Source organism: Anguilla rostrata, chromosome 16, assembly GCF_018555375.3.
Source record: "Anguilla rostrata isolate EN2019 chromosome 16, ASM1855537v3, whole genome shotgun sequence".
Taxonomy (NCBI): domain Eukaryota; kingdom Metazoa; phylum Chordata; class Actinopteri; order Anguilliformes; family Anguillidae; genus Anguilla; species Anguilla rostrata.
The window spans coordinates 27,844,213-28,132,570 of NC_057948.1; the positions used below are offsets into that span (position 1 = coordinate 27,844,213).

The window sequence follows — 288,358 nt, forward strand, 5'->3', positions numbered from 1 at the left end:
TCCTTTAAAGAATATGTTAAATATTTACATTTGCGCAGAACCATGATCAGTGTGTGTAATTAGTTGGCTAGTGTGGCATGGTTGTGTTGGGCACAAGGGGGCTGCCAGTTCAGAGCATTCCCCAGACTGCCCGTGTTAAATAATCAACTTCAGCTCAGTTACTGCATACTGAATTTTATATAAGAAAAAAAACTTTAACAGCCTTGTTGCCTAGCCTGAAGTAGCAACCAGTTATGTTATAATTAAATATTTATGCACCCAAACTGGGAACAGCGGAGCTATAAGCCAGACAATACAAGCCTGACGAGGCTGTAGTCAGAGCCCTCCGTGTCGTATTTGCATCTTTCTCAGGGGTTTGGCGACAGCTTTGCAGCTACAGGACTGGACACAAAGGTTGCTGGTCTACATGGAAGGCACAGCCCTCCAATCATTTATGTACTGTACATCTTAGATTTAGATTCACACCCAGTAGTTCAGTGTCCATTAGTCACTCTGGGATCCCGGGAATGGTTGAGAATTATAAAGGCAAATGAAGGCAACTTTGCATTTGTGTCACTGATGCGGTGCATTCATTGGAGGAGTATCCAAATCGCACAACGATGTGTGCTGAAAGTGCTTTGGAGGAGGACACATTTGAGTCATGGAGGTTCTGCTGACACTTTCAGCATTCCCCCTGCAAGTATGTAATCATTCATTTTCCGTTGCATTATAGTACACCAATAGTAAACCAAAAAAAAAAAAGTTTGTAGCGTAGCGTCCTACTTGGACATAAGGGAGTGTTGTCAGAGACTAATAGCGTTTTGGTAATGCTCATGTGCTGAATTTAATTTTCAATGGCCATATTAATCATTGTAAAAACGCCGTTCCCCCATTTCAACCCATCGCCCCCCCCCGCCCATCTGCCCCCACACCCGCACTTCTCTGACGGGGTGTCTAGCCCATACTGCCTACCCACAAGACCGTTCTGCCGTTGTCTGGCTGGCCGGAGACAAATGGGAGTGCTGAGAGATGTCTAAGCTCAGTCACTTTGGTGAGGTGATCTGTTGCACCAACACTGGCACTTTTGGTGAAATATCCACATCATTGCCATCATTGCTGAAATTGTATGGCCACAATAAACCATGTATCTTAAGAAGCCATTCTAAAGCCACCCATAATAGATTGTTTTACATTTTTACATAGTAAAACTTTGTAAAGCAGGATATATAATGAAGCAAATCTGGTGAAGTACCTTACTCAAGGGTACAATTGCAGTGTTCTACCTCAGAATCCATCCTGTTACATTAGGGTTGCAAGCCCAGTTCCTTAACCAGCGTACCGCACCGCCAAAAATGTCTTGCCTCTTAAAAATGGCAAACATTGTCGAGAGACTGCCCTAGAGTATTCTGGGAAGGAAGGTCATGGTGGGTCCGGTTTTGCCCTCCTCTAAGTCCAGACTCTGCATGCAGATGGAATGCAGGCAGCCCAGATGTCCCAGACCGAGCAAACAGCTGGGTAGCATGGCCCTTTCGCCCCTGCAGCTATCGCCTCCTACTGGCAGAGATATTGCACTGCTTTATTGGCGGTTTGCTGTGTTCTGTGGCTGACATTCATAAAAGCACCAGGAGGCTAAACTGTTAATTAGGCGCCCAGAGAGGACAGCAACGTCAGGCGATGAATATTTTTTTCCGGACTCGACATCATTTCCTGCCCATTTCAAAGTCATTGGCTGTGCATGGCAAGAGCAGCAGCTCAGCTCATTAAAGGGAAATGTGTTTATCTGGCTCCCATTAAAAGTGCACATAATGTGTTTGTGCCTGTGTTTATCCAAATATTGTTATCGCCGTGCGGGGCATTGATCTCAAAGTTGCCTATTTGTTGCCAGAGTGACTTGGTCCATAAATTATGTGGACACATTGATCAGAGTTGATTGAGGGCCATTCTTTAGAGGCCAGGAACATTATCAAAGCGGGGATTAGCCATCTCTTCCTTTGTGAGGTGTGGAGAGAACACATTATTTAACTGCTTGTCACCGCCCACCCCCCGCTTACATACGCACACATGCACACGCGTGCATACACGCGCACAAATGAGCATGCCAAATGACCACCTGCATTGATCGCCTTTTCCCTCCAATTAAGCATCTATACTTTACATTCCAGTACCTTAGTTATTGGAAAGGAATTCAATAATTATTGCATTATTTAATGTTAAACCGAAGCAAAGTAGTTACGGCTGAGCCGGTCAGGAGAAGCCCCCCCCCCCCAGGCCCTCTGTGGCCTCGCCCTCCACTGGCCACCGAGACTCGCTTCTTCATCTGTCTCTGAGGCCAGATACGCTCATCCGTCTCCACAAACTTTGTTTCCTTCTGTGGAGGAGCTCTTTCCTTTTTAATGAGGCCAGTCTCGCACAAACAGGCTCAGTCTGTTATTGTAGCGTTTAAATTGATCATTGTTAAAGCTAAAAATAAGCGGCCATCTTCTTTGTCACTAAGTGAGGTGTGCTTGTCCAGCGGAGGAGAAAGTGGGGGGGGGGAGAAGCAGGACACTTTAGCCCCGGTGTGTGAGGCAGTGGGCGGCGTGGGTCGGGGCGGTTGGGAGCAGAGAGAGGCGAGTCTCTCAGGCCGCAGTCTGGGCATGTCACCACATGCGGCGGCTAATTCGAACCAGCCGGCGAACTTGGCATCCAGCGCACGGCTACCGCGCTCCCAGCTGCTGCAGGGGCCGGGGAATCGCAGGCAGGCTGCTGGCTGCGTGCTGTAAGCGTTCAGTCTGCCCGGCGTTCAGGGGGAATCCCGAGGCCTGTTTTAACAAGGCCTCAGCACTAAACATCATGGGTCAGGCTGCGTGAGTCAGCTTGGTCACTCTTCCCCCCCCCCCTCCCACACACACACACACAAGGGCTTTCACACCTGAAATACTCGTGTGCAGTCAGGATGAGATGTGTCTTCCCAGTACAGGTGAACAAATCACATGTTTTTAGAATATAATTTTAAAAAGGCTGAAAAATATTTCATTTAATGAAATGTATCACCAACTCTTTGTAACAGAGAGTTCTTGACATTATTTACAGACGTAAAATAAACCTCATCCTCGTTCCTTCATCTTATTAAAGCAAAGGCGTTTGAGTACAATCCCACCAGCTACCTCCATTGCAAATTTATAAAATGTAAGCTGTTTTTAGAAGTAGGTTTCATCAAATGCTATTTTCATGGGTCTGTTCACCTTTGCCCCCCCCCCCCCTCCCAGTTTGGTTTGTGTCTGCGGTGCTGTAGGTTCCTTCCTCACCCCCCGCCCCCCCCCCCAGCTGCCTGTCACTCCCCTGCCGCTGGCATTGAGTTCTCTCGCAGGCGGGATCCGGGAAGCGCTGGGCTTCACCGCTAAGTGCCGAGAATCACTGGGATAATTACAAAGCAATACGCCGGCTGGCCGGCTCACCCAGGGATTTTGGCTGCTCTCTGAGAATTGATAGCCATTCAGCCTGTGGATAGCCATCCATTTTAATGCATTAACTTTATATTAACAGCGCTGCCAAATTGAATGGTGGAAATCGGGGCCTGATCAGAGAGTCGGCGCATGCGCCTGGGTGCCGCGCGCTCCCCTCGCCCGTCTCGGTGGAGCCCCCCCCCCACCCCCCAAGGGGGCCGCTGGCTGCTTGCTGGCCTAGCGATTCCCCACCATCCTGCAAATGAGAGGCACCGCCATTTCCACGTTCGCTGTGGTCTCCCGGCCACGTTTGTCCTCATAATGGAGGCACATTTTACACCCTTTTAAAGTGGGCGAGAGTGCGTATCGCTATGCAGTGGTGGTGGGTGTCCAAATTGATGCGCGCACATCGTCAGTTTGAGTTGGCGTGAATGCAGCCTCGGGTCGATTGGAGGGATGGCCAGGCACCGCCCCTCCCTCCCCGGTTCTCTTCACAGCAGAGCTCGGAGGAAGGAGCTCTCCTCCCCGACGGGAGGGAGGGATTCAGTCTCTGTGAGAAAGCAAAATGGCGCTCCCTCACGTGCGGTTGAGAGAAAGGCCGCGCACCTCTCCGTGGCTCCTGGTTTTCTGCAGGTATCTCAGCCACGCCGCAATAAAACCCTTCTGCATTCATTTTCATAAAATTTGAATCCGATTGTTTTGGTGCTGTCGCCATTCGGCGGTGGGGTGACTGCGGGGGCCGGCCCTCGCCCTATCAGGGGCCCCGCGGCAGCTGCGCGGGGCGTGTCCCGGCGGAGAGTCTCGGCTCCACGGCAACACCCCGGCGAGCCCCTCCCACCTCCCGACATGCCTTTTTCATTAGGCCGCAGAATTCCTGCGCGCCAGTTGGAGGTGATTTATCAGGCCGGAGCTTCGGGATCACAGGGAAGAGACAGGGAATATGGGCTGTCTCATCCATTATTGCCTCTCACATTCAGGCTTGCGCTCCTAAGGTATGTTTTTTAACGTGGAAAATGTGGTCCGTTGTAGACGGGGGTCTCACATGTACTGCCTGACTGAGTGGCCCCGTCGGCCATTCTGTAATGGCTGCGCTGTAATCCTTTCCAGCTCTGTGTTACCATTTAGAATTTCCATATTCAGAACTAAATGGGTGAAGCTAATAGCGGCGACCTAATGATGTTTCTGTCCAGAGACCGTGTGCCTCATATCTCAGACTCTCTCGCTGCCATTGTCAGTGCAGTGGTCTAAGGGGTTTGGAGGGGGAGAGGTGGGAGTGGGGAGAGTAAGGGGGTGAAGCTTGCTTAATGTTGAGGCATCATCCTGCATTGGTTTTTGGAGAACAGCGTAGCCTTTTGGTGACGGGGCGGAGGGCTGGAGAAGCGGGAGGCGGGGATCGCGGGCCTCGTTCGAGCCGGGTCAGCAGGCGCAGCGTGGTCACGTGACGCGTGATGTACGGCTGTGCCTGGGCCAGCCATCTCAGGTTAACTCCTGTGTAAATCCGTCTGTTTTATGGTGAGCTTTAAAACTCCCATGATCCCCCCCCCACCCCCGTCCTATGACAGGCTTTGAAGTTTAGGTCAGGTGTCATCCCGTGCAGTTTTTCATGGGGTCTTTCCGCACGCTTACTTCATATGCGGGGAAAAAAATCTGGATTTTTGAACATCTGTTCCAATTAAACGCAGTATGGCCCTCCTCAGATCAGTCTAAGCGTGTGCGTTCATATGTATTTTTGTCTGTGTGCGCGTAACGTGTGTGTTTTGCTCTTTTGAAAGTCTTTCTGTCGCAGTTTGTCGTACCTGGACCGTGGCGTAATGTGCGTTAGCAGGAAGGGGAGGAGAATTCAGCAGCACCTATTCAATTACGCTGTGGAGAGCGTCCAGCGGCGGCCAGCCTGAGAGCGAGGAGGAAGACAGATCCATTTAAAATCGGCCCATAACTCTGTTAGGCAGAGCGGTGGGGTTTGCAAAAACTCCTATTCCTGGAAACGCATTCCTAATGTACGGTTTAGGTGTTTGCGGAGCAGAAATGAGAAATGCGATCCTGCAGCGAATGGAACGTAATTGCCCTGAAACCTCTATAGCAATATTGCCAGAAAATTAAATATTGGGCGAAAAGGATATTATTTTGGGGGAGCATCGCATGTTTTTCCCCCTCTTCCGTCAACACCTGATGCAGATTTAACGTTGTTAAAAATCAAATGTTGCCATTTTGCAATTCAGAGCAATCTAGGACGCGTTGGCTCCAGGAGCTGGAGGGCCAGCAGCTTGTTTCAGGCATTCTTAATGAATCCATTTGTTTTGCCTGACCTTTGTTAGACTGTGGGGGTGGTCTGCATGGGAGAGTAAGGGTTCTCGGTGGGAGAAAATGCGTGTTTTGTACGGAGAAAGAGCGAGAGGTTTTCCCCTCCGTCACCTCCCGTGTCTGCATTCATAATTGTCGGTTAATGAAACAAAGAGAAGTATGTTGTTATTTCATTAGGGCATTTCAGCTGTGTGAATGTGGGGGAAAGAAAAGCGGCTTTTGGTGGCACAGGCCTACTGCACTTAAGAATTCATAATTGTGCTCCGAGCATTCCAGCCAGAGGCTTTCCAGAGCCAGTAATAACCATTGAAAACTATTCTGTAAACCAGATGTGTTATGTGATGAATAGGGTGCCATGAATGATATATAATTGTCTTTCCTGAAATGGTACTTATAGTCAAAGGTAGTTTTTTTTTTTACAGTTCGCCTTATGAGTTCATCCGTGTGGGTATGGGAGGTTTTATTGGTTACTTTCTCAATAGTTTTGTCTTGGTGCTTTATTTGCGGGGTGAGAGTGTCAGTTTTTCGATGGAGGTTGGGGTTAGTGTTTCAACGTGCTTGGTGAGGCGGGGGTGAGTATCTCCGTGTGTTTGGTGAGGGGGTGAGTAGCTCGGTGTGTGGGCGAGTAGCTTGGTGTGTTTGGTGAAGGTGGAGAGCGTTTCGGTGTGTCTGGTGAAGATGGCGGCTGACAGTCAGAAGGACGAGGTGATGGTTCTCTTGCCGATAGCCTCCTGTGCTCTGAGTGTGGCTCTTCAGCGTGAAGCCTGCTGGAGAATGCACCGTGTTGTCTCAGAATGTCCTTTCCCCCGCCACACACGCCCAGTCACTGTGAAGGGGGGATTTGACTCGACCTGATCAATATTTAGCATCCCATGCGTGAAACAGGCAGATGTTTGGAGTTTCCTTTTGAGAGCCACAGGAAGAGACAACCAGCTTCTCTAGAGTGAAGGAGATCAATGCTGCCTTCCGTCCGGAAAACAGTGTGCTCTGGGGACCCCCCCTCATGTCCCCCCCCTTCCCCAAATGCACGCACCCAGTACCCCTGAGACCTCACTGTTGCCCACTCTGCTTCTCGTTAGTTGAGTTATACAGACACAACCTCGTCAGAGTCACAAAAAAAAAAGAGAAGGATCTGGCGGAAAGGAGGTGGCGTGTTTAACAACACTGCCGCGACTGCTCATTGATTTGCTCATTTGCGAAGCGGGGGGAGCGATGGCGAGTCGGCGCTGCCAGGCTGTCTCTCAGCGGTTAAAACGGCGCTCTCTCTCTCCCGCCCTCTCCCCAGCACCTGCAGCAGCACGAGAGCGCAGTGGAGGGGGAGGCCTGCTGCTACCACTGCAGCCTGTGCAGCTACTCCACCAAGGCCAAGCTCAACCTGATCCAGCACGTGCGCTCCATGAAGCACCAGCGCGGCGAGAGCCTGCGCAAGCTGCAGCGGCTGCAGAAGGGCCTGCCCGAGGAAGAGGAGGAGCTCAGCGCCATCTTCACCATCCGAAAATGCCCCTCCGCCGACGCGGGTAAGTGCGGGGAGCGCCCCGTCTCACAGCCCGTCCAAATACTTCACTTCACCCACGCTGTTCCCATCAGTGTACTTTACTGTGATACGCACACACACACACAGGGACAGGGCTCTATACTTACGCAGACACACACTGGCTCACACACAGCACTGTGTACATTACAGTGATACAGACACACACGCACATACACACACACACACCCAGGGACAGGGCTCTATACTTACACAGACACACACTGGCTCACACACAGCACTGTGTACATTACAGTGACACAGACACACACGCACATGCGCATACACACACACACACCCAGGGACAGGGCTCTATGCTTACACAAACACACACTGGCTCACACACAGGATGAGTGTGCTTTACAGTGACACAGACACACACAGGACCAGGGCTGACTACTTACACAAACACACACTGGCTCACACACAAGACCAGTGTACTTCACACATCCACACTTAGCCCACTCATATACAGGATCAGTGTAGCCTACCCTAACGTGTCTCCATCTGTCTACTACTTCCCAGAGAAGGGGTGATGGGTCAGTATACCTTCACTTCTCAGTGTTTAACGGTATTAATAACTGAGTGATGGCTACATGCATAACGCTTTATCCTCTGCATAATTAATTAACACGAACACATTTGTGATCTTTTAGAGCAGTGTATTAAAAAAAAAAAACAGATTAAACACTAGCACTCGAGGGAAAGTCTGGCAGTTGCCCAACCCTAGCCTTTTTCAGTGGGTTATTTGCATGTTGCTGTACGCCCTGTAGAAATATAAAAGTAGCTTCATTTGGCTTCCCTGGGTCTTAGTTTAAAACTGGTGCAGAGAATAGCTGTGCCTCATCTCCTGTTGGCTCGACAAAGGGTGCAAAGCAGCACACAGCCTCCACAGTGACCCTGACGCAAACACACACAAAGGAAACAGAGGAAATAATGGAGGGAATGTGGGCAGAGTTTGTTGTTGCGTCTGATTTCACTCAGAAATTTAGCCTCCGGAGCTGGTGATTGGCTAGTTCCCTGATACGGTTGTGAATGAGAGAGATTGCAGCATAGAACTGTCTTTCACACACACACAAACACACACCATAGGAGTGAACATGAACATCCACATAAACATGTATTTTAATTCAAATGTAAGGTTTAATCGGTAAATGAAAGCCACTGTTCTACTAAACTGTTGGTAGTTTTTGACTTCTTGTGACCACAATGTGAATTGAAATGGAAAACGGTAGGTGAGGTACACTTCTTATCTTTTTCAGATACATTTTAACTGCTTTGTGAATGTGGCTTCTAGGATTTGTTTACGCGTGACTTTGACGGTAAACTGTGAAATAGCCTGCTTGGCTACGCGAGGGGGAGAGGAGTGTAGATCTGACAGGCTTTGGACGGCGGCCTGCAGCCAGTGCCGCCGTTCGGCCTCCCGCCAGGGCTCCGAATGACGGCGCAGGCCTCCGCCGTCCGGCCGTTAAAGACGCATTCAGGGACGCTGCTGAGGCGGAGGAAGGGAGGAAATACAGCGACAATCACAACAACAACAACAACAAGGGAGGAGAGGAAAAAGAGGGGCTGGCCCTCAGTTAGAGAGTGATTAAAAAGAGCGAGGCCCGGTCAATTAGCACTTTGTGCCTGCGCGCGTATTTGGTTTTCTAATTACCCTGACTCCTGCCCCCCGCCTGGGCACCCTGACAATGGGCCGCCATTGTGTGGCCCCCGTGAGCCCGCGCGCCCCGCTCCCTGTGTTATGTAAAAAAAAAAAAAACCAGCCTCTGAAGACGCTTTGTTCCGCGGAGCCAGGGATAATGAAGCCGGCGGCTGGGAAATCACGCAGAAGCCAGTCACAGATCTGAGGCAAATCATTAGAGAACGTATTTAGTCGAGCAATTAAGGACAATTAAGCTTTCTGCTCGCTGCACTCCAAATATGTTAATGACTGTAGTGCAGTGGACAAGTGAGCATGCGGAGGCAAGGGGCGGTCCCACTTAAGTGTGTGTGTGTGTGTGTGTGTGTGCGTGCGGGGGGGCGGGGGGGGGGCTGTGTGTGAGTGGAATCTACTGCGGTGCGGTTCCCAAAGCAAAGCTCCTTTTTTCTTTTTTTAGTTGATGTTGTGTATATTTTCTAGCCTCGTAGCCTTTGATGTGCGCTAATGGATGTGCATGTTTGCAAACAGCAGCAGCGCGAGGCTGGCCATCTGTAGGTGAGGTAATGGCCTGCCGCAGTGGAAACTGGAGCATGCGGTTCTGTTTCCACAAACACAGACCAGGGGTTGTCCTCCCAACGCCCGGTGTGCTCACCACCGTTCAGTGGTGTGTGCTCGCAGACAAATGACAAACTGAAAAGTGTAAAAACTTATTATATAAAAATCAAAGATTTCTCAGATTAATGCATTTGTTAATATGGTGCTGCTGTCTCCAACTTCACCATCAGTTCAGGTCCCCCTCTGCATGATGGGGGGGGGAGGGGGCAGCTTCAGTGATGTCATTTCCTGTTTTGAGGTAGCGCTTCCAATCCCCAGAAACGAAACGAGGTCGATTCAGATTTTGATCGGGAAAGTGAAGCATCCGTGAAGATTCGATTAGGGACCGGGAGGCTTCAGGAGGGTTGGAGCCGCTCCTGTTCTAGGGTGTTTTTCGGGGGAGTCGGAAATTGAAGTGCGCTGAAAAGCGCTACCGTTCCAGTCCTGGCGTTGCCGGACTCTCGTCCTCGTTAAAACGCAGCGCCGCGGCGCTCGCGCTCGTCAGAGGTGCCGGGGCTTTAAAAGGAAGCGCTCCCCTAACAGCCTGTGACGCTTTGTTTACCAGACTGCGCGGCCCTCGCTGCTCCGCTGAAGGCCTGATTGATAGTGTTACATATGTAGACTCCCGCCTATTGCCAGGAAAAGACTTGGCGCAAACCAAAAGCTGCCTGAAAACAAGCCACAGCTCATTTAGAAGGGGGTTAGCTCTTTTTTACCGCCCCCCCCCACCCTCCCCATATATATATTTAAAAGGTCTGTTAAATGAAATGGTGTGTGTAATAAAGAATGTCGGCCTTTTTCGTTCTGCGCGGGCATCTTGATTGAATTACTGTGATAATGAACATACCTCTTCATCAGCAAACACCGACTGCTGCAGATTCTGAACTCTCGCGACCCCCCCCCCCCCCCCCCACTGCTCGCACTCTGCCTCATGCTCACTCCCCCTAATGCCTGGTTCCACTCCCAGAAGCTGACCCCCCTGCCCCCCCCTGCCCCCCCTGCCCCCACACACCACACACACACACACACACACACCCAAACACACACACTTACCTCCAGCCCCAAACCTCCCACCCCACACGCACAGCTGAACCCTTCTCTCCTGGTGTAGTATTTAATTTCCTCCCTGCTTGTTCTTCTGAGGCACTGGGTCCTTTCTTGTGGTCGAGGCGCAGTTGCAAAAGTGGTAAAAGGTTCCCCTGCTTGTTAAAACAAAGCTGGCCTTGGATTTCTGGGTCAGCTAGGCAGTAATTCCCCTGACTGCTGCTGTGCTGCCCCTGGAGCAAGGTGCCTGGGCTACGTCGCTCTAATGGAGCCAGGCTCCCCTCCAGCACCAGCCCCCCCCCCCTCTCTCTCTCTCTCTCTCTCTCCCCCTCTCTCCTTATTCACCTCCTCTCTACGTCCCTTCTTATGACCTCAGCAGTTTTTACCACTGTTTCATGGGGTCAGCACCGTAGGAGGGTAGCAGCAACACTGAAACCGCAGGCGTGCTGGAGTTCAGCATTAAACGTGTTTAGATTGAATTGTCTCTTCTGCTGTCGCACTTGGGCGGAAACCTTCAATAGCCTGGACTGAGGTATAGATGGACATACTGTATATATACAAGATTTCTCAATTGGTGGTGGTTCGAGAATTGATAGTATTTATAACATTTTGTAATATTATTTGCATCCTCTGAATTGGTAGAGAGAGGTTTTTGTTTTCTGGAAACACACACATAAAACTTATTTTATGATGGGGATATGCTGACTCCTCTGAAACTTAAGTTTCCTCCTTTGAAACTTTAGAAACTTAAGTTAATTTCTTTATGGAACAGTGACTGTGGAAGGAATTTGGAAATACAATGGTATCACAAAGCAGTGCACAACAAGCTATATATGCACAACTTTAAAGGCATCACATTAATTCTGCCTACACCTAAGAGAGTGTTGTTACGTACTCAAGCCTGAAAGCTGTCAGATTTCATTTGCCAGTAATTTGTAAAAAGTTATTTGTGAAAGTTTCGTTAGAACCTTTTTTTCAAGGGAAAATAATGATGGTTGCAAGTTTTGAGCCGTTGCCCGAACTATTTGTCTTTTTCTGCTGTGAGCTCTAATCAAAAAAAAAAAAAGAAAAGGAAAAGAAATTAATGAGCAGGATTATTTTAGCAGTTGTATTTTTAGTAAGTGGATGTGCGCTTCTAATCTTTACAGTGTTTATGATAATCGAGACTGACATTCCTCCTCACTTTGCTTACGTTATCGCTGTCGCGGGCTCTGATATTGTAGCGCTAGCTGTGTGCCGTGAGTTTCCGTTGGAAGCGACTGCGCGAACCTGCCCAGCTCGACCGCCGCCGTCCCCATGGCAGCCTGCGCTGACCCGTGTGCCAGGCCCAGTGAAAAGCCATTTGTGGAGAAGCGGAAGTGGGCGGGCACTGGCGACGGGGGCTGGGCACAGTGCCACACGGCTCACACCCCCCCCCCCCCCCACCCCGCTCACATGCAGCAGTTAAAAGGGCAGAGATGAATTTCCCATCCAATTAGACCGACGCGGGGATGAAAGGCAGGCATTGTCTTAATTCTTCACCCCCTGAAAATGTGCTTCTTGAGCACGTTGCTCTTTGGCTTTCCTTTCCGTCGGGCTCCCTTTAACCCCCTGCGCTCTGAGGAACACCCAGCAACACTGGGTCTGTGTCCTCCGTGCCAGTGGACCAGTTCTGGCCCAACCCAAACTGCTCAACTTGTTGTTCTGTAGCGAAGTTACTTTTTAAATAATTTGTGTAAAGTTACTTTTTTTATGGTTACGACGCAGTATGAGGTAATGCTTTAGGAAATATGTTGAATTAAATTAGCAGGGTTTCACAATCAAAAGCAGGGGAGTGTAAACTACATCCCATGGGGCCTTGTGTGCCCCCTGATGCAACTTCATTTTACCCTTTGAAGGAAAATTCCACTTCAGTCACCCAAGTCATTTAAAAAGAAACAAATGCTTTGTTCCGAGAAATGCACATCTGCAAAATTACAGTAATTACCTCATTTGAATATGTAGCTTGTTCGCTACTGTAAAAGATATTTCACTAGCAAATGTTTTCAGCCTCCAGTGCTTGCTTCTGAGCTGAAACGCTGTAAGGGCTGAGTTCCTGTCCTCTCCTCTCTGCTGTTATTTAGGCTGCGTGTGTGGAAGTGCGCAGGCTTTGAGGTTCAGAGGGGTGGCCGGCAGTGTCAGAGACAGGGGGGGGAGCGAGCAGGTTCCCCCCCCCCCCCCCCCCCCGGCCTGTGGATTAGCCCTCACCGTAGCATATCGCTCGCCTGCCTGCCTGCGCTCCCTTGATCAGCGGGCTGTGACCGCGCGGCTCCTGCCCGAAGGAGGAGGTCTCCGTCTGTGACAGCAGATGCCGCTCATTGTCTCCCTCGTCTCACCGCGCCCAAAACCGGGGGGGCGGAGGGCGGGCTGGGACGGGACGGGACGCTCGCCACCGCGGGCCCAGCCCCTCGGCCTCACGGGTCAGGGACCCTCGGCAGAGTTCACCGACCCTTTTATTGGGACACCGAACTGGAGTCGACCTCTGAAATGAACACCTAGCGCTTTGTCACGGGCGGACTCTGCCCGTTGGTAGCAGTGTGAGGTTGTTTGCGTTAAGGCCAAAAAAAGAAATGCATGGAATTTCTCTATGCAGACTCCGGTGTGAATAAAAAAGGAATGAGCGTTCCACTTGAGTGGCTTAAAAGCAGCCCCTTTTCCTCCAATCACGCAGGAGAACGCTGATCGCTGTTTGATGCGTAATTCTACCTGCCACACCAAAAATTCTCAATTTAAGCGAAGCAGATGTCTTCAGAGAAGCCACATGTCCTTATAGCCACATTTATAGACACCCTCCGCCCTCTTTCGAGTCGATTGCATAATAATTAGACTGAATATTTGGCAGAAAAAATCCACAGCCATAAAATGTTGTCGGTTTAAAGAGGTCCCAGACTGCGCGCTGGCGATTTGGCCGGCTGATGCCTCTGCAGCAGGACGGGCCCTCTGCCCTCGTCTGGAGACTGCCCCGAAGGTCCAGAGGAGACCTGGCCTACTCCGGATCAATAAAGGGATTTACCTTCCCGGATTATCTCCATCCTTTCGAACGGCGTCTGCTTTATTACAGGTTTGCTGGAATGAAAGCAAATAAGTGCCCAGATGAAAGCCCGGGTGAGCCGGGCCGTCTGTGTCCACGGTTTCCGCGGTTGCCGCGGCAGCGCTGACGGGGGGGAGGGCCGGGATGAGCTCAGGCCGGCCGCTATTCTAGGAATGCCGTCTTTTTCCGCGCTTGTTAAAACGCAAAGTAAGCCTTCTCAGAAAGAGGATATTACAGCCCCCAAATACACCCCAATATATCCCCCCCCCCCACCTCCCCATTTCCATCTGACCATCCACGCGACCTCATGTCCAAGTCCAGGCAGGGCGTTGGAAATCCAGGCATTTGTGTGTATTATTTTCATAAAGCATTTTTTATTGCGCCGGTGCCCTCTGGTGTGGAGAAGTGTGAGAGGGGGCGGGCGGGCGGGGACGGGGGAGGCTCTGTCAGAACCGTCCCATAATCCCTGGCCGTAGGGCAGAGGCGGAGAGGAAATTGCTCGATTTGCGTGCGACTCGAGCTGCAGACCAGCAATCTGCCGGCAATCTCATAAATACATTACCTTTCATTTTGAAACAATGAGAAGTCGCCTCTTTATTGAAAAGTTGAAATGACGGCTTTATAGATTTTCCGCTTGCGAGCGCTGCAGAGGTTTCGTTGCGCCACGTCTCCCGAACTTAGACGAGGAAGCCTCTTTTTCCTCCTCTGGTTTATACACACGTGCTGTATGAATTCCTACCAAAATTACCGTTATAGCAAAATTCACCAACAATGCCTGATTCTATTCTGGGATTTTCTGAGAATTTTTCATCCTCTGTTACTGTACCCCAAAGCACAGAGAGTGGGATTGTGTGTCCTCTGGCTGCCCTGACTGCCAGGGTAAAACCAGGCATGTACTCTAGTGCTGCCCTAAGAGGAAGCCATCATTACTATTTTTACTGTGGTACAGAAAGAGCTGCAAGGTGTCAACTGTGAGAGCCATTTTTACAGTGTGCACGGTCAGAATTGACAAGAAACTTTAATTGTGCACCTGACTGCACACATTCTCGCACACACACTTATATACCCGCACACACACACATTTTACATCTGAGTAAGAGAAAGGCTGTCTGAACTCGTCTCCGAGAATATTTTAGAATCCTTCATCCTTCATTTCGAGCCCTTGCGGTACGTCACAGACAGGAGAGATGGGAGAAGGGAGCACATTATAATATTGGTTTCCCTCTCCTGTCATTACAAGACACTCTCTTGAAAGCCGATACAAAAGATAGACAGTCCATCAAGCGGGAGTCATCTCATTTGTACTTACCAAATGTGCTAATGAGTTCTATTTATGGACCCCGGAGCTCTGACGGTAATTTGCGGAGCGGGTCAGAAACTTGGTGGTTAAGGTGCCGAGTTGCAGGCTGTGGAAAGGCCCGGAAGAATGCCGTAACACTGCCTTCTGAGTGCCAGGCTGTGGAAAAACGAAAAAAAAAAAAAACATGAGAGCCGTCCGTCTGCGATGACGGCCAAGAGAAAGTGGTGATATACGTCTGTGGTTCCAACCTGGCGAACTCTGCAGTTCCTCGAGTCTAGTCGTTTCATTTAAACTCTGTGAAGTTACAATGGCCACAGTACTCGCGTGATCTAGATGGCAAAGGGGGAATTTGTGAGATTTGGGTTGATATGCGGCGTCCAATGTGCGATATGCGGGATCCAATGTGCTGTGTTGTCGACGGAGTATGTGCAAAGGCTATTTTCAGGTGCACTCAACACACCTTGTATTCTTTGCATATTCCATTTATTGTGAAAGGGAGCCATTAACATAAAGCTTCTTCAGAATCTGTGTTCTGGTGGCGATTTTGAGTTATTTTTTGCTCTCTCTCATATTAATATCCATTCTCGTCCCCCCCCCTGCTGTCGGTGTTTTCCTGGGACATGGCCGTCTGGTCCCCCACTGGATATTAATGGGCGTAATGGGGGCCTGAGGCCCAGAGAACCAGCTCCATCTTTGCTTATTTAGGGAATATTAGTGTAATACAGGCCTCCATGGTGACTCATGGCAGCACACCGCCTGGAATCACCATGCACCAATATTTTCAAGTGTCTATTTAAATCCAATCCAATCAGCGGATGTTTCGGGCCGTCCTGGGCAAGCCGCGCAAGCACGCGCGGAGACGTTAGATCAGCCGCTACAACAGCTGACGCCCATTAGCGCCGCCCCTTCCCCGACTCTCCTCGCGGACGTCCGAGGGCCGCGATCTCGCTCTTTCGCGAGCAAATTCTAGAATTCTCCGCGGCTGACTTGGACCCTCACCAAGTTGTGCATTATGATCTCATGGTCAGTATGTTCTGATATATTTACTATCGATTGCTCTGTTTGTGTACGTCAGGTATTCTGGGCATGAGGACCAATAAATTCTTAAATGCTCTTTGATCGCTGCATCTTGTTACCGTATTTTTGCGAAGCCAGACCAGCAGTTTGCTCGCTTGTCAGAAGTAACTTGACAGGAGGCAATGTGAGAATGAGAAAGGGAGAGAGAGAGAGAGCAAGAAAGTTTTGTAACTTTGAATCCGGTCAGTGAAAGTGTTTCTCTTTTAATAAGCCCATCTCCCCCCAGTCCCTGAGAGAATAAGCTGATCAAAAGCCACGATCTGTGCTCTGGATGAGCTCACACACAGCTGAAGGAGATCTGTTTCCTCTCTGCAGCCGTTGAACAAAATCACCCTGAATGAAACATGCATCTTGTCTGCAGACTTATATATAGCGCCCCGTGGAAAACGAAAGGCAGATTAATCAATGGCGGGCTGAAAGGGAAGACGCGTTTTAATTTTTGAACGCCGCTTCTAATGAGCGCGGTGACGCCGGGATTTGCGTAGGGAGCGGATGCGCGGCAGCCGTGGGTGGAACGTGAAACCCGGGCGCGCACACGCAGGCGGGCGCCGGGACCCGCGTGTTGGCAGAGCGACCGGGCCCTTCGCCCCGCGTCCCATCAATTAGAGCCAGGCGAGCAGATGGCTCTGATGAGAAAGCGGGAGAAATAATTCAATAGCGGAGCCTGTAACCTTTACCTGCAGGCCTGTCATCAGCCATCGATCGAGCCGCTGCTTGATTATTCACAGCGAGTGCGGCGGGCAGAAAGACTCCGCGGGCATGTGATCAATGTGACATCGCCCGCTTCCTGGCACGTGTCCCCGGTCAGGGGGGTTTTGCGGGGACAAATCTAGCGGTTCCCCACCAATGCTTTCCTGTCCCTGCCACCCCCCCCCCCACCACCCCCCCCACCCCCACACACCCCACACCGCGTGATCCCGCTCAGACACTCTGGAACCCATTTCCTCTTTTCTGACAGACGCTTCGCGTCTCTTGGCTCTTCCGTTCTGCTTAAATAACCTTGGCCCCGTGCTCAAAGTTTGCTCGTCTCGGTACTCAGACGGCCGTCAGTGCTGTGTTCCCTCCCACTTCGACGGGACTGGTGGACTCACCTGCGTTTCTCAGTTTTGCGGTTTTTTGTATCGATTGAACCTGACGTTCCGTCCCCATTTCTGAGTGCCCGGGTGCCACAGGAGAACATTCCTTCACGACCCAAACAAAGTGCGAGCGTTGGCTTCAGCGTGACGACGCTGAGGGTTGTGGGTAGTGTGTTCAGGGCCTGCCCCGTGTGCGAGATGACCTGTTTTCTGGAGAAGGGGCCTGGATTTGCTGGAGGCTTGGCCTTTGCCAGGGCCCCGCTCTGTTTGACCAGATGTGGAGATTCCGAGAGTGACGGCCTGAGACAAGATGGTATTTGTTTTTGACAAACTGGGACATTCCTGCCGCTAGACTCTGTGAGATTTATGACAGCCCTCCTGCTTCAGTTGAAGGCATATTCCTGACAGAGTCTTTTTGTCTGGTCTGGCCTGTCTCTTTTTTTTCCCTCTGTCACTGCTCTTTTATAAGCTTCTGCTGGACATGCTACCCCAACCACAGTCTGTGTAGACAGGCCAGAGAAGCGAGCTTTGGTTATTGATCCATGTTAAATTAAAGAGCAAAACCTCTTATATATTATTTCACATCTTTGCCCAGTGTTCTGCATCTGTTAATGGCCTCATAGGCATGGTGGTAACATTGACTACAGAACGTATACATCAGCAGAATGGATCATATCACTGGCATTGGCCATGTTTCTGACATGGTGTCATATATAGCAAGATAAAATAGAAGACTATATGTCTTCTATGATGTCCTGTCTTTGCTTACATTACATTAATGTACTTCTCCAGGACCTTGGGTGAGAGTATTGCTTATTGCTGCTAAAAAATCTTTCTCTTCCGTAAGTTGCGTAGACGTAAGCAAATGTGTTTTGAGTTTCCTTTTTTTCTTTTCTTCACACACCATCTACAAAGTGGTTACTGCATATGCAGTCATATCCTGGTGATTTCAGTTCTTTGCTGAACTTGGTTTTATGGTTTTATTGTTTCGGGCTGCTTGGAAAGATCGTTTGCAGAATTTCAGAAAAGCATATTTTCTTGTATCTAAAAATGAGTTTTAAGGATGCACAAGAAAACATGGGGTGGGGAGGATGCTAGAAACTAGCAGAGTAAACTACCCTGACCAATTTGAAGCATTAAGATGAATAATCCAGTGTTTAGAATCCAAGCAAAGGTCAATTTTCACGCTGCCTGCTCAGTAAGCACACAGTGGAGCCGGCATATCGAGTCAATTCACCAGACCTGCACAGTGAAGAGGAAAGGACACAGACTGCACAGTGAAGAGGAAAGGACACACAGACCTGCACAGTGAAGAGGAAAGGACACACAGGCTGCACAGTGAAGAGGAAAGGACACAGACCTGCACAGTGAAGAGAAAAGGACACACAGACCTGCACAGTGAAGAGGAAAGGACACACAGACTGCACAGTGAAGAGGAAAGGACACACAGACTGCACAGTGAAGAGGAAAGGACACATGCACTGAGAAGGACACACAGCTGCACAGTGAAGAGGAAAGGACACAGACTGCACAGTGAGGGAAAGGACACACAGACTGCACAGTGAAGAGGAAAGGACACACAGACTGCACAGTGAAGAGGAAAGGACACACAGACTGCACAGTGAAGAGGAAAGGACACACAGACTGCACAGTGAGAGGAAAGGACACACAGCTGCACAGTGAAGAGAAAGGACACAGACTGCACAGTGAAGAGGAAAGGACACACAGACTGCACAGTGAAGAGGAAAGGACACACAGACTGCACAGTGAAGAGGAAAGGACACACAGACTGCACAGTGAAGAGGAAAGGACACACAGGCTGCACAGTGAAGAGGAAAGGACACACAGACTGCACAGTGAAGAGAAAAGGACACAGACTGCACAGTGAAGAGGAAAGGACACACAGACCTGCACAGCGAAGAGGAAAGGACACACAGACTGCACAGTGAAGAGGAAAGGACACACAGACTGCACAGTGAAGAGGAAAGGACACACAGACTGCACAGTGAAGAGGAAAGGACACACAGACTGCACAGTGAAGAGGAAAGGACACACAGACTGCACAGTGAAGAGGAAAGGACACAGACTGCACAGTGAAGAGGAAAGGACACACAGACCTGCACAGTGAAGAGGAAAGGACACACAGACTGCACAGTGAAGAGGAAAGGACACACAGACCTGCACAGTGAAGAGGAAAGGACACAGACTGCACAGTGAAGAGGAAAGGACACACAGACCTGCACAGTGAAGAGGAAAGGACACAGACTGCACAGTGAAGAGGAAAGGACACAGACTGCACAGTGAAGAGGAAAGGACACACAGACTGCACAGTGAAGAGGAAAGGACACACAGACTGCACAGTGAAGAGAAAAGGACACACAGACCTGTACAGTGAAGAGGAAAGGACACAGACTGCACAGTGAAGAGGAAAGGACACAGACTGCACAGTGAAGAGGAAAGGACACACAGAACTCGGTCCAGGCCAGGGCTGAAGCTGTACACCACCCTGAGTGCTGAAGCTGTACCTCTCCCTGAGTGCTGCTAAATGAAGCTTTCTGCCCTTTCGTCACAGGCGCTCGCACCCATGCACTTATTTCTGTTTTTAATGGGGCCCTTTGCACGTATGTGTTGGGACCCCGAGCACTGTATTTATTAGATATTCATTTTATTAGACATGGAAGACAGCATTGTCTTTAAGCCTGGGCAGACAGGAAGCCAGGTGCTAGTTTTAGCACCCTATATCTGTTCGGGAATCTATATTAAATCAGCCTTGTGACGTGATTGCGCGTGCAGTATAACCTGTAAGACACAAACGCACTGGTTATGCAGGTCCTCCGGAACTCACAAGGTTTCCTGGGATATCGTTTGATATTGTTTGTAACCCTCAATGTGGCATGGAAATACTTACCAGTTTTATGAAAAGAAAACATTTATTGATTGTGTTTACATATTTATATGATGCTTGCCGTAGTTTTATTACAGTAATCTCCTCTGATTCTGTAGCTATAATACTTCATTTCAATTAATCAGTTAAACATCAATCAAACCAGCAGTAATCGGGATCTCATTAGAACATTAATGTTTTTTTTCTCCTCTGTATACCTCTGATCTAATTTCCAGTGGTTCTTATCTTTGGCCTCTTATGTGAACCATTTGATTTTGTTCTTGCCGTTCTTTCAAATGTTTTTATTTTTTTTCCCACTTCACCACATTCTGTTCTTTCGCAACAATGCTAAAGCGTGCTCCTTTGTCTTGTTTTGGTAGTGTTTGAAGACTACTTATCATTGGAATGTGTGACGCATTTCCTTTTATGCGGTCACATTTTTGCTGTGATAAGCTGCTTGATAATGCATAAGTGCATATGGTGCGAACAACACTCGACCAGTTAGTGGGTAACCTGTAGCGCTGAAGTTCTTTTGTATATGCTGCTAAGGAGGAAGGCCCTGTAATTTTGAGCTCCCCAAAACCAGTTTCGTATTGATGCACTGGATCCTTCATTCTTATCCTAACTATGATTTAAGTATAGCTGACCCTGGTGGTAGAGCTGCACAGATACCCTCCACTCCTCTTCCCCTGCCACAGAACCAGTCCTGGGATCCTGTGAGACACCCGGCATCTTCACATATAGACTATAAGAGAGGAACTATAGTCCAGTGTGGTTCTGCTCATAGACTCATATTCTTAAGGAATTGTTCTCTCTTTATATTTGATCTTAGGTTATTGCTACATAAAAGCGGGAGCTAATGACATGCCCGGAAGGAGATACAGTATCACAGGGCAGGGGGTGAAATTAGCATCCAGGTCATTGTGACCCTTTTTTGTTGCATTAATAAGACAGGGGAGGGGGCAACCTCAGGGATGGCGGGTCAGTCGATGGCTATTAAAACTCCACATTTCGCTCACGCTCGCACGCACACGTGCGCACACGCACATACACACGCACGCAAGCACGCACACTGCGTTGTCCTGTTTTTCAGAATCTCAGTCATATTCATGGTATTATCATCGATGCGGCCTAATGACAGCCGTGCTCTCCAAGTTGCTTTCCGAATGCATATAGAAATACCCAGGGTATGAATATATAATTAAGTGCCTTGCAACTTATATTTTGCACCGGACCTGGCATAGACTGATTAGTACACTGGAGGTGCATAATATATTATTTCACAAGGTCTGGTAAAACAAAGCGGGGAAACAACACGTTATTAGTGAATGAGTGTGTCTCCTGTGTGTGTGAAGCACCCCGAGCGCTCGGAGAGGACGGGGTTGGGCAGGCCTCTGGGTCACATGGTGAGATGAAGTCGCCGCGGAGGTGGCGGAGGGTGCGCGCAGGTCACTGTCAATCAAGCCAGCCGAGCATTAATCTGGGGGCTCGCGCGGTTTTCTGGAGGTGTCTGTATCGACGGGGGCATAATATGGCAGGGGGAATTAGGTAAAATGGGGCCGGCTTTTTTGTCATGTAAATGGGGGGGGGGGGGGCGAGGAAATAAAATTGGGCGGTGGGGAGAGAACGATGTCCCCTTTGTTTAAGGGCCTTCCGCAGTCACTTTGCCGGCCCCATTGTGAGCCGGCCCACAATGCCGTTCATCTGTGCTCCGGCTCCCCGGCTCTTCCTTTCCTGCAGTCAGCTCCTGTCCGTTCCACTCTGCCTACACGCTTCACTTCCACGCTTCAGCGGCACTGAGGAAAGGGGGGGGGGCGATAAAGGCTTTTGGACACCACCCTTTTACCCCCCCCCCCCCCCCCCCGCACTTTTTTTATTCCTTCCCCCATGTGAAAAGAAAGAAAAGACAGATTCTTATATGCTTTGTGTATCTCCCCCCACCCCCTTTCAGTGTAGTTTATCCTTGTTTCTTTTAAGAAAAATCCTTTTTTCTGTAAGCAGGCTTAGTGTGTCCCACACGCTACCTGATATGCTGATATTAGCCGGGGCCATACGGTAAATCACCACCCGAGCGTTTCAGAATGCGTTCAGCGGGGCCTTTTGCCATTTTTTGTCAGCCATATCTAATCTGCAAATGATTATTTTCCTTATTCAGGATTGGAACACTTAAATAAATATGCAGGGGCTTGACATGTCAGGCTAGTTCGGTGAAGGGATCATCTAAGAGAAGGAATAGATTTGGCTAACACAATGGAAAGACCTTTGTCAGTTTGCCTTTCGTCAAGAAATGTGTGTGGTGGGAGTTCACAGGGGTGGAATAGGGTTTCATAAGAAGGAGATTTCTTTCATATGCCCGCGTTTAGTGCATCGCAAACGCGCGGAGATCCGTTTCCCGTGTGTGAACGCGCTTTGATGGAGTCACAGACGGGAAGAGGGTAAGATAATGCCGAACGGCTCGTGCGTCCTGCTAGCGTCTCGGTTAGCACGGGGCCCTGCTATGTTGCGGTAATTGGGGGGGGGGGGGGGGGGGGGGGACGCTTTGTGTCACCGTACCTGATTGTTGACAGTCAGGCTGTTGAGAGCACCTTTTGCACTCGCGCAGTGATTTCCCTCAAGTGCGACGGAGGGCTCTGGCCTTCTTTCATCTGAAGACAGGAACGGTCTTTAAATTAGCACTCGAGCATCACTACAAAAGGAGTGCACTTAACACGCAGGAGGCGCGCTCAAAGAGCCCTGAACGTATATATCCTTAGTGATCAGCGACGCTTTTGGCGAGAAGGTGCGCGTGCTGAAATCGGCATGCAGCTATGCAGCGCGAGCGCGTGCAAAAAAAAACGCACTTCTCAACAAACTAAATCACCGCTCCGGAAGAGCAGCTCATCAGCAAATGGACGTTTATCTGAGCAACTGGCCGGCCATCGCCCCCTCACTGCTCCCCCCCCCCTCCCCTTACACCCCACCACCCCCCCTCAAGTGCAAATTGAATAACAACTAACCTTGTCATATTTAGTGCACTATTAATGGCCTCGTGCTTGGCGAAGGTGTAATCAAGCGCGATAAAAACCCCGGCCAAAGTTACTAAGCCAAGAGCAGTCTTGTGCACATTAAAGTGTCCTTTTTTTTTTTTTTTTTTTTTTTTGTTTGAAAGGTCATTCATAACTTGGTCGTGCCGTTGATGTACAGTGAGGGATATTGATTGATTAATGCACAAAGTGCTCGGAATCCATTTGCCCGTGTGAAAGGGAATAAAGCGGAGACTTGCGCTCCCTCTCTGTCCCGCTCTGCATTTTCGCCTCTTCTCCCCATTGTTCGAAGGGCATCATTTTTCGCCGGCCGAGTTTAAGGGACAAAAGGCCCGTTTCTGCCAAGTAATGCATTCAAAGGAACATTGATTCTCATCAGTGTCAGTTGAATTACCCTCAAAGGCTTGACAAGGAGTTGCTCTTATATTAACCTCCCCATTTTTTTTTTGCCTCTGAAAGAATTTGCAGCTCAGTGGTAGGACAACAGTCCACCCCTTAAAGAAAAGAGGCAGGAATGTTCTTTTTTTTTTTATCTCAAACGCACAAAACAAAGTTTCTGCCCTCCTCACTTTTCCCCCCATGGTTTGTAAGGTTTGTGATCTGGCTACACCCGCTGCTATTTCAGCATCATTTTAATGTTTGCTGTGTACAAACTATCGTTTAAGCTGAATTCTTTAGTGGCCTGAGGGATTCAATTTTTTTATTTATTTTTTTTAAACCTAATATCTGGGTTGCCTCACTGAACGGTCCACACCCCAGCTCCACCACTGCGCCCCCCCCCCCCCCCCCATTGTCTGTGTGGGGTGTGGATGTGAGGGAAACATGGTCCTGCCTCTGTCCGAACTCTGTGCTTTTTAAGAGCCTTTGAGAAGGGGGTCAGTGGGTCACTACCTTCATGATCTAGGACAAGGGCAGAAGGACCTGGAAGACCCAGGCCTAGCAGGGGACCCTGTGAGAGCCCCCTCAAAGGCTTAACGTCCTGAGAAACATGGGCCACATCACAGACCCCTAACAGAATGGGCCGTCCTCCGCTGCTTTCATCTCTATTGGAGACACCTCTGTGAGGAGTCTTTATCTTTGTGCTTCTCACTATTATGATTGCCAAGAATGCTGATGATTAATCAGCTTTCTTTTTGTTTGTTTCTTTATAAATATATCTTGTGGAAAATTGGAATTATTACATGAATAATTCATTCGGATAATTTAAGGTCATTAATATTCTTGAGTTTATTATGTTATTTTAAGCCTTTTTTTTTTGCATTACTGAAGTTATTTCTTCTTATCGGCATCCTATGAACTGTAACAAAAGGGATTGAAAAGGGATGTAAATCGGTATTTTTGAATTAAAGTGGAAAGCATGGTTATTGTGACTAACTTGTAGTTCTCACAGCACTGCTGAGGATGGGAAGGGGTCCTTACCAAGGGAAGATTATGGATCGTGTCAGACTGAGGGAGGGAGAAGAGTGATACAAGCTGCAGCAGTAAATAAAAGCACGACGAGCGTTGATTATTGAAAGTAGAAAATGCGAGCGATTGGGACAGAACAGCGGAAGGGGTTAGCAGAAGGAGATCGCTGTCCTGATCTCTGGGAAAGTCTGCGTGCCGTCCTGAATCAGCCTTATTGTCCAGCGAGCAGAGCTGTGCTGCTAACGCTCTGTGGCCTGGTTTGTGGGTTCGAGTCCGAGTGGGTTTGGGTGGGTTTGGGTGGTTTTGGGTGGGTTTGGGCAGCAGGGCGGTTGTGCCGCCTGCACTGTGGCCCCTGAGCCTCTGCGCAGCCACATACCCCCCCCCCCCCCCATGCCACTCCCAGCACCCCAGCCCCCCTCTGGCGCAGGACATGTAAGCTCCTCCCCCCTGCGGCGTCACTCCCTGCCCCCCTCAGGATGGGGGGCATGCACAGTTCCCAATTAGGAGGGACAAATGCAAATAACCTACTGTTCTGGGCTCGCTGTCTGCTAAGCTCCTTTTTGCATCATTAAATTATCTATTTTATCTTGATATATACCAGGCATGTTTCAGAATACCAACCCCTAAAAACCTTATCTGAGTAGTAATTGCTTTTACAAAGGTCAAGATATGGAAGAAATATGTAAATCGAGCTTATTAGCACCCTCTGTAAAATTGCATTAATGGTACTCTGTGCTATAACAACAAAAACCATCTTTAAAACTTTAGGGGAGAAAAAAAAAAACAAATTCATACTTCTTTAGTGATTCATGCAAGCCGATGCTTTTTAAATGTTAGTCATTACTGAAGAATACTCTTACTACCCCTGCATCATCTTAGCGAAGAGAATTTCATTTCCCTGGCAAAGAGGAGAATGTACACACTGAATAATTATTGTGCTTAATGCTGTAGTCATAATCCCAGGTTTTATGATGGTTTTGTAATGATTTTCTAATGATGTTAAATATTAGTAGAAAGCACGGCCATAATTTGAACGCGGCAGTCATTTTTCCGCCGTTCCATCAGCGCCCCCGATTGCAAATGCAATGAATATTGCGCTCTGAATTAGATTTAAGGGCCATCCCTTTTCCTATTTTATTTGTCTCGCTTGCTGCCATAAATCCTCATCATGGCATGCTTGAAGCCACCACCCTTCCCCCGGCAGCCCCAGGTGGGAATACGATTAGGTGAAGGGGGCCATTTTGCTCAGTTCTTCAGTCTGTCCGTGGCAATCATTTGTAAAAAATGCTTCACTCAAATGAGCTTGGCCCCTCCCCCGCCCGGAAAAAAAGAGGGCTCGCCACCGTCCTCCTGGGAAATAATTTCTTTTTGAAAATAAATAAATAAATAAACAACAATAATAAAAAAATGCGGGGGAAAAATAAAGGTGGGGAAAAATGCTGGGACAACAGGGGAGAAAAAAAAAAACCTTACAGTGGCTATCGAGTGAACTGGCAAGCTCATTTCCCAATGAGTGACAGAGGAGAGCAAAATATGTATTGGAGACAAAGGCTTTGTCTCCTTCCTGGGCCTCTTCAATGAATTACCCCCCCCCCACCCCACACCCCCCTCCCCCAGCTTTTTAATTAAATGGCTGCAGCTCCATCTCTCTATCCGTAGCTCCCCATTACAGAGGGCAGATAAGGGATTGCTATCTGTAGCATGTTAAGAAAGGCTGCTGGGCAGCAAAGCCTCATGAAATTTGTCACAAGATCTCATTTTCCTCATTGCCAGACGTGATGCTTATAATTGATGTGGAGGCAGTAGTAATTTATTGGCCGTTCGCAATTATCATCCCCCTACGAGCTGGGGGATGTGACTGCAATTTAGATTGGGGAGGGGGGGTTGTATGAATGGGTGGTGGGGGGTTGGAGGCGCATGCATTAGCCGAACTTGATTCCCCCCCCCCCCCCCCCCCATTTCTACAATCACTTCGGAATGCAAATTGATGACGGCCTTGGTATCATAAACAATGTGTGGCCTCCCAGTGCCGGAGCGCGGAGCCAGCGTGCTGGAGCCTTCGGTGCACCAGCTGGACTTTCACACGCTGCCAGGGGGCGGGGGGGTCGAGGGGGCCGGGGGGGGGGCCAGCCGGGGGGTCACCTCCCCAAAGCTTTGTCCACTTCCAGCTCTCATTTAATTTGCCTTTTAATTTGATTTTTCTTAACGATAAAGCAAGATTTCTGTAAGCCCGTTCTGCGCCTATGAGAAATCGGGAATTAACTGCCATTAAGGTAAAGTGCAATCAAATGTTCAATATTCTGTCCTTAATCAAAACTGAATTTATTTCCCACATTTCATTTTTTTAGGGTAGATTCTATAAAATGGTACATTTTGCACCCGGACGAAAATCCATCAGCACAATCTTAATAGACCTTGGAGATCAGTAATGTGTTTTTGGAAGGGTTTTCTATGTTTAATGTGTAGCAGAAGTCTGTTTTGATTTTGAAACACCTCCCTGTTGATTGATTTCCCTCTCCTAGTTATAACATTAAACACTGAATGAATAAATCTTGAATTTTCCGATGCACAACTGCCTTTAACGCATACGGTCATTAGCACAAATATATTGGGAATACGAACGGAGCACTTTAGTTTAAAAATGAGGCATCTCTTCAGCTCTGGCCTCAGTACGGGTCATGTGAATTGTCTGGGGCGAGAACAATGTGCTGCTGATGTCCATGTATTAATGCAATGAAGGATCGCTGAGGTCTGCGTTTGTCTGTCTGACTGTATGTCTGCTTGTGAGTTTAACTGTCTGTCTGTGTCTAGCTGTGTGTGTGTGTGTGTGTGTGTGTGTGTGTGTGTGCCTAGATGTTTATTTGCTAACTTCAAGAGTACAATTTCAGTCTTTTATCAAGAGCACTTGTGCGCTGCAATGGTGAATCTGGTCTGTGGATCTAAACACTGTTGTAAAATTAAATTATACGTATGGTTTTGGACCTAAAGCAACATTGCAATTTCTGTGGAAATGTTGAGACAAAATGTGAAAACCTCAAATTGCATGCAGAAAGGTAAAAATAAATGTCAGCGAGTCATCACCTCACGTTTTGTGAAATAAAAAGAATATGCCGTTTTTGCAAAAACTCTGCTCTCCCTGTACATCTTACAATGAGCAGCTACAAGTATGCATGTGCTCGCTTATAAGGAGCCTTCTGATGCAAGCGTTTTATTTCCTGTTTCCAGCTCAAACTTACCATGGGGGGGAATCTTCGCTACCAACCTCGAATCATTTAAATCCTTTGATGTGTACCGGTTATGGAGACAATTACATGTAGGTTCATTAGCAGACAGCACTTCCTGTTGCTCATTCGTGAGTGTAGTGGTACATGTCTGAAGCTGTCAGCTTGGCATTCTAGGTGTGTGTTTGTGGGGTTTTGGGGTTGGGGGGCTGTGGGTGGTGGGCGGTTGTAGGGGCTGTCACCAGCCCCCCCCTCCCCATACCCCCCCCCCCTTACATAGAATTGCCCTATCTGTCTGGGGAATGGATCCTGTTTGTTTTATCTTCCTGCACTTGTGTTGCGCTGTTGCCAAATTAGACTTTCAAATGAAGGAGCGGTGGGAGCCGGGGAATCTATTCCTTTCTATCTTTAATAATCATACCTGTTTATTCTTCGGGGAGTTATTTATGTATTTTTCGTAAATGCGCATTCTGAGCAGAGCGCACCTTTAATAACGCTGCCAGGCGCCGTGTAGCTCCAGTAATATCTGGGACTGGGATGTGCTTCATGCAGGAGAGGATGTAGGGGCAATGGGGAGCGTGGCTAAGAGGAGGTGTGGGGGGGGGGGGCTCGGGTGGGGGTGGGGGGTGGGGGGTGGTGTGTGGGGGATTTGCTGTGCCCTTCATGCCATTATCTTTATGGCATAGCAAAACATGCTTCAGGCAATCAGCATGAAATTGTTAATTGCTCAGCCCACTTGTGCGTTGCTCAGGGGACAAGCTCCGTGCGCGGCGTCTCCGGGACGACCCGGATGGAGCGATCGCCGGGTGCCTGCCTGAGCGAGTGCGTGACTCGCCTCGCAGACGAGGGGGGAACGCGCTTCTCAGCCCTCTCTTACCCCCCCCCCCGCGCTCCAGTTCTCACCTTCAGGCACTTCTCTGCATTTACATGCTCCAGTGCTGGACATCAGAACATGCTCTCCTCATACTATATAATTACATGATCATTAATGAAAAAAAAATATATATATATATATATTTTTATATATATATATATGGAGCATGCAAGCTTTGAAAAGTTTACTGGTGACTGGTTTAGAAAACAAGCTATACTGTATGTACCTGGCTGAGGATTCATTGCTGAGAGAGTTCTCCACTATGGGAGAACAAAAAAATAAGGGAAGTACATTTTTCTGCTAGCAAAAACTGGTCTTGTACACAGCACAGAAATCCCAGGTTCATTTTTCAGTTTTCAAAAACCAGAAATATGAGCAATAAGGACTGGAGGGACGGGCACCTGTCAGAGATGAAAAGCTTTGGGGCGTTATGATGGAGTGTGAGGATCATCAGATTTAGGGGAGTCAGAGGGCCAAACAGCTCCGATAATCGCAGGAGGGTATTGTCTTCCTGGGGGATCAGCGGGGTTTCGGGGGGCTGCCCCCCGCGGACAGTACGCGATCTTCACAGCCGAGCACGTTCCCAGTCAGAGATCACTCCCCCCCCCCCCCCCCCGCGCTGTAACCCCTCTCCCAGACGTGACCCACTTTGGAGCGGCTCCAGGTGGCCCCGGCTCGCAAAACGAGGAGCCATTTTCGAAAAGCGCGCCCCGCGCACGTTCGGCCCGTCTCCGCCCTCGATATTTACATTCTTCTTCCCGGGAGGATGAAGCCGGTGCGATGCCTGTCGCGTTAGCGTCCCGCAGCGTACGCCCCTGATCGACTCGGGGCCCAGCGAGTGACGGGCCGCTCCTGAGGTGCCGTCTCCAAAAAAAAAAGATTGCGGAGTGAGACATTCTCCCAGAGCGATTTCCCTTTATAGCCAACTGCTCCTCGCAGCTTGATCTGTATTAAGCAAATGAAGTGCCCGGGGCCCACGTTAAACCTCTCTGCTTTCTCATGGTACGCTTTCAGTCATCGTGCCCTGCGCTTGTGTTCCGTCGCCCTCGCTCTCCCCTGTCCTTCTGCATTTTTCTGGAGAGGGTAGGTAAAAGAAGGAAAGAAATAAATAAGTCTCCTCAGACCAGCCTTTTGAAACACCGGGACTGAGAGGGGGATTCTAAGTGCTAATCAATGAGTCTTAAAAAGCAGCATTGATCTCAATTAAAAAGTTTGAAAAGAAACGGCGGGTTTTAGGCAGTTGAGCAGATTTACTGTGGGAGAGGAAACTAGCGAGAGACTGCGTGTGGTTCGCTGCGATCTGCGCTGGGAGGACTGGGAAGTGCAGCTCTCTCCGTAATGCCCACTGGAGATAATCCTTCACAACATTCCCCTTCAGCCTCGTAAAGTCTGGAATCTTGCTGTGGATTTCCTTCACAGTGCTATTTTATATCAGGATACCGGTTCACCTTTTTGAAAAAAGGCAGGCTCTTTTATTGGTTACGATATCACGCCTTCAGTGATCCCTTCCACGGTGTTTGGATGAAAGCTAAGGCATCTTTTGACTCGTATGGTGTGTTTTGCAGTTTTGCAGAGCCCGACACTGCTCCAGGGAGTCCAGAGATCGCTACGCGGCTTCACCCCGGCTGTTCCCCCCTCAGCCAATTGAGGTTGCACTTCGGCGTAACTAAGAATTAGCAAACCCTTCAATAAGGACTGGTTTGACATTAGCCTTTTGTCTCTGACATTCCTAACAAGCGAGGGGAACAGGGGGGAGTAGAAGGGGAGAACGCACACAAGAGTGAGAGGGAATGGCAGCTGCTGGCCGGGCATTGATTGCATTAATTGATATGCCAATATGTAAGCTTGTTACATCCACCATTGCTTAGGATGACGGCTAACAAGTCCTGCTGATCAATGGAACCAATAAAGGCTTCATCCATTAATGAGCAATGTGGTAATTAATGTTATCCCTAACCCAATAAGAGTGCGCAGTGTATCAGCTGGTGAGCGCGGCAAGTGGCGCTGCCATTTTGTCCCGGTGTTCCCTCCTCTTTGTCCCGGTGTTCCCTCCTCTTTGTCTGTTTCGCCTGCTCGCCGGCTGGTTTTCTACCTGCAGACGCACGCAGCGTTGCCCTCCGTATGTTCTGCGTGTGTTGCTGGCCATCTTTTGTTTGTTTGTTTTGGAGGTGGCACTGGTTGAGGCGTGACAGCAGCTCAGGACTGGGCTCTTTTTTTCTTTTCTTTTTTCTGTGTTCTTTGTCTCACCACGTGTGAAAGAGAATCATCCGTGGACCGCCTATATTGGTACACAGTACCAGTTTGGTTAAGTTGAGCAGCATTTATTTGTCTGCTGAATGATTCCAGGGCTGGTTGGTTATGAGCTCAGAGTCACAGTGGTTTTGTGACGTCGGCCGAGATTAGCCAGCTCGCTCGCGGCCACCTTGTTGTCCTGACTGGGATAGGGTTTCCCACCTGGAGGGGCGTTCCAGGGTGCTGACGTCGCCCGTCTCACCTACTTGGGGTGCGGGCATGGAGAGAGATATCCTCTCTTTCTCTCGCTCGCTCTCTTTCTCTCTCTCTCTCTCTCTCTCTCTCTCTCTCTCTCTCTCTCTCTCTCTCTCTCTCTCTCTCTCTCTCTCTCTCTCTCTCTCTCCTCTCTCTCTCTCTCCCTCTCTCTCTCTCTCTCTCTCTCTCTACCTCTCTCTCTCTCTCTCTCTCTCTCTCTCTCTCTCTCTCTCTCCCTCTCGTTCTGCAGCCTCACTGTCAGCCTAGCTCTTTAACAGCTGGATCACAGTACTAAGCCCCCTCTACTCTGTCTCTCTACCCCTCTCTCTCTCTCTCTCCCTTGCTCTCTCTCCCTCTCTCTCCCCCTCTCTCTCTCTCTCCTCTCTCTCTGTGTTCGTGCAGGCGAGGCGCTGCAGCTGTCAGGCCCTGGCTCTTTAAACAGCTGGAGGAGATCACAGTGACAAGCCCCAGCACTCAATAGAGCTGCCACTGATAGACACGCAGTCAGTACAGGAAATACAACACGCTTATAAATCAATACTATTGTTTTCAAATTGAGGGGCAAGACTAGTCCTGTCTGGAATTCATTACCTCACTTATCAGAGAACACCATTTAAACAGAGGGTGGATTTTTTTTCCTCCTCCACAACCTCGACTGGTATTTCTCTCAATCTAGGCAAAGGTTATTGCTTGAGAAACAGAAATGGAAGATCAGGTGACATCTGGTAAAAGTAATCGAAGTCCCCTCAGTCTTATTCTAGAAAAAAAACAAGGTTATAGTTTTCACAACTTTACCCAGCCCCGTTAAGTTATTCCTGAGTTCCAGTAAATTACACCTCATTGCTGAGTTAGAAAGCCTACTGTATGTGCTGACTAATGTCTCTATCATTGTTTTTCATTAATTATTGAGACCATCCTTAATTATTTACTTGTTTAGCTGTTTTGAGACCTGTCTTGGGTACTGTAGGTGATAATGTGCTAAACATGATTTCTAATACCAGAGAGATAGCTAGACTTGTTGGTTGATAAAGCTGTTTCCCTTGACAAACAGAGGAAAAGTAAATGGATATAGTGCGAAGAACCTCTAATGTGCTGAGGCAATATGTGTAGATCATTTTCTAAAAAAAAAAAAGGACAGTGCAGGAAAAGATAAACCAGCTAACAAGAGCAGCGTTAAGTAAAAAACGAAATCTATGAATTCCACGCAGAATCCCGTTTAGATCTACATTATTATCGGTGGCATTTAAGGAAGTGGAGCGAAAGCCTCATCAGTCTTCACGCCCGCAACCTGCAGCCTTAATCAGTGCTTACAACAGGGCCGGCTAAATAAACAGTAAGTAAGTTGTCTTGGGGAAGGGAACGTCAATGCCTGGAACTTTCTCAAGCCCGCGCTTTGAATGGTTCCGTATTGACCCCGCGGGACCCCCCGGAGGATTCCCTAATTGAAAATTAATATCCAATCGATGCTGCGGCCCATTTGCATATTGATCACAAACAACTTGGAAGGCACCAAGTATGTGTGGGATCAATAGGGCCCCTCTGCCATGGCGAGCGCACTACATCACACGCCAGCTGCCTGCTCCTGAGGTTAATCGCCGCCGCTTGTTAAGGAACCCCCTGTCAGGTGGAGTCGGGCCACCGGCTCCGCGGGACCGCCGCGCGTCGCCGCGGGAGACGGGGGCAGAAGGGGCGTCGCTGTCGGGGACGGGCGCCGTGCCAGCGGCTGCCTCTCCGCGTGCAGCCAGACGTTCGTTCGTTGGGTAACCGAGCACCTCTCGCTTAAAACGAGGGCGAAGGGCCGGCTAGTGTTTTTAAAAGACAGGTGGAGCATTTTTGTGTAATGAGAGCGCCGTGTATTTACAAGCTGCAGACTTCCCGATAACAAGTAGACGAGACTTCTGGCCTGCGTCCTGGAGCTCGCTGCCAGTCTGTTTCCGTGGTGTTTTATGCAAAACCTGCGGTTACGTTGTTCGTTATAACTTCGCCGGTGAATTTTGCTTGTTTTTGAACCGTCCTCCCACAAACAGCCGGCTTTCTGGGGGATTTTTATGTGATAATTTCCCTTTCCGCAGAGGTTTCACAATCAAAACAACCCCACCACCCCTCCCGAGACAACAGTGTTAAAATGCATGGATTATTACTGTTATTACTCATAACAGTTCCCATGTTTGAATTCCTTTGGCTTCGACCTTTTCTTACGCTGTTCCTTTAGACATTACGCAATCTGCTGGGGTAGAATCATTGTGTGACGAGGCTTGAGACAAAATTAAGCTACAAAAAAGACATACATCCCCAGTAGTGAAATCTGGAAATATGCATTAAATAATAATGCATCACAGCCGTATTTATGTGAGTGTGTGAGTGTCAGTGTGCGTCTGCTCCTTGGCTGGATCGCAGATAACCTCTGTACTTGCTTCATCGCCAGAACAGAGAGACAGCAAATATTAAATAGATCAAACGGCCCTTTTTTTATTTAAGGTGGAACATTCACGGCATTACAATACAAAGGAGAACCAGAATCCGTCCGTTTAAGGCACAGATTATTATTCAACACATGCATTCCTCTCGCAAAAACCCTGGTAATGGTTTCCACATGTTGGAAAGGGAGACGGGGCGAGAGGGAGAGAGAGAGGGCCAGCCCCGGCCCGGCCTTCTCCAGCAGCCCCTCTGTTCTCCACCTCCACACGTGGGAAGAATAAAGTTCCCCGCTGCTGCCTTAACCTGTTCAGGGTCCAGTTACCAGAACCACCGGGGCCTCGCCGGACTGAACCAAACTACAGGCTCTCCCTGAGAGAAAGGCTAGGCCTTGGGGGGAGAGGAGGGGAGTGTGGGGGGGGGGGGTACAGCTTATCCTTCAGTCCATGAAGACAGGGTCATGAATTAATTCCACTGTACAGCCTGCACTGGGAGCCAGGAGCTGAGAGCAGGGTCCTGGGAGCCAGGCTGCATCTGATTACTTCATTAAAGGCCCCTTCATTGACTTGGCTGCACTGAACTGATGAACTGAGGCCGCGGACAAGAGCACATAATTGGCAGAAATGAATTCTTATCATAGGGTATCCTCTGAGGCCGCCCGGCCAGGACCCAGGCTGGGGGAGAGGCAGCCCTGAGCTGCCGGGCTGGCTGAGGAAGAGAGGGGAAGAGAGGGGAAGAGAGGGGAAGGGCTAGGGTTTCAGGTGCTTTACAGTGGAGAGAGGTGAGAGGCCTGGAAGGCCATGGGGGCAGTGGGGGTAAGAGCAGTGCCTGGGCTGGGTTTGGACGGACAAGGGGCAAGGAGAAATAGGCTGATCCAAGGAGGAGCAGGACAGGAGGGGCTGCTTTAACTGACCCAGTGTCCACACAACCCAGGGAGGACAGTTGAAGCATTATTCCTGCTCTTGTTCTTGTTCCTGAGCGCACACTCATTCTATACCATCAGAGTCAGAACAGCTGCATCTGGAGCATTTCTTAGCCATAGCGTACCTGTGCTTGTTTATCATAAAGCTCCAACGGGCTACACATTGTTGCTCAATTCCCCAAGTGTTCAGTAAAACTTTGCATACTAGTGCGCCTCCCTCATCTTAGCTTTTAATTGAGCTGTTCTGATGATCATGGTATGGATCCTGTGCCCATGGCTGAGCCAAATTTTTCTGTCCAGCCCCAAGTTTGTTTTCTCCCCAGCCCCCCGGAGACCCTCTTCCTCTTAGCATCTCAGCCGTCACACCACCCAAATATTTACCTGTCCGATGAATAATTGATACTCTACCTGCCCCCCGACTCTCACCCGCATTACAATAAGAGCAACTCCCCGCTAATTAGAGAGAGAAGCATCTCCGCGCGCAAAACTGCATCAATAACGACGGCGACATCGCAAGCAAAGGCGCGCAGACCCCGGCCTAGACCCGAGAGCGGCGCCGGGTGGGTACGGTGCACGCAACCAATTTAGCCAGGCTGTCGTCTCCGAGGGCCCGGCTATTAAGCGCGATTTTTAATCCGCCGTAATGCCTGAGTGAGACCGCGTAGCCTGGTAGCTCCTGTCGACCTGCTAATTTCCATGCCTATCTGTGGAGTCAGCGAAATAGCGCTGGCTAACCTTTCATTTCACAAATGTTGCTGATGTGATCCTGGGCCCATTAAGCTAACAGTTTCCTCTGAAAGTTTTAAAGTATTATTAAATTATGTGGTGGTGCATCTCTCATAATGTTCCCAGCACCGCATAAATTAATAACCTTATTTGGTGACACACGCTCTGAGGCTGATGGGAGCTGCTCTTTGTTGCTCCAATCTCCTCTCCGCTCTCCGTGGCCTCAAAGAATGTGTGCCCCCGTCCGAAAACAGACAGTAGGTTCCATTTTGCCCCCTCCCTGATTCAACAACAGGTACAAATGTTCAAATGTCCATACATCCAGGCATTTTACAAACCGCTTACCCCCTGCTCAGGGTCGCAGGTTTGGGTGGGTGGGTCAGGGGGCTTGAGCCCATCCCAGCATACGGTGGGTAGCACAGTAGCGCAGTGGTTAGCACTGCTGCCTCGCTAGAAGGAGGTTCCAGGTCCTGGACTGGAGTTTCCTTGTTCTCCCCGTGTTTGCGTAGTAGACATGTAGACTCCAGGGAAATGTCAAGAAATGTCAATCCTAATGTGACTACCCTGGTTAAGTACAGGAGAAATAATTCTTAAGAAAACATTGGGTGAAAGACAAGGATACACACTGGACAGGTCACCCTTCGCAGAGCCCATACACCATTCACTCACACATTCAAGGACAATTTAAAGTCTCCTCCTAACCTAACCTGCATATCTTTGGTCTATGGGAGAAACCAGAGTATCTGGTGGAAACCATGCACTCTACACAAAAAAGCCCTCGGCCAGGATTCAAACTCGGTACCTTCCTGCTGTATCGCACTGCTTGCTCCACCACCATGCCGTGTTCAAACGCTCATTATTTAATGAAAAATTATTTTATTCGTCATTCTGTCCGCAGAAAGAGCGCTTTATCAAGACAGTAGCTGGTGTTGCTATAGTGTAACTAAGGCAGTAACCAAGGCTCACTCTTGTATGTTTCTGGGGTACCAGGAGGTCATATTCTGAGGGATAAATGCAACATGAATAAATGTATTGTTGTTGACTGCAGAGAAGATTTTAATGTCTTTCTAGTTGCGGTGTGATTACTCCACAGTTTCTCTGTTCATCACTTTGAAATAACCGAGAATCTAACACCTATTAAACACCTATTTCTCCTTGAGAAATTCAATTTTGTGAGCAGTTCAGTGTTCTGTGTGTGTGTGTGTGTGTGTGTGTGTGTGTGTGTGCGTGAGAGAGAGAGAGAAAGATTTGAAACTAAAATATAAATGTAGGAACGACTCTACAGAAATAAAGAATCCTGGTTTTGCAACGTAAGTCCGGACAAAAAGTACAAAAAAACGTCAAATGTGAACACTTGCTCTTTTTTCTCGAGATTAAGGACAAAGCTCTCGGTGGTGAGGTGCATTCTGGGCCCGAAGCCCCAGGAAGGAGTGTGTGTCTGTGCCGGGGGAGAGCGGGAGGCGAAGGGGAAGACGGAGACCCGGCGAGAGGGAATTACAACCGTAAACGGCTGTAAAGCGCGGACATTTCGGGGCTCAGGCTAAGAATTAAATCTCCAGCGCTGTCTGGCTGCAGTTAAAAGCCCAAATAGTGTGCAGCAGAAAATTGAAAAGAAATGAAGTGTGCTCACTTGACACGTGTGACCCTGGCTGGTGGAGCTGAATACAGGAAGACTGTAGCACTGGCTGCAGAGCCTCCGTCAGTTTACATTATTAGGACCTGCAGGAGAAAGGGAGAGTGGAGGGGAAAAGGGGCTTGGGAATACCAAGGGCGAAATTCATCCTGCGCTGACAAGATTATCATTTCAGAGAATGTTTTTTTTTTTTTTTTTTTTTTCCCCTCTCTCTCTCTCTCTTAGAGTGTCTCCTTCTCGGGTGAGCTGGCATCCATACACCAAATTTGTAAACTGATTAGATTTAGATTAGTATAGGCTGATATGAGATTGGATGGATATACTGTTGAGATTAAACAGATAACTCGATAGACCGAAAGATAAATACTGTGTTTCATTCCTTCCCCTGGCTTACAGCTGCCTCTCTAATTAAGGTTTCAAAAGTAAATACATATTTAAGTAGGTAAATAATACAAAGAATTTTAGATTCAATTAATGTGTTATAGGAAATGAATGCTAGAACTGCTGAAATTTAATCTCTTTTTTTTCCCCTGGATTTACTTGGCATGCACATCACAGACTAGGACACTACACACGACGCTCAAATGAAAATGCTCAGATCTATCAATATTGAAAACAAATAAATTTAGCATGAAACAATACAAAAACCCAGCGAGTAAAGCTTTCATCTTTTCATGAATTACAAATGATTTGTGAACAAATCATTTGCAAAGAAAAATCCATTGCATTAAAAAAAAAAAAAAAACATATATGTGTATATTTATCTCCAGATGCACGCATGCGCACATGCATGTGAACACGCTCACACACACACAGCTCAGCGTGTGCGTGTGTATCTGAGCGGTGCTGAGGGTTAGCGTGGAGACCACAGGACCGTCCAAAGACACGCCGGCCTGTGCAGTGTAATCCTGCGCACACCTGCCTGCTCCGCTCGACTCCTGGATGCAATAACTCATCTTCCAGTAGCAGCGGCTCACTGCAGGGGGAATGCCAGATTAATTCCGTTGCTTTGAAATTCCGGGAGCACATTTTATTTGAGCAATACGGAATGGTGGCGGAAATTTATTTATTCACATATTTATTTATTTTCGCGTAGTGGCATGTGGCGTTGAAATGTGCAAAGCTTGTCATCGCTGTGGGAGCAGGGATTGCTTGGGAATGACTTATTTCTTAATGAAAAATATGTCCGTACCAGCATGGGATTATTTCACACCCCGGGATTTACTGTTAAAAGCAGGTGTTTAAACGAAGGCTGCTTTGTTTCATTAGTACAAAATGTATCGTGAATGCCGAAAAAAAAAAAACTGCAACAAGGACACCAGCATGCTAGATCTGTCATAATTATGTTAGAAAACAAAGTTGCTTATACTGGGCATTATTAGTGTGGAAAATGCTTACATATTAAGGATTAAAGTAGTAATAATGATTAAAACAATCGGATTAAGAAGAAAAGAAGAGTTCCTTGCTCTTCATTCTAAAACTGAGGGCTTTTTTTTCAAAGGCAGATTTGCAATTAGTCCAGGAATCCCAGTTACCATTAGCGCTGCGGCACATATTATGTTACAGTTATTATCTGTAGGACTTAGTAGCCAATGGGTTTGGATGGACCTTGATGCTCGATGTCTCGAGTGTGTGTTTGATAGTCTGATAGCTGCTGAATTATTTATCCCCGCTGCGGAATGGTGGCCGGGGAGACCCTGCAGTGGTCATGTGGCCATCTTTTCCCTTGGACAGCAGCCGCAAGGAGGGGTGGGGGTTGAGGGCAGATAGGTTTTTGGGGGGTTTAGCCAGTAATCTGCACCATGACACCCCCGGTCTCCCCTCTTTTCAGAGAATAGAAAAGGGGCAGATTTATTCAGATCAAAGTGCAGAACTTTTTAATTAAAAAAAGAGAGGTTTAAAAAAAAGAGAGAAAGAAACAAGCGCCCGTTTTCCTATTAAGGAGAAATGTCAAGCGCGGTGGTGGAGCGATCGTCTGAACGTGTCCCTTTGTTGTCCCCCCTGACATTGCCGGCTAATTTTTCATGGTTATTTGAACTGGAAAATGAAAGAGAGGTTTGCGATTATTTCCCATAAATGACAACACAATCGCATTACGCTTCAGTACAAACACAGAGAGGATATTGCCTTTTCATATTTCATGTGAAAGTAATGGAAGGGATATGCAAAGAGAGAGAGGGAGAGAAAGAGCAACAGGGAAAGGAACCACTCACTGTTTGATTTTTATTAGAAAAAACCGACCCGATATGAGGAGAGTGAACAGAATCTCGCTTTCAATAAATGCCGGTATTTTTTGTCGATGTTTTAGAGTGATTGAAAGATGTAATCCCCGCATTTGCTTAGTTGATTACTGTTAACAGACGCCCAGAGTGGAATTCTAATGGTGCAGTCCATGTTCGCAGGTGTCTGTGTGTCTGCTGACTTCTGTCTGCTTTTAGCACCAGCGACTGCTGCACCCCAGCGTCGTAGCATAAACCTCCACAGCCAGGGAAGCGGTCTAACTCGCACAAAAGGCGGTTTAATGTGGTAAAACCCGGCTGGGTTTTTGCCAGTGAAACGGTGTACAGGGTCTGCTTTCTTTGCTCTCCTCCTCTCTGTCTTCTAAAGACAGAAATTCCCTGCAGTCCCGTGTCCACGCCGAGGTCAGCGTGTTGCTCAGCAGTTGCCACCGCTTTGTGGCCGTGTTGCTCAGCGGTTGCCGCCGCTTTGTGGCTGCCCACTCTGTGTCATCGCTCGACTCGGCTCGCCGTGGCCGTGTCACACGCACCTGTCACAACCTGGTCGTCACGGCGTAACCGTCAGAGCTCCGACGGCAACTGTTACCTGCGTGCCCCACGGACAGCTGACAGACACACTATACCCTCAGATCCGGTGGAAGTGCAGCTGCCTAGCAGTTCGTTCTCCTTCCCTCAGTAACGTCAGTTGTAAAAAAAAACGCTAAAATGTGTGCTTCGCTGGCCAAACAGCCCTCAGTAATATCCCAAATGGGCTTTTTTTTTCTAAATGATATTGATTAATTATTTTGGTATTCATAAACCTTGAAAATTCTGTTTAATCTCCCTGCTTGTATTGAAAGGCGTACACTGATCCTCCCTGTACTGGTTTGTGTGGATGCACAGCACGGCATAGAGAGCGAGGTGAAATTGGGCCAACCTGTAGAGGGATGGTGAATATTTTGTGGTTACTCCATTTTTTTTTTTTGTAGATGGAAACCCTAGAACGCACAGCCATATGGGAGCTGCCAGCTTGATTCCAGCACACACCTTGGTGTGCGATGTGTACAATCAGCCATGGACGCATTGATTTTTCGAGCTAATACCTCCACAGACTGATCCACAGGCAGATAGATGCACTACAAAGATATGCAAATGGCAGGGTCGATAAATCGACAGGCCTAGATCTTCATGTGGTCCATCAGACTGGTCCATGCTTCCTAAAGAGAAACGTAAACAGTTAATTACATTTTAATGGACACATACGACTTGTAGAAGGATGGGAAAAATACATATAAGCAATATACATTAGGGCAAATGGAGCTTCTTGGAAAGCCATGTAAATGGATAGAAAAAAACACAATTTTGAAGGAAACCTAAAGGGTTATTCATGTTTATGCTATATGCATAATTTTTTTAAATTAATTTTTCACTGCCTATTTTTAAAGAATTGGTAGATACTGTTTTTTTTTTTTCTAGTTTGGAAAATGTTTTTTTTTTTTTTTTTCCTTTTAACTTTAACTGTAATGAATTAAAACGGATCTATTTAGGCATGATTATCGAGACTGTAGTTACAGGAGGTGTTTGTGGGCATGGTGTGCTGTCATAAGAGTGCATGTGCCTGTGTTGCTCAGTGGAGAACCGCTCTGTTGTGCACTCTACCTGGTAATTAAAGTGCATTTGTGACTAAAGGCTAACGTGGGGGGAGATGAACTATGAACAGAGAGGCTGTGACAGTTTCAGGTTATGTGATTTTTTCTGTCCTTTTTCGTCAAATGAAAAATCAATACATTTTCTGGGTTATACATATTCAGAACGGCCGGGGCGCTTCCGTCCTGATGGGGGAATGGGCGGAGGGCAGGCTCTCTGGCTGTCACAACTGTACCATCGCATTTTCCGAGCCACTGGTGAATATTTCCGAGCCGATGTGATTGCCCTTCGTGACAACGTCAATGGTGTTTTTGTTGTTCCTTCCTTGCAACCCCCTCCTCCCCCCCAAACCACCCATCCGCCCACCCAATCTCTCTCCTCTGCCCCCACCCCCCCCCCCACCTCACCCCAGTGCATCTAGAAATAGGTGAGTCAGTGCAGTGTAGGAGAAAAGCGGAGAGAAAGATGAAGAGGAGCACAATGTAGCCCTTCTTTGTGTTGGACAATAACCTCCGGGCATCCGGGAGTGATGTCCGGCGAGCCCGCGGCCCCGAGCCTGGGCTTTTAGCCCGGCCCAGGCCCGGGAAGAGTGCAGCCGCCCCGGCCGCGTCATTATGTGCTGTGTTTGTGCATCTGTCACAAGCCGCCTAATGGCTTCCCTTTGTTGCTTTTTGAGTTGAGCTGGTGCAAAGTGAAAGGAACTCCTGAATGCTCACTTCTTCAAATTACATTAGCCCAGAATGTTCAGATCCACTGGCCTCTAGTACTGCCGCTTCACGCTGCAGAATATTATTATTATTATTATTACTATTATTATCATTAATTTTTTATCATTAATTAATTATTATTTTACTAGAGATGCATACAGCAATTATATGGTGTGTTTATTATGCATTGACAGATTCATTCATAAACAGCACATAACTTAGTTTTGGTCCGTATTTTTTTTTTTTGTTTGTAATTTTTTTGTATGCTTTGCTCAGTGCTAGCAGTAGGATAAGACTGCATCTGTTCTACTAAAGGATATTTACTCTGTGATCAGTAGTGTACAGGCATGATGTATACATTTTAATTCAGTCATTTCTGAATTAACATTAACATAGGTGGGCAATTTAATGGTTAATATGAACATAATCATAAATGTTAAAATAATTCTTCATATTATTGTTGTCATGGAAGTACTTCAGTAACCATGGTATAGCTATTTGGAAGAAAAAAAATCTTGTTTTTACACACAAACTAATATAATTTGTCAGATAAGGAGAGAGCTGAAAAATCACAAGATGTGTTGTATATTTGTCCTGTCTTTCTACATATATACACATGTACACACATGGAAAAATCGAGAAAGCCTCCACCTATCAGCTGAAATAAATAAAATGTATAATATCCTTTCAGCTATTTTTCAGAAGTGTACGTTGATGAGGTGTCTGTGTTCTTGTGGACCTACTCTTTTGCCAGTCCGCACAGATAACAAGAATTCCATCTGCCTGTCCCACAGTGCCCTAAATGTAGTGTCCACCAAAATGGCCAGTGACTTTGAAAGGCTTGGGGGGGGATCACATTAAGTGTTGCTTAGAAGCCGACGGGAGGGATGGTGGAAGAGGGGGATAGAGGGATTGTGTGGGAAGGAGGGGTGTAGCGTGGGGCTGGGGGCGGCAGTATTGTTCTAAGGCAGTGTGAGCTTTCCCTGCTGTTTGTGATTAACTCGCTTTTTAAAGTTTTTCAGCTATTAGCTGCAAAACCCCCCCCCCCCGTACCCCCTCCCCCTTAATAACCCTCCACTCCTCCTCGGTCCTTTCGCCATCCCCTTCCCAGCCCCATGGAGACACAAAGTATTCATTCACATTTAGATCCCTTCAACTGCTCCCGGGGTCATGTCAGGGCCAGCAGGGACACGGAGACAGGTCAGGAATTTAGCACGCAACTCAGACATCCACCACAAGAGAGATCCATCTTAAGCAAACCATGAAGGTATAGTTTGTTTGCATCTTAGGTGTGTCCAGCGTGTGTGTGTGTGTGTGAACAATGTAGGAATTTCTGTTTTTTGTGTTGTTGTTTTTTGGTTTGCACATTTTTGGTGGGCATGTTTGTATTTTTTATTTTTTTGCAAACCCTTTTTCATGCATTACTTTACCTTCTCTTGCTGATAGCTTCGCCTTTATTTAAATATACTTTGGGAAAGCATTTTTTTCATATTTTGTATTTCTTTGGGTATTTTTAGCATTTACTTTAGCACTTACGCTTTTTTTTCTTGTGTGGTTTTATGGCAACATGATGTAGGTATTTTCCCCATGTCTCTTATTTTTGCCATTTCTCATTCTAGTAAGCCACATTTTAACAGGAATGCAAAAAGCTTTGGAGTGATATGATGCAGTTGTTTTTTAGAAAATAATACTGTGTAGGGAGAGTGTGTGTCCGTCCGTGTGTCTGTGTCTGTGTGTGTTTGTGTGCGTGCGTGCGTGCGCGTGCATGGGGGATGGGCGTCAGTTTGTCAGTCCAGGGTTTTCAGTAGAGAGCAGCTCACTCTCTCTGTTTTTGACCCCTCTGGTCCTGGAGCAGGGAGTGTTTTGCCTTGCAGTGGCTTTCTGACAATGTGTCAAGGGTAGAGATGCAGGGGAGGCTGGGTGGCAGTTTTTGGGGGGGGGGGATGTGGGGTGTCAGTGTTTTTTTTTGTGTGTGTGTATTGTGGTTTAGAAGGGTGGCTTGTGAGGGGTGGGGAGGGGTGACGGGGCACAGAGGTGCGGAGGTGCGGATGCAAGGAGCAGACGATTCGTGAAAGAACAGCGGTATGGGGCCTGTGTCCCTTAGCACCACAGTACACTCTCCTGTCTTTTTCATGTGAACACCGCACAGCCCAGATTCAGCCCAGCTCTGATATGCGAGAAGGGTGTGAGAGAGAACAGGGGAGGGGAAAAAGAAAAGAGCAGCTTTTAGGTGCGAAGTAAGACAGTCAACAGTGGTACTTAAGGCCAAAAAAAAACAGGCAAAAAAAAAACAAAACAGAGGAAGCGTCAGGATGAAGTTAAGGAAGGGCACCTCAGAATTACAGTGTGTACCGCGACACCTGCTTAAAATGATTACAATAGCTGCAGCAACTGTAATGACTGTAATGAGAAGCCAGTTACTGGGCTCCTGAGCTCTTGGTGAGAAGCAGACGGGCTGGTCGTGTTGTCTCATACTGCTGGTCTGGGAGGAGGCTGGACAAGAGCTTGTACATTGTGCAATTAGGCTATCCTTTATTTCTGTCTGTAGGCTCCTAAAGGAGTCAAGCGCGCCATCAATTATTTATTTCCCTGGTTGTCTCTGTTTATTATCATTAGCTTTACTTTATTTATTATCCTTACTGGAAAATGATAGTGCCTCTCATGTACCTGAAGATAATTCTAGTGGTTTGGCTATCTTTTACTTCGTCTTTGCTTCCTGTTGAAGCGTCTGCTTTTGTCATCTTCGCATTTTTTTCCTCCCTTTTTAAAAGCGTATCCGTCTTTGCCGTGCATTCGTCTGTCTGTTTCTCTCCGTCTCTCCCTGCGTGCGTACAGACGTGTGTGTGTGTGTGTGTGTGTGCACGCGCTCTTTCCCAGCTTGTGTAGGGTGACACCTATGGGTGGGTCTGGGGCCCTGCACTCTTAGGCAGTAAATGAAAGAAAGAGAGAGAGAGAAACAGACAGAGCCGGTCGTGTGCTTCTGCCCAGTCCTGGTCTTTAGTTAAACCATTTCACTCAGCTGTGGAGGCCAGCGACGCTCACCTCGCATATCTCACAGGAATAACAATATTAAAACACAAAGCTGTTGTTCACCTGTTTCTTTGAAAGAAAGACGGAACTGTTCTGTTTTTGTCTCCAGAATATGTGGGTATTATGTTGCTGCAGTGTGCTCATTCAGGCAGATGACATTATTAGATTAAAGGAAAAGTTTAATATAATTTCATCAGGCGGGTTAATGAGGACAATTAGCAAGATGTCGACCTTCGGGCTATTGTCCTTTTATATTTTTAAATTTTAGATTCGAGATGGCCTGTTGCCATAGCTGTGAGTGTTTCTATCTCCTTCTAGTCCTAATCTCTGACTTAATTTGGTACGTTTTCTATTTGCTACCTCCTCTCAGGCCACTTGTGACCTTTCATTAATTATGTCTGGCCTGGCTTTAATCGTTGTGTAATACCGATGGAAATGAGATGAGGAAAAACCCGTGCCGATTTCCCGTTTGAAGACGTGGCCCAGGCGGTGAAATTACATTTCTGCATTTTTGCATACATTACCGGGAGTTTCCTGAACTGTGCAGCTTGTGGCGAATGTGCCATTTGTCTTAATTTAAGAAAAATATTTAAAAGTGGCAGGAGGGCCAGGGAGAGGTCAAACCCACTAGCATCCTGCAGGAGATCTGCCTGGAGAACGTTAGCCCTGACAGCTGTTATATTCAGTAGAACAGTGTGGAAATCCGACTCATGGATTACTGTAAGATTTCGACTACAGGGAGTTTTGAATGTGGAATTAGACCTGGGGATAGAGCCTAAAAGGGAAGTGAATCAAAAAGTATTTTTTAAGGTGTAAAACTTGCTTGCGGATTATTTTGTAATCGGAGTGTGCCTGCCAAGGTCGTTTTGGATGATTCTTTGAGTCATCAGAGAATGATGTTTTTGGGGGCTGGGGTCGGGGCTGGGACTGGGGCTGGGGTTAGGGTTAGTTGTAATTCTGGGACTTGTTTGTGGCGGCTCACTGGCTTTCCAGGGCTTGGTTAGCATCTCCCAGCCAGCATGGGATGGGTTCTGCTGGACGGAAATTGAGTGTTGCTGTGGTAACATAATAGAAACATGCACGATAATAAAATAAAAAAAATACGCAAGTAGAATCTTGGGAACACTTAAATGTGCTTTTTTTTTTGTTCAGAACCGGTTGTCCCACTTAAATACATTTATTTAAACACAGGATCATTGTCTGCACTGTGTAGTAATGCTTAACAACATAATCCATGCACCAGTCATTCTCCTACAAACTGCTGGTCTTTCTGTATGTGGAATCAAACAGGCAAACCAGGCAAAAGCATCTGTCACAAAAGGCGATGTTGATAGTTGCAGTATTGCATTTGTGGTATTTAGAATTACTGAACACAAACTGGTCTCAGTGTACATTTACAAGCTTTTGTAAACTCCAGCTTTTTTATATTTTACAATTTTATGTTTCCCCCATTCACAGTGATAGTAATAACATGTTTGAGGAACTAATCAACACAAAAAACAGACCTCTATTAAATGAGGTAAAAACATATTTTCATCAGTATGGTTTATTTTTGTTTTTACTCTTAACTCCATTTTGCCAGATGAATCAATTCTGTGGACTTCCGTTTTTATTTTATTATTTTACTATTTTGACAATCCTAGAAATATCGCCTACAACAGGGAAATTACATATGTTCATTCAACCTTATGGCTTTATGGATTTTAGTTTGAATGTATTTTTGCCTTTGGCTATAGTGTTATCTTTAATTACTTTCTTTCAAACAGCCACTGTTAAAACCACAGTGAAATTAAGGTTTTGAAAATGATTTCCCTGGTAGTGTGCATTCTCCAGGAGCATCAGTAATTAAAACAGCATAACAAAATGCAAAATGATATGTGCTCTTCATAATTCATTCTCTTCAGCTGCATAATTCAAACAATCACAGTCTTATTATGGATAAGCATTTTACGCAGGCTTGTTGTATGCCTGGTTAAGTGTCTTTTTTATTCTTTCATTCACCTATGAATACTGAGATATGCAGAGTATGTATATATTGTGTTATGTGCAGAAAATTCAGTCACGTGGTGGCAAGCATATTGAGCCCATAGGAAGGGCAACTCAAAGCATTAGACCACATCAAAAACCTCTGGACATATTGTACATATCATGTACAGAAATATGCATTTGATTAATCAGTCAGAGACAGATCACTGTGTTTGTTTTCTCGCTGGAACGTATAAGGAATAACACCCTTTCCCTGCAAAGTCGATAAAGAAAAAAACTGAGAAAACATGTTTCAATAATATATAACATTTAAAAGATTGAATTGTGAATTCAAATAAAGGCCCATGAATTGCAAAGTAAATCAGCAGAGCCATCAGTCACCTATGGCGCCTGTGTTCATCAGATGTCAGACGGAATCATCAGAGAGAAATTGCCTCGCAGAGTGATAAATATTTATTCTTGTGCCGTTATGTGTGACACAGGGTACTGCACATTTTTTTTATTATTTTCTCTTTTTTTTTTTCCTCATGCCTCCAGACCATAATACTGTATTTTCAAGAGCCTTGTGAAACGCCACTTTCCAGTCAGCAGATGCTATGTTACCATATAGGTATATGCCTATATCTGTAAATAAACATACAAACAAGGGGCTGTTAGTTTCTTTCTGTGCAGACTGCTCTTGTGGGCCTGTGGATGTTAGGTGTTGTAATGTCAGACGCATACCCTTGTGTTTGAGTGCTGTCGCAGTATAGGACTAGGTAGAGAAATAAATATTTGAGCAGCATTTTTTATTATTATTATTTTTTGTGTTGTTGTTGTTGTTGTTGCAATGTCAATATATCAATAACCTGATGTGTAGAGACCAGAGAGCAGAGGCACTTTCAAAGGAACATTTAAGTACATTTGCCAAGAATTAGCTGACTTGTGTAATAACTGATAGGGGTTATTGACTGTGGTGCAGTTTACTGTTGTCCGATCAATGCTGTCATGTGTTAGTCACACTACTTTTAAACAAACTTAACAGTCAGACGGGTGCAGGGAGTCACCGGGGAGAAGTAAACAGGATTGATGTTCATTTTATTATCCATTTTTGGTAATTTTTTTCCTGGTACGTTACTTACAGATGACATTATTGGTTATCCATTGTTTGGAGTTCATTGCTTTTAAATGGCCTGGCATATTGACCAGAAGCTTTTAAGGAGGTTGTGGGAGGATTTCTTCATTTGACTTGGCAGAAATATAAATGGTGGGTCTGGAAGTTTTAAATATTTATGGTTCTATTTTGCATTACCTGCACAATTACACAGTAGCTGGGCAGGCAAAATGTGTAGTTAGTGCCATATATTGAAGTAACTTTGCAATGTGCTGTTTGGGGCTATAATATTGAATGGGGAAGAGAAACCGTTGCCACAGTAGAGACATGCTCACTACACTATTATTTTTTCCTGTCCATCTCATTTTAGGCTCAATGGAAAATGTGTGTTTGCTCCTACCACATGCATGTGGTTTACTGTTATGCTGCATCCAAATTATTTGTTTTTATAGGCATGTATAAATTTAAATTATAACTTTGGAATTGTAGATAATTTAATGTTTAGCTATAGGATAATTGTTACTGTTGTATTTTACACAATGTCTTTGTTATTAGGAGTCATAATGCTTTAAATAGAATTTAATATTTGTTATTCCAGTTGGTAGGTGCTCCATGGGGAAAAAAAATTACACGTGTTAAAAATGAAATGGTCAATAAAATAGTCAAAGCATCATTTATTGTATCCCGATTTTATGCATATATACAGAGGCCCTTTCTCTTTAGTGGGTTGTAATTGTTTTAAGCTCCCATCAGAAAAAATGGCGCTGTCCCTTTAAGTGCATCCACCAATTCTGATGAAGTGGTGATTTACATGTTCCATCCTCTCCTCCCCCTGCAGGAGAGCTGAGTGAGGATGTTGAGGGAGCCAGCGAGACCACCACTGACCAGGAGGACCAAACCAAAGACAGGGAGAGTGGGGGGGAGAAGGAGCTCACCAAAGGAGCAGGTAAGGCCCATTTTAGTGACTGTACTCTTTCAGAGAATCGTGGCTTTTGGGAAATTTCTTCCTCGAACACGTCACTCCAGCAGTAATCAGGTTATTTCTTAACCCGATTCCTCTTTGCTTACCAAATTAAAGAACACATGCATATAGCTATGGTTTTACTACAGTCCCTTATTATAATACTTCTAAAATGAATTTAAATCATTAAACTGAAAAATGTAAATTATTAGTAGCCTTTGCTAAAAGCATACATTTGTTAAATATGGTTTATTGCCATTGTTTTATATCCATTTATTGAAGTAATCTGATCAAGGGACACTCATTTTGTCTTATCTCGGTGGATTTTGTGTTTGGGACTGTGCAGGCAATAACCAATCAGGCAGTAGTGAATGCATGTGCACAAGTACTCTGTTTACATTACTGTTCCCATTACAGTTTTGTTAAATTAAAAAAAACCTATCTGAAAAATTCAAACAAAAGATATTTCATGGTACTTTAGATACTGGGCTGAACCGTGCTATGGTTTGTATTATGGGTTGTACACATGACCTATTATTATCATGTATTTCTGTTTTTATTTTATTTTATTTTTTTTAAAACAAGAACCATAAATTACACAAGATGTGTATGCATATCAAGGTTTGTCCCTGTTGAGCAGGCACAGAAGGCTCCCGAACGTGGACTTTGTAAACCTCTCTTAAGTATTTTGATTTCTGTGCTGGTGATGTTGTCGCAGTGTGCTCGGGTGCTGTGCTCTGTAGGAAGTGATGCTCCTGCCAGGCCCCATCTGCTGGCCTGGAGTCGTGGGTGCCCCTGTACCTCATACTTACAGCTCAGCATTTTAACCTAACTTTTAGCTCTGTAAGACTGTTTTCTCCAGCTTGTGCGGCCTCGATGTTTGTACTTAGTAACCCATGCTAATACAAGTCTTGGCAATTTTTTAGATATTAAAGAAGTGTTATTGAAAATTATAGTTGATTTGAAATTTTGAAATCAAACCAAACACTCCTCCTTACTGGAAATGTTTTTATAATTCTGGCAGATTTGTTTATTCCCTTTGAAATTTGGATACTCCCCTCTTATGGAGGAAAGGAAAATGTTAAGTATAAAAAGTATATTCTAACGCATCACACTGAAGCACTACTGTAGATCGCATTAAAATGAGTTGTGTGGTTTAAAAAAATGCACTGATATCTGTAGTGTACAAGAAAATGATTCCTCCTTTCAAGGAAAAAAAAAAAAAAAATGCAATTTCATTGAGGCTTATTGAATTCCAAACCTCCTCTCTGCTTGTTTCTGATCACTGAATAAATGTGTTTCAGGGTTTTCGCAGAGTGAATATCTACTTGTGTATGAAAAATGCACAGGTTCCCTCTGCCTTATTAGTAGCTCTTAAGCAAAAATAGCCTGCGCATTGGTGTATTGGGATGGGAGGCCGTTTGATGTCTGCGGATGCATCGTAGGTGGCGCGGGTGAAAAGGGAAGCCGGCCAGGTTGCAGTCTGAGAGATAGCAGTGTGGTAGCCACTTAACAGAAGATTCCCCCCACGCCACCATTCCACCTTCGCAAAAGACTAGCAGCGTAGGTTTGAGGCGATCCTGTGAGCACCGGCGTTAAGTGAAAAAGCAGCGCTGTGCCCTAACCCCCTCATTTAAAAGAATGTCTGTGAAGATTTGAGCTGCTCTTCATCGGGCCGACGTGCTGCTCTGTTCCTAATATCATTCCAAGTTTTACTCGTTCCCGTTGTGGAACCGTTAGGGCCTGGTTTTGTGCGACCGGTCCCTTGTTAAATGACAGTCAGTGAAAGTGATTGCAGATGGGCCAAATGGAAGTGCGTTTCCTGTTAAAAGCCGCCTGTCAGTCTTTTTATGCGTTATTTGTGTCGCAGCCTGCAGTTCTCCTTAAAGACACCGCAAAAGATATAAAGTGCATGTTAAATGCATTTGCAGGTTTTGCATGTCATCCCTCTCGAGAGGGATCTCTTCATTGTATCGCTCACATGGTTTTCGCATGAAACCACACGTGCCCCGTTTGTTCGTAATTATGTGCTATGAAAGAGAAAGGTTTGAAAAACAACGGCAAGTCTAGGCTTTACATTGGAATCATTACTTATTTAAACAATGGATATCATGTTGGCAGAAGCCGCAATTTAGTCACCTTCCCCAATAAGCAATTTGGGGGTTGTTTCTAATGCTGAGTCTAAAATATTTATAAACAGTGTGCCCTAAGGCGGCTCCCCCCCCCCACACACCCCCGCCTTGTACTCCTATCTAAGGCAGTGTTTGTGAAATGGAGCGTTTTCTCCTCTGAATCGGGAACCAAATCACTATTAAAGCAGAGAGGGTATTAATGTAGCAGCCGAGAGAATCATGGTGGGGGGGGGGGGGGGGAGAACGAGGGGTGGGGGGGAATGAGGAAGGGCGTCGCCAACAGAGAAAAGGGTTGGGGGGTTCGGGGAGGGGGGCTGAGAGAGGAAGAATTGTTAATACACTTTAGTGCAGGGAGGAATGGCAAGAATAGGATCTGACATGTTTAACATAAATGTATTGGGAGGGTTGGTATTGAAGTGGAGGGGGGTGCAGGAAGCGGGATGTATTGGGGGGGTGGGGGGCTGCAGGAGGCTGGTTGGGTTGGGGGGGGGGGTCTTCAGCAATTGAGGGTTATGAATAATTCCACTCATCCCCGTTCCACACTTTCAAATTACAGAACCTGGCGAGAGAGAGGGGTGGGGGTGGAGGTTGGAGGGGGGAGGGGGGGAAATAAAATTACAGAGCAGGTCATCCGCATCGTGACACCAGCACAGCACTGAGCCAAATTGGTCCCATATCTTTTTTCTCTTTCTTTATTTATTTACTGGTATGAATGATTGGGTGATTGCTGGTGAGCCGGGTGCTGCGTCCTGTCTGAATTTGTGAGAAGGGCAGACAGACTTGGGCTGCAGCATTTGGCTCACAGTGAACAGCAGCGCCCCCTGCATGTGGAGGGGAGCTGTAGCAGCTGCGTTCTGGCTCTAGCTCTCTCTCTCAGCCCCGCAACTGAATGAGAGGAGAAAGATCCTGCATAGCCAAGGGGCAGCTCGCTCTAGGAAAGTCACACACATTTCCTGGCTTTCAGGATTGGTTGTTCTGCTCACAGCAAAAAGAAAAAATTAGGCATCCTGATGTGTGATGCCCAAGATACAAATTTAACCTTCAAAAAGCATTTCATTTGTAATTTTATTTCTTCAGTAATTAAATCTTTGAAATCTTTGCCGTGGCCTCCAACCTTCTGAAAGTGTAATATTAACAGCATCCATCATCTTTAATCTTACCATCGTTTCACTTAGCATATTAATTGTTGTATTATGTCGCTATGTTTAAAAAAAAAAAAAAAACCTCATTGCACTGCTTTTTCTGCCATGAATGTTGACGCAGTAGGAAGCTGTCAAAAATACTGTAGCAAATGTGGCAGCACTGTCATTTCAGCTGTCATGATATGTTTTAAAAATAATTCTTTCTAATACAGCAGCACATTGTTTTTTTCCCCTCTTAAACATGAGGGACTCATATTAGTGGTAGAGGAGTTCCTTTTTTTTTTTTTTACCAGATAATGAAACATTTGAAAGTAGCAGATTGCATTAATAGAAAATTTATAATCAGAATCAGTCAGTGTTTATGTGACTGATGCAGTTTTTCTAATGGAGATAAAGTTTCACTGCAAAAAAATCTGGCTTAACAAGTTTCTGTTTGCTGTCACTGTTCCTTACCCCATTGGCCAGCCTTGAAATGAGTCAGACTGTCTCACCACATTGGCAATATCTTTGTATGATTTTGCAAAAAAAAAAAAAAAGTAATAGAAATTTAAGATTTAAAGTTTGAATATAACTAAAATACTTGAAAAGATTGATTTATTTTTTAGGTTTTTGTTCACATGGTTTATGTTCCTGTGTGCCATTTTTAAGATTAATAAAGTCCCCGCTAATTGATATCTCTTTTAATTTCGTTATTTGAAATTTGTCTTTGTTGCTGCCGTGCCTCTAGGCCTATACAAACCAGTTCTCCTTCGCAATAGAAAAAGCTCTTTCATTTAATAAAGGCAGGGTTATACACCAAGGATACAGAGAAGTGATGAGCCCCAATATGGGAGCCACTTCGGCGGAAGGCCTTCGCTTTAATTTTCTTTATTTGAAATTAATTGATGCAAAGTAATTACCTGAGAAATATGAGGTGAAATGGAATATAACCCCATGTCGCTCAGGGCTCCAGCACTGGCTGCAGATTAAAAAAGACGGGGAAGGAAAAAAAAAAAAGAGAGAGAGATAATATTCAGTTATTGTTAGCGTACGTATTAAAGGAGAATGAGTTGTAGCACTGGGGAGTAAAACCTGCTTTTTCATATTAATAGTTAAATTGCTGAGGGACTGGGGGGGGGGTAAGTGTAACCTATGTAATTTCGAGGAGAGGGGAAAAGGAGAGAGGTAGGAGTAATCTGGCCCCGTTGAGGTGCAGGGGTGCCGTCGGAAGGGTTTGGGGTAGCGAAGTGTGTGCTGCCGGGCAGTGTGAGACGTGTGAGAGATGTTGTAAATTTACTCTGAAGGACGCTGGGCAGGGCATCATTGGACAGTGGCCACTGCTGAGTTAGTAGGGGATTTAACCCGGGGTGGGGGGGAGCGGGAGGAAGTGGCTCCTGGCCCGGGACGACTGTGCTGGCAGCGGGGGCCGTGTAGCAGGGCTGCCCGTGGCTGGGGTGCCGTCAGTGCTGAAGTCATAGCGTTGGAATCTGAATGACCCGCTCTCACCAGAGCGGGTCAGTGGAGAGCCCGGCGTGGAGGGGATGATCCACATGCCTTCTGCCCGGGCCTTTGCAGTCCCAGAGCGGGGGGCAGGCCTCTCCAGCAGCCCTCTTTGGGGGAACGGCAGTGCACCTGTCAGAAAACACCAAGGGAATTAATTTATTTTTCCTCCTTCGCTCTTTCCCTAAAAAAACCTCATTCAAGGCACCCGGTTAGCCGCCTGTCTCTCAACGGTCCCCTCCCAAGGACACCGTTGTAATTGGACGATGGCTGCGGCGACCGCATTCCATGAAGATTTCAATAGCGCAGGATCTGTTGTGTTAATTCAGACAGGCCTGTGTCGGTCAGTTACTCAAGCTAACATGCCCCCCCCCCCCCCACCACCGCTTTTTGAAAACACAAGCTCCTTATTGCTCTAGAGACTTGGAGATTTGCGCTGACGTCCTCTTGGCAGACTGAGCGATGTAGCCCTGCTACGTTAGGTGAGGGAAGGTGCCAAAGTCCAATTCACTTACGGGACTCGACGGCACAGAAGCCCTTGGTTTACGGAAAGGGGACATGAATTAATAATCACGTAATTGGCTCTTAAGATTTTTCCCCTCCGTTTTGCGCAGTTCGATGAAAGTACACTCTTTGGGCTTGTCAGAACTGGTTTGCTGTCACTGTGAATTGTGTATTTAAAGGTCAGGTTGAGGGGTCAGGGTGGCAGGTGCTGCTCTCTAAGGTGCAAAGGTCACGCTGGTGGGCTAGGTGGGTTATCCCAAGGGACAAAAATTCAAAGACAGTTGATTTTATTTTAATTTTTTTTTGTTAAAATCATTGACAGATGACAAGAGCACTCTGTAATCGCTGATATAATGAGCTGTGATCCTTAAGGAGTGTTTCAGTGCAAGATTGGCCAAATTTTTGACTTGTGAAAACTTTGAATGTGAAGCATAGAAATGTAAAAACTGAAGTGCCCCCTCATCAGTTTGTGCGGCGTATTGAAATTGCTCTGAAGTGTAATCTTTTGAGTATAACATCTCGAAGCAGCTCGCTAAATGGTTAGCAAGGTTTCTTCAGCCAAATTCATTGAGTTCACCGTGCTCTTTAATAACAGCATTTCCATTTCCCTCCTGAAACCCGCCACATACTCAGCAGGAGTTACACCGCGGTCCACTGAGAGATGAGAGACCCACGGCAGCCAGCTCCGTGGTCATGGTTCCTGTTATTGGATCTCACACACCGTAATACGAGTTCATGTTACACTACCAGCCCAAGCGTGCCACGTCCAGTCGTCTTGCCCTCTGTTTTTTATCAGTTTCATTTTCGTTGCGGCGTGTTCCCAGTTTTGTTGTGTGGTTGTTTCCCCCCCCCATCCCCCCCCACCCCCACCCCTTTCTTTAACAACAGAAAACGGGATATGGGATCTGGGCTTTAGTCACACGGTCTGTGGCAGGAGTAGTTTTTGGTTTGAAAAGAAAAAACGAATGAGCAAATGTATGGTGTCCTAACAGGCCGTGACGGGGGGGGGGGGGAGCGTAGAGCTGGTAGAAAGGGCATTCCCCTGGTCGAACAGCTGTGTATCGAGTCCTCTGAACCTCCTTCCCCTCTCCCAGCCAGTCCCTCTCAATAAGTAAACAAACAGAATGAATATCCCCGCGACGGGCTGCTACGCTAATTGCGGATCAATTCAAAAGCCATTCAGTCGGGATTGATAAAAGCAGAATGGGAAGTCCTTTCATCTGCGTGCCTGGGCCGGGAGCTGGTGTTTGCTTCCTCCGTCTCTAATTGTTTTCCTTTCAAACTTGTTATTGCCTCCCCTTTGCCACTTTCTCTTTTAGTTGCATTTATTGTAAGCTGTAATTATTTGCTCATTGGTTTTGGTTTAGTATTGGTTTGTTTGGTTTTAATGAGACCCACTATAAAACTGTTAATATTTAAGGATCCCTTACTTTATTATGATTGATTTCTATGCTTTTTTTTTTTTAGCCATTTTGGGCCTCTGGACTCAGTGACCTCACCCATGTGCTGCCCATTATGCTACACTGATAGCATTTCATGCCTGAGCTTTTCATACCAGGCTGTCCTAGACTTACAGGCAGACCTTAGCTGCCTGTTCTGGCTTAGACAGCAAGCTCCAGGCTTCTGTTTGTGCCTGACCACTGCATACACGTGTGTGTACATCGATGGGCCATGCAGTCTGTGCTGTGCAGGTAACAAAGCAAGGACATGCCATAGATTTGAGCAGAGGCTAAAAGTCAGAGGACTTAGGCCCTACATTTCACACATGGCAGAAGGCCTTGTCGGAAAGGTTTTATGAGATGTAATGCAGTTATGAGAGCAGAGACCAGATAGCCTTCAGTGCTAAAAACAAGAGTGTATGGCTGAAGGAAATATCCAGCTATCTATAGCCAAAGTAGAGAAGGCAGGGGTGTTTTGGGGGTGTTGGTCAGGGGGTTGGTCACGGGGTGGGGTGGGGTAGCACCGTAGAGGTGAGGTTAATTTTCCCGAATGGGAGGTTCTTTTGTTTAACATTTCCTTTGTTTATTGGTGGATGTGTTTAATGGGATTGGGTCTGACTGTACCTAATAAGCCCTCTCTCTGTGATCCCGGTGTCTCTGGGAGATCCAGTGGGCAGCACTAACAAAGTCAGGGGCCCCCACCGTGTAATCAGTTCAGCTGTCCCAGCCCTGATTGGAGCTGACATTTTAATGTCTGGAGCAGGAGGATGGTCAGCCCTGCTTAACCTGCCCCCACCTCCCCCTGCCCCTGCTCTTTCACAACTGTACAAATCAGGCCAAATTTAACTCTTTATGGCCTCGTTAAGGGGCCAGCAAGGCACCTTCTTAAGTTTCACATTAAATTCTGTCTGCCGGCGGCTGGGAGGGGTCCGCTCTGCTCTCTCTCCGGCACTGGCTCCATGCGGATTTGGCTCCATTACCAGCCGGGCTTAGCGGAGTATTTTTATCCTCTCTGTCTGTGACGCGGCTCTGTTTGTGGCTTCCATTCTGTTTGGCTTACTCTCTCCTCACTTCAGACTGGGGAGCCAGCACTCTGGTTGGTCGGTCTCTCAAAAGCCTCTTGTTCTGCAGGTTCGCTCGTCGGAGATAGAGGCCGGCTGCATTGTTAACGCAGCGCAGGTTGCATTAAAGGGATTAGCCGTGTGAAATATTCTGCCGCGGAGCTGAGCACTTTTGAGGCTGCGGTGACAGTCCGGGCTCTCACAAAGGGAATTTCTGTTAAGATAGCCAGGCACATGCCAATTACTTCACCGATTTGCTTTCCTTTTGCGCTGTGTTTAGCACTGTGTGACATTCGACAGCTCATCTGAAAGGCGGCCCATAGCCTAGCTTACCCTGCTCCTGCTGTACTTTGTTGAAGGAGAAAATGTTTACCATGTGGCTTGATATCCACTCAGGGTAACGCTAATGCGGACTTGCCTTCGTTGAGGTGACAGAGAATCGAATGAGAAGCCATCGGTTCCTGGTGGCACCATGGCCCTGACGATGTGTGAAAGTATGGTGTTGAGTGTTGAGCCCTGAGACGCAGGCTCTGGATCCACGCCACCTGCCACAGTTCACCTGGCCCGCAGAGACGGGCTGGAGGACACTTAGCTGGTTAGAAAAATTTCAATTAAGTCAAGAGTGGATCTGGCACTTAGTTGCTGTGTAGGCACAAAGAGCGGAGGGATTTACCTGAGGGGGGTCAAACTGGAGGTCAGTGCTTCCACTGGGATTTGAAAGGATGTTGGGCTCCACAACTTTTAAGCTTTACAAGCCAAAACTGCAACTTTCCCTTTTTTCTTAATCCTCACAATCAACATCCAATGTCCTCCTTTCTTCTTTGTGACATTTCAACCAGATTTTTGTAAGTGTGACTGATCAAAATGCAGGATACTATAGGATAGCTAGGGGTATGTTGTTAGAAAGTGTTCACATTTAAATTGTGCATTTCTGTGCTACCCCATTAGCCATTTGTGCAATGTTACCTCCCTAATCACCTATTTATATAGTGCCTGGTACCAGGTTTGGCATGTGGAAGGACAAATTCACCCTCAATATAGTATGCATATAGTTGAGGTTGCTAGGATACCTTTTATTAAGTGAGGTAATTGTTTTAATAGCCCGTAGTAAAAGTGAAGTTAAAAATAGCCAAGGTTTGTGACTGTTGTTAAGAGTCTGAGGATAAAATGTGACAGTGCTCAGAGCTGGAGATTGGCTCTCTGAATTTGTCTTAACACTTGTCCCTCAGTGTGAAAACTCAACACCTATGCTCATCACAAACCACAGTGTGTTCTTGCCTCAAGCATTCCACACATTGTGTGTGAAGTCTGTGGTGTTTTTGGGTTGTTAGTCATGGTAAGAGAGTGCATGCTTTCATATCATGTTATAGATGGTTCTATATCCCTTTATGGGGAAAAATAGAATTAAATTTTAAACAAAAATTACAGCTTATCAGAAAAAAAACCCATTGGAACTTTCAGTCATATTTGTGAGTAAAGTAACTGACAGAACAAAAACATATTAGACGCCCTGATGTAGGTCTTTATGCTTAAATGTTTGAGATGCTGCTTCTGAAATTGTTCTTACTCTTTGTCCATGTGAACCCCTAAGTAACTGAAGAATCAGTTCAAACAAAGTCTTGCAAGTGACTGAAACCTGAAGTGTCTTTCGGTAGCTACCCGATGTTTTGATTAGACGTCTCTCCCGTTGTCTGATATCCTCATGATCAGACATCGGGGATGACAGCTAGTCAAAAGCACCTGCACTGAGCTCAAGTGTCTCTCCCTCTGCTTTCACAAAAGGAGAAGGGAAAAGCATGGTAGGGGGTACAGGAAGGGTTGGCTGATCAACCAGTTCCCTGCCCATCGCCTGTCAAATGTGATCCAATCCCATTTTAAAAAGGCATTTATAAAGCCCTCACCCACAAGTGTGTTATTGATTGACTTATACCCAAGCTGCCAAGCCTGCCCTGTGTTGATGAGCCTGACCCCCCCCCCCTTTGGTTCTCTGCAGCAGCAGCATCCAGCCAGGTGGACAGGGAACAGACTGATTCCCCACTCCCCTCCAAACGCCCTTCCTCAAGGTCTGGGGCAACGGAGAGCCCCCTTTCCTCCAAGCGTCCCAGAACAGCTGACAAGAGCACTTGTGAACAGGTGAGGCGTCGCGTCTTGTCCTTGAGAATAAATGAGATGCTTTTTCAAGTGTTATAACGTAAACCAATGATCTTGTTCTGTTATACTCTTAATAGTGGTGCACTCTTGATTAAGCTAGACAGACTAATTTAAGCTGTCCCACCCCACACATGTTGCAAGTGATGACAATTTCTTCGAAAACTAAATTTTGAGAAAATATGGAAAGTTGCACTTGTCGGTGTTTTTGACTTCTGGAAAAACTCCAGTTCACTTTGCATTATGTATCACTTTTTCCGGGTGATTATTATTCAGCACTTTTGCTGCAGTTTGTATAACTCATTGTGCGAAAGGTGGAAAATCAATGCTGTGTCTGACAGATGAGAAGGCTTAGAAGTGTCTGCCAGGGAGGCCCTGTTCAGCAGGCTGGCCATTGTTCCATGATCAGTGGAGACTGCAGGTGAGGAATCACTGCCTTTACCCCCAATAACCTCCCCGCCTCTGGTGCTTTCCTTCCTGCCCCTCTCCAGATGTACCAGTGCCCCTATTGCAAGTACAGCAACACTGACGTGAACCGCCTCAGAATGCACGTGATGACTCAGCACTCTGTCCAGCCCATGTTCCGCTGCCCGCTGTGCCAGGACATGCTCAACAACAAGGTCCACCTGCAGTTCCACCTCACCCACCTGCACAGCGTGGCACCCGACTGCGTGGAAAAGCTCATCGCCACGGTGAGTGCATGCATGTGTGTGTGTGCGTCTGTGTGTGGACATACGTGTGTGTGTGTGTGTGCGTGTGTGTGTGTATGTGTGTGCACACATGCGTGTGTGTGTTCGCATGTGCGTGTGTGTGTTTCTTGGCATCCCAGTGAGTGTTCTCTGCCTGCAGTACTTGTGCCGTCCATGACACAAGCCTTACTATAGCTAAAGAGGATTTATATTCATATGTAATATCTGAAGGCTTTCTGTTTGGCATTTCATCACTTCCAAGAGTCCTTCATTGTGTTTCCTTTCTCTGTGTCCATTCATCTACCCTCTTGAATTCTTTTGCCTTTCCTTCTAGTTACTGAAGGGGGGCATGAAGTTCACCATGACATTTTCAGTGTATGTTCCATACCCCCCTTGAACTACACATTCACAACTGTTTCAGTCATTTATTTCTCCTACTGGAGTTAAAAAACAAACACTGCAGTGGAAGAACAGCATGAGAGAAAGTTCATGGCATTGACTCTTTTTGTCTGGCCACCATTTAGTAGCTGAAGCATCCACTCAGGTATGAATTCAACCTTTTAATCACATTCTTTTTTAACCTTTACAAATCAGTTCCTTGATGATTTCTGTTTTACTGCGGGCAGATCTGAACAGCCCAAATACATAGCAAGCCATTTGTGAGTGTATCAGTTTTCCTGATGACAGTGCTGTTGGGCCTTGTCTTGGTGTGTTCAGCTGTAGTCGGGTCAGGGACTGGTTCAGTAGAGCTAGTTCACTGCTCCCTGGCGATGATTCAGTCTTACTCACTCTGCCCAAACGGAGTGTGGATCGTCTCCTGTCCTTCCCTCTTTAATTGGTGACATTTGAGACGGCATTGCATCTTAATCAAAACTACAAGAGATTCTTTATTTGTGAAACAGCCCTGAGTGCTTTTTCGACTCACTGTAGGTCATATGTGATGATGAGGAGGGATTTTGATGGTTTAGCAATAGTATTCCATGGTCTCAGTCTAACCTATCTACTTGGCTCTCGCTATTCTTTTTATGTTTCCTTTTTTTTTTTTTTACCTCCCCTTAACAAGGTTTTTTCTAAAATACTGTTCAACTGAGAGACTGGTCCCTGGCAAAAATATTCCTTTGTTTGAAGAACAGCTCTTTTCTTTCCCAGTCCCCCTCTTCTCTTTTGAAGACACTTGCATTATTCTTCCAGTCCTCACCCACCTCAGTGCTATTCAAAACAAAGGCTTTTATTATTAATATATTCAAGTAATTGTGACACAGATGAATTGAAATTAAATGAATACATTTTTATCTCTAATGAAAGGCAAGCTCAGGCCATGAAAATATTATCATTCTCTATTTTTCCTTATCTAACTTGCATACCTCGAGCCGCAAGTGAATAATGATTGCAACAATTTGACCGCAAGCCTCTTAGAAAGTGTGCCTATTTACATAAACACGTGTTATGTTTTCCATATTTTTTTATCCTCCCCAGAATTCTTGAGGAATTCCTCTAAGCCTGTGTGCTTTTGATAGTGCTCAGCGCCTGGGATGTGATCACTGGATCTCAAGTGTATTTTACACAAATGAAACATGGCTCTAGGGCAGTGAGATGTACTGTATACGGGCCGTAGAAGCGTTTTTTTTTTTTCAGTTGAGAAGGTAAACAAGCCTGGGTTCGCGGTTGCATTTTCATTGGGGCCATTCATGAAACTCTTTCGTATTCCACTGTAATTCTTACATCACCCTTTTTTATATTCCCCATTCCATCCACTTACACCGTTCTCTATCCTCTCTTCTCTCCACCTCTGGAGAATAATATTTTTTAAACTTCATAAAATAAATATGTTTTGTTTGCCATTTTGCAAACACTGTGAATTTTTGAGGTGGAAACCTTGGTGCAGCAGCGCTTTTTTTGCTCAGTATCTGAAATGAGGCATCCTTTGGCTTAATCGCTCATAGCAATTGTCTTAGTGCTGTGACAACCTTCCAGCCGTCTCTGCGCCCCAACCACAAAGCAAATGGTGGACACATTAGTATAGAAGGTGGCAATATCTCTTTTTTATAGAGATAATAACACACAGAGCTTTTCCAAAAGGCAGGAGAGAGTAGTAGCGCTAATGTAATGTGCATTAAAACCTGCACCTTTTTTATAACAAGTGGAAATAAATTGAAATGTACTCTATCCTTTCACATGCCACTAGTACAGGAGCCTAATGAATTCTGAAATAGGTGACTTTTATTTCTTGCCGACTATGCATAAAGATGCGCTTTCTCTCTCTCTCTCCCTCTCTCACTCCTCTTCCCCCCCCCCCACTCTCCCCCTCTCCTCGTGCCTCCTCCCGTCTCCCCTCCCCTCTATGCCCCTCATCTTTTTCTCTCTGTCTCTCCTGCTGCTCTCTCACTCCCTCGCTCGCTCTGTCTCATTTTCTGTCTGTCTGAGATAGGGGTAATGAAAATAATTGTGCTTCATTAATTCTGAGTCTAGCTAGATGATAGCCATTTTGAACTATGTTTGCCAATTAGGTGGTCTAAATTAAAAGTGACCTTGGGGTACTCTTGGTGCTCGCCTCTCTCTGCCTAATGAAGCAGTTGTCTGGGAACCGTCCACTTTGTAATGTAAATCACCAGCGTTTTTGTTTTTGTCACTCTCTACGCTGCTTGCATTAATTTACCACTTTTAGTTTGGAGGAGATTAAAAAATAAAAAAAAACCAGGGGGGAAAGGATTGTAAAAAAAAAAAAAACTAAAAAAAAAAGGCTTTCTTCCCGGTATTTTTTATGATTAGACTAATCACGTTGCGATGGAGTAAAGAGCTTTTACTTTTCCGTTTAACCCTCAAACCCTGCAGCTTTCTGCCTGTGAAAGAGTGCTGCTTCTTCACAGAGAGTGTTCCTGCGTCAGTGTGCCAGCGCAGACGCACGTCTGTGCGGTGGGTTTTGTTTGGTGACATGTCCTTACTGTCAGTTAATTAGCCAGACTCAGCCAAACCGGCACTTTGACAGGGAGGACTGCTCATTTTCAAGCCTCAGACGCACAGAAGCCAAAATTGGCAGTCTTGGTTGGAGACGGCATACGTATATTTCTCTTGTACTGTATGTTATATTTCCTAACAGAGTGAATATTTCTTTTCTTTCCCCCCCTCATTCTCTAAAAATATATTATATCTCTTAAATCAAGCACTTGCGTTTAAATGGGCATGACACTGTGGTACTGTTGGCTACCTAAGAAATTATTGCGGGCAATATGGTAATCTTTTTAATCAGGGAGTGTGGGGTTTTTAGCAAGTAATTTAACTGAGTGCTGTTTGACAAGCTGTGGATAGTGGTTATGTTTTTTTTTTTTCCCCCACAGTCAAAGGTATACTAAATATACCTGTGCAAGGAATAGGGTGAGGTTAAACCTAGCCTTGGGAACCATTCCCTTGTTTCATTTTATTAGAAAGAATTTTCTATTGAGCAATGAAGGGCGGTCAGTGTGTAGGGAAGGGGAGGTCTGAATGACCTTTCTTTAGCAGAGCATGAGAGGTGGATTCGGAGAGGGGGAATATCATGGAGAAAGGCAAGGAAAAGGGGATCCGTGAATTGAAATGCAGAGTGTGGAGTGAAGCTGATTGTTCTGTTTGGGGAGTTAATTGAAGGAAGGTGAAGCAGACAGTGCCTCATCTCCCAGCCTCGTCCAATCTCAAGCACTGATTATTGTTAAATAGGAGGCCACTAATGAGCACTTTTGATGAATTGTCGTCTTTTTAAGGGGAAAGATGGGGAGGGGGTGGAGTGAGGAGAGGTGGGGGAGGGGGCCAGCCAAGATGGAGGGGAGGGGGGGTTGTCATTCACACATGATTGACTTCAACCTTTTGCGTGTGCACAAAACATGTCTGTGCTTCTACACTTTCTAATCAATATTCATTGCTCTTTTAACCCATTCATTAAAAAAGGAAAAATTAAACTAATGCATTGAAGTGCAATGCATATTACTCTATTTCTGAAATGCTTCTCCATCCATTTCTCTGTCTGTCTGCTTTTGAATATTTATTTGTTCATATTTAAATATAATTTATCAACTTTTATTTATCACATTTATACAAATCCACTGCACATTTCCCACTGTTTCCTAGGCTGCCCTTTTGTCATCTACCCTTCTTCCGATTGGCAGGGTTAAATTACCCAGCATGCCTGTACTTTATGAAGGAATAGCTCCACACTGCTCCCTTCCATAGGAATGGGATGCACTTTTTATGAGGAAGAATGATTTAATTAGGCACCCTAATAAGCTTTTCAGTTGGCCAAGCTAGGCCTTTCAGCCCATCTCACTAATTGGCTGCAGCAGGAACTTTCAAGGCACATGACAAAATACCATCAATGATCAAAGTGCAATTTCCATGGATGGTAAATATAAAAAATGTGATTATTTTCAGAGCATACTCTTAACCAGGAGTACAGTAATTTATGTGGTACCCCAATTTCATAGCAAAGCATTGAGGGGCTTTTTTTTGCATCCAGTCACTCGGAATCAGTACGTTTTCAAAGGAAGCTTTTTCTTTTTAAAGTTTGGACTTAGAACGCTGTATCCCTTATGCTTGGTTCTGCAGGTGACGCCCTCAGATGTGCTGCCAGCGAGCATGTTCGTACCGGTTCCAGGCCCAGAGAAAGATGGGCAGAACCTGCAAACGATGACCAACTCCAGCTCTGACGAAACAAGGAAACAGACAGGTTAGTATTGTAGCTTTGCCTATTTTCCTGTGTGGTGACATTCTTACAAGTGCAAATAGTGGATTGCTGTTAGACCATTAAGATCATTAACAAAGAGAGAGAAAAAAAAGTTCTGTCCTTTTGGAGCATTACACGGATGTTGATAAAGCATTAGGGATTAGACCTCAGGGAATAAAAATGTTAGGACTGCATTTATGTTAATGATCATGTTGCTGTGTTGCATCTTCTTTTGGAAATATGAAATACTGAACATAAAAACAAGATGCCCTTTGTGGAAGTTAATTTCTGTTCAGCAACAGTCTACCTTCGTGGGAGCCACTTTCATTGATTTTTTTTCCCCTCCGTGACAGAACCCTCAGAAGCAGAGTCTGAGAAAGGGGCTCCCCCTCCCCCAGAGGCCACAGAGGCCCGCAAGTCACCCCTTGAAGATCAGCAGTCAATGAAGGAAGATACTGCTGGTTTCCTGTGCTGGAAGAAAGGCTGCAACCAGGTCTTCAAGTCCTCCAACGCCCTCCAGATGCACTTCAATGAGGTCCATAACAAGAGGCCGCAGCTGCCCGTCTCAGACCGCCACGTCTACAAGTACCGCTGCAACCAGTGCAGCCTGGCCTTCAAGACCGTGGAGAAGCTGCAGCTGCACTCGCAGTACCACGTCATCCGGGCGGCCACCATGTGCTGCCTCTGCCAGCGCAGCTTCAGGACCCTGCAGGCCCTGAAGAAGCACCTGGAGACCAGTCACCTGGAGCTGAGTGAAGCTGATATCCAGCAGCTGTACGGAGGCTTGCTGATGAATGGAGACCTGATGGTCATGGGTGACCCAACACTTGGAGAGGATCATGTTGCTCTGGGTGAAGATGATAAGGAAGGAGAGGAGAGTGACCCTGAGGAGAAGCAAAGCCCAACTGGAAGTGACTCGGGGTCAGTCCAAGAAGATTCTGGATCAGAACCTAAGCGTGCCCTGCCATTCAGAAAAGGCCCCAACTTTACCATGGAGAAGTTTCTGGATCCATCCCGTCCTTTTAAATGTACAGTATGTAAAGAGTCTTTTACACAGAAGAATATCCTTCTGGTCCACTATAACTCTGTCTCGCACTTGCACAAGGTCAAGCGAGCTCTGCAGGAGTCCTCCACTGGTCAGCCTGAATCTACCAGCAGTCCAGATAACAAACCCTTCAAGTGTAGCACTTGCAATGTGGCATACAGCCAGAGCTCCACACTGGAGATTCACATGCGCTCTGTCCTCCATCAGACCAAAGCCCGCGCAGCCAAACTTGAAGCAGCAGGTGGCAGCAGTAGCTCCGTCACTGCTGTTGGTGGAAATGGAGGGGGTCCGTCAGTTAGCACTTCTGCTCCCAGTCCCAACCCTGCCAGTAACTCAACAACTGCCACAAGCAACAACAGCTCTTCCTCTGGGGTTCAGACTGTTTCGAGCCTTCTGGGAAGTGGACACATGAACCAGTCTCATAGCATTGAAAGCTTGGGAAATTCTTCAGTATCCTGTCACCCTCCTCCATCAGAAAACCATGATGTGAAGAAGAAGAAATTTGCAGATATGCTGTCTTCAAGGGGACAGCAGCAGCAGCTGCAGCAACAGCAACAGCAGCAACTGGCTCAGGCCCAAGCTCAGGCCCAGGCTCAGCTCCAGCAAGAGCTGCAACAGCAGGCTGCCATTCTCCAGTCTCAGCTTTTCAACCCAGCACTTCTTCAGCACTTCCCCATGACAACAGAAGCTCTTCTCCCACTGCAGCAGCAACAGTTGCTCTTTCCTTTCTATATACCTGGAGCAGAATTCCAGCTGAACCCAGAGATTAACCTGAACAGCTCTGCACTTAGTCTAGCCGGTGCCACCACCTCCTCCCTGTTGGATGACCTGAAGAATTCTGCCCAACAGGCCCAGCAGAGCTGTCTGCAGCAGCAGCTAATGCACCATCATCTCCAACAGCAGCACCAGCAGCAGGCTCACTCACAGGCTCAGGGGCAGATGGCTTTGCTCCAGCAGAATGCATCTCTTCAGCATCAGGCAGAAAAAAAGCCTAAACCTGCTCCTCAGGGTGAGAAGGACAGAGACGGGCTGAGGGACAAAGACATGAGTGAGAAATCGGAAGAACATGTCTCCAAAGATCCCTTGGACAATATGAAATATAAAGACAAGAAAGATCAACAGCAGGCTGCAGTGGGAGGAAACCATGACCCTGGGTTTCCTCCACCTAGAATTGCCTCAGATGCTCGTGGAAATGCAACAAAGGCCCTCTTGGAGAACTTTGGGTTTGAATTAGTGATTCAGTACAATGAAAACAAACAGAAAGTGCAGAAGAAAATGTCAGGGATTGGACCAGCGGGGTCAGGTGGTCAAGCTGGAATCAGTAGAGTTGTGGATCCCATTGAGGGACTTGAAAAGCTGGAGTGTGAGGCCTGTGGCAAGCTATTCTCAAATATATTGATTCTAAAGAGTCATCAAGAGCATATCCACCAGGCCTTCTTCCCTTTCCGTTCCTTGGAGAGGTTTGCTAAAGAGTACAGGGAGCAGTATGACAAGCTGTATCCTCTGAGGCCCCAGACACCTGAAACTGCTCCTCCACCTCCACCACCACCACCACCGCCTCCACCACCACCCCCACCTCAGCGAGCTCCAACGCCAAATATTCCTGTCTCTGCTCCATCACTTACACCTCCAGCTGTTCCTACTCCTCAGCCTTCTGTGCCCATGACTCAGATTCCCATGCCAATGGACCTACCTCTCTTTTCACCACTTATGATGCAGCCCATGTCTCTCCAGTCTTTGCCCTCTCAGATGCCTGCACAGCTGCCCACTGTGGAGTCTGGCCTGGCCACTGATCTGGCCCACCTCTACCAGCATCAGCTCACCCCAGCTATGCTGCAGCAGCAGCAGCAGAACAAGAGGCCACGAACACGCATTACAGATGACCAGCTAAGAGTCCTGCGGCAGTACTTTGATATCAACAACTCCCCAAATGAGGAACAGATCAAAGAGATGGCCGACAAGTCAGGCCTGCCACAGAAAGTTATTAAGCACTGGTTCCGCAACACCCTTTTCAAAGAGCGCCAGCGCAATAAAGATTCACCGTACAACTTCAACAACCCACCTATCACTACTCTGGAGGATACCAAAGTAGATTCTAAGCCACCATCCCCTGAGCCCCAGAGACAAGAGTGTTATGGGAGCAAGAGATCCTCAAGGACGAGGTTCACTGATTACCAGCTGAGGGTGCTTCAAGATTTCTTTGATGCTAATGCCTACCCTAAAGATGATGAGTTCGAACAGCTCTCAAACCTGCTGAGTTTGCCCACTCGAGTTATTGTGGTGTGGTTCCAAAATGCCCGTCAGAAAGCACGCAAGAATTATGAGAACCAGGGTGATGGAAGCAAGGATGGTGAGAGGCGAGAGCTGTCCAATGACCGGTATATCCGTACCACAAATCTGAACTACCAGTGCAAAAAGTGCAGCCTTGTCTTTCAGCGCATTTTTGATCTCATTAAGCACCAAAAGAAGCTGTGTTACAAAGATGAAGATGAGGAAGGGCAATATGACAGTCAAAATGAAGACTCTATGGATTATTCACATGAATACTATACCCTATCAGGGTCATCCTGTCACACACCTATGCCCTCATCCTCTAGCCTTTGCCCCCTCCCCCCATCCAACTCAGTTTTCTCTCACATGGCATCCTCTGAAAAAGAAGAGGCCTCAATTGCAAATGCCTCAAACCCTTTTGATGATAAGCCTAAACACTTGACTGAAACATCCTCTGAGTCGAGGGAGAATCTTGTGTCTGTCAAACAAGAAAGCCCACAGCAGCCACAAACCGAAACGCAGAGGGAACAGAAGACTCCACGGGAGGACAAGGCGCAGGTAGCTCCAAAGACCACAAAGCTTTCCTCTCCCTCCCCCTCCCAGCAGCAGCAGTGTGGTCCCTCTGTGTCCCGGGCCAGCCCGGGTCCTTCGCAGAGCTCTCATATGGCACTGAACCCACTTCTGACATCTACCCCGCAGCAGCAACAACAGCAGCTTGCCCAGCAAATGATCCCATACCAGTGTGACCAGTGCAAGCTTGGCTTCCCCTCATTCGAGCACTGGCAGGAGCACCAGCAGCTTCACTTCCTCACAGTGCAAAACCAGTTCATTCATCCCCAGTTCCTGGACCGCTCCATGGACATGCCCTTCATGTTGTTTGATCCTGGCAACCCTCTGCTGGCCAGTCAGCTTATTTCTGGAGGTATGCCACAAATACCCAGCAGCTCTGCAACTTCTCCTTCAACACCTACTTCCACCATGAACTCCCTGAAGAGGAAACTGGAGGAAAAAGCAGGCACCAGTCCTGGTGAAAATGACAGCACAAACAGTGGGGAGGAGCCACAGCGGGACAAGCGGCTCAGGACAACCATCACGCCTGAGCAGCTTGAGATTCTCTATCAGAAATATCTTCTTGACTCCAACCCCACCCGTAAGATGCTCGATCACATTGCTCATGAGGTGGGCCTCAAGAAGAGAGTGGTGCAGGTGTGGTTTCAGAACACCAGGGCCAGGGAGAGAAAAGGACAGTTCAGAGCTGTAGGACCTGCTCAGGCACACCGACGCTGCCCATTTTGTCGCGCTCTCTTCAAGGCAAAGACAGCCCTTGAGGCCCACATTCGGTCACGCCACTGGCATGAAGCTAAGCGTGCTGGCTATAATCTGTCCAGCATGCTTCCAGATCAGGAGGGCATGCAACTGAAGATGGAACCTCTGGATATTTCCAGCTATTCACACCTCGGCCCATCTAACAGTGATGGACATTGTTCCTCTCTGTCACCAGTGAGCAAAAGCATGGATCTGTCTCCCAGGGCTCTGTTCAGTCCAACATCCATCAAGGTTGAAGGGATGGAGGACTTTGAAAGCCCAACTATGTCCTCAGTCAATCTGAGTTTTGACCAGAACAAACTAGACAACGATGACTGTTCCTCTGTGAACACAGCTATCACTGATACCACCACTGGTGATGAGGCTAATGCTGACAATGACAGTGCAGATGCAAAGCACAGTCACAACAGTGGTGATTTTCTCTCAAAATCTGGGGTTACAGCCCCCTCTCTTGAGAATGATGACCAAATGTCATCAGGGCTGGTGAGCCCTGCAACAAGTTATTATGCCAAGGACTTTGAAAATGAAACCATGGTGGACTACAGTGAGACCTCAAGTTTGGCAGATCCTTGTTCACCAAGCCCTGGAGCTTCTGGGAGCAGGAGCACAGATGCCGGGGACCGCCCAGGCCAAAAGCGCTTCCGTACCCAGATGACTAATCTACAGCTGAAAGTGCTCAAGTCTTGTTTCAATGACTACAGGACTCCCACCATGTTAGAATGTGAGGTACTCGGCAATGACATTGGACTTCCAAAGAGAGTTGTCCAGGTGTGGTTCCAGAATGCTCGTGCCAAGGAGAAGAAAGCCAAGCTGAGCATGGCAAAGCACTTTGGCATCAACCAGACATCATACGAGGGACCCAAAACGGAATGCACTTTGTGTGGCGTCAAGTACAGCGCCAGACTTTCAGTGCGAGACCACATCTTCTCCCAGCAGCATATAGCCAAGGTGAAGGACACCATTGGGAGCCAACTGGACAAGGAGAAAGAATACTTTGACCCGGCCACAGTACGCCAGCTAATGGCTCAGCAGGAAATGGATCGAATTAAGAAAGCTAATGAGGTCCTAGGAATAGGACAGCAGCAAGCCATGCAGCAACAAGGGATGTTTGACAGCCCTGCCCTGCAGGCTCTATCTTCGGCCTACCCCACTCTGCAGGGGATTTCCCCTGTCCTCCTGCCAGGGGTTGGCAGTCCCTCTTTACCAGGGTTCTCTTCATCAAACACAGGTATGTCATCATTGGTGTCACTGCATGTTACATCCATTAAGTTGTTCATATTTGGTGCAGCATTTTAGGTATATATATATATATATATATAAATTTAGAACTTATTTCAGGTAGCAGATAATAAACAAATGCTTGTTCCTGAAAACATAAAAAAAATGCAGATAGAAGGATAAAAATAAATAATATAATTAATAGCATTTGTAAGTAACACAGCGATTTATATCCCTCCTCCTTTTGTCTTCTAGCTTTAACACCTCCAAAACCTCCAAACCTCCTGAACATGCCTGGTGCCAGCGTCCCTTCACCAAGTCTCCCTACATCTGGATTACCCAACAAACCTCCCTCCTCTTCCTCCTTGGCCTCATCCAGCCCAGCCCAGGCTAGCACCTCCACCACCCATTCTACCCCCACCACCACCTCCACCTCTGTGGCCACGCAGCAAGGCCCAAGGCCTGAACCCCCCAAAGAGCGTGATGCTGAGAGGTCCAGGGAAAAGGACAAGCCCAAGGAGAAGACCGAGAAGCCCTCCACACCGTCCTCAACAGGGGGCACCCCAGCACCCTCCACCTCTGCCGCCAGCGCTAAGAAAGAGAAGCCCGATACTGCTGTTCCTGCCACCTCCATGCCAACACCTGGTATGGAGTATGTTGTGGATCCAGCGCAGCTCCAGGCCCTGCAGGCTGCCCTAGCGTCAGACCCCACAGCTCTGCTTACCAGTCAGTTCTTACCCTATTTCATGCCTGGCTTTTCACCATACTATGCGCCACAGATACCCGGGGCTCTCCAAGGTGGCTACTTGCAGCCAATGTATGGCATGGAAAGCTTGTTCCCATATAACCCAGCTTTGTCGCAGGCTCTGATGGGGCTGTCCCCAGGGTCCTTGCTCCAGCATTACCAGCAATATCAGCAGAGTCTGCAAGAGGCACTACAGCAGCAGCAGCGGCAGCTTCAGCAGCAGCAAAAACAGCAGCAGCAGCTTCAGCAGCTCCAGCAACCCAAAGTTAGCCAAACTCCTGTTCCCCCCCGAACCCCAGGGACCCCAGACCGCAAAGAATCTGCCAAAGATCCAGCAAAAGCTGAAGAGCAGAAAGGCACTCCCTCCTGTGAGACCTCTTCCTCCTCCTCCTCCTCCTCCCACAAGAACCTACCCTCTGAGCAGCACGAGATAGACAGCAAAGGCGTGGACAACCTTTTTGACCAGTACATCGTCCCCAAGGTGCAGTACCGGCTGGCGTGCCGCAAATGTCAAGCTGTCTTTATAAATGAAGAGGCAGCCGTCAGCCACCTGAAATCGATCTGCTTTTTTGGTCAGTCTGTGGCAAATCTGCAAGAGATGTTGCTTCGGGTCCCCAGCGGTGGGAGCGCAGGGGAAGGCAGCCTGTATGACTGCCTAGCCTGCAACGCTACGCTGGACGGGGACAAAGCGCTAAGTCAACACCTGGAGTCGGCCTTGCACAAACACAGAACAATCAAGCGATCAGCCAGAAATGCCAAAGAGCACGCTTCTAGTTTATTACCTCACTCTTCAGCCTGCTTCCCCGATCCTAACACCGCATCTACCTCGCAGTCTGCCACTCTCCCAAACAACAGCCCCCCTCCTCCGCCAATGTCATCAGCCACCATGCCGTCCTCCTCTGTCTCTTCATCCTCGTGCTCCTCTTCCTCCATGGCCACCTCCCCGCACACCACAGCTGCCGGCAAACCCTGGCCCCAGGCCCCTTTTTCCAGAGCTTCAGCTGGGAAGCCCAATGCCACTTCTCCTTCTACTTCTCCTTTTTTTCCTCCGGTATCCTCACCTTCAACGGTTACCTCAAGTTCATTGAGCACCTCAGGGGTTCAGACCTCGATACCAACAGACGTCTTTACCGACGAGTCTGACTCTGACAGCAGTCAGAAGTCAGCAGACAGGCTGAGCCGGCCAGCGGAGGAGCCGCAGCAGCCCAGCTGTCTCAAAGACAGTAGTAGTTGTAGTAGTAATCTCGCTAGTGTAGGAACGGACTCCATCCGATTGTAAAAGAGCTTTCAACGATGGACAATATTTAAAAAATACAAAAGACAAAAAAAAAATCAAAAACACAAGAAAACAAACAAAAAAAAAAGCAGCGATGTTAAAAATGTTTAAAATATACAAACCAATTTCCGAAGAAAAGATGTGTAAAGACTAACTGCAATTCCAAAGCTTGTAACCAAAAATTTAATGTTAGTGGATTGTTTTCCCATATCAACATGCTGGTTTTCGTTTATAACTCAATTATACAGTATATTGAAAAAATGATCACTGCAGTGAAGTTTTGGATATGGATAGAGGAAAGCTGTATAGCAATGGACTGCCTCAAATGTTGCTCAAATGGCCCCTGAACCCCTCCTCCAGAAGATGAATTAGCAACTTGTCCCTCATTTGTATAATTATTCCCAGTGAATAGCACAGTAACAAAAATCCAGTATGTACTGTATGGGAGAATAGTCTTACATTTACAGTTTTCTTGCTATCTAAGCGTTCAGATACCAATGGCTTGCTAAAATAAAAAAAATAATGTAATGTCTATTTTATTCTCAGGTCAACAGCTCACAACCTTTTTTCTGTCACAGAAATTCATTGTTTTATACTTTTTGTTCCTAACAGTAGAAAAAAACTGATTTTTTTAACTTAATTTTACAGGCAGAAAGTATTAAAAAGAGTAAATATTATAAAGGCATAGCTTTCTTGGGATTCAAAAAGGGTAGCTGATCTGCTGATTTTAAACATTTTAAATCGTTTTTATGGGGGAAAGTAGCACTCCCAAAGTACCAAGACACGGAGAGCATTGTTGTTGATGGGGCGGGGGGGAGGGGGAGGGGGGGAAGATTCTTTTAAGAAAAAACTTTCTGTATTTATGATAGATATGAACATTTTTGGTGTTAAGTAGATTGTTGCATTGGAAATGAATTTAAACAGTATGGTAGATTGAAAAAAATCTTTGTGTACATTTAGCTTTTGTATCGTCCAACTTAAAGGCGCTTCATTTGATGTTGTCTTGGTCATTCCGATAGACTAGATTAAGGAGCAGTAACTGACCTATTTTTTATTTCTGTTTTCTCCTGAATTTCTTGGCTTCCATTCACCCAACTGCCATTTAGTGATGTGGCAGAGATTTTATTTATTTTATTATTATTAATATTATTATTTTTTGTTTCATTTTTTAGTTGATGCTATACTGAGAAAACAAAAACATTCTGGGGTGATATGTTCAAGATATTTGATTATATTTGCTAACTTTGTGCACTTAACACTGTCTGATTCTTTCTCTCTGTCTGTCACTCTTTCTTTGTTTTTCTTTCCCCTGCATTTTGTAGATTTGGAAATAGTTACTACTCCTCTTGCACTACAAAGCAGATCCTCGGTTCTTCGTGTAGTGTGGCTGCAGTCTTTTCTGGTTCATTTTCAGTTTAACTTTTCATTGTCGTTGTCATAGATGAAAATGAAAAAAGAATAATAATAATGATTCTCACGCTTTAAAACAAAAAGAAAATCCAAAGACAAAACACTTTCACCATTGGTGCATAAGGATGAGAAAAGAGGTTTCTTTATACTTGAGAATTTGTTGCTGTTTGTTAAAGAAAAGAAAGTTTTAAAATAAAGGAGTATGCATCAGAGTTGCCGTTTTTGCTTCTTTGCAAGCAGACAGGTGGCTTTCTACGTAAAAAAACAAGAATACCAAAAACCAAAAAAGGGCCCTTGTCCTTGCATTGTGGAGTAGCACCATACAAGAGCCATTGCAGTCTGTAAGATAGAGGTTAAAAAGCTCTTTGTTTAACTTTTTCTGTCACACACAAGAATCTTTTTTTAAGAAAATGTATAAGGTCTGGTCTTTGAGGACATACGTTTTGCTGCTAATGTAGTTTTTGAAAATACCTAGATGCATGCTCATTTTGCTTTTGGCTAAGCTTTAACAAAAACAGAAACAATAAACCATTTTCCCCTCCCTCTGCTATAAGCTTTTTTTTTTCTTGTTGCAAAAACGGAACTTTGAAGACTGTGAATATACGTTCCAAAGGACAGTTTGGCTGACTTTATATTTTTCTTATTTTTTTGTTTTGAACAGACCAATGTTGAAAGCCAATGATCTATATTGTTTGTACAGAACAGTGCATTCCAAATACCACATTGGAGAGGGTTTTCTTTTTCTCCCAAAGCAAGGACTGTTTTTTTTTTTTTGTTTGTTTGTTTTTTGTTTTTTTTTGCAAGGTGACTGTAAGCTGTTGTGTAAATTTAGATTTCTGGGTTGCTAAACAAAATAACTCCACTTCCCTCATGTAGTTCTGGTGTGGAGAGTTGACGATAAGAGATTTCCTCCCGCTAGAAAAGGTTGTCTCTCGCTTTAAAAGTTATCATCAAGTAATAGTTGTCGCCAAAAAGTGTACGTAACGCAGATCTGGTACTGACGTCTTTTTCACTGGTATCATCATGCCTCTCAACTTCCAAAAAGCCTCTGAAAGTTTGCCATTTTGCAATTAAGCCGGACGTGGCAACCTCCTTTCCTGAGAATACATGAAGGGACTTGCCCCTAGGTGTCTTCTTAGTGTCAAGCCATTTTCAAGCACAATCTGGCGAAAAACTGATTTCTTTGGGATGTTTTCACTCTAAATCATTAAAATAAAGTATAAAGTTAAGTGTTTTTGTGGTTCAAAGTTCAGAGGCATTGTCCATGCCTTCATGTCCAAAGAGGCCCCTCGATATGTCTGTTTGCAGCTTAACTGGTCCTGCTCATTGAGAACCCCAAACCCCCAAGAACAAAGAAAGATAAATCTGGTCCTTTACACAAAAACCAGTTTGTGAACATTATGAGTAACTGCTTTTGGCCACTAATGTACAGAATTCACATCTTGGGTGTGTCAAAAGTTTTAGGTGCTTGCTGAACAATACAATGTGGTATTGACACTAAAGCACTGCAGATAAATTTGGACTAGTTTGTTCTGCAGGCTTGCCACTCCTCTAAAATACTTTTTTTTTCTCGAGCATATTGTTCATTCAGTTATTTTTAAAAAATTCTAATGTTGTATAGTTTGTTCTTCAATGCGTTTTATTTTGTCATAGACATTATTATTTTCATATAACTATTTGTGTGTTATTTTGGTTCTGTATATTACTTTTTCTCATATAAATTAACATTTAACACTAGCTTTAAATTTGAATTGCTGTCTTTTTTTTTTTCTTTTTTTAACTTTATAGTATGACCTGGCCACTTTATGGTGTGATATTGTTATATTTGTGTTTTTTGACACTGTTTGAACTCTTGTTTCCAAAGTGTATTATGTTTTGGGCTCTCATGTAGACATCTTCACAGGTGAGCTCCTCATAGCAGATTCTGCCTGCATGGACTTTGTGTATATGCTTGTATGTGTGTGAGCGTGTGTGCGCGCATGTGTGCACACATGCACACACTTGTGTTTCAATTAAGAGCCAGCATCAGCTTTTGTTTTTTATTTTATTTTATTCTTTACTTTCATTTACACACCAAAAGTACTGAACCACGAAGCTGGGTTTAAAAAGTAGATTTAAAATGTTGAATTTTAAAAGAAATGAGGTGGTTGATATAAAGCACTGAGCAGCTTTTATTTTAATTAAATATTTTAATGTGGCCAAAGCTTTTCGCAGTTGAACGCAGAAAGGAAAATTTAAGGTGGTGCCCCTCATAAGTGTATATTTTATTGTGGCACAACACACAAGACGACAACTGAAATACTTTTGAAAGAAGCTTCGACTCACGTTGGCTTACTTGATCTTGATTTTCACGGACATTTTACAAAGAAAAGACAAGGTATTGCTGTAGAGGTCATCTTCTTGCCCACTGTGAAAATAAACATGTATACAGATATAGATATATTTAAAAACAAGACATCAGCTTTTTTGTTTTGAAAAAAAAAAATTAAAGATGAAAAAGAACTCTGGGAAATTTTTTGGAGAGATCACCTTGAGGTGAACGAGGCTATTTTGTTGGTGGGTTTACCAAAACCGGGCATGGGAGCGAAAAGCAGCTTATGCCAGCTCCGATATCAAGTCATTGTTTTACCACAGACCGCTCTGAGATGGGAACAGACTCTTGAACCAGTGGAGATGGGAAATGGAAAGATGTTGAAAAGCTGAACTCTAGTGTCTGGAGCTGCCACTTTTCTCTTTGGTTCTGCTTCGGATTGCATCTATGATTGATGTGTCCTGCGCTCCGTACAGGACTTGCAGTAATGCTCCCTTTTTCCTGTCTGTGTTGTTGCTTCGTGTTTCATTTTCTCTTGCTTCTCTCACCGATTGACAAACAGCACCCTCCAATCAGACGGAAGCTTGCCAGCTCTGTTCTTGAGTTAACCAATCTCATCGCGCCATCAAAAAAAAAAAAGAAAAGAAAAACTGGTTCAGAATGAGACGAGGAGGGTTTCCTTGGCTGTCATTCCTAAAGAGGCAGTTACAAAAAAAAAGCAAAGCAACCAAAATTAACTACCAAACTAACAACCAACCAAACAAAACATTAGCTCCAATTTCAAAGATGAACTGTTAACATGGAGCGTCCTGATCCTTTTGTGACTCCTGGTGCCACAATGGTTTTTTTAAATGCATTTTTTTCTGTTTCTCTTTGTTTACTTGATTTATTCCTCCTTAGAGCTGCACAAGGACAGCTCTGTGGCTCCAGTCAGCCCACCTGAGGGTAGAAAATAACAGCCTTGCAATGTACAAATAAGAGCGAGTAAAACCAAAAATGTTGTTCTTGATGTCTTTTCTATACTGTAGTCTTGTTAGCTTTTTTGTTACTGTAATTATATGATGAAGATTTCCAAACTGTACCAAAATACATGGAGACTAACATACAAAAACCACATGGAACTTCAGACTTTTAAAGAGAAACTTTTGTCACAAAAAACCTTGTTGTCCTAGTTAAGTTGATTGTAGATGGTAATTGAATATACTCCTTTGAAAATATTTCATCAAGTATGTTTCTTGCTCATTGTGATACATTAAAAAAGTATGAGCAAAATGCTTTGGTGCCTGTGCTCATTTTATTTATTTTATTTATTGCAGGATGTGTGTGAATGATATATTCCCACTGTGTGCAAGCACAGAGCTATTAAGCAGCTGTTTTTTTTTTTGGGGTGGGGGGGGGTGGTGGGGTGGGGGGGGGTTATCGAGTGTTGAAAAGCATATCCTGAAAAACAGGTAGGGGTATTAATAGAGAGAATATTAAGTGTTTTTAAGATGTTTGACCTTCCCTTCCCAGCAAAACCTCCTTATTCAGCATTTTGGCTAACAAAAAACAGTAGAGTAACAGTGTCTACAAGGTTCAGGTAAGGTCTCAATAACACTGGCTTGATGAATACTCACCATTTTAAATCTTTTTTGGTGTCTTGGAGGGGGGAACTCACTTCATTAGAAATTTGCCTTCAGTGTGTTCACAGATATTACCCAAAACAACATATTTCACAGAGCAAATGGAATATAACGATCCTATTTCTTGCTAAGTAGATTTATGGTAATGAATGTATAAAATGTATTTCTTTTGTCTCTTTAATGTTAAGTATGTTTTTATATTTTGTCACATCAGGAATAATCTTTCTAAAAGAATAACAAGTTATATATTGTTAAAAATATGCACAACCGTAAAAGAGCTTTTAAGTGTCTCTTAAGTGCAAAATCCTTTGGAAACAGTCATATTGCAGACCCTGGTTGAGAAGCTTGGTGGACAAGATAAATTCAAATTTAAGTAAAAAAAATATGGGAATATACTTAATGGGAAATGATTGTGTGTAAAGAAATTGAACTGTTAGTGAGATGCTGACAATATTGCTGCCTTATAGTTCCGTGTGACTTGTGTAGGAAATGAAGTATAACAGTTACATAGAATTACCTTCTATTTCAAGTGACATTCAAAGGCTTGATTGTAGAGAAAGGCGCAGTAGTCCACTTCCTTTAGAGTGTGCATGTGGACGGTTGTGTGAAGTATAGAATCTTAGAATTTTCTCCCGTTCAATTAATGAGTTGGAATTCAATTTAATTGGCCACGCCCCACAGGATGTTGATTTGGTTGACGCAATAAATAATTTATTCTGCGGATGTGCACTTTTGTCATTTTTGACATACATTGCAGTGTGCAGAGAACAACATCCATTGTTAAAATTAATAATCATAATTTAATTGAATTTTAATTCTGCTTCCTGCACAAATTCAAATTGCAATTCTGCTTTTTACTAGCTTTTTTTAAATCAAATTCATTTAAAGTTCAAACATTCACGGTTCACTTTTGAATGGTGCACAAGCCTCACTGAGACACAAAAGGTTTTGTGATGGTGTACCACGGAAGCGGACAGTGCCGTGGAGGTCCGCGTGTGTGTTTGACAGCCGCGGCGGTGTGATGCAGGCTGTGTTTGTGGCGGATGAGCTCACGTCTGATTACACGCGTCACGCTGTGCGCTGTGCAGCCCCCGCAGGGTCCCGGGGCAGGAAGTCCTGCTGCCGAATCTCCCACAGGGGGTGGCATCCTGCGCCCCAGGACAGGCCTCAGGACTGCCTGCAGTCCCCCTCTGACCCAGGAGGTCATATTGTTTCAACAATATGTCCGCCACTGTTGCCCCCAGTCGCTTTTACGATGCTCAAGAGCTCCAAAAGAGATCAGCTGCAATGAATCACTTTCTTACGGACAATATTTCTCTTTATACAGTAGATCACCCAAAATGGATGTCTTTGGTCTTTAGATCTTAAGTTAGCTTTGCTATTCTTTCTCACTGAATTTGAGTTTTTATTTGATAGAAGGCACCAAAAATGATCTAAAACCATCACAGTAAATTAGTTTTTAAACAATTCTTTAAACAATGATTAAATAACTTTCATAAATGTACTGAAAGTTCCTTTTCATGTAGAATTTTTATACAAAATAAGATTGTTTTCTTATTCTTTAGAAAAACTTTTGTAAAAAGAAATTAAACAGTTTGAGTAGAGGGCTGCAGTGTAACCAAATGCATTGGCATGCTTGCTTTCAGCCCCCTGCTCAACCTTTCCCTTGAGTGTCTTCATGGAACTGATTAGAGTGGTGTAATTTGTCCATTGCTTAGGAAAAGGATACTCGATGAATAACTGAATAACAACACTCACAGCAAGATTGGGGGGGGGAAGCTCAACGTGTGTCTCAAAACGTGTTTTCCAGTAGGTTTTAGCTAAATTTTTTTCTGTCAGTTTTGCATTACCTCTCCTGTTTTCAATTTCTTGCTTGTGGGGACTGTATTGTTTGGGTGCTCATGTGGCTGTGAGCTGATCTCGTGTGTCTGCAGCATTCTGCTGTTGGTAGGAGCAAGCGGGGGGACGTGGGGCGAGGGGGGGGGGGGGGGGCTGGTATCCCGAGGCACACTTCGGTGTTTGAGAAGTCATGAAAGATGAAAATCCCCCGTCCCCTCTGCCCTCATGGGGGGGGGAGATGGAGGCGACGGCCGTCCTGGTGGGAGAGTGGGGGAACCAGATTCGCTGGCCATGCTGAGCCAATTAACACGCAGCGGCACATCCCGAATGAATTAAACGCACCCTAATCGGATCAGCGTGAAAAGCCAGGCCGTTTCCTTCCAGCTCCGCACCAGATGGCACCCACACTCAGGCGCTGCTTTGTGCCAGCTTCGGCCCTGAGTCAAAGTGTGAAATTGGGTTAGCGCCTGAGCATAACACTGGCCTTCAGCGAAGGGGAGCCTCTTTTTTTAAGCCTCCCTGGCCCTGAGGTGAAGGGCCCACCTTCACGATATGGGATCGTATCTAATTATTGTCCCCCTCTGCCCTCCCTCAATGTGATTGGCCACGCTCGTAGATGGGCACTTCAGAATGACAGCTCGGGGGCTCTTCTCCGTCTCTGGCCTTGCGCTCTTTGTGATGGCCCAAGCTCCCACAAATATTGTAGCCTTTTTAAAAGTTAGCATCTTGTCTGAATCTGCTTGAAGATTAAAAGCTATTCCGAATTCGCAAGCTGTTGGATCACACGTTTTGATTGAACTGGCTGATGAACTGAGTGTGTCACAGCCTGGCTCAATGCTTAATGAACTTTACATCCCTTTCATGTTCCTGCGAGCTGGAAGTTAATCAGACTCTTGTGACATCGTTTTTTATCAAAGGGGGGGAAAAAAACTAAATTTCACCACTTGCTTAGTTACATGCTGGTGGCTAATGTGTTGTTTTAAATAAGATAATGCGATACTCCATTCTGCTACAAGTTGCCATTTAGAAACCACCGAGGTGCAAAATGAGGAACACAAGCTAGAGGTGTGACAACAACTGCCACGCAGTGCCACTTAATTCCCTCTCAGCTCTGCTCAGCCCCAGCCCGGGCAGGTGGTGCCATTTCAGCATGTGCCAGGGCATCGCTCTGATAATCCTGCCCTCCACACACCGCAGCAAATCAGATTAACAAGGCCTCCAAACGTCTCACCCTTTCCACTGAGTGTGCCATGAAATCAGTGTGCATCCACACAAATGCTCTCTTTGTCTGACAAGTGAATTGGAACATAATGATGATGAGCACCACATACATGTTAACAATGCATGACAAACTCAGCCAAACTAATTCTGATCGGGGTAGGGGGGTGTGGGGGGACCAATGGCAATGTTTGCTGTATGTTTTTGTGAGTCTTCTGGAACATATCCAATGAGTACAGTGAGGTATGACGCATATAAAATAAGTAACAAACAAGAATATATTTAATATTTGTAAATGTAAAAAAAGAAACCAGACCCCAGATGGAAGTCTTGTACAGTGTACAGTTTCTTTTGAGGTTTTGATAATACGCATAAGTCATAAAGGGGTTTTTACTTCCAAAAAATTGTAAGGCACAAAAATGTTCTTCATGTCCACTGAGCTCTATTCCACTCCCCCTGCTCCTCGGTATATACTGCGACTCTGCCTTGCTGATCAATGTCAAAACAAAATTGCACTTGAGCTGGGAGGACAGGTCAAACTAATTCGATCTCATCTGTCATGAAAACTGATGGGTAAGGGGGATTTGACAAAAGTTCATGGAATGAAAATTTAAAAGGTAAAGGTGAGTTCCTCTTTAGAATTGGTTACCAGTGAGACAATTTGGACAGCCTCTCACCTCCAGGGAAGCAGAACTTGGATATGGGAATGTCAGGGATGGGAAGAATTTATCAGCCGGCACCAAACCCGCACACCACAGGAAGCACATTACCGTTATGTGTCCGATTGTCTGGACAGATGCAGAGCAAACGAAGGGGCAGGGGAAGCATGCTGATAAAACATGTCTCATTACAGGATAGTTATTCACGAAATGAATTGAAGCGCTGACAGACAGGTATGAAATGTTATGTCAAGCAATCGCATGTTCCCAGATTGAAAGGGAATGCTGGGAGGGTAGCACGGCAAAATCGAATCTTTGAGAAAACGTAATGAGAATGAGATATTGCTCAAATCAGAACCTCATTGGGTATGGTCTGGAGCTCTGGTATGTGGCGTTCTGTAACATTAACCAATGTGCTAGCATGGTTTTCACTGCCACCTCATCCATTTGCACTCCTATTCCTGTTCAGTGCGCCAGTTTTTATACCTCCTCCTCCTCCCTCTGTCTTTGCCCTCAATGTATGCAAGCTAAATGTAGCATTACAAAATATTCCCATGTCTACTCTGTACTCATAATCCCCTCCCTGGCTTGTGCCCCATTTGTCTGTCTCTCTTCCCCATCAGCGAGGGGGAAAGGCGTGGAGTCTTTGGCGGCACGATTCCCTTCATCTGGACCCAGGATCAGGTGTCGCTGTTTTCTCAGCAGCTTCTGGTTTGGCTTAAAGGGAAATTAAGTCCATCGATGAGACTCTGGCCAGAACTCAGCTGAAGTGAAGTCGGGCAGACAGGACTACTAGTGAGTGATGACAGCCAATAACTGACCCGTTGGCTTCCCCCTCCTGCTTAATGAATGCAGTAAGCATGCATAGAAAATCTGGCTTTGAAATCCCTTCCTCTGTTGTTTTGAATGTGGGTGTGCTTCTCTCAGAGAGCCAAGTAACTAAGCTAACCTCAGGTTCTCTACCATGGAAAGGCAGTTGCTAATGTAGTGTGACATGTTTCAAAAGAAGAGTATGTAAATATACTTTTTTTTTTTTTTGCAATGTGAAGTCCTAGTTGTGTTCAATATGACATTCACTGCTGTAATCTCCATTGCCATTTTTGGAAAGTATAGGCAAGGTATCTCTCTCCTCAGGAACAGGTGGTGTTAGCTACAAATTCTGTTCGCTCTGCAGTGCACCATTTGAGCTGAAAAGACATGGATTGAGAGGGAGACAATAAGTGTGAAGCTTGTTCAGGCAGCCTGTGGGTGTCCAGCTGAGCACAGGTATGTTATAAGGCGTGATCATCTGACCAGCTGAATACTCTGTGCTTCCCCAAGCCCTGTTTAACATTTTCTCTTTTACAGGTTTCCACCTAGCTCACCAAGCAGCACAAGAACATAACTAAAATACAAAAATCTTTATCATGCAGTCCATTTTCACATGAATACTACTGTGGCACTCCCATCTCCTTTCTGACCACCTACATCTCCCCCTTCTAGGAAGATATACACCCATGGAGGTAAGTGAATTCCACACGACCAAAAATGGCACTTAATTTAGCTGGTAATATTTTTATATATAGTTCATCATATAAGTAAAACTTACAAATGTATTATGTCTGCATTCAGGTTTATCATTTTTGATATTTTGCAGATAAATTTTAGAAGAACCTTGAAGAACTGACAATGTCATGTGGCAAGTATCTGAGGTAAGCGTCACTTTGAAGTGAACTGGCGCTTTAATTTCCTAAAGTAAATTAATTTCATTACGGAGAGGGAGGTGATGAGGTTGTGGAGAATAAAGAAGAGTCGGGGTCCGGTGGGGGTGCAGGAAATGGGGCTGGGATCTTCTCCATATGAGCATTGGTGGTGCGTCTTCATGTTTCACATGGCTCCAGGAAAAGGGCGAGTTCCGAGAGTTATCCTTAATACAATAATTGTTCAGAGACATGGTCTTATTAATATCGCAGTGACTCCAGGTTTCCTTTAACTGGAATCAGTTGTGGTGTGTTGCTGCTGGAATGCCTGCCAGACGGGGGCCTGACCCTGGGCAGGCCGCCCTAATGATGCCGAGATGAAAGCGCGGCTCTGATTCCCAGGCCGGGCCCGTTTAGGGGCGTGGCCGTCTCTCTCGAAACCGGGGGAGGTAATGCGGACCAGGTGTGCTACGTGGGGCCCGGGACGCTCCCGAGTCAAAGTGCGCCTCCTCAGCGAAAGGGAGGGCGCGGCCGCCCCTCTGCGCTCGCAGCAGGCCGCCCCTCCGCCCCTCTCCCTCTCTCTATCCATCGCTGTCTCGCTGCGCCTCTGTCTGCTGAGCGCTGTTTGTCACTCTCACTCTGTCTCCATTTTGAATCAGGACCCGCCCCTTACTTATCAGTGAAACAGACAAAAATTTAGTTTCGCCCTGAATAAATGGTATGTGTCATGTCCCTATACAGTATACAGTAACAATGGCAAATTGCTTTGCACATTACACATATGATTGGCACAGACATGTGACTTGAGGTGTCTAGGCCGATTTGAGAATGGTCTCACTTGCCAAAATTAATTTGCCAGCTTATGGCGCTACCTCACTGATCCTAGCACATCGCTGTTTCGCAGGACTTATCCAGCTCTGTTAATTTAATATTATTATCAGGTTTTGTTTCATATTAATGACAGAAATATCATCCAGTGTGCATATAAGATCAGATCAGGTCATTTTCAGTTCACAATGCCATACAATACACTGCTGACACAAATGATGTGAACGATTCAGGTGTTACTTAATATGAAAACAGGGAAAGCTCTGTGATATTTCGATTTCAAGTTCTCCTCTATTCATGTGTCTTTCTGAAAAGATGAGCCTTTGCTGGTATCTTATTCAGAGTAGCTCTATTTGTTAAGCTTTTATCTCTTGTAGTCAACACTAATCTGAAGTACAGAAGTTTTAAAGGAAAGGTCAGTCAGATCACTTGTGAAAGGGTTTCTAATCAAAGCAGACATCCTCGCAAAGCTCCACTTTAATTACCATCTAATTGGTTGGCACCAGACAAAATCCAGCATGCCGTTAAACGTCAATAATTTAACCCATTGGACGCTCTTTTTTTATGAATATAGACATAGACATAAAATTTGGAATCACAAAATAAAATACCACCTCTCCCCAGTTTCCATGACAGTGGATTGTATGAAAGCAGTTATGTTCTCACACTATATGGCCTTGACCGCATGCAGAAAGAATGAAGCTCTTCTAATGCAAGGTAGATGCTAACGTGATCACCTTTATTATAAGGCATGCATATCTATTGTCATTATTCTCTCTGTAGTTTCTTTAATTTCACGCCAATAAAAGGAACAATGCTTCAAATTCAGTTCTTTCAACCACTAAAAATTCTAATTATTTTTAGCAAGAGTAGAATAAATGTTTGTACTGTGGAAAGATGAGCCAATGGATAATAATTAGAAATAAATTTGGGATTTTTTTGGCTAGGCTTTTGAAATAACTGTTCTCAGTGTAATTTTGCAATGTAAAATAATTACATTTTTGACAGGCGGGACTTTACATAAAATCGTTCAAATGTTTTTATTGTGTGCACTACGGAATTTTGGACAGAAAAAAAATCTGAGACCCATTGATCACCTTTCGAACAGGAGCACTCCTGAACAAACCTGGTGTGTGAAAACTGTTCATAGATTTTAATGAACAGTTTCCTTGTGTATTGATTTAGGTTATGGTATTTTTATATTTGTTGTTTCAATGTGTATGATTTTATGTTTATCTTATAGTCTGAATTTAATGTTATACAGGGAGCCCAATCCAAATCAGTTGGCCTTATTTATTCATTTATTTATTCCCTACTTTTTTCATTCAAATTACTCATTGTGACCGTGGTCTATCCAAACAAGTCTTCATATGTTTATTGATTGCTCTAGAGATTCATATAAAACTTTTTATTATTATTATTCATTTTAAAATTTAATTATTTATTTATTTAGCTGGTTTTTGCTGTGGCCAAAATGCAAAGAAGTGGCTTTTTCATAATTTGATCAACTTTGGAATATTTTAAGATAAAAGCCTTCAGGGGATTCATACTTGTTTACAGTTCACAGGAAACATTATAATGTAATTGTGAGGGAATAGTTCCTGTCACTTCTTTCGGCAGCCAAAGGGTTTCATGTCTTATGTGAATTACATTTTGAGTTACAGCTGGCTGGGTCTTGTGGTGAACATGTGCTGATATGCTTAAATCAATTTTCACTTACCTGTCACTTATAACATTTCTTACAGAGACTTGAAATGTAGCACTCCTTTGATATGTGAATTAAATATTCTAACATATAGGGCAGGGTAGCCTATTGCTTATGGTAAATATGGACAAACACACAGTACAAGAAAGCCATGTCTATTGGTCTGTGACTAAAATAACCTTCAAATCACAGGTACCATAGGTTCACAATGAGACAAGGCTTATTTATTTTATTAGATATAGTCATGTCCCATGATAAAAAAGTAATATTCCTGTAAAAAATTTGTCATGCTTTGTCAATTGTGTAACGCATTTAACATGTGATAAGCCTTTTATATGAATAATAGATTGCACTTAGTTTGGTCACACAGCTGTATATGGCAAATAATGTAATTATAGATCCACAAAATTTAACACACATGCATTCAGAATGGCAAAATATGAACTAAATAGTTGTACTATCAATGTTCATTCTTAATATGTATAGCATGCTATACATTTTGTATGTACGCATAAGAGCAACCATTGGGTTTGTTATTGCAATAGCTCACAGAGCCATCTCTTGTGAAACTGGATTGCAAAAGCAGGTCCCAGTGATATTGCTGTTAATATCGCACATATTTCATAATATTGCAAAAACATTGCATTAGCTATAGACAATAAGGCTGGGATCTGGCCTTTTCTGTCTGGTCAGCTGTTTGTTCGCGCATTCAGACTTTGAACACTGAGTTCTGAAAGTCCTCCATTGGCACTCTCACATACTTATACATGCATATATACAAACAGACAACATTGAAAGTTGGGAAAGTGCTTTCACTCAGAGAGAGGAGCAAGTAAAGGGAAATGACTTTTCACACTCCAGTCTGGAATGTGTACATCCATGTCATCTATAGCATACACTCTTGTCCAGAGTGATTTACATTGTTTTTACACACAATCTATTCCTGCATACTGTATGGATATACAGTCTACTGAGCAGTCCATATGTATTTGAACAGCGACACAATTTGTGTTGTTCTGGCTCTGTATTCCAGCACATTAGATTTGAAATAAAGGAACAAAAATATGAGATTGAAGTGCATATTTTCAGCTTTACTGTGAGGGTGTTTACATCCATATGGAGTGATCCGTGTTTGAATTACAGTCCTTTTTATACATAGTATCTTGCTCAACCCTGGAGTTGCAAAGTCCAGTTCTTTAACCATTATGATATACTGCTACCACTCCAGTGAATCTCAACTAGTCCAGAGTATCTTCATCCTTCCAGAGAATCTCACCCAATCCAGAATAGCTTTGCCCTTCCAGAGAATGTCTCTGATCCTCAGGGCCGTCAACAGTCCCCCAGGCCGGTAAGGAAATATGTTATAAAGGGGGCTTACACGTGCAGCAACACCCAACCTACATCACAGTATTCACCATCGCAATACCCCCCCCCCCACCCACATACACAGACACACGCACAAGACAATCGACCAAGGTCATTGCACATTCATTTAACTTTGGTTAGTAGCAGCTGTTTGAAATTAATAAGGCCACCTTTTTAAATGTCGGGGTTACCAGCTTGATATAACAAATGTAGGGCATTTTTCCCCCTCTCTTTCTCTCTTCCTCCCTTGATATATTAATTTTTGACCAAACGTCCCCGCTTGACTACTGTAACGAGGTATGATGTATTGAGCCTCGGCTGTTGCCATGGAGACCACAGTCCCTTGTTACTTGTCATTAGAGCACAAACAAGCACTGGCATCTAATGTCATTCCAGTCGACATGAGGGAGAGCAAGTGTGCTGGACTCTCTCTCCCGGAATAGAAAATGGTGGTTTCATAGATACGTATTTCATTCTGTTTTTACCTTTTTTTCCGTGATTAATCAGCCTGTTCTACTGGTGCATTTTGCTTTGCGTACGAATGTATCTGCCTCTTTCTCTGACTTCCTCCCTCCTCTGAGGGATTTGAGGCGGGAATGTGGATGACAAAATGGAGTCCGGATGTGTTCTGCTAATTGCTTGTTTCGAATGTTGCTTTCTCATCCTGGTCATTTCCCTCTCCTGGGCAGTTTCTCACTCCCAATGACTTTTATTTGATCCTGTCCTCCTTGGGAAATTATTGTTTGTGAAAGATGATCCAAATGCCCCTCTGAGGTTTTGCTAAAATGTCTTTCACTGACATTCTGACAAAAAAAACTAGCTGCAATATTAAAAACAATCCAATATTTTAGAGAAATTAGAGCTCCAATATCAATCAAGATTAAACTATATTTGTAGTATATTTTATGTATTTGTATGTAATATGGATTCTACTGCACACTTTGTTTTAGTTGTTTAAAGGGATGAGCTGGCAGTTGAACACAAATATGAGAGGTATATAAAAAGCACATCCATAAATACATAGCAAACCTATTTTTAACAAAATTGGAAATTAGTAGTAGTCGCAATATTTTAATAAGTCTGATGGATAGAGGGACAGAGAAATGTCAGTTTCATTGGCCGTGTTTGATTAGTTATAGCTTGTTTGGCTCTGGTGTGGAGAGGCTGATGCTGCAGACGGAAGCACTTTTCGCTGTTTTCTCTTCACGAGGCTGCGAGCGGATACGTACAGTAGCGTTGGGAGAGGGCAGCGCCGTTCACACTGAATCACGGTGCCATCAGGCAGTGCTCCGTGGAAGAAATTAGTGAGCAATTAAGATGAGTAATGAGTTGTCATAATGGTGTTGAGACAGCTATAAACACTGTGGTGTCGAGGGAGCACTCACGGGCAGGTAATCAAACACAAGCTGCAGCCAACTGGACAGAGCGCTTCCAGAACTTTCTTCAGGTGTGGCCCCTCTGGGGTTCCCTTCACCCCACTGTCAGTGCCACTGTGGTCCTCATGGGACTGTACCTATGCCTGAGTTTCAAAGCCAACGTCCTGCTCAATAGATTATACAATCAACCCGGCATACGAAATGAGTACATTCTCCCATGTCACATTTGAAATACAAACTCGAGAAAATTGAAATTGCAATTAGACACCTGTCTAGATAGGTAGGATAGGTAAAACACATGCTATTACAGCCATTTAAATATTGGTAGCAAGCAAATGTAAAAGGCTTAGAATAGCTAGCTAGCTACCCAGAGCTAACTTGCCTCAATAGTTTAAAATGATAGTATGAAGTATATGATCACTGAGATAATGAGTTTATTAAGTTGAGATTTTAGAAAGCTTCTGTGAGACTAGTATGGTGCCATGACATGACATACAAAATGTTTTTGTATGGGCTGAGCCAGTTTATGATAACAACATGTGAAGTAATTCCTCAGAACCTGAGGTATGAAGACATTAGTAATGATACAGTTTAGATGAGGCTACAGTGGATGAAGAATGAATCCAGATTCAACAACAGCTTAAGATTTCATTTTGGATGAGGTGTAAACATTGATGCCTGATCCTTGACTGTATCCTACAATAGATTCTGTATGAGGTTCTTCATGATCCATGAACCCCAAATGTTAGAAGAGGCCCTCTAAAATATTTCTTACGAGTGACTGCGGCTAGTAATTAAGGAATGATAAAGAAAGGTATATACAGCAGGTGATGAACAAATACAAATACAACTTTTTGTTAAACTGAGAAGTGGAAGATTACATTACATTGCATTACATTATTACATTACATTACAGGCATTTGCCAGACGCTCTTATCCAGAGTGACGTACAACAAAGTGTATAATCATAACCAGGAACAAGTATGTCGAAAACCCTAGAGAGAAGTACCGGTTCAAGTGCAGGGAACAACCGCATAGTTCAACTTGGACCCTGAAGGTTAAACTGACGCGGTCTATGCAAAATACAAGCAATAGTTAAGACTGGTGCATTAACTAAGTCACCTACAGATAGTCCCAAGATAATCCCATTCCTGTGCACCATCTCTGATCTTTGAGCTTCACAATCTCACCTTCAGCTGTTTGCTTCTCTGTACACAATTCGCAGAGTTTGCCTGTTCTGTACCTATGACCTATAGTACTTCTGCTTTCACTACAGTACGTTTTCTTTCACCTATACACATACACTTCTGCAGCTCATAAGGGCCACAGCACGCACAAGTAATAATGGTCCGTGTGATATTTCTCCCCTTGAAATGAAGATGATGATTTGACCCATGTTCAATAGAATATTTATGTGTGCATTACACTGTGTCTGAAAAACTCCAAATAGACATATGATGCAATTATCAATATAAAAATGTACCGAGAAGCCATGTGTGCTGCCGTGTAAGTCGGAAAAATGGGAAGGTTTTCTCTCTGTCCATGAAGAGTAATTGGGAAGTTATGGAAGATGCACTCAGGAAACACAGGCACCTTTACTAGACTTTTCCTCTTAAGTTTCTCTGTTTTCCTGTAAGCAGCTAAACTGAGATCCCATGTACTTGCAATGAGAAGTGACAGGAAATTGACTAAAACATTGGAAATCAATGGAAAGTAAATGTGCTTCTTAAGTACAAGTGAATGGCTGAGAGCAGCCTTCTGTCTCCCTCTCTGTCTCTGTCTCGGTGTTAGTTAGTCCCTCTGTGCAATTGGGGCAGAACAGCTGAAGTGAGCAAGTTAGAAACTGAGGCAAGTGAAAATACTAGTAATGTCTCTGACATTGGTGATTTCCTCATTATTAAACAATCAAAACCCATGGTTGCTTTTTTTTCAGCTTTCTATTACCTTTTTAAATTCTATATTTTGTTTACATAAAGTGGCCAAATTTTGGATGTTCGTCAGATGTATAATCATTGCTGAAGAAGTGATTTCAATATTCAACAATTTAGTAATGTTGATTTTGATGTGCCCATCTTTCTTGGTAGTATCTCTCTGTATGAAATAATTTACACTAAGGCAATTAGCAGACACTCTTACAAAGAGAAACTTGCACAGCTAATGTTCAGCTTTATGAATCAATTCAGATTGAGTGCCTTCCTCAAGGGCACAACTATAGACGGGCCATAAATACATAAAAATGTATTTTGATACAAAATAAAACCATAAAACTACAAAATATCAGTTCCGAAAATGTATAAAAATAAAAAGTATTAGGCTCTATGTCTTTGAAGGTAAATAATATTGATCAGGGCCTCGTTTCCCATTACCAATGTATCTTGGTAATCTTAGAGCTATTGAAAGTCAATAGTCCAACATAATCTTCGCAACTTGGGTTTTGAGGAAACTAGGCTCAGTGATGCTAAGTCACAATCAATAATGCTAGTTACAAATATATATCTAATTTCATTTTGTTAAACATGTATTGCAACCAACAGAAATTTAGCACTAAAATTGTTGCTAAATTTGCAAAAGAATCAAGGAATAAAAGTAGAACTACAACTACACGCAGTGAGGAAGCCAACACAACACACTTGGTTAGCTAGCTAACTGCCTATTTACCGCAGTATCTAGCCTACCAAGTTAAAGAGATTGTTCACTTGATCTTTTTTTTTTTTAAGTTTTCAATTTTATCATGTTTTTTGATGTGCTGTGACAGTTTGTGTGAGAGGAAAGATATTTTAGATATTTAGAAAATTTCTGATGACAGCCAGCTTCAGTACACAGCAGCAGTCCAACAGTTAACATCTGTTCCTGACCATGGTTATTTGGGTATATCCAAGCTCACACTATTTAGCATGGCACCAGCAACCTGCTTGACAACATGCCCACAAATAACTCAGCCTTGCTGGCTCAGGGAATCATAAAGTTACTTCCTCGATCATTATGTGAGTGGGCCACATGTATTCCATTTTTTGAATGTGTTGCATGGCAACTTCTGAAACTGCAAAATCCATTCAGAAAATTGGAGTGCCGGCCATACAGTGGTGCATACATTCAAGTGAAAAAAAAAAAAAAAAAAACAACGCTGATGTATTCTTCTCCAAATGATGTTCCTGTAATTGAGTCAGTTCCCTCCAAATCCAGTTACCATGTTTGGAGAATGAGGCCCGGAGAGCCATTCGATGATGTAATGCCTCGCGCGGGTCCGAAAGACTTTGTTCTTGATCCCAGGCGACCGTTATCCCACAGGAGATCAATGGTGACAGCGCCAGATCAATTGTGTTACACACAAATCCCTGTCACTTTCACACAAACAATGCTGGCACGCAATCTGTTTCCCTGCCAGCTCACGCTGTTTGGTACAGGAGACAACAGACAGTAGACTGCTGAGTTTTATGTGGTGGCAGGCCATCTACATAAAGGAACCTAAATTAAATAGTGAGAAAACCTCGTGTTCGATATTCAAGACACTTTTGAAAGATGTGTTCATACCATGCCAAGTCATCACTGGATTTGTAACAGAGGATTATGTTTTCCTTGTGGGTGAAAATATTTATCTGTCCATGGGTCTAAAGTTAAAATCTGAGGCTTGTGAAAGGAAAGGCAACCAGCTTTACGCCTAAGGTTTATGCCTATGCCTTAGATTCCTATTGTGCGTGCTGTTTGCCGAGAGCCCTCACTGTGTGTCACACTGCGTGTACTCACTGCTCATTAATGGTGCACGAAAGCATGAATTAGGGCAACCTGTACTAAGGTACATTTCATGCAAATGACAAAAAATATCCACTATAAAAAAATAATCACCCCAACTGCATCTCCACCATTACCTCCCTGTCCCAGTTCCTGTACAAAGACTTGTGGGATTGTGGCCTGGCAGGGGTTAAATTCATTGCACCATAAAACTGGAGCCTTTCATAAAATGGTGGAATAAGAAGCAGAAATAATATTTCAACTTTGATTAGTTCATCCGCAGGGCACCTTGGGCAATTGAGAAGGGGGGTGGGGGGGGTGGGGGGCGCGTGAAAGGGGGAGGGAGTATTGTGCACGACGAGCAGTAAATTACATCTAGCCTTTGAATGATTTCTGCAGATCCCATTACGACAGTGTGTGTGCGCGCGTGTGAGTGTGAGTGTGCGCGCACATGGTATGTATGTGCGTGTGTGCATGTGTGCGCGCACACGTGTGTGTGTGCGTGCGTATGTGTGAATGTATATGTGTCTGCAGGTGTAGGGGGGTGGGGTGTATCCACAGGATGCTATAGAGAGAGAAAAAGCAATTCTTGTTTCTAGCCATTCGAATGAAGAAAAGAGATGTGTGTGTGTTTGCATGTGTAAGAAGTGTGTTCTGGCAAAAAAAGGGTGCATTTGTTTCCCTTTCATTGTCGTCTTTTCATACAGGTACCAACAAAATCCTTATAGGTCTTTCGTCTTTCTTGCACTGTAATTCATTTCCCGCTTCCTCTATCTCTTCTCTCCCCTCTGTATGAGGAAAAACAAAAGTGTCCCTATCTCCTCTCATTTAAAATCCCCCCTCCCACCACTCAGAATATTTGAAAAGCACTTGTCTTCCATTTGTCACCTTGACTGGTGATATAGTGGCTGACGCTGGCTGCTGCCTTGCCTGTGCCTGTGCTCAGATTGCCTGTGCTGAGGAGGAAGCTATGGCGTGTTTATTTCCCCACTCCGCCTATCGGTCGGGTGCACTCACCCAAATATCACACACTGCCAGTCTGTTCCACTCCTGCATGGAGAGAACACAGTGACACACGGACGAGAGTCTCCGGTCACACACTCTTCTGAAGCACACCGTGAGGTGATGATGAGTGATTTTGTATTTTTATTGAGCCAAACAAAATTAGGGATGAGGAAAATTAGAGACAGGACCGTAGGATGTATCATAGCAGCAAACACAAATGTAATAAGGTCTGGAGTTGTGTCTTTTTATAAAATGTATATATTTACATGTAAATGCATACGTATATTATATTAACATGCATCAGTTAAATCCCTGAAATAATGATCATCATCATGTATTCAGACATGCTAACACTTGTTATTTTGTTATGTAAAATTTTCTTATCACTATTCCTTATTCATATATATATATTTTTTTTCAGCCAGGGTACATTTCATATTTACATTTCTCTTACAATTTGTTGAGCCCAGTTATACTTTCTGGCTTATGCCACATCAGTTCAGGTGGGCACACATTACCATGCCTGTGCTCTGAGAAGTGTGCCAGCCAACATTCCTTTCACTTTGTAAAGTGCACAGTTACAGTACTGGCCAACAGCGTGCATGGGCACCGGCCAATCACAGGCCTCCAGTCAACCAGTGAAGTGAAGTTGCTACTGAGGTCGGGAATACCCTACAGTCTTTTCTGAGGTAAGAACCAGTCCCTTGTCTGGATATGCTATCAATGCACTCAGCAAATCCACACTTTAAACTTTTTAAACTTAAATTTGACACTAAATTCTACATACTGTTTACATACATAAATATGTTCAGTGATCTGCATTTGTTTGTGGAGCTCACACGCATGTATGGACAGAACATATGTTATGTAGGGTAACATAGTGTGGCAATAACAAACCACAAATTGATTTGCTTACTTTATGCAATTAAATAATGTGCAGATGTACTATTATGCCTGTTGGTAGTATGGGCTCCACCTCTAGTCTGTCCCTTGCTGTCAGTGCCCCTGCACAGAAAAGACATTTTACTTACACATTAGAAAGTTAATTAAACCTTATTTTCACCCAAGGAGGGGTGAGGGAAAAGGAATAAGGCTGGACATTTAATGGTGAACATTATTAATGGGGGGGGGGGGGTTAAAAATTAAAATGAAGGAATACTGCTCCCTACCTCCCACTTTAATTGCGAATTCAAATTTCCTATAATGGATTCTGACATCTTAAGTCATTGAAATCCATCATTCGGAGGGGCATTGTTCCTCAATGAACCTGTCACCTCAGTGTGTCCCTGTGCTTTTCCACTGGCTCCTGTGGAAGAAATGAGAAATTGTAATAACCTTCAAGCTAAAACAAATTGATAATTGACTTCTTCACTCCGTTTCCCAATCTCTGCATTCTAGTCTCAGGAAGGACTTGTTCAATTTACTGGACAGGCCTAATCTTTTGTCTCAGTTTGTTTTCCTTTCAGTAGTTTTGGATTTGGTACATTGACCCAGATTAAAATTTTTATTCAGCTGACAAGAATACAAAATCAAATTTCGGCACACGTGGAGAGTAAAGAGGGGCAGTCCATGAAAGTACTGTTTTTCTCTCTTCTGTCAAAGATGCCATACATCACTGTGCACTGTCTTGTCTCAGGAGGTCTCAGACAGTTTCCTCTCAGACGTGTGTTTCATTAATAAATCACAGGGTCCTCATCAGTGAAATGAATTGTTTTTATACTCCCCAGGGTGGCACTTAAGGTCTGGACCAAAAAAAAAAAAAAAAAACATGTCAGAATTCACCCCATATGCTGAATACCACAGAGTGGACAAAACACGCAAAGGTTTGGATCCTTATTATTTTGAAGCTCAGTAGTTACGCTTTCCACTGTGCATGCAACCGCATTCACCCAGATTTATGTGTCCCACGTGCGGAGAGGGATGTCTTCAGACGCCTCTATCACAAATCAAACTCTCTTTTTACTGCTGCTTGCAGTATGTGGTGCAAGCCTTTGTTAATTAAGCCACCATTAAACAAGGGGGGACTTGCTGTTTTTAGACTTAGAATCCATAACAAGCTCGCAATGCCTTGTTATGTGTAATCCACAAACGGTGTGTCACTGATGGTTGATATTGATATTGAGGTCAGGAGGGAGGAGATCTGGAGGAGTACCCTGCCTCTTTATCCTTTCTCAACACTAGGATGAGATATAAAGGCCCCTAGGCCTTACTGTCCTGTCTCCTGCACAGCTGTATGGTGAGGGAAGAGGCAGAGACCTGACAAGGGCCAAAAAGCCTTCTGAGCAAAATGGAGGAAAGGCATATGCTACCTGACTGTGAGCAAAGCATAGAGGGCGTGTGCAAGGATAAATGCCAGCACAGAGCCATGCCCAGCGAGTGCACACTCAGCAAATCTCTCTGCATGTATGGAGTTTTTTTATTCCATCTCAAAGTGAAAATCCTCCTTTATCAGAGCCGATCGGCACTCATTAATCTTTTTTTTTTTGTGCAGAGCCAGTGGACAAAGATGAAAATTAATTTCATCATTTAAGGGCTGCTGGATGACAGTTTACACGAACATATCTGGGAGAAATAAATGTGAGGACTGACCAGAAGGACATTCCAGACCATTTTTTCTATAGCCGGAGGATGGTTTGAGGTACACTACCTGTATGATGTATGAAGGATGGTGTGAAGTGTGTTGGAGCTGAAATGGTGGATGGAGGATGGTGTGGGGTGTGCTGGAGATTAAATGGTAGCCGAAGGATGGTGTGAGGTGTGTTGGAAATGAAATGACGTCCAGAGGATATGGTGTGAGGTGTGTTGGAGATTAAATGATAATTTTCATGAGGTCATGGCTCTCTTGTGTCCAGTAAAGCCGGGGGTAAAGAGATACCGCTTCCTCTTGTGATAACACCACTCTCTATTTAGCAGCAGATATTATGTATTGAATATTGAAAGCCTCTATTTTAATTTGAATATCAGTGCCAGAAAATATTTAGCCAATTATAAAATTGTTCATTGGGATTAATTGGTTGAGGCCAAGTTAAAATGTAGAATTAGAACACACACAAACGCATGCACGCACACACATTAGATGAGACCCTGATGCAAATTAATGCAGACATATCATCAGAGAGGCTGTTTGCTATTGGCACAAATTCGGCTAAGCTCATAAATAAATAAATAAATAAATAAATAAATAAATAAATAAATAAATAAAGGTAGAAAGCTAAAACAATTTCTGAATGAAAAAATCTATCCTTGTCTGATATAACAACAGTAGCATATGTAGTAAAACATGTACCATGTCCACAGGGGTCCAACGACTGAAATATAAAGACCTTTTTAAACATTTTATTAAACCAATTTGCTTTCCTGAAACACTCACCTCAGCTGTTATGGCAGTGAACTCCATAGCAAAAAGAGAAACAGTTAGTGTTTATTACATTTTCTTTGTATCAATTTAGTAGAACTGCATTAATTTATATAAATTAAAGTGTATCTTGATCTTTGATATATGCAGTGAGGAAAAAATGGAGAAATAAACTGAATTGATAAAGAAAGGTTTTAGGTTATTTCAGCATCTTATTTCTTGTTTCTTTCCTTCATTCCTAAATCATATATTTCTGTTATTCCGCTGCTATGTTTCGTGTATGTACACCCCTATGTTTTTTTTTTTTTTTTGACAGTGATGGCTTTCTCTCTTTAATTTGGAATCTTCAGCTTTCATAAAGGCAGCAAAGTACAAAAAGAGAAATTAATCTGACACTATTCTCATGCAACCTTGACATTATGGATGCATTTTTTTCCCCGCGTTCCCCCCATTTTGAATAATATAAAGGGCCATTTATGAAGGTTTCAATGATGAACAAAGGCTGGGAAATTGTGTTTTCATAGAGTTTGTCCATTGTACTGCTGACATGAGGAGAAAAAAGTTCCTATTGATGGAATCCTCTTTTTTTTTTCTTGTTCAAAGTCTGTCTGTCTAACATCCCCATTAAAAAAAACCTTATAATTAGTGATGACAGTTGGCTTTTCCACATTGTGATTGCTGCTTTTTGCTCTTTAATTCATGTCTTCTTTCTTGTCTTAATGAGTTTGGTATGTTGTTTTTGTCATTTGTCATATAACTATTTTGCATTCTATTAAATGGCAAGCATAAATTACAATGCAATATCCGTATGAAGCGCCCACCAATTAAATTTTTTTATGAATACAATGGAGCTTGTGAAACATTTTTTTTCCCTATTATAACTGCAGGTGTGTAAAACTATTGTTTACTGAGCATATCATTTACAAGTAAAATTAATATTTATAAATGATGCCTTAAAATTACTGATATATATTGTTTTCCGAATAATTCAAAACAACTCTCATTTCTGAATGCTGTAAATTTGTTTAAAAAATTGAAAAGTGAGCGGTATTCTAAAATTCAGATGTTATCCAGAAAGCACAAATATGTCCAGACTTTTAAAATATAATCGCTCCCCTCCTAACTACTGTATCCTCAAAGTATGCCCTGTCCAGTAAGCATACTATATACTGTTTAGTGCATATTTTTCAGGACAAGATGGGCAGTATCCAAAAGATATCCTCCACATTATTTTCCAACTGTACTGTGGAAGTGTCATAAGACATCCCACCCTTGCTCACGTCATCGTTGTTGTTGTTAAAGGAAAATGTGAGCAAAGCTGTGCCTCATTTTTAAAAGCAGTGCTGAGCATCATATGAATGGGACCAAAACGATTGTATACAATCCTGAAAAGTATGTTCTGGAATATACTCAGGAAAACCTTGGAAACAAGTATATCATTATGGCAATTTAAGTACACAACATTTAGGTGGAAATTTCACCTGCTTAACAACTTTCTCATCCAGTGTTCTCAATGAGCCTACTCATTAGTAGGCAAGTGCGCTGATCCGGACACAGCCAAGAAAAACAAGTGAGCAGGAGAGAAAGGTTAACGCTGCAGGAAAGAGGAAAACAGAAAAATGAGAGAGAGAGGGCAGCTTCCTACTGGCACAATACGTGTATAGCTGGCAGCCATATAGCAGTTGATTCTTATTTTTTAAATAATTCAAATTTAATTTAGAGCTGGAGGGAAATAGCCTGAGCTGATGGTATAATGAGTGGCTTTGGGACATCTCGTTAATAATCTCCATTTGTAACATAGAAGTTTCAAGTCTCGGTCAGCTTGTGAGTCACAAAGCCTGCCTGGCCACACTTTTACTTTGTCTTGACGAATTCCACCCGTCCCCTCAACTCCCATTTATTTTCAGACGCAGTAATCTTCTGATTAAATGGATGACTTCATTCCAGCCTCTAAACTTGCTCTTGGGGGGAAAAAGAGGGTCAAATATGAGCCATTATCATTTACTGAATTTCCTTTCGCTTGCACTTCACCTTCACCTGAGATGGTAATATTACACATCAACAATGCCTTGCTGGCCTTGGGAAGGAACAACAGCAATACTAAGACATTAGAAGTAGAGCAAACAGGCAGTTCTGCATCCTGAGAAATGCAAGGAAATACCCCGTACATTCACAATGCTTTAGTTCCATTTACAACTTTATAATGACCCAAAACAACCTTCTGGTGATTTTTTTTAATTTTATTATCTGATAAATTAATACTGTTCTTGCATATTGCACATCATGAAGTCATGACACTCTTGGCAAACATCATCAACTCACAATTTAAAAAAAAGTTTGTGGTCATTAAATACAAAGCCATTGTAGAGTAAATGGTAGACCCAGACTCAAACACCAAAATTTCACATGCAGACTCTTTGCCGTCCATTATCGAGCCTATCAACATTCGATCATTCAGAGAGCAGGAGATTCAGTCTCTTGGCCCAGAAAAGGTACTGTACAGGGTAAATAACATAGCTAAGAGAGCCTGTGGCCTGTGGTATCATAAAATAAGTTTGCATCACCATCTGTCGTTTTTAAACTCAAACTTTAATCACACGAGTTGTTAAATTACAAATCTAAAATTGTGGAGTACAGAGCCAAATCAAGAAAAAATGCCTCTGTCCCAAACATTATGGAGCTCACTGTTGCTCTTTTTCTATGTTAGGAAAAGAATTCTCATTTTCATATCCAAGTTGAGGTGCACCACATCTGGTTCGGAATTCCATTGAATATATCGGTAAAATGTTAAATCCTTTTAAGTGCCGTCTGCCATTGCCATCGACGGCATTTTTTGTCGTCCTAACCAAATTTTACCCTCGTGCTCTTGTCCACTATAATGACATCCAGTGTGCTCTCTACTGTGTACCGTAATCCTGGTGCAGTGCACACAGCATAAAAGCAAAGGATTCCGTAAAGCACCTGTCTATTCTGTTGTACTGTGTCCTGCGAATAAACCCCCAGACTAGCCCAACCTCACCATTCGGTTAATCTGCACAGGCTTTCAGAAGACAAGACATGGCTTTCCACAAGGCTTTACAAGTTGAAAGCAAGACATGAGTGATAGTTCATTTTATTTACCAGAACTTGAGGAAGGATTTGCAGAATCCTCAGAAAATGTGCCTAAGTGCTACAACTAATAAGGAATAAAAGTCAGTATGACTTTTATAAACATGCTGAACTCCCTACATCTACTCCTCTTATGCTCAAACAGATGAAAAATGCTGGGATACTGACACTGCAATTTTTTTCCCCCCCACATGGGCTTGTTACAAGACACCTTTTCTTTTAGAATCTTCCTTTGGTTTTCTGATGTATTATGATAAAAAAATATATATATATCTCTGTAGTTTATACTGAGCTTTACAAGAAGTTATTACAAAACATGCTGCAGTCAGCTAGGAAGCGAAAAGAAACTGAAATACAGTAAGCCTTAGAACCGAAACAACTAATCACTCCATGATATGTTGAATTTTTTAGCAAAGCGTAACAGTATACTGTGGATATGAACGGGCCAGCTCATAAATGATTAACACAGTATATATCATTGGAATATGGTAACAATAAGGTATGACAGCAGCAGGCTAGGGGTGGCCGTGGATGTTTTTTTTTTGCAAAAGTAATGAAGGAGATTATGAAGGTATATGATTTGCAGCTTGTTTTTACTGGCTGCTGAAATGAACTGATCTGCATTGATAACGCCGGAATCTTGCAGCCATGCGATATTGCACTTTGGAATAAAACAGCATTCCCTTAGGCAAGCAGATTTTAATAATTTGTCCATTCCCTGTTGTGACGAAGGATGTTATAAATGGTTATGAGACTGCTACGCCCTGCAGTTCACAGCGCATTATAAAAAAATAATATCGTTAGCAATCAATTTCGGTATCTCGTATCCATCATGCATCCTGATAACCGTTTTAGACCAGTAGTTTAATGCAGGAAACAAACATGCTCAGAATAAACAGGAATAGAGCCGGGCCAATTTTCGAGTCAATAATCTAGTCATATAGCAATCATGCAGCTTTCAATACGTCTTGCCTCTTGATTCTCAACATGAGCTCACCCTAAGCCTACTGCACTGAAGAGCTGCAAGAAAGGGTATCAATATTCATACTTGTTTTTTTTTAGTCAAAATAATTTTACCAGAGAGAATGTTTCGCACTTTGGAATTCAATGAGTGGAAAAATAAGGTTTAGATCTTTGCCATGCTGTTTTGTTAATGAAGTGGAAAGCTAGTGATGGAAATTTAAGCTTTTAAAATTAATTTTAATAGACAACTGCCTAAATGTATTCTTGTATTTTCAGTTAGTAGGCATGTAATTTCTAAGACAAAGGGTTATACTGTCACTATGAAGCCTTATTTTGCATTCAAAACTTACAGATAAATGCTTAGGTACCGTGCATATCGATACTATCGATAAGTGCATTAAATAGTACTCTGATTATAATAGTATGTCCAACTTTTATTTCCTTATTTTCCTTTTATATTATTTCCTTTTATGTCACTATTTTTTATGCACCTGCTTTTAGAATTGTATTTTATGTTGCCATTCGTAAACACTAGAGCTTTTCCAGGGGACAATCAAACAGGGGACAATCTACCTAGGTTTGAGAAAATGTATTGTATCATGATTGGGAAAAAATATCACAATAACTGCTTTTATGGTGATTACTGATTTGGAAAGGAAATGCTATGAAGCAAAATTAAGAGATTTTTTAAATTCATGCAACTGCTGATGGTGCTCTTTCTTCTTAAACATTTTTTCTGGATTTAGCCTACTTATACTTTCCTCGTAAGCTATGAATGTAATTACATCAAGCTTTGGTTTCTAAAACAATGTGTTAGCTGACTGAGCGAACATGGAATGAAATAGCTGTAATTAAATTTACTGTATTCTAGAATAATACGTAGAGGTGTGCACATAAACTGTAACCCAAACTATATTTTTAAAAACTCTCAGGGAGATGTACGCATACATCTTCCAGCAGAAGATGACAACACGTGGAATAGGTCACTGACAAAAGTATTCTTTTCCTGATTCTCTGAACTCATCATTTCATGTATTGTCACCTTTCTTGGCACTTTTTGACTAAAAACACTACCATTTAGATGGCTGTTTCAATCCACCAGAATGTAAGAAAAGGGGTAATTTCAATATTATCCCAGAAAGTCTGAAACACTCCTGATTTAAGAAAACCCCCACAGCCATGGTGTCTGTGTTGACTGCTGTTACCTTAATTTCAATTTGGTTGAATTCAATTTTATTTGTATAGCCCTATTTACAGAGACACTGTCCCAAAGATGATTTGCAGAAAAATAACAAAACATAAAATAAGAAAAAAGACCTGAACTACCTCACACCAATAAGGTAGGTAAAAATATCAATCCCAATATCATATTCTGTCATCAGTACCCCTGTTATTACAACTATGAAATGAAAAAAGCTCAACATCAGATTCAGACTGACTCCCAATTAATTTTGCAATGGTGTCAGAATACAATATTTGAATTTGGCCCTGTCATGGTCATAATGAGAATTACGCAGATGGAGGAATAAAGATGGGGTCTTCTATTTTTAGCGGATGTATCAGATGTATGCATATGCAGATTTTTGCAATGGCAATTTAAACATTTAGAGGGGTGAATCCAGACCTGTGCTTACAGTAAGTGCATTTTCCATGTAAGACTTTCAGTCTCGCAATGATGAGCTCTGTGGAAAATGCCCTTAATTATTTTTACAATGGTATGCACACACAAGACTCATTCGCATACTCTGTGCTGCACATTTGATTTGTTGTGTTTTACAGACGGATCGCCACTTATGATTCATTAATCTAAAATCACTTTCAAACTGTCAGCTAACTCACCGAAAGTAATGTCAAGTGGTAAGAGAAAAGCTGTTTGCACTCAACAAGTGAAGGTCATCAGTATTTCTGTCAGTCCTGCCGGTTTCAAGGTTTTAATACCTTCATCTTTTCTGGGTAGATCAGAGGCAAATGAAATCTTCAATAAAATATGACCAACACCTTGCAGTGGGGGATCGATGTGGCAATAATCCACAAATTTTACATAGCAACTCTTCAAGGTGTGCATTTATTCCCCCTCTGGTTTATATTTTTTATTTATTTTTCCTTACTGAACTTGAAGTTTCATTATTGAATCCTTGTTTTCAGTTTTTGGCAGCCTTTAATTCAGTTATGTAAAGTAGCTTATACTATAGCTAAATTAATATTTTGATTATCTATAAAAACAGGATATAAGAGAGAGCATTTCAGAATTGCTTTCATGTTGTACTATTTAGTTTACAGAAAGGGCAACACTCGGTCCAACACTGCACTTTCTTACTAAAATGCCCAAAAACAGACTAAAATGTGATTTAAAAAAAAAATATTTTACTTTTCTTTCTTCTTTCAGAATATAGTTATCTTTGTTACTTGATGCTCATATTTTTGCTTTCAATCATTAGACATAAATTAATATTGTGAATTTAAAAAACAAGTTCATGTTTGTTTATATTGATCACCTTCTGGTTTTAGAATGTGATCATAATAATGGCTTTTGGGCATCTGTTTTAATTTACAAAGCTTAGTTTGTAGTGGGTTTGTTCAATAATAATTCCAAAATATGTTTGTAAGTGATACTTGGGAAGGCCTGGGTTAAATCAACATGTCACTTCACAGGAGTGGGCTCATTCTAATCCAGAATATTACTTGGTCAGGAGTGAGATAAGGAAGGGGGGGAGGCATCCATATAAATTAAGTGGACAGCACCAGGCCTATCAAGATCATCCAGCAGGTCAAGGCTACTTTGCAGAGATGTGATTTATTTTTCTTTTCATTTATTTTTCTGAAAGGGGTTTCGTGCTTGCTCACTCACACATACACAAACATAGTGTAACCTTCTGAGTTTTGACAACCACATTCAATTCTTTCTCTATCTCATCCTCCTGCTAGGTTAAGGATGAGCCAGGTCTTTTTTGTTCAGACATTTAGTTCAAGTGATCAGTGAACACAATGTCTTTTATTTTATCGTCCTTTGATTTAACCTAATGGAAAACTAGTTTTCAGATGAAACACTGTTGACAAAAGGGACATAACAAAACACTGTGGTCAAGGTCTTTGGGCTGCAAAATAAATATATTCATTGTTGTTCTTTATTGCACGAGTATTTAAGTGCACATCTAGTGAATGAAGAACAAAGAGCATCTCTTAAGTGTTCCTGGACTTCCGGACCAAACATTTTGGTATAACAGGTTATCAGTGCTGTATTGGTATGGTTTTAAATCATTGTTGCCACTTATAAGGTTAAGAAGGGTTTGAGCACATAGCACTGTAATTAAATAGCAGTACCAAGCAACTGTTCAGAAGGTTAGCTGGCATAGTTCTGGTGTGCATGCTCCCAAATGGAAATCATGTTCTTCACCAAAGGATGTCCCCTACCAGTGGATAGGATGCGTACTGATCTTGATTTGCTGGATTTTGGAAATAAGAATACTAGGATGGGTGCTATTAAATGTAGAAAATGAAAGGTACTGTGCAATGTTTTGGTTTCTCTCTGTGTTTTGTGATACGGCTTGTGAGAGTGGCCAGAGCTTCCTCTTTACTTCATGCACTCTTATATGCAAAATTGCTAATAGCAGGTAGGATGAGGGTTACAGGTATAGACTGAGGATATACAGTACTCACGGACACGTTGGTGTGGCAGCTTGGTGTGGAATGAGAAGCAGGTGGCAGTGACTTCTGGGTAGAATAAGAAAGCAATTCTAAAGTCATTTCATAAGACAAGCAATTGGATACTCTGTAATATGAAATGGGTATAAAACTCAGGCATAAAGCTGGTTGTGCTGTAATCAACTAACTGTTGCTTATCTATTAGTAAGCAATGGTGGTCCAGTATTCCAGCAATATATCTGCCCAACATACTCTCAACAGTAAGCAAAACTAAGCCAGTGGTGTACATTGGTTTGAAATTGGTACACAAAAAATATCACACTGTGTGCCAAAGAAAAGATTACATTAAAGATAAATGTTTTTCTTTAATCAACCGATTAAAAAATGACTTAAAGCTAGCATTGGGCCCACTGGGTCACGCTTACTAGATTATTCTGTGGCATGCATTCATGTCTACATCATTTTGTTCTTTTCTGATAATAAAAAAATAATATATTTTCCATTTTTTTCTGTTGTTACAATGGTATGTACATTGTTCCCCTCTTTCAGTGTTCTATATATCAAATGATAATTGAGCTAGATAAATATATTAACATTAGCTGCCTCCATCAGAACAATTTACAATGCAGCTTAAACATGATCAGGCTAATGGCTATCCTACATTTAGGTTATTGTAGATGCACACATGGCTGGAACAGTAGACCAGCCTGACTAACCAATTAGCAGGTCCAGAAGTACCCCTTTGGTAATGGTTTGTTTGCTAGTTGCTGATTGCATGTAACACCATATAATCAAAAGAAATGAAACACAAATGACAGTGAGTGTGTTGTTGGATTAAAGGCTTTCTGCTTTTGTGCTCTCCGTCCAATCAACTTATGCTGAGAGTTGTTCTGAGCACAATTTATTTTTGTAGCAGTTTGGTGCCCCTGATGAGATTTAAGCAGTAGACATCGGTTTCTATAAGACAGCGATGTCGGTGTTGCCTGCAGGCTTGTGGAAAATCAGGAGCAGCTGCTGCTAATTCACCTCTGAAATGCTGTGCAGTCTGCTGTGTTGCTTCTCATTTGCACTTAAATTTAAAGAAATGCAATTAAGAGCTTCGAAATCCAACCGTGAAAATAGCATGTTTTAAAAAAAAAATAAACATTCATCTGAATCACATTTACTATGCATTTTCTACTAGTAATGGCCATTTGCAACTTTCTGTCAGAAATATATGTATATGAATATCATTTTACAAAAATGGTCTGCAGTAGTAAGTCTGTGTCCACTCCATGTCATTGAATATATGGGGAAGTGGAGATGACCTATGTCACTTCACTCATATTCAGTTTGTCAATGATATGGTTGGAGTTTTCTGTCAACAGATTCCTGACCAAAGTTCTTTCAAATGGATTTTGATAAAAATATATACATATCTGCATATTGGGATTTTTTTTTTTTTTTTTTTGCACTGGAATCTCATTTTACTTTGTGGTACTACATCAAAGGTATGGTTAGCTCTTCTCAACACTCTAAAAAGCAGAATTTGTTCTATAAATTCACAGTTTCGTCCTTGGGTGCTGTGGGAAACGGCTAATCAGCTACTTGGTAACAGGCCAGAGATGTTGTGATGACTGACACAGCATATGTAGTGTCAAAAGCATGCCAATAGAAAAGACTAGGCTGGCCCTGACGAGGGCAGAGGGGGGAAATCAGTTGTTCGTGAGACTTTCTAACTCTATTAGCCCAGCACATTGCAACCAAAAGGTATTGTACTGTACCATAATGAGAGCATGACAGGTTGATCAATGTTGCTTAAAAAATTAGTTTCTTTACATCAAAAAGCTTTTTGTGTGTTTTTAAGCTATCCCATTAAGGAGCTTTGGAAAATGTTTCCTTTGGCCAGTGCTCATCAGTAATGGCAGAATAAAATATTTTTTTATGACATGAAAAGCAATTTCATACCTGTGCATGCTCTCAAACCTTGTAAATCTATTATTCATTCTTTAATTTTCAACTTCAACACTTAAAGCTATGCTATTTTTCATAAGTGCCTGGACAAAAGAATGATTGCTCCTGTGATGATAGCAAATTCAAATCTTTTCTACCTTGGCATGCAATGTCAATGGGTCTGAGCGGGGGGTGGCAGCAATGACTACACCGTGAGCACAGGCAGAGACAGAAGGCATTTCTGCTAAGCTATGCTAAGTATCTTTTCTGAATAGAAAGAGGCCTTTAAAAGGGAAAACTGTGCCTTTTTTAATTAATTAATTTATTTATCTATCTATTTTTAACTGAATTTCTGGTGAATTCTCAACAATCTTTTTTATCCTACAGGAACATATGAACACACAAAATTCCAAATGTGCATACATCTGCAAAGATGGTTGAATATCATTACTAAAGAAAGATATGAAATCAAGCAGAAGACTGCAATGCTGTGCAGGCTGCCCGAGACCATCACACAACCAGCATTCTGGTCCAGGTGTCACTTCAGCTTTGTTTATAGCAGGACACTCAGTCTGTACTTCCATGGCCTGAAAAAGGCAAGTGGGACAGAGTGGGGAGTTTAATGGAGTTCTCATTTTATGGGTGTCAGTTCAGCCACCTATTACAGCGTGTAAACAAGGGCAAGTGTGAAGGGGCAGGTGACACATAAAACAGGATTCCCTCCTTGCTTAGAAGCTCAACAACTGAGCTTTTAACAAATGAAAACCTCAGTACTTAAAGTACACTGAAAGATCAAATTGCCTTCCTACAGAAGAAAGCCCAATGTTGAGATCATACAAAATGAAGTGATGTTTGTGAATGGGATACTGGGCCCACATTTAAGCTGCAGAATAGTCAGCCTGGTAAAGCTGATTGAAGTGAGCTACTAGAAGGTAGGTATGTGGATTCCTTTGTACCCCTTTGATTTGATAATAATAATAATAATAATAATAATAATAATAATAATAATAATATTGTTGCTATCATTCATTTTGGTTAAATATATTCAGTACAATAGCTCAGTGTCTTATGTTAGTTTTTTTCCAGGCTGGTGTGCCCTTTCCCCACTTTCACCGCCTGCCTTTCAAAAAGTTATACCCAGGGCCCTGTCTGAAACTTCCAGGGTCTGTAGCTATCACTGGATAACTGCACCGAGTAAAACTCAGAACAGCTCTTTTTACTTCAGTCCATGCTCCAGATTTGGGAAAGTTCTAGGTTTCACTCAGCGCAGTTATCCAGATAACTCAGTATCCCTGCTTCCTGCCACAGGCTCCAAGTATAAGGTCCGATTGTTTTTATTTATATATTTATTTAGTTTTACCTTGCCGATCCATAATCGCGCTTTTCTACAGGCGAACTCCGCGCGAATGCTGCAGTGATTTGCTGGTTACACGTGATCTAGGTCACTACAGCATTTGCAATGGCTGCCAATGGATTAAATCACTACGGTCTATGATTAAATCGTTAAGGGACGTGCGTAAACTCTCCGATCTCTTTTCTCTTATGCATCTGGATCTCAGTGTAACGCCAAGTCTCAAGTCTAGTGAAGTGTGTTAATAACATAACATTGAAAAGTTAATCAAACAGGCCACGCGTGCTAGCGCCATGCAAGCGTCTCGTTCAGTTACAGACCTGCGGTCCTTTAAAACGTTAAACGATAGTTTTACTGTTAGCATCTGTTTTACCGTACGCTATTATGCAGCTACCAGTAGGTGGTTTGCAAACTCAAATTCAAGTTGATTTGTTGGTAGCTACCTACAGCCAATTATGACCAATATTTGTCAACTGTCATTTTTTTAAACGTGATTCAACTATTGCAGATACAGAAATCCATTGGTAAGTGTGACTAACTTTACTGAAGATTTGATGCACTCGCCCATAAATCCCAAGCTTTTTCTGATATGCTGACGTTTAGCTACCAGCTAGGCTAACGATCTTTATGGCAAGTTAAGATAATACTTGCAATGCAGCTTTATTCCTGACGTTCCTTTATTCCATTTATTCCTGACGTGCTCTTCTTCCTGCTATTGACTAATAACGTTAAGTTATTCTGGTTTTGCATTCCTTTCAGTAGCCTACAGCAATGCTTCCCTAAATAATACTAAAAATGAAAGACCAACATTGGCATCGTGTTACTCTTTGTTTTGCTCTTCTTTTATTTGAGAAATGTGATCAGCTGAATGCTTGGGAGTACAACAATTTTGATTCGATGCTTTTGATACAAGATCGTTTATTATAAATAATGCATTTCAGACAATGTACAGTTGCACCATTTTGAAAAAGCTAAAACACATTAAAATGTTTCAAACACACCAGCTGTTTTCTTAAATGCTAAAAAGAGCATTCTAAAAAGTGCTCACCACTCTTGCTATGGGTAAAGTAAGAATGAATGATGCTTTTGCCAAGTCTTATAGTACCATAGAACTGGTTTTTGTTCAGAATTACTGTACCACTAAAATGCCTCTGTAAGACAGAAAAAAAGAATGGGGCAGTTCACAGTGCTTCAATAAGCATTGCAGTTTTTCTCTGTGGGTATGTAGACCTTGGTTGCCACCAGTGCAGCGAGGGATTTGTGTATGTGTGTGTGTGTGTGTGGGGTGTGCTGCGGGGTGGGGGGGGGGGGGGGGTGCTGCTGTAGAGGGAAAAGACGAAATGTCTGTGGGGGGTGGCTTTCAGACGGTGCAGAAGCGGTGATACTTGATCTGACGTTAATGTGCTGGTGTGCGTGAGTGAGCGAGCAAGCGAGAGAGGGAGAGATGGGCAGATAATCCCGTCTGCCCGGTGCGATTGAAGGCTGGGATTGATTGATCGCCTAATCATGGGAGGAAATGGGCCTGAAAATGAATGGAACTCTGCCCTTGGCTTGCACAGGAGCTGCGGTGGGTGGGGTTTGAGGGGATGCGACTGCAGAAAGACACGGCCTTAATGTGCACAAGACCTGATTTCATTTTAGTCTGATATACAGTTATATGATCTCCACTAAATGGATCAAATAAAATAAGGAAGAGAGGGCAAAAAGGGAGGGGCGTAAATCAAGATTCATCTCCGGAATATTGCATTTTTCAAAGTGGTCTCAATTGATGTTTGAAAAGGTGAAAGAACAAGAAAAAAATAAGAGCTTATATGAATTTTAAATTAACAGCGCGTTAGTGAGTGTAGTGTGATAGCCACCCTGTACTGGCATAACTGCTGCATGGTGGGGTGGATTTTGCCTTATTATTTGTGTTCTTACATGATCTTCCTTCGGCTGTCAGATTTGTTTTGGAAATTACTCATAGCTGGGAGGCATGATTATGCGTTAAAATCATGGACCATCGTTATCCGTTTCTGCCAGTCCCTTTTAGACAATGTGGGCCAAATTACTTTGAACAACCTTTGATCTTGGAAACACCCTTGTTGACGCTGGAAATCTGAAGCCGTTTCCCAGTTTTCCCAAGCCCCACACTAATAACTCCGCACTTCGGAGGAAATTAGCTTGCTTTTTCCTGATCGCTTTTATTTCTGGTCTCGGTTCACAGGGTCAGGGCTGCTTGTCAAGGTGTAGGTTGATTGAAATGGTGCAATCTGCTTTGCATCAGTTCTAAAAATATCGGTAGCGCGTCAAAGCCACCGGTTTGTGTTGTATTAAAGCGATGCCAGGCTGTCACATTTAGTTCAGTCTGACACCGGCCCATTTAAAGCAAGCTTTGAAATCAAATGCCTTTCATTTTGATTGAGCATTTATCTTTATTTGTACCATCAGACCGGCAGGGTGATGATAATCCCCGTGTCCGTCTATGCTAAATTATAATGTGTACAAAAAAGGGTCGCCCCTGTCAGCCGTAGCATGATATCGCGCAGCTGAATTAACGGTCCCGCGTCCACAGTGAAGTGGAAGTGCCACGGCCTATCAGCGTCAGCGCAGGGCTAATGAAACCACACCCGTTACTACCAGCGTTTTAAAATGGGGAAAGGACTCTCCGTGCTTTTGGAGTGTGGTGCGTGGATGTCCTCTGGCAGCCTGGACCTGCTGTCCTCCCAGCCTGTCTCCCAGGATCAGTAATGGCGGTCGGGCCACAGCGCACGCACGCGTGAGAGCAGGAAGGCACGGGGGGCCGCTGACATCGGGCTCAGAGCCACGGGTTCCCACCTTTGACTCTCTCTCTCAGCTCGCCAGAGGGACCTCCTCTTCCCCTCTCGGTTGCTTTTATGAGAGTAAACACACGTGGTGCAGCCATCTTGTTCAGAGTTCAGAGAAATTTCCCAGTTGTGACCTTCTCTCTCTACAGCTAGTGCGCTTGATGGTGTTCTTGCCATCGACTGTCTGCAAGCTGGAACAGAACCGTGAATCTGATTTTATGTACTGGGTCATCGCATACCCTATGTGTACCAATAGCCTACCCAGATGTATGCAAATTAAATTGGCGCACTGTTATTTAACTAACTCAACTGCAATACACTACACTATTATTTTGCTACAGATCATTGTTCAGAAATATTTAAGAGATATATTCACTTGTCTCACTTTACCATTTCCATTCTGTAATCTGTTGCAAAATAGTTGTGTGTTGCCGTTGAGCTGGTGAATTGCATACTGTTACCCCCTGCCTGTCTCCCTCTAGCAGGGGATGGATGTAGTGCATTCGCTGGAGTTGGCTGAACAATGTCCTGAATCCAGGTGGCGGAGGATAAGAGGCGGAAGGCAGAAGGTGAAGTGGCCGACAGAAGGAGCTGGAGGTACTGTAACTGATCAATCTATTAATCGCCCAGTCAATACGCCGCTTCTTATCCCCTCTGTTTACACACAAAGGCCAGCACTCTGGTGTTAAACCAACCATGCTGCAAGCAGGCACTCGAGGGACACTCTAAAAGCAGTCTTCGCACTGGTCATTTATTGAAATGTCGATTAGTATGGAAAATGTTGACAGCGCGGGTGTCACTCACCCTAAGCACTAATGACGGTAGGGAATTTTGTGCAGTTGATCTGTGGTCACTGTGTGCAGACTCCATGTAGGGAATTTTCAAAAAGTCAAAAATAAATAAAATGCCTAAACGGATAACATTTACACCATTTAAATGCTTGTTTTCAATACTGACTGTATTGAATTTGCCATCTTCTCTTCCTAAAAGCCAAACATTATTGGAGCCAATAGTGAATTAAACATCTGTATAATTAGTCGGCTTATGTATACAATACATGGCCAAAAGTATGTGGACGCCTGACATCCTACATCTCATCCAAAATTATGGGCATTAATATAGAGTTGGTCCAACCTTTGCTGCTGTAACAAATCTTCTGGGAAAGTTTTATACTAGATGTTGGAGCATTGCTGCAGGAATTTTCTTCCATTCAGAACTTTATTGAGGTTGGGCATTGATAAGGCCTGGCTTGCATTTGGCTTTCCAATTGATCCCAAAGGTGTTGGATCAGGTTGAGGTTAGGTCTATGTGCAGGCCAGTCAAGTTCTTCCACATCGTTCTTGACAAAACCATTTCTATATGGACCTCGCCCTGTGCCTGGGGGCATTGCTGAAACAGGAAAGGGCCTTCCCCAAACTGTTGAGGAAACACAGGATTGTCAAGAATGTGATTGTGTGCTGTAGCATTAACATTTGCCGTCAGTGGAACTAAGGGGCCTAGCCCAAACCATGAAAAACTGTACCAGACCAAGGGATGTCCAGATACTTTTGGTCACGTAGTGTACATGCTTTTGCAAGCAATTTTAGAGACTCGGTTTTAGGAATGTATTTTCAAATGTATAATGGGAGTGAAAGTAGGAAGAAGAAAGTATGCTATGAAAACCCCTTTTCCCTTTTGAAATAAAAATTATACACTATTAAGTTAGGTACGACCATAATGAGGAATGGTGAATTGTGAACTAGGAATGTTGCCACTGTCTCTTTTAAAATTTTATCCCACAGAAAAATTCTAGAGTTTTAGATGATTCATGCTACAGCCCCAGGTTTTCCTTTTCTCTCCTCCCTGTGGTTTTTGTAGAGATTTAATCTTCACATGAATGAATAAGGTTGACCTTATACAGACAGTAATAATTACAAAACCAAATCAGGCTACTCTAATACAGCAGTGCACTTTAGACACCCAACACATTTTTTGCATATTTGGCACTTCTACACAGAGGAAAACAAATTCCATTATGGAATACTTAGCTAATGTAGAACACATCCCATTTGCCAATGGGTTTAAAATTACAGTGTTTTTAATACTAGTCTAATTGGTGCCAGGTTGTGCTTGGCATTGAGGAGTGTTTTTCGCACTGTTGGTCGACATTGCCCCTCTGTGTCTGACTGTTTTTACAGAGCTGATGGGGTACATTCAGGGGCAGTAAAATTCAAACAGTTCTGGAGGGGGTAAGCCCTGATAGTATGTAGTGCCCTATTACCACTGTGCAGCTTGGGTACCTCTTGACCCGAGGTCCAACTGGAAACCTGTTTCCTCTTTAATGCGCCATTTGCAGGCTGTAAACAGCTTGTGTAAAGATGTTTATAGATGATTTATACGAGTTTCCCCCAAGGGTGTCAGGGCTAAACAAACTCCAACCTTAATGGAAACCCAATAATCAAAGGCTGTCTTGAGTTGGGATTTGGGGGCTGTGGTGAGGAAAGAGGTTGTGGAGTTGGGAGGAATTTGCCACAACAAAGTCCTAGATAAACCAGAGTCCTTTTCCTTTCCCATTCCCAATTACAGAACATGGTAATGGAAACAGTTAGTAGTACATTTTCTCTTCCTTTTATTTCTTTTTTCCCTCACTGTGGTTTTTGTGCTACATAAAAGCCTAGCCTTCTCTGGGCAGAGCATGGAGACTTCTGGCATCTCTTTACAAGATTGGCTTTAATCTTTTGCCTTTTATATGTCACCTCGAAACATGGGGAACCTGATATGATAATGATGTGAACCTGTCCGGGGTATTAGAGTTAAGCTGGCTGATTAGGTCATTCATCGATTAGTCCATCACTCACTTCTGACCAGACTGCGAAGAACAAGCAGAATGAAAACACAGCTATGAAGGACAAGGGTTTCAGGCAGAACTGATGCTCGACAGACAAACAATCCAAAGAGCCTGGTGGAAAAATACTAGGCTATATATTACAGATGTGTTATGCATCTGTGTATATAGTGTATACAGTCTATATATACTGACACAATTTTTGTTTTGGCTCTGTACTCCGGCACATTGGATTTGAAATAAAACAATGAATAAGAGGTTAAGTACGAACAGTCAGCTTTTAATTTGGTATGTACATCCATATTGGGTGATCCGAGTGGGAATTAAATCTCTTTTCATACGTAGGGGAGCCCATTTTAGGGGAGAAAAATAAAAAAAAAATATATATATAATCTGAAATAAAGTCATCATATTCGGTACTTGGCTGCAAATCCTTTGTATTCGATGACTGCCTGAAATCTGCGACCCGTACGCATGACCGGACGCTGGGTATCTTCCATGGTGATGTTCTGCCAGGCCTGTATTGCAGCCATGGATAACCCCCAATTCCTGTTCCTTTCTGGGTGTTTTTGCCTTCAGTCTTCTCTTAAGCAAGTAAAATGCTTGTGCAGTTGGTCCTGTAAAACTCCATGGTTGCTTTTGGAGTATGTTTGGGGTCATTGTGCTGCTGCGAGGTGAAGCGCCATCCAGTGATTTTTAAGGCATTTTGTTTGATCTCACCAGATAAGATGTTGATGTACACATCAGTGAAGACAAGTGAGCCAGTTCAAGTAAATAAATGGCCAAGCCATAACACTACCTCCACCATGTTTCATAGATGAAGGGGGGGGGGGGTACTTTGGATCTTGTTCCTTTCTTTCTCTACAGTTTCCTTGTTCCAACACTTTGGTTCAGGTAAATACTCATCTCATCTGTCTCATGAGCGTATATATATATATATATATATATATATATATATATATATATATATATATATATATCATGATGGTTAACAGATGTGTTTACTTTCATACATCTTTGGTGGATTTATCACCACAGGACACCATTGGATGGTATATTAAATTACTTTTATATTGCTTTGCCTTGCAAATGTTCAATTATTCCAGTCGGCCTGAATGGTATTAATTGAATTGAGGCATGACCCGGAATGTGAACCAAGCACAAAAATTAATTAAACTTGTGACACAGCCAGACACATTTCCTTTGTGAGAGGATGAGGATAATTAATGTGAACATTTTGATATTAAATAAGTTGTTGTGTCTGTTGTTGGTAAACTGCTGGAGACGCAGGGTGAAATCGCTTTTTTGTAGGGAAGATTGAGTTAATCCAATTCACCCTTTTTCTTCGTTATCTTTTTTCTGGCTTTGTGAAAGGAATGGATTGCTGTTGATATTAGACAGATAGTGGCAGTCAAGAGAAAGAAATGGCTGGATAAAGAAAAACCTTCAAAATTATTCAGGATTGATACATATCTATTTTTTCTGACCTTTAGAAGAAGGCCTATACAGTAACCTTAAAGAATAGGTTTTTTGTGAAAGATAAATCCCTGCTTCCAGGTCCACTCTGCTCTCTCGGTGAAAGAGAGCTTTGTTTCTTTCTGTGGTTATTCCTCACTGAACGTCCTGGCAAAGTTGAGGACCCTTGCGTCTCTCAAAATACTGAAGCCTCAATTCAGTAATTGAGGTCTTTGGGTACAGAAAACACAAATGAATGTGAATATTAATTTCTGTCTTCTAATGAGTGGGATAATGGTCTTAATCAGGCTGTAAGGTCTTTCTTGGGACCTGGAAAGGGCCCCCTGTTGCTCCATGCTTCAGGGTTGTTGTTTTGTATGCTGCCATTTGAAGCATTTTTAATCTGTGCGAATTCTTGCCCAATGCGTTTATTCTTTACTTAACTTTTCAAGGTCCCCAGAGATGGAATAACTGTCCACAATTGTGTCCTGTTGCCCTTGTTGTTATTATTGAAAGGGTTTAATCACATTTAGATGCACTATACCCGATGGATATTGAATGTACTGTGCATTGCTGTTGCGTTAGAAAACAGATTTTCATTAATAGTGGTATGAATATGGGGAAGCTAAGCTAACTCGATGGTAACAGCTGGCTTGGAAGTGGATTCAGGTGGACCATCAGAAGGCTTCTGTAAGGCTGTGGCTCAAAATAATTTTCAGTAAAAATGTTAGGCTGAGAATCTAGTGTGATAGAGTCACAGAGAGAACAGTAGCAGAAGGCATAGTGGAAATGATTAATCTCTGAAAAGGCCTTTCAGAGCTTTACGTAAAATGTGCGCGTCTGTTTCCCTAGGCATTCATTTTGATACACTACTCCCTTCTACCATTTTGTCCACTGCTGCTCCACAGCTGTGCACTGTGATGGTCGATCATTGGAGGGAAATAGGAGCAAATCGGGGCTTTAATTGCTTTAATTTATTCAAACAAGTCGATCAGGGGGACTTTCACATTGTTAGGATGCATAAGCTGTTAACATTACTCAAGGCGTTTTTTTTCCCCTTTTTCTTTATCTTCTTTTTTGCTTTAAACACACATGCACGTGCATGTAGGCTAATTAGAGTAATGATTTCCTCAACATGAGGCAAATACATCCTGTGCCAACCCATGTCAGCAAGGTTGAACACTGAGGCAAATGCAGCAGTGAAGTATTTGGAGTATTATACAAGTATTTTTTCAACTGCCTTTCCCTGGTCTTTATCCAATGAGGTTAAATGTGTAAAAAAAAACAGAAACAAATTTGAATATAAATGCCAATACGGAAACACTGCAGAGCTCAAAGCAGTCCTCTGATATCTGTGCTAGCTTTGCTAATAGCCTAATTATTTTGAGCGTGTACGGCAAGATGATCATTATTAACTTTATTCATGATCGTTTCCATATACTGTAGTGACACTTCAAATCACAGATCCTCCTGGAAATCTACAATCAATAGCACACAAGTTACACTTATTTGTGACAGGTAATCAATTGTTCTTCTCTCTCCACCTGGTCGAGACCAGATATATCCTTTCATGCATCACTTAATGACATGAAAATCGGAAATAGGTCTATTTTGAGCAAATTTCAGAGTGGTTGGAAACCTCCCACTCTACATACATTGGTAATCAGTGGCATCTACATTTCCTGCACACTTAGTATCGCAATTAGCCTATCCTTTGTACATGTACCAAAAAGACTGGGGGCTCAGCTCCCATTGCCATCAAGTTGGTATAATATCTTGAATGATTTGTTTGATGCACAGCATCTTTGTTTTTTTGAGATTCAAAAGAGGTGTCCTATCTCCCTGGTACTTCTTATTTCTTGAATTTACACTACCCTTTGAGCTTTGTGTTTATTACAGTCTGATTTTATAGTTTCTTATTCTTGAATGGTTCACTGACTCTGCTCAAGGCCTTGTGCCTTGTCTTTATTACAAATGAATAAATACAAAAAATACTCCTCTTTGTGTAACATTGGTCCCAGGAGGTCTATGCTTTTAATGTGATTGTAGATTTGATGCTGATGGATTCTAATAGCTATTATCTGGAAAAATATTTTTTCATTAGCTAAAAACTATGCTATTGTATAAAGGATCAAATTGGCTCTTTACTGTCGCTTTAAAACTAAAATTTATGATGGTGGAACTTATTTATGGCCGGGTACATTTGGTAACTTTTGTCTACATTTTCTGGGAGTGCCCTGTTACAAAGTTTTTTTTGTGTGAGTTTTTTGTGGTAGTGCTTTCCTAAAATGTGTTACCTTTTGGCGATCTATAAGGGCTGATTTAAGCCTGCCATTGATTTGAAATTCCATTTGAATATCTTTCTTACTTTTTTTGGAGAGGCCAATTGAAAAGTACTGGGTAAATAGTGCTGCTTTCAGTTGTTGGGTTGGTTGTTGGTCTTTATTTGTAGTCTATAGCTAACCTTTTTAATGCTCATGGCCATGACAGGTTGTGTGTATTTAGAAGGTTAACATAAATTTTTTCACAAAATGAGACACAATATTTTTCTATAAATGGAAAGAAGGGCCTGATGATTGTCGATGGATGGAACCCTATATCAATCAATCTTTCATAATAAACATTTCAACATTGTTATATTTATATTGTTGACTGGTGAATGGTTAAATACACATTGTCATGTATACTCACCAGTTCATATTTGATGTATTTTGAGGAAAGGGTTTTAATCAATAGCAGTTTAATGGACAATCTTGCTTCATATTGTGAAAATAATTTGCCTTGTGTTTCCTCTCCTTCTGTGTGCGCCTATGTTTCTTGATGAGAATTGAAATGCTCTGTAGTGAAACACAGATTAGTTTTTGCCTTGAAGTAGCTAACTCTTTCATAGACAAATAATGGGTTTGTTGAGATACTGATTCCACCAATATGAAGGTTGCATACTGAGCTGTCTCAATGCATATTACACAGTTCAGTGCATAGGGCAAGATAACCAAGTCAGCGTGAAAGTAACTCATTGTTGTAGGTTAAGCTTTATTGGACTGGTTGTAAAACCTGTGATTAAAGGCTACATCTGAGATCTAAGCTTCTCGTGTGGGCTCTGCGCATTGGTGTATTTGTACTGTAAGAAATGGCGATCAGGGCAGTACTGCACCACGGCTGTTCTGCTTGTCCCTTTAGCATTAGCCTCTGCGTCTGCCAAACGCGGCAGCCTCAGCCGCCATTTTCGTCAGCGGGCTGCCGTTGGCTTTCACAGCTGTTGAGCCGTGTTGAACATGGACTCCTGTGGAAAGACGCACCCGCAGGAGAGGGGATGGGCTGTGACCCGGAGCGCAGGGCTTTCCAAATGCACACGCAGGGTCTGCACATGCGGTCTGTGCAACTGTGCCTTAATGGCCGCCACCAGAGCTGTACCTTTCTCACCAGGACACTTCCTGATTCACGCCTGCTTGGCCGCTTTGCACGTCGCATCAATAGTCTACTGAACAGTTGTCACTTTTCTCACTCTTAAATTCAAACGGTTACAAGAAAAGAGGAGCCATTTTGTATTTTAAGGTTAGCCGCCCTGTTTACAAGTGCACGTGCTGTGCGCTCTTGACGGTGTCCTGTAGGACAGGATTACGGGTTGTATGGAAATGCGTTAACGGGTTTGTAGACGGTAAGTTATACCCCGGGTTCGGTGCCCGTAGAGGATACGGCTCGGAGCGACGCGGAAAATACTGGGGCTGAGTCACACGACAAAAGAGGGAATACATCTCCCTAGCACTATTAATAATAAAATACCGGACTGCACTGTACAGTTTTCTCATGTCATAAAAATTGATTTTGAGTTTCTGTTAGCTTACTTACCTGTCTGCTAGACTTACACACGGCCCACCATTTACTGAGGCCTCGGAGGAGCGCTCCCTGATGCCTTGTAGAGGGAGATTCGAGGAGCTGAGGGAAGCCTGGCTTATACATGAGAGGTGGAGCGCCGTAATGGAGATTCACTTTTAACGCACTAACAAGGGAGCGCCGCCTCCACTGTCTTTTATAGCAGCTGGGGTTGTATAACCAGTTCCGGAAGATTGCTAATTTTGGCTGCTTGTTTCTAGCTTTGGAGACTTGGGAAGATGAGGGTACCCCATGGATGAAGCGCTGCTGTTGTTGTTGTGAGCAGAGGGGTCTTCTGCAAGCCTGCGTTTTTTGCACTGTCTCCTCTGAATGAACAGATTAGCATAACCTGGCTACTTCAAAATGCCTCTGGTAAAAGCGCCGCCTGGTCACATTCAGAATAATGAAATAAGCCTTTGTGTTTCTGAATTCTGAGTGTTTACCAGCCTCATAGAGGTTTGTGTGTGCCGTAAAATTAGTGTCTGTTCTGGACCCACCATCCTGGTGCTTTTGCATCTTCCCGTCCCCCCAACTCCAAAATGGGGGCTGGGATCCCGTGGGACCATTATCTATCCTGATCCTCTGAGCTTACATTTGGTTTTGGATGAACTGCAGCACTCTTAATACTGACAAATGGATGTCAGTCCGCCCCTTTCCTACACGTTCGGAATTTTCCCCCGGATCCCTACCTCTGCAAAGTGCGCGCTGATATCCTCCTTTGAAAAGGTAATGATGTTGGGGAGGTGAGATTATGTGTGTGTGCCGCGCAGCTTAATAGCCCGTGTTTTTATTGCTTGCTGCATACTAATCCCAGAACTGACGGAATGAAATGACACCTGCAGGGGGCACGTGGGAGTTGCAGTCCTACATGAAAGGCTCGGCCATTATAATTGATCAAAGACATTACTGCACTCCGTTGCGCAACGCCAGTCTCATGCCTGGCTAGGTGTACATCTCTGCACATATCCACACACGCCAATTAAGATCCTGATCTGATGTATATTGTTCGAGAGATCCACCGGTGGTATTAGGTGATAAGGACTCACTCAGGCTCAGAAAATAGGATACGGTTGAAATACACAGTGTGCATATGCATACACACACGCGCAAGCCCATGCATACACTTATTGATACACAAAGAAATTTCATTAAATTTTTCCTCCACGTCATTAACAGTTAACACATTAGGCAGCATTGAGCTATGTGGCCTATTTCAGATGGAATGCCCTATACTGTGTGTAACACAGCTGTTTTGCTTACCCAGGTTAGCTTGGATATAGGGCTGTTCACAAGCAGGATGGGTGGGCATGGTCGACTTTTCCCTCTCTGCGGGTACATTAGGGGCATTCAGGACTGTTTATCAGACTGAATCCCTGGCAGACACCCATTAGATTCCAAAGCCTCATTCTCTTGTCCTGCTGTGCTCGTGCTTACCAATGCTGAGTTTATCTATCATTTTCATTTGTATTTTTCTCAGTATTCGAATCAGGCAGCCCTACTTATCGTCAACACCACGTATTCTTATGACATTTTACTGTGAGCGGCAGTCGGGGCATATTATGCATTGCGGCGACAAATCTGAAAACATTGCAATAAATATGGTTTCATTTCCTGAAGACCACAGGGCTATATGAAAATAGCAAGTGCTTTCTAATGTGCTGGAGATATACGCCCGTGTAGAAAACAAAATTGAGCATAAAATGGGCGCTGGGCAGAAGGAGAAAATGCGGAGAGAAAAAAGGCCAGTGCGAGAAATAAGATGGCGATATGCGTGCTTTTTTTAATACCCGCGTTGATGGTTATCTAGGGCCTCCATTGTGAAGAAAGAAACCTCCGCTCCCCCTCCCGTCCGCCGCCGCCGCTGTATTAAAACCCCGCCGCTGTGCCATTTGGTCGGTAATTTTGCCTTTTCATGTGTCTCCCGGAGAGGAGTTCTCCTCCATTAGATAGTGTCTTCCTGTGATGTATGATGTATGCGCAGAAAGGCAATCTGATGTTTATTCATGACTTTCAAAGCAGCGCATCAGCTAAGCCCTGTGATTTCCTTTTATGGAACAAAACTCCGCCGTTGAATTCTCGACTTAAAGGCACAGAGACCCCTCCTGCATCCGCTCGCCCCCTCTCGCTGTTCCTGCTTGTTTTCTTTTTATTGCCCCTGCAATTCATGATGTTTGCTTGAGCTCTTATATTAATATATTATATGTTATATATTTATGTATTATGTATTATATATTGGGAATTTTTTAAAACGATTTTCAAATCATTGCAGTTTGAAAAAAAAACAAAACATTGATTTACCAGTTCATATGATTCAAACGAAAAGCAATCCAAATAATTTGACCCTTTGATCCGTTCAATTTACACAGCTAACCAGTTTTCTATAAAGGTACTAGTAAGAAGTTGATACTCAGCTAACTTCATTAAGACAGATATACACATTTCTAGTTAGTCAGCTGTACATGTAGGATAATAATCCTTTCCACATGGAGTGAAACACAGTTTGGCAAATTCAACAGTCACTAAAATCCAGACTGTGGACAGAAAATGTGTGACACTTCTTTTTACTTGCAAATCAACGTTGCAGACAAATTTGGTTGAATACTGGCCGATGTGCTAATATTCTCAAAAGACCCCAGATTTCAAACATTTCTATAAAATGGTGCTTTGTAAACTTTGATGGTGAACATGTAGATCTTACACATTAATTTGTCCCATACTGCTCCCCAGTAAAGGCAATGGTGTGCTAAGTTTATGTACAAAAATAAGAAAACAGGCCTAACTATAGGTCTGAGTCCCTTGATTTTCAGCGGACGTATCTCTGTGTACCATGCAATCAGAGGTGCCTGAGAGGACGAGGCTGTGGCAGTCTTGTACCGTGGCACTGCGGTTCGAACAGCTGATCAGCGTGCAGTACGAGATCGGAGATGGGTTTGTCTCATCGCTGTATCGTCTGTTGTAAACACGTCGCATTAAGACGACGAATCCGGTGAAGGCACATTTCGTGTGAAGAAAAAAAGCAACGTGCCCAACAGAGCGCCTCTCTAGGGCGCTGTTGCCGGGGCGGCGGCAGTGTTTACTCCGCTAGTCTCCGCCCCCTCTGCGGTTCGCATCTGTTCGCACGCTGCTTGCCGCCTTGGCGGATGACATCGGCCATGCCCTCTGTACAGGAATAGACCTCACCTGTGCGGTGCGGCCACCTGGTGCCAGCAGTGAGTGCAGCTGTGTCATGCCACAGCGAGCCCCACCCGAGCCCTACCCGCTCGCGGGACCGGCCAATCGCGTTTGGGCTCAAGCTTCAGCGAGCATCAAGGTAATCAGTAAATGTCACCCGCAAACTAACGACAGTGCTCTCTCCGCAAACCAAAATCAGCAATAAAGTAACCATAATTTGAAAATCTGGTCCCTATTTGTCTTGTAAATGACTTTTTAATGATAATCAAGCCGTATTCATTCATCACATGCGTGCAAGTCTGCCTAATTCCCTGATGGAACTCCTCCTATGACCAAACGATGTCTATTTATATTCCTCAGCAACCTGCTGCAAAGCATGGAAGTTCGCCCTGCTATCCTTCCTGTATTTCAAAGTGGAAGTTCACCCTGATGTGCGTCATGTATTTTGAGAGCACTTGTACATATTCACATATAAGTATTATGTGCACAGAATTTCTTGTCAGTCTAATGTAGACTTCTACTTGCGGGAATGGCTGTGAGTGTGACTAAATGGCAGTTTTTCTGAAAGGCTTAAGGCTATGGCGCCCCCTATCTCTCATGGTGGAAATGCTGCCTACATTAGCAGGCCTTAATGAAGTGGATGAATGAATGTCAGCCACAGTAGACCTATTATACTGCCCCAAGCCTCTCAGGCACTATGAACAATGTACGATCACAAAAAGGAAAATGTACTGTTTGAATACAGTACAGCATGTTTGTTCTGTTGTGCTGATTTTGCACAGTTTCTTTTCTCGTGCTCCATTAACCTTCCTTGCATTGGCAGTTTCAGAAAATTCACATTTCTCTGGTTTAGGAAAAACACTGGTGCAACAGAGCATGTGCAGGAGCCTTTGTGCTTATCATATTTAATACTGGGCTAATCAACACCAGCAGGGACACAAATACATCGCTGCCTGCCACAAGTATTTCAATCAGATATGATTAAATAATGTACACTTTGTAACCTCTGCGAATACCAGCACAAGGAGGGGAGTCGTAGTCAGCGTAACAGACTGATTGTTGTGCCGTCTGACTGATTTGAGTGAGAAAGAGCGGCCTAATTGCATCACTTAGCTGCTGCGTCCTGATAATTCAGAACAGGATTACTGAAGGACGCCGAGACCCTTTCCATGTAAAGTGGAGGATATCCAAGGCCTTCGTTAGATCAGCTGTTTGTTTCTTCCCCTTCACTGGTATATGAACCATTTCATAGTCGCTCTTTACCGTACCTCATGCTCCTCTTTTTGCCTAGCCTATGTCCTATACGGCTTAAAATTGTAACATCCACATTTTTATTAAGGCTACTTAAATTTTTTATTTATTTTTTTTTACAACATACAGAAGGTACTGGAATATGAGAAGGTGATGGAAGTGAGGAGGTATGCCGGGGGTGTGGAAGGGTGGGGGCCAGCAGCTGCTGCCGTGGGCAACCCTTCCTCTTTTTCCTTTAATAATAAATGATGAATGTTTCGAATTAGAAAACAGTGCAGAGGAAATCCAATTTGGTCATGAGCTTTGGAGGGAGAATAAAAAAGAGGAATTCTATATTAAAGCCTTTTGCTTTAATGTGCACACAGGACTGCAGTGTGTGATTTAATGCATGTCGTGAAATGGTTTCTATTATGTACTATTAACAAATCAACCTGGTTTCACCCGAAAGTGAATCTTTAGTGCTTCGGGGAGCAGTGAGTGGCCTTTCCTCTCTGCTGATTGATTTGTGGTCCCTGCTTATAATCACATCATGGTGAAATGAGTGGGAGATAGGATTCTGATGGGGGGTGCGGGTTGGGAGGTGGGATGGGTGTGCTCAAGATGTGATGAGGTTCTCTTTAGGTTTTAATTTCCTGTTGTGTAATTAACCCTTATTTATCTGTCTTCTTAGTCTGAAGTCCTGAAATTAAATCTTATGCATCTTTCTATCTCCGCCGTTCTCTCTGATCTTTGTATTCTGTCCTTCCCTTCGGCCTTAGTGTCTTTGCATTCTTTTGGCTTGCCGCCATCTTAGGCCCGTTTTCCTGCTTTCATATTAAAACTGGATATTTTTTCCCTCGGTTGTTCCTGTCTTCATTCCCACCAGAATTCAGCCCTCTAATGAAGCCAGCCTGACCACAATGGTGAGAGTGTCTGCTCTTTCACTTTGCTGTATGATCAGGCCAGAGACTCGCAGTCATATCCCTGTGCCTCCCATTAAAATGTTAGACAGTTAAAACAGGAAAATAGGCATTCTGTTTTAATGAACTGTTTCCTCTTGAATTGTGGCACCAAAAGTAAACCCATAAAATACAAAAGAAAAGGCAGCATACAATAAGTTGTAAAATGTACATTTCCTCTTTCTGTTCTCTCTTTGATTGCCCCAATGCTTGAAATTCACATGTAAAACATTGCTAAATGTTTTGCCACATTGAATGGAATGGAAACGAGCAATGTCTGTGATGCCAGGAATCTCATTTGACATATTTAAAGCACTGAATTAATGGTCTTCTCCAAAATATTACTTGATGTGAGGGAGTGTTGCATCTATGGTTATCTGTATTCGCCAGTTGGTTGTCCTGATATGTACAGGAACGCAAGAAGCAATTGAACATCTTTAGAATGTATTTATGTAAAAGTAGCTATATTCATTGCTTGTTTGCACTGCATGACTTTATAGTTGTTCTCAGCCTCAACAATCACAGATGTAGGCCAGCCAGGAAAATCCAATATTACGATAAAAAAGCCATACACATCACATAACGTAAAAGTGAAATTTTGATTTGTACTACTAAGAAGATTTTTTTGGTTGTTCTTTCTGTAAGAAATTTTGTTTTTTACGCCTTGTGCATTTGGCTTGCTGTTGTTGAAATTGTTACTTTTGTTGTGCAAGACTTCTTAAATCTTGGTGGAATGGAAGACGACATTGTATGCAATACTTGAGCAGCTACGTATGCTTAGTATGGCTAAGAGATCTATTTTTAAATTGACTAGTAAACTGAATGAACAGAGCTTTAAATTATGCCAGCAGACTGGTATGACAAAATGTCTTTTCATTCCAGTGAGCCCTCATTGATGGCATAACGCATATGTGGCACATTTTCCACAGCCAGGAGAGGTCATATTCTTAGTGCCCTGCATGTTTTTTGCGACCTGATCTAATTTGGGCCAGAATTTTGGACATGATATTTTAGAAGATTTAAGAGATTTCATAATGTATATTATAAGTTGTGACAGCTCTCCCTCTGCTTTTTTGTTTGATTTAGTATGACATTTGTTTCATTAAATAACATATTCGGTGTGCACAGCAGGTGCATCGTGTATCACGTTGTGGGAGAGGTTTTGTAACTGGCAAGATTAAGATTATTAAGAAATTGTTGCACATCATGCAACAATCACAGGGTTAAACAAACACAGCTATGAAATAGACTGCCAAACAATGTATAGCAAATTTAGTGAATTTGTTAAAAGCATAGCCTTCAATGAGCTTGTTCTAATTCTAAAAAAAAAAAACATACACGCTGTGCCAAGAAAGCACGGGTGTTACACTCAGAGGTAGAGTCAGGGCGGCGCTGTGGGGGGGGGCAGGGTGGGGGCGGGGCGGAGTGAGCCGTCATGGTGGCTGTCGGAGCCGTCGCTTGCAGGCCGCTGCGGTGGGGGTGGGACAGGCCTCTCGGCGCAGTAATAAGAGAGGGACGGATCTTCACGCAGCGAGAGCGCCTCCCTCACCCGCAGCCCGACGCAGCCCCTGCGAGCGCCACGCCTCTCCTCCCCGCAGCCCGCGCAGACGCCCCCCTCCCCCCACCCGCCAGACCCTCCTCCAGCCCGCAGACGCCCCTCCCCTCCCCGCAGCCCACCTGCCCGCCCCCTCCCCGCAGCCCACGCAGACCTCCCTCCCCCACCCGCAGACGCCTCCCCTCGGCCGCAGCCCGACGCAGACGCTCCCCTCCCCTCACCCGCAGCCCAGCGCAGACGCCTCCCCTCACCCGCAGACGCCCTCCTCGCCCGCAGCCCGACGCAGAGCCTCCCCCTCGCCCGCAGCCCGCCAGACCCCTCCCTCGCCCCAGCCGGGCGCAGACCGCGCCGCGGGCTCAGGCACGATGCGGCGGGCCGCGCGCGATGCGCGTACACGCAGGGGCATGCTCTCGCAGCGCTGTGCTCTCGCAGCGCTGTGCTCTCGCAGGCAGCTCCCCCCTGTGAACACGTCCCCGGCTGTCTGTCTGGATCAGACGCAGCGGTAGGGCTTTCATGTCCTCCTCCAGCCCTCCTCTCACAGGAGGATGGCTCTTTCTCACATACCGGGGACAGATCTACCATTTTGGGGTTTCTGTTTAACATGACGGGGGGGGAGGAGTTATTCTGCATTGCGTCCCTTAGTGGTCACGTATTGATATTGCACATCTATTTTGGCGGCAACAACCCTGCAATTTCTGAGTGAGACCACCGCTGTATATTGCCGCACGATCACTGCATGGTTCCTTGATGAGCTCTGATGCAAGGTCATGCTGTACCTCTTCACAATGTCAAACAGTAATTCACTGAATGAAAAAACTATTAACAGAAAGATAGAACCATATGCTCTCTCTCTCATTTATATGTATATGTATATATATATACATATCTAACATCTAACGTCTAACATCTCATAGAATAGAAACAACCCACGACTGATACTTGGCAAATAGAGTCTTGTTTCTGGAACTACCAGTCGTAGGCTTTGGGTAGGTTCTACAACTTTACTGGGTACTACCAGGGCAAATTGACCATTCTTCCAAACAGAAATTCACCTCAGTGTTTGATTGTGCTGAAGGCAGCCGTGAGCATTCCCATGAGATGATGGATACACCCCACTGGAGCTGCTATACTCGAAGCACTTTTTCTGATACAGTCGTAGGTTTTGGGTAGGTTCACAGACCTCTTTTTAATCAGGCCAAGAATATTGTATTGTTCATACCAAACTTATTCATCCTCGAGAACATTTGTGCTCTGCATAGGCATGCAGGGGTTCCTTAGCTGCAATTAGTTCTCTACAATAGATGGCTCCTCTCTGCTCAGTCTACTCTTTCTGCTTGCATTCACCATTGTTTGGTTGTCGAACAATATACTTAGCCTCAAATGAGTCCCCCTGGTTCTTGGAATGTGAGAATGCTTATCTTTCATCTTCTTAATGATGGTCTTGACTGTGCTCCAAGAGAAAGTTAAACCCATTTAAATCTTTGTATACCCTCTGTCCTGACTTGTACCTTTCCACAAACGTCATTTCTGAGTTATTTTGAAAGCAACTTTACAATCGCAGTGAATATTTTGCTTTGAATTGCACCACCAAGCAGTGGAATCCTCTAGGAATAGCTGCCTTCATTCTGAAATAACAAAATCACTACGTTTGATCACAGGTGAAAGCTAATTAGCTTGGGTGTCATCTAAAAGATGGTTATATATGAGCAAATTTTTAATTGTAATTCTAAGGGGGTGTTCTGTCATCCAAATAAAGTTTTAATTTGAATTAACTTCCTGAATTTGGTAGAATTTTATTTTAGCTTGGGCTACTGTGTATAAATAAAGGTGGAAGAAGCCTAACTTGTTTTTTTATTTAGAAGGTGTAATGCAACAAAAGTTACACATTTTGAAAGTGGTGACAGACTGTACAGTTAAATATAAAACCATTGGTACAGTGACACTGTTTTTATTGTTTAGGCTCTGCACTCCAGAGTAATAAATCAATCAGAAACATAGCCAAAAGATTGAGTGTCAAAATCAACTGTTTGATTCACTGTTAGGAAGCAAAAATGCATTTTTGAGCTCAGCAGTGGCAACCCATCTGGAGGACCTAGGACACATATATATAACAGTCGGATCGCAAATATGAGAACAGTAATTGTCAAGGCATACATAAGCCACAGTGTATGTCTCAAATCGGCTTTGTGTGGTGGTGTCTGACCAAATATCTCTATACTGCTAATTTTGCCTTCAGTACTCCAGTTATGATCACCCTTCCAATACTAATAACAGCCTGTCCCTGGGTTTAAAGGCTTATTATCATATTGTGTGGATGATTGACAGTTGACCTTCACGCAAGTTTATAAAAAGCCAGTGGGACACTGCAGGTCACTGCCATGCCTGGGTGACACAGTATTAATACTAATCTGATAGCATCTCATACAATTAATCTATGGCCCCAGTCTGGACAGTATTTAAAGTGATAATGTTGCCGCATTTCTGGTTCTAAGCCGCTCATAGGACATCACTGATCGATCATCTGGCGTGCTTTTCCCTATGCCTGCTCTGTACTACAAAGACTGCAAGGGAAAAACCTTAATTGGTCTTAAATGTTTTAGTCTGGTTACGAATCCACAGCTTCATCCAGTTGAATTCTCTATTAATACCTTCTCATTAGCGGTCGAGACCGCTGCTGTTCTGTCTGTTGTGGAGAATCTGTTTTAGGAAAGTTTAGTTTTACAGCTATGGTGAGAAAACAAATGTGTGTTTTGTGTGATGGTATAGTCCCATGACTCTGGGGGCTCAGTTCGCTGGTACCATGGCAAAACTCAGTTTTTTCTTGAACGTTGGCAATCTGTTATGCCAGGAAACCATTTTAATAGTGACTTCTGCTCAGCTTCACAATGGCCGTGGCTGTTCAATGGCACTATGAGGGCGAGCTGAATTCTGTGAGAGGCCTTTCACGCATATTCACCTTCTCTACTTCATATAGTTCAATTGTTCATAGTCTGTACAATATTATATATCTACCAAGTGGCTTGTTCTGACTGGCCCATGCCTTTTTCCACTCCACCTCCCCACACCCTCACACCATATGTCAAAGTGAATTCTGCTGAGGACCCCATAGAAAAACAATTAGGTTGGGTGTCCTGGTTATCACTGTGTCTAGGTTTTATCACCTCTGAAGAAACAGCAGGACGTAAACTAATCACATAAGGAAGGCCCAGCATGCCTACACAACACCACTAGATTAGTATAGCCATTTGCATTCAAATTTGAATGCTGTGCTGTGAACTTACAGAAAGTATAATGCTGTGCTCAACTGAAATATCAATTTACTGTATTAATTCCCATGCAAGTAATATGTGGTGTGTCTTCCCATTTTGAAAAAAGATTTCAGGAGTACATAGAGGCAGGCTTTCTCACCCTTTTTTCTCTTTCTCTCTCTCTCTCTCTCCTGGTAGTTTCAAATTAATGACTGGTTTAATGTCTTATTTTTAGTTAATTATAAGTAGTGTGCCTACATTCATTAGAGAGCTATGATCTCTACTTGCGATTCTAATTGCTATATCTCCCGGTTCAATAAACTTATTTAATGTTAAACTGGCTACAGAGTTGGTTTTCACTTGGTTGATTCCAGCAGTTTACTGTTTGGTTGACCTTTCAAAGAATGTGGGATTGATTGATTATTTATATAGCATTACTCTATTGAGCATTGTGATTTAAATGTATTATTACATTTCACTAATGCGTAACCGTCCCATTTACTGCAATCATCTGAATGCATTGATGCTGACCTTATTTTTTTGAATCAGAATTCTGTGCAGCAGTATCAATCTGGATTGAGTTCTCCCAGTCCTGGCTATCGAAATCATCTGAACCACTAACTTTCCACCATTTAATGACTCTCTCCACATGCCAGCAACCAAAGAAGTCGTGTTACACAAGCAAAGAAAATGCTAACAAGTTAGTTTCCCAAAAGCATCTGCATGACTTCCCACCCCTAACCTCCAAAAACATTGCATGACCAAGTAGATGAGGTATGCAATATTGGAAGATGACGTCATTCAAATGTATACAGTGACATACTGACACTGTTCCAGTGATCCCAGTATTCTTGGACATAAATGTCCAGAGAAATACATGCAGCAACTTAGGCGGGGCTCCTCCCCCACTCCATGTGACAATATACCCTTCCAAAGAATGGAATTCTTATATCAGGAGCCCAGACAACCTTTGGAGAGATGAATGCCAGCATTCAGTCACTTAAGCCTGGGTGTTTGGAAATCGTGTGATGCTGGGACTGTGGGAACCACAGCCAGGTGAAAGGGTGTCCCTTTTTAACAGCTTAACATACAAACACTTTGTCACCTTCCATGCACCTTTAATGCAGTCTGGGGATAGCTTGCTGTATACGGTGTTACCATGGACTCTGTGGGATGGTGGAATAATTGAAGTAGCGGAAATGTTTGGGCTTTATTCCCAAACAGCCATTCATACCGTGACACACTTTCGATCCGTCACATGCGCTATTCAAGGATTTGCTCCTCATGACAGCGTTCTTAACAATGCGTTAATGTGTATTCAGGTCTTTTTAAGGGTCTCACTGCTGTGCTTCATAATTTCTTTTTTAAACAAATTTTGAAAATAATTGATAGGTGGTGGGATTCAAAGTAATATATTCAAACCAGTAGGAGCTGGTACGACCTTGAAAGGCACAATCCATTCTTGCCCTTGCCCTAAGGTATGGAATTTGGGGCACCAACAAGTTTCACACAGAAGCGTGCTCTCCTCCTCCTCCTGTTACACCATAGATACCCATGCAGCTGGCATGGTTGCAGTCTGTGTACCTCAGGAGAGTCATCCGACTCTTCGACATTGAGGGACCTGCTCAGAGTAGGCCCCTTTGTGCTGGATTATGAGAAGCATAGCATTTTTAAGAAGTGACAACGTTCTTACAGTCTTTCCTTAAATTTCAATGACAACACAAGAAATGTCCTGGTACCATTGTTCCGTTCACCTGAGTGGGGCTAAGGGAAGAAGAGCTTGCCTGCACAGGGGTCTGCAAAGAGTTTGAGTGTAAAGCAGGCAATATGTGACTTGCTGAGCACTGAGAGCTGTCATTGACTTGCATTAGTGCCATTTGGCAGATGATCTTATCCAGTGACATACACAATTTAACATTTTTTACGTGTGTATTTAAGCTATTCAAGTCGAACTCAAGGGCAGAACTGCATCGCCCTACCTGGTATTGAACCTGTAATCTTTGGGTTTCAAGGTCCACCAGCAACAAAAGGGTTCTCTTTCAGCTGTGTTCAAACAGGTTGCTCGTGTGCCCCTGTCTGAAATGTATTCGTATTTTTTGTACCATGAAGGCAAAACGTACATTTATCCATGCCCTCGACCCTTCGCCACACTCCGAAGATGACAAACGAGGCTATTGGGATTGAAGAACTACCTTTGGTCCTCCTCGGCTCTTACAATGTCAAGTGGTGCCGAGGGGCTGAGTAACTTGAGCAGCGTAGCTGAGCTTCTTAGGCTGCATCAGCTCTTGGCAAGGACCTCCCCAAGTCTGTCCTGTAGATAAGCCCAGTGAGGTTACTCTTGGCTCTTCCTGGGGTCTGACTGGGTTTTTCTGTAAAACTATGCGCAGTCAGTGATTTTTGCATAGTGCCACGCCCAACTGCCAGTGACATTGTTTCTAAGAACATTGCGTTCTTTCTGTTTGCTAAATGTCATTGGGGTGTATTTTCTGTTTTCTCATGTGAAATGTTATTTTCAGGCTGGCCATTTTTCAACTTATACATTTTTGTGTACATCCAGTGTACAATTTCTTTTCTCTTTTGTGAATAAACCTTCCATGTGGGTTGCACCTTGCTACACTGGGCATTGGTATCAAAGGTGGGCAGGTTTTGCATCAAATGATATGTCTGCGACAGAACAGTCAGACTGAATATGACTGGAATCATGATACGCACCTTAGTCCCCTGCGGATATGAGGAAGTTTTTTTTCTCTTTTTAATACAAATTTGCATTCTTATTTCAAATATAACGCTAAGAAAACCAAGCACAGTTGTACAAATTTGAACTGATTCGGGAAGATGGACCTAGTTTTGGAGATCATGCAAAGAAACAACCTTTCCTGACTGCGAGGAGAGCAGGGATTCAGCTCAGCACAAAATTACCCCTGCAGTGACGGATACTAGCCGCATAATAACCGTGACTCCTTATGCATATTAATATGAATATTCTGCATAATGTGAATCCTGTGTGACGCACACGACGGAATACAGAAAGCCTCGCCGCTCCGCTCTACCTTGCTGCATTTGAATAAAATAATTTATGTCGACATTCCTTCATACAGGGCTCTCCAATTAAACCCCCCCCCCCCCCGCACACCGTTTTAACTCATCTCGCCCCCACCCAGTCTCGCCCCCCTCCCCACCCCCCCCCCCCCTCCTTGGGCAGCCTCTTTCTCATGCGTGCGTTTCCATGGAACATACGGCAAAGGTGCGTGATCCCAAACGACGTCCTCGTTACCTCCCCTCTCCTCAAAATCGGAGCTTTTGGAAGGACTACAGCGACATCTGCATGATTCGAGGCTAATACCCAGCATGCCGCAGCCTGGCAGCCCCGCTCGCCTCCCGCCCGGGCAGGCTGCCGCAGCCCTACAGCGCTCATTACGGGAATTAATAAACACGGCTAATTGCGCGGCGCTCGAAACCCATTTAAACTGAATATTCGTACCGCGTCCCTGGGGGGGTACGCCCAGGGAGCGTCGGGGACGGGGGTGGGGAGAAAGGGGTGAAAGTTGGGCACTAGCGGCGACATACGACTCAGAAATGGGTAAAAACATGAGTGGGATGCTTTTTTAAATTTTTTTTTTTTTTTTTTTTTGAAAGACACCACTAAAAATCAATGCTCAGGTAAGGTTTTTTTTTTTTTAAATCTTCCGTTTGGTTTCTTTGTTTTTTTTGTTTGTTTTGTTTTTTGTTCCGCCGTTTTAGTTTCATTCCACATGGTGGAAGTTCTGACTGAATACTTTCACGAAAATCCATGTGAATTTCTTTAGCATCCCTTTTGTTCCGCTGAATATATTAGGCTGGGTAGGGGGTTACTGCCAGCCCAATGGGACGTTCCCCCTGCTTTACAGTGTGCAAGCTGTACCCCTCAATTAATAGTGGGTGCATGTGTGTACGTCTAGGGAGTCAACAATGCCCCCCTTGTGTCCCTCACAAAAGGACCCCAAACCAGACGGAGGGGGAGGAAAGCCGGCGTTCTGGAATCCGAAACAATGGATTAATTGCTTATTATGATTTAATACAGCCAATCAGGATTCAGGCAAGCGTACTAATTTGCGCATTAATTACAAAGTCTGTTTTTGGGCCAGGAGGGAAGTAGCGAAGGGGGGGGCCAAGGGCTAGTTTTTGTTTTGTCTATCCCGGGAAAAGAAGGCGAAAAGCTACGACAGGATGCCCCCGGCCATTCCCACGCTCGCTCCCGTGCCGCGATTTTGGCATCGCCCGCTGCCCACCCCGTCCTCTCCCCGTTTGAACCTTCATGAAATAATATTAAAATGTACAGCAAATTTATAATATTGTATCATATTTCTAAGTGTTTGCCAATGACTTCCATCTTCAACAGTATGTGCATCCACATTGTGAAGATCACAGCATCCTGACAACAACAAAATGTGCAAAAAATTCTAACACTTCTCTGCACTGTTTAATAAAACAGACAAAAAAAAGGCACACAATTTGTAGAATCCAGAGGAACATGTACAATGTGTACATGTAGCGCATACACAAATGCACGTATATGTATTGTGTGCCTCTGCCGTTTCCTCACTAAGATTGCGAGACCCGCAATTAATCCCAGTTGAAAAGGCTGAGAGCGCCCACATTTTTAATTAACGTCAAATTAAAACGAGTTGGCAGGTTGCCGGAAAGCGGGCACGCTGCTTTGAATATTGCCACCGAATAATGAGTCGTTCTTTCTCTTTTTTTTTTTTTTGTACTTTGTGCTCCTCCAATCTCGCTCCCTCGCTCTCCGCTGCCAGTTGCCACAGTGCCTTAGCGATTTAATGATATGCAAATGAAATATGCATAAAACCATTCTGCTCTGCGATGATTAAGCACTGAGGACATTAGCCGGTGCCCCGCCACAGTCTCTGTTGTTGTCTCTCTTGCTCTATTCCATCTCGCCCGCCCGCCACCGACGCCACAGTAGCAAGCCTTAACCGTAATAACGGCAATAACTTAAGAACTCGGATCATTTTAATAATGGCAGTAATATCCAAAAGAACAGGAAAAATCCCAGCAGTGTGTCTCCATCATGGTTTTTTTTTTTTTTTTTTTTTTTTTGTAAGATCCAGCCAGGGTATGCGATGTCCTTGCAGGAGAGAGACGTGATGTAGAGTGGAGGAGACCAGCTTTTCCCTGAGAGAGGACTTGAGGATAGCAGCATTGGCAGGCATTGCAGAAGATATTCTGTGGTTGTTTGCCAGTAGTGTGGCATTATATGAATGCAGGCTGATAGAGAAGGAGGAAAAAAAAATCCCCCTTTCATTTCTTTCTGTCTCTCCCTCCCTCTCTCCTGCACTCTGTTGCAAGCACTCCTCATTTTTTTTTTTTCCTTTTTGTAATCCATTTGTATAATGAAGACGTGGCGTAATTAACATCCCCCATGGAATTAAAATAAAAGGCCGATGATCCAAACCTCATTAGCTCAAAAAAATTATAATTTCCGCTCACGTTCCGCGGCGAAGAGTTTTTAAAAAAAAAGCGTAAATTACGAATTAAATCGTTAATTGTATATGTTACGATCGCATCTTGAGCGGCATCGGCGAAGATGCCCAGAAAGATGCCATCCTTTCCCTAATCTATCCTTACTGGTGGCAGCCTTGGCTCTGTCATTTTGGTGGTAATGTCCAAGCAGTGCAGGAGCGCAAAGATCTTATAGTCCCTCCCTTTGGAGGACTTCTTCAATTATTTATAATCCACAACCGTGCCCCCCTGTCCAACAGAAACAGAGAAGGTGAATGACAAAAAGTTTTGGGTATCCAGTTGTGATGATGATCAGCGGCTGGGTAATTAAATCCCCGCTAATTGCGGTTTTAATTTTTTCCCCGTGCTTTTCCCTCCAATGAAAGAGAGTAAATTGTATTCCTCCATGTTCCGCGCCGCAGTGGCGCCCATCCTTGGCTCTGTGCCCGATGCCAGCGGACCATGCGGGAACCACGGCTTCCTTCCCCAGCCGCCCGGCGTCCAGACCCGCAGCCGACCGGTTGGTACCTCCGCGTCGCGTCCGTGCCCGTCGGGTCTAGCCCCCCAAAAAAGATGCAAAGGGAAAAAAAAAAAAAAAAAAAAAGAAAAACACGGGGAAGGGGGAGTTTTGGTAGTTCTTTGGTTGGTTGGCAGGCAGGGGGCAAAAAAAAAGAAGAAAAAAGAATGAGGGATGGGGGTTGGTGAAAGAGTTCCCACAAACCCCCCCCCCACCCACCCACCACCCCCCTTTTTTGCAGAGCCGGGTTCGCCCGGCGGGTACCTCCTCCCCAGTGCATCTGCTGCCGGGGCTGCCGTCTCGTCCCCCTGTCTTCTGTGCCCCCTTCATGGACTTCCAGCTCGTCTGTTGTCTGTGTGGCATCTCCCCGCTTGTCTCCCATACTGGTGGATGCTGTATAGAGTCTACAGTCTGAGCCATTCATCTCCCTGGTGATTGCTGTGAATGTAGATAAATCGCACACACTCTTCCCTGCCCGCCCGCCTGCCTGCATGCCTGCCTGCCTGCCTGCCTTAGCTCTGCCTGCTGCTCCAATAGTTTCATATTTTCTCTTCTTCTTATTTTTTCTTTTTTTTTTTTTTTTTTACGAAGTTGAGCTTGCCGGTGTTCTTCGAACGCACCTGGAAGATACCATAATGTGCGTTCGATGTACGTACATAAGCCAAACAAATGAAAACAAAAAGCGTTAAAAAAAAAAAAAAAAAAACTGTCTGAATTTGCTGTTCATTAGTATTCATCCTCATGTTTTTCCTCTTTGTGAGTGTGTGTGTGTGTGGGTGTGTGTGTTTGTGAGCCTTTTGTAAACAGCTGCCAGTGAGTCGTTGGCACGGTCCCTGAGGTCCTCTCTTCCCTCCTTCTGTCCTGTCGTGAGCGGGCGATTGGCAGATTGGCAGCATCTGTGGCAGCGCTGCCCATGGCAGCCGATCTCCACCGCGGTCGCTGACAGGCGACTTTACGGTCTTGTTGTTCGTGTTTTGGGCGATTGTGCGGTTGCGGGCAGCGGGGGAGGTGTTGGCACAAAAACCGCGCCAGCTTTTTACGCCCTCCCTCCAAATAGCCTGGCTCGCTGCTCGTTCTCTCGTCCTTTCTCTTTCATTTTGTTTGTAATCCGCCCCGCTCCCGTCCGCTGAAGCCGCCATGCTAATTAGCAGAGCAAACTTTTGTTGTTGTAATTAGTTGTCAGGAGCATTATCTTTGTTTGCTCTTCTCCTTCTTTATCTTTGTTTACCGACCCGCGCGCACGCCAGCGCTGATTTGTGTTCGTTCGCCGTGTGCCATCTCTCCGACCCCCCTCCATCTTTCCTCGACAGATGCCACCGCGTAGCCGTTGGCACACGGCAGCGCGTCCGCGGGCACAAACGCGCCGCAGTCCCGACGTCGCTCCGAAGTTTTCCTGCGAATCGGTGAAACGGAAATTCTGGAATTCTGAGGTTGCCCTCTTTGTCGTTCGCGCCGTCCCGGAGCGCGCCACATCTGCCAGTGCGAGCGCGTTGGCATAGTGTCCGCCAGCTGGCTGGTTGCCTGGCACAGAGATTGGCGCTTGAGAGAGAGAGAGAGAAAAAGAGGGGGTGAGAGAGGAAAAGAGAGGGAGGCGCTTCTTCTCCTTCCACCTCCCACCACCGCGCCCCCCCCCCCCCCCTTTCCCACACCATCAGCCACCCCCAGGACAATGCACCAGCAGCCAGAAGCAAGTTTTTCCATGTTTTTTCTTCCCTTCTTCCAAATGGTTCCCCTGGCAGAGTTCTGCGATTCTCCATCGAAGCAGAGTCACAGCCGGTATTAGAAAAAGAGGGAAAAAAGCCTCAAAACTTGTCCAACCACAGTCCTACTCGCCACCCCTTTCCCCCCAAAGCAGCTCTGCCCTGTCCACCTTCGGGCCAAAAATTCCAACGCTTTTGTTGCCCTTCACGTTGGTTGAAGGCGATGCCGCAGTTTCAGGAAGCTGATTATTCCCGTCACCTCGTGGTAGTTTTAGGCTGAAGCTGAGCTTTTCGCTTAGTAACTCTTGCCAGTCCCTGTTATCTTTTTATATGTGCTGCAATCTACCCCCGCCACGTCTAAATACACTGCCCTTCCTTTGCCAAGCGCAAGCAAACAGGGCGGGTGGTGCCGTCGTCTCCACCGCCACGTCTACCCGCTTTCTCCTGCGAACGAACACTAACCCGCCTTGGTGCTACCACAGAATGGATGGCACCTTGCCAGCTTCTCGCTGCCATCATCCGTATTCGTAGCTTGTCTCGCTCGTACCCCTCCCCCCTCCGCTCTCGTACCCTTCCCCCCTCCTCTCTCGTACCCTCCTTCTCTCTCTTACCACCCGCCCTCTCTGCCTTCTTCGCTTGCCCCCCCCCGCCCCAACCTTTTTGTTATATAGGCTTGACATTAATTAACATACGGGTTAATTGATTCTAAAGGCTGATGAATTGCTCTTAACGTTTCCCACAAGGTGGCTAGCCCGCTGCTTGCCCGCTGCTTGCCCGCGCGCCCGCCCCTTCTACCTGGCACTGCTCTGCGCGTATGCCCTGCCTGTCCTCCATGTTGGCGCTGGTGTAGAGCAGCCCTTCAGCCCTGACTGCTGCTGAGTCCCTACTGTACTGTACGCTGTGAGTGATCCCTGGCTGCTCATTGGACTATAGCTGATCGCAGTTGACGTCTTGCTGTCTGATCCCAACGCAGGATGTTGCGCTGGCATTTTGTTATAAATAATCAAAGTCCTCCCGCGAGCCCCCACCACTCTCTCCCCCCTTTTCCTCTCTGTCCTTCTCCTCCCTCTTCCACCCTCCCTCCATCTCTGAGTCGGTAAACTCCACACCCGCGTGCTCCAGCACACACTATCGCTGACACATTTCCCCCTCCTACCTTCTCAGCAGCCCTGTCAGCTCATATGCTTCTCCACATTTTTTTTTTTACAGTTCACAAGGTGTCAGGGTTTAGGTTTGGGGTCAAATTAAAGTTGTAAAAAGACGAAGTAGGGAATTTTTTTTGTATCTTTTGAAACTGTTGATGTTGCTACATAGGCAATAAATTATCCTGTTGTTTTCTGTTACCTGGAAACCATGCAGGGTATTAGCAGAAATTAGCTAAAATCGCTATATATAATTGAGTGATAATTGCGACTGCATTCATTACTTTCTTTTAATTTATTTTATAAAAAATCAAAATAAAAAAATTGGAAGTTCCAGAACCGATGAGGTTAAAAGCAGGTGGCAGTACTGCCTTTAATTATTTAATAAAATGCCCCCTCTCCCCCAACCAAAGACTTCCCACAGTTGTTAATTAGCCAGGCTGCAGCCTGCACTAATGGGTGAGGCCGTTCAGTCTCATTAAGGGAAAGAAACAGGCACACTGGCAAACAGGCGCTGAGCAGCCGTTTTTACACTGAATTCTCTGCTCTACGTCTTCATTGTTTGATTTTTCTCCTCCAGACTATACAACTTTACTTCCTTCCCTTTTTATTTGTGTTAAGACTTCCATTTGCATTTTCTGTACTTACGGTTACTGAAGGTTATGTGGTTTTCGCACAATTTCCCCCTCTTTTGGCTTCTCTCCTGTCTGTACCCTCGATGACTCTGGGAAATAGTGTTAAGTTCGGCCACTGGCATACTGTTCTGTGGGTCTTGGATCGCACAATTCTTTTCCCCCTTTTGTTTTTTTTTCATTATTTAAATGAAAAGGAGCATGAAACAACTGAGGCAACAAGAGGAATCCATTATGCAAATGGCTGCTATTTGCATAATGTCTTATGCCAGGAATATGCAAATGAAGCGTATAATTTATGAGTGCCTGTGTCTGTCTCAAAGTGTTCCCATAACTTACAAAGAGGAGTTTTTTTTTTCTCTTCCTCTCTTCTGTCTTTCCCTGAGCTGGCACAGGCGACGCGCACACACACACACACACACACACCCATACAAAACAACCACACGCTGTATTCTCACAAAGAGTGTGTGTCTGTGTATCTGAGGGTGGGAAAAACCTTGCTTTCAGACTAAGGCGGGGGTGTGTGGTGTTGAGGGGTATGTATAAACAAGGGACCCATAAATCCCCCCAACATCGCAACAGTAGCAGAAGCTCATTTTCTAAAACAACCACAAAACGAAATAAATTAAAAGACAAAAACCGACCTCGCGGTGGGAGGTGGGGACTGGCCGTTCTTTTTCGCACTTTTTAAAAAATTATTGGAGAAGCTTGCGGTTGGCCCTTTTTTTTGCTTTTTTATTTATGTTCGTTTACGAAGAGCTGATTGCCGTTGTTCTTGTGGTGGTGTTTAGGAGGAGTCTGTCTGCTTGTGAGGGTGGCAGCGTTGGGAAGGATCCGGGGAGAAGAAACTGTATGTGAAGGTGTGTGTGTACACGTGCGTGTTTGTGTTTGTGTGTGTGTGTGTGTGTGTGTGTGTGTTTTTGAGTGTGTGCGTGCTTGTGTAGTGTGTCCTGTGTGTACGTGTGTACGTGTGTGTGTGTGTGTGCGTGCTTGTGTGTACGTGTGTCTATGTACGTGTGTGTGTGTGTGTGCGTGCGTGCGTGCTTGTGTGTACGTGTGTGTACGTGTGTGTGTGTGTGTGTGTGTGTGTGTGTGTTTTTGTGTGTGTGCGTGCTTGTGTGTACGTGTGTCTGTGTACGTGTGTGTGTGTGTGTGTGCGCGCACGTGTTTGTGTGTTGTGCACGTTAGGCAAAGCCTCCCCCTGCCCCATGAGTGCCAGAGCCCGCCGCCCGCTGCCCAGCACGGCTGCCGACGGCGGGGAGGAAACCCGGAGGAGACCCGGCGTCTTCTGTCGTCTCATCTCTGCAGAGCCTGTTTTTCCCCCTCTGCTCTCCCGACGTGTCTTCAGACGCCTCTTTATCCTCGGCTTATTATAATCACCGGCCTGGTTTGCATACTTGATCTTATGTTAATGTCTCCGGTGACAATAATACATTGTCGCAGAGACAAAGCATGGGAAAAACCAGGGAAAAGGCAGTTCTTGTGCCCGTATTTCAGTCTAGTCTAGTCTAGTCTAGTCTCGGGAGCGAGCGAACTCAGTTTTGTTCCGCAGTTTCCCGGATTCTTTTTCAGGGCCTCTTCTTCAGGATTACAAAACATCCTTTTTTTTTTTCTTTTTTTTTTGCTTCTTCATCTTCCTCTCTTCGTTTTATCCCGCGTTTGGTTCCCTCGCGTCGCCGTGTCGGAGTGTACCCCAGCGAGTGCCACCGGGCCGGCGGGCACGGAGACGGAGACTGGCACTGCCAGCCCCCGCCGGACCCCGCGGGGCATCAGCTGCGTCCCGGCAGGGCTGGCATCAGGAGGACGGAGCGGAGATACGGGGAGGGAGCTGGCACGGGTGCCGCGGCGCTTGTGTACGTGCGTATGTGTGCGTTAGTGTGTGTGTGTGTGTGTGTGTGTGTGTGCGCTCTTTCCAGAGCGCGCGTGTGTGTGTGTGTGTGTGTGCGTTTGTGTGTGCTTCTGTGTGTATGCGTTTGTGTGTGCTCTGTGTGCACTTTCCAGAGCATGTCTGTGTGTGTGTGTGTGTGTGTGTGTGTGTGTGTCTGTCTGTGTGTGTGTGTGTGTGTGTGTGTGTGTGTGTGTGTGTGTGGTGTTGTGTGTGTGTGTGTGTGTGCTGTGTCTGTCTGTGTCTGTGTGTCTGTGTGTGTCTGTGTGTGTGTGTGTGTGTGTGTGTGGGCTCCTCCGCAGTACCTCCTCCAGAAACGCTGCTCCGGTGCTGGGTATTGCCTTCACTCCCGCGCTACCGGCAGGCTGCTCCTGCAGGAGAATGTGGAGCACCATCACCATGCTCAGGACAGAGAAACGACAGCTGTGCTCCAGAGGGGTGCCCGCTGCCCTCTCGGTCCGCCCTGGCTCTGCCGCCGCGGTTCACGCAGTGTGGGGATCCTGCTTCTGCCGTTATTAATTTGCTGGTCGAGATCGTTTTCCAAAGCCATTTAATTCAGAGGATCTTGTGGTGACTCCATTTTGTCCGCTCTGTGCACATTTACAACACGCAATTATTCTGTTTTGTTTGCGTTATTTCCGGGGAAGCTGTTTCGTAAATTGGCTTTTAATTTTTACATAATTAAGATGCAGACCGTCATTAGTCCTGCGTATGTAAATGAAAAGAGAATGAGGGCATTTTAAATGAAATCAAAATGCTCTCACGCAGACATGTGGACTTATATGCTTAAAACGTTAGCTTTGATGAAACATTCAGATATACATGCTGTTTGAAAAAAAAATGGAATAACATTTTCATCTTTATTTTCTGACTGCTCAGTACCAAAGTAGATTTCTCAATACCAAAGAAATAAAAATGTTTCTTAAATTAAAAAAACTAAAAATGCAAGAATGATTATGTTTTTCAAGCTGCAATACCAGATCTTTCATTTAAGAAGTTGCTCTCAAGTTCCCAGAAAGAAAACTTTTTTTTTCCTTTTCCTTAATATTGGTCCTGTTCGAGATTGCTTTTGGTTGTATTAACTTTAATGATTTTAATGTTTTTGAATGCGTATTGTCTTCATTATATCATATTCTATATTTAATGAAGTATCATTGTGAAGCATTTAAATGTAGCTTATTTATGTATTTACATTAAATACATTCAAATCTAAATTTAATTTTCTAAAAAAAAAAAACTATGAAGTTAATTTAAAGAAAAAAATAGTATAGTATTTAGTATTTAAGTTCTTGACATGTTCCCAGTAATGCTATAGGCGCTTGGATATCCACATATACAGATATTGAAATGGGATTGTGCCTAGAAACAAAAGAAAAGAACTTCAGAACTTTTCAGAATGATGCTTTTCAAGTGTAAAAAATGCCAAATATTGTTGCAAATTCAAAAGCACTTTTAAGTAATAGCACGAAGATTGTATACATTCTTATTTATTTTTGTTTCATCTTCCTACCTTCAGCCTTTTCTGTGTTTGCTTGTTTTGCATCCCTGTGCTCAAAGTGTACCTCTGGCAATGCCAGCTCTTGTGACAAATGAAAGGGTTTTAAATTTGGTTATAAATTTTTTGTTTTTTTTGTGCGTGCATGTCTGTTTGTGAGAACAAATAGCTGAATCCACCAAGAGTGCTGTACTAACTAGTAAGCGACTTTGATATAAAATTCAAAGGAATGGAATTTTATAGATCCTAATGGCTGCCTCGTTTGCCTTGACTTTCTTATTTTTCACAAACAAAAATGAAAGCAGTTCTTCAGTGTGGCAAGGACACAGACAGCTGGTACCATTCAGTCAAGCATTTTCATGCCAACAGCAAACTCAGGACTATTAAATCTACTGTGTAAATGGATTGAATATTTATGCAAACTATTGCACTTGTCGTCGACTTCCCTTGTAGTCAGTTAACTTGTTGCTCCATGGCTTGCTTTCTTCTTGTATATTCTGCTTGCAGAAATACTTGCGTCCTCCCTAAGATGTCATACTTAATAGGGTAAATCGGGAAAATCACATCCTGGACAGTCTACATGGATGAATTCTTTATGATGCAGTTTGTGGAGACCTCTTAGATGGGTTCATGTTTTGCAGCCTACTGTTTTGAACAAGGCATACGTTGGTTGCTGCCAACCTGTGTCTTTCAGTGTGTCTACCCTGCCAACATCAGAATAAGAATGGCTGGTCCTTGTATTTGTTCCATGTGTTTTCCCCTGCAGTCAGGATCATGTCGGCACTCACCAGTAGTTGATCTGGTCCCATAAAAAATCTCATATTTCAGAGTAGCATATTAGTCTGTGATCCAAACCTGCAGTTCTAAATGTTCTGCCTTTATTACAAACATGTAGACTCTTGTAGACTGTTTCTGTTTTGCATTTCTGCGTTTTATATGCGCAAATGCGTATGGCTGTTTTTCTTTGTAATTCTTTTTATGTGTTCTATATTACTATATATACTCTACATTTTATGTCTATTGGCATTTGTAAGTATGAACATTGCATGTCCTTTAGGGTCTGAATTACGTCTGATTATAAAGTTTGTAGCACAATAAGAGCAGGAATCTCAACCCATACCGTACATCTGAATGAATAGGCTTGAAAGAGATTTAAGGAAAAGGGTTTGCGGTAACATGTCCAGATAATCCTTCTGCAGCTTCCCATTCAGTGCCTTATTTTTGATTTTTTTTTTGCTACCATGCTACATGGGGTTAAGCTGAGTGTAGCCTATTATATTTCACTGTATGGGAAGCTGAGAGACCTGATTATATCTTCCCCTTCACCAGACCCCTGCAATCTTGCATTGGCATGGTCCATTCTTGGAGCTGGCCTTGTCAAAGTTCAACTGTTTCAGTTGCTGGGGGACTAATGCTGCTACATCATATCAGATTTACTATACTATTGCGATTTGACAATTGTATAAATGCATGTTCATTAAAAATGTTTGAATTACTGCCTTCAGAAAGTATTCACCCCTATTAAACTTATTTTTCCTGTTGCACTTTAATATTTTCATGAATTGAAATACTATTTTTTATGGGATAGGCTCCAGCCCACCTGCGATGCTGATTGGGTTTAGGAAAATTGATGGATGGATGTACATTTGTCATTTGCGAAAGTATTAACCCCCCGAGAGTCAGTATATTGTAGATAGCCCTTTGGCATTACAACTCTGAGTCTTCTCAGGTATATCTGTATGAGCTGTACACTTTTAGATTTTGAAATATTTATCTGTTCCTTCATGCAAATTTGCTCCAGCTGCCAAATAGATGGTGGACATTTCAGATTTCATTTCAGGTTTTTAATTGGATTTAAGTCAGGGCTCTTGCTTGACCTTTCAGGAATAATGTCTTTGTTTCTAAGCCACCCCTCTGTCATTTTGGGATGTGCTTTGGGTCATTGTCCTATTGTAAGACATGAATCTTCACCCTAAATGTTGACCCTTCACCCTATTTGCAGACTGGAGCTGGTTCTCCTGAAGGATTAAATTTTAGTTGTTTTATTTGGTTGCATCCATCTACAAGCTAATGGGTACAAGCTTCATAGTCCCACCTGTTGAAAAGCAATCCCATAGCATGGTGCTGCCACCACCATGGTTGATGGTAGGGATGATGATGGGTTTACCTGGGTAATGGGCTCTGTGTTTGCTTTGTGTCAGACATGGTGTTTTGCTATCAGGCCAATGCCACCGCTCTACCAAAGAGCCCATAACTTTGTAGTGCTGAAGAGATGGTTATTCTCTGGACCGTTTCTCAGGTTTCAGCAGATGATCTCTACGACTCTGTCAGTGATGTAGCTGGCCTCTCGATCGCTTTTCTGACAATTTCCCTTCTCGTCAGGGTGCTCAGTTTGAAACGGATTTGACTTTATAACTTGACAAAACTAGAAGTACTCAGTGGGAGAGAAAGCTTTTCAGAATCCTGTATCTTACGGAAGATTCCAGAAGCCTGGATCTGCTTCCCTGGAGCAGTGGCTGGGCCCTGTGCAGATGCAGTTTCTGTGGACCCCCTTAAAATTGTAGACCAAACTTATTAGTCCATGCCTTTTGAGGGCCCTCCACCCCCACCCCCTTGCCTTGGGGCCCTGGGTAGTTAGTTCCACTATGAGGATTCCAAACAGAGGACCAGTGTTATAAAATTAAATACAGAAGTTATTTTGTTGAGTGTATCAAACACACACAAAGGGAATAAACTTGAAAAGCTTAGGCTAACTTATTAACAAGCTATTTCTTACTTAGCAGGAAATACGTGAGTACATCCAAAAATCTTTTTGCAGGTTCTAGTTCAAGAATAAACAACTGAAAAATGATGTTTGCACTCTGCATAATGCTCCTAAAAATGTTTATTTCAGAAATGAGGCAACCTTTTGATCTCATGATAGATGACGTAAAATAAATACTGTCTTTCCTTTCATGTTTTTGAAATAAACAGTTTTTGGAGCATTTTGCAGTATGTGGACATCTCATCCCATCTCCATCTTGCTGTTTTCTACATAAGAGTAGCTGCCCTTTAATAATGGCAAAGGAGTTTCAGTGTTTCAGGTAGTGTATTTCTGAAGTTGGAAATCCAAAATTATTTCCACGCACGTGTATCCACATTTATTTTGATTTGTTAAAAAGGAGTGACCCTTTGTTTGTGAAAGCACACAAATGCTGCAAAGTATAATGCATTTAAGTCTTTGCAAAAAAATCAATTTGCCCTAATGATCATGAATATATCAGTATAAAGAGCATTATTTTTGCAGAGGCTTTTTTGATCAGTGTGTACACATTCGCGTATTCGTCTTATGGATTTCGATGCCCTTGTGGTTGCAATTAGTTTATTGAAATGATCAGATGACACTAATGAAAATGTGTGTGCTGCTACCAGTCTGTCCCTGCGTGCTTTCATCCTGTAAAATGAGAAGAGTCATCGAGTACTTCAGATTGGCTCATGAGTCTGTTTTGCAGTCAGTTCATTTATTACATTAATTTGATTTGCTTCTCATTGTACATTCCACACTGTTTTATTGTTTAAGGCAAGCGTTTCAGCTGGTGTCTGTTTCAATGATAATATTCGCAATGCGGACAATTTCTCTGGAGGAAATGCTCTTTATTGAAAATGAGGATACAATATTTGATTGGTTCTCTGTATATGTCTAGATGCAGTGCAATACCACAGTCTTTTCAAAAACATGAGAAACTTGAGTCCCTCTGTTGGGATAACTAGTTGATGGTTGGACACTTATTGGATTGAAGTATAGGATCGGGTGTTTTTAATAAGACATGGCTGTTTCATCAGTATCACTAACATAAACATTGGCTTGATGAGGAGGATAATTAACACATTATGAAGAGTAAAGCAATTTATCTTATTTCTGTTGAACAATAAGCTCAAAACAGCCTCCTCACATTCTTTATCAGTTTATCAATTTTATTAAAAATATTCATGGTTGAATGAACTCTCAGGTGTCCTGAATAATCTGAAAAATGCATTTTACATGTTTTAATGGTAAAAAGTGTTTAGAAGTCAAACATGATTGTCATAAATTTAATAGTAGTTGTAGTTGCATACAAGCCATTAAAACAATTTATATCACAAATATAATAATGTTTGCAGAAATAAAGTCTGCTTAAAAATATTTAAGTAAAATATATTTTTGATACTTCACAACATATGTGCAAATGCTGCGACAGCTAATCTCACCAATTGATTGAACTGATTAAAAAAATAATTGTTTTAAATTTTGACACACTGATTAGTCAATATAATAATTTAAGGTCTTTTCCCCTATGTCTGTCAGTGAACAGGTGCTTTTTATCGCTTTGGGGAACTGATTTTAATAGCACAGCTGTTGCAGATAAATTGATTATTTGTTTGAATGTATTGGGGTTGGGTGGGAATCTAATAGAACTCAATTAATAATGAAAGTCAATCCAAGAAAATGTATGCGAGTCTGGAATTGTAATAAGAGTATTGTTCAGATTCTTCATCATGCCAATAAACTGTTCAGTGTTTCAAAAGACTATTTATTTATAGTCGTATATAAAATAACACAGCTCTGTGTTATTGTAGTGAGCTCTATTGTATGCACCAAAAAAGGGATTATTATATTTTTATACTGCTACAATTTCTCCGAGAAAAATATTTAACAAAATAATTTCATTTCCAAAAAATACACGTGCCAACATTATTGTAACCCCTGTTTTCAGCACTTTGTACATCCTCCTTTTTCAAGGATAAAAATTCTTATATAGTTTTTGTGACTGGGGAACATATTGGGGGGATCTTTGGCAATTCCTCCATACAGAACATCTTTCGAGATCTTTCTGTCTGAGCCTGTGAACTACTGTCAATTCACTTTAGCCAATTAATGGTCCCTGACCACAAAAATGACAGTTTTGCATTGGCCATCTCAGTCTCCAGACTTCAACCTAATCTAAAAAGTGTGGTTTGAATTTAAGAGGGCAGTCCACAAAAGCAGTCTAGAGGGTTTGAAGGGTCTTGAAAGATTTCTACAGAAGTGGAGAATGAAGTATCACTGTTCAGCAATAAGCATGGCCATATGGCCTTTTGGCTTGTGAAATTTCACTTTGCGTTAAATAATGAGTTAGATAATCTGTTTGTTTATTTACACAGAAAATGTGTGTTCAGAATAATGATAATCACATAATATTTAGCTAGTTGTGCATCTCCAATATGCAACCAATAAAACCAATTCCAGAAAGAAGCACATTAGCCATTCAAAACAAATACAAGCTTAATTGTTGCTAATGATGGGGTCAATTCTTATTTATTTGTGTGACAGTTAATTTTGTCTAATAGAATAAATAATTTATATGACAGGTTCACAAAAATATCTTATTTCCTGGCAGTATTGTAATTGAATGTAAGCAGAGGAAACCACAATGTCACGATTGCTCTTAAAATGTACGAATTGCATAAATTTTCCCAGCCTGCTTCTTCTTTCCACAATTGCAAAGCTATTTCCATATGTTACCATGACAACATGCAGGACAAACACTTTTGTCTCAAGGTTGAGGATAGAGATGCTAGAGATGCTACTGTTTGCTTTCGTCTGGCTGAAATTATGAGCTGCTGCTGCTACAAAGGGGAGGTAGTGGTACACAGGAGACATGGTTGGTTTAATTGAACCAGTGTTCTTTAATGATGTTTATTTTTCGTGGATGTATTTGTGAAGATGAGTCTATATATTTTGCGAAATTATTGAGATATTTCGCATTATTGCAAAGACTGGGTATTTATGTCGCAACAGGAGGTTTAAGCAAAATTCCTTGCTGTATGATTCACAGCTCTTTGAAAAAGTAACATTCTACACCATGTAGGAACAATCTTTTTGTTTAAGCAGCTGCTGTAAAGATCTGTGTTTATTGAGGTTTAATGGATATATTAAACAAACCATCAGTGCCCAGGAAATATAATGTAGGCAATGCAGTTAGAATGATTGTGCAAAAAAATAAATTATTTCTGGGAGGACGAGTGAACAAGTGTGACATTTACAAACCACAGTTTGATTCAGATGTGGTCCGTGTGATTCTTTGTTTAATCGTAAGACGATTTCTCATACTTCACACAGGCCACTTTTGAATCAAATAGTGGCTTTGCAAATGTGCTCATGGGCAGAAAATGGCTGGAATTTACATCTTGATTTTAACGTCTGTACCCAAAGTCAACTGCAGATTTGTATAATGTAAACATAACTGCAGTGCACTCCTTTTGGTCACATGACCTAGTCCTTTTCTGACTGTACTTGTTTGCTTATTCCAGGGTAATCTAATAGACTGAGTAAATATACACAGCACCATTCTGCATATTTCTCAGCCCATTTGAGTAACGTCTGTTTCTGTGCCAAAATACTTTGGATAAATTAGTTCATGCGGTGCATAGAGGCTTATGTTCTACATATAGCGTGAATAACTGAAATATTCATAATGTCAGTTCTTGTTTACAGACTCTCGTTAGGGGTCAGAGCCTGAGTCAGACAGGCCTGCATACCAGCTTGATTTCCCAGAATCCCCGGCTCAATCGGAGGCTGAAAAGAGAGGCTCCTCTCAGCAGGTTCTCCAAGCTGAGGTGACTCATCTTCACCTCTATCCCTCTAAGTGTCCCATAGTAGCTCCTCCACATAAACACTTGAAATTGAGGAATATTCTATTTAATCAAACACACATGCTGTGGGTTCAAATAAAAACCTGGGGTTCATGTGGTTGCAGTTCAGGGTGTGTATACTGAAAATAAATAAATAATCAGTATTAGAAAGGAAATACTTTTTTTAAAAGTTCATATTGATTTAAAAATTATGTAGTTTTATTTCATTTTTTCTGTAATATAGACATTTTCAGTGTGAGGGATCTCTCCATCAGGGAGTCTGCTGTGCTACTGCACTAAACCCCCAGACCAGTTTCTTTGCTCCTGGCCTCTGCTTTCACGCTTGCATAACCAAGTCAAGAACTATCCCAGAGTGCATTTTAAAAACGTGTGTCTCAACTCCTCCAGCTTCATTTGAAATGCCTGGCTTGCTAGTGTCACTGGGTACCATGCTCTTTGTCCAGGAAACTGACTCCTGAGCATGAGTACATACTGACCCCCAGGGAGCCAGATGCGCCGCTAAGCAGTTAGCCCGTCGCACATAATTTACACTAAGTAGAGTCTAAATTATTCAAATTATACAATGTAATTAAGAGGATCATGCATGATTTTCAATAATTCATCGGTTTTAAACCGCTGGTTTTTTTGTGGTAAACAAACTTGGCACATAGCAAAATGTGAGATGAAGCAAAATGATGTTTCTTCCCAGACTGGCCATGTTATTTGATTTTGCCTGGAGGCAACAGCGACGGTGGGAGAAAGCAGGTTGTGCAGGCCTAGTCGACCTGGATAGGAAATGGGTCACGTGATGCTCACCACAAGAACTCCCCACAACCCTTCTTAAAAACCCCATATAGTTGTACAGAAATATTATACAGTATACACACAGTAATATCTATGTAATATAAAACTATAGCAAATGTGAGTATTGGGTGAGTGAGGCGTGACATAGCATAGCTGATCTCTGTGAGTAGCTGTTAGATGGAGTTGTTACATAGTGCCTAAACAACGCCTGATGCCGTACTGTCCTTATGATAAAACCCAAGAAAACTAATTATTAAATTAATGCCCCATGTCAAGAGTATAGGAGGCTATGGTAAGCTTTGGATTTAATTAGATTTTATTTTATTATTTAAAATCTATATTGTATGGAATACTTGAAGAAAAGATGAGTGTAAAAAATTATGACTGATAATATTTATTACTGAAAATGTATTTCCATAAAATTATGGAAAACACAAAGGCATTAACCCCTAAATGGATATCATTCACTGACTTAAATAAATTAAAATAATTTGCTTTCTGCCAGAAGACTCAATGATTGGTTCACATCAGTGAAAATGCGATAGCTGCTCCAGTTTTGGATTTCACAAGACCTTGCTCTGCAGTCTCTAATAAATATATGTTATGTGTGCATTTGAGCGCAGTATTGGATTGTTGTTTTCAAAGTGACAATAGAAAATGATGATGCTCAAATGGTGTATTGTATATAACTCCATTATACATTGTCTGATGTATCTGGTCTGTCCGAGGTCTTGAGGACACGAGTTAGGATGTGAGGAGTAAGCTCCACCCACCATCAGGTCCAGCATGAATAAGCATCAGTCCCACTGCTCTGTATACGTGTGCGTTTCTCTGTTTACTTTACTGCAGTGTGTGTGCCTGGTGCCACAGGCTGGGCTGCACTTCATCCCAGCAGTTATACTTCTATCTGACAGAGTGGAAAAGCTGCGTCCATGATTTAATTTGTCACTTTCTGACCATCTGTCCAGTCCAGTCAGTGTAAGCTGTGCATTGCAGACGCCTCCCCCCCCCCCACCCCCCGGTGTGTCTTAATGACGTAACAGGAAGTGGTTCCTTATGCCATCTGTGCAGTTGCTAGTGCTGCTCTTTTGCCCATCTTGACGCAGTATTGGCCAATATAAGAGGAAAATGAAAATCATGGATCCCCGTCCTAACAGGGAACAATTTGTCTTACACTACTTTAAAGATTAAGCTGAATTTGAAATGTGTAGGGTTGGTTCTCTTGAGTAAGGCCCTGGTTCTGCTGGTCCTCCTCTAATGTGGGCTTTTGTTCAGTGCGGAAGCCATTTTGGAATGTATGGCAGTCCATTACAAGCGACTTACGCTAAGTGTTTCTGAGAGCAGCTCACCTGAATATGCCTGCGTCTGATTCGCTAATGCTCCCTTGTACTAGTGCTCGTTATTATAACAGGGCTCGCTGAGAATATGTGAGTGTACTGTATGTCAGGAGCATGGGAGGCTATGGTTAGCTTTGGATTGAAAATGCTTGTTAATAGAATATGTGAGCGCATGTGGGCGGGCGAGGATGTTGAGATCCAGGAGTACTGGGTCTGCTGTGAGTGTGCAGCCTGGCAGAGCCCACTGAGATGGGTACGCCTCTGTGGTCAACTGTCCCCCGCAGCCTGCCTTCCCTTCCCTTCCCTTCCGGCTTCAGCTGCCTGTTGTGTGTAGGCAGCTAAAGGCGCTCGTTAAAAGCAATAACTTATCTCACGTTTGAAGCTAATGGGAGGAATACTGGCCGCAGTGAAAAATAAATTACGTTTTTTCCCCGTGCCTCTTGCTGCCCTCCTAACCCGCGGTGTAATATAGCAGCAGTGAGAGTGTGCATTACAGATCCGAAGCGTTAGAATTTATCTGCGCTGCACAAAGCTGACTGATGCATTTGAAAATAATGTACTTGAGCGGGAGCATTACAGGGACCCCATAACTAATGGACAGCTCTCACCCGTGGCCGCCACTGTATATCATTCAGTCGGCCCACCTCATCAAACCCTGGAGAGCTGCTGCTGCTGCTGCTGCTGCGGCAAGGCTGTCCAGGCCAGAGCCTCTGCAGCCCAGCGTTCCAGCGTGCCCAGTGCAGCCCGCGGTCTCCCTTTCACTGTGGAGAAACCAGCCGCCGTGAACCCACTCACCCCTCTTTTCACTCAGCGTTCCTGTCCCTCACTGTCCGCGCGTCGTCACGTTTCTACGTTATTGGCAGGATGTAAAAAACAGAACGTGGCTTTCGCCCTCATCTCACCCTTGTCGTTCCGGAATACACGCTCCGGTATGTTGCGTTTTTATCCAACACCTTTCAACACCCCGACACGCTCCATCACAGTGTTATAAGGTATCGTCGTGGCAGTGTTCCACAATGGCTGGGTAACTGGGATTGCAACTCTAAGGGTACAGGGTTGGTTCCCTGGTGTGACACTGCCTTTGTATATGAAGAGTGCAAGTCACGCCAGTTGTTCTGTATAAGACGGTCTTCTAAATGCCCAAAATGCAAATTTATAGTTCTGCTGAAACCTGCTAAGGTTTTTTTTTATTTTATTTCACTCTAGCTGATGTTGATGCTACAGTGGAAGTAAAATGATGGCACAAGCCAAGTGTAAGTGTGATATTACTGTTGCCTGGAATGAGTTTTATGATGCAACATCTTGTTATTGTGTCCCATATTTGGAAAACTTAACAATGCACTGCATGCAGACGCATGTTAAATGCTGCTGCTAATTAGCTTTTTTCCATAACGAATGTCAGATTTAAGTGTTGCCTTTGAAATATGTCAACAGTATTGCTCATTATCTTCAGCAGTTCACAAGAAATGCAGCATTTGCTTGATTTTGCTGAAGTTTCTTTCTTTTGGTTTGAATTTTCCCTTCGATGGAAGCTTCAGTTTCTGGTGAGAACGTAAAGCGAAAGCATAAAAAATGGCCTATTATTCAAATAACATTTCAGGACTGAAGATGTGGCATTTAAAACCTCTGCAGTAACGGTCCTCCTAGGTCTTATTAAAATTGTATAATAAACTGAATGTGGCTCCACAGGTTATGGTAGCCACTGTCCAAAGATGCCCGTAAAACAGAAAAGAACTGTATTTTTGTTCATGAGGCAAACGCAGTCATATGCATACACTCACACACACACACACACACACATACATTCACTCACACACGCACACGCACAATGGTCCGTGCTTGGAGTTAAAGTGGAATGGCAGGATTTAAACTGGGAGAATAATTGGGACCCAGCTGGAGTGGAATACTAAAGAAGGGTGGAAGTGTGGGGTATATAGATGAGGGTCTACTGTATCTGCCTCCCAGCCCCACACTTGCTTGCATAATTGACCTTGACATCCCTACACCTCACTCCACGAATGACTCTTAGTCAGATGCACTGCATCAGTTATTCATCCAGATCCACCCGGTTCGTTTCTATAGCACTCTATCCCACTACTGATTAATGATTCGTTTTTCTGTGGGTGTTGGGATAAAAAAAAAAAGAAATCTAATGTGATTGACAGAATTTACTTTGTGCATTGCTTAAGTATTCTGTTTCAGAAATAATCAAAATAATAGCGTTGCCTCTGAACCTTCCTCTTTTTCTTCCTCTTAGCATATTCTTTTTCTCTGGGCATTTTCATTTCATTTTGTTTATCTTTAATAGCTCGTGGTACCGCATCACCTTTTCAAAGAAAGATCAGGGTAAAGAAGAGGAAGGGAAAAAAGCTGAAAGAAAGGGCAAATTAATTCCATCCACAGAGGGGTCAGGGAGGCAGAAAGTGCATAGTAATGCATTTTCCTCAGCAGGCTGCTGGAGATATGATGCTAATAAGATCATAAGAGGAGAAAAGAAGCGGGACCCTGGGGACTCGCATAAAGGCTTTCTGTAAATTTTTTAAAAGAAATCGTCTCAAAAAATAATGGTGTCTGCTCTGAAATGCATTAATAATCAGGAGTGGACGGTTTTTGTTCCAGGATGTGGTGTAGCATTAAAATACCAAATTCACTAGTGGCAGGGAAAGCAGGGTAAATAAAGTGAATGGAAAACGGTGAAGGTGTGCGAGCGTTCCGTCTCTCCCCGCACTCCGTCCAGGCGCGTGGAACAGGGCATTATTAAGCGGTGTTTTTTTATAATGCGATGATTGACATGATCGAAGCCAAAACCTCAAGTTCACCGTGTTCTTCTCCCTCTGACGATGTTCATCCTCTAACAGAGATGTCTGATTGCTTCTCTCAGGAATAGTGCTTTGAGGGAGAACTTGAGGAATGCCTAAACAGTGGCAGCTTTAATAAGAATTTGATGAGAAGGCTGAATGCTTTGTCTTTTTTCTTCAGTCCTAATAGAAAATTCACAGAGTATAATGAAATGAACCCTATATAGCGTATACATTTAAAAAAAAATAAAATCAGTGCAACTTCGTGATGAGTTTATTATGCAGAAGACTCCTTAAGTAGATCAAACCTCTATTATCCAAGCGCAATGTAATTATGATGCAATGCGATTGGGAAATGCATTTTGGTGTATAATGAAAGGAAGATGGGGGCCACTGCAGTGGTTTAATACAGGCCCCGAGTGTAGCCTACTTTCTGCTCCCGTAAAGAATGGAACTGAAACATCAGCATTCCCAGTAGCTTAGCGTCCCCTTAGCGTTCCTGGGCGGAGGGCAGGAAGACCCGGAGAGCCAAAGAGGCGGTATATTGGTGGTTTGACACTCGCTGGAGCGCCAGGCCCGGGAATGAGCCTCTTGTCGTGGAGCAGCGGCAGCAGATCGGACGAACGGTCGACGCCGTTCTCAAGTCCGACTCGCCGTGTGAACCGGAGCTGAGCCGTGACCGCGCGGTCAAGAGCAGAGGGCGCGGCGAGAACCGGAGACGGACGAGGTCGAAGCCGACGCGTTTAATCGTCCTCTCCTGAAGCGGGCCCCCCACTTGGGGCGGTAATCGCGCTGCGTTCGGGACCCCACTCCGACCCCACGATGCTCACCGGTAATTGCTGAAGCCCCCCCCCCATCCCCCCCCCCCCCCATCCCGGTGAACGAGAACCCCTTTTGCTTTCGTCTCGACGGTCGCAGTTATTCCGTCTCTTTAGGTACGGCGCAAAGCGCAAAAGGTTTGCCGGTCGCCTGCGTGGAGAGTGCAGTTTTCCCCGCTCCCCTAAATAAGCGCTCCCCCCAGATTAATGTCAGGCTAAAACAGGCGCCGGAGCGCCGCGACGAGTCTGCGTGAAAGGGTTCGGCAGGAGCGGCTTTAAGCGGAGAGCTCTGGAGTGGCCGCCGGACAGATATCGGATAGCAACATGGCATTAAAAGGTTGACAGCGCCCGCGGTGGAATATGGTGCTGAGAGGGCCTCCCAATTTCCAGGTAATCCCCCTGGCTGATTGTTTTTTGAAGTGCACATATGCGGTGCACATTCATTAATGGCCCACTAGAGGTTTTGTTTTATTATATTTCTTCCTGTCCATTTTTCAGTGGGGCTATCATTTCTAATATTCGGTACGGTACGGTCTCGCCGGCTAAATTTAGACCCGCCTTACCTCACGGCGGGCCGCGATTTCCATCTAACAAACAGCCTGTGTTTTAGCTTCGATGCATTATCAAAACTGCAAATGGCAAATTTGCTCTGGGTGTATTTTTATTCCGCAACCCACCCTCCCAACACCACCCCCCCCCCATTTTGCTTTGATGTGGGTTATCAGTGAGCCTCATCTCCTCCACCCCCCCCCCCCACCTCTTCAGAGCCAGCACCTTTTGATGTAGCCTATGCGCACATCCAAATAGAATTTTTAATAAAGAGTCATTATCATTTTGATTTCCCGCTGAATGAAGAGAGTGACCTCTGGCATTTGTGTGGGGGTTTCGGATGGGGGAGGGAGGTCAGGCAGATATGGTTCATTGACATTGAACCCACTGCTTTCCCTGTGTGTGTACTGGGGCTCGAGGTGGAGAACACTGTCCTGAGGAAAAGCCCTTGTTACCGACAGTCATTTAGACGACACTTCAGCATGATTTTGTGTTGAATTGCTGAGAGAACTTGTTCACTGTGTTGCTCTGACCAGACAAAGGTACGTCTCTTAACAATAAAATGTGTCCAGTCACTTTTTGTCAAGGTGTATATTTTAGATAAATGTCTCAGATTTTTTTTTGCAAGATTTATGTTATTCTTTTCCAAACAATATTTCCTTATTGATCCAATTTCCTTTAATGCAATTAATTATGCATTAACATGTGGAATATCACTGACATTTCTCTGTAAATATCTGAAAGGATATGTGTACCATGTACGTCTTCACAAGCGTGATACAGTCTTCTATTCAAGGGAAGGGAAGAATTTGAAATTGCGCATATATTGGGATAAGGACTCAGAGGAGGTGAAGGTGGAGAAGCCTATTATGAAGTCCACCTGCAATGAATAATGCCATTATAGAGCAGACTGGCAAACTGGCCTTGACTGTACGCGACTGGGTAGCAGCTGCACTCCCATGCTAGCAGCCCTCTAATTTGGCGAGGCTTCCTATGGTCTCGACGTTGTTGGAGGCGAGATCGCGAGGATGTAATATAATTCCGTACAAAGAGCCCATTTTTATCCCGCTCGCCAGAAAGGGAGAGACCGCTCGGCTCAAGCAGGACAAAGCTCCTCTCTGCGTGATTTTATTTCCATGGACGAGGTCGCAATTAGCATGCTAATGACTTGATTTAAACCTTTAAAGATCAAGCCAGTGTGAGTCCTTTCTGGGGGATTGGAGATAACAAAGAACCTTTAACAGCAATGTCTGCCTCGAACGTAACTGACGTTTTGAGTCTGGTCTTTACAATAACATCTAACATGCTGACATAAATACACTGAGGGGGAAGCTTTGCTATACCTATGTCAGCTTGACCGTGACATATTTTGCTTTTAAAGGGCGTTTTGGTAATTTCATGTGCTCAAGAGCTAATTCTGATGTTGCATGCAGTTTATGTTGTGCACATCTCATTTAGGAATTCTTCTGTTTTTGTCAGATATTTTGAAGAACAGAGTGAGCATCAAGCAAATAGATTCACAAAGAATAACAGTGTTCAACAGTTTGGGATGATGTCTTTGTCTTATTTTCACAAGGTCATAAATAATGGGCACGCATGTTAGCCTTTTTAGCATGTGGCCATGCATACGATATGTGTACAGTATGCATTGACAAAGCACCATACGGGGATGTCTCTGAGGTCGAGACTAGAAAGGAGCCGCGTTGCCGTGATGTGAAGTTGGCGAGTGCACGCCAGCGCCGTGGTCAAACGTGGGTGGATAAACAGGCTAAAAAGCTAACCCCTGGCAGAGGGAAGGGAGAGGGTTCTCGGAAGGGGAAGCAGCTCTGTCTGTGTGTTCAAAGCACCTGCGCGGAGATGCTGGGAGGCCTGGCCTTTACAGAGATCCCCGGTCCCTCGTCTCCGCCAGAGAGGTTAAGATGGGGCCCCGGAGAACAAGCGCCGAGACGGAGACTCAAAGGAGATGGTGCCCTGCAGGGCTGCTCCATAGGCTCCGTCAGCATTAAGCTAAGGAGCTGCCTGGCCCTACGGCAACACCCCCTTCCCCTCTCCTCCTCCCTCTGCCTCTCGTTCTGCCCGTTTTTCTCTCTCTCTCTCCCTCCCTCCCTCTCCCTCTCTCTCTCCTCAGTCCGCCTAGATTTATTTCACACAAAATGGGTGTCTGAACAACAGGTACACCCCCTTAATCAGACTACGCTTTTTCTATGTTGTGTGTGTTTTTGTGTTTGAGCAAAGCCTTTCATTTATAAACCCTGCTTTTATTTTACTGTGAGAATCAGCCATTGTTGTTCTCCATTAAAGTAATTTTCACCTTTTTGTGGGTTGCATATTTTACCATCAAACCCTTTCATGAGTTCCTCCAGGCATTAATTCATAATCCACAGGGTATGAATTGACATGTATATCAGTGAATTGGAAACACAGAGAAAGATTACTGAATTTGAGTTGGGCTAGTTCATGTGGTGTGTCCTCAAGTCAAAGATTGTGCTGCAGCTGTAATGAGTGATTATTTTTAGGAGCGGAATGTAACTGAAATCAGCAAATCTGTTTATTTCAATGGTTATCTGTAAGCAGATACTGTAACACACTGAATTATGCTCAGATGAAGATGCTTTCCTTATTAATTCAAAACTATGTTCAATTGCCAGAGTACCACAGAATGTTTTGCACAAAGACCAGTAGGAGAAGTCTCGAAATTATGAACATATTCTGCAGCCACATGCCAAACACTCTACTCTCCATCACCACCTTGGCAAAGTGTTTTGTAGTACTGTGACCCTCTATGCTTCCCAAAAGGAATGAGAGCTGGATTGTCTCTGAATGGTCCATTTGAGCAGTGCCTGATCATTTAAGACTTATCTACCAGTTTATACCTTTTTAATATTAAGTATCTCCTGTGACATGGTTCTTAATTCAGATTTAAGCAGAATTACCTGGGCTCTGAGTAGGAAGCTACATTGCACAAGTATGGGCAGAGTTCATTTTAATAAAGATGATTATGTAGCCTATCTCCAATAAGTGAAAAACCTTCATGCGATACAGTTTTAAAGAACAAAGCGGGACAACATCTACTGACGTATTAAAAAATAACCATTTTTATTTTTTGTAAGATTATTCATTTTATAAGTTTATGTTGTTTTAAGAAACCTTTTAAGAAAACAACAGTTATATGTATTTTTTTGTAATACGGGTAAGGTATACTGATTTTACCTTTACGCTTATTGTGCAAATAAGAGCTTCTGGCAAAATGTAAATGGTATTTCCATGTTTGTGGATCACGTAGTGAAAAGACGAAGGAAGCCCTTTTGTACTGCATCTGTTCTTACCCTCTTATTTTAAAAAGCGCAACGCTACGGAGACTCTTGTCTCTTCTTTCTGGGTCGTCACTTAATTACTGGTATAGAGTTCGCAATGCATTGAGCCTCCGGCGCCTTACTGTTCAGCGCTTGCTCTGGTGTGCAAAATACCTTTCATAAATGCGGCGCACTCTGTGGACGCAGTGACCTGTGATTCGCAGCGCTTCAATTTGTGCATACGGCTTCTGATTGAGAAACAACAGTTGTGTTCAGTTGTGATAAGGACAGGGAAGTAACGGAAATGGCACTGAGGACACCAGTTCGAGAACGTTTCCTCAGTTTAATGCTAGGCTAAAACCGTGTTTTTTTTAAATCAAGGATTATATTGATTAGCCTACATAACTGTGATCATAATTGAAGGTTATGGTAGACTGACGAAGGCTACTTTTCACTTTTCTGCACGAAGCACACAGCCCCAATATTAACCGCTGATTAGCAATTGTGTATCTTGAGAATCAACACGCTAAGGTTTGTGTCATGTATGAAATTCATACGTAAGATGTAAAACCAGTGAATCGGTGGATACCCGTTGGTTCTGTATTATGTGGAGCGGTGCGACAGCGCCCTCACTGTTGATGCCCGTGTCCCGCAGTGCATTCCCGTCTCTGCGTTCGTGGATGGAGACAAGCTGCAAATGCCCAGTAACATAGCAGACACGGGTTTATTCTAATTTACACGAATATAATAGTATATTCATTCAATGTTTGTATTAAAGTACACATGGCCTGGACACGTTAATTTTATTCTCTGAGAATAATTGTGTTAATTACCCTAATTTATTCAAAGTCTGAATTTTCAGGAGTATAATGAAACATACGATTATCTAAACAACGTCGCCTACTAAAACTTTTTTTATTTTTTTTACATAGGCCTACCCGGTTCCTCAAAATAATGGCTTAGCTCAATTCGATATGTTGAGCCAATTACATCGTAATGATAATCGCGAATTTTTGTGTAGCTCCGTAATTAATATTGCATTCCTTGGAAAAATCACTCATGGAAAGTCTCGTCATTGCATTTTAATTAAAACTGAATCCTTTAATGGGAGCTGTTAAAACATATTTGGTCCTGGATTACCACCACGACTTCGGGAGTTAAACTGCGTTCATGTAGGCTATTCAGTTGCAGTTACTTATTATTGATAGCGCCCACTCTTTCTCCTTCTATTATAAAACAGACGTGCAGCGAAGAAAATGTATCTTTGTTGTTTTGTCTTCCGGCTGCTTCGTGCGATTTGAGCGTTGCTTGAAGTATTGTCACAGGTGCTGTCAGATGTGCTTGTGCGTTCTGGTGAATTCCATCAGCAAGTCCCACTGTTCCCTGGCACGGTCGCTTTTACCGTAGGTGAATGAACTCTCTTTATTTCCGTGATCCACAAGTGCACTGAGCAATTTAGCCATACAAAATGGATTCATACAATTCCAGCAGTTTGATTACAAGCTCCTGTGAAACACTTTCCCCCCCTTTCACAACACACTGGACATTTTGCATTGGTTTCTCTGAAAGTGATACGGAAGGACAGAGAAGATAGGATTTCTAAATGGAACTATGCTACACTACTTTTATGTAAATTTACCAGTAAATATATTGTAGAAATAAATCTCACTCATTTCATGGAGAGTAATTGGCATGTTGGATCTGAGATACAGGAACACATTTACCATCGTTCCAACAAGATCTCACACAACTGTGCATTAATATTCCCAAATGTGATCATGTATCGTAGTGAAGTTCTTCGCCTCTAATGCAAGTAAATGTTGTTGAGATATTCTGGTGGCCCTTCTTCAAGGGTGTGTGGTAATGTAACAAAGAATTGCTCTCAGTGAACAGCGGGCACAGTTAGACCATAGTCACCTGAACAGTAAAAGGAGTAGGGAAAGATTCCTCTCCCCCCCCTCCCCCGGTGATGCTATGGACAATTTTGCTTCACCTCACGGGACTCCCAGCTGTATTAGACCCTGGCATGGATGGATAGGGACTGTATGGGCATTCATGCTCATTGCGGTAAATCGGTGGGTGTATTTGCTGTGCAGGGAGGAACACATTATGCTCAGAATCGATAACTTTCTAAGTTAGCTTGCTAATGCTGTGTGGATATTGGGCAAGCAGCAAAAATAACGTCATCAAGATTGTAGAAGATGCTGTGGTATGACTTGGGTGTTAGAGGAAATTAGACATTGGAAATTTGGTTGGAGGCTTGATGACAAAAGTTTTAAAGTGTTAAAAGTTTACTTACCTAGATAGGTAGCTACCCCAACAGTGAACATAAGTCACCATCCTGACATGTTGTTTTGTTGGACTGACCACTTCAGATCCACTTTTGGGGGCTGCAGCATTGATATACCTATCATTGGGATTGACTAGTAGTGGCTCATGCATATACCGCTGGATCACCTCAATTCTATAAGTCTAATTTTGTTGGTTTTGGTGGCCATGATGTCAAAATGTTGTCCTCTTCACATTCAGAAATATTTTACTTTAAGATTTGCGAAAAGAAATTATTAAAAATTGTATTCCCATTTATAAATTTAGCACGTATTGAACCCTTTAAAAGCACAAGAAGTGATTGCAAAGCATCTTTTGGCTAGGGAAATAGTTTTTTAGATTTGCATTAGATTTTATCCTGCATTACAGAATGTTTGTCCTTTTCATTACCATTGGGGTAATTTGTTTTTTTTTTTGCAGTTTGAAAAGCATGTTGCATAAAAATACCAAACAATCAAACACTGTTATTTCTTGCTCATTTTGGACATGTCTGTCTTGATTGATTTGAATTTTTTTTTTTTCAGTAAACACGTGCACGATACACAAATGCACATTCTCAGACATAGGCTGAACAGTAATAAGTGTGTTACCTTGACCAATACTTCTGTATCAACCGCCAAGAGTTTCACCATGGACATCACAGATACGGCGAATTGGCCTAATGTCCAATTAATTAGAGGATGTCAGGGTTGACGGAACCTGTATAAGGAAACAAAGACAGCTTGAATGATAGTTTTGTGTCCCCCAACCCTCAAAAGATGTGGTAACTATCTCTTGACATCTACAAGCATCTGGCATTCAGCCCAGGGACAATGGGAACCAATTCAATGTAAAGAATTGCAGTATTGTCCAATTTCAATCAGGGAGTAATTATGTATAATTACCTTATAATTCTAAGGCAGGACTAAATTGTAATTACAGCTGGAACAAGAAGACCAGCGTGGACTAGAGTTCAAGTAGAAAGTGCACAGGACTGCAAACAGGCTTGGAGTTTCCTCTTTTGCTTTTAATGTGGGAAGGTCTTGTGATGAGAATTGTCTGAAGGTTTCTGACCTGTAAGTCACGTTAAATAGCCTCTAATTTTCTTCAGATGCCTTCTGATTGGCTCTCCTGCATAGTGAACCTCATGGCCTTGCACTCTGCTACTTTACTGTTAGGAGGGGCGGCAAAGGACTGTGTGGTTTACCTTTAGAGAACAAGTGAGTGTAGTTTGGTGTAGAGGTGTATTTGAGAGAAATGGCTCTCCAGTGTGTTTAGAGTTATTTGAAGAAGGAGAGGGTTTGCAGTGCTAAATAGCATGGTTTTACTCCTGAATCTGACCTGGTTTATTCTCTGGATCAAGAGGTGATATAATGATTCCTGCCTCTGTTTTTACTTAGTGCAACCCCCCCCCACCCCCTCCCCTCCCACACACACACACACACACACACACACAGAGCCCTTTCCTTGCCTCAGCTCTCCTGCTCTTCCTCTCACTGTAGTGGAAATGCCTGGCGAAGGAGAGCCAAAGTCACACAACATTAGTTTGGTGGTGGTGTTGGTGGCTGCGGCGGAGAGCCATTACTCTTGTGTGACAGTATCAAAGAGAGCAGCGGAGCCGGGCGCGGCTACCCCCCGCTCTCTCCAGCCGCGTGCCGCTTGTAGGAAATTGCCTCATACTTCAGCGGGCCAGAGGTGACACGCCAGCAACGCCCCCGCATGTGCCACTCTGAAGACCCTGGGCCTGGGTGGGAGCTGCCTCTTGTGTCAGACACGAGTGTAGCCGGGGGCAGGAGAACGGGGCAGGAGGTGTCGGATCTGAAGTGGGTTCGGGGGCATTAAGGGTGGGGGGGTGGGGGGCGGGGGCGCTCAAAGAGAAGAGGATGGAAACAGAGACAGTGTTCCAGAAAGCTCTGGTATCCAGGGATACGAACACGTCCTAGCATTCTCTGTGCAGAACAGGGCACAGACCCATATAAACACCATACTGATGTTGTTTGTGTGCGTCGGTGCTGTATAGTAATGAAACGTACGGTAATGATGCGTGACCTGGCCATGCTGCATCCACGCAGAGGACCACTCGTGGCACCATGCTTTTAGCTCATGACCAGGTGGCTCTGGAGAGCAGCACACATGGTAAGAACCTGTGGAGAGCACTTGTACGTCTGACCCAAGCTGAGCGAATGAATAAGCTAATTAAAATGAGAGGTTATGTTATATGGAGCAAGTGGGGGGGAAGAAAAAAAGAGTAACCTCAGAAATTATGCATGAAAAATCAGCAGTAAAATGCCTTTAAAATGTCCTTGATTAGCAGACTGCCTCTCTCTGATTGTGCTCTCTTGAATGGCTGGGAGATGCACTATGGGTGGGTCGTTGGTGGGGTGTTGACCTGCAGGAGGTTTGCACGCATTGTGGCAAAAACCCTTCTTTCATTTATGCTATGCATATGTTTGCAGCGTGTGTTTGTAGACCCTCCTTTCTGTTTAAAAGGTATACCGGTGAACCGTCTTGTTCTTTTTTTATTATTTCATTGCAGATGAGGCTTGATGCTTTTTCTCATTCGGAGAGTAAAAAAGGCGGGTGAGGTTCTTCAGAGAGTGTACGTGCGCACTGTCCCTCAGCCCCTCTGCACCAAACCCCTCCATCAGACCTCTCCAGGAGACGAGTGTTTATTACTATTCAAATCCAGCCTTTGTCATGATTGTCTGCGCCGTCTCCCTCTCCCTCTCCCTCTCCCCGGTTTCCACTCTTCTTTCATTTTGTGTGAGGCAGGGGACTGGCTCGGCCGCCGCAGTGGCTTGCGGTATGATTAGAAACGGAGAGAGAGAGAGAGAGAGAGAGAGAGGGAGAGCGCTTCCCGGCAGGGCTCTGTTCTATATTCATCAAAAGAGCCGGCTTTGATTTGCAGGCTCTTTGACATGTGACGGCGCGGGCTGCTGCAGCAGCGGCGCAGAGGAAAAACGTGCGCTCGCCCCCCTCCCCCCGTCCTCCGCTGCGGCCCCCCCCCCTCCCCCACCACCACCGCCCCCCCCCCTACCTGAGTCAGGTACCACTAGCCTCCTCTGTGTCTCATTATTTTCATCATTATCATTATTATTCCTGTCTGTTTCTGACAGACCTTTTCAGGATTATTCAGTGTAAATACTGTCCGATACTGTTGTTTGCTTGTGAATTTTGCCACAGAATCCCAGCTTGCGTGCTCAATTCGTGCACGGATTGGTTACTGCTAGAGCTGACCATAGCGTACCCCTGCACACCAGGCAGGGCCCAGCCAAAACGTGCGTCTTCACTAAAGGATGGAAGTTGACTTTGCTGTGGTGGGGTGCAGGGGAATTGTAGAAGCTGGACTTGTGCCAAGCCAGTGCAGATGAACTGGCACCAGAGCGCCATGCTGGCAGGAGTCTGTCACAGAGAGCACAAGTGCTGCGCTTAAAGTGTTAAAGATGCCTGGCTCAGGAGAAAGGGGGGCGCGGAGGGGAATGTTAATAATCCGACACTCCAGAGGGATGCATCCGGCTGTGAATTCTGACAATCCCTCAAATTAGAGCCAACGTGGGCTCCGGCACAGAGAACACATGTGGTTCCACTTGTCCAGTCAGGTGGGGAGTCCCTGTGTGTCTCTGTCTCTGTGCCCTTTCGTTCAGTTACATCAGCCCCCGAGATGCTCTGCATTTTGTTTTCATATTCTGGTGTGTCTGGTGTGCAGAGCTGCGTGTCTGCTAATCACAAACAGGCTAGGGCCTATTCTGAGCCCCAACCCCCAGGTCTCCCAGTGTATTTAGTTCTGGAAAGGTGTGGCGGCCATCTTAGGTCAGCGAGAGAGACCAGCGCTGCAGTTTCGCGCGGGGCTGACGGGCTGCTCAGCCGTGTTTGTGGCTGGGACCCCTTCCCCCGGAGCTGCCCGTCTAGTCTAGTCAATGCGGCAGAGTCTGTGATGGCCCAGCTAAAATCACACATGGACACACATACACACACACACACACGCGCCACAGACACACGCACACACACGCTCCCACCTTCATGCTGGCTGTCCTCTCCAAACAATGCCCCCACTGCGGCCCCAGGCTGGAACAACACACACACGCGTGTTTGAACAGGGCCTCAGTGGGCAGAGGAGGCCAGGCCAGGAAATTAACTGTAAATTATTAAAGCAATTTCCAACTTTGCAAACAGTGCTGGGAAAACAGAGTAGCCCTGAATATATATAAATGTGTGCGTGTGCATATGAGTGTGTGTGTGGGAGAGAGAGAGAGAGAGAGAGAGAGATGGGGAGACAGACCACCTGCCTGCAGGCTGCTGTATCCCTACAGTAGCCCTGTTAACAAGGTCATGCACGCCTCCAAGGTTAGCTCCACTGGAGGGGAGGACGCCTTGGTAATATTTCATAATATTTCACCCGCCCTGGATCCTGGAGGCCCCCCAGTGTACACACAGGCTCACCTCTCCCAGTAAGTGGAAGTCGTCTCTGAAGTAGGCCATTTGCATTTCCCCAGCGCCGCCGCCGCGGAATGAAAAGCAAACAGGAGCCATTCACCCAGCTCCGCGGTTTGATTCCCCGCGCTTTATAGTTTGCCTTGCATTTGATACCGTCTCCTTTTGTGTTTTGCCGAGTTCATATACCGTACCGCCGCATACGCCCGGAGACATGAAAGCGTTTGTTGCATATACATAAATGTATGGCGGTAATCTCCGGGTCCTGCGTTCGAACCTGTGCGCGTTTGAGTAATGTTCAGTCCCATACGGCGTCTGAAATGTAAACCGAGTTACACTTCCCCGGGTCCTGCGGGCTCGCCTCCCCCCTGCAGGCAGTGAGCGAGGCAACCCTTTTGAAAGCAAGTCTGTTGTTCTGGGCATTTACAATCAAAGCTATCATGCTTTTTTTTGGTGGGGGGGTGAGGGCGGAAATGGGAGCACCGCAGCGCGAGCTCGAGCGCCGTAATAACAGAGAATCTTGAAAATGAAGGGGTGGCTGAACGAAAATGGGATTTGAATGAACAGCAGCCGGGCTTTTGCATGTCAGGATGACGGCGGGGGGCCGGGGAGCTAGGCGCTGTAGCTGCAGGTGAACTCTGATGGGAGTTTGATAGCACTTTGATGGCAGTTTGATGGGCCTCTGTTTGTGCCCGGGTCACTGTTTTCTCTTTGCATGCTCAGCTGGTCCTGTCTGCATACATGAATTGGAACAAAATGGTACAAAGCGGTAATGGACGTTCAGCAAACTCCGGCAGCATTTCCGAGCACAGGTAAGCTGCCCACTGTCATTTGCGATGTTTACTTGGCCCACTAAGCATATTTCCGGCATTCACGCAAGCTGAGAGAGTGAGTGCGAGAGAGAGAGAGAGACTGCGTAGTGGGTGGACAGGACAGAAAAAGTTGAAAAGAGTGAGAGAAGAGATAAACGGGGGGTGGGGGTGGGGGTGGAGTGGGGGGGGTGGTGGGTGGCATTCCTCTCTTGAGCTTTGTGGAGTTCCTCTTTGTGTCGGAAGGCGAATTTTCTTGCTTCTTTACTGTTATCACTGAAGTCATGGCTGAGAGACTTGGTGTTAAGTTGATGTGGAGCTTTAGGGCACCGTGTTTAAATCCAAAATCCTCCCTCAAAGGGAAATGTTGGTTCTGTATTAATGCGCTGGAGTTCTGCTGGATTTTCCAAAAGGCATTTTTCTCTGACCCTTTTCGCTCCATGACATGTAACTCTACTGTACTGCAGCAATGCCTGCATTCCCCTCCATATGATTTATTGGCTCAGCTTCACTGTACTGTAGAGGTGGGGAAGGGGTGAAGTCCAGGAGGTGGGGAACATTGATTTCACACATCAGGCATTAGAGTCAGTCTTTCCAGCACTGTACTGGATTGTAGAAGAGGCCTGTACTATATTTCTTCCCACCGTACAGAGCCGGTATAGACGCACTCTGTGTGGTGAGAACGTGTCTGTATCTTCCACCCAATCTCTGTGGTACTGGCATGTATAGAAGGGCAGTCTGTAGTGCCTGTCACCCCAGTGCACTGGCTTGTAAATGTGATCCAGATGGAGAGTGTACATATATTTTGTGCATCACCATCCTGCTGGCCTAATGGGTGAGACAGTACTCCCCCTCTTCTGCACCATGGCTGCCCACAGAGGGGCTTCTCAGGGTATTGTGATGTCACTGAGCTTATATATAGACCATATTCATGCTGACTTTTGAGGTGCATCCACCTCTGTGTCTACAGTTTTTGAGAGTAAGATTTGCGCTAGAGAAAGCAATAGAGTTTGTGTTGGGAAAGAGAAGGAGAAAGAGAGAAGGAGATGGTACTACTGTGTGCTTCCTGTCTAGAGCCTTCCTGTGCGGAAACTTTTGTTCCCGCTGTGAAGGTTATGTTTGTCTTTGCTGTGGTTTTCTCTGAAAGACAGCGGAGTGCCCTTCGCTTATTTGATTCTTAACACTCTCTTTGTTCTTTGAGGAAATGGCGGCAGCAGATTTTAAAAGCAATGTGAATGGAAAAAATACAATTGAATTAATCAGGAGAAATTAGTCCTGGAGGTACATGAAGAACAAAACAAAAATACCATTAGTTTATCCTGACCAAGGTAAAAAGACTTGCTTGTATCAATGTAACAGTCATTTGTTAAATTGCTTCAGAATTCTGTGGACAACAAGAACAAATCCCTCAAAATGACAGAAAAGCAACCCATGTTTGTGTCTCCTTAATTTATTCATTTTTATACAAACATCATTTACATAAGAACAACACAGAGAGAAAAATGTAGTCTGTGAAATATTGGTTTGAATGTTTTAAACTAGGTTAGCTAGGACAAGGGACTCCTTGAATTCATTTTTTTATTATTATTATTATGTATAAATTGGGTGCCCTACATGGGGCTGAACATGTCCAAAACTCACTCTGATTTGTCAGAGACCTACCATCTGCATCCGCGGATACGTTCAACCCCACTACCAATTCGGTAGAGTGTAGTCATTCATGGATCTCCTCTGAAACACAAGGTGTTGCCAGGCTGCATTTTTTTCTACAGCTAAGCTTGCATAGAGTGTAGTCATAGGAAGACCACGGCATTGACATGCAGGTGCACGATGAACCTGCAGGGGTCGCTAGAGCTAGGAAACAGACCCTTAACTGAATGCTTCCTCCCACACCCTGGGCGATGTTGCCCTGTGGAGCTAACGGTCACAGTCAGCACTGGTACAGTTCGGATTCTGTCTGGCATCGCCTGGCTCATCCAAGCACCCATAGTGAGGTGCCTTGACCGAATGAACCACCCAGCAGCCCATACTCATAGATAGCATTGTGCAGTGTGTAATAGGGCATTTACCAGAGTGCAGCTACAACAGAGTTCACAGAAAGCTTGGAAAACTAATATTTTCCAAGAATTTCAGTTCATCTGTACAGTTTGTTCTGTTCAGACTGTTCAGTCTGAGAGTGTGTCCAACCATTCACTCGAGAGCAACACTCCTCTTTCATTCAGAGTGAACTTAAAATTCTCTAAACCCTGTGGTACTTCAGGTGAAATTGCTGGTGGACTATTTTATTTTCTTGTAAGTCCTGTTCAGTTTCAAGGAGATATTTGTAGCTAAGCCTGATAATATAACTTTTTATTATTCCAAAATAATTAGATTGGTGAGACTTGAAATACGGCCTTACCTTTCTCACGTAAGACATATATTCAGCCACCTGTTTCACTCCTGTACTGGTATTTTTTAGTTATTTTTTTACATTTTTTGTGGTTACTAGTTATGCACCCTTTTTTTAAAAAAGAGGGGTTTTGGGGTGGAGTCTTGATACTGATGGTTCTTCACCAGTGTCTGAATCCCCCCTACTGCTGTTTTTCTCATACTGTTTTCACGTGTGGTCTCCAACTGCGAACCCCTTCATACTGCATGCTGCAGTGATTCGATTCTGGGCCTGCTACCCCCCCCCCCCCCGCGCACGTAGCATGGAGACATCCGAAAGCATACGGCGCGGTCAGCGAAAGGTGTCAGTCAGGAAAACATGCTCAGGGAAAAGCCTGCGTGACCACAGCTCAGCCCATCGGCGCCCTCAAATGAGAACCGTGTCCGCCAGCAGTGTGTCCACGCTCCCCGGTGATTGCCCTGTGTTTCTGCGTGCGCGTGAGAGAGAAAACAGCGTCTGAAACGCAGGCCGGTGCTGGCCGCTGAATCAACCGTGTCTATCAGGTGCCCTGTTGCTTGATTAGGTGTCTTTGGGAAAGGTCAGCTCACACGCGTTACCCTGAGTGATTTTTTGTGAGTGTACGTCGACGGTCAGGAGCTGATGCGCAGCGAGAGAGTGTCACAGGAGGTGGGAGGGACTCAGGACGGGGCCTTTGCTCAGAGGGAGGCTATGGAAGACTAGACACACACATCCCATTCCTTCTGCACACACAGGTAAAGGTATGCAAAATGGAGTGCAGAATGCAGATGGCTCCCCATGGGCAGCCCAGGAGAGGCTGCTTGTTTGTCATGATTTGTTTGGGTTTGTTCAATATGCACACCGGTCGCGTGCGTGATTTGCAGCGCCCCAGTTGCACACCGGAGCTATTTGTACACCGAGGTATCGAGGCAGAAATATCTGCGCGCGTGCTTTTAAAGAAGTACCTTTCACTCTTCCGTCTGAACAAATATATCTCTCTCGGATGGGGGAGGGTTTGAAGGACATTGCTCAAAGTGGCATTTCATAACGGAACACTTTCTCATCCTTATCACTGCGAGCTGGGAACTTTCCAAAAACGCTTCCTGACACGGCAGTGAAAGATCACCCGGCACTTGGCGTACCTGACTTGCTGAAGCATTACACATCATTTATGCCCCGTATGGGCATCCATTTATCTGTGTGGGAGTGTGCGTGAGTGAGCGAGCATCTGTTCTCTGCATCTTTATTTTTAAAGACTTGCAGACACATCATTTTAGCCTCAGGATTAATTTCTGGTGAACATTTCAAGCAGGTCTGCGCGTGTGTGTGTATGTGTGTGTGTGTATAAATAAATACATTATGCATATAAGGAAAAATAGTGTATAGCATGTATTCGTTCCAAGGAAGCTTATGTTTATAGTCTTCATTAATCGTGGTATTGCTGCAAATTTCCCTGAAGCAGAATAGCGAGTGCACACCGGCAGGCTTAAACATTTAGTCACACGGACAGCGCGGAATGATTGCGGCTCCTCCAGATTCTCCCGCGATGCCGGCCGCCGCGGGGCGTTCGTTTCCGGAGGGTGTGTAACTGTGTCCGATGAGCGACGGCGACGCCTGGGCCTCCTGTAATGAGCCCGGGCGGCAGCCAGACCCAGAATTACAGGCGCATCTCTTCCTTTAAAGGCAGTAAAGCATGCTGGGACGCGGTGAAATGTTTACAGCATTCCCATTGGCTCCCGCGGCAGCCCGTGCTGCAGAGGATATTACCGCTGCGATCACTCACTCCAGGCCATCAATCAGCGGCGGACGGTGGCGGCATCCTCCGCCACTTTTAGAGTCCGCGTCACAAGGACATTTTTAATGCATTCCCACAACACTAATAATGATCAAATGTAGTTAAGCATTTTTCCATTATTCATTATTTGCGTCAGGACCCATAAATATATTGATTTTAGTACGGCAGCTCGACCATAACTTCAGACACCCCGTCATAAAATTTGATGAAAAGTAAAAATGAAACTCTGGCCTGTCACATCCATGTCGAAGCCCACGGCAGAGATATGGCGTTGGAATAGAGGGGCTAGTGGGTCTGGGGTAAGGGGGGAGGAGAGGGGTGTGGGTAGGGGCTGAAAACGGTATAATTAAACTACACGCAAAATTTAAGATGACCCCAGCCTGATGGCAATCACTTTAATAACTAAATTGAATGCAGTTGGTTTTCTGTCAAGAAGAAAATATTGTTCGGAAACGGTCCACTTTTGGACAGCCGGAGCAGTTGGCACTGGAGTATGAAGTGACTTATGGGCAGCTTTTTCATTATCAGCGCTGGGGGGGCCGCGGTGACGGTTTTCCACATTGCCATGGCGGAAAAGGGTGCCAGTTTATCCTAAGCTAGTACATCTGGCAGGCACTGATTTGAACTAAATTCTGGGGGATTGCGGTCACACACAATCATCACATTGGATTAAAAGTTGTTGTGATTTTAAGCACTCAACTCCATTGCCAAAATCAATAAAGAAAGTCAATAGTTGGACCCACCACAGTTTTTCCACTTACCACTGCACCACCCAACCCTTCAGGCATGTTGAGCCTTGCTTACGTTTACCCTCTATAATACCTGAAGTTATCCCAAAGACCCCATCAAGCTAATCTTAATAGCTACATTTAATTAATTTTTGGACCAGTCTTTCTAGGTTCTTTATCCAAATTTCAATACATAGCGACAGTCGTTTCCTGTAGGCCACTTGGATGTCAGTGTGGGGGGAAAAGTAGCTGACTTTAACCTACCAGTCAGCTGTACTCAAATGCAGCTTCTCATGTAAAGATCCATAACCGGCTTTATTTTCTGTAAGGCCTGGTTTTCTGTATACAGTGTCTAGAAGAGGCACAATTTTAACACAATGTGGGACCTACTGATCCTGCTTCTGTAGTTAGTACCCTACCTTTTTTTTTTTTTTTTTTTTAATTTTTTTAAACTATGCCTGGTTTCTTATGGGAGAAAATGTAGAGATTAGTTGTTTTTTATTGTAAAAAAAAAAAGACAAATGGGTGACGACTGGTTTTGAGGAGAGTTGCTTGCCATAACATGTCACAGAGATTAATGAATGAGGTCTTCTTTTGTTTGTACATTGTGAGGTGTCTTTTATTTGCTTTGAATGGTGCAATGCTAATTACAACAGCACACGAATGTAATGGAATTTGTTTGGCACAGTCTGACCCTCATGTGCACTCTAGAAACAAATATAAACAAATATCTTTATATAATTCAATCTATGCAATCGCAAGAACAAGTCGCTTTTTATATATGTGTACTTGCAGGGATAATATACTATGATGTATGCATTTGTCAGGCGTATGGCCTGTAAACAGGTTTTCTTATGATTGCACGGCATGATGGGTGAAACTGGCTGCAACCTTGGTAGAACAACCAATCGGATCTATGGCTGCTTATTTCTTTTTTTTATTTTTAATATTGCCTTGGGTAAGCACACATGCGCACGCACACGCACGCACACACACACACACACACAAACACACACACACAGAGACACAGCAGCAGCAGTGTGATAAGGGGAATAGAAATAAGCTTTGGCGGTGCACAAGACAAGTGTCAGCGCGTCCTCTTCACTGGCCATAAAAATTAATTAAAAGAAAAGGAATTTTTATTGTGCTCTGCTGGTTGAAGGCGAGCGCATGGCTGCTGCTCAATAATAGCCTTTCCTGGAGGTGCTGTCAAAGGAGAGCGAGAGCCAGCCTCCTCTAGCTGAAAAATATTTGTGTGTGTGTGTCTGTGCACGTATGTGTGTGCCTGTGTGTGTGTGTGCGCATGTGTGCGTGTGTCTGTGCGTGTATGTGCACGTGCATTTGCGTGTGCGTGTGTGTGTGCGTATGTGCATATGTGTGTGTGCGCTTGTGTGTGTGCTTCTCTGTGCATGTTTATGTGTATTCATACAGTAAACTGTAATAAATAAGTAAATAAAATGCTGCATGTTTAACTTGCCGCTACATTGATCTCCAATGAGAATATTTCATATAAACAGATATTTAGTAGTTTTTTTATTAAGTAGTTTTTACTACATGTATTGATATTGCCTGTATACTTTATTCACACCGTGTACTGACTGTACTTCTCTACAGGGAGGATAGTCAGCCATCCTCATTGGTGTAAGCCTGCCTGTACAGGCACTTCAGCTTTGGGAAAGATGTTTTAAAGCCCTTTATCATAATTTCTACGCTTTGTCCTAAACAAATGCTTCTGAGGCACTGATCTGAGGCAAAACAGGAAATGGCTTTTTGAGTTCAGCAGGTGAATGGGGGAGCTGCAAGCTCTATCCCAAAACAGAACAATCAGCAAGGACAAAAAAGTCTGTCATACAGGGTGCCTTAAAGGAGATTTTTTTGTTTTAGGATTAGTTTGTTTTCTGTATTTTTCTGTATTTGTTTAAACTTTGCTTTTCATTTCCCTTATTTATCTAGCTCTGTTCAAAGGGGAAAATCTCCTTGTGGCAGGCGTGTTTGTCACAGTGGCGCCCAACGTGGGGCTCCTCCGGCACAGCAAAGAGGCACAGGAGGGCCAGCCAGGAAGCACACTGGACGAGGGGCGGCTGAGGTGTTCCCGACAGGGCTTCGGGCGGATCCTCCGGGCCAAGAATGGGGAGCGGAAGATGACCAGGGAGAGGAAGGAGGCAATCCTCAGCTGGGACGCTGAGGAGCTGCACCTGGCCGAGGAGGCAGGTCAGCGACGGGCGGTGCACGAGAGGTGGTCGCGCCGTGAGCTGGACTTGGCCGGGAAGGCGGGTCAGCCACGGGCGGCGCACGAGCGGTGGCCGCGCCGTTTTGCTTCCTTTCTCGTCCGTTTGGTTGTTTTTCGTTCTTTGTTTTGGCCTGGTTGGTTTGCCCGGAGCCCATGAGGGGATAAGCCTGCAGCCGCCCGCCAGCAGAGCCGACTGGCGGCCACCACAGCCACGAGGGTTCCTGGTCCCCAGCACCACAAGGCCAGTCCACCAGCCCACCAGCCCAGCCACCCCACCACAGCCCCTGGAACAGCCCAAGCCGGTGACGCCCCACCAGCCAGCAGAGCAGCCCAGGACTTCCCGTGCTCCAGGAGGGAGGAGGAAGAAGGGCTGCCTTGTCGTCCGAAGGAGGGTCACCGCATGTACTGGACTGTTCCGGGGCCACCCACCCTGATTTTTTTAAAAAAAATTTTTTTGCGTGTTTGGAGTGTTTTTGTTTTTGTTTGTTGTCTTTGGCTTTGTTGGGAGTGTGGGGGTGGGGTGGGGTGGGGGTGGGGGGGGGGGGGGGTAGGCTTCGGCCAGTGAGTCTCCCTGGCCTCAGTTTGGCGTTGGGGGTATGTGGTGTGGGGATGGCTGGTTTAAGCAGCCACACCTGCCCTGGGTCAAGCTAATTGGACCTGGCCAGTTGGATAATTGGTTGAGAATTAGATAATTGGCCAGGTCTAATTGGACCCGGGAACAGGAGTGGCTGCACCTGTGCGTAGTGAGGTAATCACTGCGCACAGGTTAAATCTGCCATCCCCACCCACACCAGGGAGCTTCCGTCATGACAGGGTTAACATCTGCTCATTTGGCTTTACCATCTTGCCAAACCCTCGTGGAATAAATGTGGACTGTTTTACCATCATCTCCCTGTGTCTCTGTGCTGGAGGGCCCCAAAGAAAGCCACTTCGGTGGCCTGTGGCAGGCGTGTTTGTCACACTCCTCAAAGGATATTTTTGGATTTACTCTGGAGATGAAGGGTTTAGGGAGGACCGAGTTGTTTAGATGAACAAGGCTCATTTTTCTTCGTGCCAGCAGCGATGCCCTCTTTTTTTGGCAGCTTCAAAAATACCTTTTGGTGAGACAAGTACACATACAGACACCTGGGAAAATCCACGTAATTACAAAAAAAATTACATTGCTTCTTTGTGCTTTGAACAGCCTGTATCCAAATGATGTGTTGTGCTCTATGAAAGATGGAGGGTTGGATTTGATCCCCAGGCATATGTGCAAGTTCAGCTGTGCAATGCACAGAGCAGCGGAGCAGAGGGGCGATGGGGGTGCTGCAGGGAACGGGTGCATTAAGCAGTTGAAGTTGGGGTCGGTGGCAGTGAAGTGATGCAGTGATTTTTCCCTGCAGTTTCCCTGGCTATCTCCGGAGATCACCAGGGAGTGAGCTTCGGAGTGGAGAACTGGAGAGATATGACTTACTTCAAAACTTTACGCTTTAATATACATTTATATAAATGCGTGGGCGTGTGTGCGCACGCACATACAAACGCGTTCAAACTTTCGTTCTGAGCACGCACATGGACACAAGCTAGGGCCTGAGCAAAATACAGACTAACACGCTCACTCACACACATATGAAGACCTAAAACACCCGTTCACAGAATCGCTGTGCAGGCTGTGTGTGTTCATGGACATACACACACACACAGACAAACACACACACCACAGTGTTCATGCATATGGTGGCATAATTATGTGCATAATTATATGGCGTATATTACATATGCATAAATATTTGATGAGGACCCTTGCGATATTTGTGTGCTTGAATGGTGAGATTATGTTAACAGGGCTCACTCAGTCCCATCTCTAATTTATCTCCCGGCTGAACAGCGCTGCTCTGTTCTGCTGTTGAAAGCATTTGTCTCGCCTGTCTGTTTGTGATAAGATACTGGAAATTCCCATTCAGGCCTGAGCATATGTTCCATGCAGTGCAGGGTCTAAAATCAGCTGAAACAACCCTTTTCACAAAACTCTGACGTATGTAACATTGCTTTTGTAACATATGTGACATTTGATTGTGATATAATTGTCTAATTCTTAGTTCCCTTTAAAAACAATGCTTTACCTGCCTCTCTTCACATCATTAAAAGTAAACAACTTCTATGATAAAGAAATGGTGTTTAGAAATCAGAGTATTGTGTGAGCCAAATAACCCACATCATATATAGGCTATATATATATATATATATGAACAGTATCATTACAGTTTGATTCGCACATTGAACAGCACTGCTGTGCCAGCCTCAGACAGTTTGTGCTCCTGCAGTGCCTGACTGATTGGTGACAGCAGCCTCACCACAGCTTCAGGACGCTCTTTGTTTATAAAATGGTGTCGTTAGACCTTGGAGCTCTCTGGCTGTGCTGGCTGGTGATGTATGCAGATGTATGCTGGTTCAAAAGCATGTCCGGGCTGGGGATGTATGCTTCCTTGAGTACAGGCACCCCCAGAGTGTGGGGTGGGGTGATACGAGGGGGGGGTGTCGTGGGGGGTTATCTAACGGCCAGTGACCTGGGAAGTGCGCTTGGCAGACACCTCATTTAATTTAATACATTGTATGGTGCACCAGTGGAAAGCGCTAGAAAGAGAGGGAGATAATCAAGAGCTCTGTTCTTTATAAGTGTGCACTGAGATGACATGGAAGAAATTGGATTTGGAAACGGCAAAGCAGAGCAAAGCCGAGCAGAACATGATTGATTCTGCTCAAGTGATCGCCTCTTGATAAAGAAAGTGTTTTTTTTTTTTCTTTAAAAAAAGAGGAAAAAGTCTGATGAGTTTCTAGAAATTTAATGGCAAAGTGATGGTGGAAAAGAAAAAAAAGACAATTTTTCATTATATTGCCTACTCCATGTGAAAATATCTTCCACATAAAGCATGTGTTTTGGTACAGTGATGCAGAAATGATCATAGTTAATCAAGCAGATGAATCATCATTATAGTTATTTGTGCTTTCAAGCAGGCATCTGTAAACAGCATGTTTTAATTCACGCAATGATATGTGCCATCTCTGCTTTAATAGAATGGAAACAGTCAAGTTTCCCCTGACCAACACGCATGGTTAAATAACAATGTGTCCAGACTCATGCATTTGTGATAGAAGCATCATTTATTCAGTTTAGAAACTGGTTTGTTGCTCTCGTCCTTAGGATGATTATCATTTGTGCATTGACTACAAGACACAATCTTAGCCATCTTCTTGAACTGGGGGAGAACTAGAAGCAAAATGGCTGTAGATTTCCTTGATCAGGAGTGATATCCCTGCTCCTGCATGGTACACCTTAGTCAGCGCAATGCAGATCAGAAAGAGCACATGAGTAAGAAAAGTCTTTCTCTGATGCTCGAATCCACAGCTGACCGCCCGTCTGAAACAGCGTGTTGTTTGGTCTCGGTGTTTAGATAGTGAGTCTGAGCCAGTGTAGTGATTCAGCCTTACGGCCTGTGAGCAGGGAGAAAGTTTGTCCTTATCCTGACCACTGATGTTGGAGGAATCTCTGTTCTGAATCACACTCAAACATTTTCTGCAAAAAATAAATGGGTCTGTGCCCATCCGGTAGAAGAGTATATGTCTATGAAGAGACTGGCGTACAGCATACTTTGTTAGAGATGTAGTCGCCCTATAAGGGCAAACTGGCGAGGCATGAAGAACTGGCATGTCTGGTATGGAGACTGAGAGTATGAATTGGTTCATAATGGGTGGTTATGAAAGCTGGGTGTTATAATTCAGGGCATGAATAACTGAATTGGCCCAGGGCTCTGGGCTGTTCATTTGGTTTTAGGGCATGTGTTTGTACATGTGTGTTGTATATTCCATATCTGTGTGTTTGTGTTTGCGTGTGTTTTCCAGCACTGAGTGAAAATGTAGCGGAATTATTTATTATCTGCTTGTGTTCTATCAATAATATGGCTGCTGGCAGCCCCTGGTCCTTTGGTCATGCACCCATTGATCAAGCAGAAATGCAAATAGAAACAAGAAATGATAAAATGATAACAAAACACTACATTTCACTGTATAAAAGCCCTATAATAATTCCAAAACAAAAATATATTAATGCACTTGATTCATCATTTATAAATGGTGATTAGAATCCTGAAATAACAAGTGTGTGTGTCTGTGTTTGTGTGTGTGTGTGCGTGCGTGCGTGCGTGCGTGTTTGTTTGTATGTCTGTGTCTGTGTTCAGAGGTCCTGCTGTGAAACCCAGTTGAGACAGAGAGAGGGACTCCGGGCCCTGCTGGTGTGTAATTGGGTGCGAGTGTCGCATTGTTACGGAGAATAATCCTGTCAGAATAATCTTCCGTTGTGGGGTTTATTAATTGCACTTAACATGGCAATCTTGCTGATTCAGGGGCTGTGTTTGCATATGAATTCTTCCCTGCAACATCACATCACAGCAATAAATCCCCCAGTTGGATGAAAGCAAAATAGACTGGCTAAGCATGTTTTTAAATCTGGTTTTAATTCTCTTTGCTTTTTTTTTTTTTTATCTTAAAGGCATATGGTTTCTGTTATATGTAGACAGTACAGCCCTCTCCCATGGGGCAGCTGCTGTTGGGATTCCTTTTTAATGAAAAGAAACAATAGTAATTAGCATTGCAGAGTTTGGTGATTAGCCATTGAGGCAGGATTACATACATTACCGTACTATGCATATGTTGATTTTTTAAATGAATATTCACGTCAGCTTTTCAAAGATGGTTCTTGGAGGAGATTTTTTTTTTTTTTTTAATCTTAAATATATATTATTTTGGCACCCTTTTCTTTGTTTCAAAGCACTGCTTGGTCCTTTTTATTTTTCCTAAATGGAAATTTGAATTGCTTTACTGTAGACTGCCTGGGCTTCCTCTGTCAAGACATAGCATCTTAAAACCATAGGTCAGGCCTAAGATTTGTGTAATAGCCACTCGGAGCACTATAGTGAGTGCATTTCTGCCCTGACTTGGCTATAAATACTTCGTGGATGTTCCTGTTTACCACTGCCATTTATTTTCCAATGGCCAGCTCTTCTAATCTGCCCCAGACAAAATTCTTGTGCTGTTTGTATTGTAAGCACTCTCAAATAAATCACAATAAATGATTGGTAAGTGGGTAGGTTTTTCTGCTATGCATTATAACAACACAAGCTTTCACAACCAAGTGGGCTTTATTCTATTATTGAAGTGTGAATATGTTGTGGCCTTCTTGACAGTTAAGTTGGTTATATAGGCTGAACAGCAAGGAATTGGTTTTCACAATGGTGAATTCACAGAAATATCGGGAATATTAGGATCTAAAATTAGCATTTGTCGTGCGTCCTTTGTCTTTCATGAATGATGGTTGGGAATTTGATTTAAAATGAAAAACTGCAGCATGCCTTTATATGGACCTTAACATTGTGTACCTGCACATTGTTATTCAAGCAACTTCATTTTGTGTAAAAGCAGAAACCAACAAATGATTCAAAAAGTAGTTTTTGTAGCACCTAGTTATTTTGAGTCTTTATTTAGTTTAGTTTTAGTTATGAACTTGATTTGTAAATTTCATATAGAGAGAACCAGATGTTTAAAATTGAATCTTTACTGTACAATATGGTGGCTGTTATCATAGCCAACAAATGAGCATTTCATGTAGGCCTACAGTATTTGCATTATGTTGTATCACAGCTGTGAGTGAAAACTGTTCTCTGGAACCCAGGAGTCTTTTGGGCGCTTGTCGATTCTTCCCCCCCCCCAAGCACTGATCCCAGATCAGCGTGTACTTTTGCTTATAGTGTTTGGAGCTAAAGTTAGGGCTGCTGGGTAAGTCGAACCTGGATTAGTTGTCAGGTGCCGAAGCAACCTGGAGCCACCCGGAGCCCTCTCCTGCCGGATCCCGGTGTCTGGTAGCGAGCAAAGGGAGGAAGTGGGGGCAGTAAAGTGTCTCTCAGCATGGCCCCGTTGCTGGCCGCCCTGGGAAGGGCTCTTTCGTGTAGCGTGCCACAAGGGACCTCCGGCCGGGGCCGTAAACTTAATGAAGTTTGACTGAACTCATCAGGGCTCAGAAAAGGGAATCGCGGAAAAGCAGAAAACCAGATGCTGGAAGCCTTGAATTTCCGATAGACGAGGGCTCGCTTTGAGGTCGTTACCTTGGCGCAGGAAATCCAGCTTGGGTGAGGGAAGGAAGAGGGTCGGGGTCAGAGAGGGGGTGGCTCACCTGCCATGGGCCCTGCTCAGTGGGGTGATCCTGCTGGTGTAAACCACATGCTCCATTTTTAACTCTGATCCAACTAGCCTTTTTTATTTATTTTTTTTTAGCTTCCCATCACTGAGAAAATAGCCACTTCTACCGGTTGAGAGTCAAAGAAACCCAAACGGCCTTTCTAATTCCAGCGGAAATGCGTGTTTTTGTTATGCATTTTCACTATCCGTGTTATTATTATACTCTCATCCGGATTGCTTGGTTACCATTCTGCATTGTTTGGTATTCGTCACAAGCTCACAATTTTTTTGTTTGTTTGTAATTATTGTTATTGGCTTCATTTGGCTCGTTTCTATATGTCTGCTTCTCGCTCACGGTTTAATTCTGCCCTTTGAGGCATATCCTTTCTTTTTTTCTTCTCTGGCTGGTGGCAGGAAAGGACTTACCATGCATTTCACGTTGATGCCGGAGTGCGTTGCTATGGTGGTTGCTAGGGATTTAGTCGCTAGTGACGTGAAAAGTCCAAATATTAAAGGTGTCCTTCTGAGGCACGGCTTCTTGAAACAGCTAGAAATCAGCAATCACATCTTTGTTTATTGTTCTCTCTCTCTCTTCCCCCCTCCTCTCTCTCTCTCTCTCTCTCTCTCACTGAATTTATTTCCTTCATTGAAAATGAGAAATGGATAAAACAAAAATAAATTTATGTAAAATACCAGTATACCTCCTTGCAAGCACGGCTGTTGTAGAACGATTGCATATTGGCACCGATGCTGTATTATATTGTATTTGAAAGAGGTTGGAAAATCTGAGTAGGTAAAGGCCATCGGCTTTGTGCTCCTCATAACTGTTTTATAATACAGTCTGTCCACCTTAAAATGGGCACAGATATAAACCTAGTATAACCTTATTCAGCTGGGCTCTCCATGCTCTGTGCTTTAAAATGTCCTTGTTAGATGGAGGTGAAGAAATAATTGCCCATGTTGGTTTATAGGGGCTGAGGACATTGGCTCTGTTGTGAATGAGGTTAAAGGCAGCCTCTATTAGCTGACTAGAATCTGAAGACATGAATGCGGAGTTAACTCATGAACATGGAGGAGATATTTAGTGTCCTCGGCTACATTGTTCCAAGATTTATGAGTCCTTAGCCCTTTCCCTTCTAAATAACATGATTGCTTTTTTTGTAAAAGGAACATTTAACAATCATTCCAGAAAGAGGCATTTGCATTCTGTTGTCTGTCTTTTGCAGTGTCTCTAGTTTAGTAGGAAGGAAGTGAGCAGGTGCTGTTACTGTTTGCAGTTGAGCGCTCCAGTCTTGTCCCCTATACCTCTCTGGACTGAGGGATAAGGAATTGCTTGCATGTGTGGTGCATTTGAAAGATATGCCCTAATTCAACTACAAATATTTGTAAAAAAAAATATATATATATATATATATATATGTTTTTTGATTTCCCATGATATACGTATTTGAGATTTTGGACCGGTTTCAAAGCCTCCTTCAGAATAGTCGTCCTCTAGTTCTAGTTCCTCGTCATGAATTGTCATGGCGACTAGATGCATTACTTTGCTGAATGTGCCTGCAGTATTCCAGGGACAAATTGCCCCTCTCAGCAACAGTATTTATTTATTTATTTATTTACTTACTTATTTTGCCAGTTAATTTTTTTATGGCCAGTTCAAAATGTATCGGCTATGTGCATGACAAATCACATTATTTCTATAACTGATCTGAATAGAATTCTTTCTGCTAATAAACAAAAACAGTGATTGTTATTAGACTCTGTGACATTTTATGTGTGTGTGTGTTATTGTGTGTTCGTGTGTGTGTGTGTGCGCGTGCATGTGTGTGTGTGTGTGTGTTGCTTTCTGTGACTCTACCGAGGCCAAGGATATTTAGCAGGAAGATCAATACTAGGCTAAATGGTAATGACCATATCCCAATTCAGCTCTGAGGGCCTGGGGAGAAGGGGACCTGCTCCCTCTACCCCCCACCCCCTCCCTTTTTACTGTTGGGCTGCAGCAGCAGGGATCAGGGTACCGCAAGCAGGCTAGTTAGATTTATTTTAAAAATACAGCCACTCTGAACAATAACTTACATCTGTCTAATTGCCCATTGAAGGACAATGACATCTGACTTTATATAATATCATGATACTCCTGGCCCATAATAATGCCACAATTTTATATGTTTACCTATGTTCATCCTCTTGCTTATCCCATGTGCTCCGTATCCTGATTTTTGATGTAAGAACCTGACCCCCTTCAACTGCACCCCAGTTGTTTTGTGTGGGATGGTACCGTCTAGACTCTAGAGGATCTGGCACGATATGCTTTTCTATAATAAGGCCCGCAACTCCCAGAACTCCCAGGTATCTATGATTAATGGCAGCACATGAAGATGAGCTATTAAAAACGGAGGAAACACCCTATCCCATGATTATATACAGGTCTTTCTTCATAGTGCTCTGCATTATGTAGCTTGACGACTGTGCTAATTGTGACTGCTAAAATTACATGTGTACGTGCACTTATGAGGGCATTTTGTGCAGGGAGATCATTTCGTAAAATTCTTTAAAAGTATTTTTTCTTTTATTGACCCCTTAACATCCGCTATTTTCATATTTCAGCTAATAATTACCAAACTGCAGTCGCTTTGCTTGACACCCGCAGATATTCAGATAGCATGCTTCTGTCAGGATTTAAATGAAATATTGATCAGATTGAAGCTTGGGAATTCTAAAGAAAACAATGATACAGCCTCCGGAACGCGTGCATATATTTTCAGGCTTTGACAATACGTGTTATTAAAATATTTTGTCTTTTCGTTACAAAAAAGCTTTTTCCCCTACCGTTTAACATGAGGGCCAGCTCAGTTTTCCAATCTTCTTTTTTTCAGTTGTAGTGTGCTAATGTCATGATTTAAATGAAGTATTGATCAGTTTAGGAGGGGAGAATAGGGAGAGGGAGAGAGAGAGACAGATTGTAAGAGAAAGAAAGAAAGCAGGTATATCGGCGTGGATTGCACACAGAATGGGAGATTCGGAGCAAAAGGAGGAGCTGATTTCAAGACCGAGAAACAGGAGTTCACAGTTTTGCTTTTTTTTTAGCTGGGAAAGAGGGAATCTGTGGATCTTTGTTACACAGAGGGTAAAAAGGATTGGAAGTGATCGTTTTGCCTGTCAATGGACTACGATTAAATGAGGCAAGGAGAGGGAGGAAGCATTTGGCTGTGTCCCTTTTTTTGGATTTCTAAACTCCTATTTTCCTTCACAGTTTTATTAATTTCACTAATGGATTGTCATCCCAGTTTTTCTGGGCCTCCATCTTGGCTCTGTGTCTTTCTTCCTGCAGTGTTGAGCCAGCACGGGGATATATGGGGATTGCAGCTGTTACATTGGGCACATACATGTGGTCTGTCTTTCTGATCTTTTTTTGTCTTTGTCTGCCTTCTCTTCTGTCTCTTTCACTCTTAGTTTTTACCAGAAATGTAGCTGGTAATCGTGTAATGTCGATCAGCATTATTTATTAATGTATTCACTAGTCTGCCATAGCGGGCTGACCTGCTGGTCAGAAGTCTCAGGGCTAAAGAGGTTATCCCTTGTTTTGACCCAGAGACAGAGGCACATGCAGTGTTCTATTCCTCCCAAAATAAATAGAATGTATCTAAGCTGTGAGCCAAATTGTTTTCCTTCACTGTGTTGGCTGCCATTTGTTATTCTGCATATTTTTAAGGATTCTGTATAAATATGCCTTTTTTTAAAACCTGTTTTTCAATGCCAGTTAACTGACCTTGTTGTATTGCTCCTGTTTAACGTGTTGCAGCACAGAATTATGTTGTGAGAGAATGGCCTGAAAAGTGTTCCTCTGTGGCCAGTTATTTCAGTCAGTGTTTCAGTGAAAGTTACTCGTTTCGTTTTGGTCTTTCATTCTAGTCCTTGCTCTTCAAAAAAGTGTAATCGATGGGCACCACATTCCTATTCTCAGGACATTTTTGGTGACCGGGCCAGTTGGCGGCTTGGTACAGCGCTCAAGGTGTCGGTTGGGAGGCAGAACTGCAGTTTCCTCAGACGGGCGCACAGATCTTTACAACGGATTGATTTTCTTTCTCCACCGCTCTCAGCCTTCTTACGTGGTTCGATAGCCGGACGACCGGGAACACAGGATCTCTCAGCAGCGCGGAGAGCTTGGGCAGAGCCAGCCAGAGCCCCAGGAAGGACACATCCATCTCCTGCGTCTGCGGAGGGACCCGCACGCCGCACGCAGGCGGACACAGGAGCCCCTCGTCCAGGTACACGATTTACGGTGGGGCCCAGGCGTTATGGGGCCTTACCACCTCGTTCTCATTCCCATTCTCCCGGCTGTTGTGCTTTTGTGTCTCCGCCTTGTCTACAGCGGGGAGTGTCCATTTAACATCTTCACCTTTAGCATTCTCATCCTTACTTTTTTTTTTTTTCCAGTGTTACATGGCGTCTTCAGAGCGGTGGCAATTAGACATTTGTAAATGTACGAGGGCTGTGTTGAAATAAGTGTAATCACGAGTCGTGAGCCGGGGTCACAGAGCGCAAACCATTATTAAGCGTCTGTCGTGTGCTTTTCGTGCCAAGTGTATTAATCTTTCCTGTCTCGCGCATGTCACGGCTTACTGGATTGAGTTTATTTTTTACCTTTACATGTTCAGTAGTCTCCCTGTTTTGATTATATCGAATGCTGCAGGTTTAGGCTCTCCTGTGAAAACACACAGGCATTCTTGTGGGAAATTGAACATCTCTGGCATTTATGGCATTTATTAAAGAGAGGCTGGACGCATCACCTTCCACACTCCTCTCATTATGTCACAGTGTACACTGTGCTGACCCTGACCCCAGGAACGCGCTCCTCTCTCTGTCTCTGCAGTAGCTTGAGTGCTCTGGGTTAACATTGCACCCCACAAGAAAACATGATTTGGCCATGAGAACCAGGTGACGTGGTCTGTGTCTCTTAGCTGGGGTTTGAGTGGACTGATTAAAAAACAAGATGAACTAGTTGTTTTATCTACTCTTTATTTTTTCATAAATTAGTGTGCGGCATGCCCTTTGCAAAACACTTGTTGGGATCCATTGTTTTGAATTACTTCTGCGATACAGACAACGTGGTCACCAACATTGGTGACATAGAAGCCACCATACCATACAATTCTGCTCAATAGAAGATTATAATGCGCACCATGTTGTGTGTGGGTATATGATCTGTTTAAGACCAACCATGTGTTTCTTACAGTACCTGGCAGTTACCCACATTGTTGGATGTGTGTAGGACAGCTGGGTATGAGGTTTTTTTTTTTGGACACACCCTGGTCTGGAGTTTAAAAGAGACAGGTGTTGCATTCCATCTTCTTTATTGTGGTAGACCTGCATGCTTCTGGCAGGTGGAAGGAAATATGAGTCTGCTCAGGACGTCTATTTACCAAACAGAGCTGCCTAGCCAGGGCGTGTGGGCAGCCCGACACTCAGACAAAGAAAAACTATGGCTCAGTTAAATACTACTGAGGTTTATGAGACATTTTTCTTTCACAGGTCAGAGTCTTTATTAGTTTTACCCCCTTTCTAGAGGAAACTGTGACTAGTAGACAAATAAAACCCAGTTTCCAGGTGCACATCCGGATGTGTGTTTCAGATACATTTGCTACACCTGAACGTGTCTAAAAGAGCACTGCACCGTTTGCACTGCACTTAACGCTAATGTGACACAACAGAATTTTAAGCAAAATAACCTTTTTGTGCTTATTGGTATTTAAAGATATAATCCTTATCTGCCATCTTGTGTAAGTTCATTTAGTTATCGAATAGGAAAAAAAACAAGCTGTTTTCTGTAAATGCCTGCTGTATGCTGAGCACGTTCTTTCTTTCCGAAAGGCATAAATAGCTAAATGTATGATATATTCTACTGAGCAGCAATTGGTTGCCTGTTGCTTAACAACAGAAATGTGCATGTGCACATGAAGTGTATAATTCAGACATTAGTTAAATAAAGGCCTGGATTCAGTTAACATTTCCCCCTTTAAATCAAAATGAACTGTGAGTATTCTTTTTTTGTGTGAATTTGAGTGAGTCAGCTATTGGTTTGGAAAATATCTGATTACATGGATAAAACATTTAAGACTAATGGCCTGAGACTATACTGTTCAGGCTAGTAGAAACAAAATATTATGTTCCAAGCAAATGTTGATCTATAATGTCAATTTAAATATACTGCAATATATTTTAAATAAATTAACTTTTTCAAACTGTGACGATAAATATGCAGAAATAATTTGTATATTTGCCCATATATATATATATGTGTGTGTGTGTGTGTGTGTGAAGCCTTGCAATATCCTGATATTGTATTAATATAGCAGGTATCAATATAATTTTACTATATTCTACTTCTGTCATAGCATATGACATCACTCATTCACTATAATGGCAAGCAGTGTACATTGCTTTCACGGTGACAGAACTCACCACCCCTGGCCTTCCTCTACACACGTGTGGCATGTACTCCCCATAAGAATAGTTGCTGTGTCTTTTAAGATAGCTCAGGGATTTGTTTTTTTTTTTTTTTAACCTCAGGCTTCAGGTAGTAAGCAGAGTTATAATTTGCCCGAACCCTACATGGCATTAAGCTGTGAAGGCGGAGAAGGTTATAATTTCTCTGTGAAATGTTTCGATAATAACTGGTTTTGGTACGGACAGTATGCGTTGCGCTGTATGTGTCAGGGCCCTGGGGTTCCCAGCAGGCAGTGTATTCGACACCCACTGGGGTCTGACATCTCCGGGCATCAACACCCAGTCATGGACCAGCAGCGTTGCAGAACTTCCCTCAGTCCCTGCTCTGACCTCCAATGGACGTTGCAGTCCTCACATCGGTGCTGTTTTACTGACCTGCCCCCACTGAATTTATATCATTGAAACACACCACACATATGAATTATAAATGGCACATTATAAATGGCACCAAATCTGTTGAAGTGAATACGTAATAGTAGTCACTTTTTGGTGAGACATAGAACAGATCATGCTCTGAAATGAACTGCAGGAACTGCTTTCCAAACACAAAATGTTCAAATTGAAGACATTGTTGATGCTAAAGTTAATAAGCTCTTTCCTTGTACGCAGAATGACTGAAGGACTACTGAAATATAAAGATTTCTAAAATCTATATTTCTGAATTTATCGGAGGATGAATAAAGTAAATACGTCCTTGCCTTAGAAAAGTAACTTTTAACTTTAACAGAGGATATAGAATATTGGCTGATATTCTCTTATCCTGAGGGCTGTTAGAGTAAAATAGCTCTTGCTGTTAAGAAAACAGAGAATGTAGTTAAAGAGGGCTGCTGTGGCATTCTGTTTACAGTCTTTTTGTACCATTGTCACATGATGTGAGCCAGTACCGCTTTCACCTCAACACTGTGAGTGTGTGCGGCTGTTACACTTTGACAGTCTGTGTGTCTGTGTGACTGTTACACATCAGCATAATGTGTGTCTGTGCCACTCTTACACATCAACATGCTGTGTGTCTGTGCCACTATTACACTGAAACAGTCTGTGTGTCTGTGCCACTGTTACACAAACAGTCGGTGTGTTTGTGTGACTGTTACACATCAGCTTAACGTGTGTCTGTGACACTCTTACACTGAAACAGTCTGTGTCCTGTTTGATCTTGCGTATTTCATGAATGCACATGAAATTAAAGTAGCTTTCATTGCATTATATCATTGGATCAGATGAGCCATCCCACGTAAAAAAAAGAAAAAAACCACATACATTGAACTGCATGCATACAATATTTATTTATTTCTATTTGTATTCTGGTCTTTCCACTGATAGGCTGCATATACACGGCAGAATAAGGGAGAGATTCTGTGAAGCACTGCTATGCTCTCGCGTGAGTATCACAATTTCATATAAGCACCTCACATTTCTCCATTAGGCTGTAATGTGATTGCATGGTATAACAGTATAACGGTCTTCCCTCTAGGGATGTGATGGAAATATGCATGGATATAGCTGTGGGTCTGCTGGATGATAACAAAGGATTGTTTTTCTTTTTCCTTTTTGCTTTGTAGGTGCATACTGATGTCCGGATGGCTGAATTTATGGTGCCATTCAGGTAAGAGATTCAAAACCCATCACCCCTGCCTTACCCATCAGCCCTTCATTCCAGTGGGTCACTGCCATGCAGGTGGAGAGAGCAAGAGTGTGGAGCCTCACTCTCCTAAGATGGCTCCCCAGCAGAGTGCGGCAGCTCCAAGGTGGTGTAGTTAGAGAAGAGGTGTCCGATCACCTGATGGGGTCCTATCCCCGAACACATCAATGTATGGCACACCAGGGCTCATGTCCAGCACCCAGCAGTGTAGAAGTGAGCTCATACCACCCAAATTCCAGATGGATAAGGTAGACCAGAACCTTAGATTATCCACTGGAAGAGAGGCAGCCATGCAGGGGACAATTTAAGTGACTGATGTACACACACATAGTCTCACACCCATATAGTACCGTTGTCGCACAAAAATGAGTCCCGGTTGTCCAGATCCTCTCTGCCTGGAACTTTTGAGGATTTCCTCTGTGTACTTTGGTTTCCTCCCATACCAAAAATACATGTACGTCAGGCACTGGCCACAGAGATCTGGAGTTGGTCTGCGCTGTGGCTGCCCACTGCTCCTAAGTAACTAGGATGGGTGAAATTCAGAGGACAGATCACCCCACAGTCGATAAAGTAAGTAGCTAACTAACTGTGTTATCATCAAGAGCCATTACATAATTTAGGAAGGTAGAGCAATGTACAGAGCAATACCACCTGATTGGTCCCTAGTATTAGGGATGCACTGTTTCACTGGTTAAAATCCTCGGATCCACACGTGTACGCTTCTTTTGGCTTCTTTCTCTCTTCTGTCCTCTTCTGAGAAAGGGTGGTGACAAGAGTAACCCAATGCATATTTCTTCCTGCCTGAAAATGCATCTAAATTAAGTAGGTTTTGGTCTGTAATGTATTAGGCAATAGGTTAGTTGGAGCATTTTGGCGTGGGTACGTGTTATTTTCCAGGTTATTTTTCCCACTCACTCCAAGTTGCCTTCGGTGACTTTGCCCACTGTTGTCAGTGTGCTCTCTGCTTTAATGACGAGCAGATTACTGCTCTGCGACGCGAGGCCGCGGAGTGGTGCTCCATCGAGACTGGGAACTGCACCCGGAGAGGACGCGCATCAACACCTCACGCACACGACTGCTCTCAACGGGAGAACGAGGTTCGGCCCCGCTGGCGTCCGATCGAGCGCTTCCACCGTGAGATTCACATTGGGCTTAGCGGTCATTGTCTGTGCGCACTTTGAACCTGAGATTCCAATTTGGTTTCATCTGTTAGTTGTCACTTAAATCAGACATGAGTTATTTCATTATGGGGAGAGTTACTTTTTCATCCTTGGTCCACCTTAGCCAATCTAGATTGTCCTTGTCCTTGCAGTCAGCCTATAGGGAGACTACTATCTTTGCAGCGAAGCTGCTGTTGGTGTAGTAAGACTAGTTAAGCCTTATAAATGTGACCTTGTTGGTCCAATCTTGGGTATTTGTGAATTTAGTTGATAACGATCATCACCGTGGGCTAAATCTACCACATTGTTGGTTGTCTTATAATTAGTCAATCATAAATATTCAGCAACCAAACTTAGTCCTAAAATTTCCCACTAAATTTCCTCAGCGATATCTCCTCATTACCAGCCATTGTTGCCATTCTGAAGGTCCCAGCCAATTTCACCCAACGGATATTTTTATGCCTAGAGCCAACTGTGGTTTACCTACCAACGTTGGCACATAATGGGATGTACCTAACATGTCTGTCAAAAGCCAGCATTGGCCGCAGATTGGTATAGTGGGGTGGCACTAAAATTTTGTTGCATTGTTTGCCATGCAGAAATCTAGGACCAGATTGGATGTGTTTGGTTGGGTCATTGCTGGTGGCCAACATGGATGCATTCCTGTTGGCATCAGGAGTAAGCCTAATAACTGATAACAATCTTTACTGTGCTTTTGACCTTCTGTCCCTCTAGTAGGTATACTGTTTATACAGAAAGACTGCTGTACATTATTCAAAGTTCAGAAATGACTCAAGAGCATGAACATGAGCTAATGAAATACCAGTCAAAAGAATTTATGCGAACCCCAACATGCAGTCTCCTTGCTGACTGAATACGTGTGTGTGTCCCTAGGCTGTGGAGTGGGAAGAATTAAACTGGTGGCCAGTTTGAAGAGGCGGTGAAGCTCTACCAATCAGCAGGTAGGCACCAGCATACATGGACTGTGCACGTTCAACCACGTCCACCAACCCCATCAGTTGATCCTCAACTCCGGGGCATCCCAAAGTTCTCTCTCCAGAGTGGGCCTCACCTATAGCACGCCCACCAGGAGAGACCCCTGTAGCTCAGCTCCCTGATGCTGCTGTTGCCTATCATCCCCTGACAGTTACTGGTGTTCTTCATTTGGCTGTAGCGCACAGCTACTGAGAGCTCCCTCTTCGGTTTCAGATGGCTGTTTTTGAACTACAGAAGGCCCTTTTGTATCTGTCTGTTTTTCTCAAGTCTCTCTACAGCAGAGTCACTCATTATGCATGTGCTGCTCAGTCAAGGTGCCCATCCTATCCACCATATATGGGGCAAATTTGGCATCTCCAATTCCATCAAATTTGGAATGTCCAGTTCATGAACTATATACACGCAAGGAGAGTGAAAGTAATCTGCGGTTCTCTTCCAAAACATGCGTCAGCCAGCTGCTGGACACCCATTCATATGTGGGCCACGGGCACCCAGACGGCCAGCAGGAGTCGCTCGAGCCGTGTACCATATATTCTCTCCCAAAGCCAAATGTGCGCCCCTCCTGTGGGGCTGCTGGCCACAGTCGGCACCGGCACAGGCCTGATTCGATCCGTGGTGCCATGCGTCGCTACCGGCAGCTTTACCAAGTGAGCTGCCCGACAGCCCATTGGAACAAACATGTCGATCGCTGCGTTTGTCAGACATGCAGTTATGCTGCCCGTTGAGGTGTCCACACCCACAGATGCCTGCTGATGTAAGAAGAGAGAGGGGTCTGGAATGACATGGTTCCGTCCGTATGGGGGTGTATCAAAACCTCTTCCTGGAGACCCCTATTTCGGGTGTAATAATATGGAGTGTCTCAGGCAGAAATGCACCCCCCCGCCCCCCATAATGGGGAGATTTTTACATGCTTGTGGCCGACACGCGGCCCCTGGCAGATGACGGCTCGGACCGAACGAGCGGTGAATGATTGCTAATAAAACATTTGATTGAGAGCCAAACAGAGTGAAAACCATAAACAAGCTGGACTCCGCTCTTTAATTTCACCATCTCCAGAGAATTGGTTTCGCTGTGCTGCAGAGTGAGTCACACACACGCTGCAGCCATCCGTCCACCTCAGGACTGGAATTTAATTTAGTGTGTGTGTGCGTGTGTGTCCGTGCGTGTATCTGTTTTGTGTGTGTGCATGTCTGTGCGTGCACATATGTGTGTGTATGCATTATCTATGTTTTTGCATGCTATGTGTGTCTGTGTCTTTTTTATGTGTGTTTATGTGTATGTATGTATGTGCGTGCACGTATGTGTGTGTGTGTATTACCTATGTTTGTGAATGCAGTGTTTGTGTTTGTATGTTTTAGGCATATAAATGGAGAACATGGGCATAGTAAAGTGTCAGTTCATAAAAGTGGCATCCAAAAGGTACAATCCCTTCATTACAGGAAACAAATTTTTCAACAAGCACCTAAGATGGCCACTGCAGGAAGATGCATCTTATTGCATGAATGCTAAAATGTCTGCAATTAACAGCTCTGCTTTTCTTCCGAATGTGTGCATTTGGCTGTGAAGCGCAACGCGGTTTTATTTAGCCGCTACGTTGGTGTTGTCTGAACACTGGATCCTGACGAAAGGTTAGCCGTGGAGTATGCTCTGTATCAGACACAACAGAGCGCTAATAAAAGGGCACCTCTTGTGTAGCTCATTTCCTTCGGGGAGCCGCAGTGATTTTTACTGCTTTTCTGACAGCAAGATAAAGCGCTCGTCCAATTAGAAAAATATTTGGCCACATATCTGCTGGAGGTTTTGCCATTTTATTTTTGAAGCCATTTTATTTTTTGACTGTGTACTGCTTCGTCTGTGTACCTTCATTAGCCACTGCTGTATATTTTTTATGCCATTCATTTGCATTTGTACGTTAAGTAGCGTGTGATTCTCAGCATATTTCCTTACAATTTCAATTGCAGGCTATTAATTTGAAGGAATGGTTTTGTTACAGTTGCTTAACTGGGATGCGAGGAGATACGTACTCGTGCTTAATTTTTAACCTCCAAAGCTAGTCCCCTTCTCGGTGTAAGAATAGGGTTTTTTTGAGTGCATTAAAATGAAATTTGCTCTTGTTGTTGTGAAAAGAGGTGCACGTTAAAAATAATTGGATGTGGGAGAGAACAAAGGGGCGCCTCCCCTTCCTTCCCTGCACACCCGGACAGAGTGTTAATACCAAGCCAGCTGCATTGTTCTGCTGTCTCCCGCCTTCCCCCCAGCCAGACACTCAGCGCTGGATAAGTCACTTTTAATGTCTGATAATCAAGGTGAATTTTCAAAAAGCTGCCATTTTCAAATGATGGCGTATATATTATGTGGGGGACGGGAGTGTGGAAGGGGAGGGGCTCTGGCGGGCGAGCGTGAGGGCAGCGTGCAATCACAGTGAAAGAGAGACACCTAATGGCCAAACGAGGAAGCGCAGGGCAGGTTTGCTCTCGTTGCGGATGTAGGGGAGACGGTTGTCGGTTTGATGTCGTTCGCGCGCATCGGCGGTGCGTAATTTGCTTTGTCTCTGCCTCTCTTAAGTTCTGCGGCAACTCTGGGCCTGGGGACAAAATCACACGTTTGGTTTGCGGCATTGGGGGAGAGATTGAGCACATACATGGCCAATTTAGCTTTTTGCTTTAGCTTTTGAGAAAATTCTGTCTGTTTTAGTCTCTCTGATGCAGTCACAAACAATCTGGATTTTGCGCAGGTACACACAGACAGAAGTAACTCCTGCTGAAGGTTTCTGGAGATGGCCCGTGTAGACAATGCAGATATATTGTGAGAATTCGTTTTTTGCCAGAACTGTAAGATACAAGAAAACGGCATTTCACAGCACCCCGCATCGATGCTTTATGCGCCGCGTGAATTGAAAGCCGAGGCAGAAGGCTGTATTACCTGGACTGGGCAGGATCCCATCGCAGGCTCCGTGTTGCTGTGCTGTGAGTAATCATAGATCACTCCTCCACTCAGGCGCACCACACAGCCCAGCTCCGCGGTGCCTTCGCCACGCGCTCATTTTTCATACCGTATTTCCGAGAGTGCGGCACTGCGCATCGGCACCGGCAAATACGCAATACGTTAGGATGTGAATGTGCGGCACGTTGAATATAGGATGTGTGTATATACGTGTGTGTGCGTATACATATTTATACATGTACAGAGAGAGAGAGAGAGAGTTAAAATGCAAAAGTATTGTGACAATGACTATTTTTGTTGTGACTCTGTACTCCAGCACGTTAGATTTGAAATAAAACAATGAGTATGAGGTTACAGTACAGACTGTCAGATTTCATTTGATTGTATTTACATTCATATCAGGTGATCCTTGTAGGAAGTACAGCCCCTTTTATACATAGTCTCCCCATTTTGGGGGAACAAAAGTAATCGGACAATGGGCTGCTCAGTTGTTTCTTGGCCAGCTGTGTGTCTTTTTAATATTGGTTCATGCTCAAGGAAGCTAGTAAAAAGGTACAGAGTTGATTCTAGGTCTGTTGCAATCTTTCAACATGTGGACCAAATAAGTCTCAGTACTAGCAGGCCATCCTAAGGCTGAAAATCGGATCAGAGACATAACCAAAAGTTTGGATGTGTCAGAATCAACGGTTTGATACATTGTTCGGAAGCAGTAATGCACTGGTGAGTACAGCAATAACAGATGACCTGACCCCCCACAGAAGACCACTCTAGTGGATGGCCAAAGAATAGTTTTGATTGTGAAGAAAAACCTCTTTTCAGCTGTCAAACAAATCAAGAACACTCTTCAGGATGTAGGCATGAATATGTGAAGGGCTACCGTAAAGAGAAGACTGCACCAGCAGTGTGGAGGGTTCATCTCCAAAATACAAACCATTGGTAAACCTCAAGAACAGCCAGGTTAGAATTTGCTAAAAAAAAATACAGTAAACAACTGGAGTTGTGGAACAACGGCTTATGGACAGATGAGACAAGTATTAACCTCTATCAAAGTTATGAAAAGAGGAATGTGCAGAGAAAGAACAGAATTGCTCATGATCCAGAGCACTCCCCCACCTCATCTGTGAAACATGGTGGACGTAGTGTTATGGCTTGGGCATGTACAGCTGCCAGTAGAACTGACTCGGTTTCTTCGTTGATGATGTGCCTACGGCAGCAGCAGGATGTGTTCTGCATTGTACAGAAGCATCTTATCTGCTCAGATCCGACCAGATGCCTCAAAACTTATTGGACAGCACTTCACCTTGGAGCAGGACAATGACCCCAGACATACTGCTAAAGCAACCAAGTAGTGTTTTTGTGCCAAAATGTCAATCACTCGTCCTGAATCCAATTGAACATGCCTTTCAGTTGCTGAAGACAAGACTGAAGGCAAAACATTCGATAAACAAACAGGAACAGAAGATGGTTGCAGTACAGGCCTGGCAGAACATCACCAGGGAAGATATCCAGCGTCTATGGGTCACAGATTTAAGGCAGTCATTGAATGTAAAGGATTTGCAAACAAGTACTGAGTATGGCTTTATTTCAGATTTTATTAATTGTCCCATTGCTTCTCTAAAATTGGGGTATGTAAAAAAAGGACTGTAATTCCTACACCCCGATTACCTGATGTGGATGTAAATATCCTCAAATTTAAGCTGATCATCTGCACTTTACCCTCATTTCATTGTTTTATTTCCAATCCAATGTGCTGGAGTATAGAGCCAAAGAAACAAAATATGTTACTGTCCCAACACTTTTGCATTTAACTATATGTGTCTATTATAGGTATCACGTTTGCTCATAGTAAGGTTCATACATAAATAGCATCTTTATTGCAGTATAGCACAATATGCTACCCTTAGCTTACCAATGCTTGTACTGGCAGAAAGATGGAGTATCACATATGTCCAGTAATGGTGATTTTGCTCATTGAGCTAATTTGATAGTTGACTCCAGTTTTCCAGGCGATTTCATTAGTTAGATGTTGGTCTCCTTATATTCTTAAATATGTAATAGAATGTTCATTCTCAAATTACAACTAATTTACTAAATACTACCGAAGTCATTTTTCATTCTGTTGCAATAACTTAACGTTTACTTGGTTGTACCATAGAAAATGAACCGTCAATTTTAAATTTATGAATGTGTAGCTGCAGCTTAAAATTGCTGCTAGCACCAAACATCATGTAAAAATTTAACACAGTATAAATGTTGATTAGATGTACCAAGAAAATATCATGCGTTTATCTTTCGAGAAGAGCCTTTGGGGCCATCAGAAGTATTAAGTCCAGGGTGTCAGTTGGCACAATACAGTATGTATCATTTACCCACAATCCTCTTACCATAAACAGTCTGCTGTGAGTTAGCTTCAGGGTTAGCTTATTGCATGAGTTAAAACTGGTCCAGTTTGTCTGTTTTGTCACTGATGGGCTCAGCTCTGGGGTTTCTTTAATATGTAGTCCTCAGAGAAATGCCTTAATGCACCTAGAAAGAAAAAAAATCTCAACAGTTCCTCTTTTGCTTTGATGAGAACATCACAGAGGAAGCATAATTCTGTTTTAAAATGCCTTTCCTCTGTGCTGTGAGTGCAGAAAGCCTCACTCAGAGGCATAAAGGCCTCTGTAGAGTCGTTACAAACAATTTTTTTCCCTTCCACAAGTGCATCGCCTGGTTGTCAGAGGGATATCTTGTGGGCTTTGTCGGTTGTGTTGTGGGAGTTATGATTCAATTACTTTTGTATATATGCATTGTGTAATTAGAGACACGATCTCCTTGATTTACATGCTTTTAATGACTTTTTCCATTACTGCCCTGTTGTCTCTCTCCTGAACCTTCTGCACTCCACCTTAGCTGTTTTCTATTTACAATATTCCTTACACCTAACAGAATTGTAGAAATCTTATCTATAAGGCCATGGCTGCTGAGGAGTTCATTTTTCCCTTCATGTAACCCAGAAAGCTGTGCATTCTATACCACATTTTTAAATATCCCGATAAACAGAAGTATTAATCTGGAATACTTTTTTCGACTGACTGTGTGTGCTTGTGTGTTGTATTGGTTTCAACATTGCCATGATGCTGCAGAGCACTTCAGTACGGAATGCAGCATGATAGAGTGTTCGCTGTTTTCCTGAATTTCTTAGCACGATACTTTCTTCTGGTCTCGGCTCTGCAGGCCTGTGCCAGTTCTGCTCTGGTCCCCCATCTGTAGGGCCTGCACCTAGAATCATATAGTGGCCTGTCATGTGACTGACACCATCCTACAACTGCCTAGCCTTGTCAGGTAGCCTTCAGCTGCGACACATCTCTCAGCACGTTCGTTGGATCAGGTGCATTGCGATTACAAGTTGCCTTGGTAACCGGTACCCACATCTTGGGCCTGATCTTGGAGAGCAAATGAGCAGAGTGAAGTAAAATATCTTTCAGAGGGTTATAGCATCACTATTCTGGTAGTAAATCTGACCGTTCCCCCCAAACAATTTGTCGAACTGCGCCGCGGCAACAAGGCTGATCGACAGGGAGTCATGATGCGACCCCTTTTCAACCTATAATAGATCGGTGTTTGGTATTCATCGAATTACTGACGTCAAAAAAACTTTCATTTCTGCCTCAGTAATCGACATGATATCGATTATGACCGTTGTTGATTAGAGATTACACAGCTGTATGGGCCCAGTTTTCTGTAAACTGTACGTCTGATGTTGTACGTCTCCATTTTGCATTATGGTTGGGGTTGCAAGAAAAGGTTTTGCATTATCTGTCTTATGTAACAGTTAGCAATGTTTTTGTAACATTACGTAGTACTGCGCTGGCAGTTTAAGGGATAAATGCTTTTTTTATAACTGACAGGATAAGTTATTTTGAAAATGCTGAAAGATTGTTTTTTCCTTCTTTTTCATTAGTATATTTGTTTCTGCCATTACAGCATATTAAGTGCCTGGGCATTTCTGATACTCTCATCCTCTGTGAGGCATCCAGGAGACAAATGTTAGAATTCCCCAGACATTGTAGCCGAGTGCCGCACAGGGAGAGATGCGTGGGGAAAGCTGGTGCCAGGCCAGCGTGTTGATGTCGGAGGGTCCTGGCGGAGTGCCAGTCTGAGCTGGGTGCCCACAGGGAGGCAGTGTGTGGCCGGTGCATGGCGCCGAGGAGGCGCGGGCACCGGGCTGTCACTGCAGAGCCCGCCCTGGCGTCATAGGCCGTTCTGCCCCGTGACAGGCGGGCAGGGTGGCAGCGTGGCAGTGACGTAGAGTACGAGAGCAGAGAGAGGGGAAGTCAGGTACTGCGTCTGCTGCATCACATGTCATTTTATATCCGCGGTGGTCAGAGTGCCGGGTCTCCAGACATCGTCACAGACTCATTTTGATTTAGCACTGCAACGTTAAAACAATTTCTTATGCATGCTTAGGAAATGTAGACAATACAAAAAGCTAATTTTGCACTCACTCACACTCACTGAATTTTATTGTATTTACTATTTGTATATTTTTACAGCAAGTGTACTCATATATGATGTTTACATAAATGCTTACAAACATTTGTTCAAATATATATGAAAAGAATCCTGATATTGGGGTGTGTATTATAGGAACAATTTTTTAAAATTCTGTGATTGTTTCCTTCTCTCTGACACTCACTGCTCTCCCCTTTCCCCCTCTCTCCCTTCTCCCCCTCTTCCCTTCTCCCCCTCTCTACGGCCTCTTTGTATCCTTAAAATATTCTGCACATCCTGCAGCAGTTCCGCATGACAGACACCCCTAATATAATCTGTGTGTCTGAATTCTAATTTATATCGTCAGGATAAAATAAATAGTCTGCAGTTAATTACGTGGAGCCCGCTCCTGGCTTTGCCAGATGATTTATGAAGTGCACGCGGGCATTCTGCAACACATTTTTCTTAATTTATTTTTAATCTGTCTTTCAATTAATTTTCCTGGAAACGTCTTAATGATGTCAGAGGTTTGTGTTAATGAGACCAGGCCCCGAGAAAGCAACACCGGTGATTGGGGTTTAGCGGGGGGTGCAGGGGGTTGTTGGGGTTTAACAGGAGTGGAGGGGGTCGCTTCTGGTTTGACAAGGGCAGACTCAGCCTCAGCCCCCTAACCCCCCCCCCTTCCCCCCCTCCCTCAGGCAATTCTGTACTGCCTCCCTGTCTGTCTGTGGTTCTGCATTCTCAACTCTTTATCTTTACGTTTTCTTTCCCTCCTAACTGCCTTGTTTTAGTTGACTACTCTCCTGTTTGTCCAGGTCTTCCCTATGCAGCAACACATTAGCAGGTTTTTGCACTGTTCAGAAAAAAAAGAGGTCTGTGAAGTCCCCTCTTGTCCTGGTGTCTTCTCTGCAGTCAAATCCAATCATGGCTGGACCAGTTAGAAGGCCACAGCTCAGTTCCAGGGTGATAGCGTCATTAAAGAGAAGAAAACGTTTCCCCCTTAATATATGCATGTTCTCTCTCTTTTCGTTTTTCGCAAATTAAGGCTGATGTGCTCCGCTTGCTGCGTGCTGCCATTCGCCAGCAATTAGCACCAAGAATGCTTTCATACAGCAGTTAAAAGCCGCACAGAGAATTAGGGGGTTTTTCTCCATTTATTTTATTTTTTTTCCAAGCTGTTGAGCCTTCCTCAGCCCCACAGTCTGCAGACACACACTGCACCATTCCTCTCCGTGGAGAATTACACTGAGACGCAGCCCTTCACACATCCGGTGAAGTATACCTGTGGCTGTTCATCGGGAAAATTAAACACAGGGAAAGTCCCTGGTTGGACAAATGAAGATTCTAAATATCTGCTTTATTTAAGCCATTTACTTTCTGTGTGTTTGGAACATTCGTGTAAACAGTTTCCCCGAGGTTCACTGTCAAATGCTTTCTGACTCGATTTCAATTATGCATTCATGCTACATGCTAAATGATAGCTTTAAGGTAAACTAATGATAATTTGTTCAGAATCCGGCCTGTGGTGATCTTAAATTGCATTCATTTACCTCCTTTCTATCTTCCTTATTAATTTCTTCACACAAAAAAAAAGAAAGACCCGGCATTAAGCAACTAAGCACGGCTGGCTGCAGCCTCTCTTTTAAAACGCAGCAAAGAACGATTTAATTTCTCTTCTCTTTGTCTCCGCCGTCTCCTTATTCCATTCATACACAGATCATTACGCTCAGAGGCCTCATTTTAATCTCCTGCTGAGATTCCGGAGGAGGTTTTAACTAGTCGAGCGAGCGGCGGTCATCGGCCCGGCCGATCGATACCTGTGGTCAGGATGGAGAGCGCGGCGGGTCCTTAATAGGTCCTGCAGGTCCCGCCATAAAGCACCTTTGGCGGACGCGCCCGCGGCTCCATAAATTGCAGCGGGCTTAATGGAGGGAGCCAAGGCGGGCCGGGGGATCGCAGGGGTGGGGCGGGGAGGGGCTGCTGGGGGGACAGGGACTGAGGGACAGAGACAGCTGCTTCCTCCGGACGCTCCTTTAACCGATTAACCCCCGGCCAGGAGTGGCAGAGCTGCCACCGGCCCCCGCAGCGGGGGGGCGGGGGGGGCGGATGGCGATCCCTCATCAATTCCCGCCGTGTCCCCGGAGCAAGGGCGTGACCGCGGGCTTTACTCACCGATGGGCGGGTTTGGTGTGCGGACTGCCGAGCGTGCACGTGTGCCCACCCTGCGCGTGTACGTATGTCTTTGTATGTGTTCGTATGTCTTTGTATGTAGTTGACGGGCAGCTTGTAAGGGATGCTGGTACCGCCAGGAGGACACCGCAGACGCGCGGGTTTGGCATGCGGACTGCCACAGGGGCGTTTGCACCCACCGTGCACGGGTTCGTATGTCTTCCTATGTCTTCGTATGTAATTGAAGGGCAGCTTGTAAGGGATGCTGGTAACAGCCAGAAGGACTCCCAGTGGGAAGGTGAAAGTGATGAGAAAAGTAGAGGGGGGAGAGAGGTAGAGTGGGCTGAGAGGTCAGACAGGAAGCCAGAAGGACAGACTGCCGACGATGTCTGCCTGTCTCTTGTTATTCTCCCCCCGTTGCGTCTGTGGTTGTGCACCCTGCAATAACTAAACAGATAGGAACCAACTTTAATTGCCTTTGCATACACTTATTCAGCCCTGAAGCCCTCAGTCCCACCTCCTCTCTCCGCTTCCCCTCGCCCTCGCAAATGAAGGAGTGTGAGAGAGAGAACGAAGGCAAGCATAATTACTTATTTTAGTGGAGTGCGGCAGAATGCCTTTTGCCAAATGACTCTAATTCCAAATGGTTAACAAGATTTTTCTCTTTAATAGAGCCGAATCCGTGTGACAGCAAATTGCTTTCCCATTTGCAGCCTTAATGGCTTTTCATACTTTGCACTTCCAATAAGCAGTAAACTCGGAAATTAATATTGCACGCAGTGTTATGATGCAAATGGGAGCAAGATAGGGAAGCGGTACCTTCATGCAGAAAGCTCTGATTAGATCCGTAATTGCTTCGGCAGGACTGTTTTTTTCCTTCTTCCCTTTTTCCATTCAGACGGCTTTAATCATTTATACGGCTACCTATTTTAAGTCGAGCGGTTTTGCTCTCGATTCATGTATGACAAATTTTGTTTCGTTTCATGTTGCTGTGAATCAGCGGTTTCCGGGCTTTTGTTTTGGAAGCAGTTTGTTCGGAAACTGCGCTTCCTCGGTTTGCGTGACGTCACTGAGGATGGCACAGTGACCTCTGCAGGAGTGGCATAATGTGCCAGTGTGTCAGAACACAGAAACACAGCTCTGTTTTTTTGGATACGTGCAGAACTTGGGCCAGGGGTGCAGAACTTGGCTCAGGAAAAATTTTGGTTTGGCTCTTTTGAAGAAAAGCAGTTGGACATAGATGTTATTTTATTTTTTTAAAGTCATATGTTATATATAATATTACTCTATATTCATACTTACCAGACAGAGTTAGTCTCATACAGTATAGGTTTGCATTAGTGTATAATTCTATGAGTATTATTGTCATAATTTATTTGGAAGATATGAAACACACAATGCTGTGTACAGTGCCCTCCAAAACATGCTTACATGCAACAAAATAGTTTACAGTGCAAGTAAAATTAGTGCAATGGTTTCAATAAAAGTTGTTTGAATAAAATAATAAAACCTCTTTAAAAATATTTAATTCAAGTGGGGAATAAATGATCAAATATTCCTATCCCTAAAATAACAATGTTTTACGCATAATACACACATGCTTCATGAAACAGACTGTGTTATAATTTTAGGTTTTTGATAAATTCTTCTGCCAACTGTATTCAAAAGCTTGAATGTGTCAAAAAAATACACATCACATGACATTTGATACAATGAATACTGTGTAGTGAAAGTACTGTCCATTTTGAAAAAAGGTGTTTGTTTGTGTAATGAGCCAGTGTGCTCATTTTGACACCAAGATTTCTATTCATATTAACTGTGAACCAAAAATGCAAAACATAGCTGTTATTCTCGAATGTTTATATGAATCCGCACTGTACACGTACAGTGTTATATGTGTGTATGTCTAGGTGAAGTGATGTTCTATCATGGCCTGATAAAGACTCTTTAGTATTTTCACTCAGACATGTGAGTTAGTTGTCGTCAGTATTTCTCGGCCCCCCCATCCGTGAGGAGGGGCTGTGAGACAAGCCAGTGATTTAGAGTCTGTGCTGCACCACCAAGGATTAATATCTTCAAATGCTTTAAATGCAGATTATTCTCCTTGGCCATAAATATGCCTAAGGGGCCTTTTGCGTTGCACTGCACCATCAACACCTCTCCTCTGCTAGGAGGAAACGGCACTGGCTCAGCCAAGAGAAGGCTGCACTCTGCCGATCGTGGCAAAGTGGCAGAAGAAGCTTCCTGGACATTGCAACTGACCTCGGCCGAAAAAACGGCAAATAAACTCAATTGAATAAATGACAATTGCTGGCAGCTATTGAGGTCAAGCGTCTTTTAGTCTGTGGGGCTTCGGCAATACTTTATGCAGTGAGCGGAGTCACGTGTCTTCGTGCAATCTGATTCTCCCATCACGTCTCCATGGCAACTGCATATTTCTTCTTTTTTTTTTTTTTTTTTTTTTTTCCACAGTGCATTCTCATTTCACCTGCCCCTTCAGCAGTGGGCTTGGAATTTTCCACCATATTAAAAAATGACATTGTCAATGTAATAAGCATAGTAATAATGGCAGTGATGATGATAAGATAATATTAATGAGCTGCGCATATAGAGATAGTAAAAAAATGAATAAGAAACCCATTGTGCTATAAAGTTAATGTAAGGCAGGAAAATTCAGGAGGGAATTTAATGAGCTTGTTTTATGAACAAACTCTTAATACTGTCAGGGCAATAAGAGGGTAACTCAAAATTAATGCAAAGTGTACTGTGCTTATTCAAGTGTTGTCACAGGTAGTCACATTTGTACTGTTCTTTTCATGGTTTGATAAACCTGAAGAGTGGTCCCATTAAGCACTGATAATATTAGGGTTTGAGTGTGGAATTATGCATTGTGATTAATCCAAGAAATAGAATGTTAGGTTTTACTATTGTCACCACTTTGACTAAATACATTAACACAGTAAAAAAAAAGCCTCATGGTTATTGCTAGCACAGACATATCTGAATGTATAAAAAAAATGTTTATTTATTGTTAGAATCACAAATTTTATAATTTCTATACATTTTTTTATTTTTATTTTACACATTCTATTAATTCAGGAGAACTTCAGGCAACTTTCATTTTCTGTTATTGTGTCAAGATAGTGTTGAAACCAACAATAACATAGGTATAGAGCAGCCAGAAATAAACATGAATTGTCATAGTGTACATATAGTGTACATATAGAGCCATATAGAGTGTACAGTTAGCAACAATATATATATATATATATATATATATATATATATATATATATATATATAATAAAAAATCAATAGGTTTTAAGCTATGCTGTATGCTCAAAAACAAACTGCTACTGAAGGAGATCTGTTAGTCCATGTTCACTGAGTGAAGGGTATGCCAAACATTAGGCCTGAAATTCCCAGTTTTCTGTCTGTGTTCTGCACTGTACTGTGACCTCCAGTGGCACTGGAAAAGGAAATGTGTGATTGATAGTAACGAATGGCCATTGTAGGAACATGAAATATAATATTCATCAGGTACTTTTCTGTATTTGGCATTTATAGCGAACACTGTGCAAAGAAACTCTTCTGTATCATTACACTTTTCTCCTGCTCAGCTCTCACCCTTTTCCCTGGTCACTTGATGTTCACTGAGAAATATACTCAGAATAGGCATAAACCAGCAGTGGCACACTCGGAAGGTGGACATTTAGCCTCATAGTTAATCATGTTCTATAAGGCCTGTACATATGTTTCTGAGAGTTAATTGTATTTTCCACGAAGGGTATTTAAGTCTGCTGGTCATAAAGGGGGGTATGGTAACCTGGTTGAGCTGGTAGGCTGGTTGTTTACAGTGCAGTGAGCATACAGGGTGTTTGGTGTAGTGAATTTTTCTCTGAGTGTGGGTGGGTGAGTTAGCGATTGGTTACCCGCAAGTGCGTTGGTTGCTGGAGGAAGTACAGCAGGACAACTTCACCTTCAAAAAAAAATATATATTTTCGAGCTATTTTCCACATGCAGGGAACATTGTTTGGGAGAGGTCACAGCTTGTGCTTCACAACTTTCAATTAACATTCCTCTGCCTTTATACCTCAAGGACGGGGTCTTCTTGCTGTTCCAGAGCTTGATGATTCAGTTGAGCCACTGTAGTTTGTTGGGAGGCATAGATCTCATTTCTGTTGAACTACTCAGTTTGGCCCCTCGTTCCTGTAATGTTGCTGTTTGCCAGTTGACTAGGACTGGACATTATGGTATGGTTGAGGTGGGTGGTTTCATGCCTCTTGTTATTTGAATAAGCAATGTTGGAAAATTGCTATCATGATATTATGGCATCCTGTTCAAAATGTGTACCCAGAAACCTTTCTCACTGCAGTTTGCAGTCTGTTACAAATGTCCAGTAAAGGATTGTGTTGTTATTTTGTTCTCTTTTTAGTTTATACATAAATTTTAATATTTTTACACACTGGCGTTGTTTTCCATCCAGATTTATTTTCAAGGCATCTTTTCAAAATTAATTATCTGTAGCCAAGTCTGGGAGTCCTCCTGAAGTATTTTTAAGATGTTGCTCTAAATTGGCAAACATGCATAAAACATATCTTGAAGTTGAACAAAACTTTGCTGAACAATGTTTAGAAAAGCAGATGCATTTATAGCTGGCATTTTATTTTATTTTTTTGGTATTATGGGCTGAAATGCAGGAATCTGTCCTGCTTTGCACCGCTTCATAAAATGAAAACAAGGAAGGCAGCACCATGTTGAATTTATACGGGTGCTATTGGGGAATGTCAGTGCAATTAATTGATTTGCCCGTATTTGTCAGGAAAGAGTAAGCGCCTCACCCCAGTCTGCATTATTAAAGCTAATACCATAGTGGTTTCTACAAGTCTTCCATCGTGAATCAAAGTCTGACACGGGCTGATGATGTATGGATGTATTATTCAGAATGTTGCATGGGGCCTGTTCCAGTGGTTCTTCCTCCTCCTTTCTGCCCCCCCCCCCCGGAGGACACCTGTGTTTTCAAAGCAAAGACCACTTAGAGAATAGCCCCCGGGCCTCTGCATACGCGAGTGCTCTGGCTTTCGCATTACCGAGCTCCTGTCCAGGTATTGGAACATAAACACTGTCAAATAAGCCTCCTCTTTCCTTCACAAATCCCAAATAACTTGGAGAAAGAAAGTACTACTATGATGTGTTTAATTGCAGAGCAGGGGCATTGGTTCTCAGTATGTGCTGATGGGTTGTTGCTGAGGACGACGGTTCAGTAACAGTGAACAGTAATCAAATGAACTGTTAAGCTGAAAAGTAAATTTTTAATACCTATAACACTATTAGCTATCAAATGATTTATACATCATAAAAAGGGAGGGTTATGTTTTTTTTTTTAAATCCTGTATTATGATGACATTTATAACAGGTGTGCAGCAGTGATTCCTGCAGCAAGCAGTATTGCCATCAATCAATCCATAAAACAATCAATAAAATATTATGTAAGCTTATTCATTTATGGTTCCCTTTACAGACAGCTTTTCACATGGCCACAGAAAGGCACTGATTGGAATCAATTATAATTTACTTACTGGCATTACACAGCTGATAATTAGGTATTACAAATCTATCTGTCCCAGCCCAGTGACCTAGGCTAGACTTGTGAAGCTAAGAAGAGATGCTAGGCTGCACTGAGCTGGCAGGAGCATACAATCGCTCCTGTAAACTCTGAAATTCATTTTTCGAGATTTGTGGTTTAACCATGTCTTTTTTTATCTATTGTAATTAGCTGGAATAACTAAGTCCTACCTAGCAATACACAGGATTGCTCTCCCCTGTATACTGCTGTCCTCTGCCCAGGACCCCCCCCCCCCAAAGCTAAAACATACTCAGAACACTGTTTGCTTCATGAATTATATACGCCTGCCATGTTAGGTTCATTTAAATGCAAAATAAATTATATAAATCTTTTCTTTTTTTTTTTCCTTGCGTGAGCCAGTAGCAGACAGCAGAGAAGCCTGCTTTGTGACACTCGGCATCAGAGAGCAGAACAAACGGAACGCAGCAGCCGCCCCGGCCTGGCGTTCTCGCCGCGCGGTGACGAGTCGCGCGTCTGACATCACGGGGATAAATACCAGACAAAATAGCAGAGGAAAAAAAAACAAGTCCCTGGTGGGCGCGGGCTTACAAGGAATGGGGTTAATGATCAGACGGCTCATTTAATTCCCTGTCTGAGGAGCTGGGTTTCGATCAGCAGCTGAGAGGGGGGAAAAAAGAGATCTGCTTTCGTATTACACTTTGCCATTTGTATAGTGAAACATTTTTAATATTTAAAACAATCCAATTACAGGGAAAAATAAGAAAGGGGTTCATAAACCCTTGAAATAACTTGGTCTGTTCTGAATATTTAATGGAAGTTTGTGCATACGGCTTTGCCAGTTATACTGTCTTTATTGAGATGAGATGGAAGACTGAAATGGCTTCGAATTAAGCAGTCTGCTGTTTATAGGATAGTCATCAAGATGGCAGAGGAGGATATTAGAATGAAGTGGCTTTATTTTCATTTTCACCTCTTAAAATATACGCATTTGACAGAACCTAGCAGTGAAGAATATTATCATTGAGATGCCATTTGAATAGCACAGGAATGAACCTCGGTCTCAGGCTAGATCAACAGTAAAAGCCTCAGCCTAGACCTTTCCCTGAGAAATGAGATGGCTGAGATGCTTTCATGCATCCGCACACACACACACACACACACACACACACTTATGGCCTATTATTCCTTTCATTGTCCCAATAGGTCTCTCCTTGCTTCTTTAATACACAATGTATTTATACTCAAGTTATGACACTTTGATTTTGTAATCCCCAGATATCACAAAGAAAACCCAAAAACTCATGAAAAAATGAAATGAACATGTTGGCCGTCTGTTTACCCTAAATACAAGGTGTCCAGGAGAGCAGGCCTGTGTGGGAGTGAAATGTGAATATAGGCGCTCAGCCTGGTCAGAGAGCTCTGCTCTCTCACGTCAGTCCTGTGATCATTGACAGAATGGGGACAATTATAAATCACTCCACGGTCGGTCGAAGGGAGCAGGAATGTAAGAAGTCATGATGAAAAGCATGCTGGCCTTTTTCCATCTGTGTCTGGTGCTGAGCATTGCTCCATTTGCACGGCCCCTGTCACGTGTTCCAAGCGCGGCCAAGCCGAAGCATTCCCTCCATCTTCCTGCAGCTAATGTCAATAGCAGCGCCTTAACATCAAACAGTGCCCAGAACAACCCAAGCCTTCCTTTTGCTTTGGTTTTCTTCTTGTGATTTTTTTTTTTTTTTTTAGACAGAGGTTCTTTCCAATGAGTTAGAGCTAATAACAGAACAGGACATGGGTGTTTTTATTAAGAATAACAGCAGAAAAATACTCATCATAGGTCTGCCACATTTATGAGACTCCAGGATGCTTCGCCCTGGATACTTGGGGCTTAAGTGGCCTTAACTCAGTTCTAATCTGGTAGGCCAAACCTTTTGATCTGTTGTCGTGCCGGCATAAGGAGAATGTTTGTGATAATCCGTGTGAGTGTGACACGGGTGAAGTGCTTTATTCTTACAAACAAGAACTGCCTCGCAAAGACAGGCATTGAAAATATTCCTAAGAACACAGTATTCAAGCTCTGTTCCCTATTCACAGAGCTAACAGTACTGCCTGCATGGTTGAAGACCGATATTGGCCCGGTGGAAATCCATGAGAAAAGTATAGTGATGTTGGGCTGTACAGGCAGGGATGTTTCGGTGAGCCGCGGCGCTGCAGAGCAGGCTGGGAGTCTCTGGTGCCGGTACCTGACCCAGAGCAGGTAGACGCCGGGGCCGGCTGCTGCACAGCTAGCCTCTCCACGAGTCTACCCCTCAGGCCCTCACCCGCGCGTTCAGAATAGATCTTTATTTACAGCGCAGAACTGGGAAACAGCTGGTCAATCCATTTAGCCTAAGGCCACTGATTTGTTCCTATTTACTACAACACCTAAAGAAAAGCCGGGGTATTTTTTCCCCTTCTCTTTCCTATTGATCCGCAGCTTAGAAAATCTGCTCTGCTGTCTAAACACTATTGATCCCTCCTCTCCACTGTGAGTTCCCGTACCAGTGTATAAAGGGACTGGATGAATTGAAATTTCATTTCCGACAACTTGTTCCTGTTATTTTTACCCTCTTTCGACGGGAAGAAACATGCGCTGGAGGCCCCGCCGCTCGATGCGAGTCAATAGCAACCTGGTGGCGGGAGGAGCGGGTCACGCGGCCCGCGCTGGCCGAGCCTCGCTGCCTTCTCATTGGCTCAGCGCCGCCGTCCTTCACAAAGCACGGACGCACCGGCACAGTACCGCTTACGAGCACCACCCCGTTAAACTCTGCCAACTCTGCCCCCACTGAGAGGTACAGTCTGGTACACGAGGGCGTGCGCAGTGAGTTAGGCACTGACAGCCCTCCTATGGTCAGGGGATTCTTAGTGAAACAGGACCAGGTGCAAAACAAGGCATCTCCCTCAGGAGTCATACGAGAATTGAAGCGGTACCTTTGTAACACCTTGGCTACAAAGTAATGATGAAATTCCAGCATTTTGATTTTGACCCAAAACTGAATAACTACCGTCTTATAAAGTTTTATTTCTCTCAGTGAACTGTGGACAGCTGTAATCTGAGATCAGGCTTTTGTTGTCAAATCATTAGGGGCTGGGTGCCATAGTAGGTGGAAGAGGGGCTGAGCATTTTGCACTTCAAATAGCAAATGGGCCTGAGAATGTAGTTTGTAATGGAGCGTAGCTGGGGCTCGTACTGTATGTCCATTTTAATGTAGTATCTCAGAGATAATGAATTAGATGAATGATTATAATCTTAATTGGAACCAATAGAGGATTAATTAATTATCTAATCGTGTATTGCACATTTGTTGAATATGCATTTTGCATTGAATATGCATTGCAGCAATGACTTGTGCAGACTAGAAACATAAAAAGGTCAGAAAAGCTCATATACCATGTGGCAGGAAGAGTAGATGGAAACATTTTTATTTTTACCTTCTTGGAAGGACCTGTGACTTTCTCTTACCTGGTCTTCCAGCTCTGTAGAGGCTGCAGAGGGTGACGATATTCTCCTGAGGAGAAAAAAAAAAAACAACACTCAGGCAGCAACAGCTGTGCCACGCCCAGAATGAGCCCCACAGCATCACCTGGAGGCTGAGTATGAAACAGCTGTCCATTCCTCCCCTCTTTTCATACCTGTCACTGTGCCTGTACAGCCTGTGTGTGTGTGTGTGTGTGTGTGTGTGTGTGTACTGCATTAAATGAAATAAACAATTATTAATGAATAATTAAAAATATTAACGCTATAAGACATATGAGCCTCAGGCACGTAGACTAGATAGCCCCTACGTCAGTTAACACTGAAATCCATTTAATGACCGGGAAACTGTCCCATGTTACATTTTCACACAAAAAATGCAAATTTATATTTTAACAGATTATTACTTGTCACTATAATATTTATCATCATGAGTGCTTAACTAGATGGGGTTGTATGACTTATTTTTCTCCCTGCAGCCATTTTGTTTATGAGAACATTTTCCCCCACATACAGTACACCACCTCCGCGTATCCCGCCTTCAAAAAACAAATTGAACATTCATAAAGATACACACACAAACAGCCCAGCAGGTCTGCCGCAGTGCCTGTAAGACACTCAATCTGAATTGCATATCTGCCCCGGAACCCGCTTGTCATATGCTGTATTAAGAAAAATGGTCACGCAGTTTGACACAAATTGGAAAATGACTTTTGGAAAATGGGCGCCGGTGTGGAAATTAAAGATATTAAAATTATAAATCAGTGTCTGGGTGGGCTGGCACTGGAGAGATGACGGGCTGGACTACGAAAAGAATTCTCCCCACCCCCCAGACCAACCAACTCGGGTGAAATACGGGAGGCTCAGCCAGTCCTGAGCCTCTAGGGCGTGAGGGCCAAAGTGGTGGAGGGGGGGCAGGGGGGCTTGGGTTGGTCTGACAGACCACTGAACACTCCAAGGCAGTGAGTGATCAGGTCTAATCCTGTGGTAGCTCTCGACTCAGATTGATATCAGCCCTCAGTGAGCAGTGGAGAAAATGGAGACTGCTTTTGCTGCAGTGTTGTGTCAGCTTCTTTTTGCAGCTGTTTTGCTGCAATGTGCTAATGGATCATTTCTGAGGTGTGATCTGCGTCATGCAAAGTTTTCTTCCAACACTTATCAGACACCTCCGTTCCCCTGTGTGCCCAGCCTCTGACCTGTGTGTGATTGCCTGTCTATCTATGTGTCTGCCTGTCTGTCTGTCTGTCTGTCAGTGTGTGTGTGTGTGTGATAGAGGAGACGCAGAAAAGAATCAGACAGGGGAGCAGATTGGGGGGAGGAGCCGATTGCAGGCATTGTCCTAGATGGAAAGTGGATATTGCGTCGGTCTTGGTCCGTCCCTTGGCAGAGCTTTCAATAGCATATTCATAACCCACGATTGATCCCCAACAACTCCACTAATGGGCCATTCAGCAGCATACAGACACAGAATCCCCATAACCAGACATGCAGTTTAACACTGTAACCTCAGAACATTCCCAAACCATGCACAGGGACTGAGCCTTTTCAGCATGCTCAAGCGTCTCCAAAATCACCTACTCCTCATTCTCACAAGCAAGGATGCCGTTAAAGTAAAAGTACACATTGGCATTTCATTTGTTGGTCTGTATAACTGTTAATCAAAAATGCAAAAGCAGAAAAAAATGATCATGGTATCTGCCTGCACACAAACATAAACGGTGATTGCGAAAAATAGAACTTCACTTCCTCTTGCCCTGGAGGAGGCTAACATGTGAATACCTTCAAGCATGCTAAGTCAGATCATGGGCGGAAGCATTGTTCTACTGAGAGAATACATCAGTCTGTATGCATAAGTAACTTATAAAACTTCCCTGTACACAAGTCATACATATATCATTGTTAGTTCTAGAAATAACAAAGAATATTCAAGACTTTTGCATACATTAGATCTTTGGGTGCCTTCTGGGTATCTGCTTTTTTCTTCTCGTGCATATGAAAGCTTTGATTCTGGGATTTTTAATTCACTGAAAAGTAAATCAGACCTCCACAGTACCTTGCTCTTCTTATTGTTGCAGATGTTCCATGAGAATTCCTTTCTGTCCAGAGTATAGTGTGATTACATCTCAAAGCTCATTGCTCTAATACTGTCGGTGTGGGTAGTTTTCATGTGATTAAAAAAAAAGAATAAGAATTGATTTTCCTTTTCACACTTACTTGATAACTGCTATTTTACTTATGCACTAGGCTCTGTGACAGATTTGTTGAGAACATTACAGTAAATATAATTTTATTGAATGATGAATGGCCAGACACAATTGCCTGATGAGTTCTGTCCTACTGTGTGCACGTGTCCCTCAGCCTTCTGATTGAATGCATATAGAGAACTACACTACACTTTTAATAAAATCAGCTGTGTTGCCAAGCTGTTTGTACATAATTATGTACACACTTGCATACTGAAGTCATGGCCTTTACTACAGATGAACACTGAGGGTCTACCAGAGAGGCATGTTACAACAACAGTAACTGTATGCATCCTGTTGCCTTGACAAGTTGACCATTTGCTCTTGGGGGAAAAATTTGGATTAAGTGTCAGAGGTGGGATAACCACTCAGGAGCTCACAGTACAAAGAGGTCGTTCCAGGTCCAGTCACAGGCCCAGTCTTAACAGTCTGACATTATTCTGTGCCCACAGAAAGTGACTGCTGTTTTAGAATGGTCTTGCCTCAGGGTCCATTCAGCTATGAATATCCATCCCAAAATCATTCCCAAAAGGTATGATCCAGGACCAGTGCTTGGTAGTACATCAAAGTCTACAACCAGTTCTGGTGGATTTTATCATTACTTTTTGATAAATTGCTGATTAACACCTGAGATATCAGGCGATTCCAGGCCTATTCCTATTGAAGGGGTGAGTCCAGGTTGGGACTGAGGTAAAATCAAGCTCACAATCTATTACTACACTCTGAGACTAGACTTTGCTACCCTGGGATTAAACTGTTCTTTTTAAATATGAGAGTACTTCCATCAATGCTTTAACCCAGTTTCAGCCAATCTTTATCACTTCTATTTATCAGAAAGGGCAAGAAGCACACCTGGGAATTTGTCTAATTAATTTTTCAAAGTTGGTATCAGAATAGACACTGAACAGTCTTGAATTGAATGTCACCTCCCTGGTTGTACCTTTTGCCAATAAAGCACCAGACTGAAAAGTGTGCAGACGTTGTGCTTGTTCCCTACCCACGCACGCCATCACCCCTGGCATTACCACTCCAAGCTTCCGAGACAGCCTTCCCTTTCAATATTTCATCAGCTTTATTTCAGCGGGGATATTTGCCATTCTGCCGTAATATTGAAATATTCTTTTTAAAAAATGTGGGCTTTAAAAGAGAGAGAACTTTTTCATTACAGTTTCATATGTTTTTCGCTGGCTTTAGCCATTCGTTAGTGGAAGGGTGCGGTACTTTGACTCGAGATGATGGTTTAGGGGATGATGACACCAGGCAGGTTGCAGAACTCACTGTGCATTCTTTAACCCAAAATCTGAACCAATGTGTTAGGCGATTAATTTAAACTTGTCAGAATAATGGTATTGTGACATAGCATGTGATTAAACTGTACCAGATTAAGACTGGCACAGTATAATAACTTTAGCAAAGCTTAGTGTGTGAGTCCCAGCTATGGTTAATTCTTAACTGTAATCCAAATATGGTACCGAAACACAGCGCTCCTTTTGAAAATGCAAGAAATTATACCTTTTAGTTGGTTACTATATTTTCTATTCCCCCTCATTTTCTTTCCCTCTCAAGATAGTTCATCTCTCTGTGGATGCCAAGACTCTAAAAGACAGACTAATAAGTTCATGGGAGGGTTCAGGGACTTTGCCAGTGCTCCTGCACACAGTGTCCTCCATCCATTAACTGCCACAGCTGAAATTTAACCCTTGCTTCAGTTGAGTGGGCCGTGTCCTTTATTATCTTACTGTTCGGGCTGTGTTTGTTTTTTTTTTTAAAAAGAAGTGCAGGGGGGGATTAGTCTTGCCCTAGTGAATGTGCCCTGAAAGGCCTAGCACTGAGGCCCTGTGTTGTGTGTGTGGCACTGTGTGCTGGGGCAGTTGGCTCTGAGGTGCAGCCATGATGGAGGTGTAGGTGCTGTAAGAGGCACCAGGGAGAGACTGGGAAGACCGTGGTTGTTCTTTTCTAATGAGAGCTCACTAATACAGTTACATGGGCAGCCCTATGAACGCAGGCTTGTGAAGTGCAACTGATTTGACAGACGAGAGGGTTTCTGTGTCCAGGGCGTAGGGAAGGACAGGGAGGAAGAACAGTGTTGGGAGGAGGAGAGAGGTTTTCTCACATAAGGCATTAATAAGAAAGTAAAGATGTCTGCGTCCCTTTCATAATGTAAGAGCCATTCTAAAGTGGTTTATAGGGCCCAGAAAGATCCCTCTCTGTGGTGAGTAACCTTGTGCGAGCGGCGAGCACTGAGACAATGTTTTTACAGTACTGCTTAACTGTGCTTTGGGACCGCAATAAAGCACTGGCTTCAAAGCATGGCGCTCGCCGTTGAGTGTTCTCTAGTAGTTGAATAAGATTACTTTGAAAACAGAGTGCAGACAGGTTGATTAATAGAAGGGTCCTCAGAGGTGCACCGCGCAGTGTATTTCCACACTTTACTCACAGCCTTTCATTTCATTCACGTGCACTTACTAACACTAACCCTGACATATGACCGCTTTGCCAGTTCATATAGAGCTGTTTTCCCCCCCTTTGAGCACACTCCTGCAAAACTCACAGGGTGTGTAATAGTTCTGTTATTTTCGCATCCATCAGGCATGCTGTGCGAGGAGGGACAATGCTCCACTCGGAAAGTTTTATTACTTAAAAGTCAAAGTTTTTTTTTTTTCAGTTTTATGACTATTATTACAGGTCAAAACCCCTGCTGTTTTGCTGTTTTGTTTCTTGTAAGTTGATATCAATGTCTACTCTGTGGTATTCTCTCCTTCCATGTATTTAGGGAGAGTATACAATTCCTGCCAAAATTATCTTTGTGTGGCCACAGTGTAACTGAGCTCCTGTCATATCTGCCATGTGGTCCTTACTGTGTATCTTTAGTTGGCTGTCTAGTCTCGTTGTGCATGAGGATTTTTTATCTGGTTTGGGTTGGGTTTCTGTGACCTGACCTGCAGCCTTAGTGTGGTAGTCTATGGGCTGTTATCTGGTTACAGTGTATGTCTGTACAGTTTTATATCTGTGAGTATATATGTCTCTGATGCTCTGATGTCTGGTGCCTGCCTCTGTCCTCAGGTGATGCAGTTGGAGCTATGGCAGGGTGTACAGTGGGACAGGGAGAGCCCTGGCAGTGGAGGCGCTGTGACCGTAAAGCCTGAGAAAGGAGGAGGCTGTGGAACCCGTGGAGGAGGCGCAGCATGCCTGCACGCAGCCCTCTGGGACCTGAAACTGCAGGAGGACAAGGAGGAGCAGTATCCGCTGGAAACACAGGAGAGCTGCTGGCCACGGTAAGAGCACAAGGGTGCGGAACGAGCAGGGACACAATCAGGTCCCATCACATTAGGCCACAGGGATGTAATTAAGTTCTGCTCGGTGTGAGACTGCAATTAGCGACCTTGGAATGAAACAATTCTCTCTTTTTTTTCAGTGTATTGAGTTAAAATGCATATGAGCTCAGGGTTTTTCAATTAACATTTTGTGCTTAGGTGGCAAATGAACTGCTCTAGCTGATGGACTTTGGGGGGGGAGGGGGGGCGGGGGGCAGGGGGGGACATTAGCTGTGTGGTGAAGAAGGAGCTGGCTTTAGTCCTGCTTGTGTTGTCCTGGAACACTGTGTTGCGTATCCGATTTGTCGGAGGCATAAATGCTACCATTTGTTACTACCCATTTCAAATTGTTACTTTGAGAACATTTCTTAAGTTCTGCAGGAAATGTAACAGAATTGTGCAGCGAATGGGACGAATCCTTCAGAACAGTAATCGCTTTATTCAGATAACTGTTTAAGAGAAAATAATATGCTGTTTTGTGTAAAAATGAAAAGATAGACAGTGTAGATCTCAGTGTATTTTTAGGGCAGTGGTATTGCATGTTTGATTGGCTACTGCAAGATAGCTCTGGTAAGCTCCCGACTATGCAGGGGCTGGTAGCGTGGCCGATCTGTGTGTACCTTCTGTGGGTGGAATGGATACTAATGCTAACCCTCATTCTTGGCTGTTCCATTTCAAGCTAACTGTGAACATCTTCAGAGCTGTGTGTTTCTGATCTGTGGCTGTGTAGAACAGCAGCCACTAGTCAAGAAGACCTGATAACCGTATTTCAGTAATGTTTCATTCGTAATGCAGACACCAGAAGCATCCTCAACATGCCTACTACAGTCTGTTTCAGTTTTGTTACCTGAAACTGTAGATTACCTGAAACTGTAGGACAGGCCTGTCCAATCACTGCAGTGTCCTCCATTAATGTGGTTTTGTTAAAATTCCAAGGGCATACCTCCACGTCCAGAGTCTCAGCAGCCAATTTGAATTCATTTAGCCTATAAAGACATTTGTCAGCATAGAAGCTGGCTTGAAAATTTCAGTTGGTTGGAGGCCATGTCTCACCAGGCAACGGCATTTACAGCTTGCGCAGACATACTCGGTGCCCACAGTGTCTGCACAAGCTCTATATCAAGCGTCGTCCTCCAACTCACTGTCTGTTTGAGCTGGTGAATCACAGATGAAAAGCAGCTGCTCATATCACATGTTTCAAAGGAGCGTGTTCTTTTCTGCTCTGTTCTTTGTTGATGAAGCGGGTTTTGATGTCACTGGTCAAGATCCAGTTAATGGCCGATGTGCTAAAAGCCTCTATTCTGCCCTCGAATGCCAGTGTAAGAATCATCCAGGCTTCACTCATGTTCTGACTTGATTATGATCTAGGTTATTTCCTTTGCCGTATAAATAATTTACACTGCGCCTTTGTCTTTCATTCATGAAACACTGCAGTTATTAAATGGTTTTAATTAAATTAAATATCAAAATGGCGTATCAAATTAGTTTCATCAAAATAAAACGCATAGTCCACAATTCATACTGACACCAATTAGCACAGCTGCATGGTGACCGTGGTGTTTAAGTGGTCAGACATAAAATGGCATCCTTAATCTCGAGCATCATCACTCCTATAAAACAAGCCACAAGAGTTGTCATGGTTTGTGTCCCTTCTTGCTGTTAATCTCTCCATCCCAGTTTTTCTTACTGTGCTTGTAATGTAATTACTCACAACAATCACAAATCCATATTCTCAGCACAGTGTCATAAATATGGTGTTTCATCATATTTTAACAGAAGTAGGGCCATTATGTGTGCAAAAACAGAGATGGGAGGAAAAAGGGTACTTTTGGATAATTATGTGTAATTCACAACAATTTCTCTGAACCTGAATAACAACTTTGCTAGAATAGTGTAAACCCACATTATCCAATTTGCTATTAACTGGGGAATGTGAGTTGGAGCGGGGCACTAAACCAACCTATGTCCCTAAAGCAGCAAAATTATCTGGTGCATTGGTGATGTTTTATTTTTTTTCTGAAAATGGGATAGAAAATGGACAGAATGTTTTATCCTGAATGTTGTTGCTTTTGAATAGCTGAGAAAATGCTTTTATGGCAGACAATTTCAGTAATTAGAGGACATCCTATATTCCTCCTCTTTCTCCCATTATGAGTGTAGCATTTTAGGATCATTGCTGTAAAGCTGATTATCGATAATTTTGAAAACCCAATGAAAACAGGCAAGGCCACTCATTTTATAAATACACTGAATTTATATTAAATGGCATTTGTACTTTCAAAGTTGTGATGAACTTTTTTTTTATCAAATCAGAGAGCATCAGGTTTCCAGGGTCACTGAGCAGTGTTATAACAGACTCTTCCTCTTTTGGTCTGAAGGCACAGGAAAGCAGGTTATCCCTGAAACAAGGTATTAAGGAATAAGGTAACAATGTGCCCACATACAGTACCACCCACCTGAGCAGTTTAATCCCCCCTTGAGTCTGTCCACTCCAGAGCATGACTTCACATTTGTCACTGCATAAAAAAATTTAAAAAACTTTGCTCCAAATAAAAATCAATTGTGTTTTAATGCACAGGAATGTCTCTGCAGAATTTGTCTTTCCTTTCCTTTTTTTTGTATAGTCTTCTTATGTAACCGGTCGCTCTGACCTGTTATGAATCTGCAAGTAAAGCAAAGTGTAAACAAGATGTCCTACCCATTTATTAAAAGCATGAAGCATAATGCCTCTGCATTACTTTCTCAAAATGATCTTCCTCTTGTTTCTTTGCCGTCGCAGTATGGTCTCGCTGAATTACTTGAAAAGGGTAGTTGTGTAACACTGATATTTGTGGGAGGGCATATTTCAGAATAAAATGAGGAAAGGTGTGAACGGAAGCGGGTGCTTGGTAGCTGTCGAGCCACACAGCAGTGTTCTCTTTGAAGGCTGTGCCAGGCGAGGCCGTGTGGCAGTCTGTTGAGCAGTGGATCCTCAAACCCATACATTAGTCCTGCCCCCTTCCATCCGATCGGGGGTTCGTTTCCCAGCTGTGATGTTTTTCTGTACTGTGATCCCATCTTTATCTGTGACCCTGCTGAATTAAGTGAAAACAAATACAAACGGTGAATCAACTGCAGTGCTGTCCTGTGCTAGGTCAGGTTTGCTTCTTTTATGCTCAAACGCAATGCACACTTATGTTACCAGTGTTATCATGCCCATTAGACTACGTTTACATTGCAGGTCTTGATGTCCAGTTCCAATTTTTTGTCTCTGTCTAATCTTTTGACCGCCTGTTTTTCTTCTACTTTTTAAAGTGACCCATATCCGATACCAGGCAGTGTAAACCTAGCCTTAGACATATCTGTGCTTATCACAAATGAGAGTGTATTGTGTATGTCTGAACTAAAAAGTTAACATTTCCTATGCCTTTTCATTTAATCATCTGTTTCCAGGGATAAAGTTATTTCTGTGTATGGCTCCTTGAATAGTAATTGTTTATCTTAACAAAAGAGTTACAATGCTCACAGAAAAAGTGTTATTTTTTTTCTTGCACATAGATAGGCCCCATGGTCTGGTATTGACTCTGTATCATACCAGTGCCACTATTGCAGATAGCAACAGTGTGGCACACAATAGAAGCGAGGGTTTCAGTCGGCCTTGATATTCCTGTTGTTATTAAAGAACAGATTTCTTAACTTTTTCTATGTTGTTAGATAAATAAACCATTCATTTAATATTGCAGTGAGCAAAAGCTCAAATCTAGACGTCTAGAGGGGTAGAAATCTAGCCTAGCCTGGCTATGTCCTAGTCAACTGGAAAACCTTTTCAACCAAATGTAGCCTGGTTTTCGCCTGAAAGTCTAGCATCTGTTTGTTTCTTTTGCACTGTGTACAAAATAAGCAACAATCGCATGTTTTGGAAGAGAGAACATATCTGTCTGCGCTCCCCCAAATCAGTAGCAGAGGTGGGGTGCTGGTGAAAATGAAAATGATTTGGCATTATAAATTGGGCGAAAAAGGAGTAATAACCACAGTCAACTCTTGCACAGCCACAATTAGATCGCAGACTGTGGGGTGTCACACTGCACCAAAGACTAGTGCTTTAGGTGGACGTGCCACCCAGGCACAGCCAGCCAGCGTCTTTCTGACGCCTTTCTACAGATGTGACTTGCAGCTGGGAGAAAAATGAAGGGAGAAAATGTTAAATTAACATATTAATACAAGGACAAAATGGTCAGCCAGTCTGCATGTGCATGGACACAAGGTCATAATGAGATTGGGGGAACTCATCTTGCGGAGAGAGGAGGGGGCGGGTAGAGTCATTATTATAGTGCATGTTTGCTGACAGGCCACATGTGAATAATGTGCTGAATAAAAGCTGCGCTCTGTGTTACATGCTATAGAATTTCTAGTGCTGCTTCAAAAAATAAACCTGTGTTTAGCAGTCTTTAACAATATTCCAAACGGAATGTAATGTTGAGGTTGAAAAAAACCAGGTTGCAACAACACTTCAGAAAGTACTGTATATCCCCTTCTTATCCAAACTGTGATGCAATGCAGAACCAACCCTGAATTGCATATGTCGAAAATCCCACATTGCTTCTAATTTGACTAGTGCCTTCGGTGTTTGGAATCAGGCCTGAAATTCTCATCTATGCTTTGTACCTGTCTTGCCTGAACAAGAGTCACTTCAAGAAAATGGTTCCCATTTGTGACCTTTGTTTGCAGCTTGTTTTTCTTTTCCTCACTTTTCCCTCATGTTATTTTTATTTTATTTTTATATATTATTTCATTTTTAAAGACCTGTCAATTGAAGTATATGCCAGAGTTGTTTTATTCTCTCATTTTGAGCGGTCAGTTATTTGTTTGCCACAGTGTCCTTGATTGTTATAAATGGGACAGCACTGTCACTTCAGTGCTGAAGGAACATTTTGAGCTCTTGAAAGATATTTTATTTTATTTTATTTATTTATTTGGGGGGGGGGGGGGGGGGGCAGTGAATAATGCATCCGTGCTGCCTCCATTGACTGTTTTTATCATTAGCATGCTGCGCACGTTATCTGCAGAATACTTATGAGTGTTTGTAATGTTATTTATTTATGTTGCCCTCTCAATTATTCATTTGTTTATTTATTCATGGCAGAACTAACTGCAATTGGAAAATTCATTTTCGCTGAAGGGCACGTCCCCTCCCCCCCCCCCCCTACCCACGGGCAAGGGAGGGCACCCAGCCTTGTTAGTGAGTGCTTTATGTGGCTTTTCCTCAAACTCACATTTTAATCTGAGCGGACAGGAGAAGAGAAGAGTGACCGGTGGTGGTGAGTTTATGACGCATTCTTTTTTTTTTCTGATTTTCCGCAAAACCTGGCAAAAGTTCACTGAAATTACAGTGAATTAGAGCATACTTGTGAAACCAATGTTTTGGAGCTCTGATTACATGCAGGACAGGTGTAAAGTGCTATTTGGCTCGAGTTAAGCATTTCTGCATCAAATCCACTTAGCCTACCAGGCAAGCTGTCCTTTCTCCAAGATCTTAAAGTCAAGATTACTCTCAATTACTAGCACTCAAAACTGAAGAATTTCTGAACTGAATTAATTTCTTCCTAGCTCTCCCCATTTATGCTTCTCTAAGGCCTGCTCCAGATCCTAGTATTATTGTTCTGGGTTCTACCAAGCTCCTGTTTTGCCATCAGACCATCAGCACCCTGCCCCTCCTCTGTTAGCCCTTCACTGGGTTCCAACAGCTGCTAGCATCACATAGTGGTGCCCCTAGTGGTGCTAGCCTGCATCTGTCTTAAATTCATAATCAGATCTCAAACCCCTGCACAGGCTTTCTGCTTGTCACTCTCTGGTCTTCTGCCATGGCTGACAATTTGCATTAAAAAATAATATATATTTCTTATAGATATGTGCACGCACATCCGCATTAGTAATAACCACAACCTTAATGTAATTTACTGTGCTAGTACGTTTTCTGATAGTGAGTCTTTGCCTGCTGTGTGATTGTGGTGACTCTATGCAGGGTGTACTGGGGAGGAAAGGTGCAGTGGAGGAGATGAAGATAATGCATGATCTGGTAAAGCAGGCAGTCTGTAGAAAATCATTATACACACACAGACACACACATACAGTCATAAGTTAGTCATGTACATGTGCACACGTACATAAAAACCAGCTCACATATTATAAATGTAAAAATAAGTATTTTCTTACATGCGGAGAATTGACAGGCACATCTGACAAGCTGAAGAATTATAATATTGCTTAACAAAAAAAAAACAAACCGAAATAGCTTATTTCATGTCATTTCGGCTGGACCGCAAAATCACTATTCTTTCCATGGGGTAGTTGATGTGGAAGGGTAATATTAGTGTAGAATCCTTGCTCAGCTGTGCTGTTATATCGGTATATCTGAAAAACAGAGGCAGTGCACGCTTGTTTACTTCAGCATGTTCACGACGTCAGACATCACCTAACTGCACACAGCACTGGAATTCCAATTAGCCTCATTTAATTACAGGCATGTTGCTCTTGGCGCAGTTCCCCCATTTATTCTAATCTTGTTTGTGCACCTTAATTGTTTCACAACATAGCTTTTTAATTAAATAAGATTGATTAAATTGCATTAAATGAAACCAAAAAAAACCAATGTGTTTTAATGCTGGAAGTGCCCTTTCTTATTTGGAGGCAGGGTGTGGCTCAACGGGGCTCCTCACCGTATGACGCTTCCTAACAAAAGCATGTTTCTGTGTGTCGGCTGTAGAATATAGGCATAGAACATAGAATATAGAGGTGGCAACTTGCATCATTGCATTGCTGAACAGCACTGCATTTTAGTGCTGCTGTCGGTGGGATTCCAGAAATAGTCCCCTGTGTTCAGTGCTCAGTGCTCAGTGTTTGTGTTTAACAGGAAGCGTCGACAGTTCGGTTGCGACCGCCCGTAAGCGCCGACCTTCAGTGTTCCAGCCGTCTAAGCGTAGGTGCTGCTGCAGCGGCGAGGTTCATGCTGATCCGCAGTCCCATTTCAGAGCTCTGTTCATTTTGATTGATGACTCCATTTATCTTTCACACCCACACCCCACTACTTCTCACTATCCATTTTCCCAGCAACCCCCCCCCCCACCCCACCTGCCCCCCCCATATGAAAATGATATTAGAAACAAAATGAGATTTGAAATTTCATGTTTGACAAGCGCATTGATGAAAGTGCTTCATTGCAGGGCTTGATCCATGGAAATTTTATGCTAATGGTGCTGCTGGCCAAGCGATCTAGTTTAGAAATTAATCAGAGTGGAGCAGAGCAGGGGGAGAGAGACAGAGAAGGGGAGAGAGAAGGGGGAGAGGGAGAGAGAGAGAGAGAGCAGGAAATAGTGTTTATAGAGTGGACGTTCTTTCTCTCTCTCCTGCTCTCTCTCTTCCTCTCCCGTGCCTGTCTCTCTCTCACTACAAATCTCATCAGAAATAACCACAGGGTGTTGTCTATGTGATGAGGTTGGGAGAGGAATAGACTTGGAAAATTATACTACACCTTAGTGCTGATTGATGTAGTAATTTATGCTGCCGTGCAGCGCACTGTGACATGGATTAGACTTTTCTCTCTCTCCTCCCCGAATAGGACAGAATTACTGAGCCTCCCCCCCCCCCCACCCCCTCTCCCCACATCCCTCTCCCCTCTCTTGCCCATTCAGCATCTCTCTCCTCCATTTGTTTATTCCGCTCATCTGTCCAGGGGTGTTGTCATGTACCCACTCACCCTCCAATTTGTGCAGATCAGACCGGTGTGTGCTCCTGTGGGGTGCAGTTAGCTCCCATCCCAAGGAGACGTCAGCACACCACCTAATGGAGTCATTATTAGATTTCACACTTTTAAAACAACACGATTAGTGATGTGTATATTCAATGATTTTTTGCGGGGTAACATCAAATGGATTTGTTTTTATCATCTGAGATGGCGGGCCACGGTGAAGACCAAGACGAAACTGAAAAGTCGGGTTGCTTCTGTTATTCACACCGTGTTACATGCAGTGTGATTTATTAGTTTTACTCTGCGAGACATCTGTTGTGCAGTTTCTTATTTTTGTAATGCATCATCAGCGAGGGGAAAAATAATATTATCCCATTTCAGATATTGTTCTCCTGAGTCTAATAATGTAATGTAGGGGGAGTGTCATTAAACCAACAGACAAATGCTCCAGGGAAGAGAAAAAAAGAAACCCTGCACCATCTGTACGGAAGAAAATGTGTCTGTCTGAAGTCTTCAGAGGCTTTTCCATTCTGATGTACCTCAGTATGGCTGGCTTGTTTAGTCAGATTTACACTTTCAAAACTGATATATTACTGAATGTGGCCTGAGAGGGCTAAGTGGAATTAGTACTGTTTGCTATGATGTTGTGGAGTAGTGAACCAGGATGTTTTTCTTTGTGCAAACACTGTACCTTCCATAAATACACAGGGCTGTACCTAACAGTGAACACTCTATTCCCTCAAACCATCTGACTTAAACACATTTCAAGCAGATTTATTAGCATTAAATTGTGCTCGAAAGTTATTGTGATCTCACTGCTGCCAAGATTAACCAGAATGAATTCAAATTTGATTATGGCTAGATTGCGCTAACTAGCCTGCAGCATTTTTCAATAAAGACCAAACACCTGCCAGGAGTCTCATAAAATGATGTAGATGAATAGCAGCACAGGCATCTGTACATCTCCTTGTGTTTTCCACAGAGATAAATGTAAATTGTGTTGTATGAAAGCATAAAATATCTTAAAATTAGTTGCAGTACATCATTATAATTAACTGGTAGCACATCGACGTTGCAGTGTAGTGCGGGGGTGGCTAACCCCTGTCACCGTTGGGATGTGTCCAGGCTTGGCTGTCTGCGGAAATACTATGGAAGCTTCTGGAAGAGAGCACCACAGCTATGCTCCGCCCACCTCTGGATGTGACCAGTGAGAGTGACGCAGTTCTCTCATGCGTTTTTTCAGCATCGGAGCTGGCAGGGGGAGCCGCCTGCGGGAGCCGCTTGGGCCGTGGGGGGAGAATGCGCGTCCTGGAGCGGTGCAGAGAAATGAAGGAGGCAGCGGGTGTCTGTGAGAGTGGAGAGCAGACCCCCCCCCCCCGAGTCTCTGCGGTCCATAGCAACTGTCAGTCACGTCCATAGAGACGGACAGTCAATCAGTCACCTGCACGGGCACACATTTCTCTCCGTTAATAGAGGTGGAAAGTCCTGGGGTCAAAAAGTAAAAGTCCTGCCATGTGTTTCTTCCACCCATGAACTCAGCCAGCTGATTTCACTAATTACGTAGATCGACCACTGAAAAAATGGCGCTTATTTGCAAATCCAGGTGATTGGAACAAAATACTAGGAGGACTTTTACTTTTCCGACTCTGTCCATTGGAAAATTTCAGTGCAGCAGCTCAGAAGTTGCTACCCACTGAAGTCGAAGTTGCATTTTGGGATTTTTCCCCACTGACTCATGGTGGCAGGATACGTGCGTTTCGATCGCATGCTGACTGGTTGGGCCCGGTTCCCCGCTGTACCTGCGTGCATGTGTCTCCATGATTCATGGCATGCGGACCAGGCAGCACCGGCACTCACAGCCACCAGCAGGCCCGCTGTGCAGCCGCGCACAGATTTCCCGGGGAATGTGATCAAAGGATGCGGTCATACAGAAAAAGGGGTTTCAATTAGAGCGGCTGGTCACTGCGGAGGAAAGGTTGACGCGAGTGCAGATGTCAGAGTGTTGGATTGCGGTCCGTGGGGGAGAAGCCGCTCCGCGAGAGAGAAATGAAAGCGGGGCGGGGAAGAGCAACGTGAGGCTGAAATAATGGACTGTATTCACAGCGGAGGGGGAGAGCGCGGCCGCAGATGGAACTTGTAGTCACCTCCAACAGCGAGACGAAGGGCAAGGCGTCGCTCCCCCCCCCCCTCACCCCAGGACCCCCCGGCCCCCTCGCCGATCCGCTTCGTCCCCCCCCCCCCCACCCCCCGCGCGCCTATCGACTGTGGCAGTTCCGCACCCAGAACCTGGAACCGGTCTGCCATTAGCGACCCTGTCACTCCGTCCCAAACGAGCATTATTGATCTCCGCCGCGGCCCGTGAGCTCAGATAGAGGCCTGCGGCTCGCACACCACTCTCCCACCCCCAGAGTGCAGGGTTTTAATGGCCATCCCTTGTCACGGCCTCTGCGTGCCACCGGACTTGTCTTTGTGTACTTATCTCCCCGATGATCAAGTTCCCTTTATGTCTGCCGAGTGTGGGCAAGTGAGACTTTTGCGCTTTCGAGCCCACTCCTCCGCTTCTTACGCGGAGCTTTAATATGCGCCGAGGCACGCTCTCCCTCTTCGTTTTACAGCGTTACCTGCTTTATTTTACCAACGCGATTTCGAAGCCCGACGTCCGTCTTCAGACGAGACAGGAAACAGTGCGTTTAGGGTGCCGGGGACTGACACAGGAAATAAAAAGGAATGGGAAAACGACCGCGGCCTCAGACTGATTTATCTCTCCGAAGGGGAAGCGCATTCCGGTGCGAAGGCATCATTCTCACGGCGGCGTGGCGGAGGAGGAAGAGGCCTGTTTTTCCATCTCTGCTTCGTTTGAGCGTGCCCACCCCGTGCCTTGGCCCGCAGCCTCAAGCCTCCCAGGCCCTCCCAGCTGGACCAACCGTCAGCTGCCAGGACGGGGGAGACAGCCCCTCCCCATTCCCAAACATGCAGCTCTGGGGAGAACAGCCATGCAGATGACTGTTCCTGCCGCTCATAACCTCTGTTTTTAATGGGTGCATGCCTGTAATCCGTACTAAATCTTTCAGTTATTTAAAGGAAATGAGGATGGATGGACCAGCAACTCCTCATTCTGCACTTTCAACATTCAACTTGCACAATGACTCCATGTCTCGCAATATTACACATTTGGCTACCAGTGATTTTGCAACAGGACCTCTAAATCTATTTGCATTCTTTATGCACCATGCAATATAAACACCCTGCATAAGGCAGTGAAGCAGTTATTTCCCCTATAATGGGGATACTACTGTATGTTTAAAATGGGCTGTAATTCCTGCATGGATCACTCGATAAGGACGTAAATACCTTCAAACTAAATTCTGTACTTTAACCCCGCATTCATTGTTTTATTTTAAATCCAATGTCCAGGAGTCTGGGTGAGGCGAAACACTTGCCATGTCCATATGAACACAGTGGGGTCTCACCTGGCTGGTCAAGCCCAGTCACAGTGGACTGGGCTTGACTTTCAGCCATTGTTACGCTGGGTATTTCACTGTTACCACTGTTGGGAAACTGGCGTTAAGCCCATGTGTGAGTGTGTATATGTTCAAGGTCACATGATTTATATACCCTTGATTGGTATGTTTTGCTGCCCGCCCGATTGGCCGCACGCTCGCACACCGGCAGGTGGTAAAGACCACCCCCCCCCGCGAGTGCCGGGGAAAAAGGCGAGGCTAACGTCTGCAGCCGCCTGTTTGACTAATTGTTTGTTATGTCAGCGCTCGCGTGCCCGTTCGGTTTTTTAATGGAGTGTGGCGAAACAATCCGTCAGCGCGTCGACCGGGGGAGAGTGTCAGCTGAAGTGGCTGGCGCCGACGCCGCCGCCGCCGCCGAGGGGTGTGATTTACCGCCCCCTATCCGAGCGGCCGGGACGCCTCGCGCCGCCCAGATTGATTGCCCGCCGCGCTCGCGGACGACGCCCGCCATCTTCTCGCAACCTTTTAACGCCGCTTTATAGATGGTTAGAGCACCTCGTTTGGCTATTTATACATCTTTAAGTGGCCATGAAATATAGATTTGTCCTGACGGGTGTCGGCGTCGGAGCAGTGAAACAACTGCCTCGTGACACCTCGTTATTTTAATGGGCTGAAATGAGGGGGCTCAGCACCGGTGGGAATTATATTATTATTCTTACTAAATACGTGCATTTTGTATGCAGATTCCTCTGAAGTTTTGCTATTATGTCCCGGACGTTATTTGTCCTCGTGCCGCTGATTTGTTGATAACAGAGGGTGACAGCCCCACTCCCGCACTCTGCTTTCATCAGAAAGCTGTAATAAAACCAACAGTGACATGTTTCCTGACCTGTCAGCTGCACACATTGTTTTTATTTTTTTTTTTTTTTCCAAATATGATTGCGCTGAAATGTACGCTGGTTGATCACAAGCAGCACTTTATGGATTGTATGTGGCAGCTGTCAGAAGTATATTGAACAGTTACATAGAAAACATATGAAAGTGAAAGTGTAAATGTGCACGTTTCCTTGAAGAGAAATTAGCATCTGGCATGTGAGTAAGAGAGTGTTAGTTAGTTAGATCCACTGTGCCTGTGAGATGGATGTGTGAATTGAATAGTTTCTTCCCACACAAAACCAAAGTTAGTTTTTGTTACTGACTTCAGTTTATACAACTGTAAACATCTATGAAAGAAATATGCCTTTTTTGGCAGTCGGATAGTGAAGAATCAGTGGTCAGCAAGAGGTGACTTGTCATATCCAAAATTTAATCAGACAGAGTTTGATCTGCTGATAGGAGGGGGTGTCCTGCATTTTTTTGGGGGGCGGAGGGGTGTATATCCCTTTCCATACTGTTGCTCCTCACAGCACCAGCTCTTCCCTGCCCTCCTCCCCCTTTGGTAGAACAGCCCTACCCAATCAGTCAGGAAGGCAAACTCATTGGTTGTTTTCTGCTCACCTATAGAAACACACCTTTTAGAATGAGGCATTATTGAGGCATGCACCATGATGGTGGCCCTTATTTAATTGTAACTTTGCATCTCTCTAGCTCTAGTTTGCATACCGTGTTAAATGCTCTTCTGCAAGTGGCATTGGCTAAAAGCATCCGCCGATTGACAAAATTGTAAATTGTGTTCAGTGGGCACATGATTGGTGATTGGTCAAGGAAGAATCAATCAAAAACAACGTGTCCTTGCAGATAGAGTACAGCATCACTGCCTAGGAGCATCCAAGATTGCGGCCTGTTCCTGCGCAGTGGGATGCTTCTTGTCTGTCTACCTCCTGCAGTGCATATGATGTCCGTGCGCTTATTACTTATGGCTGGTGTCATACGTTTGTTCTGTTTAACAGGTGGTGACAGTGCTCTGACGCCTGCAGAGGCCCCATGGCTTCAGAGAGCAGTGGGAATCCCGTACGGGGAGCAGTGTAAGCAGGTGGAGGTCACCTGTACTGAAGGAAGGGGAATCAGGGTGGAACAAGGGCAGCCAGGGAATGTGCTCAGACTGGGCAGGAGCAAACGGTGGCATAATTTCCCCAAAAAGTCTGCCCACCACCTTCAGCAGAACCCTAAATCCTCTGAATGACTGGTTGGAAAGAGAACCTCTGTTCTTCAGATTTACTCTCATGGGAGTGTGACAAGTTTAACCGCTGAGTTCACCACTAAGAGAGCAGAGCTGAGGAAGGGACGGTGCCAGGGCGCTATAATCTCACACGTCCTACAGGGATTACTGTAGTGCTGTACATTAAATAAATTCGCCTAAATTAGCTGGACCAATTCTAGCTTGTCTGGGTTTATTTGTTCTCTTACTAGACTGTGTCAAGGCTTAAAACAAACAATTAAAAAGGTAGAAAAAGTAAAAGTTGAGTGGAGGTGTGGAACATTTGTTGCAATGGGGCCTGCAAACCCAGGACGGCCGAGTGCTGTCTTTAATAAGCTGTGTGAACCAGTCACCTGGTTGCATACGGTACCAGCAAGCCCATGTGGTATTAAACCGCTCGTCATTTTACTGCCCAGGGCCCTGTCACAGTCAGACAGGAGAGGGGAGAGCCCATTCAGGATCTAACACGCGCAACTGGGACCAGTCTGGGACCAGGACTGCACCAACACACTCGTGAGTCTCACAGAGACTCTCCCAAAATGAAAGAAAATCATCGCACGCTCGTATGCACCTGGGACAAGTGATACAGTGCTTATGCGTGCATGTATCCCTCAGTTCCCAGAGCAGGAAGAAGAAGAGGGGGTGGCTGGGGCCGGGTCAGGTTTAGAGATGGCAGCTCAACAAAAGGATTATTATTGCCGACTAGCACTTCCCTGGATACGCAGGCTTCAGTCGACCTGAATACAGGTCAGCCCAGTGCTGCGCTTCCAGCCTGCCACTCCAGTAGAGCCAGGAATGAAACGCAACTAATAATAAAAATGGCTGACAGCCAAGCGGCCTGGTATCTGTCCTCCGTGTGCCCGTGCCCGAATAAGGTACGCGTCGCACCGAGCTCACTGCCGCCCCGCGGCCTTCGCTTCCACCGCGTGACCCTGACACACGCCTTCCCCTCCCCTCCCCTCCCCTCCCCTCTCCCGCCCGTCTCGCCCGCGCGCAGCCAGACGATTCGATGGAGGATCTTCCCCGGGTCGAGGCCTCCTGTGAAATCAGATGTTTAAGTGGCCAAGGGAAGGGGAATCTGGAGATCTTTACCAGCACCTTGCCAAAGGTCTCTTGTTTAAGTCAGCTGGCTCTGAGCACTAAGTACAACCACGGCCTGCCAATACGCATTAGGGAGGATTTAGTAATTAAGTGATAGGCTGAGGACTAAATTGGGTGTTTGTGGACTGCGAAGCTGGCCCGAGGTCCCGGCAGCCATGCAGATAGGGGATTCTAATTGCCGGGGATATTGATCAGCTTGGCAAGGGGGTGCACAGGGATTTCGCAAGCTATCGATTAGCTGTTACTGCGGCCAGTTCGTCAATGAAAAGGGATGTGAGTGCAGCAGAGGCTCAGGGCTTTCCCAGACTCGCCCCCGCGCCGAGCGTGACACAGCACCTCCCGGAAAGCACTTCTCTTTTGTTTTTCCCTTTTTTTTCCTTCCAGCCCTGCCACTGACAGATAGCCTCTTGCTCCAGTTTCCAACAAGTTGTTTTTTTTTTTTGTAGCGGCCTTCAGGAGCCATCTAGAGCACACGAGAAGGTGCTTCTATGTCGTACTTTTCACCCCGTTGTGTATTCTGTCGTGAATATGTCCGTTTCCTTGGTCATGATTGTCCAAAGCCGTTGTTTCTGGAGTTCTCTTTCTGGATCACGCTGAACTTCTACTTCCTACTGCGCACTGTGCCTGGCCACTTCTCTCAGTCCTGATCACATCCTTCATGCTCCAGCGGTGGGCGAGCGGCACGTGGATCTGATCCAAGCCACTTTGGCAGCTGCTCTGTGATAATTAGTTTAGGGCCCTCCCCATTAAATGTTAAAGCTTGCCTGGTCAAATTAAGTCTAATGCTCCTTCCACTCCGTTCTCCACATGACATAATGGTTAAGCTGAGAAATGTTTAATTCGCTTTCATTTGGACGGCGCAGAGCAGACTTGAGAGTTGTGATGTCACTGCTGTGCACTGCGGAGATGGGCCCAGTAGCGAGGCTCATGCTGGTTGGACAGCTGAAGGTGTGGGCGTTGCTGTTGATAATGAGAGCCCACTGCGAGTGGGTAATAGGTGGAGGGGAACATCCTGCTCATGGGATTGATGTGGGTTTAGACAGTGGGTATGGTGTATGGTCATATGAACAAGAGAGCTGACAGCGTGGTACTGTTACTGCAGAAGTAAAAGGTTGGTGAGAGGGCAGAGAGCTCTCCTCTTCACCGAGGTGAGAGGGGGGAGGGAGAACAGACACACGCATCCAAATGAACGTGTACAGCATAGAACGGACCTGTCAAAAGGAGGGAAGCATAAGGGGCAGCAGGCCACCAACTGTTCAGGTGGTGAGAAATTCATCCCTAAAACACAATCTGGAAAAGAGTCTTGGCTAAATGAATGTAATGTAAGGGAGATGTAAGCCAATGAGAGTTACTGCCATGAGGTCAGAGGTCATCTAGCTGTGCCGACCATTCTCATTAGCACTAAATATTCATACCTCCATACTGTAATACTGTTCAAGGTCAGGGGTAGTTACACTGAGACAAGTTGAGTCCAGGTGTAAATACCTTCAGCAGTAGATAACTAGCATTGGTTTCATGCTGTGCTGTCTCAAGCATGCTTGGAGCAATTGTTTTTACAATTTCCATTACATTGTATATTCTCTTTGCTTGTTATGTTATATCAGAGCAAATAGGAATAATTGTTTGAAGCTTAAATCAACCGTTGGGTGTGTGTGTGTGTGTGAGAGAGAGAGAGAGAGAGAGAGAGAGAAAGGCAGAGAGAGAGAGAGACAGAGAGAGAGAGCATGATTCTTTGCGTATCTGCTGTCTCCAGGCCTGTGCAGGAGATGAACCGCAGAGGCCCTGGAGCACAGCCTGAAAGATCTAACCCTGCAGATATCATCTGCCCTGGGCTTCGCAATGTACGTATTGAGCTGCTACGTACCTGCAGCATAGTGTGCTTATGGATCTTAACCTTTTTATTGACAGTGTGTAGTCCTGTATCTGCTGCTTACCCTATTAAAAACTGCAAAAGCAGTCACATCATGTGGCCTTAAAATAAGACGGTCATTTCTTTATTCAGTAAAACTGCAGCCATTTCTGAAATGAGTCTAGCACAGAAAATGAATGATGACCCCTGTGCCTCCACCCCCAAGAGAATGGTCATTAGTCATTAGTCCAGGCTCACTGAAGTAGACTTGCCCTCCAAGGTTCTTTCAGCAGATTAATTGAACACAGTAGGCAGTGCTGGTCTGGTGGAAAGAGAAGAAGGGAGTAGAAATGTGTATAGTTTCCCTTGTGTGTGTGCTCTGTGTGTGTAAGAGTCACACCTCTCACCTCGCCTTTTTGTACACCTGTGTACGCACTCCAGGCAAGCACTGCCTTGTGTAACAGGGAGCAATATGGAGAATAATTTAATGCGCACTAATGAATGCAGGATGCGTATTTACGCTTGCAGTCAGGCAGGGGGCGCTATGAGGACGGACTGCAGCGGATTCGTTTGAGCGCAGATCAGCCAGTTCACGCTTTAAGACGCCGCTGTTGTTGCGAGTCGCTCTCTAAGTGCTGTCCCTGTTGCGTGGTAACCACGGTGCACTTTGGCTGGCCTAATTGGTTTAGGAAGAGCATCCTTGTAATTTCTCGGTCAGCAAACTCCGCCGCGGAAAATAACGGGCAGCTACTGTGCCCCCCCCCCCGCCTCCTTAAAAAAATAATGATTATGTACAGTGTGCGTCTGTGCGTTCGGCGTCTGTTTTCAGCCTTTGCTTTTAGAAATAATTGCCGTGTGGCATCAGAGGAAGGGTATTAATGATCCCCGTCGGTCGCGCGGAACTAAAGGTGTGGGAAGGGGAGAGGCAGGAAGGACGGGATCAGGAGCGCGGTTAATTTCTGTGGGCCTGGGCGTCTGTGTGCACTTGTCTTTTTTTTTGTACGGATTAGAGCGGAAACGTGACGGAAGACGATCAGGCTGCGAGCGCACTCTGGTTGCCCGGCGATCACAGAGGGATTAGCGAGGGATATGGAGCTAACACAATGTCGGGCCGCGAGCAGCAAATCTCATCTCGGCTCCCGGCGCACAGGACCCGCTTTAATTGGCCGCGCTCCTTTCATTACCTTTATTGCCTCTCCTCTGCATTCCATTTGCGCTCTGTTTGTGTAAAGGTCAGCGCGTTTGTGCGACGAGCGCGGACTCGGCCCCGCACAGGCCTGCATCACACCGTGAGCTGTGAGATCCGTGAATAGACAGAGCGGCATTCAGCCGTAAGACCTACGGTTCACAGTGAGAGACATTTCACCACGCAGAAAGGTCCAGAGTCAAATAGTGTAGTGGCAGCTCATTCAGGTTAAAGTGTAGTTACAGTACAGTTTTGTAAGGCTTGACAAAACATCTGTAGCTGAATTATAGTCCCTCAAAACGGAGTGTTGCGTTTTAGTCCGACATTAATAGATATCTGTGAATGTGATGTGATAGATGTAATTGAATGTAGTAAATACGTCTATATTTATCTACTCCTATTTGTGAGATTCGTGTAGCCTTGTCCTCCTGTCGTACTACTTGTCTATAGCCTACTAGCAGCCTTAGCAGCTGCGTCCGCTTGCTATTTCTTTGTGCAAATGTTTTAACCACGGCTTGTTGGTTCAACTTGACTGTTTTTGGCTGAGTAGCCTACATACAATCCTGAGAGTCTGTCTTGAGACGTGGCACTTCTAATGTATAGCCTAGTTCTTTATTAGTTTCAGTTTTGAAAATGATCTCTCTGCTGAAGCCACAGTCACAGGAATTATTAAAAAAGCGCTTAAATGTTGTGGCCATATGAGGAAAATTGGGCTGAAGGGCGTGGTGCTTTAAATACAGCAGTTTAGCGAGACCTTTAATGGAGCCTTTCTCATTCTCCTTAATTTCCAACCTCAGTGTTGTGGGGAAGGAGATTAATTAGGAAACTCTGAAGACAGGCTGCCTGCTGCAGTGGAGATATAGCTAGCCGCAGTTGCATTTTTTCAGCCAATGTGAAAATTTTACCTCTTACTGCTCAGACTTTATTTTTGGTGTTTTAGCTTTAGCATTTTCAGATAATGTTTTTTTTTTTTTTCTGTGTTTTTTGGGCACCATTGAGAGACTTGTATTTCATTATCTTGGAAAATAAACCATGCCTACTCATCTCTGACCTGATTTAGGTATTTTTTGTAGCTTTTGTAGCTTTGGTAGTTTTATTCAGCTCTGCCTTTTGTTTTAGTTGTCTTTTTTGAGTACCGCTCAGATGTTTTCTCTTCATTTTAAAAACAGGCCTAGGTAGTTAGCAAAAGAAAGTGCAGCCTTTGCCACTATATGTTTTGAATATCATGCCATAGGTTGGTAGGTTGTTCTTGAATTTGATCAATATTACGGTCAAATTCCGCCTTGTTCAGTCACATAAAAAATAGCTTATTCATTTTTTTTTTTAAATCAGACTAGGTCGGGGCATGTGGGGCTATGTGCTCTGCCAATGTATATATACTTCCCATCTCAGCATTGCTTTTTTTAATGATGCTTTCTCAATCTTTCCACACAGTCCTAACTAATTTACTGATATTAATCTACAATCTACCGTTGTGTAGCTTTAATTATATATAATGCAATTTATTAATAATGTATTTACAATTAACATTCTGTAATGTAGCATGAGCAAACATCTAACATTGTATTTGCTTAGCACACTGTTTAGAAATTCAGAGGCTTACAGAGGGGTGTCAGATTATTATTCACAATAAACAAAGTGACAACATATGGACTGAACTAAGTGTTGTGAATTGCTCCTTAAACTGGACTGTAACACATACTTTATTAATAGGCTCCATGCTGTAATAATGCTTTGTTTACCACAAATATTGCATGCTCTGATATTTGTAGAATAAAAGGATTACTCACACTTATTACCATGTTGTCTGATGGTTTAATAGCACCACTGTCACACTGTGGACTACATATGCTTTTACAGTTGGGCTTTAATTCTGGGTTATTAACAGGAGTATAAACCTATCAACTGTTACTTTAATGACTGTTTAATACCAGTGTTCTAAGTCTAAGTACTTCATGCTCTAATGACCATTTGCCAACAGGATTGTGACGAGAAGCAAGGTAAGTTCAAATGAGTGTTAATTAACTGCACCGTATCTGCATACATCACCGACTGCACTTTAATTACTGTTTTCTAACACTATTTACAGGGTCTTGACATGTCAAGGTGAAACCAAACAACGGCATTAAAGGTGAGTTTTTGCTATTGTAACTTCACTATTCTCTTTGGATTTCATGGCTTGTTTTGAGTTAGTAAAATGCCAATCTAACGCATTCAGTTTCACATAAAACCATCACTTTCTGCATATTTAAAATAGTCATGCGCACTTATGATAATGTCCCATTCAAAAGATCGATATCTATAGTTAAAAAGCATATATAGGTACACTTTATGTATGACTGACACACTGAAAGTGCATTAATTCTGCTTTTTTACACTTATTTTCCAAACCACACTGAGTACATGTCACTGAATTGTATGTTGCATCAGACCACATTTATGGCACCATGCTGAAAGAGCCTCATTGGACACATCAAATAATTTTCTAATTTTACAGGAACAATGTGGTCAATTTAAAACTCACGCACGTGATTAACTTTTTTAAGTTAAGTTGGGTTCTGTAACTTCTGAGAGCTTTTATTTGATTGACTGCTTGTATCTGCCTGTAGTGGGATTAGCATAGCTCTGTACGGTATGTGTTTCTGTGGCTAATGGTCCGTGTCAGCTGGCTGTGAAATCAGGGCCTGCGAGCACAGAGGAGCCAGCAGATTGATGTTAGAAGTCCCAGACTGCGCTGGAGCTCTCCGCCCGCAGCAAGGCTGTTAATGTAGCGGAGTCCGTCTTCCAGCGCTTTCTCTGTCTCCCAGCTCTGCGCTGAGACGGCCTTCCTTTACATAAAGACCTGCAGCGAGGTAAAGGGCGTGTTGGCAGCCGCCAGGGGAGGCCCGGCGTCGCCTGGCTGTGAGTGAGAGAGAGAGAGCGAGAGAGAGAGAGAGTGCCCCTAACCGCGCGGCGCTGGACCCTCCCCGCCACGAGTCCCGCGTCTCGCTGGGGGACTGAGTCTGCTAACAGCAAAGATGCATTTCTGCAGCCAAGTAGAAAAATCGTGAGGTGGCCGCAGAGAAGGCCAATCAGTGGGAAGGTCCTCTGACACTGAGAGATTTTTGTTCTTGAGGAGTATGTGCTTTGACCACTGCTGGTTTCATAGAGTTTCTCTAGAAGGAATCCAAATCCAGATTCGTGATATGGCGTGCTCTGAAACTATGTGTCCGTTCCCTTTTCACTCATATTTTTTGTGCTTTTTACTCAAGAAATATTTCCAAACAAAAAAAATGACTGTTTTTGAGAGAAATGGGACTTGTATACCAGAAATGTTTTGTTATAGTGAGAACATTTGCAGAAACCATGAGCTCATATAAGTTTGCCATTGAAATATGTCATTAGGAATGGAAATTCACATTTCTAGTCTGAGCATTGACTTGAACTATACTATTCTGACAATTCCTGACAACAGTTGAACATAATTCAGTTAATCTGAATTTACCCCATTTCTTCTTTATCCTTTTAAAAATTGTTTGCTGCCTAATAAATTTATTAGTACTATTAAAATAATAGATATACTAATATTAATACTTATTATTTTAAATTTGTCGTAAAATTATAGTTATTTATTGCTTAGGGTGGTTTATTTTAGGTTTTTGCCATGATCAGCCAGATAGACATAGAAGAGCATGACAAGCTATATATTTTTATAAGACTGAAATTGTGTCTACATTACTATTTGACTTCACGTACTGAGCATTTTTCATCTCTCGACCACTGCCATATTGGAATTTAAAGTTAGTTTTGTGGTCACTTCTATATGTTCTGATGTGATTCTTCAATATCCTCTAAATTGAAAAAGGGAGAAGTTTGGAATGCAACCAAACTTTTGGTGGACAGATAGAGCCATGGCTGTAGCTGTCTGTCTGAGTGCAATCTATCACTGGTGTTTACTGAGCTGATGAGGGGCTTCTGTCTGTCTCCTGGCTTTCTCCTTTCATTCCCATTGTTTGTTCTGATATCTGGTCTCCTGCACTCATCACTTTACCCCCACACGCCGGCCAAACTCTCGCCCCAACCCGTACTGCCTGAATGATTTGCGCAAGCTGGCCCGCAATCCTTTCAGCACAGAAATTTCTAGAGGAAATAAAGCTTACGCGCTTCCTGTATGAACATAGGGCAACTGAAATCCTCTTCTTTTGTTCGCAACACAAATATTCGCCATGAGAGAAAGTTTAGGGAAGAACTTGTGCAGTGGCAATTTCTGAAGGATTGTTTTTAAGCTGCTCAGATCACTGCCAGACCACCCATCTGAAATGACTGCACATTTATAAGTGAGGCCCAGTGACCTGCAGTAAGGCAATCCAAACACTCTCCATTAGGGCTGCTGGGTAACTAACTGAACCTCAGCTAATGTTCTGGGACATCCGAAAAACCAGCAGGGAGCCTGGAGATGCAGTCTGAAAGTGGGCAATAAGCAAATATAAATAAATAGATAAGTAAATTGCATATGAATAGCCATGGGAGCTCAGTCCATTTCCACACTGTGTTTTTGTTTATTTATCACATAGAAAGCTCCCCCCCCCCCCCAGGTGTACAGACAGAGAACCAGCTCTGAGCTGCTCCTTCTGCATGGCTCCCCAGGTTTCATTAACTGTCATTGGCCCGGCTTTCAGAGCCTTCTAGAGAGCCAGCATAGGCCTGCGTGCACAGATATGCACAAACTAATTCAGCCTGGCGAGGTGACGGGACGAGCAGAAAAATTAAAGCGAGCCAGTCCACGGCTGCTTTTCTCTTTAGTGACAATGGTGGAGCTGACTGACGAGGAGAAAATGAAGGGACCATGCTCACACTTGATTTGTCCTTATAAATATATAATAAACGTAAGAGGATTGAAAATGTATCTGCGACAGACATTATCTTCTCACGGTTGCATGGAGAGAATATATAAAAGTTCAGAAGTATTTCCACAGATAAGGATCTGGGCAAGGTTATTTCTCCTTGAGCGCTCTGTGTGGAAAGCCTTAGACAGGCCTTTTATAGTGCTGGCTTTTTTTTTTTTTTTTGCAAAAGTAAGAAAAAAAAGGCAGGCATGGTAAGATGTGCATTTCTGAGAGCATGGTGTTCATTAGCAATTTTCCCTTCCAGTTCACTTCCACCTAGAAGGTCTCCTGATTGATTGAAAGCTTGCGCTATTTATTTGGGTATCAGGGAATGAAATATTCATATTGTACGCTTTTCCGAGCAGAAGTTATCTGGATGCAGCGTAAATGGTACTTGGGATTAGATTTTCACAGCAGATTGCTGTTATTAAAGAAAAAAAATTGAGCAGCCATCTTCCTGGGAGGCAATCTATTTATTTTTCACGCTGAGGCAGAGCTCTAGACTAGGCTTTTAATGCACTGGACCAAAAGTGCTTTGGTCCGCAACCTTTCACGCCTTCACCCCCCTCTTTTATAGGATTGAATAGTTAATAGCTTTGACTTGCCTTTCAAAGCCTGAAGCGCGCAGTCCCTAGCAGAACCAAACGGATCCCAGGCCCTGTCTCTCTGTCTGTCTCCATTTCTGTCTGTCACGTGGAACGCCGGGGACACGCTGATGTCACCAGCCAATCACAACGTGCTCTCTCCGCCTCTCTCCACATACAGCTCGTTACTGTGCCCCGTGCTTGCAGCGCCGGCAGAACTGGGCCCTGTTTAATTGTGCACTGTGCCCATTTTCTTTTCCTGCGTGATGTGATGATTGCTTATTTATTCTCCTTGGGGCTCTGCACTCGTATAAAAAATGATTGACTTGTTTAATTCACCACACATTTGCAAAGCTTTATTTGATAAGCTTGTTTCTCTGTGAGCTGGGATACATCATATTCCCATGGTTAGATATTATAATGGTTCAAATGTGGATTATTATTCATACTTCTGATTGTTTCCGCTGCTAATTATCTGCCTTGGAATAATTTTGCATTTGTAAAGCTGTTTATCTCTGTGGAATTCAACAATGAGCGCACTGCCAAACAAGGACAAGAAGAGGCAAACACAAAGGACCGTTATAGCAAGGCTGTATTATGCAACGAATCGTACAAAGAGGACCATACAAACATCAAAATTCAGGTCGTTCATTGGGTGCACATAACACATCATATTCCACTATGAAGAGATTAGATATTAATGGTTGGGTTTATTTGAAAATCTGTAGCACTGTTGGAACCAATCAATGATTAGATGTTTGAGACTTGGGGTAGTGTAACTGGGGTGAGGAATATGAGGCTTCCCCACGTTTAGCTGTGACTCTTTTTACTCCTCACAATGAAAGTGAGGACACACCCAAAGCCTCAGGTAGCCCAGGAGCGCAGAGACAAAAAGCTGAGGGATGATAGGAGCAGGAGAAGGTGCGTAGTAGTGCAGTAGGCTAAGTCTGAACATTATTGCAGTGGCAGTTCCAAAATGGTTGTATGATTCTGTGTTCCATTTGCAGGACTTCAGTGCAGCTGCAGTGGAGCAGAACTCTGTGTTGCCCTGACCCTCCAGTGGCACCCACAGCTGGGCAGCATTCACACTGCTTTCTGTGCAACTGGGTTCTGTTCCTGTCTATGGAGCCCTCAACTTCTTTGTGTCAGCTCTGTGAAAACTGTGATGCCTGGATTCACTAAAAAAGACTGAAGTCCTGGAGCTGCCTGCCAGAGGGACTCCATACAGACTATACATACTGCAAAGGAGGACCAAGGTTACAGGTGTCCAAGCAACTTATCATATCCAGAAGACTGCACTACCACGGTGGATCACCTTGGACTAAAGTGGACAATAGGGTGAATGATATGTCTGACATCTCAGCCAGATTGGGGACAAGACATGCACAGAGGTGCTGTGACTTTCGCATAGCATCATGTCCTGTATTGTTTATATGACATAAAGCGACAGAAAGTGAATACAAATGCACTGCGTTAGAGCTACCACTGCCATTTCATTCCATTTTTGTTGTTTTTGATGTTGGTTGGTTAATTTTTGATGGTGGTTGATTAATTGTTTTACTTTTTTACATCAAGAAACCAGTTAGTTAGTCAGCTAACTTAATTTTTATACATGTTTCCATTTTACAACATTTATGTTTTGTTTCCATTTTACAAATCATAATAAAGTTGAAATCAACATTCTAAATCTAGAATCCGTATTAACTCAACTGGTATATAAGTTATTTGGAGTTAAAACATATTTTTTGTATTTGGGAATGTATCTGAGAGTCACATTTTGAATACATGTATATTTTCAGATAAAATATGTTTTTTTTCTGTTTGGAAGATGTTTGTGGTTAAGACTGTTATGTGAATATGTGATGGTAAGATTATGCTCTTAAATGATTGAATATGTGTTTGGGGAAAAAGCATATAATGTTGTATCTTTGCTTAGATGTGTGTGGGTACGAATATTGTCTTATTATGTGAATTGATTCATATTTGGAAATGGGTTTTTGCTGTACAATGGGATGGGTATACATCATTCAAGAAACCTAATGAATATTTGAGGGAAAGAATACAATCCAACATGCTGTGACCTTTGTGAATACTAGTGTAGATTTGTATTAGGTAAATGTAAACATTTATCTTAACAGTGGAATTGTTATAACTCAAAAATCTACCCATGAACGCATTACACTTGTATCCTTTTATAAAGTTTGCACATTCAAAGTTGACTCATGGCAAGAATAAAGTAAGATATTAGGAAGAGGCTTTGTTTATAAAAAAAAAATTTTTCAATAAACTGGAGGCTAGGCTAGTTCGGTCACTGGCCCACTGACAATAATAGCTAAAAGAAGTGGTTACAATTTTGGAGGTAAATCTTGTGTAATAATATCGATGGAAATCGGGATAGGGTTAGGGATACATGTTAGGGTTGAAGCAAGTTCAGCTTCAGAAGATAAATGGGTAATGGTTTAGTTCTTTGTTTCAAATTAGCCAAATTATTGAATTTATGGGATGTAAGAATACATGTACTGACTTTTTCAAATGAAATGAATTTTCAAAACAATTGGCAAAAAAAAAAACATATTGAATAAACTGACTATATTCCATTCTCTTTATATTCCATCTATATTCTCATGTTCTCTCCATATTCTTTGTAGAAAAGGAAACATATGAGATGAATCCAATTGCTCAGAATCATGTTTAAGTATATTCTTGGGTTAGAAAATGTGAGTACCTATCACAGTGAAGACATTTACGAAGAAAAATGAGTTTTTGTAGAAAAATGGGAAAAAACATAAGCCTATACACTTATGTCCAAGAATGGAAAATAATGCAAAAATTCTAAATATGCAAATTCTTCTTCTAGATGTCAGGGAAACACTTTTATTCTAATACGTGGCAAATGAGTGATCAGAATTAGTTTTGAGACATTCATGAGGAAAAACGTTTTTTTATGTGGAAAATTGGGAAAAACATAAGCCTATACACTTATGTCCAAGAATGGAAAATAATGCAAAAATTCTAAATATGCAAATTCTTCTTCTAGATGGCATGGGAAACACTTTTACTCTACTACTGTGGTGAAATGAGTGATCAGAAATTAGTTTTGAGACATTTATGAAGAAAAACGTTATTCATGTTTTAAATTGGGAAAAACATAAGCCTATACACTTATGTCCAAGAATGGAAAATAATGCAAAAATTCTAAATATGCAAATTCTTCTACTAGATGGAAAGGAAAACACTTTTACTCTACTACTGTGGTGAAATGAGTGATCAGAAATTAGTTTTGAGACATTTATGGAAGAAAAACCTATTCATGTCCAAGAATGGAAAATAATGCAGAAATTCTAAATATGCAAATTCTTCTACTAGATGGAAAGGAAAACACTTTTACTCTACTACTGTGGTGAAATTAGTGATCATAAATTAGTTTTGAGACATTTATGGAAGAAAAACCTATTCATTAGTAAATTTGGGAAAAAACATAAGCCTATACACTTATGTCCAAAAATGGAAAATGATGCAAAAATTCTAAATATGCAATTCTCTTTTCTAGATGTAAGGAAACACTTTTATTCTACTATGTGGTGAAATGAGTGACAGAAATTAGTTTTAGACATTTATAGAGAAAAAGTTATTTGGAAATTTGGGAAAAAACATAAGCCTATACACTTATGTCCAAGAATGGAAAATAATGCAAAAATTCTAAATATGCAAATTCTTCTACTAGATGGAAAGGAAAACACTTTTACTCTACTACTGTGGTGAAATGAGTGATCAGAAATTAGTTTTGAGACATTTATGGAAGAAAAACCTATTCATTTGTAAATTTGGGAAAAAACATAAGCCTATACACTTATGTCCAAGAATGGAAAATAATGCAAAAATTCTAAATATGCAAATTCTTCTTCTAGATGGCATGGGAAACAGTTTTATTCTACTACAGTGGTGAAATGAGTGATCAGAAATTAGTTTTAAGACATTCATGAGGAAAAACGTTTTTTATGTGGATAATTGGGAAAAAACATAAGCCTATACACTTATGTCCAAGAATGGAAAATAATGCAAAAATTCTAAATATGCAAATTCTTCTACTAGATGGAAAGGAAAACACTTTTACTCTACTACTGTGGTGAAATGAGTGATCAGAAATTAGTTTTGAGACATTTATGAAGAAAACGTTTTTTATGTGGATAATTGGGAAAAAACATAAGCCTATACACTTATGTCCAAGAATGGAAAATAATGCAAAAATTCTAAATATGCAAATTCTTCTACTAGATGTCATGGGAAACACTTTTACTCTACTACTGTGGTGAAATGAGTGATCAGAAATTAGTTTTGAGACATTTATGGAAGAAAAACCTATTCATTTGTAAATTTGGGAAAAAACATAAGCCTATACACTTATGTCCAAGAATGGAAAATAATGCAAAAATTCTAAATATGCAAATTCTTCTTCTAGATGTCAAGGGAAACACTTTTATTCTACTATAGTGGCAAAATGAGACATCAGATATTAGTTTTAAGACATTTATGAGGAAAAAGGTGTTTATGTGGAAAATTGGGAAAAAACATAAGCCTATACACTTATGTCCAAGAATGGAAAATAATGCAAAAATTCTAAATATGCAAATTCTTCTTCTAGATGTCATGGGAAACACTTTTACTCTACTACTGTGGTGAAATGAGTGATCAGAAATTAGTTTTGAGACATTTATGGAAGAAAAACCTATTCATGTCCAAGAATGGAAAATAATGCAGTAATTCTAAATATGCAAATTCTTCTACTAGATGGAAAGGAAAACACTTTTACTCTACTACTGTGGTGAAATGAGTGATCAGAAATTAGTTTTGAGACATTTATGGAAGAAAAACCTATTCATGTCCAAGAATGGAAAATAATGCAAAAATTCTAAATATGCAAATTCTTCTTCTAGATGGCATGGGAAACACTTTTACTCTACTACTGTGGTGAAATGAGTGATCAGAAATTAGTTTTGAGACATTTATGAAGAAAAACCTTTCTTTGTGGAAATTTGGGAAAAAACATAAGCCTATACACTTATGTCCAAGAATGGAAAATAATGCAAAAATTCTAAATATGCAAATTCTTCTTCTAGATGTCAAGGGAAACACTTTTATTCTAATACAGTGGCAAAATGAGTGATCAGATATTAGTTTTGAGACATTTATGAAGAAAAACGTTTTTTATGTGGAAAATTGGGAAAAAACATAAGCCTATACACTTATGTCCAAGAATGGAAAATAATGCAAAAATTCTAAATATGCAAATTCTTCTACTAGATGTCATGGGAAACACTTTTACTCTACTACTGTGGTGAAATGAGTGATCAGAAATTAGTTTTGAGACATTTATGAAGAAAAACCTATTCATTTGTAAATTTGGGAAAAAACATAAGCCTATACACTTATGTCCAAGAATGGAAAATAATGCAAAAATTCTAAATATGCAAATTCTTCTTCTAGATGGCATGGGAAACACTTTTACTCTACTACTGTGGTGAAATGAGTGATCAGAAATTAGTTTTGAGACATTTATGAAGAAAAACCTATTCATTTGTAAATTTGGGAAAAAACATAAGCCTATACACTTATGTCCAAGAATGGAAAATAATGCAAAAATTCTAAATATGCAAATTCTTCTTCTAGATGTCATGGGAAACACTTTTACTCTACTACTGTGGTGAAATGAGTGATCAGAAATTAGTTTTAAGACATTCATGAGGAAAAACGTTTTTTATGTGGAAAATTGGGAAAAAACATAAGCCTATACACTTATGTCCAAGAATGGAAAATAATGCAAAAATTCTAAATATGCAAATTCTTCTTCTAGATGTCATGGGAAACACTTTTACTCTACTACTGTGGTGAAATGAGTGATCAGAAATTAGTTTTGAGACATTTATGAAGAAAAACCTATTCATTTGTAAATTTGGGAAAAAACATAAGCCTATACACTTATGTCCAAGAATGGAAAATAATGCAAAAATTCTAAATATGCAAATTCTTCTTCTAGATGTCAAGGGAAACACTTTTATTCTAATACAGTGGCAAAATGAGTGATCAGATATTAGTTTTGAGACATTTATGAAGAAAAACGTTTTTTATGTGGAAAATTGGGAAAAAACATAAGCCTATACACTTATGTCCAAGAATGGAAAATAATGCAAAAATTCTAAATATGCAAATTCTTCTTCTAGATGTCAAGGGAAACACTTTTATTCTAATACAGTGGCAAAATGAGTGATCAGATATTAGTTTTGAGACATTTATGAAGAAAAACGTTTTTTATGTGGAAAATTGGGAAAAAACATAAGCCTATACACTTATGTCCAAGAATGGAAAATAATGCAAAAATTCTAAATATGCAAATTCTTCTTCTAGATGTCAAGGGAAACACTTTACTCTATACGTGGTAAATGAGTGATCAGAATTAGTTTTGAGACATTTATGAAGAAAAACGTTTTATGTAAATTTGGGAAAAAACTATACACTTATGTCCAAGAATGGAAAATAATGCAAAAATTCTAAATATGCAAATTCTTCTTCTAGATGTCATGGGAAACACTTTTACTCTACTACTGTGGTGAAATGAGTGATCAGAAATTAGTTTTGAGACATTTATGGAAGAAAAACCTATTCATTTGTAAATTTGGGAAAAAACATAAGCCTATACACTTATGTCCAAGAATGGAAAATAATGCAAAAATTCTAAATATGCTAATTCTTCTACTAGATGGAAAGGAAAACACTTTTACTCTACTACTGTGGTGAAATGAGTGATCAGAAATTAGTTTTGAGACATTTATGGAAGAAAAACCTATTCATTTGTAAATTTGGGAAAAAACATAAGCCTATACACTTATGTCCAAGAATGGAAAATAATGCAAAAATTCTAAATATGCAAATTCTTCTCTAGATGTCAAGGAAACACTTTTATCTCTACTATGTGCAAATGAGTGACTCAGATATTAGTTTTAAGACATTTATGAGGAAAAAGGTGTTTATGTGGAAAATTGGGAAAAAACATAAGCCTATACACTTATGTCCAAGAATGGAAAATATGCAAATTCTTCTTCTAGATGGCATGGGAAACAGTTTTATTCTACTACAGTGGTGAAATGAGTGATCAGAAATTAGTTTTAAGACATTCATGAGGAAAAACGTTTTTTATGTGGAAAATTGGGAAAAAACATAAGCCTATACACTTATGTCCAAAAATGGAAAATAATGCATAAAATTTTTATATCTTTTAGATGGCATGGGGAACACTTTTATTCAAACCAATCCTGAAATAAATGGATACGATCACATTTAAATATTTAAGTCATAATGTGTTTTTAAAGTATCCTTGGAAAATATTTCAGACATTGCAAAACTCAGGACCGATAAGGTACAATACTCATTGTCATTATGTTACAGTTATTCATCACCATGAACACCACAGTAAGTCCAGTTCTCACAGGAAGCATTGGCTAGGTCAGAGAGTAATGTTAAGTCAAACTCAGGGGCATGACAACAAGCTACAACATCAAGATAACTATACAAGTGCAATATAAATGCTGGATGGAGGTACATGTAATTTGAAAGTGGTACAGGAGGTACATGCCTAACATGAAAGTGCTACGGGAACAAAATAGAAGGATATATGAGATAAAACTGATCCTAGATAGGTAGTGCTTAGTCCGGGTATAGTCTGATGCGATGCATCTTCAGACCATGGCGGAAGATGTGCAATGACTGAGTGGTTCGTAGAGGAATGGGGACTTTGTTCCATCACTGCGGAGATAGGGTGGAGCTCTGTGGTAGGGACGAGCGAAAACTGTTCACCCGGATGGCAGGGGTTGCAAGTCGCCCTGCTGCAGCAGAGCACAGGGGTCAAGCTGGCATGGAGGACTGAATCATGTCCTGTATGTAGGTGAGGGCCGTCCTGCTGGCTGCAGTGTAGGCGAGGGTCAGGACTTTGAACATGATCCTGGCAGCAACAGGTAGCCAGTGGAGTGACCTCGGCAGAGGAGTGATGTGAGAGAACTTAGGAAGGTTGAACACAAGTTGGGCAGCAGCATTTTGAATATGGCCATAGACAAATGGAAAAAAACAATTCATAAAACACACAACTCACACAACAACTGAAAAACGTAACATTTTGCCAAACAAAATAACAAATGTGAAACTGCAATATAATTTAGCAAAACACAATGACATCACAGAAAAACAAAATTTCACAAAACCAAATAACATAACCAAAAACCCATCACCACAAAACAACATTTCATGAATCACACAAGTTAGAGAGAAAAACAGAAAAAAATGAAACAAAACATTAAGCTTGATATGAAATGAATGAATGAAAATGATTTTGAAGACATTTATGATCGTTTTCAGAGGAAAAATCAACAAAACATTATAGTCTCACGTCCTAATTCTAAATATATTATTTCATCATTTAGATGTATGGGAAATCATGTTTATTCAACAAACACTGCAACAAATGAATGAAATCTGTTTGAAGACATTTATTTCTTTATTCATTTAAGTAAAAAGAAACAGGTCCACCCTCCTTAAATTTTTTTATTTATTTAGATTGATAGAAAGCAGAGTGGTGAACAGATACAGAAGAGACCATAGCTGAGAAGGTGTCATGTCAGACATTGGACCCCCATTCAGGGGGAATGTCAGGCCAGCACCTCACCTGGCCTTTAATTATGCAAAATATATCTCACTGCAAAAAAGCAAGAACAAGAAAAACAAAGAGCAAGTCTAATGTCCTCCAATACAATCTCAAGAAGGTGACACTCCACTTCCATTTAGAGTCTTTGAAATTCATCATGACAGTGCAAGAGACTCCATAATGATGCCACAAATTGAATTGGCCCCTCGTCACCCAACAAGTGCCTAGTCTGGTTTCAACATCTGGCCAAAATCTGTCACTGAGACATTTAAAAATAAATGTATTGGGAGTACAACAATCAATACACAGTTCAGAATACCTCCAGCATCTGCACTTTCTGACAGATATCACACAAGGCGAATCTTATTTACTTATTCCTAAGAGGAAAGTAAAATAAGATTGTTTTTTGCATTTTCAACATTGTACGTAGTCCACATACATAAAGACTGTTTATTGGCTGTTGTGCCACATAAAATCTATAAAGGTGTATACATACAAGCTTTACTGACCTACGTGTTTCTTTATATATATATATATATATTTGTCTGTCCAAAGAGTTATGGATTTTCCGTCCACCTTTGAACAAGGTTAAGCAGGAAAGGCATTTGAGAAGCCATGCAAATGAACAGCGCACCGTCTGCACTGTAAAACATAACTGCCTCATAACAGCCTCACCAGGGGTGTCACAGTGGGAGGAAGACCGGGACTGACTACACAGGGCTCCAGGTCAGGGGTGGGGAGCTCAAAAAGTGTGGACTAAAATGTTTTAAGGTGACTCACAGTCTGCATATGCAAAGGGCCCAAATTTTCATGCTACACCCCCTAACCCTCACTAAACTGATTTTAGTACATTATACAAAAAAACTATTGCAATTGTGAGGACAGCTCACATCAGTGAAGTTCCCTTTACTCACATATCCATTTGCTCAAATTTTAATTTAAGTTCTGACTGTTGAAGTTATACAATTAAGTGAGCAGTACTCATTTTTTGTATATGTGAGGGAGAAAATCCCACTGTTTCTTGTTGTATTATAGTAACAATTACCATCGTCTGACACCCCCATACATGAGTGGTTTGGAGGGAGCAGGAGTGAACTGAAGAGCCTGGAATGGCCCCTGGGGAGGGGGCACTTTTGAAACGGTTCTAGTCAGTGGTATCAAGCACAATTGTTCACGTGCTGGCTGCCTGCAAGGATTAATCCAGATCTTACATGAAGAGGAGGCCATCCCTTTATGCCTGGGCGAAATCAATAGGCAACATTCTCTTCAGCACTGCAGTCAATACCCAACACTTAAGGTGTCTGAGGAAACTAAAGAACGCCAATAATTGTTATTAATGCCCTGGATTTCCCCAAGTACTGCATTTAAGGGTAATTCCAGCGTAACTGACACTCCACTAACACAACCCACTGTGTCAGTACCCCCCAGCTATGTCTGTGTCTACATACATGGGGTGAAGTACACACAAAAAAAGAGTTTTTTGCTTTTTGGACATGAGACCAGTCCACATATATTTCTGATCATTGAGCTGCAATCACAGTAATTCCATAGTTCCATATTTTGTTAAACATGATTAACATCCAGTAAAAATTTTACCCCAGATTATCAATTTTTCCTCACATGTACAAAAAACATGCGATACGAATGTTTCATTTATTAACTATACATTCAGCTAAATTAACAAAACATTAACTAAATCATTCCATCTATTTAGCTAAATATTACCAAACATTTAGCCGAAGACATGCAGGTTTGGCCACTTGGGGGATTTCACAGGGCATTGCTGAAAAAGAGCATGCATGCTCGGTCAACCTACCCTGGATGAATAAAGGTTGATAAAAAAAATGTATTTAACAATGTTTCATATATTTACCATTAATTTAATTGCTTCCATGAGCAAAACATTTATAAAAATGCAAATATGTGACACATGAAGCCAAATTATTATTTTTTTTAAACCGGTGTTTCATACATTTAGTAAAAGACCTCTACAGTTGGATGACCAAATAATTCTTATAAAAATGAAGAAGAAAACCCTTAACATCTGAACAACAGATCAGAACCACTCTTCAGGAGGCAGGTGTTCATGTATCAGTGACCGCAGTCTGCGGAACACTTTGTGAAGAGAACTATAGAGGCTACGCAGCAAGTAGCAAAGCGCCAGTTTGCCACTGGGAAACATGGTGGTAGGAGAAAATTATTATTGACTGGCCAAGTCATTCACCTTATCTGAATCAAAATGAACATTCATTTCATATGCATAAGAGAAAACCCAAGGCAACTAGCCACCAAAAACCAGCAGGAGCTGAAGATGGCTGCAGCACAGGCCTGGCAGAGCATCGCCAGAGAAGCAACACAGCACCAGGTGATGCCTATGGGTCACAGGCGTCAAGCAGCCATAGCATGCAAAGGACAAGCAACACAGTACTGAACACAAGTACTTTCATTTACATGACATTAATATGTCCCTGAAATGGGGGGGAGGGGGGGGCTATGCATGAAAAGCACTGTAATGTCTACATAGTGAAACCAAAGTGGACACAAATACCCTTAAATAAAAGCTGAGAATATTTTAAATGTTTGTTGTTTTAAAAAGATTTAGCTAAATGTACAACAAAATGTACCATGTGTGTGTTTATAATAATCACAACAGACATTCAAGACACCGAAAAACACATTTCAAGTAACCAGACCGCATGTTAAATCAGGGTCACTGATTATTGAGAATATAGCACTATTTTTCTGATACACAATCAATACCTGTAAGGCAAGAAAATAGACATATTGTCTTACACAAGCATGCCAGGGGTTGATGAAATAATGGGTCACGATTGATATCTTCTCGAATAATAATTTGCCCACAGTGTGTGATTATTCAGTACACTAGATAAGCCTTTGGCATTTCTGTGTTTATTGATTTGTTGAACAATTCGTCTTCCAGTTATACAACAGGTAGCATGCAACACATTCATAGCCACTGGGCCATGAGCAGCTGACAGACAAAGGAAGAAACAGTTTAACTCACTTCTATATTCATTCTGCATTCGTGAAAGCACTTGCTATGCTGTTCATCTCAAATTATGCTCCAATTCAATTGTCAGAGGTAAGTCATTGTACTTGCGGTCAAGCTGCATCTGTAATGTTACTTTTTCCCCAGGTAAATAAATCTAATATTTGGTTCAGCACATTAGCACTCCAGGCAGAATTATGAAATATGATTAGCTATGATTTAACTTCACAAGGGGTAGACAAACCCGAATAGCACTGAAGAATCTGAATCGCACCAAAATGCTACACAACTGATGCAAAATGACAAAAATGGCATTATATAAGTGACTTGTAATCACCCTCCCCTATACTTAAGTGTCCCAATACACTAAATAAATAAATACATTTCTATATGCTATTTATTTTTTTAAATATTTAAGAATATTTTAAGAACATTATTTTAATATTTAAGAATATAGAATTTAAGACTATTCTCCTTTGTGATTTATTGTGCTTTGACCCCGAAGCTGTTACAAATCAGCACAACTTTAAACAGCTTTTACTGTCCTGATTCAGGGTTTGCCACAGGGACCACCTGAGGTTTCCCAATTCCTCAACTCTTCAGTGTCATTGACTGTAAAATGAAAGGTATAGTTTGCTGAAGTACAAAGACTCGGCCCCATAAAAAGCCATAGCACACACAAATGCACTGGAAGGTCAATGTGAGGCATCCTTGCAGCACAAGACCGAAAGTTATTCTGTGATAAGTGAGTGAGGGTCAAATGCAATTCAAACTTGCTTTTCCTGCCACTGACTGGCATCTGAGCACATATAACGGCCTGTTCAGTTGTACACCAGTGAAGGACAGTTAACAGAGTATTCATTTTCTGCATTATATTTCCAATGAAATCCAGAAGTGGGGAAAAGACTTGTGGGTAGAATGCCAAGTGGTTGCGTGGAGGGGGGGGTGGGTTTGGTTACATTCCTCTCTAAATTCAATTAAATGAAGGCCATACCCAGCAGGGATTTGGGGGATGGGGGGGGGGGTGAGGGGAAACTGAAGTTAAGTTTCTACCAGGCCTGCTGTGCCTCTAATGCAGCCTTGGACATAATTGGGTCCCAGAAGGCTGTTCATTAGAGGCAACAAAACAAAGCAGAAGAAAAGAGATGCCGCACCAAATCTGGGCACCCACTTGCTTTGTCTGAACGTAACTGCCGTATCCCAGTTAATTAAAAGAGCAGTTGATGCCGCCGCTTACCTCATCAATCTCACTTGCGCTCTTATTAAGTTTGTAATGACAGCGAGCCCCTCCCAGGCTGAGGGAGACATAAGCAAAAAAGGGGAGGGGAGGGAAGGGGGCAGGGGGGTGGGGATGCTGCAGAGCAATATACTACTTTTAAATAATCTCACCATGGTCAACAGTAAATTTTCAGAGACTTTGAGCAGAACCCAACCAGTCCGTAGATGGGCAGACTGAGGACAGTCCATTTCCCCATATTGGCACCACTCCGTAGTGTGGCCGGGCAGAGTCATTTCTTTAGACTAAGTGAGCGCCAGCGACCCCCAAACCCCCCCCCCCCCTATGGGAGGCCTTTTTTAATTCCCTACTTCAGCCAGCAGAGCTTCAGCAGAAATCTCTGGTAAAGGTGACTGCTGACGCTGCCGAGTCAGGAATAGGATTTCCAAATGTCAGACGATGGCAAGGCTTTGCCTTGTTAAAGTACGGGAGCCTCTGCGACACCCCTTTGCTGGGGCGCTCTCAATCAAAATCAGCCAATCCAGGAAATGGGGAGAAAGACTATGTAATGTGCAAAGCTGGTTATGAAAGAGATACCACAGAAGAAGACCAAAATGGCCAAAGCCATAAAGAACAACTGCTGGGGGATGGAGAGGCTGTAAGCTTGCATAGAGGATGTGCTGCTGTATTTAGAAAATGAGCATTGATAATATCAGACAGATCGAAACGGAGTGGCTGAACGCTGAACGCAAATGAAAATTCTGAAATTCGCACACAGACTATTGCTTATTGAAGGATCTTATCCTGGAATACAATAAAGCAGTTAAAGATGCTAGAGACAAATGTCTCTCCTTCCTTATACCAAAAAACTGTAATAACTCCAGTCCTGCTCAACATGATTGATTGTAAATCCTGTAAATCCCTCATCAAATGTACAGTCTGATTCTTCCCGATTTATGCAAGCTTCCAAAAATGTTTTTATTGCAAAGATAAACAATATCAGATATAAAAAGCCTCTTTATCAAAATGATCAAAATTACTGTTTGTTTGAACTTTAATATCTTGTGTCATTCAAGATTTTAACAGTCAACGAGTGAACTTGAAATTGTGGTAGTTCTTCAACTTGTTTTGCTTGATGCTATTCCTACCAGACTGCTTAAAGATGTTATGGACTTGCCTAACCTAGATACCACTGCCTTTAGTAAATGTTCATCTATTTACCTGCTGAAGTCCTGAAGACAGTCATCTTTAGTCAAATGCATGTGCTGGGGAGGTCTGTTCTTGTGGGGTGTGTGGTCATGCATGTGCTGGGGAGGTCTGTTCTTGTGGGGTGTGTGGTCATGCATGTGCTGGGGAGGTCTGTTCTTGTGGGTGTGTGGATGATGGCTGGAGGTTGTTCTGTGGTGGATCATGATGCTGGGGAGGTCTGTTCTTTGGGTTGCTGGTGGTCTGTCTTGTGGTGTGAGGGCATGCATGTGCTGGGGAGGTCTGTTCTTTGTTGTGGGACAGTCTGGAGTCGTTCTTTGTGAGACCCTTCACCCATGCTTTCTGATTTCGAAGGCCACAGAATTATCACCTCCCTCCAATGGACCCAGGCACAGAAATTCAAAGCCTTCCACCAAAATAAAAGATATACAGCCCTGTGTGAGAGGGAGCAGGAGATGTTTAAAAAAAAAAAAAGAAAAGTAAAGGACATTGCTTTGTTTGGCCAAGGAGGGTCATCCATCATAATTATAATTAGAAAGTGTCACCTCACCTTTCTGCCTGATCAGCGGCTGATTAAATATTCCCCGGCTGTGGCGGGTAATTGAATTGCGTGCACGGAACCCGGGGGCTGCTGGGAAAGAGGAATTAATTAAGCACAGGTCTGTCCTTCCACCACATCCACTAATGAGCAAACTGCAGTCTGGAGTTGCTTATTTATTCAAATTAGGTTGCTTACATTTTCCAACGTATTTAGGTTGTTGAGTTTAGTTGGTAAAGGTTTGGCAGTCGACGCAGTCAACGTACTTCATGTGACTGAACACCCCCTGTACACCACAGCAGACTGTGTCCCTCAGGGAAGCGGGGGCTAGAACACTGGCATGCAGCACAAACATCACCACCTGTTCATCACGCTGAACATCCACAGAGGAGCTTCCTTCTGGCCAAAAACTGAAAACACAGAATGCCAATAAACACTTTCTGTTCCAAGAGATAAAATTATCTGAGGCCAAGACAAAGAAAAGGTGAGAGTGAGTGTGCATCGGTACCGACGGTGGTGCAAGCACTAAATGAAACACCAGCATTACAAAAACAAGCGCTTTTTTTAATTGGTGGCCAAAATCTGAGCAGAAAACCAGAAAAACCATCTAGTCGTTCTTATACCAGTGGCATTCCTCCGACGGCACAGCCTACAATTACAGTTACGTGCAAAAAAAATAAAAAAATAAAAAATAAAAAAATACATCAAGTCACAAAAAGTCCCTGTCAAGTGCCAACCCACAGAATGCGAGTGACAATTCAGAAGGTACGGACAATAAAACATTTGCTATTGTTCCATATTCCGATAATGCCTCCTGTTGATAATACACATGCAGAGAGGACTGGGAACCTTGAGAGTTTCAATAGGATGCTGCCCAGGAAGGACACAGAGACAGAGACACACACACCCGACACAATGGAATATGGTAGGTTCAGCTCGACTTTCACCGAACCGCTGGGACTGAAGCCTTTGTATCAAATTCACAAACCCATATTTAAAGCTCAGGTATTTAAGAGAGGACCGAGCATTCTTGCTAATGTACTGCCATGGAGCTGGAGTACGGAACGGCTCAAATTAAATACACTGATGATCAGCCGACGATCTTGTGAACAAATTTAATTCCCTCATAGATGGATATACCTTGGATACTTGTGTAACTTACAAAATGCTTCAACAACACATTTCAGGGAAGGGTTTTTGTTCCCCCATTGATTGCTACATGACAGCACATTAAAGATCAGTGAGTCTCCCCATTTTAAAAACTGTTGCCATTTTCTAAGAGGAAATGAACAACATAAACAAAGAAGCCAAAGCGCAGATTCAGAGATATTTCTGATACAGCAGCATACCACAGAACAATTTCACCGTCCTCTACCTGTTACACACCGCTCACCGACGAATACATTTTGGCACAGAATGCACTGTGCTGTACTCGGAACACAAAAAAATGTGTATTTGACTAGCCCTCTGACAGTGGCATTTCTACCAACAAGATGCAAGACTGAGACAAAGAGGCTGACTGTATGTGCTAAACAACAGCTCTGCTGTCGTCATTAAAAATATGCATTTAATAACACTAATCCTAATAATACCAAACCCAGCACTCACACCGCAATAGAAAAAAAAATACATTTCAGTGGCTGACAAAAACTGCCGCTCTTTAAGATGGTCCCCAGTCATTCTGGAACCAGGGGTAGGAGTACAGAGAGTAAGGAAATCAAGCGCAGTATAGAACAACAGTAAACACGGCTGAATTTAAACACTTCCTTTCCTGGTCTTAAAGCAAAAAAAAAAAAACATTCATATTGCCTTCATTTTAAATATTTCTCTCCATATCACAGGGGTTCAAAATGGTGCATGCTGAAATGTTATGTTGTTGCTCACTGATGAAAACAGATATGATTTAATTCAGCTGGAGGAAAGAATCAGCCAGGTGCTCCTGCCTTATACATGTGCTCCCTCTACTGGCTAAGCCTGTGCATTACAATCTTCACAACACTTCGGACAACAAGGCAGACCTTTCAATATTTATTTGTTCACATTATTATAGTGTTGAATTTGGCTAGTTCCAGGGGGGGGCGTGACAATTTTAAGTACAGTTACAGTCCATCAGTGCCCTGCATTTCCGTGAGCGTGTTACACGCGATGTGGGCGAGATTTACAGTCCGAATCGCGAGGGCGTGCGCTTTGGGGTCATGGGCTCCTCTTCTTTCCTCCCCGGGGTGCAGATCTTCACTGATCTGTCAGGGGAAAAAAAAGAGAAATTCACAATGTTGAGAAAACCTGATGCCTTCTAAAGCAGCGTAGGCCCTACCCATGCACACCTGTCACACAGCAGTCCCCCGTACACTGAGCACACAGGCCAGGAGGAGCGCACAAGGGTTGAAGGTTTAGGCTGGGAAGGGTGGTGGCTGTGACCATGGACGGGGACAAAATGGCCGTTTGTCTCTCTCCGTGGCGACGGCTAGTGCCGAGGGCCTGACAGCACAATTGATCATCTTTAATTACAGCTCCAAAACACCCTGACAATACCCAGCATTCCCTGCTCCCACACAACTGGCAATTACATCCACTGGGCCATGACCCCCCCATGGGTCACCTCCTGCTCACGACAGCACCTCCACCAACTGTTCCAACCAAGTTTCTGATGGGGTGGGTGTGTGTGTGTGTGTGTGTGTGTGTGTACGTGTAGATGGTGATTGAGGCAACAGTGCACATTGAACAGTACGTGTCCCTCATATCAGCACAAGCCAAACTCCGTTTGATGTTCATCAACACATAGAATTCTGACCGAGACATCATCGCTGCAACCAACCTACTCCAGGAGCATTAGGGACTCCTAATAGTCACCATCAACATGAGGGTTATTAAAAGGGGATGACAAGAGAGTTTCATTCCATGAGATTAAAGCTGGATCAGGACTAATGCGCCCATCTTTACATAATCCTTTTAAAAACGGGATTTTTGGAGCACGGAAGCACATCTCCTTAAAAGCTTTCTGTCTGAAGCATAGTTTCTTTTGAACCTCCTTGTGCAGTGCAGGCCCGACGGTGGGCAGCAAGGATGAGTGCTATGTTCCCTCCCATCTACCCCCCCCGCCCCCTCTCCATCACACCCACCCCCCCAACCCACCCCGCCCCATCCATAAAAGTTTACTGAACCAAAGCAACTGAAGCAGAGCCTGATCTTCTGCGTGAGGATCAGAGGCAGAGAATGACGGACAGCTGGGTGGGGATGAGCCAGTGAAAGCAGGTCCTACCCTGCGTAGGCGTCGTGTGCTCATCCGCTACCTGGATGACACCCCTGCAGAGGAGGGGGGGGGAGCCTTGCGGCACTAAATACCCTGTTTCAAATCAAAATCATAATTCCCCATTTCAGTGTGATTATAGTCAAAATGTCTGCCGTGCGGGTGGGCATACAGACAAAGGTTCAGATGTGGGGAAAAAATTAGTCTATTAATTAATAATGAAAACATATATTTTTTTAAAGTCGGTCTCCTCTTTTTGATGGCGGCAGATGTGAGCGGAATTAATTTTTCAGTTTAATTTGAAAATTAACGCATGCTTCTTTTTTTTCCCTGGCTGTGGCACAATTTAAATTGCTACAGTAATAGGGGTCGGCTGGAGGTCAATATCATTTCTTTTTCTCTCGGATAGAGAGAGGAGAGGTGAGAAAAACTCATCCGATATCTCTTCATCAAGAAGAAAGGAGACGGGGGAGAGGGGCTGAGCGCTGGAGGAAGAGGGACAAAGACGCAGACGGACACACAGACAGACGAGCTGGGGTACGCTGAGCTACAGACAGACAGACAGACGCACAGCTAATGAAGAGGAGAGCAGCTTTCACGCTACGGCAGAGGAGGGAGACCACAGACGTAAGGGGCTGGGAAAACAAAGCAAGAGAGGCTCAACGGCTCACACAAGAGCCCTGGAGCTACAGAGGACTGGGCCCAAGGGCTGGGAGAGGGGGCCACAGGGCGCACACACTGCTTACTCTAAGGCCTCACACCACACTTTATACCCTTATACCTTTCTGGCCCAGTACAGTAACTACCAGGCATATACAGTGTTTATCATTTTTTAAATGTTGGCTTTTTAAAAAGCACATCCTCCTTTTCTGTGAGCTGCTATTTTTAGCCTCTTCTGCAAATTGATTTCGCTCTGGGCGTTCTTTATATCAAACAGCCTAAGCATTCCCACACTGCTTTCCTCAACACTTTTGCTAAGATATGTCCCTCGTCTCATGTCTAATTTTTCCTAGTTTTTCCCCCATTAACAAAAATGGGCTCGTTTCCATTTGGCACTCGTTTGGAGCTTGACACGATTCCTCAGGGTAAACGGCTTCCAGTTCCTTAACCTGTCTGGTTAACCAGTCAGTCTGTAATGCTGAGGTTCTGAATTGATCTCTCAGGTTCTACTGTACAACAGAATGTGAGTGTTTTATAATCTGAATGTGTTCACTGGTGCTGTGTGATCTGTAAATGCACAGTGGTGTATCAGTGCTGTGTAAATGCGCAGTGAGGTATATCAGTGCTGTGTGATCTGTAGATGCACAGTGGTGTATATCAGTGCTGTGTAAATGCACAGTGAGGTATATCAGCGCAGTGTAAATGCACAGTGGTGTGTATCAGTGCTGTGTAAATGCACAGTGGTGTATATCAGTGCTGTGTAAATGCACAGTGGTGTATATCAGTGCTGTGTGATCTGTAGATGCACAGTGGTGTATATCAGTGCTGTGATCTGTAGATGTGCAGTGGTGTATATCAGTGCTGTGTAAATGCACAGTGGTGTATATCAGTGCTGTGTGGTCTGTAAATGCACAGTGGTGTATATCAGTGCTGTGTGATCTGTAGATGTGCAGTGGTGTATATCAGTGCAGTGTGATCTGTAAATGCACAGGGGTGTATATCAGTGCTGTGTAAATGCGCAGTGAGGTATATCAGTGCTGTGTGATCTGTAGATGCACAGTGGTGTATATCAGTGCTGTGTAAATGCACAGTGAGGTATATCAGCGCAGTGTAAATGCACAGTGGTGTGTATCAGTGCTGTGTAAATGCACAGTGGTGTATATCAGTGCTGTGTGATCTGTAGATGCACAGTGGTGTATATCAGTGCTGTGATCTGTAGATGTGCAGTGGTGTATATCAGTGCTGTGTAAATGCACAGTGGTGTATATCAGTGCTGTGTGGTCTGTAAATGCACAGTGGTGTATGTCAGTGCAGTGTGATCTGTAAATGCACAGGGGTGTATATCAGTGCTGTGTAAATGCACAGTGAGGTATATCAGCGCAGTGTAAATGCACAGTGAGGTATATCAGTGCTGTGTAAATGTAGTGGTGTATATCAGTGCTGTGTGATCAGTAGATGTGCAGTGGTGTATATCAGTGCTGTGTGATCTGTAGATGTGCAGTGGTGTATATCAGTGCAGTGTGATCTGTAAATGCACAGGGGTGTATATCAGTGCTGTGTAAATGCACAGTGAGGTATATCAGCGCAGTGTAAATGCACAGTGAGGTATATCAGTGCTGTGTAAATGCACAGTGGTGTATATCAGTGCTGTGTGGTCTGTAAATGCACAGTGGTGTATATCAGTGCTGTGTGGTCTGTAAATGCACAGTGGTGTATATCAGTGCTGTGTAAATGCACAGTGGTGTATATCAGTGCTGTGTGATCTGTAGATGCACAGTGGTGTATATCAGTGCTGTGTGATCTGTAAATGCACAGTGGTGTATATCAGTGCTGTGTAAATGCACAGTGGTGTATATCAGTGCTGTGTAAATGCACAGTGGTGTATATCAGTGCTGTGTGATCTGTAGATGCACAGCTGTGTGATCTGTAAATGCACAGTGGTGTATATCAGTGCTGTGTAAATGCACAGTGGTGTATATCAGTGCTGTGTAAATGCACAGTGGTGTATATCAGTGCTGTGTGATCTGTAGATGCACAGTGGTGTATATCAGTGCTGTGTAAATGCACAGTGGTGTATATCAGTGCTGTGTAAATGCACAGTGGTGTATATCAGTGCTGTGTGATCTGTAGATGCACAGTGGTGTATATCAGTGCTGTGTGATCTGTAGGTGCACAGTGGTGTATATCAGTGCTGTGTGATCTGTAAATGCACAGTGAGGTATATCAGTGCTGTGTAAATGCACAGTGGTGTATATCAGTGCTGTGTGATCTGTAAATGCACAGTGGTGTATATCAGTGCTGTGTAAATGCACAGTGAGGTATATCAGCGCAGTGTAAATGCACAGTGGTGTGTATCAGTGCTGTGTAAATGCACAGTGGTGTGTATCAGTGCTGTGTAAATGCACAGTGGTGTATATCAGTGCTGTGTGATCTGTAAATGCACAGTGATGTATATCAGTGCTGTGTAAATGCACAGTGGTGTATATCAGTGCTGTGTGATCTGTAAATGCACAGTGGTGTATATCAGTGCTGTGTAAATGCACAGTGAGGTATATCAGCGCAGTGTAAATGCACAGTGGTGTGTATCAGTGCTGTGTGATCTGTAGATGCACAGTGGTGTATATCAGTGCTGTGTGATGTGTAAATGCACAGTGGTGTATATCAGTGCTGTGTAAATGCACAGTGAGGTATATCAGCGCAGTGTAAATGCACAGTGGTGTGTATCAGTGCTGTGTAAATGCACAGTGGTGTATATCAGTGCTGTGTGATCTGTAAATGCACAGTGAGGTATATCAGTGCAGTGTAAATGCACAGTGGTGTGTATCAATGCTGTGTAAATGCACAGTGGTGTATATCAGTGCTGTGTGATCTGTAAATGCACAGTGAGGTATATCAGCGCAGTGTAAATGCACAGTGGTGTGTATCAGTGCTGTGTAAATGCACAGCGGTGTATATCAGTGCTGTGTGATCTGTAGATGTGCAGTGGTGTATATCAGTGCTGTGTAAATGCACAGTGAGGTATATCAGCGCAGTGTAAATGCACAGTGGTGTGTATCAGTGCTGTGTAAATGTAGTGGTGTATATCAGTGCTGTGTGATCAGTAGATGTGCAGTGGTGTATATCAGTGCTGTGTGATCTGTAGATGTGCAGTGGTGTATATCAGTGCTGTGTGATCTGTAGATGTGCAGTGGTGTATATCAGTGCTGTGTGATCTGTAGATGTGCAGTGGTGTATATCAGTGCTGTGTGATCTGCAGATGTGCAGTGGTGTATATCAGTGCTGTGTAAATGCACAGTGGTGTATATCAGTGCTGTGTAAATGCACATTAGTATGCACTGCTCCTGTACGAGCTGAACTGAGAGGTACGTGCGGGGCTGGACAGGGAGGGGCTCCTGACCTGATGCTGCCCAGGTTACTCTTCCTCTCCTGCTCCTCCCTTCTGGACCGCAGCTGCTGCTGTGCCAGAGACATCTCCTCCTCCATGATGGTGATCTCTTCCTTCGCCCGCCGACGGTTCTCCTGCAGAGAGGGAGGGAGGGAAGGAGAGGGGGAAGAGATCACAGAAGAGGAGAAACAAAGGAAGTATGGATCAGGAAATGTAGTAAGTACAATAGAGTGACAGGTAGTTTTGGAACAAGCATAATGAAAAAGAATTGTTCTTACCTGTCTGCTCTTCCCTGCATGCTTGATGCTGTAGAACATGGGCCCCAACTCCGCCAGCCATTCCCCATCCACAGCTGTTACACACTGCATGTACTCCTGAAACACAAACACACACTCACAGCCGTTACACACTGCATGTACTCCTGAAACACAAACACACACTCACAGCCGTTACACACTGCATGTACTCCTGAAACACAGGCACACACTCACAGCCGTTACACACTGCATGTACTCCTGAAACACAGGCACACTGAAAAGCACACTCAGAGTGCTTGGGTTTATCGAAGGTCTCTTTGACTACGTATATTGAAGGTCTCTGTGCAGTACCTTACCTTGGTGGTCATGACCAGTTCATGGTAGGTGATGTAATCTGGGGTGTAGCCCATGCCAAAGAGAGAGCTGGTAGGGTGGAGGTGACACGGCATTCCTGTCCTGACGTTCACATACTCCCCGATGCCCTGAGAAACACCAACATCAATTACAGCAGATTACAAAGCACCCAGATATCTTATAAAATCCTGTTTCAGAGAGCAGGCAGCAAACATTATCATACTGAGATCATTACCATAACTAGCCCTACTGCATCACTTCCTGTTCCTTTTGACAGTTTCTTTGTTTTAGTAGTTGCATACTATAACTACACTATATCACATATATTTGATTTTGTGATTTATCATATTTTTGTCTTTCATTCTTAATTTAGAATTTTCTGTTTCGAATAAACCTCTACCACACAATTAGCACTGTAAAAGCCCTTTAAAACGAATCATAATGAGTGAGTATTTTAGCATTGGCAGCACCGCAGCAGGTGAATAACAGCAGCGGTAAAGCCAGCAGTGACAGTGGTAGTAGTAGTAGTAGCAGTGAAGCATGTCTCTGTACCTTTAACTTGGCGGCCTGGTGGAAGTAGGCGGCACAGATGCACTTCCTGATGATGTCCCAGTCCGAGCCGCAGGACACCAGATTCAGCCTCTGCTGGACCATGATGTCTTTCAGCTGGGCTCGCACCTCCCGCACCTGAAACACACACACACACGCACGCACGAGCACACGCACACACCACCACGTGAGCCTCAGCATTATTATTTTAACATGCTTTAAATATTTCCAGTTTATACTAAAGGAAAATAAGCATATTATTTCATTTATCAGTGTACATATTTTCATTTCACACATCATCCCTGGATATCAGAACACAGGGCTTACGAGTTGCAGAAAGTTTAAATATGAAAGGGAAAGAGAGGAGGGAGAGAAGGGGGCAGGGCATGATGGGAGATCTGACCTTCCGCATGGCCTTGGTGTGGATGAAATGCTCGTTGCACCAGATACTGGAGTAGTTGTTGTTCTTCCACTGCAGGTAAACGTTGAGGTAGGTCAGGTGGTCACTCTCGGGCACCGCGAACTTCTCCCTCACCTGGTCGCTCTCCTCTTCACGGCCCTACGGAACAGAAAGCAGGGAGGAACCTCAAAATGCAGCCGCAACCACACCTATTTAAGAGCAGTTTATGCTAGTTTACCACCAGCAATGTGGACATAGTACAAACATTGGGCATATGGTTAAAAACATATAAAGTAAGGTAAGGAATAAAGTTTATATACAAGAGTCAGAAAAATCGATAAATAAATAAAATCTTTGCCAGACCTATTTTTACAAGTAGTTTTCTTTCCTAGAAATTTCTCACAGAAAGCGTGAAGTCAGAAACACAAGCAGGTCTGTACCTTGGGCCTGTAGAAGATGGCGGGCACAGACAGCATCGAGACGATGATGAGGATGTCGGCACTGCAGCCCATGTCACATGACACAATCAGCATCTTTGACAGGGCTGGGTCCAGGGGGAACTCAACCATGAGTCGGCCGGTGGGGGTAAGACCACCTGGGTGCAGGAGAGGGGAAGGAGAGGCATTAAATGTGGAGTACTGCTAGTTTCATTATCCACTAAAATGAGACATGACGTCAGTCTAATACAGAACATGCTGTTACAAAGGTTGAGGTTTAATCCGAAAGAAAACCTATGGCTGTAAAAAACAAAACAAAACACGAACCACTCGACAAACTATTCTAACTCTTCATAGCATACCAACGCTTGCCTGAATGCAAAATAAATTGAGTGTTATACAGTTCCCACAAGCACTCTCCCGCAGTACATAATAATGCATATAAACATCCTTTAGCCCGCTGGTACAAACACAGCCTGGACGCAGTTCCCTCACCGGTGTTGTCCAGGGCCCCCAGGATCCACAGCTGGTACATGGAGTTGAGCATGTTGTCCTCTGGGGGCGGGTCCATGAAGTGGAAGAGCAGCAGGTCCTGGACCCCCAGGGACTTGAGCAGCAGCACCACGTTGGCCAGGTTGGTCCTCTGGATCTCCGGGATGGTGGTGGTCAGCATCTCGTTTTTATAAGCACTCTGAGTGTACAGCCTGGAACAGGGGAGGAAAGAGGGAAAAATAAAGGAAATGGAAAGAAAGAAAGAAAGAGGGAGAATTTCACTGTATAGCTTTTATATTTGATGCAGGTATTCTATGCATCTGTACTTTCTTGCTAGTTAAAAAAACCTACATAAATACATAAAGTTCTTAAAATAATAAGGGCTTAACTGAACCAAAGGCAATGCCATATTGAATTAAATCTATCAACATAAGAACTTTGTGGACTTTACCACAGTGCTAGAAAACACATTTACAACCACTTAGCATGCAACTTAAGAACTGAAGTGACATGCTCAAATCTGCATACAAGCCCCCAGCATGAGACAGGGCACGGGCCGGATGGAAGTAAGCTAATGATACATCACGAGTGTAGTACTGGGGTGACTGAACAGCCTCTGTGCCACAATGCCATTACATTCTCATGGGAATACATATTCACGAACACGATCAATCCCCTGACCACAAACGAACCACCTTTCATATACCAGAGAGTAGCGAACAGGGGGATGGAATGTTATTAATGCACAGCGATACAGATAATATGAATATAAATAGCACCAAAAAGTCCAACTCTGACAGCGCAATGCATTTTAATACGGGTGTGAAGCCCGCAGAGACCGGTAAAAACAGCAGGGAGAAAGTCCTGCGATTGAAATGTGAAGATGAATAATGACAAATACCAGGCGCAACCTATAAACACTAAATAATTTCCTTTAAATCTCTGCACATAGAGCACGGCCCTGTGCCGGCTGCTGTGGGTATTAAAATGAAGGGCTGTCAGTCAAGCGACAGACGGCCGGGCGGGAGATTATTACTGCAACAGCGCCACAGTGTGGCTGAGGCTGGTCACTGTCCTCTCACTCTCTCTCAGAAAGCAGAAGCCTATTCCTCGCAGATTTGCGCTGGTCTGGATGTGTCTGTTCCCATGGTAGACGCGTACTTCCAGATGGAGACAGGCGCATTTATGCGGGAGGAGAAACAATAGGGTGCAGGTTTGAGGCAGAGCCAGAAAGCATTCCTTGTTGCTTCAGGAACGTGGGGCTCTTCGCTGGTCGCTTTGTGTTGCATTGTCCACGGCTTTAATGAAACCGGGCTCTGAAATCCTTTCCGGTCCACAATGGCGGATCTTCACGCTCCTGTCCTGTATTTCTCATGAGTTTAAAAGGGCTGCGTGGCAGATCAGAGGGTGATACACAACCTTGGGGGTCTGTGATGTACATCAATGACATGAGACACCACTTCTTTTTTTTTTTGGGGGATTGCTTTATACAAAACCGTAAGCAGAACAGTACATGCATATCTGTAAAAATGTAATAATTTCCAAATCAGATTGGTGTAAAGCTGGGGCAATCTGCATTCTAACAAACGCTTGTTTATTTGACAAAGAGAACAACAGAGGAAAAAGGTAGCATGCTTCTCTTACATTAGGATTACTGAGGCAGTGTTATTGTAGGAACACAGACAGCAGATCTAGCTGCGGTTCTGTAGAAGTACCCTGCCGTCAGACAGCAGGGCTCCGGAGGGAGCAGCACGAGAGTAAGGCTGTGGAGGAAGACGAGGCTGACTACCTGTAGCACTGCCCAGGCCCAGTCCTCCCAGCTCTGCCTGAGCGCTGGTTAGCGTTAGCCTGGCTGATGGGGTACACCTGCAGGGCATCCATGCCGATGCGAGGGTTGAACACCTGCACCCCAAAATCACAAAGGGAAACGGTTTCAGCAAGAGAAACAAGGACGTAAAAACAGATGAAGACAAAATTTAACATGCTTCCCATTAAAGCTGGAATGAATTTAACGGTTTGCACAATTTTATTGAAAATATCTTTTAAAAAACACATCACAAGGGTTGCTACATACTGTTAAATAAAGTGGCACACAGACACATAGGTACCATAGACGTCAGACTGGCACATAATCCAGAGAACAGGCGGGAATTCACTCTACCTTGAGCTTGCAGTATCCGGCGTCGATAACAAACATGATCCCATCCACAGTCAGGGAGGTCTCAGCAATGTTTGTGGCAACAATACATTTGCGCACACCGTCTGGGGCCTAGCACACAAAACCAAAAAACTGTTAAGCACACAGATGACAAATAAACAAAGAACTATCTTTAACCAGCAAAATATTAATAACCGGAAAAAAGTAGTTCAGACCCATGACTACAAAACAGTAGGGCAAATGAAGTGACTATTAAACCCTATTCCATGGTCAGCTATGACTAGTATGAGAGCTCCACGACTACCCTGTTTGGGAACAAAAGCAACAAAAAATATTTAGCACTTTTGATAGATGAAAAAAACCAGCACAAATGCTACACCCATGTGTGAAAGCATACGAGGGCCACAGGTCTCTGGTGAAAGGAGTGCAGGGGCCGGTGGTACCTTCTGGAAGATCTTAGCCTGCAGGTCGGACGGCAGCTGGGAGTAGATGGGCAGCACGGCCAGGGGAGGGGCACTCTCCAGGTCCTCCAGGCGCTCCACTATCTGATCTGAGGTTACCTGATGAGGAAGAGGATGGGGCACCAATACATAAGAAAAAGCACTTCCTCCAAAGAAAGCCTTCAAAACCTCCTATACTACCGCAGTGCTCACTACCTAAAGATACAACACATTTTAAATTGTCCATCACTGCAGAAAGCTGGTGTTTATCAGCACAGGTAAAAGGAAACTGAAACTCCATTTAGCGTAAGCAGCTGGTGATGTCTTGGCTCTAGGGCCCAGCCTGGACTCGTGGTGAGTGCCTTTAGTTTTAACCAGCCCCCCTCCAGGCCTGATTCCCCAGAGCTTCCCCAGAGCCTCCCCAGTCCTGTCCCAGTCCTTCCCCAGAGCTGCCCCAGTCCCGCCGGTACCTCGATGTCCTCCTGGCCCGGCATGAAGATGAGGAGGTCCCCGTGCATGCCGCTCAGGTGCACCTGCAAGGCCTGCTTCACCGCCGCCTCCACGTAGTCTTCCTGAGGAGTCTGAAACGCACGGCCGGCGTCAATATTCTTCATCAGCATCAGCATCATCATCATCACCACCACCGCCACAATCATTATCAGTCATTCAAAAGCGGTCATGCATCAAAATGGTGGCGTTTACGCACATCTATGGACGTTGTCGGATAAATCTGATTATCTTAATTGGAGTAAGGTCAAAATTGGAGCAAGCAGAAGTCTATTATGATATTCATGTTATTCATGTCCTTACCTAGAAATGCATCTAAAATGTCAAATTCCATAAATAGGGGACAGTTACAGAACAGAATATATAGAAAGTTACAGCCCTCATTGCCCACCTCTGCTATAGAGATTAGGTGTAAGTAATCAGTCCAAATAAAGTGGCAACAAACATTTATTTAAAAAAAAACTGCAAAGACCTCTTACCTATTAGCTATTACAGTAACAAAAAATATGTTTCTATCTGCAGAGCAGTAGGAACAGTACCTTGCTGAACAGGATGTCCACTGGGAATGTTCTTCCTGGAATGTGGAATATGGGAACGTTGCCGAAAAATGCGGAAAATTTATCCGAGTCCATAGTGGCAGACGTGACAATGAGCTTCAGGTCTGAACGCCTAGACACCACCTGCAGACAGATAGATTCAGTGAGACAGGACTACTCATCACATGTATCACCCCGAGTGAGGGACTTATCCAGCGTAACTTTATTGCTGATCATATATACCACTAACAGAGACTTACGCAGCAAGACTTTACTGCAAATTACACATACCGTCTACAGAGAGATTTATATTTTTACTTTAGTACTGATCACATAAATCCCCAAGACTTATTCAGTGAGATTTTACCACTGTTCATCCACTACCAACAGAGTAGAGACTTTACTGCTGTTCATATATATAGTGCCTATAGAGACAGAGACAAAGCAGAGGCGACTGCTGTTGACACAATGCACAGACAGGGAGAAACACAGTCTGCTTGCTTGCATGGCAGTCAGACAGAGAGACTTTACAGCAGGTAGACACTGAGAGGAGCGGCGAGGCCCTTCTGAAGGACTCGGCCGGGCCGGGCCGGTCCCGGGCCAACGGCAGGAAGCCCTCACCTCCCGGAGCAGGCCGAACAGCACGTCCGTGTTGAGCGAGCGCTCGTGGGCCTCGTCCATGATGACGGCGCTGTAGTGGTCCAGGTCCGACTCCCGCAGGGACTCCCTCAGCAGGATCCCGTCCGTCATGTACTTGATCATAGTCTTCTCCGAGGTGCAGTCCTCAAACCGGATGGCGTAGCCCACCTGTCCACAGGGGACCGGGTTTAGCCAAATGAGCGTTTGCCAAACAGTGCAAACTTTTACGACACATTATGAAATGCTAATCTGTCCAGAGTGGTACCAAGCTGTGCTACACTGAGACAGAAGTCATGATGAGTCCTACTGAGCTGTGTTCTACTGAACCATACTTTATTGTGGGTGTCTGTGCTAAGCTTTGAGCGGTATTTCATCACGGGTATTTGTGCTAGTCTTTGAGTGGTGCGGGATACACCGGGCTGTGTAAGGTCACGCTAAGCTAGCTCCAGCGCTCTCACCTCCTCCCCCAGGTTGTTGCCCATCTCCTCGCTCACTCGCTTGGCCACGCTCATGGCGGCTACCCTGCGGGGCTGCGTGCAGCCCACCATGCCGTAGCTGGTGTAGCCGTCCTCGTGCAGGTACTGCGTCAGCTGGGTGGTCTTCCCGCTGCCGGTCTCGCCCACCACGATCACGATGCTGTTGTCCCTGGAACACGGCACCACAAGGGGGCGCAATGAGACCGCTGGTCCCCCCCACGGAGCGCACTTCAGAACCACAGCATGGATCTCATTCCGCATTCAACAGTGTGTGTCTGCAATCTCTCATCCCACACTCAGTTAATGATCAGTATTGCTTCCATAAATGTCCAGCTGTATTAATGGATTGTATGCAACCTGTGTAAGTTGTTCTGGATACAAGTTATAAATGCCCGCTTTACTATATTGCATAATAACTGCAATTATTGGCAACTTCTCTCAGTGTCCAATCCCACATTTATCAAATTATTAGCTGATGCTAAAACTTTTCTTGCTGGATGCAATATTTATTTTTGAGTACTCAAGCTTTAGATAATTTATATTATGGCCTCAATATTAATATAGCCAAGTCTGCCTAAAATAATAGCCTTATAAAGACGCAATTACTGGTCACACAAACACGTTCTACTGTCCTGTAAACTTTCCAACAGAGAACGATTCTACTGGGAATTCTTTCATCAATACTTGTGAACATTTACAAGGAAATTCTTCAAAAGATTAATGATTAGCCTGACCTGCTGAGCAGAGCAAATAAATGTCAAATTCAGAGGAAAAAGAGAGGCCATTTCCACCCCCCATCTTCAGGAGAAACAACCGCATCCCTATTGATTGTATCTGTTTTTTTATAAACTCAAATATGAATATATTTTTTGCAAGGCCAACCACAGAGAAATCTGTATGAAATGCCTATGAAGATGCCTTGCGCTAACCCAGTCTGTTTAAATAACAGACATGTACTGTGTGTGAGGTTTGTAAAATGGAAGCAGTGTGAAAGTCCTGCCCAGCACCTGATGATGTTGAGAAGCTCCTGCCGAACAGCAAAGATGGGCAGGTACTGCCTCTGCTCCAGCAGGGTCTTCTTCTTGGCAAACTCGCTGCTGGCCTCGCTCTTCTCTTTCATGTGATCCGCAAACTTCTGCTCGGCCCTGAGGAGAGACGACGAAATCTCAGCTACTTTATCACTTATTTTAACACTTTTTTTTATCCCCACCTCTACCCCCCTCCTCATGCCTTAAGAGCTCTCTTGACTCTCGCCAGGCCACCATTGCAAATATAATTTACCATCTTAATTGACTTGCCTGGTAAAATAAAGGTAAAATAAAAATTCAAGAAACAGCAGTTGCGAGGAGCGCCCAAGCATGAGAATGACAGGGGATTCCAAATTAGAAAGAAAAAAGGGTGGAAACACAGGTCAGCTGAGAGGAGAATGGCATGCTGGGACAGGCTACACAGCTAGTCGGGCTCACTTGTAGTCCACAGCGCCGTCCTCGCCCACGGGTTTGCCCGGCTTTCCGTCCTCTTCTTCGGTCTTCTTGATGCCCATGATGTCACCCAGCTTGGTGCCCGCCAGCTCCCAGTGCTTGTGCTGAGCCTGAAAGCCAGGTACATTACAGAGATTTACTCTCACACACTGCTGTCACAGAGAACAGCTGATTACCACAGGGGACCACAGAGGAAAGCCTGCCACCATTCAGGTGGTCTCAGACGGGGAGACAACGGAGGGAGGCTATCAGAGTGTGGTATGGAGGGGCTGAGAGTGGGGTATGTCCAGGAAGAGGCACCTTCTTGCGTTCCTTCTGCTCGCGGTGCTTGCGGACCAGCTGGCTGCCTTTGCGAGCGATGATGGCCATGTCAGAAGTGGCATCCTTCACAGGGATGACTGGCTCGGGCTACATCACAGAGAGAAAGAGAGTAATTTCACACAGCTTTTACACACAGCCAGAAGGGCCAAACTCTCACACAATGATTCTAACAGCTCTACGCACAGTCACAAGGACCAAACTGCATCTCACATAGTGATTCTAACAGCTCTTACACACAGCCTCAAGGACCAAACTCTCACACAATGATTCTAACAGCTCTTACACACAGCCACAAGGACCAAACTCTCACACAATGATTCTAACAGCTCTTACACACAGTCACAAGGACCAAACTGCATCTCACATAGTGATTCTAACAGCTCTTACACACAGCCTCAAGGACCAAACTCTCACACAATGATTCTAACAGCTCTTACACACAGCCACAAAGACCACAAACTGCCTCTCACACACTTATTCTTGTGGACCCCAGGAAGACTAGCAGTCGTTCCGGCGACCGCTAATGGGGATCCAAAATAAACAATTCTAACAGCTCTTACACACAGCCACAATGACCAAACTGCGTCTCACATAATGATTCTAACAGCTCTTACCAAACCACAGCAATTACACTAAGCCAGAGAGATCACTACAGTCCATCACATAATATCAACAGTACCAGTGAGCGTATAGTAGTATAGTAACAAAACAACAGAGTTAGAGACATAGTTTTAACTGCTTGTACACAGAGGCAGGAGCATATCGCAAGCACTCTCCATAACACAGGGAATCTGAGTGCTCTCAGGCAGGTCACCTGCTTGGTGAAGACGATCCTGCCGTCCAGGAAGGGCGGGACCAGGTTGTGGACCAGCAGGTGGACCTTGGCGGCATTGTCCTCCTCAAAGTCCTCATCCACCTCCAGCCTCTGCACCACCCCGCTGGTCAGCATGCGGTTCGTCTCCCAGCGCTCATTGTCCTACAGACACCACACAAACACAGAGAAGTCAAACAATACTCACAGTCCTATCTGTTACACAGACACAAGACAAATCAAACACACTTTGAACATCTCACCATTCTATAAAGACAAAACTCTCTCACACACACACACACCTTTACTTCACTACTTCAACATTCTCATTTATTCAGAGACAATTGTAATTTATTGTCCAGTGGGACAAACATAACATCTTGTTCAGGAAAACTTAAATTTCCCTTCTGGAAGCACATGTCCTCTACTAGAGAATTAAAAATATTTGTGTTATAAATTCTATGGGCACAGAGACAGATTAGAAGTTGGTTATTATTCACAGAGATTATAACTGAAATCTTTAAAGAAAGAAAAATCAATTTCCCCCATAAACAAGCACATTCAACATCATCATACAGAAGAGCCACACTGCATAAAGCAAGAGAGGCAGGTATGGATTCAAACAGTAAAAATCAGGCGTCTGAGCTGTACCTCGTTGATCTGCCGCTTCTGGGCAGAGATGCGCTTTTGCGTCTGCTTCTGCAGGATCTGCTCCCTTTTCTTCACGTACTCCTCTGAGGTGGAGGTCAGCGGGTTGTGGAACTCATCGAAGCCTTCGTCCATCATGTACCAGTCTCTGTCCGCTTGCTGCAAACCAGAGGCCCAGTCACACAGTGAAGACCGGGGACTGCTGGGCACAACTGCGGCTTTTCTTTCTCTTTTTTAAGGCATGCTCACAAGCTGTACTGGTAAAACATGTCAATTCTATACATGCTGGTTGACTTTTCAAAACCAGTAGTTGTTCTAACCCCTCCATCAGCAACAGCACTGGGTTAATATAATAAAGAATCTCATCCTCCGAACTCACCTTCTGGTCCTCCTCCCACTGCTGCTTCTCATCCTCATTGTCAAAGGCGATGCCATCTTCCCCTTCCTCCTTCTTACCTACAACACAGAGGTAGGGTTATAGGTAACACTCCACTGAGTGGTACGAATGAACATAACTGAGGTCAACCTACCACAGTTCTGTGAAATTATCTTCACACACAGCATGACACAGGAAAGAAGCAAGTTGGCAGGTTTGCAAGGAGACAGTTGCAGTAATCAGGCGAGAGTCCCGTATTCTGACCTCTCCAGGCTACGTGACCTCGCCTTGATTACTGCAACTCTCTCCTTGCAAACCTGCCAGCTTGTGCCATACAGCCACTACAGATGATTCAGAATGCCGCTGCCCGACTCATCTACAACCTCCCCAAATTCTCCACGTCACTCCTCTGCTGCGATCACTTCACTGGCTACCGGTCGCTGCCAGGATCCGATTCAAAGCCCTGACTCTTGCCTACACTGCCGCCAACAGGACAGCCCCATCTACTTGCAGGACATGACTCAATTCTATGTGCCTGCTCGACCACTCCGCTCTGCGCAGCAGGGCGTCTTGCAACCCTCCCACCCGCCAAAAGGGATCACAGAGCTTCTCCACCCTAGCTCCCCAGTGGTGGAATGAACTCCTGTCCTCTCCGAACCTCCCTCACTATCCATCTTCCGCCGTGGCCTGAAGACTCATCTCTTCAGACTATACCTAGAATAACCACCACCACGCTGTATATATTTAAAAAAAAAAAAAAACCCTTTTCCTATCACTTGTTACATGTTGCCCATCCCTGCACTTCTTGGTAAATTGTATTCGTCCTAATACTGTAGCTTATTCTTCTGCCTTTCTCCTTCTTACTAAACACAGAGATAGGTTACAGTAACACTCCGAGTGATCCGAATGAACGTAACTGAGGTCAACCTACCACAGTCCTGTGAAATTATCTTCACACACAGCATGACACAGGAAAGAAGCAAGTCTCCTCCTTAAACCTAATTCAGTGTCAAACTTCAGTGTAGAATTTCTCCTAAACGCATTCTATCATGATTATTTTCCATAACTTATCCAAGCCCACTATATAAGTACAACATTTCCATGTTTTTATTGACTGGGCAGAACAATCATTTTAAAGACTTTTCAGCAAGTCAGGTGAATAGAAGTGACTGGAAGTAAGGTAACCCCAGGTGATTATGGGTGCTGATGGCATGGCGAGAATGACTGCTGGAGGGGGAAAGTGTGCTGTACCTTTCCCACGTGACAGACGGGGGGTGGAGCCCAAGTGCCTCCTGTCATTGGCCCACTCGTTGTACTTGTAGGAGGGCGTGGGCAGTGGAGTGTCATCAGGATACCGGCTCCTTACAGACCTGGGAGCAGCAGGGGCAAGTGAAGGTAGTTCAATAAAGAAAGTGCAGGGACCTACAGAGGATACTTTAAAGAGCTCTACAGAAAAATCTTGCTTGCTTAAAATGACATTTTGGGCTGCACACTTTCAGCTCAATTAACCACTGTCTAAAGAAATGCTAAAATTACAAAACAATTCAATAAATACTTTTCACACTGAAAAATGTCAAATCATAGAACATTAAAAAAAGAAAAAACAGGTGAAAAGCATCTTCGTTAATTGTAATAAGGGGTTTAAATTTATCAATCAAAATCTTGAATAAATTAATGCATACACAGCATATATACAGCCCAAATCATACCATTCAGTATACGGTAGCAGCTAGAGTGCTGAATGCAAAAGCAGCAGCAGTCAGCGCCATGCTGGGGTGTGTGTTTGTGTCCCATTGTGTGCCTGTGTGCATCGCTGCTGTGTAGAGGCCGCGTACCTGTCCTTCTCCCTCCTCTCGCTCTCTCTCCCTGAGCGATGGCTGCGCTCCGAACGGTCCGCCTCCCGGTGCGAGGGGGACGGGGCGGGGGAGGGGGACTCCCAGTGGGACCGGCGGGAGCTGGAGTAGCCGCTGTCGTCCTCGTCCCAGCCGGACCGAGACGGCGTCGGAGCGTCTGCGAGCAAACACACGCGGGGGCGCGGTTAAGAGGGGCTCAGGACGGGACCCGGGGTACTCCGGGCTCAGTCGCTCGCGCTGCCGGAATGTACCAACCTTTGGGGCGGTGACGGGGGGACTCGGGCTCCTCTCTCCTGGACCCCCGGCCGCTGCGCTCAGACCAGCCTTCCCTCTGAGAGCGCTCCCCCCTCTCGCTCCGCTCCCCCCTCTCTGACCGGCTGCCGCTGTGCTCATCTGCCACAGCACAGCAATGATGTCATCTCACCAATCACGTGATATATCCAACAAAATTTTAACTTCAACAATACAGAGAGGCCTAGGGCTGGTCTCCAAAGCTTAAGCATTACTTTACGCCACAGCTACGCATATATAATTCAACATATAGGCTAACTGTAGTTTTCTGGCAAACAGCAAGTATATGACAAAGAATGAAGCAAATGGACATATCAAGACAATCACTTAAAGAATCCGTTCATGGATGATTTATAAATGCACAATTTTACTTGAGACTTTTCTACTCTGGGAACCACCCTTAGAGCTTCTTAGCTGAAGATGAGCATCCTTACGTCCAAAACTGCTAGTATGCTAAATAAAATTAAGTAACAAAGTACCAGGTGAAAACATTTACAACAAACCAAGCTCATTGCATGTATTTTTCTCTACACAAACCTCTCTCACTCCTCCGTTCTTTGACCTTGTCCTTGTCCCTGTTCTTCTCTCTGTCTCGGTCCTTTTCTCTGTCACGTTTCTTCTCCTCCTTGGAAGAGGCATAGACTCCGTGTTCACGTCGCTCTTTCTCCCTCTGCTGGTGTTTCCGCCGAAACTCTTCGCTGACTCCGCCAGTGTTAGAGGGCGTTTCTGAGCCGGTCACGCGGTATTTTCTGGAACAGGAACCAAACAGAACCTCAAACATACTGCAGTGTACATGAGATCAAAGCTGAGTTTCCTTTGACAGCTGAAGTCTAATAAGCTTCCACATCGTCATATCAAAATGCATGCAAAGTAAAGACAAGGTAGAATCGAGGAAACCCATCTTGACTTACCTCTCCTTCCTATCACCCCCACTCTCTTCTTTGTCCTCCTCCTCATCAGATCCTGAGTCTTCCCTACCCTCATCCCAGTCCCGGTAAGAGGACACCTTTGACTTCTTCGTCTTCTTGTCTTCCTCTTCTGCCTCGCGCTCCTTGCGTTTCTGCATAGCCAGCAGATCCAGACCAAGTAGAGAGGTGCGCGGCGTGGGAACACGGAAGACATGGGGCTCCGCGGCCGCGCTCTTCTTCTTTACGATTAGCCCCCCGACCTGCATGCCCGGGTCGCTGCCCTCCAGCCGATGTAGTGAATCATCATCTTCCATCGCCTCGCCTTCCATCGAGAATGCGAACTTTACAGATTTATTAGAAGTACAGCCCCCGTCCAGGTGACACCTACAAAGTTCGCCTTCCAAAAGTTGATCTACTACACCCAACTATCCAACTCAACCGTCAAAGTTGACAAACAAAAACATTGTTTTAAGAAGGCCCGTGCAAAGTTAATAGGCTATACCTGTGTCCATTTTCCAAAGCAACGATTTATGTAACAAGCTCACTGAAAGTATAATTAACGTTCGTTTTTTAAGTATCCAAGACGTGTCTGGCTGGTGGCCTGCTGTTTAGTTAGCTAGATGGCTAAATAAGACCACAACAAGCAGTGCTCAAACTGATTAGCTAGCTAGCTAGTTCGCTGCCAAGCGTTACACGGTGGGATAATTCCCATTAGCTAACAGCAAATACGTCGACGCAAGTAACTGAGCATGGTCAGTGAATGCCAACTAGCGAGACGTTACTCGCTTCTTAATTTCTAACGTTAACTAGCTCTGCTAGCTAGCTAGTCCGCCTTCACAACTTAGCCAGCGTCGTTAGTTTGCAGACCGCGAGCATGTACATACCATAAGCAGCAAAATATAATGTTAGCTATGACTAAGGCGAAATGGCCAACCCATACTACTACTTGTAAAATGACCACAATAATTATATAACAACCGAAACGACACGGCCAGCTAACTGGCAAGTTAGTAAGAAGTTTAGAGAGCCGTAAATTAGCTAGCACAGCTAACGTTAGCTAGAAGTTATACGAACTACCATATCTGAATAAGCTCATCAAAACAAAACTTGCTGCTATAGTAGAGTTTACCAGTTACTCCAGCAGAATAAACGAAGGTCGTTTACCTTTATCAAACAAATTATTAACTTTGCCGGAAGCCTGATGTAGACCAAATATATTTCAAACGTATTTAAAACATACTGTACGCCACCATTGCAATCCCAGAATTCTCAGGGCTACACACAAAAAAAACTTTATTAGTCTACATGGCAGTCGCAAGAACACGACAAACTAATTTTAACCATTTTGAACTTCACAAAAATGTACAAAATAATACATAATACTGAATAAATACACGAAATATGTTATCTGGTCAAGTAAGCATCATACAATTATATTTGAAAAATAATGGTTTTACGAAGAGATTTTCAAAACAGTAGTTTCCCTGGGTTTCAGGTCTTTGCATGGCAGGACACAACTCGAGAAAAATACTGCATTCATTCTATATTTTCTTTATGTTTTAAGCCAATAAATATGCATGTGTATCAGTGAAAATATCTTAATTCTTTTTTTTTTTTCATTTTGTGTAAACTGGTTGCTAATTTTAAGGAGAAAGCCACATAATATTAAAAATACTACTACTCTTTCATGCACTTTCTTATAAGGGTAGTAAAACCAGTATGAAGAATATGGTCAGGTTCATACCTTATACGATAATATAAACTTACCTTGTCAATTTAATTTTTAAATAACAACATTGCTATTGTCAATTTAATTTTTAAATAACAACATTGCTACTGTAGGCTCTAATAACTATTTTAATTTATACAACAAATTGATTTGGATACTGAAACAATTAAACACACACTATTTCATACATTTACCCACAGAGGATCCCTTTCTCCTGTTATGCCATCTCAAGTGTAGCGTATGAAGTGAATTATTTGGTTAAGTGGGTTTCAGTGCCATTAAAAGATCTAATTGATCCCCAAGTCAAAACAGCTGAATTATGTTACATTACATTACATTTATTTGGCAGACGCTTTTATCCAAAGTGACGTACAAAAGTGCATTTCATGGTCATAGACAACTGCTAAACACAGGTTCAGTAAGGTACAATACTTATTTTGTACAGCTATTTCTAGCCAAGAACACAGTTTAGTTCACACAGTGAACACTATTCAGACCTAACCTCTGCAAAGCCAACTAGGCAGAAGAATAAGCTACAGTATTAGGACAAATACAAATTACCAAAAGTGCTGACAAGTGTCATGAAAAGGGGGGGGGGGAGGGGAGAGATTTAGTGAAATATACAGCGTGGTGGCGGTTAGTCTAGGTATAGTCTGAAGAGATGAGTCTTCAGGCCACGGCGGAAGATGGGTAGTGAAGGGGAGGTTCGGAGAGGGACGGGGAGTTTGTTCCACCACTGGGGAGCTAGGGTGGAGAAGCTCTGTGATCCCTTTTGGCGGGTGGGAGGGGTTACAAGGCGCCCTGCTGCCGCAGAGCAGAGTGGTCGAGCAGGCACATAGAATCGAGTCATGTCCTGCAAGTAGATGGGGGCTGTCCTGTTGGCAGCAGTGTAGGCAACGGTCAGGGCTTTGAACCGGATCCTGGCAGCGGCCGGTAGCCAGTGGAGTGATTGCAACAGAGGAGTGACGTGGGAGAATTTGGGAAGGTTGTAGATGAGTCGGGCAGCGGCGTTCTGAATCATCTGAACTGGCTGTATGGCACAAGCTGGCAGGCTTGCAAGGAGAGAGTTGCAGTAATCAAGGCGAGAGGTCACCGTAGCCTGGACGAGCAGCTGGGTGGAGTGCGTCGTCAGGTATGGTCGAATCCTTCTGATGTTGTACAGAAGGAATCTGCAGGACCGTGATGTTGCCTTGATGTGCTCCTTGAGGTATTATTAAAATATTATGCTCCTTATGTATTCATAAAATAAAAGAATAAAGGATCTAGCAACATTGTAGTGGCAGCAGTACATTCATATAAATGATTAATCATAAAGTCAGGCAAAGGGGAATACAAGGACTGCTCTCAATATCTCTTACCCTAGTTGCACTTTGATACATTATGTCATAAAGAAGGGGCTAATTTTTTTATTGGCTATATTCCTGGTATGGTGTAATGCTCAAAATGTTATTCCATAAAATATTCAAAATTTAGACCCATCACCTTTGTTACAAAATGCATGACTATATGCATTTTCAAACCTGGAACACAAACTTTTTGTAATTATTTGTCATCATCCTCAGGTGACGTGCTAGCCCGTGATCCACAAAGGGCATCACCCTGCAATAGAATGGGCACAATATGCATAACTATGCTACACAATATAGCTTACAGAAAGGGAGAAACCACATTAAGCTGGGAGAATTACCAGCACAAAACTTCCACCCTCGTGCAAGAGATTACAAATGAAAGGAACAAATTCACACAAAAGAAACACCACCTAGTTTCTCCAAAGAGCTGGTGAATAAGCTGGGCACACCAGCACCCCAGCCGTTAGGCTGTTATTAATGGTAGGCCAGAATGGATGACAACTTCTATTTCAAGTATGCATGTTCTTACGTACAGTCAGTATGTTTTTATTTTTATATCATAAAGTGAACTGGGTAACTATCCCGATAAACACTTACATATAACAAAATAATCACTGCACCGATCTGCCATTTATTTAATCACAAAAATAAATGCATAGGCATGAATAAAATACAATTAATCTTGCATTCATCAAATCTTTACACCTAAATACTATATTATAATATGTAATACACAAATAGCAATTTCAGCAATAGTGCTCAAATAAATGCATAATTATAAATGAAAATGTCAGAGGGGTTACAATCATTCTCAATATTAAGTTATGACAGTTTATAACAACATTGCATGTAAAAAAGTACTCATTTCCATGAGGCTTTGATATTTGTTAGACTATTCCTCAAACTGGAGGCTGCCTTCAATCCACTTTATGTGAAATACATGTGCTCAACAGAAAATACTTTGTACAGAACAAAATTGCAATGCAAAAAATCCATGCTTACTGTAGAAAAGCCAGTGAGACTCACCACAAAAAGGATTCTGTTCTTTTCCAGTACGAACACTGAATGAACTAAAGGGGACCGGTCTGAATAGAATGACATATGATTCCCCACCATAACATAGCCACTGTTTTTGGTTTTGCCCTCAAGTGTAATTACATAAATTAATTCCCTTAATATTTTTTAGGTGCAAAGGCAAGTGCTTATACTGATTGAAAATTTAGAATTTTACATCAAAATGTACATGTAAATCTTCAAATAAAAACCGACACAATTTTTCTGAGCTTCTGATTAAACATTAATTTGCAATTCCTAAGATTTTCTTGATATCCCTTCACTCAACTCACCAAGAAATAAAGGTCAAACACTCCACTGAGGATTATGAAAACTTGACAGATTTCTTCACTGATGATTTCTCCACTTAAAAAAGAACACCCAAATTTGTATAGAAATGTACACTTAGAGAACAGAGAGTATGTCTTGTGCAGCTACGTTCACAAGGTTCAGTAAGAGTTCTGTTCATCAAAAATGGCACATAGGACAAGGATAAGAACACCAGAGAAAAGACAAAAGGTGAATGAATTTAGAAAAATAGCTGCTCTCAGGTAGGAGTCACAGAGGACAGCTGGTTTCTAGTGCATCTCATAGCACCTCCCACTGTCCAGGGACTGGAATGCAGAGAGGAGGTACAGGTGAGTGGGAGGAGCAGGGCCTCTCTCAAGAGATGGGGCAGTAAAAAGGGTTCATGGGAATTGGGGATTCCTCTGGTCGGTTGATGTGCGGATGTTTAGTCTGACGTGTCAAGATCTCCACAGAAAGCGAGAGATTAGATGGATGCTATGGAGAAGCCAGGACTCAAGAAGACTTGTGCTCCAGTATATAAAAACGGTACATCAGGCCAATCACAGCAGCTGCCAGGGCAGGGATCAACCATGTCTTCCATGAACTACAAACAGAGCAGGAAAAGAGGTTAAGAAATTCCCTTTAAGCCTAAAATATCTCAAATATAGCAAGACAGCAAGACATTCCAGCTTCACTATGAAGGTAAATCTTTGTGCTGGTGATGCCACAGTTGTGAGGAGTGGCATTTTGTTGTCAGCACTGATACTGTTCACCTGTTTGAGCACTTCAACTCACAGCAATACCAATAAATAAGAGTCATACTCACTGCTACTAATTATGAGTCACTATTTTAACAGTTTTTAAACTCTAGTAACAAATTATTTTGCCAGCTAGCTCCAAAACAATAGTTTCATACATAAACTAAGAAGACCAGTAAATAGTTGTTTTGCTTATTTGGGATGTAGACTAAGAGTTGGGATGTAAACTAGGAGTTCTAAGAACCTTATCTTCATGGTCTGATTATAAATAAATAAATTAATTACAAATGTTCTCTATTTCCTCACATTATGTGTGACGTGTAATGACCTTACCTGGATTCGCCAGAGGTTGTGATGAAAATGTCCTGGAGCAAGAAAAAACATTGAACACATAAATACAAAAAATAAAAAATAAATGTTCATGAATCACCAAAAGTTTGTAACCAAAAAGTCAAGTCATCATTTATTTAAAGTGCATTTCACAGATGTCTCAACACACTGTACATTTAAAAACATAAAAGATTGTAAAAGACAATACATAGTGATTGGGCAACAGTATAACAACAATAACAAAACAGCAACAACATCATCAAAAACAGCAAAACAACAAAACATCAAATCAAGGGAGGTCATAAGAGTGAGAAAAAATGTGTTTTAAGTTTACTTTTAAATATATTAACAGAACTTGCATGTCGAATTGATGAAAAAGTAATTTTGGTTACAGTGATCATAGCTTTTGTGTAGCTATATTGAGCAAATTACTTATTAATCCGTACCTTACTGTTTTCCTTATTGCGGTCATCCTGAAAGAAAAATGTATAGAAAATCAATCATTAAACAAGATTACTTCATTTCATCTATAATATGACACAGAACAGACAGACAGATCCTTCTAGCAAAAGGGGTATATATAAAGATATACTTTAACTTAAAATATATTACGGAAATCTAAAAAGTCATAAAATCCACAAGCCATTTAAAAATGAGAAATGACAAGTAATTTTAGTTTCAACGTGACATCAGACTCAAAGAGTTTGTGTCACCTCGCCTTTAACAATAATGCTCTTGGAAATACTTGCCTTGCATTAATGATTTATTAAAGCAACCCAAAGTAAACTAAGTAAAGATAAATGCAAAGCAATGGCAATCCAGACGAGAGTATAAAAAGAGGTCTGTACCATGTGCACCTCGCCAATGAAATACTGCTGGAGCATCTCCCTTGCATCTGTGGAATGGCCAACGTCTTCAAAACTCTCTGTTGCGTCTAATCCAGCCTGCTCCAGCAACACCTCCTCACCTCCTGGATGCTGAAAACAGTGAGGCTTAAATTAGACCTAGAATGCATTTCACGTATGAAAGCAGTCATCGGGACACAATACTGAAGACATCGTTCTCGTTCTGTTGGATACTGCTTTAACAAGTACTTACTGCTCACAAAAATGCTCAATTTTTTGTTGAGTCGTGTTTGGTTTGAACAAATGCATACGCAATGCTACGGCGTACACGTGTTCATGGCAAAGTAGCCTGTCTTAGCATTTTTATTTCCAAGATCTCAGCTCGAAAACGTGTAGCTAAATGACCGTTGAGAAACAACCTTAAACTCGAAGCAGAAAAACTTTACAGCTAGCTAACCATATAGGTGTCGGGTTTTGACAATGGATACTGCGCTAGTTCAATTAGTGAACACGGTGGACTATCCAAGGCATTTCATGGTCGATGCGTTTTTTTGTTCCAGATAATTCAACTATGTATTTGTAAACCATCACTGGTTATGATATACTGCTTGCTTGTTGAAGTTATTACCTTTCGTGAGGAAGCAAGAAACCCATTCTGTACTGGGAGCTAGTGTAGCGTTCGAGTGCGAGGGTTTAGTCCTAAACTCAAAGAACGTTTTCAACACTGAGAGAAAACTGTTTATTTCTCATGTTTCTATTCTTACTCGCTGGAGTATAGTTTTATACTGTCAATAACACAACACACATCAATAGTGGTAAATCATTGTAGCTATCGATACCATGTTAACACTTGGTTTACACTAGAAATCCGGCCATCCATTTGCGTCTGCAAATATAACTCACTGGATTTAACGACAGCCAACTATGGTATACGCCGCTGTGGTAAACAACATTATTGTAAGTTGGGAATTCTAGCTGATTCTATCTGTAGCCATCTTTTAAACACTATACACCACCACAGCATTATTCTCGGGCGTTAACCTTAAGTGACCCGGATACTCACCGGCTAGCTTGCTACAGCTAGGAATCCATACGCGAAACACTTAGCTGCTCGCCAATTAAACGTTCGTTTTCAGTGTGGATTGAAAGATCAGAGTAATATCGACAAGAAGCAATGTGAGAATTCTGTTGGCCAGTCCGAAAATAAATCACATGGCCTTCCATTTAGCTATCCAGCTAGCTAGCCTATCTGACTACAACTGCTTACCTCCCCCAAGAAGCTTGTGATATCATACACTTTATCGTGGATAATAAGCCAAGTATCCTTGCTCATATTGTGTTGGCTGATTTCTTCAAGTGTATAGTACTTCGTACTGCTTTCCGAGACAGTGTCTGCACTATGTTCGCAATCCATTTCGTTCCGATCGTGGTTACCGATAAATTGCACTTAAAACAACTAAAACGCTGCCTAACAAGCGTAGAGCCAGTAGTGTGCCTTCAAGTGAACATCAGCCCTCTGGTTACACAGCTTTGCGTTTCTCAGGTAAAGAAAAGAGAGAAAAGAGCTAGAAAATTCGAGATGCAGCGTGCTCTATCCCGGCCGCCGTATAATTTCGTCAGCTGACGAGATAAAGTTCTGTGGAAATAACCAATGAAAACAGCCTACTTCTATTATTAAACCAATAAAAAACACATATTAAGCGCTCCAATTATATCCACCCACATTTATCGGGCGTCGTGCTGAAGTATTTTGCGAACTATTTTCAATGTCAGTTTGGTTACAACACTACTAACTGCAAATAGACGTCGTCTACATCGTAGGCCCTTGTCGAGTGTAGAGATAAGATGCAAAGAGCTTGTGCAGACCATTTATTAACAAGATATGAGGGTACATACGTACAATATGACGATATGTTCCACGAGTGTTATTTGTAGCACTAGATGAATACCTGCTCTGTTCCACGGTTTCGAACTGCAATGAAAAAAGTTTACTACGGGAAATGGAGTGACATATTTTATGTGACAATATTATAATCGTATAATTATATAATATAATATTATAATTATAATAATATTATAATGCTCCTTTATTGTGCATGTAGAATCAAATTCATGTGGCCCTTTGGACTTGTGCTGTACCTAACATGAAGCAATGACAATAAATCCTAGACTTATAACTAGGATGACTCAGCAAAAGAAAATATAATCGAAATCCATACAAATAAATAAACATTACAATAATTAAATAAATAAATCATATCTCCAACTCTCTGACAGCTTGGAGCTATATTAGTTTGTTTCCTATAATAATAAATTAATGATAAATTTATTTTATGCAGCGCTTTTAATAGTCTCAAAGACGCTTTGCAACACAGGGAAGAAACAATCAACAAAAGAACCAGGGTACAAGCATAATTATCAAAAAAAAAAAAAAGCTTCCTTGACATCTAATCGAACTTTACAAATGATAAATCAAAAGATCACTACGGTCCATATGCCTTAAAATTTGTTAAAATGCTCCACTGTAAAATGCTTGAGATAAAAGGAATTATGGAACGTCCAATCTATTATTATTATTATTATTATTATTATTATTATTATATAAACACAGTAGATACAATTGTTTTCATATCTTTTTTTTATTTTGTGCAGTCAGTGGGATTTCATAGGTAACTACAGAACACTGTACTCTGCAGTTGGTTTGTCCTGTAATGTCAATACATGAGCACTAGATGGTAGCAAATGAATATGGCCCAAAAAGAGCACACTCTTAAAATAGTTTCTCAAAAAACATTAATCACTATACTATGATCGCATCCCTCAGTCTTCCTCAGGTTAATCTTTGTTTTAATTTATTTCTTTGTTGATGAACAAAGGAAACACGTCCGTTCCTGCCTCAAGAAAATGCATTTAGGAAGAGGTCATTAAGACCAACATTTAATTGTGTAAAAATAATATTTACACATTGAATATACATGTTAATGTGATAAATATGGCTATGTAATGTCACACAATAATTTTGGACAGATCTGAGGTTGTTTCATTCAACTGTATGCTATTTTATTTATTTATTTTTATTTTTTTAAAACTATCATTGTGCTCTTTCAAATTATGGTACTCATAGAAGTTTTTAAAAAATAATTTCTTCATCCCCACAACCATAATTTGGCATTAAGGTATTAATTATATTTTCTTTAAAATGTCTCCACATACTTGAGACCTACTGATTAATCATGCTTGATATATATTAGGAAACTGCTTGGTGATCAATTATTTTATTCTGTTGTGTATTCAGGGGTAGATTTATATAATTTGCACTTCCCAGCCAAGGCAATATGACTTCTTTAAATCATGCAGATTTCCCCATCTGGTCCTCTATCGAGCTCCCAACTCTTACTGCTCCATTCATCTAATTTTCCTTCACAGGCTTCCAGAAGCAACCTGTAGCCAGTATAACTTCTAGCCCATACGGACTTCCAGTGTTCATGGTGCAGAGCAATGATAGCAATTGGTCATCTTAATTTACTCTGTCATCATTTGTTCCTGTAAGATAATTCAGTGTGGCAGTATTACTTTCTACCAGTATCTACCTACCCAACAGGTACTTTAAATTAAAAATGCCCACAGAAGAGCTAGTATGCTTCAAGTGCCTGCAAAAACATATGCATGTGTGAGTTGTTTGATCACAAGTAGAATGTGGGACTGGACCTCAGTTTTGCAGCCAGATCCGGAGTTTGGCACAGTTCTGTGGTGAAAGGGTGTCGAGGCAGGGCAAGATGTCAGAGTATTCTAGTAGACTAAGAGCAAGCAGTGGACCTCACCAGGCCATTAATATTCCTGTGTTGTTACTTCCCTCAGAACTAATTGCTCACACTGGGGGAAACAGACATCGCTGTGCAACCAGGCAATGTGCCATGTGACATTATCTGTGCAATTAACCTGAAAGTCTGCCCATGCAAATACTGGGTGCAGACAAGCAAACAGAGAAAATGTAATCAGAATGATTTTCAAAAGCACCTTGGTCACAGTGTCAGACCAGTTTTTGTTTTTTTAGTTTTTTGAGGGATGGTAATTTTCAATAAAATTCATATTATTATATTTATGATTCTTTCTGAATTATGTGGCACAGTGGTGCAGTGGGTAGCACTGTTGCCTCACAGCAAGGAGGTCCTTGGTTAAAATCCTGGCGGGGGCCTTTCTGTGTGGAGTGGCAAGGTTTTGTCATATCTGTGTGGGTTTTCTCCGGGTACTCCGGTTTCCTCACACAGTCCAAAGACAAGCATGTTAGGTCAATTGAAGAGTCTAAATTGCTCCTAGGTATGAGTGTGTGTGGGTGTGTGTATGTGCCCTGCAATGGACTGGCGACCTGTCCAGGGTGTATTCCATCTTGCCCAATGCATGCTGGGATAGGCTGCAGCACCCCCCATGACACTGACCAGAATAAGCGGGTTAGGTAATGGATGGATGGATTCTTTCTGAATCACATTCCTATATACAGCTTAATTTTAGTTGCCCCTGTGTTATAAAGTTGTATTTAAATTCATACAGGTTGCATACCATACATCGGATAGTCTAATTCAGTGACACAAAATGAGTAATGCACCAGTGCTTCTCTTGCACCTCCTCTGTGTTCACATCAGCATAATTCACCTTCTAGATACCTTTATTTTACTCTGTATTGTGCTGACAAGTGAGGCTGATTGTTCTTCTCAGATTCTGATATGGTGTTTGTTTTCTGTTTTCAATGGATGTGAATGAACTGAAAGCAAACAAGGTACATTATGTAAGTGCTACTCCCAAGACCAGTTAAAGATTACCACTAGTGTATGAACATAGATGGGCATGAGCATGTGTGTATATTGGGGGAGGGCTGGTGAATGGGGATCTATCTTTCAATTTTCTTTATAGCTGCAGACAGTTTAAGACCAAATGTGATCTCCAGTCAATTCCCTTACATCCCATTTGTTACAATTGAAGCTTTCTACAGTTGCCTTGTGATTCTCTCCCTCACCTTAGATTAGACTGGTAGAAATGAACACTAGGATGACAGTGAGGGGATGTACTGTGTATGTTAGAGTAGCAGATGAACAGTGCTATTTGCCTTGTGCCCAATAGTGAAGACAGAAGAAGATGTGTTCTAACAGTTATCCAGCATGGCTTGGGTTTCAATCAATTCCCCTCTCAGTCAGTCAGTATCTTTCCTACAAGGCTCTCTGTCATTCAATGCTTATCCATTTCACCCAAGAGTGGTCCATTATTGATATTACAGTGATGGGATGCCAGCAGAGGAGTGGAGTGTGACTGACAGGACCACTGTGTTGGCATCATTCTGTTTCCCAAACAGCCACGCCACTCGACACATCACACTGCAGTCTTCAGAATGCATCCCAGTGAACATGTAAAGGGGTGCAGTCATCACAGTACTCTTTCAATTCTAAATATGTCTCAGAATCCATACCCCCCCCTCCCCCCCCATATTACATATCTGTATCTCTGAGCCTAACTGCAACATACAGCTTTGATATTTGCATTGCCATATAGAAATGGCGGTAGAATAAATGCAAATATTTATAGCAATAAGAAAACAGGGAAAATATTGTGAAATATAACTGAAAGGGAGATCCCAGAGAAACAACGAAAATATTAAATTTAAGGTGCAATTTTCTACATGAACTATGCAGGGGGTAAAAACTTGTTACACAAGGAGACACTATTGTGACACTGTGAGAAGGGAATTGCATAACAAAAGCATAACAACCTCTATTGTGTAATTAAAATATTAAAACCAAATAAAAAGAGAGTAAGAGCCCACTTTAAGATTATATTAATCTTAAAAATAGTGAAAAAAAGCATACATCCTGCAGCAGGTTGGATACATGATGTATACGGATGTTGTTGTATCTATTGTCATCACAGCAGTACACAGCACGTGTGTGTCTTTCATCCTATTTACACAAAAAATAATTTTTTCTCTTAATGATTAGGCCATATACACAATGATATCTGTTACAACATTGATACAAAACAACGCAAGTTAAATAACACAGTGTTGTCACTCACATGTCAGTGGCATGCTTCCCAAAGTAATTTCATGTAATAATACAAAAGCACGCTGAGGGACTCTTGAGTAGAACATACGTCCTCCCATTGCTTTTCCCTGCTGACGCATCTGGGTACGGGTATTATTGGTGAAAATAAATGTAGTGCCATCCATGGCCTGAGCAAGAGCTCTCTGTGGTATGAGCACTCATGCACATGGGGTGCGTGTGTAGCATGGGGATCATATCAGCAGGCACTGAGTCATCAGCAGTAAGACCATACTTTGAGTGGACCATATCAGCGTCAGCGTATAATCACTTGATGAAATAAAAAGACTGAAGCAACCATACAAATATTGATAGATGGAGTCTGCTCTGCTAATCAAAAGCTGTTGTTGATCTGTCTAGCCATACCGCTCATCTGTTCCCTTTCAGTTGAAATTTACTTTATCAATGACGCTTCTGACTTCAAACCTCTATCCTCTTAACCAAATAAGCAAACACATGGCATTGGCTGTGCTGGTATTCCCCAATGCCATTACAACACATGCCACTAATGACACAATAAGGGTACGGTCCTCATTAACCAAGATCAGTTAATAAGCCTATAAAATAAAATTAAAAAGCAGTCGAAGAAAGCTCCAGTGCCTCTAAAATGAATATTTAACAACCAGTATAACTAACTCAATAGTTAATTTGTATTCCATACTTGTAGCCGCAGTATAGATTAACTAAGATCAGTCATTTGACATCTATATCAGCATCCATCAGTCAGGATGGCACAGGTTTCTTATACCACCTATCTGAAGTTAAATGATAGCTATTGTTGTGAAAAAACGGAATAAAATGTGTTTTGCGCAACTGTGGTTTCCAGACGTGTTGCTGTGATTCCCAATGACTGTTTTCATTAAAGAATCACCTCCTATATCTCCAGAGAGTTTGGGCTGGGAATGGATCTTAACACAGAACACAAAGAGGAGTCTTTGAAAAAAAAGAAAAAAAGAAAAAAGATATAAACTGATATTCCCAGGATATAATATAATAAATATATAATATAATAAAATATAATATAATATAATATATATAATATAATATAATATAATATAATATAATATAATATAATACAATATAATATAATATAATATAATATAATATAATCTGTTATTTTCATTATTTTATTAACCCTCATTTACTTTCTAAACAGACATTCTGTAGTGGTAATTATTTTCTGGACCAGAGAGCTGAATATACTTCCCAGGAAACAAGACTGATATCTGTGCTGCCTTCCTTCTGCCATACAGAATGATGCATTCAATTTCAAATGGAATTATTCATAACTGAGTGCAGTTCCAATGCACAAAAAGCCAACGTGTAGTCATCTGCTCAGTTGTTCAGCTGTCACTTGTGCCAATCATTGCGCATCGTCGCATCGTATCCTGTGCTACTCCGCAATTTTCAAAAGGAGGAAAAAGTATTTGTTGCAACAAGACCAGCAAGGCACCTGCAATTTGGTTAAGTGGAGAGTTTAATTGTTTTTACACCGAGTTGTCCTTCTGTAGACACTCGCCTGCTGTGCCTTCTCTTTAAAGCTGCCTACATTAACGACATTATAATGTTAAACACATACCAGTTAAACTGGCACAACCTTCTGTTCCACACAAATACTACATACAGCCTCTCAATATGACAAAATAGGCAAAGAATATTTTGTCAAAAACCAATGATACAAATAAAATGATACTTAATTTTTTAGTTATTTATTTATTTAGTGAATTTTTTTTAAAAGCTACTCGTACTTTATGCCAACAAAGTTGTATTTAGGAGTAAACCTGGTAGCCAGTGTTTTGATTATAATTTGGCAGGCATTTGAATGCTTTAAACATTTTAAAAAATCTTGCCTGCCAATCTAACCTAATGTTAAAATAAGACATTCTGGTAACAAAATGCTGTCCACAATCAGTAGCCTACACCTTGTACTGCTATGGTTATTTAGGGACCCAAAGGAAAGCTTACTGACATTTGGACTCTGCATGGAATCTCTCCTCTTTCTTCTTCAGGGTTTATCTGTGGGATTGGAAGGCCTCAGCTTGTAGCCTAAATCCAAGCACTAAAGGGACTGGGGAAATGGCTTATTTTTAACAAATGCTACCTAGCCAAATCCTTGCTGTAGAAAACTGCATAAAGTGCATGTCATGAGATGTGATGCGAGTACTGACTGCAGTCTAATCCTGGCTGTAATTTGCTTAATTAAGGTAATTTGGGTAAGGAATTATATAACCTGGTGACCCACATGGCTTGAAAATATCATGCCTTTTCCAACAGATAGCTTGAAATATCATGCTTCTGTCATAGAAATTTTGAGCTGAACCTAGCTACTCACAATTCTCAAACCGTTTCTCCATCCACACTGTGCTCGGATAAATCACCACACTGTTCTGGGGGTTAGTTTCATGCATGAGTAGTGGTCTATAACGCTCTGTGTCTCTGCTCATGCGGCTGTGCAGACAACAGAGCTGACAAGAAAGATCCCGTGTCACTGCTGCAGCCGATCACGCCGTCAACCTCTGAACATCTCCATTAAGCCTCACATCCAAGCTTGCTCCCTACAGGTTGCCATTGTCAACTGCATTGGCAGAAAAGAGTTGCCACCACCCTCTGCTGAATTTTATTAAAGAGTAAATGAAGCAAGGCAGATACGTGATTCTTTTCTTGGTCCAGCTAAATGAAAGAAGGCTTTTAAAAGCTACTCTAACACCTCCTTCAGTGCAGGCCAACTGTATTCACACACATCATTTCCAAACATAAATAGTCCTCCTGCCTCTCTTCTATTTTGTAAGCCATTTTACAAATGAGTCAATCTGACTAAATTGATCATTAGTTTGGTGACAAAGTCACTATTGTATGTCCTTTGTTATTTTTCATGTTCTTCAGATTAGCAGTGTCAAACCACACAAGATAGAATCTGTGCATTGAGTCTGCTTTTTGTACATATGTGCTGCACTGTAAAATGCAAGATGTACAACAAACTGCAAACTGCTCTGTAAACACTGAGCAGCAATTTGACTGTTTCAATCTCCCTTTGGCATTGTATTTGATAATTCAACACCACAGAGCAGCTTTTATTCTTAAAATCATCAATGTTAGCACTATCATGCCTCTTTTGACAGAAGCAGCCAATCCAATGTCCAATTACTACCTTTTATCATGTGATACCCAATTACTCATCAAAATTACCCAAAATCATGTAGACAAGTACTTCTGTGTAATAGAAGGTTCTATATTTCCAGCACACAGGGCTGAATGTAACAACAGAAACAGAAAGAGCAAAATGGTTTGACATTAAATTAACACTGTTAAATTAATCTGCAGCCAAATTATTCTGACAACTGACATCTAATATTCAATGGAAGAAAGAACTGCGGTCACAAACACAGACACCCTGTCATTTTGCATTGCAAATGTTTGCACTGACATGTTTCTGTATAAACTGCTTTGCATTTACATTGCTAAACAAAAGGTAAAATTCCAACACACTGAATACATTTGATTTGACCTTTGGAAACATAGTGTTATAATCATTTCAAGAGGGGAAAGAATGGGGAGAGAATTTAGAATTCAAAGAGGGTTCAAGTCACTCTCTTTCTTAAAAAGCATTCAAACAGTATCAGCTCAGCTTGATAAATAGACCCTGTCTACTACAAATGTTTGGACAATATACATTTAATTTGCATCAGAAAAATAAATTCAGAGTAGATGTTCCTTAATCTGTTCAATGGAGCAATGTTGTGTAAATACAGCCAGCTGCAAAATATTAATACTTTTAGAAAGATTAGCCAATCAAAAGCGGGAAATGAGGCAAATGGTAAATGGACTGCAGTTATATAGCCCTTTTATGCAAAGCGCTTTACAATTGATGCCTCTCATTCACCAGAGCAGTCAGGGGTTAGGTGTCATGCTCAGGGACACTTCGACACGTCCAGGGCAGGGATTGAACCGGCAACCCTCCGACTGCCAGACAACCACTCTTACGTCCTGAGCTATGTCGCCCCATAAGGCGTATTTGCAGTCTTAAACTGGTGTGCAGGGGTTATTTTGACAACCTCCACTAAAACCAACAAACTCAATGTACTATGCTACACAACATTCTGGTGAAGAGAAATCAGATCAAAGTGAAAATGTTTAATGACAGCCTTTAATGATTTATGTATGCAAACTACAGAGAACCCACCAATCGTTTTGCAATGCAAGAGCACACAATATTAATCACATATTGTTAGTACTGGCTGATGTGTACACAGTGTCACATTGGACAAACACACAGTAGCTTCATTTTCTTTTTCAACCCACCATATTACTGTGCACCACTTCAAGCTAGCTACTTGTTAGTTTCTGGACAATGTATGGACCCTTGCACCATTATATAATATAACCGAACAAAGCATCATCATTTTTCATCCCATCTTCATATTTTCTGTCAATCTTTTAAACTTTAATTCAGCAAACATTTCAATCAACAAATAGTGAAGAAGGGTAAATGTAATGTCTGCTTGGTTAAAGCTGGGTCATTTTGTCACAAGTGATAGACACATGACATAGGTCTGAATATGATAGCAAGCGATGTGGAATGGTTTTCCTCTGAAACAAGTTAATGCAAATGAGCAAAAACTAAAAACCAAATGAGGCAAAATATCAGTGATGTTTATGGACTGTGTGACAGTACATCCCCACTACAGCACTCACATCTTTCATATTCCCATGGGTCCTCATTACCACACTTTGTGCACTGGTATCATGAATCAAGGGTCACACATAAATCAATATGATACCCCCTGAGGATCTGATCTGTCCAGGAGGTCAGTAATCAAAATAAAAGTTCTATGTCAGCACCCAGCCTCTATGAGTCACATGTATGGGGTGTCGGGGGTCAGTGTGAAATCCCCCCAGATGTGCTTCCTGCTAGCCATCATCAGCAGGTTGTGACCCTGTGGGTCCCCACCTATATAACCGGCACA

General features: G+C 43.5%; 3 protein-coding genes and 4 long non-coding RNA genes across 16 annotated transcripts in view; 3 read left to right on the plus strand and 4 right to left on the minus strand.

The window, feature by feature from the left end:
- Positions 1-76,410, plus strand: part of zfhx3b (zinc finger homeobox 3b) — a 394,727-nt gene extending 318,317 nt beyond the window's left edge. For all 5 annotated transcript variants that reach the window (XM_064312994.1, XM_064312990.1, XM_064312991.1 and 2 more), the window contains 7 exons: positions 6,991-7,222; positions 48,128-48,235; positions 58,001-58,140; positions 58,647-58,847; positions 63,417-63,537; positions 63,888-69,404; positions 69,650-76,410. In XM_064312994.1, coding sequence (XP_064169064.1) covers positions 6,991-7,222; positions 48,128-48,235; positions 58,001-58,140; positions 58,647-58,847; positions 63,417-63,537; positions 63,888-69,404; positions 69,650-71,418 — 8,088 coding nt within the window. In that variant the 3' untranslated portion in view covers positions 71,419-76,410. The remainder of the gene's footprint in view (positions 1-6,990; positions 7,223-48,127; positions 48,236-58,000; positions 58,141-58,646; positions 58,848-63,416; positions 63,538-63,887; positions 69,405-69,649) is intronic.
- Positions 76,411-93,064: 16,654 nt separating this feature from the next.
- LOC135242662 (uncharacterized) lies at positions 93,065-93,554 on the minus strand. The gene is made up of 2 exons (XR_010326415.1): positions 93,331-93,554; positions 93,065-93,166 (listed from the first exon to the last, which is right to left on the minus strand). It is a non-coding gene; the product is annotated as an uncharacterized LOC135242662 (long non-coding RNA).
- Positions 93,555-106,530: 12,976 nt separating this feature from the next.
- On the plus strand, positions 106,531-186,744 carry LOC135242282 (uncharacterized). 2 transcript variants are annotated; one of them, XR_010326298.1, is made up of 5 exons: positions 106,531-107,036; positions 109,805-109,916; positions 181,727-181,894; positions 185,454-185,511; positions 185,693-186,744. It is a non-coding gene; the product is annotated as an uncharacterized LOC135242282 (long non-coding RNA). The 2 variants fall into 2 exon arrangements; XR_010326297.1 differs by having other exon boundaries at positions 106,532-107,036; positions 109,802-109,916.
- Positions 186,745-186,754: 10 nt separating this feature from the next.
- On the plus strand, positions 186,755-237,322 carry LOC135242281 (uncharacterized). The gene is made up of 5 exons (XR_010326296.1): positions 186,755-186,869; positions 187,827-187,894; positions 211,915-212,126; positions 231,712-231,753; positions 236,079-237,322. It is a non-coding gene; the product is annotated as an uncharacterized LOC135242281 (long non-coding RNA).
- Positions 237,323-250,273: 12,951 nt separating this feature from the next.
- dhx38 (DEAH (Asp-Glu-Ala-His) box polypeptide 38) lies at positions 250,274-272,233 on the minus strand. Of its 5 annotated transcripts, none has more exons than XR_010326401.1 (27): positions 270,960-272,233; positions 270,586-270,797; positions 270,013-270,150; positions 269,740-269,914; positions 269,156-269,274; positions 267,908-267,984; positions 267,532-267,687; positions 266,884-267,045; positions 266,049-266,156; positions 265,734-265,858; positions 265,275-265,412; positions 264,250-264,436; positions 263,774-263,959; positions 263,156-263,296; positions 262,580-262,690; positions 262,113-262,229; positions 261,673-261,780; positions 261,301-261,413; positions 259,515-259,723; positions 259,023-259,177; positions 258,586-258,741; positions 258,186-258,320; positions 257,636-257,761; positions 257,301-257,396; positions 257,035-257,156; positions 252,055-252,208; positions 250,274-251,970 (listed from the first exon to the last, which is right to left on the minus strand). XR_010326401.1 is itself a non-coding variant. In XM_064313720.1 (26 exons), exons 1-26 carry the CDS (start codon positions 271,283-271,285, stop codon positions 251,889-251,891), a joined length of 3,780 nt encoding a protein of 1,259 aa, XP_064169790.1. In that variant the 5' UTR covers positions 271,286-272,232; the 3' UTR covers positions 250,274-251,888. The 5 variants fall into 5 exon arrangements, 3 of the variants coding, with proteins under 3 accessions (XP_064169790.1, XP_064169789.1, XP_064169791.1); XR_010326400.1 differs by having other exon boundaries at positions 270,580-270,797; XM_064313720.1 differs by lacking the exon at positions 252,055-252,208 and having other exon boundaries at positions 270,960-272,232.
- Positions 272,234-274,645: 2,412 nt separating this feature from the next.
- On the minus strand, positions 274,646-278,923 carry LOC135242583 (cytochrome b5). The gene is made up of 5 exons (XM_064313722.1): positions 278,576-278,923; positions 277,312-277,440; positions 276,910-276,936; positions 276,467-276,498; positions 274,646-275,979 (listed from the first exon to the last, which is right to left on the minus strand). Exons 1-5 carry the CDS (start codon positions 278,720-278,722, stop codon positions 275,889-275,891), a joined length of 426 nt encoding a protein of 141 aa, XP_064169792.1. The 5' UTR covers positions 278,723-278,923; the 3' UTR covers positions 274,646-275,888.
- An 8,619-nt stretch (positions 278,924-287,542) lies between these two features.
- Positions 287,543-288,358, minus strand: part of LOC135241998 (uncharacterized) — a 12,476-nt gene continuing 11,660 nt past the window's right edge. Inside the window, exon 4 of the long non-coding RNA XR_010326191.1 lies at positions 287,543-288,358. This exon is cut by the window's right edge and continues 2,545 nt beyond it. This is a non-coding gene — a long non-coding RNA (uncharacterized LOC135241998).

Coding starts and splice junctions, on each gene's coding strand:
- dhx38 (XM_064313719.1), bottom strand. CDS start 271,285: ATGGAAGGCGAGGCGATGGAAGATGATGATTCACTACATCGGCTGGAG. Junction 266,157..266,883: donor GGATCGTCTTCACCAAGCAG/GTGACCTGCCTG, acceptor TCTGTGATGTAG/CCCGAGCCAGTCATCCCTGT. Junction 265,859..266,048: donor AGCAGAAGGAACGCAAGAAG/GTGCCTCTTCCT, acceptor CCTGGCTTTCAG/GCTCAGCACAAGCACTGGGA.
- LOC135242583 (XM_064313722.1), bottom strand. CDS start 278,722: ATGGATTGCGAACATAGTGCAGACACTGTCTCGGAAAGCAGTACGAAG. Junction 277,441..278,575: donor TCACAAGCTTCTTGGGGGAG/GTAAGCAGTTGT, acceptor CACTGTTTTCAG/CATCCAGGAGGTGAGGAGGT. Junction 276,937..277,311: donor TCATTGGCGAGGTGCACATG/GTACAGACCTCT, acceptor TTTTTCTTTCAG/GATGACCGCAATAAGGAAAA.